The following is a 288,358-nucleotide window of genomic DNA, read 5'->3' on the forward strand; positions in this document are numbered from 1 at the left end:
ATAGAAGGCCCAATTAAGCAAAATATACACATTTTGCCCAAGTCTAATGCACATTTTAAACAACAAGCACATGGAAGTTGAATGATCCTCTAAGGGTTATTATTTAAATCAGAGTCTACAATGTTCATGTATCCTGTCCTTATGAACCGAATACAGTGCAAAATCATATCAGTGCTCAGATCAGAGGTCCACAATACTTAGGGCCTGCTTTAGAATCTGGTGGAGGGCGTTACTCCGTCACAAACGTGACAGAGATCCCGCTCTCCGTATTATGATTCCATGAGATCCAATGGGGATCGTAATACGGTGGACGGGATATCCATCACATGTGTGACAGAGAATTCCCTCGACCAAGATCCAAACCAGGCCCATAGTCTCAAGTCCATGGTAGCCAGTTTGTATAACTATCGAAGTAAGGAAATAAAGCTTCACCATTCCTCAAAAGAATTGAGTCCATTTCAAATTGAGTTACACATGGTAATCCATTTACATTCAAGTATTTGTAGAATGAGTGAGAGGTCCCCTCCTCTTGTGGGCATCCTCACTACTTCAAGTAATTGCCATCTGATGTTATCTACCTTATGTTGTTGCTCAATGTAGGGTGAAACCAGAGGACCTGTGGTGACTTGACAATGGAGTCTCCTTTGGTGCTGTCCAATGCGTGTCTTTACTTATTGTGTTGTCTGACCAACATAGATTAAGAGACAAGGCCACCATAAACAGTATACCATATTGGTGGTGTTACAATTAGAAAAGCCTTTTTGTTCCACATTAATGGAATCATGTACAAACACTTTAGTATTGGATGTGAATTGACAAACAACACACCCCTCACATATGTAATATTCACACATGTAATGCCACATTTGATTAAGGTGATATCTGTGAATTTTTTTCATGTTCACTTCCTCATGTGGCGATTTAGCCTCCTATAATGCAATCTTTCACACATAATACCAGTGAGAGCTGTTGTTGCCTAAATAATATTATAGACACAGGAACAGAGGCCAAGGAGCTGGCAGTGGGCGCATTGACTGTGCCTAACATTGAGGTGGCACACAGTTCGCCCCAAGGGTGCTCCTGAAAAGAAATCACATGGATCGCAAAGACATATACCCAAGATTTGTGCCACAACTATCTAGTGGAAACAACTTGTGTCTTTTTATGAATAGATAAACTTAGATATCCTTACAGATACACTTTACAAAACATCCTTAAAAAATGGGTTCCCAGCTGGATGGCCTATTACCTCAGGAATTAATTTGCCAACTGAATGAACTTCAAAATATGTAGATATTTTCCAGAGTCAATGTGTTAATAATGTGTCTTCTCAAATCAGAGAAACACAGCATATACTTAATATCTTGAGTGATGTCATCTGGGAATCTTGCATGTTATTAACTATAGTGGACATGATTTTATTGTAAGCGTTTACTGAAAAAAAGGGGTATACAGGCCACTGAACTTTGCATTACAAAGAGACCTGCAAACTTTTTTATTCATACAGGTGTGTTACTTGAGGTAACAGATATGAAACTGCATAGCAGTGTTTTATGTTTAACAAGGACTGGTACAGGCAACTGTGCATAACCCCTACGGGTTCCAGGTTTGCTCCCTTGTACGTGAACCTATTTATTGATCTGTACGAGGGAATGTATTTCTGGGCCAGATGGCTGATATATATATTTCACACAAAAAACTAAGGTTACAGGGATGTAATAGTTAGGTTCAGATTTTACACAGGCAAAACCATAGAAATTCAGCAGTTATAGTTACACTTATCTCAAGAAAGTACAACTTGTATCCTAAGGTAACTCCAGCTTGCGCCCCCTCCAAAATGCTTTATCTATGGTGACTAGGTGCTAACTATGCCTACTAGTGACCGCCAGTAGGTAATATTATATATATGAGATGTAGATATATATGTCTATATGTATGTATGTATGTGTATATATACTTATTTAAAAAAACAAAGGTTACAGGGAAGTTATAGTTAGGTTCACATTTTACTTGCATAAAACCATAGAAGTTCCGCAGTTATAGTTATGGTTATCTCAAGTAGTTATAACTCATGCCCTAAGGTAACTACAATTCACCCACTACCATGCACAGCTATCTCATCAATAATTTTACTGCAAATGTTACATTGATATTATTAATGATATTAAAGAAGATGTCATGAGTGATGTAATATCTGGGGTAATTAGCAGTGCATGGCGAGGTTGCAAATTATAGTTACCTGTTACTTAAGATGACCATAACTATAACTGCTGAAGTTCTATGGTTTTGTGTGAATAAAATGTGAACCTAACTATAACGTCCTTGTAACCTTTTATTTAAGTGAATTTCTATTTTTTTAATTATATTTCCTAACTATAACATCCCTGTATCCTTTGTTATTTTTCAGTGAATTTCTATATTTTTTTGATGTGAAGTAATATATAATTAAGTTAATTCAACCACCAGCACCACAAACTTGTCTGTGGCCAGGCCCTGCAGCCAAAGCTCCATTAGCACAGAATCCTGCGCCACACACAGCCAACAGCTGTGCATGGTAGGGGTTCGTCGCAGGGCCCGGCCTGCGGGCCAGCCCTGCAGCCAACTGCCATAGGGCCTCCCTCCCTCCCTGCCTGAATGGGCCCCAAGGCCCCCATCCCCCAGGTGATTTTGGCCCCAGGGACACTATCCTCCAGGCCCTGATCAATAATTTGAAGGGAGAGGGGGTCCACACGCTCCCCTCCCCAGGCTGATTTTGGGCTCGGGGACACCCCCCCACCAGACTAATTATTAGAAGGGGAGGGGGCTATGTGGCCCCCTTCCTTGGCCTAATTTGGCCCTAGGGGCCACATCCCCCAGGGTCCGGCCAATCATTAAAAGGGGAGAGGGGCCATACATGGCCCTGGCTGATTTTGACCCTGGAGACCGCAGCCCACAGGGCCCAGACATCGTACATGGGTGCCCTGACCCCACGTAGGACACCCAGTGTGCTTTGATGGGGACCGCGGGGGCCTGAATGCCCCCATGGTCCCAGCTGGCTCCCCACCTTCTGCAGGATCCGGCATTGCTTCTGCATGCAGGTAGCTACTAAATATGGAGCTATGTCTGTGTGGGAGCAATCCTTTCATCTGTTTCCTTGCCCTCGTGACAGCGTGCCTAGATATCTATATTTTTAACCTTTAATAACACCAAAACTACTGAACGGAGTTACACCAAATAAAAAGCAGGATCTGCGCACCAAGATCTAGCTTCCTGCCAAATTTGGTGTAATTACGTTCAGCTGTTCGGGCTGCAGTCATGTCCAAAGACCCTATGGGAAATTGCACGGGGGAAGGCCTTTGGGACCCCCCCATTTTTCTTGGCTCCTGTTTGATGAATCACTCTAAAACTTACTTTCAAGGCTGCAGCTGAAGTGAGTGTCAAACTAGTTTTGAAAATGTCCTGAAGATTCGTCAACCTTCGCCAAAGTTATTGGCAAAAAGAAATGCTTTTTCTATGGAAACTAGGTTCTAACTATAAACTACCTACTGGTGGCTGCCAGTAGGTAAGATATATATATATATATATATATATATATATATATATATATATATATATATATATATATATATATATACATATATCACTGAAAAATCAGGGGCATTATAGTTAGGCTCACATTTTAAACGTACAAACCATAGAAATTCATGTGATATAGTTAGAGTTATCTCAAATAACTATAAATTGTGACAGTTACAGGGACGTCATAGTTAAGAAATAGAATTTAAAAAACTATAGAAATTCACTGAAAAAACAAAAGTTACAGGGACATTATAGTTAGGTTTGCATTTTAAACGTACAAAACTATAGAAATTCACCTGTTATTGTTAGAGTTATCTCAAGTAACTATGGGGGTCATTATGACTTTGGCGGTTCCAGGAGCGCCATGTTGGCGGCAGGGGTCGTATCGCCAACAGGCCAGCGGCGAAGACTGCCTAATTATGACCATGGCGGTCTTCACAACACAATACAGCCAATCCACCAATTTCCCCCCTGACAGATTATGAGGCTGCACGCGACCAAGGTTTCTGCCGCTGTTGCACCACCACTGAAACAATGGCGGAAACCAGCTCTATAAAAGGAGACACTCACCTTCTGGAACAGGTACCTGACTGGAGCCACCATGGAACCTGAACTGCATGTCCTCCCACTGCTCCTGCTTGCACAACAACTCCAGAACCAGTGATGACGACATCAACGATGAGTACATACATACCTACCTGACAGTGTAGGGAAAACCCAAAGTACCCACACACACACAACGTACACATCCGGGACGGGTCTTGACTGTGACACACACACGTAACCTCACACCCATACGCACATTCACACACAGCCACATACACACACGCACACACATACTACACACACCACTGCCAACACACATGTACAATACACACACCAACCCGCAGACACACAGCACTGACACAGGCGAACACAACAATACACAACACCACCGAATTACACAACAACACTACAACCGCAACTACATAAAGGCCACCTCAAACAAAGACAATACACACCTCCACCTGACACTACATACATACGACAACACATAACATCACCTGACAACCAATACACACAATCACACAGCCATACAACAAAGCATACGTCATACAACGATAACACACAACGGGTCGGACATACACATTACCACACACTTGATGTCTTTAGTCCCTGTGGAAAAACTAGTCACCCACTTGCTAATACAGGTGTGCAATACAGATGGGAGTGGACAGGCACCTTAGTGCCACTAATGCTCCAATGCTGATGGATGGACCAGGTCATACGCAATGAGTAGGTAAAATAATGGCTCACATCCATGTAAAAGTCATGATGGAGTCACACATGTGGCATTGTCATTTTACCATCTCCACATGCAGACATGGAGCTGTCTTGATGTAGGAGATGTACATCCACTGACAGCAAACCATGAAAATACATCAACAACTAATACTCAGGCCAGGTGGATACTACCCATGTCCACTAGTCTACATACATGTTGCACTGACTACATTTTCACATAAGCAACAGAGAGGCAACTAACACCATACAGCCAGAGCCAAGTCCCAGGATACAGTCAGTACTCACCCCCTTGTGGCTGCTGTGTTGCCCTCAAACGCCCATCCACCTCAGGGTAGGCCACTGACAAAATGCAGGCCATTAGGGGGTTCAGGCTCTGACAGGTACCCCTCCCTCATTGAGAGGACATCCCCAGCTGGGCCCCCATTGTCTTCTGGGCCCAGCGTTTTAGGTCCTCCCACCGCTTGCGACAATGGGTGATCCGCCGGCTGTGGACCCCCAGGGTCCGTACTTGCTTGGTGATGGCAGGCAAGATCCATTTCTTTTGATGGGCGTTCACCTGCCTGGATGACACAGACAGAAGGAGAAAGTCATGTACACTGGCACCATACCAGCAGCAGTGGCCAATACACATATGACCCACCAAGTGCGCACACATACCCATTCCCTCTGCTCAAATGCCATCACTTTCTGCCCTGTGCCTGCATATACTTCCCACCGGTACACTTGCACGAATCACTGTCACACGCAACACCTATCACACATGACAGTGGGATTGGACCCACCTGCTCCCCTGGTGCCCCATATAGCTGTTCATACAGGGGTAGGACCTCCACCACAAGCGTCTCCAGCTCTTCTGGGGTGAAGGCTGGGGCCCTATCACCTGCAGGACGTGGCATGATGACTCCCAGAGACAGTACACAGCAGCTCAGGTAGTGGAGGTCTTGCTAGCAACAGTGTCAGAAGTCAAGTGAGGAAGGCTGCAGAAGATGGCAGTCATGGCCACCACGTACTGGACCGTCACTGCTGGCGGTCATCGCCATTGGCCCCAGTCCACCACAGGCAGCAATGTTAACCAATGACAATTAGTCCAGCGGTTGCGACCGCCTACCGCCAGGAGGACATCCACTGGCGAACTTAGGTCACTCCAACTGTCCACTTCAGCAGGACAGGTAACTGCCATTTCGTGCACGTTTTAAACATTGATGTGTCTAAATATGTGTGCCATACACATAATTTGCCCAAATAGCAGAGTAAGCCTATGTTGTGCCATCATGGTAGTGCAAAATATAGTGACCAGCGGCGCGGGAGGCGCCCAGCGAGAATTCCAGCCACGCTTAGGGAAATGTGTGGCCTTTCCAGGTGCGTGGCAACACTAAGTAGGGGAAAGGAGGGGTGGATGGGAGGGGACTACATAAACTACAGTATTTGTTTGTTGTCTGTTAACCTTTTGGGTTTTGTTTAGGGATATTCAGAGTGAAGGGGTGAGTGGTGGAGGGGACGGCACAGAGAAGGGGGCAACAAACAGGGATTGGGGTGAGGGGATGGCACAAAACCAAAGAACCCATAGGAAGGAAGAAGAAGAGAGGAAACAAGATCCCGAGAACAGAGACAGAAGTAGAAAGAGACACTGGAGGCGAGCAGTAGTAGTAAGAAAAGAAAAAGGAAAAACACAGGAAAGCAGAAAAACCCTAGGAGGGGGCAAAAAGGAGCTACAAGGATACAGTTGACAGTGAAAGGGGACCCAAGAGAAGAGAGAGAAATCACCAACATCTTGAAGAAAAGAAAACCAAAAAGAGATAGAGAAAGGCAGAGAGGAGATAGAAAGGGAAAAGGGAAGGAAGGACAGGAAATAAGAAGAAAAGATAAATCATGACATTTGGTGATGTTTTAATAAAGACACATATACAGTAGCTGTGTTCCATGGTGTTTATTGTGCATATCATGAAATTGTGAGGCAAAACAAAGGTGCATACATTGTCCAACAGGTGATGAGTGAAATCATGGTATATGGAATCATCAGAATAGGTGATACAGCAGTTGGTTGCACAGGTCCAGTGTCCGTGTGCCTTTGGAAAATGGAGTCATGACATTGGACAGTCAACAGGGTGTCTCAGTGGCACACAAGGGAGACAAATCAAGAGAGGTTCACTTCCTGGAAGTGGGTTTGGTCTCGGCATCTACTTCAGTCGGATGTCTGGGTGGATGTCCATGTTTGTGGGGGGTTCTTCAGCTACAGAGGGAGGGGTGTCTGTGGTCTGTGGTTCCCTTGGCAGTGCCTCCATTCCACTAGCTGCCACTGATGTAGATGGCTCAGATGTTAGATTGCTAGTGGAATGGGCCTGCTGGTGGGTAGGGGAAGCACGCACACCTGCAGTGGAGGCCATGGTGGTATTGTGTGCCTGCCACTGCTGCATGACCTCCTGGTGGTATTCCTTCTGCAGCCTTTGGTTTTGCCCCAACATGGTAATGATCTGGCCCATCCTGTCCTGGGAACTTTGGTATGCTCCCCTGACCTGGGAGATGGTTTTCTGGTCAGTGGAGCCCCTCGGGGGCCCCTCCTCTGGCCCACAGTGTCCCTCCTACGCCCTGTACCCCCATGTGCCTGTGCCCCTGGCAAGGTGTGCACACTCCCAGTATCTGTAGGACCTTCATTGTCTGGGGTGTGAGGGGGCGACTCAGGTCCCTGTACTGTGGGGCACACAATAGTTTGAACAGGCCTCGGGACACAGGTTTGGGGACGAAGGGTTGGCTGTGATGTTGATGCCACCGGGTGGGGGGGGTTGATGTGACCAGGTAGGTTGTCATTGTCCTCACTGGGGCCTTCATCTTGAGGAGGGCTAGCAGTCTCTGGCATCCTCTCCATGGTGGCACTGGCAGGGGTACCTGTGGATGGAGTGAGACACAGAGTTAAATATTGAACGTGTGTTTGGGGATTTCTTCATCAGATGCATACAGTGGCTTAAGATGATTCCCAGCAATGACAATGACAGATGCTACATAGCATTCCATTGGTGGTAGTGAGTGTTCTGTGACATGTGTACCATACTCTATTTTGGATTGTGTCATTCAGGTTCGGTATATTTTGCTCTGTAGCTGAGTTCTGGTACTCTCTGATAGTTAACAACTGCTCTGCACTGTTACCTAGTGACTATTGAAGTTTGCTGGATGTGACACGAAATGGCTGGATGTTGCAGCATGGTGTCCCAGTGGGAGAATGGTATGTGAGTGAGCAGGTTAGGTGTCCTGTCTGTGCATGTTTTGCATGTGCATGGTATCTGCCATATTACATTCCATACCATGGTGAGTCGATTTCTGTGTTGTGGATTTGGATTAGTGGCCATTTGGATTAGTCACAGAGCTGTAGCTGTGTTTAGCCTTCTTTGTCATTGTGTTGTGCCATTGCATTGATGTCATTGGCATGTAGTGGTCCTCAGTCATATCATCTAGTTAGTATAGCTACTACGATAGTCATACATGCAAGAAATGTGATGAGATGTGCACATTGCAGGTGTTAACGTAGATGGGCTAGTGCATTGCGGGAGTCGTAGTGATAGTATAATCCAATCCTATCCATGCCTTTGGAAATGGCTGTGTTGGCAGTTGGACTGGGTGGAGGTGTGGCATGCAGGAGAGGGGTATTAGGTGAATAGGTGGGAGTTGTAGTGAGACATACAGTGAAATGGGGAGTATTTGGGTGATGAGGAAGCATGCAGTACAAGGCAATAGTATGCCATGGTAGTTGTGGGTACCTACCAGGTATTCCAGTCAGGTCCTCTGGATGCAGAATGTCCAAGACCTTCTCCTCCCAAGATGTGAGCTTTGGGGGAGGAGGTGGGGCCCCACCGCCAGTCTTGTGCACAGTGATCTGATGTTGTGATGCTTTGGAATGTACCTTTCCCCGCTGGTCATTGCATTTCTTCCTGATGTCCTCCTTTGTGCGTGGATGGTTGCCTGCTGAATTGACCCTGTCGACTATTCTCTACCACAACTCCATTTTCCTGGCTATCGACGTTTCTTGGACCTGTGCTCCAAACAGTCGGGCTCCACTCTGACAATTTCATCCACCAAGACCCTCAACTCCTCGTCTGTGATCCGTGGGTGTGGTTGTGTTGGGGGGGGGGTTGTGTATGTAAGGGTGCAATGTAGGGTGATTGATGGGGTATGGATGGTGCGTTGTGAGTGATGGCAGCTTCTGGTGTTTGTGTGCATTTGTTATGTGTGTTTTGTGTTGGTTGTGCAGTTGTGTGGTGTGTGCTGAGTAATATGTGTATATGTGCCTATAGTGTAAAGGTGCTGTATCTGTGTATTTTCCTGCTGTCTGTGTCTGTGAATGGCATTTTAGTTGCAAAGGATTTTGGGTTGTGTGGGAGTGTGTTATATAGTGGTGTGTGTAGATGTGGCTGGTTTGTGTATGTGTGTCAACTATGAAGTATTCAAACTGCCCAATGTGGTGTTGTGTTCTGACAGTAGTGGGTTCTCACTGCTGCTGTTCGCCCCGCCAAAGGTTTTCCACCACGGAAAAAACACTGTGCTGATTTGTGGCTCATAATCTAGTGGATGTAATTTTGTCGGCCTGGTGGTGCTGGTGGTGAAATCACCTCTTTCCCACTCTCCTGTGTCCTGCTGGTGTCGGACTTTTGGCTGTTTTCTGGTGGACTTCAGAGTGTGACACTTAATACGGGGGTCAGATTACCACCAATATGGCGGTCTTTTGGAGGCCACCGCAGTGGTCTTGCCAAAAGACCACCATAGTCGTAATGAGGCCCTATATGTCGTGCCCTAAGGTAACTATAACTGGTGCCCCCAACATGCACAGTTTTTTTGTCATAAATTTTACTGCAAATATTACATTGATATTATCAATGATGTTATCAAAGATGTCATGAGTGCCGTAGCAGTGCACAATAAAAGGTGAATTTCTACGGTTTTGAGCATTTAAAGTGCAAGCCTAACTATAACGTCCCTGTAACCTTTGTTTTTTTCAGTTAATTTCTTTAGTTTTTCAAATTCTGTTTCCTAACTATAACGTCCCTGGAACCTTTGTTTTTTTCAGTGAATTTCTATGGCTTTTTTAAAGTATAGTAATTTTCATTACTATACATTAATCCAACCACTGCAGGGCATAGCCTTTGGCCGTGCGTTGAAGGTTGGCCACAGGGCCAGCCCCCTAAAAGTACCCAAGCTTGCACCGTGCAGGGCCTTTGCCCATGCGCAGTAGGGGTTACCCACAAGGCCTGGCCTGCTGCCCGTCCCTGTGGCCAACCCCCCCTAACCACCCAAACCTACTCTGCACACAGCCCTTTGCTCATGCGCAGCAGTAGTTGGCTGCAGGCTATCTCTTTGAGTGTGTGAATAGGTGTAAGAGGATGTATCTGGGGGTGAGAGTGGCTTTGAGAGTTTCTGTCTGGGTGTGAGAGTATGTGCATCAGTGTTTTAGTGGGTGCGTAAGTTTCTGTGCAGGTCTATGAGTGGGTGCATGAGGGTGCCAGTGGGTCTGTGAGTGGGTGCCTAAGAGTCTAAGTGGGTCTGTGAATGGGTGCATGAGTGTCTGAGTGGCTCTGTGAGTGGGTGCGTGAGGGACTGAGTGGAGCTGTGAGTGGGTGCACGAGGGTCTGAGTGGGTGTGTGAGTGTCTAAGTGGATCTGTGAATGGGTGCGTAAGGGTCTGAGTGGGTGTGTGTGTGGGAGAAAGAGATTAAAAGAGAGAGAGGGAGAAAATGAGTGGGAGAGAGAGCAATAGAGTTTTTTAGGCTTTGATGGATGATATACTTAGAATGAGATATTTCTGGAAAAATTGAAAAGGAAAATGTATTTTTCAATTAAAAAGAGTGAGATTACCAGTATGAGCCTTAAACATTTGCAGTTGAAAATTAAATTAATTGAGAGAAATTATTAAAGATACACCGGGAGCCGAACCCTCAACTCTCAGTGTGAAGGTCTGTAACCTTCACCATTAGGCCATTTATTGATATTTTATTTTTTTCCCTTTATGGGCTATTTGGTACCGCCGGGGGAGCCTCAGGGCTTCCCTTGCGGTCCCACTCACTTGTTTTTTTCTTCTTTTTGTGCCCTTTATGGGCTATCTGGGACCGCAGGGGGAGCCTCAAGGCCTCTCACGCTGTCCCAGCCAGCTCCAGCCTCCTGTATGAGCCGGCATTGCTCCAGCAAGTAAGGAGCTGCCTTTAATAGCAGCTCCCTGCTTGCTGGAGCAATGTTTTCATCTGTTTCCTGCACACATATTTGCATGCAGGGAAGACAGATGAAAACTCTGCTTTCAGTCAGCGGGACCTCTTTGACAAATCCTGCTGTCAGAAAGCAGAGTTATGTTTGCTTTTGCTTGGTGTGAGCGGTCAGGTCACACCAAGGAAAAGCAAACAGCTATGTCCCGGGGTGGGCACCCTAGGACATAGCAGGAGCTGGCCCTGTGGGGTGGCGGCCCTCAGGGCCATCAGTGGTTCCTCGAGGGGGGCCATGCGGCCCTCCCTCCAACATGGAAATAGCCCTAGGGAGGTGGTGGTCCCTGGGCCTGTGCAGCCCCCCGCACAATATTAGTTAAAAGTCCCAGGGAGGCGGTGGTCCCCGGGGCTGTGGGTGGAGCGGGCAGCCCCTATGTTTAATTATTCTTGTGCCCAGGGGAGGTGATGGTCCACTGGACTGTAGGGGCACCAGGTGCCCCCCACACTAGAATAAATATTGCCCCCGAGACTTGACCCACCCGGGGGCATCAGAATAAGTTAGCACAGGAGCTCACGCTCCTGTTTTTTTTTTTTCAATTTTCACCACATCCGCGGAACCGCCGTGAATCGAGGCCAAAAATGTTTTTAATGCGTTTTTAGCCCGGGGGGGGGGGGGTCCCTCTAGGACCCCACCACCAGAGCTAAAGGGTCAGGGTGTCACTACCCTGCACAAGCTTGTCATTATTCCCAAAGTCCTCGCAACCAGAGATATACAAATATAGATTTCCTTTAATATCTCCAAAACTACTGAACAGATTTACAACAGAGAAGCAAAAGCACAATCTGCGTACCGAAAGCTAGCTTTCTGCCAAATTTGGTGTAATTCCGTCCAGCAGTTCAGGCTGTAGTCGTGTCTAGAGGTTCTATGGGAATTAACATTGGAAACACAACTTTTTTGACCCCCCACCCATTTGCTTGGTCCCCGCTTGACAGATCACCCCAAAACTTTCCGTGCACAACAAGAATCACCGGCACACTTTTTTGGGGAAATTTCGTGAAGATTCATCAAACGGTGCCAAAGATATAGGCAAGTCAAAAATGCTTTTTCTATGGACACATGGTCCTAATTATAACTACCTACTGGCGAATGCCATATATATATATATATATATATATATATATATATATATATATATATATATATATATATATATATATATGAAACACCAACGTTGCCAGACAACCGAGGCTACTAATTCAGTAGCGGTCCAGGCGTGGACCTAGCCATCCACAAATTATTGCCAACAAATCCCCATTTGCATAAAGAGAGTTCCCTGACACCACATGGAAGTCCAAAAGTGCTTTATTCACCAGTGCTTCCTCCCAATACAACGCGTTTCAGCCGTAGCCTTGATCACGTAACACTAGAGAGTGTCTCCATACCAACTATATACCACTTCAAGCAAGATAAAATAAAAGAGGGACAATCAGGTTACATGGCTATCCCGCAATGTGCGAATGTGAGCCCCATCTTGGAATGTTCAGAATCCCCTACCACAATACTAAAAATAATCCTACATTTACAGAATCATCCACATTATTTGCTCACTTAATACATACATTAATTGTATTCCTTATAATCAATCAAATAACATCCTAATTACATATTAAATATTAAGTATTAAATATTAAATAATAAATGTTGTTAATATTCAAAATGTTCCAAGACGATTTTAAAAGCACAATAAATACTGAATACCATTATATTCCTAAAATATCCACATTGATTACACTTTTAGACCATTAATTGATTATAATCATTTAACTGACCTTCATATTAAATACTTAAATATTTAAATGTTATTGATATCAAAAGGTGATCCAGAGCTGTAGAATATAGTATTTGGTGGATATCAACATATTCCTGAACTTAAAAATGTGCATTAGTATGTAAATATACCCTGACAGCCCTATGATGGTATTTAAAACTCTTTATATGTATGTGTGCACATATGTATCTCTTGCTACCTACCACATGTCAAACACCACCCAACAGTGTCACATCTATCACTAAAATTACCATAAAAAACCCACTAAATACAATAGAATATAATTAGAATATCAGAAAAAATATATGGAGAATTATATGAAAAAATATATATACATATCCAGCAGCTTAAATTATCCTAGATGCACATTCATCTCCTCACTTGAATTAAGACCCCCAGGACTCAGGGTGTTGAGTCTGATAATCAATTTTGATTCCAAAATCCTCATCTTCCTCTCTCTGTTACCTCCCCTAATACTAGGTTTAATCTGATCAATGACTGCAAAGCTCAACAGACTCTCATCCCCATTATGTTTCTCATGGAAATGTCTTGCCACTGGGTACGTTCGATCAAAATTATGAATCGCACGAATGTGTTCAAGAACCCTCTTTTTAGCCTTGTGTATTGTGCCACCCACATACAGTTTCCCACAGGGGCACATCAAACAATAAACACAAAAGTATGTATCGCAATTAAAATGCCCTCGAATTTGGTAAGTCCAGTGCCCATTTTCCCCAAATACTTTAAGGCAGTTGCTACTGTATTTGCATGCCTTACATTGTCTGCAACAGAAAAAGCCCACAGAATGATCAAAGGACATAACTCTAGCACTATCACTGGTGATTCTATTACGGCTAAGATCGTCTCTTAGCGATCTACCCCTGCGAAAAGTAATCGCAGGTGCCTCCGGGATGGCACTACCTAAGCTGGCATCATTCTATAATATATGCCAACTCCTGTTCAAAATCTTTCTCAGAACTTGTGACTGGTTGGAATAGGTTGTGATAAATCTTACCTTTCGATCACCTACACCTGAATCCACTCTTGGGTATAACAGATTCTCTCTCTTTATGTTATCCGCCTTGTTTTTAGCTTGAAGAATCATTTTACTCCTATACCCTCTCTCAAGAAAGCGTAAAAGCATATTATCACTTTCTTTCTGATAGTCCTCCCAAGTGCTACAAATCCTGCGGGCTCTTACAAATTCCCCAAAGGGGATACTGGCAATAAGATTAGGTGGGTGGGCACTGTTTGCATTCAATATGCTGTTGCCAGCCGTCAGTTTCCTATGAAGTTTGGTACTTAATGATTGTTCTTGGACCATAACTTCCACATCAAGGAATGCAATCTGCTGTTTGCTACTCTGATCACTTAGATGTAAGTTATAATCATTGTTATTAAGAAAGGCTACGAAACCTCTGGCCAAAGTCTCATCCCCTTTCCAAATCACAAAGATGTCATCTATATAGCGACACCATAAAATAACCCTTTCATCAAAGTCAGGTGAGCTGGTAGATATTTGTTCCTCCCACCAGCCCATCACCAGATTTGCATAACTTGGTGCGAAGCAAGTTCCCATAGCCGTACCCTGTGTTTGTTTATACAGCTTATCATCAAAGAGAAAGAAATTGTTATTAAGACAAAAACTGATCATGTCACAAATCATCTCCGTATGCATCAGAAATGAGAGTGATCTAGCCCTTAGAAAATGGTGAATTGCTACCAGCCCTATATCATGTTGAATACAAGTATACAGGCTAGTAACGTCCATAGTTAAAAGGAGATAATCATCCTCCCATTCAATTCCATCAATAATCCTTAGAAACTGTGTTGTGTCTTTTATATAAGATGGCAGGCTTTCAACAAAAGGTCTCAGAAAATAATCAATGTACCTAGATGTGTTCTCCAGGAGAGACCCCATAGCCGAAATAATTGGTCTCCCCGGGGGATTCACAATGCTTTTGTGTATTTTCGGCAATAGGTAGAGAATGGGAATTATTGGTGAGTCACGCTTGAGGAAATAATATTCCTCCCAGTTAAGCAACCCTTTATCCCTCCAATCCAACAACATTTCAAAATATTGAGTGTTGGATTTTTTAACCTCCATCAGACTTACTGGTATGTAACAAGTTTGATCATTGACCTGCCTCCGTCCCTCTGCTAGATAGGTATCCTTATCCAAAACAAAAACATTTCCCCCTTTATCTGACTGTCTGATTACAATACTGTTATCATCCTTCAAACCTTGGAGGGCCTCACTTTGTACTTTGGTCAAATTCTGTTGTTCATTCTTAGTCATTTGATATCTCACTTTTTTCAATTGCTTAATAACATCCTCCTCAAAAACATCAATCGCTTCACATTGTACAGCTGGTAAAAATACAGATTTAGGTTTGAACATTGTAGGACACGGGCAATCCAATTCAATGCCCAAGTCCACTAAGTTCAAAACAGGATCCTCATGGGCCTCTTGCTTGAAGTGGTATATAGTTGGTATGGAGACACTCTCTAGTGTTACGTGATCAAGGCTACGGCTGAAACGCGATGTATTGGGAGGAAGCACTGGTGAATAAAGCACTTTTGGACTTCCATGTGGTGTCCGGGAACTCTCTTTGAGCAAATGGAGATTTGTTGGCAATATATATATATATATTTATATGATGAAAGCGGTCACAGAGTCACTGCGGCGCACTCAGCTGCCGATGCTGGTGACCACCCCTGGTCAATATTATACATTAAAGAAATTCACTGCACTCCTGGAACTCCAACCAATATCGTTTATTAGACTTATTTGGCAACCACCAAAACACGTTTCGACTCTAATAAGTCTTGCTACATCGACACTGCAGGATGCAAAAATCTTCTTTATTAGTAAATCAGCACCAAACACTGACAGGACGCCAGTGCATTCTGGCTTAAGCCTTCAACTGGGCAACTCACATACATATGTGTATGCATATATATTAGATATAGATTAGATATAGATATCTGTGTGTATCTATCATAGCTCCTGCCAAGCGACAGCAAACTACTGTGTCTCAAGGGTGGGCACCTTGGGACATAGGGAACCAGCCCTTGTGGGTGGCAGTCACCAGGGCCATTAATGGCTCCGGTAGGGGGGGCCTCACAGCTTCCCTCCTTTATTATAACAAGTCCTGTCTTGGGGAGGTGGTCGTCCCCGGGGCCGAAAAAGAGAGGGGGCTGCACAGCCTCTCTCCCTCTTTATGTTCAGTCCACCTAGCCCAGGGGAGGTGGTGGTCCCCTGGGCCATTAGGGGCCCTGGAGGAGGGTCCGTGCGCCCCCACCCTTCTTGATTTAATTGGATATGCCCTGGGGAGATCGCAGTGTCTGGGACGTATATGGCCTACGGAGGGGGGGCCCGTGACCCCCTTCTTTGCAATTATAGTTGGCCTGGCCCCAGGGTGGTGGTGGTCTGTGGCACCCAGAACAGCCATTGGGAGGTGGGCAGTGTGTGCCCCTCTCCCTAGATTATTGATATTTTTATTTATATGCCCCCGAGGCAAGGCGCATCCGGGGGCCAACTTGTAAACAAGCACTGCAGACTGCGCTTGTTTGTGTTTTTTAATTTTTCCCGGGATTCTTAAATCCTCCCTGATTTCACAAAACAATGTTTAAAAATGCTTTTTGGCCCTGGTCCCTACCACCAGGACTAGGGGGTTAGGGTATTTCTACCCTGCGCCCTTTTCTTTATCCTTTAGATGGATCTATTGAGACATGCTACGTTAGTGCAATTATATTTAAATACAAAATGTATGGTTTGCCTAACTGGACCATTATGCTTTTGCTCCATTTACCATTTGATAATAACTATTTCAAAATGGCGCCCATCTAAGATTTTGTTTCCTACTTTTGATTAGTCCCTTACCTTTGTCTATATGGTTAAAACGAATAGATTCAGATGATGGTTGTGTGGGCAAGGCCCTTGGCGGCTGAAATGCATATATATATATATATATATATATATATATATATTCATTGGAAAAAATAAAGGTTACAGAAACGTTATAGTATGGTTTTGAATTTACGTGTCCAAAACCATAGAAATTCAGCAGTTAGAGTTAGAGTTATTTCAAGTAACTTTAACTTGTGCCCCAAGGTAACTATAACTCACGCCCTCACCAACCACAGTTTTCTTATCAATAATTTTATTGCAAATGTTGCAGTGATAATATCAAAGATGCCAAAGAACATGTCATCAATGATATAATATGTTGAGTAATTAGCTGTGCCTGGTGAAGGCTCGAGTTTTAGTTACCTTACAGCGCTAGTTATAGTTACTTAAAATAACTCTAATGATATCTGCTGAATTTCTATGGTTTTGTACAAGAAAATTCGGAACCTAACTGTAATGTCCCTGTATCCTTTGATTTTTTTCAGTGAATGTCTATGTTTTTTTAACATAAAGTAATTTTAATTACTATACATTAATCCAACCACCATCGCCCACTGCTTTGGCCGTGCGTGGCAGGGGTTGGTCGCAGAACCCGGCCTGAGGCCAGACCCTGCAGCCAATCCCTTTTAACCACCTAACCCTCCTATGGGAATTTTTAGAAATGATTTACAAATGGCAAAATGGGTTACTAAGAACCCCAGTATTACCTTTAGAAGAGGATTAATAATAAGACATATTGTGAGCCCTGGCTATTCACAAGCACAAAAAAAAAAAAATTGGTTAACTAGATATAGCAAAGGATTTCATAAGAGTGGTAATCGTTAGGTTTGTATATAAGTGGATGACAGAAAATATGATTTTCAAGAAAATACCAATTGAAAATAAATAATTAACACATATGTAGCATGTCTGATTAAATATGTTGTCTACGTAATTATATGCACATATGCTACAAAATATATCAGAAACACAATCAGGACATTGAAAGACAGAATTATGGAGCATCTAAGAGCAATTAGACAAAGTAATGTTAGATATCCAACAGTGTTACATTGTGAAAACTGTAGAAGGTGGTATTAGAATTCGGTTCCATGGCATGAAACATATCCCTATAGATCAAAGAAATGGGAATAAGGAGTTTATGCAATGAAGGGTTAAAGACATATGAGTATTGAAATTGAGGGTGTTTGAAAATGGCCGATGCATATACCAGGAATTGCAATACTTCTGGGAGTCTAAATTTTGAACGAAATCTGTGATAAAGTGTAACTTTCTGTTAGGAACTAAAAAGCTGGGTAAATGTTTATTCATTTTCTGCATTATATTGTACAGAGTGTGGATATATGGAATGATAAGCAAAACTGTTACTGTCAGTTAACAGCATTTTCAGGATTGCCATTATTGTTTTTCGATATATATGTACCACTGTGGCCTCTTTCTAAATTATTTTGAATGTTCCTTACACCTTTTTAGAGTGTTGAGTGTTTCGAGAAAGTTGAGATAACCACCTTGTACTATGAGAAATAGATGGGACTTTCACAGTCTTTATCTCAAGGGTATAATTTCATAATTAAGAAAAGACACTGACTGGATTACATCCAGTCACACATAATTGCATGTATGTGCCAAAGGGGTAAAAAAAATAACCTGCTTGGAGAATTAAGTGGGTTTCTTATGTATAATGTACAGTTACCCCACCTTTGCTTTCATTTCAATGATTGGATTACATAGATCGCTCATGGAATTTGAAGTGCGAGTTTTGTAGAAATGCATAATTGGATTGTATGTTCCATTTGATATATTGGAATCTACAGCTTTCCCATTCCAAAGTGGCAGCTGACTGAAACTCAATACTTCAACGAGAACCCACATATGATAGACACACTACCATCTCCCTCCTTGAAAGCTACTCCTGGCGCTATGGGTTATAACGTTTTAAGTAATTTTGAGGATGACAAGTTAAACCAACTAACTAGATACCGGTATGATTAGAGGAGGATTAGAATTTAGGACTTTAAAGATGGCTGTGGGATGTGGCTTTTGGTCTAATAGTATTTTTCTAGTGCTCCACACATGTGAATATTTAAAAGATGGCAGCCTTCAAAGACGCCAAAGACACTAGTTGCATGAACGGTGTGGGGACATGACACACTCTTGAGAAGTGAGTAGTGAAGCACTTACTCTTGGTCCTAGGTTATAACTTATGTTCATTTTTTTTATTTTCCCATTTTAGATATATTCCAGCTCAATCTATAGCTGGAGCTTGGAGACATTTCCTCAGTAGGACAGATGCACCATGTTCTAAAACATAAGTGCACTATTTTACTAATACCCGTTGAATTACTCTAAAGCAGCACTAACTGCAGGATTCAACATACCAAATAAAAATGATTATTTTATGTCCGAGTAGGAACTCATTCAGTGGCACGACAAAACTAATTGAAGGAGTAATGGAATTGAGTACATGGCATTAGATGGATACAATGGACACAACCTAAGTGAATTACTCACTTTGGCCCTCATTCCAACCCTGGCGATCATGGACAGCCAGGGTGGAGGGACACGGAAGAACCGCCAACAGGCTGGCGGTGCTTCCAGGGCCATTCTGACTGCGGCGGTAAAGCCGCGGTCAGAAAAGGGGATCCGGCGGTTTCCCGCCGGATTTCCCCTGGCCCGGAGAATCCTCCATGGCGGCGCTGCTTGCAGCGCCGCCATGGGGATTCCGACCCCCTTCCCGCCAGCCTGTTTCTGGCGGTTTACACCGCCAGAAACAGGATGGCGGGGAACGGGTGTCGTGGGGCCCCTGGGGGCCCCTGCACTGCCCATGCCACTGGCATGGGCAGTGCAGCAGCCCCCTAACAGGGTCCCTTAAAGATTTCCCCGTCTGCTTTGCAGACAGTGAAAATCGCGACGGGTGCAACTTCACCCGTCGCACCCCTGCAACTCCGCCGGCTCCATTCGGAGCCGGCTTCATTGTTGCAGGGTCTTTCCCGCTGGGCCGGCGGGCGCCCTTTTGGTGGTCGCCCACCGGCCCAGCGGGAAAGTCGAAATGACCCCCGCGGTCTTTTGACCGCGGAGCGGTCTTTCGACGGGGTTACTTAGAATGACCCCCTTTATGTTGACTTGTAATGACTACAGAGGAGTTGAATGAATAATGGTTTATTCAAACACACAAAAGGTGATGGGAGGAGGCTTGCAATAAGTCGAATCACTGGCAATTGCTCGGGGGAGAATTTCAATGTTCTTTTGCCAACCCTGCCACCGCAGATTAGACCCAGCCATTTGCAAATAAATCTTGGCCCTCTGTTTCAATAAGAACAGCCCAGCCAAATTGCCAAGTAGGGGGGCCTCTCTGATTTGGGTTGCTACCTCGAGCGATTGCCAGTGGTTAGACAAATTGCAAGAGTTACCCCCATCACCATTTATGTGTTTGATGGACCGCCTTGAGTGGCAAGGGTAAGTCCATATGTGGGTTCCATGCTCGCTGTGCCACTGGAACCGAGCTATTCATGGCTGATGTGCCCTTATCAGGGTAATTTCGGTCCTAGGTTGCTTGTGTTCCGCTTTGGTGAGGACCTGGCCTGGCAGTTCAGGCTGGACTGCTCCCAAGACCAGGGCCAAAGCTAATTTGCATATGGCTGGGTGCACACTGAGGTGGCATGGTGAGCAAAAGAACGCTGCTGAAAGCAGTGTCAGGATTGGCTGGGAGTGCCCAGCTAGGTTGCTCCCAGGTAGACTGGGAGCCTGTGCAGGCTCTCTCCAGCCCGGCAACTGTGTTGCTGGGCTGGAGAGAACCTACTGAGCATGTGTGTTTGGCGGGCCCAAGACGGCTGGCCAAACACACATGCGCTCTGAGGGAGAGTGCTGAGCACTCCCCTCACTGCTTTTCACCCCCGTGGTCCCGCTCTTTTACCAAACAGTGATAATAAACACAGTTTATTATTGTTGTTTGGTAAAATGTTTGCAGCTGCTGGTGGAGGTGTAGGGGGGGCGACGCTCCTCCGCCCTAATGGAGGAGCTGCCCCTGTACTGATTGTTCCTGTGGGATGACCACTGAAAATAGTACTAGAATGGAGGTATCATTTTATGTGTTCATATCGAGAGTTACAGAATGTATTGGCTTATGTGGCCTGGAAACAGTCAATTGATGACTTAAAAGGTAAATGCAAAGAGGCAACATTACCTTGATAGGTAGTCTCCTTCATCTCAGTCCTAGGTGAATGAGGCCGGAAGCCTTGTTCACTTAGGACTAGGACGAGGAGGCTGGAGATGAGGGCGTTATAGATATTGTCTGTAACAAGTACCTTCACTTCTTTCATTTGTAAGGGATAGTACTTCTCAGCACTGCTCTGATGCTTTTAATGGGAGAGTCCAGGCCCTTCTCAACAGAAAACAAATACTCTGGGACAAGGAGTACCTGCACTTTTATATTTCCATTTCAAGCGCTGTTGCTAGTCCAAAAGTACACCATTCACAAACTCTGTTTTGATCCGGGAGCCATAGGACGGCTGCTGGGATCCACCACAGTGGGCACGTGCGCCGGGCTCGGGAGCCGGGTTCCTATTCCAGGGCAATGGGTGGATTTGCATGGAGCTGGTGCCAGGTTTATTGTCAGGGCGTCCCCAGGGCATGTACTTAAAACCCCATTAGGTGACCCGTGGCAGGGGGCAGAGTGAATGCCCCAGGCCCTGCAGTTCTTGGAGCGGTGTATTTTTAAGCCGTGTGGTGCGAAGGCAGACCTAGTCCATCGCTTTACATAGAAGAAAGGGGAGGGTGGAAGGGCGGAGAGGAGGTAAGGAGGGGAGTGTAGGGGAGGGAGAGGAAGGGGTGGGGAAAGGTGAGGGAAGGCAGGGGAGGGGCGGAGGCGGTGGCTGCACTCCAGCAGCCCCGGCACACACTTACTGTGCATGTCTGAGCTGCTGGAGTTTGCCTGGAGGAGGAAGTGAGTCGAAGGGAGTGCGCGAGCTCAGCAGTAGCAGACTGGCAGGGTCTGAAACTAGCTCTGAATGTGATGACCGGAGCCCGCAGGGAGAGCTTGGGGACAGCCGGGCTGTACAATCAGCAGTGAGAATCTGCCCTGCTCGGGACCCTGAGCCATCAGTGAGAATCTTCCCTGCTTGGGACCCTGAGCGCGCAGTGACAATCTGCCCTGCCTCGGACCTGGCCCGCAGTGACAATCTGCCCTGCCTTGAACCCTGAGCCCGAGTGAGAATCTACCCTGCCTCGGACCTGGCCCGCAGTGAGAATCTGTCCTGCTTGGGACCCTGAGCCGTCAGGGAGAAGCTGCTCTGCCCAGGACCCTGAGCGCGCAGTGAGAATCTGCCCTGTCTTGAACCCTGAACCCGCTGTGACAATCTGCCCTGCCCGGGACCCTGAGCCGTCGGTGAGAATCTGCCCTGCCTCGGACCTGGCCCGCAGCGAGACTCACTCTGCCCCCCCCGGGACCTGAGGTGGCTGAGCCCCCCGTGAGTAGCTGCCCTCCTCTGTGACACCCCGGAGACAGCCGGACCGGTCGCAGGGGCTGAGCCTGTCCGGAGCTCCGGGGCTCCGGCTCTGAGCCTCGGAGATACACCGCAGGCAGGGGGCAGATCTGGGACGGGGAGAGCCCGGGCAGAGCGCAGCGGGGCAGGGACCCGTCCCTCCCGGATACAAGATGCCGCGGGTGGTGCCGGATCAGCGCAGCAAGTTCGAAAACGAGGAGTTCTTCAGGAAACTGAGCCGAGAGTGCGAGGTGAGACCCTGGAGTCTGATCGCTGGATCAGGGAGGACGGAGGGGGGTGGGTGCAGTGGCATCTTGAGGGGAACCGGTGCTGGCAGCAGCATTGAGTGCTGTGGTGAGGGCCCCTGGGAGCCACGGAACCTCCCCTCTCTACGGGGTGAGGGTCTAGGAGATGGGTGCAGGGGACGAAAGAGCCTTCGTAAAACACATGGAGACGTCACCCCCAGCAGTACCCAGAGATGATTAGTGTACCGTGTTTTAATAGCTCTACATGTCCCATTGCTGCCGTTTCTGAGTGATGAGAGTAACAAATTATACCATTGTATGTAAGGGTACTGCTGGATGAGGCTCGTGGCAATCAGGGGTTTTTGGGGCGGCTAGAAGAGGGGTGAAGGGGTTCCCACCTACAACAGGGAGGCCGATTCTCTGACAGTGGACAGAGACCAGAGCATCCGCGAGGAGGTGTCTCTGGAAGAGGGGCTTCAGGTGGGGCCGTGGGGGCAGACGAGAGGGACCCTGCCCATCACAGGGTCCCCCACGTACGGGGGCTCGTGAAGTGGGGGGGGCTGTGGGGCAGATGAGATGAAGTTCCCCCAGATGAAACAATGGTTCTTATGTATTAGTATGTTCCTAAAGTGCTGTTGTATTCAGGTGACAATGCAGGAGTACTTTTGAAGGTTCTTGGAGGTGTGTGGGCAGAAGAGCTGTGGGTTACTTAATGCAAAGTACTGCGGGTATTTCGTTGGAAGTGCCGTGGGTAGTTGGGACAATTTGCTGGGGAAACTAGGTGAATGCGCTATGGATATTTGGATGCACTGCTGAGGTATTTGATTGAAGGTACGTGGGGTATTTGGGTGGAAATGTTCTGGGTATTTGAAGGGAAGTGTTCTGGGTATTTGTATGGAAGTGCTCTGGGTAATTGTATGGAAGTGCTCCGGGTATTTGAAGAGAAGTGTTATAGGTATTTGCATAAAAGTGCTGTGGGTAATTAAATGGAACTGCTGTGGCTATTGGCATGGACGTGCTGTGGGCAGTTGGATGGAAATGTCGTGAGTATTTAGGTGGGATTGCTCTGAGTGCTTGGGTTCAAGTACTGTGGGTATTTGGGTGGAAATGCTATGTGGGTATTGGGATGGGAGTGCTGTGGCTATTTTGGTGGAAGTGCTGTGGGTATTTGGATGAAAGTGCCGTGGACATGTGTATGGAAGCGTTGTGGCTATTTGGGTGGAAGTGCTCTAAGTATTTGGATTGAAGTGCGGTGGGTATTTGGATGGAAGTACTGTGGGTATTTGGATGGAAGCGCTGTAGGTATTTGGATGGAAGTGATGTGAGTATTTGGGTGGAAGAGTTGTGTGGGTATTTGGATGGAAGTACTGTGGGTATTTGGATGGAAGCGCTGTGGGTATTTGGGTGGATGTGCTCTGGGCATTTAGATTGGAGTGTTGTGGGTATTTAGGTGGAAGTATTGTGGGCAGTTGGAAGTGCTGGGGTGTTTTTGTGCAAGTGCTGCATTTGGTTGAAAGTGTTTGGAGATATGTGGGTAAAAGTGTTGGAGTATTTTTTTTAAGCTCCTGGTGTTTTTAGGTGATGGTGCTGAGGGATATTTGGGTAAAGGTGCTGGGGCAGTAGAGTGTAAGTGTTGAGGTAAGTGATGAAAGGTGGCAGGTATTTCTACTTGGGAGAAGTAAGCGACGCTCGTGCAGACCGTGCAGTAACCTGGATGGCTATGAGAAGAGATAAGATTATAGGGAGAGATGACATATTTCATTGAGAAGAGGAGGGGGCCTTGCGGAGGTCTTTAGGGCACGGGTCTAATACTAGGGGAGCAGAAACGAGTATATCGGGCGAAAAGGCAGACGGGAGTTGTAACGAGACATGTAAGGAAAAGCTACGAGTATTCGGAGAAAAGCTGCAAACAAGGGTGCATTTAGATAAAGGAGGTGCGATGGGGAGCTGGGGCAGGAGTAAAGTTAATTTGGGAAGGGAAAGACATGGGGGCAGCTGGAGCAGTCAGGATGTGATAAGCAGACATCAGGACATACAGCGAGTAGAGGAGTTGGGTTGATTTGGGAGGGTGATGTGGGCTTTTTAAGGAGCAGAGAGTCTCGGGGGCCTTTGGGTGTAGGTACCAGACTTTTGGAGAAGCAGAGGTGGTGTTATTGAGGAGAGAAGTGGGGTGCAGAGACTGGGGACGTGGAGGAGCATAGATGGGGCTTTTCTTAAGCCAGAGGTAGAGCTCTTTGAGTGCAGCGATTCGTTTCTAGGGGAAGGGGATGGGGAATATGGTGAAGCAGGGACGGCTCTGTTGAGGCGCTGAGGTGGCGTCCTTAGTGGTTCATAAATGGAGCTTTTACTGGAGCAAACTTGTGACTATTGGGGAGTACTGATGCGGTTACTGAGGGAGCCCACGCGAGGATACTTGGGCAGAAGAGGTGGTGCTCAGGATGGTGCTTTTGGGACTGAGTTGGGTCAGCTCGTGGAGCCGAGAAGAGGCTACTGTGGCCTAGAGACAGAGCAAGTGGGAGCCAGGATTGGACCTGCATGGGTTGGCATCTGCTGAATCCCAGCTGGTGGCATTGGGGAACTACCACGATGATATTGGAGCTGATATGGGGAACCTGAGGAAGAAAAGAAAGGGTTCTCCAACAGAGATGGTACTGTGGAAGGGGCCAGGTTTGGGATGTTACCGGGGTGGCAGGGATGATCTGTCGAGGAGGTGAACTTGACACAGCAACGGGCAGAGACTGGTTCATTGGAGGAGGCGTGGACCTAACACGAGGCTTCTGAGGGAACTAAGAAGGGGCCCCTGGGGACATTTGTAGTAATATTGTTGAAGAATAGATGTATCTATTGGGATAACTGTGCTTTTGGCTCATGGGAAGTGTAGATGATATTGGGCTATTGGAACAAAAATGGAGGTATGGAGTGGCACACATGCACTTTTCCGCTAAGTCTATTTTTATCTTTGGCAAGAGAAGAGGTGACTGTCCGTGGCGGGAAGAGGAACGCGTAATTTGAGGCAGATGATATCTCTTACGTCACCGGACGAATGGCTTCTCAGGTCCATGGTCGCGTGCCGTCATGCCGTCCTCCTATGTATGGCACGCGCCTCCGGATGGTGCGCATATCCCTTCCCCCATTCCCACCCCGTCCAGGCAGCAGTTTCTACGCCTCTGACCCGTGGCCGCACTCTGAAAGGCAGTTTGTCTGTCTGCCCCCAGCAGTGTGTGCCTGCTCCTCACCCTCTGCGTGCCTACTTATAACACAGGCACCACTCTACTCTGTCCTGCCACTCAGCCCAATGTCTGCTTCACCCCCTAACCCCCAAAGTGTGCCATCCCCATCAGTGCTTGTCTACAGTGGCATACAAAGAGCACCATGGGCCAGCAAGGCCACGCACCCCTGATTGCTGGTTGTGTAAGTAAAATACAGCAATAACTAGGGATCAGTGGGCCCATCGGGAGTCTTGCCCTGGTGCCACTGCACCTGTTGCATCATTGACCCTTAGCAAGGTGTGGCTGGTTCTCTATCACAAGACATATTCCTTCCCCACTACTATAACAGTATTCTTGGGGCTTGCATTAGCAGTATGGCTGATTCCTCATGCCTCACTCTGTCAGGAGTGGGCCTAATATTGCCTCTAATTCTCCCACCTACTCAGTCTCGCCCTCCTCATTTAAGGTGTCTTTCAAAGCGCAAACGTTCACTCTAACGAGTCTCTTGGCGCTAGGGGACAGACAGTTGTGGTGTTTTACAGTCCCCATGGGTGACACTACTTAGAGTAGAACAAGGTGTTAACGCCTTTCTAAATTTTTATAAAGAAGGTTCAAGTCACACTTGAACAGACAGAGTATTATTTAATTGAACATCTTGTACCTAAAACGCTTTCGCCTCCCACTTGGTTTATTTTTCTGTAGGGATTATAAACAACATTTTACCTTGTAATCTGATTACCCGAAAACAATGATTTCCTGAAATTATTTACAAGAATATTAGGTCGGGTTTCAGAGCACGTTTTTGTGAAACTATTATGAGACACCTTTTGCGCTGTCTCATAATAATCCTTTTGTTCGCAGAGAGCCAATGACGTTGAAGCAGGCAGTTGTAAACGGCTCACATTTTTTTACTTCACGCCCCATTAGCAGCATGAATTAATCTCTTCCCCCCCCCCCTGAGTTCGTCACCCCGTACCCCTAGCAGTATAGCCACTGCTTCTTCCCACTCAGCCACCCTGCTGGAGCAGCGCAGAAAACAGTGTTCGTGGCCTCCAGGGTGGCACAGTGTGCCCCTCCCTCACCAGCCCCTTATTTCCCTCTGTGTTAACCTGCCACCTCTACCCCCACCGCAATGTGCTGCTTCTGCAGCGTAAAAGCAGAGCCCTGGAGTAAGTCAGGCTCTGTGACTAAAACGGTTTATTCTCGTTTGCAAACTTCCTCTCTCGCTCTCTAAATTTACACTTCCTGTTTCATGCAGACAGACGCATGAAGAGTCAGGCAGCAGCAGCGGGCCGACCCGCGGACACGGGAAGGCACATACATGTGGGAGCGTTTTTTTCTCCGGCTGGAGGCGCATGCGCACCCCATCATGAGCCGCAGGCTGGAGATGCATTCATACGTGAACTTCACCCCCAGCATCTATGCACTGCACTCCCACTGGGGTCCCCTGGATGGGAACTCACATACATGTGCGCTGCACTTATAGCAAGAGCCATCAGCTGTTGTCACATACATGCCAAGTTCCCAGTTAGGGGCCCTCGGTAGAGGGACTCACATATGTGTTTTCACTCCCATCAGGCCCCAGGTTGTAGGCGCATACCTGTGTGATCTCCATTAGTAGCAGAAGCCCATTTGCTGTGCTCTCGGCAGGAAACCTCAGATGTCGCTGAACTCATATCAGAAGCCGTTGACTAGAGGCACACACGCGTGTGCTGCCACCCCAGCCAATCCCCTTGCACATGCTTATGTCACTACCAGCACGAGCTCTCAGCTGGAGCCACATACATGTGTGCACTGCAGTTCTGATATGGGTCCTTGCTTGGAGGCACATACATGTGTGCACTACACTCCAGACAGGAGCCCATGTCTGGAGGCACATACATGTGTGCACTACACTCCAGACAGGAGCCCATGCCTGAAGGCACATACGTGTGTGCACTACACTCTTGACAGGATCCTACGCCTGTAGACACATACATGTGTCCACTTCACTCCTGACAGGATCCTGTGCCTGGAGGCACATACATTCGTGCACTACACTTTTGACGTTTTCCTATGCCTGGAGGCACATACATGTGCGCACAATACTCCTGACAGGATCCTATGCCTGGTGTGCACTACACTCCTGACTGGAACCCTTGCCTGGAGGCACATACATGTGTGCACTACACTTCTGACAGGATCCTATGCCTGGAGGCACATACATTTGTGCACTACACTCCTGACTGGAACCCTTACCTGAAGGCACATACAAGTGTGATCTCCGCACCCTAGCTGGGTGCTGGCACATACATGTGTGCGCTGCACTCTTAGCAGTCTCCCTCGCCTGGAAGCACATAAATGTGCATTTCCAACACACATTTGTGTGTGGGTAGCGCTCCTAGAAGGGGCCCTCGTGCGGAAGCACATACATGTGCATTCCCAGCAGGAGCCTTGGCTGTTAGTACATGCATGTGTGGGCTGCGCTCCGAGCAGGAGCCAACTTGTTGAAGAACATACATGTGCATTCCCAGCAGGAGCCTGTGCCTGCTAGCACATACATGTGTGCGCTGTACTCTGAGCAGGATCCCCCGTCAGGAAGCACATGCATGTGCACTTCCAGTAGTAGCCTGTGGCTGCTAGCCAATACACGTGTGCGCTGCACTCCGAACAGGATCTCTTGCCTGGGTGTTATACATGTGCACTCCCAGCAGCAGCCTCTGGCTGTTAGCACATACATGGGTGCGCTGCCCTCCGAGCGGGGCCTTGTGGCGGAAGCACGCCCATGGACATTCCCAGCAGCAGCCTCTGGCTGTTAGCACATACATGGGTGCGCTGCCCTCCGAGCGAGGCCTTGTGGCGGAAGCACTGATGTGTAACAGGCCCGAGCCCTCGTCGGACACTGAGCCCAGATGTCTCCGAGCCCTCGGGCCAGACCCTGTCACGAGCTCTCTCGATGTCTGCAGAGACGACACTATCAGATCCCTGCGGCTCGTGACTGTCTTATCATAAAAAATACACGCTTTGAGTATTGTGACAACTTCACTTATTTGTGCGGGAGCGTTAGATAATTAGGAAGAATCTGTGCATGTTTAGAACTTACTGAAAAATGTGTCATGTTTTTATCTTTCCCTGGTTGTAAGTGTATCCCTGCAATGTACCAGACGCAGGCCGACTTCACCTTATTTTTCCCTTTTTTGTTTTCTGCACCTTATCCTATTGGTTGAAATAAACTACCGGAAACAATATGAAATATTGAAACCAAGATGAGAAGTGCCTTCTGAGCTGAGTAAATTATGAACAAATGGAGATGCAGGGTTTGTGCTAAGACTGTGGCTGAAATCACTTTTACCAAAACTAAGCAGACTATGGGGGTGATTTTAACCTTGGCGGACGGCGGAGGCCGTCCGCCAAGGTACCGCCGTGAAATGACCGCACCGCGGTCAAAAGACCGCGGCGGCCATTGAAACATTTCCGCTGGGCCGGCGGGCGCTCTCCGAAAGAGCGCCCGCCGGCCCAGCAGAAATGCCCCTGCAACGAGGACGCCGGCTCAGAATTGAGCCGGCGTAGTTGCAGGGGTGCGACGGGTGCAGTTGCACCCGTCGCGTATTTCAGTGTCTGCAAAGCAGACACTGAAATACTTTGCGGGGCCCTCGTACGGGGGCCCCTGCAGTGCCCATGCCATTGGCATGGGCACTGCAGGGGCCCCCAGGGGCCCCGTAGCACCCCCTACCGCCATCCTGTTCATGGCGGGTTTCCCGCCATGAACAGGATGGCGGTAGGGGGTGTCAGAATCCCCATGGCGGCGGAGCGCGCTCCGCCGCCATGGAGGATTCCCCCGAGCAGCGGAAAGTCGGCGGGAGACCGCCGACTTTCGCTTCTGACCGCGGCTGAACCGCCGCGGTCAGAATGCTCGTGGGAGCACCGCCAGCCTGTTGGCGGTGCTCCCGTGGTAGGTGGCCCTGGCGGCCACCGGCCGCCAGGGTCAGAATGACCCCCTATATCTTTCCAGATAACCTGTTGCAGTGTTACATTTTCCCTACAATGGTGGGTTGGCGGAAGTGACGCCACATACCCTTTGACACCATGTGATAGCATTACAGTAATTGACACAACATGATCTTTGGTCCGCTTTGAACTTCTTCGACAAGCTATTGTATTTTTTGAAACCTCTGCTCAAAACTCCAGCTTGCGATCTGTTGATGACAGTGATTAGTAAGTAACAGGCAAAAACTACCAGAACCAAAAGTAATAAAGCTTAAAAATAGGATTCTAATAGCAGCGCCATGGGAATTATGCGGATGGGAATGACCAAATTATGTAGCAAGGTTGATTAAATTATGCCGCAAATTTTGTGACGTAATATGGCACATTTTATGTTAGCATTAATTCAACATTTTGTAGTTTTTACATATAGTAACGCTGTCTGTGAAAACATTTCACCTCATGAGCACTAGTTTAACAAATACAGCAATAGGCAACTGAGTGATAACCAGTCAACCTTTGCGAATGGCCATCAGTGCTGGACCACGTCATCTTGTTTTTAGTAACTTTTGATTATTTTGAGCCACCCATATATTTTTGTTAAAATCTGCAGTTTATGCAGCAGGCAATGGATTTTGTGGTAAATGCTGCAAATTCAGAATTATGTGGAAACCTCTCCAACCACAGAATCATATAATTCCAGAAGCCCCGACTGAAATCAAAGGATTTACAAACCAGTCCATGGATGGTGCAGGCTAGCACATGGGGTGGCCATTGCCCCTTTTACTTGATGAGGCTTGTGTTTGTATGTACGTATGCAGGTGTATAGGCCTAGCATAAAGCTAACTGAAAAGCGACAGAGTGGTGCATGTGGGGAGCAGAATACAACGAGGGTGAAACAACTGTGACCCACTGATCGGTAGAGTGGGTACTCTTTGTGAGAAGTCCAAGTATTGAGTGGAAAAGATTTATCCAGGTACAGGTGGAGGTTGAGAACCAGTGGCGGTTTAACCTAACACGTTTGCCATATTACGTTATAATATTTACTATTCATACAATAGTAGCTTTACTCTGTGTAATATGTATTTCCAGATTTGGTGTCTCCCTATTTCCTTCTCAAATCGTATTAGCGATCCAATTAGCAATGATAGTTCATTACTGGTAAGTTACTATTATATTAATTGCATCCAAACTGATAGTTACACTTATACTGTAGAGATTCATCTGAACAGCTTCTTAAAGAAACCGTTTCCTAAAAATAAGTGTAAATGTTTTGTCTTAAATTCATGACTTTAATAATATTTGTAACAATTATGGTTGTAATAAATTTAATTCAGTCACTATATTAATTTGATGTAATGTTTTTTTTTTTACACTTTCTTTAAAGCAATAACAAATGTTCTCAACTTTTAAGGAAAGAAATAGTGGCTCGTGTGTTTAGAAGCATGGTGTAGTTCTTGCCCATCATTTTGTTTTTCTTCTTTAGACAATATGGATCAATGTCAAATGTTGTTTGGATCGAACAAGGGCAGAGGGCCCCACTGTTCCAAGGATTAATGACAGCAATAAGCATTTTTATAAAGGCCAATCTCATTTCCTGCGGCCTAAACTTTGCAGGCACATAGGCCTGAATTGGATGCCCTCTAAGGCTATCTGTCCCTCTTGAGTCTGACATCTGATCACAGTAAAAGCCTTGACTCCTGGTGTCCTCTTCCCTGCAGATTAAATACACTGGCTTCAGGGACCGACCGCACGAAGAGAGGCAGGCGCGCTTCCAGAACGCCTGTCGCGACGGCCGCTCGGAGATTGTAAGTGTCCGGTGTCCACTACCTTTATACAGAATGATGGGATATCATACATTTATTTTGTGATTTTAACTTGTTTTGTACTGGTTTTAATGAACTATACAACAAACATGATTTGATCTGTCCCTAATACTAAAATTGTGCATGTTTACTAGAGCTCCCACTTTAATCAGATGAAGGAATTGAGGTACCAAGAGGGGGAGTGAGTTGTCCTAGACCACACAGGTTAGTCGAATGGTTAAACGAGATTTAGAACTTGGGTCTTTTGGTCTCAGAGTTGAAAAATTAACTACTTAGAAATTAGGACACACTTCTAATGTTTAGATTCCTAATTTGATTTCAGTATTTTTTTAAACAGGTGGTGCTCAGAGCTTTTCATCTCCTGCTACTCCACCCCATTCTTCCTTCTCTTCCTGTGCTGCCTGTCCTTAGAGATATCTTCAGTACCAGTTCCCAAAATCTTTGTTCTCTCGCTAAATACTTGAGGGCTTAAAAAGTCATATATTTCGAAAGTTTGCTTTATTTTTATGTCGTAGTCTTTTTTGTATTTTGAGATTTTCGCTATTTTAAGTTTAAATTATCATTGTGCACAAACACCCTCTTTCATCTTATCCCATCTTCAGGGGGATTCCAATCTTTTCCTGATCCTAGTTTGTGGTAGAGAGGTTTTATCACTAGTTTTTTGGGGATAGTTTTGCCTTTGCCTTCGGGACACCCCGACCCCTCAGCTACCAACAACCTTTCTTGGCAACTTGTGTGACCTTTAACAGACACCCAACAACCCCTTACAAGCCTAGCTACAACCAGCCCCCTATTCAAAATAGCCCTCAAAAGGACTCCCAGAAATCAGATGTGAATAGGAACGTTTTACAGCTTTGTTAAGGGTATGAAGTGATACATCCCTTCTGCAGTACAGTGGAATATACGATAATCAATGGTAATAAAACACTCATTTGAAAGAGCGAAACAGCAGAGAAATAAGCTGAAAGACTGTTAGTAGGAAAATCAAGCATAGGCAAAGCCAAAAAGTGCGACCATAACAAGTTGATTTGATTATGAAATTAATTAAAAAAAATCACAGGCATAAGAAGGAAAAAATACACCGCTGCTTAAATGTGGCAGCCATATTTTTGCAATAAAATAAAATTTGTTAAACTACCCATTGTTTATCATTTTCACACAAAAGAATGAGAGCTCATAGCAGACAGCTGTACCAGGAATAGGTATACGAAATCCTTTTTAGCTTTAGAACATATTATAAGAAATCATGATTCTTGCAGGTGCGAAGAAAAGATAGCATTGTCTTTGAATTTCTGTAACCTGAAGACATAGTTTAAACACATATGGAAGATTAAAAAATAGAATAAACACAAAGGATGGAAAGAAAAAAACATTTACAAATTAAAGCATCCACCAACCATCCCTGAAGTGTGCTTTTTTTTACACTGATGTGCACATATGATTAGGAAAAACGCAGGCACACGCAGTGCAAGAGGGCCATTGGTTAAAGCGGGCTGACACATCGCCTCATGTTGTATGCTGCTGTGGAGGAAAGCAAAATGTAAAGACAGCTGAACAACCAATGGATGAAGAAGATTGACTCAAAACCATGTTATGTGTATGTGTATATATATAGAGTGGTTTTATGTATATGGTGGTATTTTTGTATTTAATATTTTTTTTTATTAAATGAGCTTCACTAGACCATAAAGCTGTTTCTAGCCCAGAGCTACAAATCACCCTAACAAGTTGATGAAGATAATTTCTGGGTGATGTGAATCCGCTCTAACTGCACTTCCTAAATAAAGGAAATAATTGAAAAGATGTGGCCATTTTTGCTGACAGCCACAAGTCTTTTAAAAAAAAAAATAATAATTCCAGGGTATGGTATTTTACCAATCCAAAACTGTAATACTGTGTCTAGAGTGGTAAAACGCTTTTGTCATTTTACAGCTCTGCGTGGATGGCACTGTGCTAACCCAATGCTTAAAATATTTGCTAGAAAAACAGACATTTGTGGTTAGCAGGTCCAGAGATTCGCTGGCGTTGCAGGGTGCTCTATTACAGGAGCTGCGCTCCACCTAACCTTGGGAACTACCCAGAGCTCTCTGCTTCATTTTTAAGTTGGTATGTTTATATATATTTGAAAATTGCCCGATTGTCTAGAGCAGGGGTCTTCAAACTGGGGGGCAGGCAACCCTAGGGGGGCCTCAAGTGATCCCAGGGGGGCGCAGGCTCTGGCCAAAAGATGCATTACACAGATAACAGTGGCTTGTTTTAAGCAGAAACTTGTTATTACATTTTCAAAAAGGCAAGAGTACTTAACTGCAATGTTTAAATAAATCTAGAAATATTTAAACATTACCATTTTTATACAATAATTGTGAAAAATTCTGAGGGGGGCCCAATGATTTTTTTATTTTTCAATTGGGGGGTCGCGGCATTAAAAAGTTTTGAGACCACTGGTCTAGAGTATTTTCCCAGCCAGAAAATCAGTGAAAGAGCATAAACTTTCTGATGCGTAAATATCAGCAGAAACATATAGATGTGGAATGTTTCCACACAATCCAAGGGTAACATACATGACCAAATGACCAAGGTGTGTTCTAAACCAGCATTTCACTTGGAGCTAATTTCCAAAAGTGACAAATGCCCTTCACCCAATTCATAGCTTATGGGCAATCTCAAACCATCGCAAACCCTTACATGTCTGGTACCTTCATGCTCAGGAAACACAGAGGAATAAAGTTTGGTTTCAGGTTTGAAAAGGAATGTTTTCTGCCTGAAGGGAATCGCCACTTGTGGAAACAAATGCTAGCCATCGGGCAAATGTTGATGTTCAGAGTGTTCTACTGACCAGCCAGTTACGGATTACTAGAAGCAGACTCCTTAGATAGTACAGAATTAGAACATATATTGGTGTATATTTTGCATAAAGCCCTGAATTTTATATATGTTGTCAAATGAACAGTGATTCTGACACAGTTTTGTGATCTGCTGTAATATTGCATATTCTAGTGTGCATACTATACTCCCAATGAAAAACCCATATGCTTGATATTGCCAGATATTCAGGGCAACATTTCCTTGGTTAGCGTTCCAGGATTTAGGTGTGTCCATTTGGGAAATGCAACAAAATACCGAGCAAATTTGTTAAAAAAATGGAAATACCTCCACATTTTTTATTGTATCTTTAGACTGTAATGAGGTATTGATGTACAGTTTGCATCAATGCGTAGCCCGGAATATGACCAAAAAAGTGTAGTCTGAATGTGTGCACAATGCCAATTTTATTTTAGTTCTACCCAAGTTGTTCAAACACACAGGCAATACATTTTTTATTAGAAGTAGGGAGTACAAGTACTTCTTAGTAAGGGTGCAATACTTATGACTGGAGAGTATGAGACTTCTTTGTCACAAACATGAATTATTAGTAGTGGGTGTCAGCACTTTTCATATTTACATTTCAAGCCCTGGCTATGATATGGACAGGTCTCAGGTCTGGGCACCTGCACTGTGAACTTTCTGAATAGAGGCTGCACCACCCAAATCACCCCCACCAAAGGCGTCTCCCATCTCCTCAAACTGCATGGAGCCTAGTGGCAGGTTCATGCACAGAGGGCTTGAGGCCGGTTGTGCCATAGTGCAGAGACTCCCGCATCAGGACCGAGAGGCTGAAGCGGGATCCTTGTGAGCGAGACCTCGAAATCAGGATGCACAAGCGGGGCGGTGCTGATTGAGGAAAGAGGCGTGTCGGGTGTAACCTACATAGTTCAGTTAGCTTCATTTAACAAAAGAATCAGAAATGTTGAAAATAAAAGTAGTGCATGCAGATTCATTTCTGTCTTTCCTGATGCAACTCATTTGAGAATCAATTTACATTTTCATCCTAATTGCTACAGACGTGAAATCATTTTCGCAGATTTTAATCTGTTTTCTCAAGATCTGGGTTACCACTGCTTTTAGCAACCAGGGTCCTCATAACTAAATAACCCCCCCCCCCCCATGACCATGGCAAAGCCACAGAGTGTACAGTTCTCTATTATGGACTTTACTAGTTACTGGATGAAAACATGTGCTCTGTAGGGCGCTGTCAAGATACCCTATTAGAAGGGCCACTGGAATTATGCGTCAGGGAAGTGCCACGTTATGCGGCAGGGTTGGGTAAATTATGTGGCAACAAAGGGCAAATTATGCTGCTTAATACAGCACATTTTGTGATTGTATTACTTAATTATTTTGTCAGTTTCAAAAATGTTAACATAGTCTAGGCATTGTTGGACCTCATTAGTCCCAGTTCAACACCCAAACATAGCAGTATAGCAACAAAAATATAACTTTGCAAAGGGCCTTCCACTGCACAGCAATGCATGTGCTGCATTTTTAGTAATGTTTGAACCTTTTTGAGCTAGAAACAATTTTTTTTTGTTAAAATCTGCAGTTTGTGCAGCAAATGATGGATTATGTGGCAAATGCCGAAAATCGTTGCAGCTGTACAATTCCATAATTCCAGTGGCCCTGCCTACTAGTTGGGTACATATTAACACATAGACACAACATTTGTACAACTAGTTGAGCCACAGCCCATGATTCAGAGTGTGGTGGATGGAATACACCACAAATATGGCTGATATCCTTTCCACTGATTACAAGGGCCATAGTATATAATGCACTTGTAATAAGTCAAATCGGGTATTTGACAGAGTATCGCTTCCACCAAATTCTGATTAAGGCCCACCGTCTTTACTAATGTATTTTTGATATATAGTGTCTCGTGTCTCGGCCGTTCCTGTGGTGTTCATAATGTTCTTTAGTTCAGTTGATTCGACTGAAGTGAACCAAGTCTACAACTCCTAAATGCTTTCAATTCTGGCATGATAATGATAATCAGGGCTGTAAATAGAACGACACGGAGTCGCCTGGAAGCCAATTTTTTGCTCTTCTGTTGCTTTTGAACTCGTGGCTATTTAACATAATGATTTACAATCTGCGCATCTTCAGGGCTTTATAAAATACAGTATGATTGCTGCTCTCTCCCCCTCTGCCGATCAGTGATCACATGAATTCTTTCTCCTCCCTGCCCCTTGTCTTTCTCTCTTTTTTTAAAGTGTATTCCAATATTATTTTAATTGGATGCTCTTAATTGCGGATCTTTCACTCTGCTTGCAGTGCGCCTTGGCCTGTCCTGACCTTCGTGTTACACTCCGCCAAACACAGCGACATCAGTGGCCACTTGCTGTGCTCAGGCCTGCATTAGCCATCGGTGTCCTAATGATAACCAGTGCTGGGGAAATGGAAATTGGCATAATCTTCCTCTCTCTTGCAGTCTCTGTAAAGAGACCAATGAGTGAATGGGCATAGACATCCTCTGGCTCTGTGTAATATGAGTGACTGGTACACAGTCTTGTGCATTTATTACCTTTCCCATCATAATAGGCGTCTTCCTAGTCTTAGCCTGCTTAATGTTTTTGCTTCAAATACCGATGCTGCCTTAAACTCAGCCTCATGATAGGAGGATAGCTGCTACTGGACATGGAGTATTACTAACCTTATGTATCTGAGGCGGTCTCTCGACACTTACAGTGACTAAACTTGCTGTAGAGACTTCAGGTCCCAGTCCTGTCAGACCTGTGCCATTTCTGAGCAGCTCATCCTGTACAGATTTAGCTTTACATTCTGGGACTTGTAGTCCTGATTTTATAGTGAGAAACATAACTACAGTTCCCAGAATGCAAAGTAAAAGCCTGAACTGGGTAAGTTACTCATGCATGTACTGGGGAAATCTGAGAGCTTGCTATTCCACTCATCCTAAAGCCTCAGTAGTGGAGAACGGTGCTTTGGTTCACAGTAGGCAAATCTCACACAAGGACTGTTTTAAAGAATCCACACCCACCAGGTGTTCACGTTTACCTTAAGACGGAGACTCCACCCTCAGTCACAAGTACATTTAAAAATGCTGATTTGTGGTGCACACGAGTTGAGTTTTTTTAAATTGATGTACTTTTTATTTTCTGGTTAATGGGTCGTGTCAAGGTTACCAGATGACACCATTTCACCAGGGACAGCAGGTTCTAGTCCTGGGCTTTCCTTTAACGACCTATTAAAGTTTAAAAAAATGAAGAAACGTAAATACCCAAATAATAGCTAACTTCTTCCCAATTACAGATATCTCAAATATGTTTTACAGCTAATGTCAACCACTCTGAATCCACCTTACTTTCGTGGCATTCGATTATTAATTTTCATGGAACACTTTGCAATTAATCACATTACATTTTTCATATATTCACTCACATCACTTGGATTTATTTATCAGCATCTAAGTATGATATTTATAGCGCTCCTGCGACCACAGAAGTTGCCTATGCCCTTTAGATTTAACACTTAACAAAAAGCCAAGGTCTCTAACATACATTTAAACATTGAAAACAGCGCTATGTTGAATTTGAAATTAAAATAAAATAAACAGCATGGTTAGGAGAGCGGTCTGAGAGAGCAGGAGGTGAGGCAGAGCAACCGAGGTAGAGAGCAATTGTTCTGCATCTGACGGTGAGGAGGAGGGGATGAGAATCAAACGTGTGCACTGAATTGTATAGTTTTCAGTTTTCTGGGAAAGCAAAGATGTTTTTTGGCATCTCAGATGGTCTGGGACTGAGTTCCACATTGACGGAGCAGCTCTAGAAAAAAAACGCCTTTGATTTTAGCTGTAGAATTGCCTTGTTTATGAGTTAATACCTCTCAATATTTTTAAGGCATGGTGGAGCTATGCAGGTAGTTAATGCCTTTAACTTCTTCTGTTTTGTCCTACATCATTAACCTCTTACCCATTACACTGTAATTTTAACCCCATACACCTTTGCCTTTAATCCATTCCAGGTAACTCCTTTCCTTCACACTCTTATCGTAAAAATATGATTTCCATATTACCTTTATTTTTTTCATATAATACCTGCAATGAAATGAGGGGATGGTCTACGATGAAGTTGAAGTCCATGATATTGATATTTATAGAGTGCACATCTCACCCGGGAGGGTATCCTGGCCCTGAAAAGCAGGAGCGGTGTTGCAGCCTGAGACTAACAGCCATGCCTTCAGTTTCTTACAATATTCAAAAACCGAGGAGGTGGCTCTGATGTGCAGAGGTAGGCCTTTGTAGGCTTTGGAGCGAGGTAAGAGGAGGCCCAGCCCTGGATTCTGTGTACGCTGGGGATGTGAGTGAGTAGAAATCCAGCTGAGCAGAGGTGTTGGGTAGGTGTGTGAAAGTTAACGCTATTGTTAAGATAGGTAGGGCTGATGTTGTGCAATCTTGGTATGTGTTGAAGAGGAGTTTGAGGAGTGCCCGTTTGTGAATGGAGAGCAGGTGGAGGTCCTTGCGGTGCAGGGTCATGTAGGTGCGGAGGTGGCTGGTGGGTTCTGAGCATGGCTGGCAGCAGAATTCTGTATGTACTGGAGTCTTCATGTTAGATTTGTGTTGACTCCTACGTAGAGTGTGTTGTAGTCCAGCTTAGTCAACTTACTGGTGGCGAGGGCCTAGGTGATGGTTCTGCAGTTTCTGAAGGGGAAGCCACTTGAAAATCTTCTTGAATGTTTGGAAACAGGAGGGAGAGACTGCTTTCACTTGGCCTGTCACAGCAAAGTGGTTGTTGACTTATTCCATGGTTCTTCCATGGGTGGGTGTGTTGGGTGTGGGACTGAGGTCAGCAGCTTACCAGGTGGAGTCCCATAGTGTGGTGCCTTTATCGAAGAGAACTACTTCCGTCTTGTCTGTGTTGAGAATGAAATAGTTGTTTTTCATCCACCTGATTACTTCAGACATTCAGGTGGACCACTTGGTTTGTGCAGTCAATGGTTTATCGGAGAGAGAGAGGTTTAGTTCATGAAGAAGTGCCCACAAAGAGCTGGCATGTCAATGAAATGGATGCTAACAAATGGTGTGTTCCTTGTAAGGTGGGTACTCCAATGAGAAGGTTTCTTCCAAAGTGAATTTTGCTATTACAATGGCTGGAGTTACAGCTACGATTGGCACGATGCACCCAAAATTAGGGCTGGTTGCTTTATACACTTTTAGGTCTATAGTTAGCCAATATATTTTTGGTTTTACTAATATTATAGGTGTAATATACCTTCCTAAATGGGCTTTCAGTCAGCCCTCTTCATCCACTGGTCTGTTATTGCGCCATTTACATTTTCTTTCACTCACTACAGCATACACCATGGGGCAATATGTCAGCCCACTTCATTCATTGCCCAACTTCTCTGTGAGGGATTCTGCTTTTTCACAAGGAGCAGATCCACATGCAAAGAAGTTCACCTGACTACTACGGCAATGTGTGCTGTTGAGACCAAAACAATATTTTTGCTTTTAGCAAATGGTATTTATCTATTTTTTACACTTATGAGGTTTCGACAGCATCCCTAACAACAGTAACGTTTTACAAATGCTTTTTATTATACCTCGTTAATGATTTCTACTTGGTACCAAATTAACACTGGGAAGATAACTGTGTAGCCTAACATACCCACTGTTGTATTATGGAATCCGTATTTATTATTTTTGTGGTATGATTTATGGGCAGAGGAGTGGCTATGGGTTTATGATGCCAGGCCACCTGCCCCTGCTGTACAGCTGTGTAAATCACCTCTAGGTAAAGTAAGGGAGCCACAGGATGTTCAAGAAGAGGCAGTTTGCTGGGGGTAGGTATAATCTTTAGGGCATGAAGCCACCTGATTACATGGGAATGAAGCAGGCTGACATTTAAGGCGGCATAAATTGATATCTGTGTAGTACTTGTATAGACTCTTTGATGGTGCCATAAACACTACTTATTCTCCAGCTGCATCAGGTGCGTGTCATTTCTGCTGGCACAGAATGGTTGACATTCTACCAGGCAGGGTGTGAATAACATCGTTCACCATGCTTTACCATGCACATTGCTTCAAAGGGCAGAATGTCTTCTGGCACATTGCTTGATGGGTGTCATTTCTCTTTGCCGTGTTTATATGCTGGATCCCATTTCCATAGTGCAGTTTCTACTGTCACTGTATTCATCACTGATTGCCTTATTATTGGCATAGTATGTGAAAGGGTGAACTTTATCTACACGGCCTTTAGTGTGGGAGATAGTTGTTCAGTGCACCAGGTCTTTCAGCAGTCCAAAAAGCCTGTCTTGGGGGCATCCACGTGTTTCTGGCTTCAGGGGAATGTTGATGCGATAAACTCTGTTGCTGTTGGATGAATCCATGAGCTACCCTAGATGAACTACAAAAGTAATATATAAGCACCAGAAGCGTATCCCCAAATGAAAGCAATGTTCTGCTCTGAAGAATATCAAAACCATAGAACACGTGTCAGGATATTTCCCGTATGGCTGAGTGAGTTTCTCATTGCCAAAAATAACTGAAATGGAAGGTAATTGAACTACATATATAAGGCACCCTAGAAGACTGGTGTAAGGTGTAAGAGTGCGAACCACACCCTGTGAGCTGCCGTAGGTGTATTCTCTCTGGCTCTCCATGTGCACTCGTGAGGTGGTGCAGAGCTCTGCCATGATGATGGTACACAGGTACACCGTAGAAGTGGAGCCTGATCTCAAAACACCTCAGCTTTGCAAGAGGAGTCCTTCTCGTGTCTCGACTTCTCTGACCGTTCAGATTCCCCTTCGAGTCCCTGACCGCAGCTCACGTTCCTGGATTGCATCCATTTCTTTGGCTCCTGCTTTGCTTTTTGTCAGTTTCTACTCTTGTTTCAACCCAGTAGGTTTCCGGGGCTACATCAACTCTTCCTTGATTACGTTAACTTTCTAACTCGTATCACTACTGTATTGATTGGATGCTTCCTTCTCCCTCCAGTAGCTTTTAGCTTCTGTTCCTCAAGCCTGAGTTGAACATCTGGTCTACCTTGCATACAGTGAAAGTGGCATCTTCCTTCTTTCGGTGTTGGTAACAATCAATACGTACAGGCAAAGACCCCAGTCAACACTCACCAACACACACATTAGGCCCCCATTACAAGTTCCCTATTTCCTGTACAGAGAGATACAGGAGTCTGAATTAACCATTCTGGCAGGTATCTACCCGTGTGCTATCAGGGATTTGGAGTTATATACCCCAGATTGGGGAATAACCCAAGGACACAGGAATACTGGGCCCAGTTCCACGTGTAGTCCCTTTTGTGGGGGAAATACCAAGAAGAAACCTGCACACATTTACCCCTCGCTTGGAGCGGGTGGTAAATGGTACGGGGGCTTCTTTTCTTGGCCGTGAGGGGCAGGGCAGCAGGAGGACAGAGAATATTTACCTGCAGCTCTGGGAAGCTTTTTCTGTTCCCCGACGCGTCTGTATTTGGCGGGTGGGGGATAACTGAGTTCCTCGCAGCTGACTCTGGGCTGGTGTCTCTGGACCCAGATTTATTGGGCCTTGAGTTTTCTGACCTGATAATTCTGGTCTGAAACACTGTAAAACTTGAATGTAGTTGCCCAGAGCAGTAGGACCCTCTCCAGGCAGCTCACAATGTGAGCCTGAGTCTCTTGTTGGCTGAATTTGGTTACCATTGTTTTCCATGGGAAGTATCTCAGTCCCCTCCCTCTGATTTATGAGCTGTACTTAAGTAGTCATGAACCTCCCCATGACCCCCTGAAACAGTGTTGAACTAAATGTTGTCCAACAGTGCTTTTTATAGCACAGTTTGCCTAAGAAATTGACGAAAGGCCTCATGTTTTACAGTAAATTCAAGTAATATGATTAGGCAGTTTACCATAACCTCATGTCATTGTTCATAATATTGGAAGCACATTCTTTCACTTCTACCTCTCAGTTGCCTCAAATCCAATAATGTTCACATCCTTTCAGTCTCATGTAGATCCTCACCCATATGATGACTGAAAATCTACTCGGACGGAGCAGGATGGAAACTGGAAATCATCACTGTAATCTCAGACCTTGACGGCACCAAAGTCTTTCCGATTAGACACATTTGACAGGTTTACAGCAGAGCCATGCCCCCTTCAGAGCAACTTACACAGTCAGACCCAGGTACAGACATTAGATTATACCATTGATGCAGCCCTAAACCTGGACAGCAGAATTATACTTATTGATGCTATTATGGAACATATTCATATAGATGACAGATTTGTTTCCAAACAAATCAACAACATAACAGCAATGACAGCAAGAAACGTCTTGCACAAGAATTTATGATGTAACATTTGCAATAATAGTCTCACACTTTCAAACATATTGTGAATTTGCTATCACTCAACTATGGATTTTGGGAATTAATTGACTTTTTCAACTTCTCAATCCAGTTAATACAATACGTTATACCAGCTTTTACTTGTAAGCAAATGAACACATTGTGTCTCTAGACATCACTTTTTTAAGTACTTCTATTTGCTACAGCTCCAGAGAACGAGGGAGAGATGCCTCATAGTCCTGCATATGGCCTGGGATGCCCGTGCACATCATCATTTGTCAGGACTAGCATCACATTCCCAGGGTCAGCCCCATGTACACAAGTTAAATCTTCAGAAGTCGAGGTACCATCTCAAATGCCCGTGCACAGCCATGCACAGCTACACACATGCAACACTCATGCAAATCCCTGCACAAACATTCATGCACCAGCATGCACACAGACACACATGTATGTGCATGCATCCCTTCTCCCTGGCCCCCTTCACCCTTGCAGCCTTTTCTGACCTCACTTACTGGTTTAACAGGCAAAAAGCTACCAGATGGTGGCCACCATTTGTCTGTTCCTCTGTCCCTGCCTAGCTCCCTAGGTCTGCATGGGTGAGGAACGGAAGCACTGGAGATCAGGCTGCTCACTGTTCTGCTTTCAGCTTCCCTCCGGAGCTTAGGCAGGAGAGTGGACATCACATGGGCTGGCTTTCACCTGATGGAGTCTTCAGGGTAGAGGTGAGGGTAAGACAGTCTTGTCCAGCGGCCAATGAAGATAGAGCCCCTGACGTGCCTTTGTGTGCCTTGCTTGAAATTCACCCTCAAGTATACATATTCACTAATTTCCCCAAATTAAATCCTAAGGAAACAGTGGTAGTGTTCATTTCAAATTTCTTAAGGTTGAACTCCGATTATTAGCCCACTTTGAGTGTAGCCAATCTAAAACCTTTTCAGAACGTCAAAAATCTTGCTTCTGTCTTGTGCAGCAGCCTGTCCTTCCTAGGCCGTATCATATTGGTCAAACAAACATATGTGCCCCAGTCTAAGACCATTTTGAGTAACTTTAAATATCAGACCTATGCTCAAAGTTTTTCCTCAGCATGAAAGCAATTTCTTCTAGGTTACACTGCACAAAATGACTATTAGAAATGTTATGCCATCGCTCAAGAGATCCTTACAGGCATACTTTTTTATACCTCCAGTCACTTCTAAGTAACACTAGGCTAATGGACTACGTCTTGGCCACTCAAAATGTGTTCTCCTTGATCCCCAGAGGGTTTGTTCTGCTACAGCATGAATTCTCATGTCTTCTCAATGCTTGCTGGCCTATTCTACTCTTCAGTCTCTGCCCTGCAACCCTGGCTGGGATGATCAACTTCAAACTATATTTTAGAGTTTATCTGACCTCCTACTTGATAACCTTTCGGACAACGGTGCTGGGTGGCTATGTTCCGAAGCGGAGTCCTGGGATGATGTGCAAGGTTATGGGTTTAGTTGCTATTAGGCTAGTGAGGGTGGTGTCTGAATATTAGAGGCAATGGCAAGGTGATTTGTTAGGATAATTACTTTGTATGGTAATAGAGCAGAGAAGGTGTGACAACTGGACTAAATAATGGCACTTTCCACATCTGATACACACGTTCTAGGAGTGTCTGAGGCACAGTTTCTCCACAAACTATTTCACTAAACCTGTCTTGGACCTGTTCTACCATAAAGTAATCCGTTAAACCTGCCTAAGACCTGTTACTTCACAAAGTAATCAATAAACCTGTCTTGGACCTATTTCTCCACAAAATAATTTAACACATCTGTCTCGGGCTTAACAAACCATGTAAGACACTAGCAAAGTACTGTAATACCAGATGTCGCTGTGACCAGCACATTGGCTTCCGTAGTATCCTGTGGTTCATGTAACTCTTGGACTCCGGCTCCTCCTCTTGCTCGGGAGCCGTGCAGGCGCAGTGCTGTGGCCTTGGAGCACTGGCGGCCCCTATAATACCACGCCACCGGAACATGGCCATAATTGTTGGTTATCTCGGCATGTGCAGTGTCCCATGGCTGATTTTACAAAAACAGCAACATCCTTTTTAAATCCTCTAAAAGCAGGTTTATCCATTTCTTTATTGTGTGCATTTTTGCTCCAGGAGAAAAGTACAGTTTTTATCTCTTAAATTGTTGTTTTCTGTGAGATGCAGCGAACAAGACCTTTTGCTGTCTGATCTCACACGCTGGCCGTGTATTTAAATACATTGATGAACATTGGTCTCCCAGTCCACAGGCTAGCGGAGAGCTTTCCGGTTGTGACACTAGCAGGAAGGGGAGGTTTTTTAGGTCTCAGCTAGAGACAGCTTTAACAATATTTTCTTTGAGACCTGTTGTGTACAAAACAAAATTAGAGTGGGCTATGGGTCATCCTTTTCCTCGTGAGTGGTTGTCATTCTAGTCCATCACAATTCTTTATTCCTTATTCAATGGCTTTCCTCCACATTCTTGGTTGTTACACCTATGGAGCATACCTCCTTTACATTGCCTCTGATTGGATGAGTTCTGGGCTTCCACTGCTGGTTTACGGGGATTTTTTTCAGATCTGGCAATTGAGACAGCTTCTGGCCAGACTATTGGCTTCCAAGGCATTCAAGGATAATATACATACAGAGGGGCTTTATGGTCAGTAGGCTTCATCCATTAGTATGTTGAATTGTCATTCACAGTTTGATTCCACCCACCACATCATACAGAACAGGGCAATGGGTCAGCCCACTTTTCCCATTGGCTACTTTCACTTCAAGAAACTGCACACGGCTTGGGCACATTGTTAATTTTTGATTAAAAATAGTTCCCTTTTCTTCAGTCACTCAGCTCGTTCAAAGTGTGTTTTCTTTACATTTTATTTTTGCATGTTATATTTAAAACCTTCTATTTGTGCTTCTTGCTCTCAGGGTGCCCAGTTACATACAATGATATATTTATTGATTCATTTTTAAGGTTGCTGTTAAAATGTTCATGTTACATTGTGAGTTTGTAGATGCCTGTAATTTGCAATAAAAAAATGCCCCCCCCAACTGTGAAATATGTAAACATTGCACCGGTATGCTAAGGCCAGATCTCTTGGCTTTGCCAATGCTTCTATATTTTTCTTTCAGCACTCCATGGGATAGCGTGTCTTTCCTTGTACTATCCCAATTCTTCTTGTTCTCTTCACATCTCCACGTGCCGGTCTCTCTTTCAGCTTTCTTGGTCCCTGCTCATTTGTTGCTCTTCTGTCCTGCTTCTCATTTTTTCAGTTATTTACATTTTTAAGACTGCATTTTTGTAGCCTCCTCCCCCTGTGCTCTATCAGTTTCTCCCAGGTGTCCATGTACCACCCTGCTTCTCTTATTTTATTTTTTATTTTTTGCTTTATGTATTTTTCCCCAAAGGACCAGCAGCTGGCAGTCACTTCATTTGTTGGCACTCTTCTGCACTATATTTTTGTATTTTATTTAGCATTCCGAAATGGCCATATTGGAATGGTAAATTAAAAATGCCAAATGGGTCACCCGGGCATCACAATACATACATACATGTGCGCACACAGAGGCCGTGGAATGGTTTTCTCAAAATGAAAAACCAATCTAAAATAACTGCCTTGTCCGTATGCCATGTGATGTACCTGTGGAAATTTTGGTATTTTAATGTACTGTTCCAACACGACCCATAACATTTTAAAACGGCAAATTAGAAATTAAAAATAAAGTGTGCTGGAGCACCAATACAAACACAAATAAACATTGGCAAAACCAGTAGAACAGCATTCACATTTAATGGTAGCACCTACTTACTTTGCCAGTGCTTGTTTGTGAAGTTTGTTACCCTGGCCTTATATAGTCACAATTTCCTCAACAGTGTTCTCTTTTCACTGTTGCCACTCTATCTAAGTAGAATGTAGTAGAAAGAGGGTATGTGTCTAAAACACCAGTAGGTTCAGCTGAAACCGGGCTTCACAAGCTTCCTTTTTAAGAAATTGAGTAATCACTCTGCAAGATTGAATTTTTTAGGGTAGTGGTGCCACTAAACCAGAGGCAATGCTGGTCAATCTGGGGTATGTGTGCGTGTTTGTAAATGTCCAGCTTTCACAATAACCGATAAAAGGTGACATCTGTGTCTCAGACATTCTGGGGGTTATTCTAACTTTGGAGGAGTGTTAATCTGTCCCAAAAGTGACGGTAAAGTGACGGATATACCACCAGCCGTATTACGAGTTCCATAGGACATAATGGACTCGTAATACGGCTGGTGGTAAATCCGTCACTTTTCCGTCACTTTTGGGACGGATTAACACCTCCTCCAAAGTTAGAATAACCCCCTCTATGTCTCCATAGAGTGTTTATGCCTCATGTTCTTGGACAAATGTACTTTTCTTTTTTGACCTGTACAGCATCCATTTTAGGACATCATCATTCCTCACTCCTCATCCCTACTTCTCAACCCTGCTTCTCATCCATCATCCCTACTTCTCATCCATCATACATCATCCCTACGTATCCATCATCCCTGTTTCTCTTCCATCATCCCTACTTCGCATCCATCATCCCTACTTCCCATCATCATATATCATCGCTACTTCTCATCCATCATCCCTACTTCTCATCCATCATCCCTACTTCTCTTCCATCATCCCTACTTCTCATCCCATCATCCCTGCTTCTCATCCATCTTCCCTACTTCTCTTCCATCATCCAGACTTCTCATCCATCATATATAATCCCTACTTCTCATCCATCATCCATCATCCCTACTTCTCATCCATCATCCCTACTCCACAGGCCTGCATCTGATCCCTACTTCTCTTCCATCCTCCCTACTTCTAATCCCTCATCCCTGCTTCTCATCCCTCATCCCTGCTTCTCATCCCTACTTCTCATCCATCTTCCATCATTCCTACTTCTCATGCCTCAGCCATCATCCCTACTCCTCATCCATCATCCCTACTCCTCATTCCTCATCCCTCAGTCATACCAACACATTTTCAGTTTTGTGAAACACACCTTCACACTGATTAGTTGGGAACAGCCATTCAGAGTTATGAGAGAGAGCTGCATTCTATTTCAATGAAAAACAGCCTCCTCATTGCACATGGTGGGTGAGGAGGGAGGAGAGGAAATGCAACTGTGTGTTTGTTTCCAGTGAATTCAAGGCTGCACAATATTTCATTTTATTTAACTCAGTGTTTTTCTGTTTGTGCAGGCCTCTGCAGAAAGCTCTGCTGGTTTGGGAAATCAGCTCTTGGAGAAAGGGTTATACAGGTCATCTACAGTTCAACCGAAAACCTTTCTGGTTTCAGTTTCATATGTAGAAACAAAATGTTTAAAATCAACTCTGGTGACAGTGCAATCCAATTCATCCAAACCTTTTCTGGTTTCATTTTTATTTGTAACAAATAAAGGGGGTCATTCTAAGTCTGGCGGGCGGCAGAGGCCGCCCGCCAGACTTCCCCCTCCGAAATACCGCTCCGCGGTCGAAAGACCGCAGAGGGTATTCTACGTTTTTCCCTGGGCTGGCGGGCGGTCGCCAAAAGACCGCCCGCCAGCCCAGGGAAAAACTCCCTTCCCACGAGGATGCCGGCTCGTAATCGAGCCGGCGGAGTGGGAAGGTGCGACGGGTGCTGTTGCACCCGTCGCGTATTTCACTGTCTGCCAAGCAGACAGTGAAATACTTGTAGGGGCCCTGTTACGGGGGCCCCTGCAGTGCCCATGCCAGTGGCATAGGCACTGCAGGGGCCCCCAGGGGCCCCGCGACCCCCCCTACCGCCATCCGGTTCCCGGCGGGCGGACCGCCGGGAACTGGATGGCGGTAGGGGGGGTCGGAATCCCCTCGGCGGCGCAGCTAGCTGCGCCGCCTTGGAGGATTCAAAAGGGCGGCGGTACACTGGCGGGAGACCGCCAGTGTTGCCGGTCCGACCGCGGCTTTACCGCCGCGGTCGGAATGCCCTTGGGAGCACCGCCGGCCTGTCGGCGGTGCTCCCGCGGTCCTCCAACCCGGCGGTCTCGGACCGCCAGGGTTGGAATGACCACCAAAATGTTTAAATCTGAGCCTGCTTTTAATTTGTAAGAAATAACATGTTTACATCTGAGGCTGCTTTTATCTCTGAGAGCTGTTTTTTTTTTCTTTTCTGAAACCAGAAAGATTTTTGGTGAACTGCAGATGAACTGCATAACCCTTTCTCCAAGAGCTGATTTATAGCCCTAGCTGTGGGCTCCTTGTATTTCCCAAACCAGCAGAGCTGTAAGAATGCAGCTCTCTCTCATAACTCTGATTGGCTGTTCCTAACCAATCAGTGTGAAGGTGTGTTTCACAAAACTGAAAATGTGTTGGTATGGCTGAGGGATGAGGAATGAGGAGTGGGGATGATGGATGAGGAGTAGGGATGATGGCTGAGGCATGAGAAGTAGGAATGATGGATGAGAAGTAGGGATTAGAAACAGGGATAAAGGATGAGAAGTAGGGATGATGGAAGAGAAGTAGGGATGAGAAGCAGGGATGAGGAGTAGGGATGATGGAAGAGAAGCATGGATGATGGATGAGAAGTAGGGATGATGGATGAGAAGTAGGGATGATGTATGAAGGATGAGAAGCAGGGATGATGGATGAGAAGTAGGGATGATGGATGAGAAATGAGAAGTAGGGATGATGTATGATGGATGAGAAGCAGGGATGATGGATGAGAAGCAGGGATGATGGAGGAGAAGTAGGGGTGATGGATGAGAAGTAGGGATTATGTATGATGGATGAGAAGTAGGGATGATGGATGAGAAGTTGGGATGATGGAAGAGAAATAGGGATGATGGAAGAGAAGCAGGGATGATGATGAGAAGTAGGGATGATGGATAAGAAGCAGGGATGAGACGCAGGGATGATGGATGAGAAGTAGGGATGATGTATGAGAAATGAGAAGTAGGGATGATGTATGATGGATGAGAAGCAGGGATGATGGATGAGAAGCAGGGATGATGGAGGAGAAGTAGGGATGATGGATGAGAAGTAGGGATTATGTATGATGAATGAGAAGTAGGGATGATGGATGAGGAGTTGGGATGATGGAAGAGAAATAGGGATGATGGAAGAGAAGTAGGGATGATGGATGAGAAATAGGGATGATGGATGAGAAGTAGGGATGATGGATGAGAAGTAGGGATGATGGATGAGAAGTAGGGATGAAGAGTGAGGAATGAGGATGTCCTAAAATGGATGCTGTAGACCTGACCTAATCTACTTTGATTCGATTCCTTTCACCCTGTTTTTGCTCTGAATATCCCGGGATGACCCTTCATAATGTTGTCACTCAGTACATCTCTTTATAAAGTTATTTTCTACCCTCTTTCCCAGAATCTCAGTCTGTCCACCTGCAAATAAACTAATATAGTAAATAAAATGACTCGGATTGTAGCTTCATGGCAAGGCTCTTGGGTGGTGCCTTGGTTAACAGACTGATATGTAGGTTTGTGAATGTGACAGAAAATAACACATGTTCTACCTATGCAGGATTTACTTCTAGAGAAAGAGAGTTTCTCCAGGCAATGAACAACAACAAAACGAAAAAAGTTGTGTACTGTAATGGTTATCATCGGCTCTGTCACTAGGAATCACGATTCTTTCCATTGCTACGAGACAATAGCATTAAGTTGCATCACAGACCTGAAGGTCGGTGTATAAGAAGTTTAGGACATATAACGCTTACTTTTAGGTTGTAGAGAGGAGATGTTTTCGAATCTGATACATGTATGAACCTTTCTGTGTGTATGAGTGACCTGTAGCCCTTTCCAGCAACCTTAGCTGAGTCTCTTTTACACTTCAGTACTTGAAACCCATCACTCAGATTGCAAAAAAGGAAGAATGCAAAGCTTACTTCAACTACCACTGTCAATGGCAACAGAATAACCTGTAAGCAATGGACCCAAAGGTGTGAAGCGTTTGAAGACAACACGGTCACCTTCATCTACTTCATCTCCTGAGGTTATTTTCAACCATTTTCATTTCCATCACTCCGGTGGAGACAGGAAGCTTCCGAGCACACCTTCTTCCAGCTAACGAACTATCAATGCGCCTAACCAGTCACGGATTACTTTTAAGAGTGGAACTTGTATCCCTAAAATTGATGTTTCCAGGCTAAGCGGGTCCTCACTCAATTTAAATTGGAACCCAAGTACTATCTCATTTTAGAAAGTGCTTTTTAATATATGCATTTGGTAATAAAGGTAAAAGAAGTAAAAGTTGACTGTGAGCCCAGGCAGGCCTCCGGGCTGTAAGAGGACAGGCGAGCAATGGAGCCGCTGCTCCCCTTTGTCTTATTGTGGAACTAAAGAGAATTAGGGTGGTCCTTCTCTCGAGGAGCACATTACACCAGTGCTTGAGATGAAAACAAGAAGTGCATGTGCCCTATCCCAGAGCACCTGTTTGCTTTAGAGGAGCTGCGCTACACTCCAGTTAATAATGTTGCACCTATGATGAGAAGTGCTGGTGCTGACCCTCTTCTAAAACACAACGGCAGGCACCTCAGTGCCTGGCTACACCTGCCCATTTACAACATTCCACAAACAAATGATGGCATGGAAGGCAGTAGCTGATGTTACTTTAGGCATTCTATATTCACCATTTGGTTTCTCTCCTCCTAAGTCCAACAGATATGCCCAGACTTGAGTCCCTTGCCCACTATGCCGCAGGACTCAAGCTGTTCTTCACTGATGAGAGTATGTATTCCGCAGTGCAATTATATTCATTTCGGGCATATTTGGGAGACTGATGCAATTTTAGGTAAATTGTATTTTTCATGGAGATTTTATGCTACTGTATCCAGTTTAAGATGAATTGTGTGGTATACTTCAAAATAAAGAATACCAGTTTGCTAACCCAAAACTGGTTAATCTCAATAGTGGTGAATCTTCAATACATGTTAAATCTTTCTTATCACAAGGTGATGATTGTTGTCAAAAAGTAATTAGACTCATTATCCAAAAATGTATTACCCACATTTATTTTACAATTTTTAATAAATAATAAGGACTTGAAAGTATGATCAATGCTTTAGCAAAAAAGAACGACAAGAAAGATTTGAACAATATTTAAATATGCTACTTTGGTCTGTTTTCGGGTCTACTGCAGCTCATACAGAAAGAGGAAGCTGGGAAAGACACTGGGCCGTGTTGAGGAAACTGTGTATGGAGGATTGGCCACAGGAGTGGTGGTCAGGGGTTGTGGAAAGATGTGACAGGGGATGTAATGATATGTGATGAACAAGGAGACTATATGAACATTTTCTAAACGAGAGGCATACATTGGCCTAGATTTAAGGCTTTGAAATTGTCCTATATTCTGTGACAATGGATTTGTGGAGGTTTCTCCAGGAAATGTTTCCATAAGTAATTTATTGTTTAGGACGGCATGCAGTGGAGTTAGGATCAATATATGGGTCGGTGATACTTAGCCTATCTTATCCATTTCAAGGAGACCCCGTATCAGTCAGGGATTTTTCGATGACTTGAAGGATGTGTATCCTGCGTATGGTCAAGTTCACTTCAACATTGTGTTTACAGTTATCTCGAGTAAATAAAATGCAGTTTCCTTCTTCATCTAAATTATTTGCCCCTGTATTGTTTTCGTTTAGACCATGTTTTGAAATTGCTAATATAAAATAAAACCTTTTAGAAATCTAAAAGAGCCATGTTGTCATGTGTCCAGACGTTGTCAGGGGTGGTGGAAATACTGTTAGTGACTAGTAGAAGAACCGTGAGTAGGGAGAATAATTCTTAGTGTCTACGCCATTTATTGACTGACAGAGGATCAAACCACTGCTTGGTTGTTTACCGAAGTGAGTGAACTCGATGGATCTAAATAGTATTTAACATTGGAGAGAACCTAAGACTTCTCTCGAGCTCCCTTGGACAGAGCAGATTGTTAGCAGGAAACAGCCCACAATACCCATGTTCTGGGGTATGTTTGCCTGTGAATCCAGCAGGGACCACCAGCAGCAGCAGGCTGCTAATAGAGAACATGCCCCTCCTCAGGAATGCCTTCAGCATTCTGCTAACACACCTCATGAAGGTCAAGAGAGGGAAGGTGTTCAAGAAATATGTCTGTTGAACTCATAAGAACTCATAAGAAAACTCTAATGTTTTCGTGTTAGATTTGCTTACAAAGAAGGGCTGTAGGAAGGAAGGGACAGACCCTCACTACCTCCTGTTGCATTGCCAAAGAATGAGAAAGTTGTAACAGAGTGAGAAAGCATATAGAGTGAACTTCTTCAGTATTAGCTGCCCTTCCATGGCTGAAAATGCCTTTCATGTCAATCGGGAAATTGGTTTGAGATACTTTCAGCTGTGGAAAGAGCCCCCAACCCCTTAGTGGAAGAGACTACTTTAGCCTAGTTGGATGGTGTCTGGAGAGCCCTGTCCCTTTAAAGCCCACCACTGTTGACAAACTGACCTTTGTTTACATATGGGTCAAGCAGATGTCGTCTTTCCATCCAGGATTCCTTGGGTCGTGGAGCTAGAGCACCACCAGAGGTCAGGTACCTGGTGTCTGGAGTGGATTCTAACATGAATAGATGGGCATAGGCTTTAAGAGAAGGTCTAAGTAAGGCCTGGCTAGAGGTATCCATGGGTCACAGTACAGAAACAGCCAATAGGTGTCCCTGAGTGGTTCCTACTACATGGACCATACAGTTTGCAGTACAGCAGTAATTTATAATCAAAATGGTCTAGTCAAATGGTAAACCTTGAGTAAATTTACCTATGCATGTTTACTCTTTAACTTTGTATTAAATGTACTACTTTAGACTATTTATCATTTATAAGCATGGGAGTACATATGGGTGGAGCCCAATTCACAATGGAAAAGTTACTATTGGTGCATTTTCAAACATAGATGGAGATCTCCACCACCGGGTTAGAGGTCTCCTTGTGGTAAATTATAGGGCACAATATAGTTTAAAAGTTTGCTAAAGCTTTTGAAAATTATTAAAAATATTGTAAGATAAATATTGATATAAATTAATGTTATACAGTTTATTTAAATGTAGAAAAAATTGAAATGTTTGAATTAAATATTTCATGTAAATATATTAAATACAAATTAAAATATTTTTTAAAGATTTACTACGAAAAACACCTACATTAAAATGCTTTTATATTTTTCTTTATTCAAAATTATTAACCTTTCTGAAAGTTACATTATATTTTTTAATTTGAAAAGGCTATTAAAGTAATTTACAAAACTTGTTTTTTATTTATATATTTTTAACATTTAAGAAAATGCAGATATATTTTATAGATGTCTTCATAAATAAAAAATGTTCAACATTATTTACTATCAAGTTTATTTAAAGTTCCTGCCTCCATTATTTTCCATGGAAGAATGTTGCAGTACCCGTGCTTGGCCCTGTGTGGTGCTGTACTTACTCCAGTTCTGAGCTGGAGTACATTTAATAATGTTTTGGGTCTTTTTTGGCTGTAGTAACTTTAGAATTGCAGCTTGTGAAAAGCAATGGTCTTACTCTTTTTGTGAGGGGGCCATATCACTCCTTAACGCCCCCTTAACTCTCTCTTAACCCCTTCTCACTCCTCTCAAAACTCCTCCTCTGATAGCAGTAAGTGTTCCTTACTCTCCATCCACTCCTCTGTCCCTCTTACTACCAAACCATAGGCAGACGTCCACATGTAGGCTTGTGCATAGCATTTTGTAGTAAATGAGTAGTAATTACTATTGTAGAACTAGTAAGTGTACAACAAAATGCATTTTGTGAATGGGCCAACTGTTTGTTAAGGGTATGGCAGATCCAGCACAATCTAAAGTATTGTCAGCTTGGTGATATTTTCTTCATAAACATAGCATATTTATGCAGTCCTGGTTTGTTTTATTTCCTTTACTGGGTGGAGCCACCTCTAAATTAATTAGTGACATGGTTCTCCTTTACACAATATCCCCCCACACAAGTCATTAACCCTTTCCTCCCAAATAAAAGAACCTTACAAATTGAAAAATACACTTGTGGTAGAAATACCCTGGGCCATATTTATGGCCAAGTCATGCAGTGTAGCTCACCAAGTCATCTTGCTGCACTACCCTACATGACAGGGAAGGAGCAGTGATGTGCCTATGTGGCAATTCCTGTCCTTTCCCCTGCACTTGCGCACAATGGGCTACTTAGTGCGAACGCCGGCACCCTTGCACCCCGGTGGCCTTGCGTGTCTTCGTATATCTCATTTTTCATTTGCGTTGCATCACAAAGGGACTCATAAATATGACCCTCTGCTTTTAGTTGCTTTGCCTGTGAGTTTAAATGCATGGGTTAGAGGGATGTGTGACCCATGAGATGAAGAGAAGGTGGCTAGGACTCCCAAGTATGTTGTTACACACTATTAAGTGCTTTGTGCTATTAAAATTGAACTGATCCTACTACACCAGCTTTTCTGTTTAAATCTCCCTTGTAGAAACTGGTGAGGTCTTATTGTCTAATCTAGCTGGATCCCTCTGACCAGATTATGTGATCTAGTGTAAATCTATTCCTCTCCCTTTGCTTCTGTTCTATTATCTAACAAAAATTGGGAGTACCCAGAGCAGTCAATTCATTTAGCATTGTGCACCACTCCTAAAATGTATAATAAATGATTCTGTGCCACACTACTGTGCTACAATGCAAACATCTAACCATCTTACTCTGAAGCCAAATCGGGATATGGAAAAATCACATTGCATAAAGGAGCCTATTTTGTTTGGCAAAGAAAAAAACACAAGCTTTGGTACAAGCAGCGATTTAAGCTAAAATCCAACATACCAGACTGTAGTGTCAGCAAAAATAGCCTTGATTCAAAGCTATAATTTATATCTGAACGGCCAATGGAAAATGACGTTAAAATGGAATCAGATGTTTGTAACTCGATGCGGAAGAGAAATGATGAGTGTGTGCTTTTTTGACTTTTAAGAAGTATTGTCTTTGCTGCCTGGCTGAAGACATAAACTGATGTAAAAATAAATGGCTGCTTGCATAATTTATGAAATGCCTGGCTCCCTGATCCTGTTTGTATTGATTTCTCTAAAAGGCTTTTGTGGCCACGGGAACCAATCTGTCTCTCCAGTTTTTTCCGGCCAGCTGGCAGGCGGAGCAGCGGCAGGCCCCGACGCGGGAGTACGTAGACTTGGAGAGGGAGACGGGCAAGGTAAGTGGCGCACACCCACAAATGTCGCTGTGCAGTCTGAGCAAGCTGTGTGCATCTCCCAATGACGCTGTGCATTCTGGGTAAATGTTGTGCACGCTAAGTAGAGCTATGCAGTCTAGGTGAAATGTGTCAACCATAAAATGGCTGTTTATAGTGTGGGTTCACTGCATGTCAACTCAAATGGTGGTGTACACGCTGGGTAAATCACGTTCATTGTTATATGTTGTTGTGAGGTGACTAAATAGCTTCCATCGAGGTAAGAACATGTCCTTGGACTGCAACACCCTGGCCTCGTGCTGGGTACCAGGTTGAACCCTGACACATCTTTAGGATTTAAGACCATGACACTGAGGTGGGCAAGTGGGTGAGCAGCTGAACTGGAACATTATGGGTTTAGCTCAGTCTGTGGTATAAACCCTAATATGTGTCTTTAAGCATAAACACTTTGTGTTTCCTTTGAGTAAGCAGTGTATCCTCTCAGACGTCACTGTGCAGGAACACTTCGGGTTCAATTTTGCTGCGTTGTGTGCATTCTCAAACATGTCCTTGGGTCATAACACAAGAACTTCAAACTGAGTAAGCATAGTGCAACCGTACTCGTGCTCTTCAGCAGTCAAACACACTGTAATGCCATGACGTGCACTCTCATACATGTCCTTGGGCTGTAATATGGGTATTAGTGCTATGACTTTGGTCTGCTCACAACTTTGAGCATTAACAACATTGCTTTGATTCGGGTAAGTGGTGTACGCTCAAATGTCCCTGGACACTAATATCATAATGTCTCATGATGATTTCACATATTACTTACCTTCCCCTGGATGAATGTGAGACGTTTCAGGAAGTCTGAGTTCGAAAAGACACTGGGATTGGATGGCGTTTTGGCCAATAAGGAACTGCCCCCAGGAAGCACGATGCAAATAAGAATGCGATGCATCCCACTGTGGAGAGTCAAGCTGCATTCCCTGAAGAACCTGTGCATTCCATCCCAACCTAAATGCAAATGAAAACAAAAGAAACAACTCACTGAAATGAGAATAGAAAATATGCTTCCACCTCGGTTTCTGTAGCCATTATCAAAAGACAACTGTATTAGCCAAGGACGATCGTCTCCCTGTGTTTGATCATCACAGGCATGTTTTCGTCAGATTGTAGCTCTTCATTCTGACATTGTTGACATTCTTTCAGTTATTGATTTGACTCTTGGCTCACAACAAACAACCTACGCGCTTGATATTCTGTATTCAACAATCGCTAAAATACTGAAAATGAAAGACGGTGCTGTGGCAGTAATGACAGAGAAGGTGCAGTAGGTGCTGTTGTCAGATGACTGAAGCACGAGCTTCAGAACCTGAAATGAGAATGTTTATCCAAAGAAGACTTTTGACCAGTTTATTTAGGTTAATAATCTTAAAGAGAATGCCTATTGTAGAACAAAGGAATGAGAATCTCACAATCAGTGTTTGGGCAGTCATTAAGAATTCCACGAACACCATTTGACAAGAACTCCCTATTCCCATGGCAACAACATTTGGGGATGGTAAACGTGTAAGATTATATCGAGTTTTTTATTGTTCTTAATTCGATAATCCATGCACTTGGCATGTCCACCAAGCCACTGCCTCTGTACAAGAGGTTATTTTTCTGAGTTGCTATTTAGAATTCTTGAAGTAAACCCGTGGCCTTTTGTCTGAATATGTAGAAACACACACCTGCTATTTACGGCTCTCCCTTGGGAGAAACGTCTTTGTAATTATTACAACCACAGCTTCATTTAACCTTTTTGGGAGAGGCGGTCATTAGACTTATTGTGGAAGACAAAAAACTGGCATGATTAAAATATTTCAAGTCTTCCTACTTTTTGAGAAGTCAAAAAAGTCTATGCATACCATTTTGGAAGTCATTCAATTTTTTAGAAGCCCAATAAACATGACTTCACTTACAGTTTGTTGTAGTAAGTGGCTTTTATAACATGAATATAGACGTCATTGCATTGGGTGATGTGCCCGACACCAAGGGGGTCATTCTGACCCTGGCGGTCCGAGACCGCCAGGGAAAAAATGACTAAAGCACCGCCAACAGGCTGGCGGTGCTTTCTTCCCTGTACTGCCGCGGTCGCACCGTCGGGGCCGGCGGTTTCCCGCCGTTTATGCCCCGGCAGTGATAATCCGCCAGGGCAGCGCTGCTATGACCCCCTTACCACCAGCCTGTTTCTGGCGGTTTGCACCGCCAGGAAGAGGCTGGCGGTAGGGGGTGTCCTGGGGCCCCTGGGGCCCCCTGCACTGCCCATGCCACTGGCATGGGCAGTGCAGGAGCCCCCTAACAGGGCCCCGGCCAGCTTTTCACTGTCTGCATTGCAGACAGTGAAAAGCACGACGGGTGCAACTGCACCCGTCGCACGGCCGCAACACCGCCGGCTCCATTAGGAGCCGGCTCCTGTGTTGCGGCCTCACTCCCGCTGGGCCGGCGGGCGCAAACTTGGTTTGCGCCCGCCGGGCCAGTGGGAATGTCGGAATGGGGGCTGCATGAGTGCGGCCGCATGGCGGTTTCCGCCTGGCGGGCGGCAGTAGCCGCCCGCCAAGGTCGAAATGACCCCCCAAATTCTGCTCGCTTTTTTTACTTGTCAAAGAAAAAAAACAAAATGAGGTTCAGCCATTAGATCTGTAAGATTCCAAATCTGAGAACAAAAGTGGAGAGGGCTGCAGGCAGCACAACAAAGACACCTACATGACAATAATGCATATCTGGTCACATATGCCCTTCTTGCATTGGCGTAATGAAACTGGAGGATGTCCCCTGCATAGCGCATGGTGGGGGCCCCCTCAAGACTTTCTCAGCCAGGGTCTGTGCTGAGGGGGCCTCCTGGGGCTCAGGGTCCCCTCCCACCCCCGCACCGCAAGGGCTGCGGGGGCCTTTGTTATGCCATTGCCTTCTTGAGGAGCAGAGTGGGAAGCAAATTCTGAGGGACTTTCTTGCGCCAGATGCAGCTTTGCTGGTCGTCAAATGTTTGCTGTCTGGCCTTGTACAATGCAAAGCAGTCCATTTCATGGATATTAATGACTGGCGTTGCGGGTGGTCAGTGTCAAGCCAGCTTCGCAGAGGAGAAGTTGGGAATATCAATGGGATAGTGTCAATTGTGCATCTGCTGCAGTGGGTAAGGCAGTGTACCTCTAGTCCTACAAAGGTCCATAAATGACAATAAGAATAACTAGCCAGAACAGAGTCGCTTCTATGTGTCTATATGATATTTGTATGGCACAAACCTGGCCAAAGTTAGTAGAGAGGTGTACAAGGTCAAAGGCAAGGACACAGGCACCAAGTGGTTCGAGATGTGTCTGGTTGGAGGACTGTTTCTGCATCATGATCTCGTATTCTTTAAAGAGGTGCATATTCAACTCTGTCCTAAATTGGACCAGGGTTGAGGTGGTCTTAATGGATACATAGACGTTGATCTAGATCCTGAGTGCACACATGGAAAAGGCCTGTTGCCTTGTTTTTTTTACTTTTTCTTTTCGTGTTTCTGTACTTTTGATGGCTGTGTGTGAGTGAGCAAGGGATGTTATGCATTCCTGAGAGGATGGCTTGTATCACAACCATACCCTGCATTTGCTTCAGCCATTGGGAAATATTTCATCAGTGACCATGTTCCAAAAGTAAATACATGTATCTTAACCACGTAGGCCCCATGTTATTGTTTGTCATAATGAGGAATTTGGTACGTGGCAGAGTATTTTTGTGTGGTCTCTAGCCCTGCCAAAGAGCACAACTATAGGTTAACAGCTTCTAAATGTGTACAACCATCTGTTCGTGGCCTGTGAGGAGAGAGGGTGGGGGTGAGCGAGATCTCCACCTCTCTCAAAATGTATCCCTTAAAACGTTTCTAGAAAAAAGTGCCTAAACATTTTTGGATTGTGAGTTGTCGTTTTATGTGTGTGACATTACGTGCTCTGTTTAAAGCCCTTTGGCCATAAATGCAAATGGCGGTATTCAAATCCAGTTGGTGAAAGGAAGTGATTGGTTACCACAGTTCTGATATTTGCACTGGGTAAATAAAGCAACCCCTGTTGTTTAAGATGTTCAAATATTGAGAGGCTGAAAGAAGCTTAATCTTTGTTTTAGAAAACTGGTATGCCTGGTTTTATCCTTTTATGCCAAATACTATAGAAAACATCTTGCATAAATCATCTTTTCAGTTAAACAAGTGTTTACACGAGATGGAACGTGTGCCCAGCCCTAACTATATTTCTCCTTTTTGTTGGCGAAGAGCACTCTGATTTTGATTTTTAGATTATATTTATGTTTTTGTGTCCTTGGAAAGGAAATCATTAAAATTATAAAGCTGCTGACCTGGCCTTTTCCCACCTTCTGTTTTTATTGTCAATTTGCTTATGTTTGATTTCACCATTATTAAATGTATGTGTACATGTGTTTTGTGTGTGTAAATTTGTTCACACAATGAAAAATGCAAGATATATTATTTTCAAATAAATTACAACATTTTAAATAAAAATTTCAAAATTCAGCATTTAAACTTTTCATTGTTTAACTCGGTCGAAGGGCGAAAAATTGTACATTTTCTATTTTTGGTGACCCGAGCACATTAACCCTGCAATTATTTTAATTGCTCTAAACAAAACGTGATTTTGCCTTCTGAGGTGCTCTCTGCATTGAAATGTTTTCTGGCATTTTGCAATCAAATCGTTTGCATCATGAGCTGATGCCCTGTACTGCAAATAATGGGAACACCTTGACTGAGCTAAGGAGTCCTCATATAGAAAGACCCCTTGCTACCCCCTTTCAATTCGACCTTGTTACAAAGCTAATGTCACCAGACATTAACTGATCAACAGACAAAAAGCGTTAAGAAGCACTATGGAAAGTGGGGATGTTGCTACGCCTACATGTTCATCTTCCTTTCTAAAACATTTTATGGGGCCGAGGTTGTGGGTTTCTACTGAGTGCTCATTTTGCACTTTATGCCTGGTTGGAACGTTTATGGGCAATACAGTAGACCCAAGTCGGTCATAAGCCAATCATTCATTCATCACATGCCCCAGGCCTGATCTGTTTATTGTGAAGTTACGACAAAAGCAAAAAGCCTAACTTAGTCATTGTGAAAAGCGTATTTTAAAGTCAATAGGCCAGGGAGGGTGGGATATTATTCACTGTTTTGAAGTTTGGGTATGTATTTGTTACATGCAATCTCACAAGTTACTGTGATAGTCATGATTTTTTTAACAATGGTCGTTCCCTCTGACAAACCCATAGAGTAGTGGATTTACACTGTGATAACCCTTTTAAAGCCTTTTTGGGTTAGGTTGTGTATTGGTTTGTCAAATGTGATTTTGCACACATTTGTTTTTTTACGACTCTATTCCTGCTGGTTGTCTTATGCAGAAGCATATGTTCAATACAGTATTTATGAGTTGCTTATGATGACAAAGTTAATGGTTAAATCTATAGGCCAGATTGATTCATTGGGAAAATTATGTCTGATGCCAAAGGTCTGAACTTTTTATTATGAAAAGTTCAGACATTGGGTCTGATTACGATCTTGGCGGACGGGGTTACTCTGTCACAAACATGACGGTTATCCTGTCTGCCGTATTATGATCCCATTTTACCTTATGGAGATCGCAATAAGGTGGACAGAATATCTGTCACATTTGTGACGGAGTATTCCATCCGCCAATCAGGCCCATAGAGAGAAGTCATGACTTATTTATTGTAAAAAACCTACAGGCCTTTAAGAATAAATTATTATTATACTGTGTAAGCCCTGTTGACAGGTATTAAGATGTGGAATTTTGCAGACTGTGGTAGTAGGGGAGAGTTTTGTAGCCATTCTGACAAATCCTGGGGGTAGAAGATTTGCACTGTGATATTCCTTGTGGGCCCATTTTGGATGGGTTGTATATTGTTTGTCAACTGTAATTTTGTAGATTTACAGACCAGATAAACATGGTGCCGGTGGCCTGCAGTTAGCTCTGTGTCCCACTCTGAAAGTCGGTGCCTTGAGCAGGGGCCGAATTGGCCCTTGCCTAAGGCCGGCCATATTTGCCTCATTAACAGGCAACAGGTACATTAAATGTACAATGATACTCAACGCAGTAGGCTTCTCCAACAGTGCTTGTATCACTAACGGCTTACATGTCTCCTCAGTTGTTTTTCAGTGAGGAAAAGTTCTAAAGCACTACATAAGGCGCCCACTTTCTGCCCCAATATGCATCTCTGTCAGCCCTCAACTTGATAATATGAATAGATATGTGGGTCATACTCTTGGAAAACTTTAATCCTCTCCAGTGGTTGCCAACTACCTCTGGACTCAAAGTGCATGTGTGTTTAGGCGACGGACCTCAAACGTCACACTAGATGCCACTGGCTTGTCAAGGAGTCTTTCGCCATCTTGTTAATGTAAATAAACCGCATCACAGGGTGCCTTGATGAGAAACAAAACAAGGCTCAAATGCTCTCTCCTTTTGAACTGTACTTTTTCCTATGTCTCTAACTAGAGTATACTTCCAGGGAAGCTTGCGCTGTTGTTTTTTATGCTATGTATTTTTTATGTGAGAGAACCTTGCAATTCACTACAAGGTGCACTGTTTCTTTTCTGTGCGTTTACACTGCAGCTGGCTATACAGTGCATTTTTGTGTAATTAGTCACATTGTTTTCATGTTTTCATTTTCGAGTGTGTGCGCGTTCCGGGTTGGTATTGGTGTGCGTGGGTAGTGTCTCCATGACATCACCAAGTTTGTAGGTAAAGATGTAGCCCTATGTTTCAGGCCTCCTTTCCTATTTAAATGGCCAAAGAAGACAAAGCATGGCAGGAAACGGAAGTGGAATCACATGCACAATCCTGGCATCGCCTTTGACTCTGTTTTACCCCCATACAGCTCTTCCTTGTTGCCCCAGGACACTTGTGTCACACAGAAGGCATGTTCTGAGTGGGTTTAGCTAGTCTCGGGTCTATTGTATGCATCTGGTCTGTCTCGGGGATGGCTAGCCTTGGGCTAGGTAGTTATGGGTGCTTGAGGCAAGAAAGGGGCTGGTTAACATAGACCCCTACTGTGCGGACTTATTAAGGGCCTTAAATGTACCTGTTGGGGGGGGGGGGGAGGGGCCTCTCTCATCTGCGTCTGAAGAAAGTAAATCTCCCAGAAGTCCCAGCATCTCTGCACGGAACAGAAAGCAGAGCTCTTTAGCCGCAAAAATTGATGAGCTTCTCTTCAACACGGAAGCCCTTTTCCTTGTTGGGCCACTAGAGGTGGGATGTAGGTGACAGGTTCAAGAAGGCGTATCAAGCCCAGGCGCTGTCCCAGTGACGGTCCTCGTGGAGCTGCACCTGCAGCACGCGCTGCACGTGTTCGAGTCAGGGCAGGTCACGCTACCTAATTAGCATCAAACTCAGGGCTAAGCATGGGCTCAGCAATAGCGGTGCCAGCACGTTGTTTTCCTTTCACATTGTCTCTACAGACACTTTAGCTGCTGCTCCGACTGTTCTGGTAAATTCTTTTTCAGTTGGCCCATTTTCTTATCCTTTAGCAGTGAAATGTCCACACCTGCATTTGAAAGGCTATTTCTGCACTCTCACCCAATAGGCTGTTTCACCGTGACTGTCTACAAGAAAAAAGAAAAAGTCTGGAACAAAATTTTACTTTCCATTTCACAAGTCTGGCAGTTGGCACTGTGATATATAATCAGGGCACCTGAAATTATGTGCATCAGCGGGCACAGCATTTTCTGCATGATCATGGATTTTCCTCATTCGCCATATAATGAACATTCTGGTAAGTAATTTGAATATTGCACCCCAAAATATTTTTTAGCTTGAAGCTCAAACAGATCAAGCTTTATTAAACGAAAAGCTCTATAGCTAATTTGAGAAGTGACAGATCCTTTTTGAAGTTTAACTGATCACATTTCATTTGCTGATAGCTGAAAGTTGCTAGATTGACAAAATAAAGAAATAATACTGCTACATTCTGCATAATTTCCCTTTCCTGGCTACATAATTTTGTCCACCATTGCCATAATTCAAGTGGCCCTGCATCAATACATATCGCCATTCCTGACTTTTCATCCGACAGCATGTTGCATTCTGGGCCTGTTGTTTTGCTTTCCACACCTCCTCCATGGGTTCCAAACCTGAGCATGCACATTAAGCCGCGTCACCTATGCTTACGTTTTTTGCAGTCATCTGCTCCATTAAAAAAACTGCTTGTTTCACACCAAGAACCAAAAGTAAATTTTGATCACATATTTTACAACTTTTCATACTCTCAATCAAATCATGCACCAAAACAAGCATTGGCAATGCGAATCACAAGCATTGGCAATGTGAATTGTTTTGTCTTTTCCGTAAGGGAAAATGTAATGCCTAGCTTCACTACACAAAAAGTACAACGTGGACAGCAGGAGCACAACCTTCCCTACATACAGAATAAGTAGAAGAGATGGTGCAGAAACAGCAGGACATCGCACAGTTCTCTCATACATACAGAACAGGTGCCATACAAGTACCTAACACACTAAAGAGGAAGTGTGGGAGTAAAAGGACTGTTGTAACTTCTCAGTAAACAGACATAATCATACAAGAAATACAACAGTCCTGAAGAAACAGCCAAATCCCTTATGGATTAACCATACATGTGTGTATTTACATAGGATGATGAACCTGAACCTACCTAAGGTAGAATGCTTCATCAATGGGTTCCACATCTAGCACTGGGAAGCATCCAAGAGTATTAGTGTACATTGGTTGAACAGCCTCCTAGTTATGGTCTTCTAGTTTGGGTGAGGTTATGTCCCTCAAATCAGAATTTATGTTCTCACTCAGACTTATATTAAAGTTTGGTGTGGATGAGCTAAAATGATTTGTACTGGTTTTTCCCTACTAATGAATGAAAACAGGAGGGTTGAGCAACAGACAATGCTTATCTTTTCATTCACCATGTTTCAGTACCCAAATATTGCCCTTGTCTCTTCAGACACTCTCTTCAAAACTACAAGTCATGGTCTCTCTAATTGAGTATTGTGAAATGGTCCCAGATTCATAAGGCAGGTTATGAAAGTGCATTCAATATGTCATTTGTTTTTTCATACGATTGAACAACAGGAGTGGAAACAATTCTTCATAAAACAAGTTCAGCTCGTGCAGAAACAGTGCAACCTTGAATCCTGCAGAGGACAGGTACAACTAGATCACCTGAAAGTCCTGCTGATGTCACTGCTGGAGGTCCTAGTGTCCTATCCTGGAGACTTGCTGCTGTCACTTCCTTTATACCTAGCTCTTGCCATTCATGTGTACATCTGTCAGGGAACCTTAGACCTCAAAGCTGAACCCTTGCTATACAAATACAGAGACTGTTCCTACTCATGGTGTTAAAGGGGATGGATGGAGTGGCATGTGCCCAGTAGGCAGCACCAGGATATCCTCCTGGGAGATAGTGTGCACTGCAATTCTGCATTAGGTACCGTAGCATGCCCCTATAAAGAAAAATGGCAAAAACAAAAAAATGCTTCTATGCTGCTCTTTTGTCTCCACATCCCACCATTACTTCTTCTGTCTCTACAACCCACCTCTATTAGATATTCCTTACTTTTGCTTACCCTCTCTATCCAACCTCTACCTCTATCCCGGCTTACATTTCCATCTCTTCTGAATCACTTATTATAATCGTGTTTCACCTTCATTTACCTTTTTATCCTTTTATCTCACTTCAGGTCCCTCACGTTCTTCATTCACACCTGCCTCACTCTTGCCCCATTCTATCCCAGTTTAATAGATTCTGCCTACCCCTGTCACACCCATCTCATTTTCCCATTCTCTCACCCTCTCTATCCTTCACATACCCCCCCGAGGATCCACACCATTTGGGTGGAGGTTGAACACCGAACGTTAGCTGGATGGATACGAGATTTCTCCGACTCACTCAGCTGACAATGTAACTCAAGGGCTATGAATGTGCCCTGTTGAAGGACTAGGTCCAAAATGCATGGGGGCTGCATAGACAGCAAAATGAACAGATGAATATTTTTAATGGACGATAAAGTTTTGAGCTATTACTCGTTTTGGATGAACGCTGATAGTTCTAAATTTAAGAATTGAACTTTGTCAACACTCCAATTAACATTGATTGTTGGAATCAGTAATTTCTGCTGTATAAAAGCAGTGCATCAGGGGACTCCCCTACTTTGGAATATGGAGCTTATTTGTTTTTTCTGGCACACTCTGGGACAGCGATTGTACCTTGATAGCAAGCACAATTGAATAAAACTTAAAGATGCGGGATTAAAGTTGGGAGTGCAATAGGACAGAGGTTCCCAACCTGTGGTCCGGGGACCCCTGGGGGTCCGCGAAGCCTTCTCAGGGGGTCTGTGAGAGCATATAAAATTAAAAGATATTAACAAATATTGACAAATTAGGTCCCCAGCTTCCAGTAATGATTCAGACGGGGGTCCCCGGATTCCCATAATGATTCAGTGGGGGTCCCTAGGTTCCATTAATGTTAAAGTGGGGGTCCACAGAAATCAAAAGGTTGGGAACCACTGCAATAGGAGACCGTGTTCTTTCTAGTACTGCTTTGCAGACCCACATTTAGCCCAGCTGACTAACGTGCTTTTACAAGTATGCCTTCCTTACCAACAGCATCGTGTGCACCCTTTGTCGATCACTATTTTTGATAGCATGCTTCGATGTCAGAGGTTGTGTGATGTCACTTCCTGTGATGCAATGGAAGGTAGAAGGGCATGATCTCAGTTTCGCTACCCCCAGAAACGAGAGTAATAAGATCAAGGGGAGATTAACTGCATAAAACCAAAATCAAAGTGGCAAAGATGGAGTCAGTTTCTGAAATATGCAGTCACGTGGACCAAGGAGAGCACAATAGCAGAGCTGTGGTTTCATAGTAATGAGATGTGAAGAGTTGACTAATAGTCCATTTTCTATGTAAAAGGATGAAGATTGGATTATGTATTTTAGTAACTGTCAATGTATCTATTTTACTGGGTGTGATCTAAACAGAAAAATAGAAAAAAATGAATCAAAGTCCATACCCGGTTCACACGTGGCAGTGGCGAGGCGATGTAAGACGGTGGAAAGAGCATACAGTGGTGGGAGTAGAGAGGGAACTGTCGAGGGTGCTGGGAAGAAATGTCTCTTAAGGCTGGCTCAACCAGGAAGAGAATTAAAAAACATGATTCGTCTTTCAATTGAAGATGGCGTGTACCGTCCAGTACAAGCAGTGCATTATTGCTCATGCTTCTGTCTTTAGTGAATGGCTCCATTCACTATTTACCTAGGAGCTCTTCCCACGCGGGATAAATATAGCGCTTCTTGCGGCTGCGTGAGTGGGTCTGAGGTCCAGGGACAGAGGACAAGAGCCTGTGGCTGGTCTTGTGTCCATAAACCCACGTCCACTGTGCGAAAGAGCATCTTATAAGAGGCATGGCTCATCTCCGACCTCCCCAACCATGCCCACCATACTAGCCAGCCAATATACAGGCATTTTCTAAGCTTTGCCCTGACAGGGGCAGCCCCATCAGATCAAACCTATTTATCGGTTTTTAAATAATATTTGTTGATGCCTTCGTAGCTCATTTTTGTCACAAATTGTAATATTTAACTTTATAGCCTCGGTTATGGTTGGCCTGGAAAAAATGGGATATTTATTGCACCCGATATACATTAGTACCGCAGGAACCGGAATTTCTTGGGTGTGAAAAATAGCACTCAATTGCAATTATTGACCGAAAAATGGGGCATAACGTGCATAATTTGGTACTTAATGCACCTAAATCCCCATTCTTTATTATTCACTGGGAATTTTCCCATGATAAGCCATGGCAGGTTTTAGAAGGGAACAATGCAGAGAGTGCAGTGCTTATCGCCCAAGTCCTAATTGCGGTGCGGGTGATAGCAGGAGTTACTGCACATACTGTAATTATTCAGGCTGACTGTGATGGGGGTCTAAGTTGAATATCTTGCAGTGGCAGAAATTTATTAACGTGCACACAATTTTTTGTTCCAAGGATCCTGGTTGTTGGACTCACTCTAAATATGATCCCCATACATTCCATATGGAGAGAAGGAAGGGCCCATGTGCCAAGGCTTCAAACGGGGACTTTACCTAGAGTTCAACTAGCTTCAAAGGCATTCAAATTTTGCAATTGCATATGTTGAATGATTTTTGATTATTTTTTACAATACATATGTATAGAGACCCTTTTGATTAGGACCAAAATTGGCGATCTGACGATTAGAAAATATGGGGGTGAACCAATGTTTATTGTAGCGGGTGATCCATGTTAGTTGCCTCTGCTGGTTCCAAACCTTATCTTCACCCAGAAAATGTGTATTCTGCTGAGAAATTAGGTGAAGATGTGTGTTTGGTTTTCCCAGCTTCATATGCATCTTTAATGGCCCTGATTTGTTTAGGACTAGATTCTGGTCTGTTTGCACAGGGATCAGAATTCAGAGTTGTGTCATAGGTCTAACAGCAGTGCTGTTTCCTTCGGACAGATTTCAGCAAGTTATACCCCACCATTTGTGGCACGATTTGTATTCAGGGCCTGCATAGGTCACATGTATTGGCTGTTGGCAGACAGTGATACCTCCTTAGGATTGAAACGTAAGATTCAGTCCCTCCTTACCCAAGAACTAATCTTTAGATTACTAGGAAGGCACATTTGGATTGATTATATTTTCATAAAAACCAGTAAGTGGACCTTAGGCGACGATTATAGATAAAACTAAGACTTGAGAATTAGGGTGAGCCTGTTATTCGGTGACAGATCTTCCTGAACACAACAGTGACTACATAACGATGAGGAGTGCCTATTGAAATCAATAAACAAGCAGGAAGAACAAGGGCGTAGCTTGGTCAGTAAGATTTGGGGGTGTGGCCTTCAGATGTCCCAACAGTCACATTCGCATTTAATGTTATACATTATGTGACAAGCAGGGAGCATGAGAGGGGCTTAAAAGGCAGAAGAAGGGGAGAGAAATGCGGATTGGTAGGAGTTCTAATATAAAAATCACAATATTTTGTAAAAAAAAATAAAAAAAATTTGAGGACTTTCAAAACAGTGAGAGTGTGAGTGCGTTTCTTGTCTGTGTGTATGCAAAAGTCCAAGTGAAATCTGACAGGCACCCTACCATGTCCGAGTGAAAGCACCTGCCCCAACTATTCATCAGAAAATACATTTGTTAGGGTGTGTAACACCCCAAACCTCCCCCACCACACTCGAATCTATGCTCATGAGAACAACAGATGCACTTGGCAAATGAAAAATCCCATTCAGTATCAACCTCCCAATCCAAAATAAGTGCCTTGGATATGAAACTGATCTATGTTTACCTGTTGGTGCTCACTTCCTACTGCTGTAAGAATGTGTTACAAAATGTAAGCAAATTTAAGCAGACAGGCAAACTGTAGGGCGATAAAAATACCACAATATTAAATAATACTCCTAGCGGCATAAGAAAATCACAGCTCGAGGAAGATTGGGTGGTAGAAAGTGGAAGACAAAACTGAGCCCTATGTGGTTAGTGGAAATATTCAAGACCCTAGGCTTTCCTCAAGGTGTGCCTAGGGAGGCCCAGGTTATATCTGCAATAATACAGGCAACCAGTGTTTGGGAGAGATTGCCTCTTCCTGGGTAAGAACAAGTTCTGAAGACTGGCGATCTTGGGTAGTATCTGCCCAATCGTGTGCCACATTGCATCAGAGCAATGAAAATCATTCCCACCATTAGCAAGTAAGGTAGCTAGGTCAGTAGTTTGGGATCTAGCTGCCACGTTTTGTGTGGGCCTGCTAATAATTATAAATCCGAGCAAATTCTGCTTTCAGGCTGGGGATGTTAAGAGTACAGCTTATTATCCACGTGTCCAGAGATAACTTGGCTTCAATCCAGATCTAAGTAAAATTTAAATATTGCTATTTTTTACGTTATAGCATATAGTATACTGGAATAAATTTATTTTGGCACCAGGTTACTCTTCTCAAAAGTGAACTGTCTTTTCATGCTACGTGAAAGGCGTCGGGGGGTGAATACAAAGACCTTTTGCCTTCTGAGCGTATTTCATGGATGAAGAAATAAGGAGAAGCTGCGCGACTATTTATGCATGCAGGATTTATGAAGGCTGTTTATCTAAAAGCACTGTCGCGCTGCAGCTAAATTTAGAAAGCCCTGAGTAAATAACGCCCAGACAGTTCTGTGGGATGACTTGGATAGATAAATACTTGATGGAATTTTCAGCTCCCTGTAGCTGCGGGGTAAACCAAGCGCTTGGCAGGCTGGCAGGCCGGCTATGCATACTTGTGAGGTCGCCAAGCAGGTTGGCAGATGCGCCCAGCAAGACACAGAGTCTACATTGTATGGGCAGTGCCCGGCCAACAACTTACTCTAACATCGCTCATGGTGGATGCTCTGGCAAGGGCCGCGTGTGTATGTTGGCCAGTGGCGGCTGTCAGACACAGGGTGCGCTCTGTAAAACTTACCTTCTGAAAGCTCCTTCTGAAATCACAGAAATGTGCATTTAGAGGGGAGAAGCTCTGCGCTTGGGCCCATGGGATTTTTAAGTACTTTTAATCGCGTAACCTCAATTCATGTAGCTAGGGCTGGTGAATCGTTTAGACCCATATTTTGATGAGACTCACTACAGATTCAGTAACTCTAAATTCAGGGGAGATCTTCAAATATATTCTCGAATATTTGGTTCCCCTTCAAGAGTCTTCAGGTTGCTCGATTAGAAGCTCACCTGAGCGCTGTTTGCACTCTGTGTAATCACCATCCGCTACTGTCTGCTGTTTACGGAGAAAATGTGTGCCTAATCCTAATCGCTTACTGAAGAGTTAGATGCTCTATAGGTTACGCAGAAGCCAGAGGGATATAATGCTCACTCCAACAACTGGATCTAAGTGAGCTAAATTTATTGTGAAATCAGATGCCTGTGCTTTCTTCTTTGCAGTATTTTTACATTAGTGGATGAACAAGCTTTTCTCAATTTGCGGCTCTTGCACTGCAGTTTAAGGATTTCACCCGAAATTTAACTTGAAAATTTGCAGAGCACTCAAGTCACCTTAGCTTCACGATGCTGACTCCTACAGGCTTTCATCACTGGTACCTTAAGAACTGGCTTTATTACCATTCCCAATGAAACTCTTGAAATTAGTGGTTACCAAACAATGGAAGGTTCTACCTGTCACCAATGTACGTAGGCTTCTGGCCTACTAAAAAGTAGGAAGACCGTGCTGGTGGTTGCAGGTGGAGAGCACTGGTGCTCATTCTTTCTTCATCAATCTTTGATGCTGAGCAAAAGAGGGAAAGGCCGAAATGGCAGAAAGAAGGGGGAAGGTAAGGACACGAAAATGGTGACAACGGGAAAAAGCAGGGATGAAGAAGAACCGCAAGAGTGAAATAAAGGGACAGGAGGTGAAGAGTGGCAGCTTGATGTGGAATGAAAACTAGGTAGTCGTGGTATTCGGCTGCTCTCGAGCTTGGCAGTGCTGGTGGCGGTCTCCCTAAAAACTTTGGTCCCTTGCACTTACATATTTTTTCACAAACTAAGAGCAGAGGCAGATTACTAGGTAGTGCTAGCAGACAATGTGCTACGGGGGCAAAGACATCTGCTTCCCCTCCTCCCTGTGCGCATCTAAGCTTCAAGTTCCTGTAAAGGTCCGGATCGTATTCTCTTTCTGTGATGTTTCCAGTCGAGGTGGAAATTGTTGAAATAAAGGAAATATGTCTCCCATGTTTTTTCGTACAGAACACAAAAGTAAGCCAGAAAGACTGAAAGCCTGCCCCTGGGTGTAGTTATTTGTCTCAGTATTACACAAGTCCCCGAAACTAGTGTGTTTACAGGCATCATATTGTATATTATGTTCTTAGGGCTTTTAGCTGAGACAGTGGGGGTCATTCCGACCCTGGCGGTAAAATCCGCCAGGGCCGGGGACCGCGGATGCACCGCCAACAGGCTGGCGGTGCATCCCTGGGCATTCTGACCGCGGCTGTACAAACGGGAAACCGGCGGTGTACCGCCGGTTTCCCGCTGCCCTGGGGAATCCTCCACGGCGGCGCAGCTTGCTGCGCCACCATGGGGATTCCGACCCCCTTACCGCCAGCCAAAACCGCCAGGAACAGGATGGCGGTAAGGGGTGTCGTGGGGCCCTTGGGGGCCCCTGCAGTGCCCATGCCAATGGCATGGGCTCTGCAGGGGCCCCCTAACAGGGCCCCACAAAGATTTTCAGTGTCTGCTTTGCAGACACTGAAAATTGCGACGGGTGCCACTGCACCCGTCGCACCCTTTCCACTCCGCTGGCTCCATTCGGAGCCGGCATCCTCGTGGAAGGGGGTTTCCCGCTGGGCGGGCGGGCGGCCTTCTGGCGGTCGCCCGCCCGCCCAGCGGGAAACTCAGAATAACCGCAGCGGTCTTCTGACCGCGCAGCGGTATTCTGGTGGCTCCCGCCGGCCCTGCGGTTACCGCGGCCGGCGGGAGTCAGAATGACCCCCAGTATGTTGTTGTTATTCATTTTTTTTATCAGCTAAAAGCTATAAGATACTCTTAGTTTACTTTAAATCATGTTTTTCCAAAATGAAAAACTTTAGAAATCACAAAATAAAATCTCAAAATGAAACCAGTGTACTTAATTAATATTATAGTTATTCTCATTATTGCTGTTGTTATTATTGCCACTGCTAAAGATAATAGTAGTAATAATAATAATAATAATAATAATAATAATAACAAGAATAATAACGCTGATTAGCTTCTGCTATGTCTCTAGGCTAGCTAACCTTTGTGTCTGTTGTTCTCTAGGCTTTATAACTGCAGGCTTTGTGCTTGCCTCTCTCTAGGCCTTGTGTCTGTATACTTTATGTTAACCACTCTGCAGGCTTTGTGCTTGCCTCTCTATAGGCCTTGTGTCTGTATACTTTGTGCCTGCCACTCTGTAGGCTTTGTGCTTGCCTTTCTCTCTAGGCCTTGTGTCTGTATACTTTGTGCCTGCCCCTCTGTAGGCTTTAAGTCTGCCTGCTCTCCAGGCTTCCTTTTTGCAGGTTTCAAGGCTTTGTGTCCGCAAGCTCCCTAGGGATTGTGCGTTTCGCTTTGTCTGCCCACTCTCAGCTTTCTCTCCTCATTCTGGCTTTTGTGCTCTATAGCTGCACCATTGAACATTACGCAGTTTGCATTCAGTCTAACAAAAGCAGCTAAAAGATTGTTTGCTGATATAGTGAAGTTGACAACTGGTAACAAGCAATGGCAAAGCAAATAGGTCCGGTTTTAGTGTGCTAACCTATACGGCGTTAGCACATAAGAGCGAGCCTCACGGATGGGAGGAAGTCAGCAGGGTTGGAAAGAGAGAGCCATTTTTTATAAAATAGTCCCTCGTGCCACTTAATTCAAGCACTAGAGTGGAGGCCGAAGAAAACCCTCAAAGGCCAGAAGCTGTAGGTGAGAGAGGAATCCTCCATTGGACTGATCCAAGGTGTAATTGACAAAGTCTCAAGAAGAGTCTTGTTGAAGAAAGCCAGTGGTTGATAAGGGTGGAACTAAAGCCCTCTCTATGGACATTGATAGCAATAGGTCAGTTCAATAGCTGTACTGTCAAAACCTAGACCTTAAAAAAATGCAGCTAAAGATGGATATATGCACTGCCAGAAATAAAGGGAGTATTGTGATTAAGCGAACTGTAGATGTGAGGCTGGGTTCAACGGTTTAGGTGGAAGCAGCCCCATGAAGGAATTCATTTTTTGGCTAGAGTCCTAGTTCTTTATATTTCTCCTATGGTACAATGAGAATATGAAAGATGGTAAAGAAAGGTCTGATTGGGTGAATATTTGGAATAGAAGGAGAAACACTCTAGCTCGGTTCTTTATTTTATGCATTTTCCATACAGTGCAGCATATGCTGTTTCCTTATCTTCTTGGAGCTGTCCTGTGTCTCGGACAGTAGTGCACTGGTTTTACTTATTCCATTGAGGAGATTTAGCCACATATTTATGGACAGTTAGCGCCAGCTTAGTGTAATTTTTTTTTATGCTAAAGATTTGAGTTAGCGCCATTTTTAGGAAGCGCCAACCCACCTTGCGTCAAATAGCGACAATGATATGCAAGGTAGGCAGTCCCTTCCTAAAAATGGTGCCCCCAGCACCGTATTTACCTCCTGGCGCTAAAACGCCGAGCACCTAGGAGGCAGACCTAAAGAATGACGCTAAGGTCGATTTCCGTCAATCTTCAACGCCTGGTCAGACGAGGCGTTAAAGTGCAGTTTTTCGTGCCGCTAATCAGTCTTTGGCCCACTAGCCCCATTGTCCCTAATGCCATCCCACACCGGCTAGCGTCTTTTTTTCAGATGCTAGCCAGTCCTTAGCGCCATCGTGTGTCTTTTTATAAATATGGCGCACGGTTGGCAATAGGGAATGGTGTGAGCTTGCAGTACATTTTTTGAAGCACAACTGCGCATGCGCAGTTGTGCAGCATTTTTCATAAATATGAGCCTTAACATTTTTGTGCCTCCTTTGTTATGACAATCCTACATTAATCTCTTCATTGTAGAGTGAGTCACTGAAACACTGGTGGTTATGTTAACTGAAGGGGGCTCTGCTGGTGGATGATGATGGAGAGGGGACATTCAAGAGATGGGTGTGTTGCATCTTCGCCTTGAGTGTTGGCTTGTGCTCGCTCCTTTAAACATGCTGTAATTGGCTTACCTCCAAATGGTACATTTAATTTACCTGTAAGTCCCTTGTAAAGTGATAATACATGTACGCAAGGGCTGTAAATGAAATGCTACTAGTGGGCATACAGCACTGATTGTGCTACCACTTAAAGATCCCTTTAAAATGTCTGAAGCCGGTCTTTGCAATATGTTTATGTAGTTTTAAACTGCCATTTCGACCTGGCAAAATAAACCTTTTGCTAGACCTAAAGCTTCATTTTTAATACATATGTCACCCCTAGTGTAGGGCAGAAGTAGCCCAGAGGGCAGGCTGTCGTGTTTTTAAAAAGTTGAATATGTACTTTTAAGTTTTACAAGTCCTGGTAGTGAAAAAATCTCTTACATTAGTTTTTCACTACTGCAAGGACTACCTCTCCCATAGGACAACATTGGGTTACCTTATTGCACTTACTAAGTGGTAACTTTCAATTGGGAGCAGGTAGGAATTTCGAGTTTGGTCTCTAACGAATTGTAATTTAAACCCCTCTTCAATGGTAAAATCTGATTTTAAGTCACAAATAAGTCTCAATTCTGAAAATGCCACTTTTTGGTGCCTGCAGCCTAGCCTGTATCCTGGGTTACATGATTAGGTGTAGCTGGCAGTTGGTCTTTGTGTATTACTCCCAGACAATGAGACAAAGGGGGAAATGGGTGTTGGCAAGATGAGGTATCTCTGACTTGATAGGGAGAGAGGCTGTCACCTACTACACTTCCACATCACAACAACTCTGCCTCAGTACACTCACAAAGGGTTTCACATTAGTCTTTTATGCTCCCAGACAAAGCTGAGTGTAGGGAGGCAGGAAATTCCAGATACCTCTGTAGGGGGAGGGTTATAGAAGCTTCTCCCACTTCAAAGCGGGCACCAGGCCTAAGTAATAGACCCTCAGACCCAACTCTTTAGTATACAGCTAGACCTGTGGAAGACTCAGAACAATGACTGCTGTGCTGCTCTTCTGCAAGAATGACTGCTACTGTGCTGCCCTGCTGCCTGTATGGGAAGGGCTGGACCTGCATCTTGAACCCAGGATCACCAGAGTGACTTCAGGGCCCAGTTGGCTGACCTCATGACAGAAAAGACCCCAACTATCGTGAACCCTGCATCTGGACTCTGCCTGCTGTGATTCTAGACCCCAAGTGGTGCTTCCCCAGTCCTGGACCCTTGGACATGGGGATAAAGTTTATCTGCCAGCTCAGCCATGGCCCCCATTGGAACAAGTGCCCCCACTGAAACCAGCGCCAGCGACCTGAATCCCAAAGAAGACTTACTGCACGGCTTCCAGCTTCATCGCGATCAGTGCAGGGCATCACAATGCCTTGCCACACAGCTGCTAGCTTAATTGAAACTGATGCATAGCGACGAAAAGTCTCGCCAAGCTTTGTGGCACACCTTACCAGAACCAACGGTGAGCAACACAAACCCTCACTGCACAGCTTCATCGGAACTGACGACGGACTATGTGAGGTGTTGCAACGCAATGGCGCACAGACCACACACCAAGGATATAAAGTACTTTGTTCAGTGGGCCTAACTTGGCCCCTGGTTCCAAACTATACTCCTTTGCGGTCGGCCTGTACTTGTCACTTTGTCCTGGTCTGGTGTGACCATGTAACGACAGTTGGTGTTTTGTGATTTTAAACACCATTTTACCTAAATCTTTAAAACTGCATATCTTTGGTTTAATCAATTGGGTTTTTGTCATTTTGGTCTCAAGTAATTTATTCAATTTTACTTTAGTTTTCTAAATTGTAATGAGATTTTTCATGTGTTATGTTTCACTTTATTACAGTTTGAAGTGCCTGATAAATGCTGTATACATTGACTTTAAGTTAAGCCTGACTGCTTTGTGCCAAGCTACCAGAGCGGGGACACAGGTTAATTTGGCGTTTGCTTGTGTTTCACCCTGACAAGAATTGTGGATGCTGCTTGAGTAGGAGAGTTTCACCCACATCAACCAGTGCCCATATTACCTACACTCCTCTGTTTACCTTCTCAACTTTACTTTTTCCAGTAGCCAGCTCTACTCCTTGAAAGTTTCCGTAACATCACAAACGTTGACCTGTGGACTGCCTTGAGCTGGGACCTGTAGTGGGTCAGCAGTTAGGGTTCTTTCCATCACATGCAGTCCTATCCTATATGCCTTACCTCCCTTCCCACAGTTTCCTATGTCCCTATCAATCAACGATTGCTTTAAGAACCCTACCCGTGACCCATTTTGAGCTTGCAATGTGGCAGTTTGTGATGCACCAGTATAGAAGGGAAGGGGGAGTCCCAGGCTGCCCTGAGGTTGTACAGACTAGCACAAAGGGGGAGCCATATCACAGAGCTCCCTCTTCTTGGGAGTTTGGGGTCTAGAGAACGAGCTAGACGATACATGAAGGAACTGTGGGGATGGAAACTTAGTGCCTTGCTGCAGGAGGCTGTGGAAACTCGAGTAGCAGCTCTGGCACAAGTTCAGGAGGCGCTGAGAAGCAAAGCAGGAGCAGCAGTGCCAGGCCCATCTCCAGTGGTTGCTCCAGGCTGTCAGTGCAGGGGAAGGAGAGAAGACGCCATAAGTCACCTGAGAGATGACAGTATGTGAATAAACACTGATCTTTCAGCATCATCAATCAATGTATGTGTGAGTTTCTTTGAACTATCTTATATAAACGACAGCCCCTGTATATGTAAAAGAGGATTCATGGATTTGTAGGTGAGCCCTTGATGTTTTAATGGGTTTGTGATATTTGAGAGGGGTTCATAATGTTTGAGGGACCTTTGGTATTTGTGCATTGTCTTAATATTGTTTAAATGGTGATGCACCAGAAGATTAGGTGGTGTTTTGGGCTGGGCTTGATGAGGATTGGATCGGAGCTTAGTGGAGTTTGAGCGACCTGGGAACATTCTGGGAAGAGGACTGATGGTGTTTGGGAGAAGACCCAGTAGATTACCTTTGAATGAATATGTGCCCTTTCACTTCAGATAATTTTCTTTTCTCCTCGTACTTCTCTGGGTTGCCCAAAAATGTAACGTAAAGAAGATGAGGATTTGTTGTAGCTCTCTGGGTCTGACACATGTTCTCCAGTGCCCTTTATGTATCCTCTCTTGCAGCTCCAGTGATGCTTATGTTTTTCTTTTAACCATACAGCTGTCTCTCTATCAGTCAACGGCAGCACCACAGACTGGTCTTCTAGCCTCGTGCCTGTTCCTGTTGTGCGGTAGTACCACACATAAGTGACATCCGGTGCGTGAGAACGCCTAGTGTGCCAGCGCTGTGCAGTATCTTTCAATGCGCCCTTCCTGTTCTGAGTTTCACCACTTCCTGTTTTGACTTTTCTAATTCTTTGTAGACGGGGCTTCAGCTATGGAAGCTTAACCTGTCTGTTAATTGATTAAGTCTTGCTTATGTTCCTTCGTCCTTCACTATAAGCCTTCCAGTTATTGAATGGCCCCCGCTCTTAAACAAGCCGTGGCTCTTTAGCAATGTAGTTATCCCTTTGGAACCTTCATGGTATTGCCAGGTTAGAGTTTGTATGTCTGACAAATTCATCTCTTTCTCTCATCTCCCTCTTGGCTTTACTCTTTACTGCCCCTGTATGTTGGTTTGTATAAAAAACTATCTTTAGTTGCAGAAATAAAACATTGTATTAGTGTATAGTGGCCAATACCGTTTCCCTCTCATTGTTCTCCTTTTTGCCCTTTCTAGCTCGTTCTCCTGTTTTATATTGGTCCCTACATTGTTCTTCCTTTCCCTATGTGTGCACTTTTTGGGGTATCACTATATCTCTTCCTCGTTTTTCCTCCTTTTTACTTCTTTCCTTTTTCTTATCCTTGCTCCTTTTTTTGTCTTCTTTTCCTGTTTAAATGCCTTTTTGGTTCTTCTGTTTTTTCCTTACTTCTCTTCCCCTCCTTTTCTTTCCTGATGCACTTGTTCTTCATCTTCACTCCTCTTCTCTCATCCCATTTTCCCTCACATTCTCATCCTCTCTTAAATCTTTCATTATCCTCTCATGCCCTACTGCCTGATATTGTCAATCTACCTCCGATCTCTTGGGATCATCTGAAAGGCAGAGTTCAACATGTCCATTTCCTAAATATGAGCATTCATTCATTCTCGCTTTTTTCCTTCTTTGCATTGTGGTACTTGTAGTCTTTCTTTTACTACTGGTAAAATGTAAGTGCACCAAAATCCAAAGAAAAAAAATAGAATTATATGAGCACTCACTAATGACATATCGCACTTTGAGAGCTCTTCAAACAATGCTTGTTGACCTTTAGAGAATTAAAAAGTATTTTGAAGACTCTTATGAGAAATGGTAGAGAAGAACTTGATATCTAAATAAATGTTGTCCCAAACAGTCTAATGTATTTAGGTGATGGTCTGAAGGTCTTGGTCTCTCACACCTGAGGGCAATTGGAGTGGAGCCTTGAAGTCCCTTCTGTAATCACTTTCTACTACCGAGGTCATAGTCTTTGGAATAACACCTCGCTTTGGGATTCCACCTGGAGGCCCACAAGCCTTGGACCCAAGTCACACCCTTCTCGCAAGCGAGAAACCTCAGTATTATCATAGGCAATAAACTGGAAATAACTGCCCAAGTCAAAGTAGTGGTCTTGGCCTGCTACAACACACTAAGAATGCTGAATAAAATATTTAATTGGCTACCAGATAATACCAGGAAAACTATCACCTGGGTCCTCATCACGAGGAGACTAGACTATGAAAATACCCAGTAAAAAAAAAAAACTGTAAACTTCGCACTTGTATAGCGCACTACTCACCCATTAGGGTCTCAAGGCGCTCTATGCATACCGCTGTGGAACCCCTCCTGGCTTTTCCCTGTGAGGCACCCACTCCTGGGCAGCCCCAGTGTGAAGCCAGGCATCCAAGCGCTATGAGGGCCGTTGGGGAGATTAAGCAAGCTATGCCCAGAGTTACAGAGTGGGACCCATCAATTAGATTAGGCACTGAGACAAGAATTATATGGTCCAAGGGAATTGAGCCCAGGACCCGCCAAGGTGGGAATTGAACCCTGGTCCCGGGCCAGATCTCTGCATCAGGGTCTGCCGCTCTAACCATTGTGCCACACTTCCCCAGTACACAGCGATTACCAACCGGCTCACAAGAAGACTGCAAAAGCGCAGCAGCCATACTAGTGCTCAATTTCCCAAACCAAACCCACATCACACCATACCTTAAGGAACTCCCCTGGCTCCTGATACGCAAGCACACACACTCCACACCCACACAGAGCTCTTCACAACACTGGTCCTGCCTACCTGAACTGTCGCATTCACTTCCACCAACCTTCCAAACACCTCTGCTTTGCTGGTGTGTCACTAGCACTCACCCCACGCATACACAAAAGCAGACTAGGGGCCTGCACCTTGTCGTACCTGGCCCCCAAAGCCTGGAACGACCTACCACAACAAACCAAAGCCTCCTCTTCTCGTCTTGACTTTTGCAAGAAGCTGAAGACCTGACTTCGAGTAAACCCCCGGGGCTGGCCTCACATGCCTGCCACAGAGCACCTGGATACCCTCACAGGTGATGAGTGCACTATAAATTCACCAATAGCACAACATACCATTTATTGTAGTACTTGTCTTAATAGTGATATGTAGTGTATGTAAACCTTCACCTACAAATACTGGTGTTCCAAAAGCAAACTATAAGATGATTAGAATTTTTAAAGTAAAAGAACATTTTGGGAATTTAAATCACCATTGATGGTCTGCTTAAAAGGGAATTGTAGGGTAGCTGAATGGCTTTCAAACAGTGTTCCCTATGAAGCCTAAGTTATAAGTAATACCAAAAAGAGGTTTACTGACTGGGAAAGTGACTGTGTTCTTAATTTTTAATTGTGTATATCCAAGATTCAACAGTATTGCTCTGTTTTCTTTTTAGAGAACGTATAGCCTCTTTTTTCTGTTGGTCAACATGTTTCTGCCTTGTTGCTGTTTTTTTACACTGGGTCTTAGTCAGGACTGGGTTCAACCAGTGAGTGTTGGTGGGTTTATTGATACCTATGTGAATAAAGACTTGTGGAGTCTTCTATGAAAGTGTTGCGTAGGCTCTCATTATTCTAATGAGACTACTGGATTTTGAGCGGCAGAATCGCCTGTGGTGTGGGAGACTGAGTCCAACCCACTGCAGGTGACACCTGTCGCCCTAATCCGGGGTTTGCTCCGGCTAACTAGCAGTGCCTCATCTCTACCAAAGGATAGTGATGACTGGGCAGCCGAGCGCATGACATACTAGGCTTCTCAGGGAAGTCGTGGTCATTCAGGTCGCATCCGGTTCTCTCATTTACAATTCAGTCTCATATATAAATGACAAACAGAGGCAGTATATGTTTCAGTAATGAGTTTACTAAAACAACTGCATCTTAGATAGCAAAGCGTGAGCTGCAATAATCAGGACGACACAACATGACAGTATTAAAATTGTGACGAGAAGAGTGAAGCATAAAAACAACACTATCATATTGTCACTGTGATCAATGGACTATTTCGTAACTAGGTGGCAATTGAGCACAGCTTGTTAAGCTCTAATTCTGCCATTCAGGTTCCCCTGGGAAGACATCAACCCCCATACCTGAGCAAAGGCCTGTGGTCTGCGTTAGCATCTGTAGCAAAGCATTGAGCAATCAACTTACAGTTGTGGTTCCCTGGCTGGAATCTCCCTCTAACGTGTAAGGGACAAGGAAGTGTTTATATAATAACACAGCTGATGTTCGGAGAAAATGTCCCTACGTAAGAATGTGTATTTTCTACGAATTTTGGAGAATAAACTTCTACCACATTCACCGGCAATGTACCGAGCTGCAGCCTTGAATGAAGCACAGAGTGATCAAAAATGTCTTGTTTGAGAACAGAGTGCTGGCTTAGGCAAAAACAGTTAGATAGATGAAAATAAAACAAGACCGTAAAATGGTTATTGTGAGAATAATAAAGCGAAGCTGAATAAAATATATCTAGGTTAAAGTGCACTGGGGCCTAGTGTGTTAAAATAACATGCATGGAACTATAACTAAAATGGCTACACAAAAAAAGGATGCTCACAAATTTTGCATGGAATGACTCCTGGACAACTCCCAGAATATTTTAAGAATTCCAATTGTTCAACACCTGACCCTAGTTTCCCTGACCTTCTCCTTAGACAGCCATCTAGTTACAAACACTTTTGGGACATATGGCTCCACATACATGGATCTTCATCATGGAATAACATGCCTGTTCACTTAAATGTACAGAGCAATTTCCTTAAATTATGTAGAGTCCTGAAAATAAACCCCTTCCAACCATTGTGAGTTTGTTGAAAATATCACCCCCCATTTTTTTTTACACTTTCTTAGGAACCCTATCCTTTTCAGGATTTTGAGATGCCTGAGACTAGTGTGTCATTCATACTACTACATATGTACTAGTTACGCACCCTCCTAAGTGTTCCATGCCAGCTCCAGCCATCATGCTGTGCTTCACACAAAAGTAATTAATATAAAGTAAAAAAATGAATTATGAACAAAGTGACCTTGGGAATACTATAGTGTCATATTAAAAGGTTGGGTGTTTGTCAGCTTTGAGAGCTCCATCACCATGGATATACAAAATTTAAATTTCACCTACCACTTTGCGAAGCTACAAAACTTTAACATTCATAAAGTTTGTGAAGTTTGATAACTTTGCCGAACTGGGCTTGTAGGTTAAAATTCAAATAAAAGTTGTATTTACTTTCCAATGCAAATAGTTGGCCAAGTTAACACGAAGTGTGTGTGTAGGGGAGTTCCATGGGTTGTACATGGATGCATCCATGAAGCCACCTATGGGGTTTTTATGCAAATCTCTATCTGCTTACATTGGTAGACAGTGATGTGCGCCACAAACGTACGCCTCCTCTGGCAGGTGAAACTTTTGAGCAAGTTGTAAAAAATCCACATTTTTCCATCCTTTGCATGTGTGTTTCCCTGCACTGCACAGTACACTCACAAAGTGGGAAATGTAATAGAACATAGTTTTTGTACTGGAACCTTCTCCTTCCAGTACAAACATATGCTTGATGGAACATCTTTGCACTTTGGTGTGCATGGCAGCCTTAAGTTTGCCTGGAAAGGGAGAGAGGAAAACATCACTCTATCTTAATAGATATTGCACTGTTCTGCTCTCTCCCTTTCACGAAGCACATCAACTTTGGTTGTTGCACTGTGTTGCATGAAGAGTTATCAAATCTGCCCCCAAGTTCTGTTTATATTTACTCGCTGAACTTTTACCAGTGGCTAATTCAGAATCTCTTTGAAAATAATTATCTTTGACATGCTCTTAGCTCACTTGGAGCTCAGGTAATTTTCTTCAGTAAAGCATGACTGTGAGAAATAATTTGTCATTCCTAACTTGAGACTGAGGGTTGAACATTCTAATGCTAGGATATCCTTCATTTTAGGGGATTGATATTAAGTTTGTTTTAAATTGAGTGCTACAACAAATGTTGCCATTCTTTAAGGACACCCGAGCACTAATAATACTAGCATTCGACTGTACAGTGTCCTGGCATATCAAGTTTTCAGCTCCAGAAGTCTGTGCAGTGGGATGCTGTCCAAGACGGGAATGGATGGCTTTGAACATGAAAATGTTCTTTCCCATTATTACTTTCTCTGGTTGAACACTGACATCGTCTTCTGCAGTGCGACTGCCACTTGTGAATTATTACAGAGAAATCCAGTTTGAGTTTCACATGCTCTGCTCTTTAACCCATAGACATCAATGTACCATAATGCCAGAGAGAGTAAATGTTACTTCATTCGCCCTTTCATGCATGTGAGATCACAAGTTTGACCCATTGTGCCACCCTCAGCCCCCAGTAGAACTTCTTGTGCACCCAAGGGATTACAGAGTGAAAACATGGCCTCTTTAGTCCTATTTATTTTCTTTTCCTGTTGCTTCCTTCATGACCACTCTGACCAGGGTCTTCAAGGACAGTGCCAGGGGTAATAGTTGCAAACTCTACAACCCCCTAATTGATATGCAGACTCCACACCTACCCAGAGATTACAACCTCCAAAGCCAAAACCTGCAAGCCATGGTATTGTATGAATAGATTGTCCTAAGGGTTTGCCCTGTTAGAATGTTTATTTTCTGGTATCTCACACCTTAGCTAATTATTTTAGACATTTTTATATTTTTGTGCCACTTGATCATATTGCTCTACTATACTGTTTTTGGTGTTTAAATGCTGCCTGTTCATTTTTACTTGTCCTATACTATTTTACTTTTACTTTATTTTCACTTTAGTAAATCGATTGAGTTTCTGATTTTTTTGAGGATTTAGTTACAATGATTTCATTGTGTGTACTGCTTTGAACTAAATAACATCTGCTGCTTATCCCCATGTCTTCCAAAGGAAGCTTTGAGCTTGCCCCTGATACCACAAGCTGAGTGGCTTGGTAACCTTAACTGGGTGTAACGACTATATTAAGCTGTTCTGAACCTGAGTGTAGGTTTCATAACTGGTTCCTTCCAGTGCTTAGGTTCTTGGCAGTGAGGAGAAAATGCATTCCAACAATATAAAGAATATTAAGCATGCAATGTAACTTTTGGGGATGGTTTTTGTCCCTTGTTTTTTAATATATTTATTGGCAATTTAAAGCATATTATATGGTACAGTGCAATATAATTATTGAGAGATCCATGAGCAACAAATGTAGATATATATCTGCATCATACAGCAGTAGATCAATTGTGCAAATCAATGTCTAACAGATAAATCGCTAGTAGGCGAAATGATGGTCAATGATATCTGCCACATAACAGCTTGAGAGTACCGTAAGTGGCCCCAAAGAAGAAACATACTGATATTGCAAGGTATATCCAATATAAACATGACTTCTACAAAACATTATATAAAACTCCCTTCCGCCCTCCCCCTCTGCTTCCATTCAGTTATCTTATTGCTCATCAAGGGTTGTTCTCAGTATTGTTTACAGTTCTGCTGTTAAAAGAAAATATTTTGTATGTAGTTATTCACTCATGTTCAGGTGCACACATCTTTTCTTCTAAGAGCACTCTACCATCCTTGCCCTCTCCATCCCCCAGTTCTGACTGGTTCTCTTAGGGGAACTCCAGTAATGCTTGCGTTATTGCACCCCAGGCTAGCAGGTCATCCATCTGTTTCGCATCAGTTTGGTTCCTTGTTTAATATTTCATACTCCAAACAGAGGTTTCTATGAATGTTGATACAGCAGTCGTGTAGCAAGGTGCATGCACGCACCAGTGTTGGGGCGGGGGAAGCTGGTATAAATGATCATATATAAAACAAGAATAGGCAAAGCTTGTAAGTCTGACATTGCCTGCCAGCCTTTCGACTTTGTCAGTGCTTGTTTTTGTCTCGTGTTTTGTAGACCAGTCAGGCCCTCGCCTATGTAAAAAACAAAAAAACAAAAAACAAAAACGTTGGCTAAAAGCAAAAATATTTTTTGTGGCCATGGCAGTTCCTGGTAGCGAAAGGAAATACTTTGTGCAGATGGGCTCTTTGTGAAAGAGTGGAATGCCATCACTCACAGTGAAGTTAGCCAATGAATGAATCGGTCCTGACTCACGGTCCCTTTCTTTACGCCCTAGTGAGCAGAAGGAAATGTGAATGACACCACAGCGAAACAATGGAGGGAGGGGCTGGCTGAAGGCCCCTAAAAGTGTACTAAGGTTATAACTTTAGTGAAATGGAAAGGCCTTGGCTAACAACATGCCTAATAATTGATGTTGCTTCTGGTGTAGCTGTCGACACTCAAAACAGGACTACAGGACTCCCTTGTTAAAATATCTTTAGATCATCATTGCCAGTGCCTCCATAGCATACGTGACACTTACAGCCAGTTGTGGCTTTTTGTCTTTGGTCATCGCATTTTGGCACTTGGGAGCCCCTGCATACTGCCGGAAAAGAGAAACCGCAGGCCCCAAGTGCAGAGTACTGGAACCGGAAACGCAGAACCGGCTGATACTGTTTCACAGCTGGGAAGCTTTGCTATACTCATATTTTTATTAATTAAAAAACGATGACATAGCTGGAAACCTTTCTCGTGGGAAGGGAGACATTGTTTCCAATTAATCCAGATATGAACATAGACTTATATATGGTATTTTACACGTTTAGAGTTCTAGATGCAAATTGACACACGACTACCTAAACCGATCCTCATTCTACGCACATTATTATTCTGTGCAGTTGCACAACTTTCCCTCAGCGACTCGGTATTCATTGCTCACAGCTTCGTTCCAAAGAAACGCACGTGGGAAATCGTCTGCACCCGGGCAGAGTAGAGCTTGCAAAAAGATTATTACCATAAACCACACGATTAAAAAATATCGTTCTTGGAAAGGTGTAAAAATTGCCCCATTGTAAAACGCAAACCGGGAAACGTGATTCACTGAGTTAGGCAGTGGGCTGTGTTCCTGTTCTCCAGTGCGGACGGCTCCGTCAGTGTTGGGCCAGCGCGTGGGCAGGACAGCGGGCTCGGTCGCTGGGCGTGATTCTCGCGTGTTCTTGTGTTTGGCGGGATGATTCAGGGTGAGGTGGGTGCCTGGTGTTTGTGCTCCTGTGCAGACAGGCAGCTGAGTGTGTGTCTGTGAATGGGGGGTCGCATGTGATGGGCCCGGGGCTGTGAGTCAGAGATGAGTGCCCTCACGAGGAATGCCCCCCTTGCCGCGTGCTGGGAATAGGAGCTGAAGCAGGAGTGAGGCGCACACCACTTCAGTGGGCCTCACTTCCTGGGGCATGCAGGGCCCCGGTGGAGGCTGCTTAGTCATTGGCCCGTGGGCGTCCGACACTGCTCGTAGTCTGGGAGGCCGGAAGTAGCACAGCTGCCTGCAACGCTTTCATTCATGCTATTCAGAAGCAGTTGAAGCATACAGAAAGTCCCCCAGAAGCTCCCCTGACACTTTTGGAGCCACGTGCCCCCCTAGATGCATAGCTATCGATAGTGCAGCAGGTGAAGTTGCACTGGGTGTCCGAGGGGCCTACTCCAGCCAATGTGTAGCTGTTTTTACTACAGAAACGAGGCCTGTTTTCGTAGCTTGCATTATACGTTGTGGTAGACCTGCTATGCTACTTGTGACCAGTAGTGTCACCTTTGCCGATATAGGTTCTAAAACGTGTTTTTACGTACACTAATGTTATGGGAAAACCCCAAATTACTCTCGTCATTTCTGAGTTTTCCTGACAAAATGTGCACTTTCTCCACTTATATCAGATTTAGTAGCTCAAGTTTCTTTCAATCTGCCCTAGACATCCTTGTGTAGCACTGGCGTAGTACCTGCGCCACAGGCCCTAATGCAAGCAATAGCAGTGGCCTCATCACTTGCCACAAAGCCAATAGGTCTTGCCTTTGCTACCGGATGTCGACGTATTGGCTTTGCCAGTGTTTTTTTTGTCTTCCTCAGACGACTGCTGATCATCGTTAAAGCCGATGAGTCATTTGTGCATGCATGTTAACGTTGGCCTTTTAACTGACATTTGATTTTACCAAAATTATATATATATTGTATTTAATTTTAGGGGATTTCAGGCAGTCTTCTTTATCCATTGGTCTTTAGTTGTGGCATTCCTATTTTTCTTCTTCCTAGCATGGCATACAGCATGGGCAGTGGGTCAGCTCACTTCAACCACTGGCTAACTCCACTGTGAGTTGTGGCATTCTGCTTTTCCACAAGAAGCACATCCACACCCAAAGTAGTGTCCTTCAGTGCAAGGGACTGCCATCGAAATGTATGGATTCTTTTCAAAGCAATTTTTTTTGCTTTTAGCCAATTGTTTCTTTTTTAAGCCGATGACGGCCTGGCAGCTCCCCCAACAAAATAGTTTAAAAAGAAACACATGACAAATCAAGCAATGACAAAGCCAATGTTTTTGCAGCCAATGCCAGATCTGTTGGTTTTGCCACTGCCTGTTTTTTCCAAGTGTTGCCATCATTAAAAACGGAGGAGACCCTACTGGATTTTGCCAGATTTCTGAGATGACATGGTCAAGATTCTCACCTGTGCTTTTTGGGTAATGCACAGCACTCTCTTGCTCTGCAACTAGCACAATTTAATATTAGTACTTCAATGCAGATCCATAAATTTGTTTTGGTAGCCTAAATTGAGAACTGATATAATTTATGGAAACAATAAGATACTTTTGTACATCCCTAGCTTTCTTTTTCATCAGAACAGCTCACACAACTAAAGCGTTAAAGCCAGACATGATAAATAACCTTAACAATTTAATGTCACTTTCCAAAATGCTGATTCCTGAATTAAAGTAATTTATCCAAATAGTCACATGAGGAATATCATCTTTAAGTAGAAGGCTTCTAACAAATGAATATACAGGTAAAGCAATCTCCCCGCTTCTGTTGTTAAATATTGAGTTTTTTCCTTTTCTACATATTACCTGTCCACTCTGTTGGCTTGTACCAAATGGAGGCAAGAGCAAGCGATGGAATGCATAGGTTAGCAAGATATGACCAAGGGAAGAAGCTGGAATTAACACTTACATGTTTGATCCACCTCAGACAATTTAGACTTTACCTCTCATGTCGTGTCTGTTGTTTGTAATATACCTGCACTGGTTGTTCTATAGCAGTTTTTTGCTCCAGTATAATCAAGGTTGAAAAAAGTCAAATGCGAAATATACACCACTGACTAGTGATAATAGAGGGGAGCCCTTACAGGAATAGGTGGAAATAGAAAGAGAAAAAAGTATTTCTAAACTAATATTAATGTACCAGTGTGCACTGTTAGTCCAGTTCTGAGATGATCCTCTCAGACCCAAACATGAATAACGCCTATTCCTACAATTTAACATGAGAGATCTGGATTCTCAGCGACACTGGCCTTAAGTTACATCCAGGGCCAGGAGAGGTGGCAAAGTCAAAGTTTTTCAGGCTGGAGCCCTTGTTTCCTGTGGTGTGGTATAGGGCCAGGCTACACAAAGAACAGTGCCACCACATGGTGTTCCCTCCATCTAAGCATCCACAGAAGACGGTCACCTGATCATGACAGTGTTTTTATTATAGGATCGGAGAGCAAATCATGGGACAGGAATAATAAATGAGCCAGCATTGACTCTGTACCACGCATTTAGTGGTCAATATCCTAGCAGTCACATCTTTTCTCTCTGATCCCTAAGTGTGATGGTCCATTGACAAAAACATGAGCTGCTGTAGAATTGGAGAGGTACAGGATAGTTGTAGGTCAGAGTATTTCACTGCCTTCACAATGTTTCTGTTTTGTTGTGCAGATCCTCTATGGGGGTCGGGGTTGAGTACATGGTGCAGAGATCCAGTGCTATTGAAAGAAGGGTAAGCAAGACGGAGAAGAAAAGGGCTGGGCGGAGCAAGTCAGTGAGGCCAACAAGCTGTGAGGAGGTACATGGGAGCAATGGAGAAGGGCGAGTAATAAACAGAAAACCCAAGCTGGATGGTAGATCACTGTCCTTCACCAGGAAACATCTTGATGCATGGATAACACATAAAGTCAGTGTAAACTTGTATTAAACAGCTCTGATTAATTATGATTGCAAATCACTGTTCTATCCAATTAATAACTCTAGTCGAAGTATACTTATTATGAGAGTGAGTCCAACTTTTGTAAGTACCTTTTCAAAATATTGGTGCTGTTGACTTATTTTCTCAGATATCACATTTCAGTAAATTAATTTGCTATGAATAAATCAAACTTTGTCTTAGATTTTTGATGAGTCTGTTCTCTGCCAAGGAGCGCACATTCAAGCAATTATTGTTGTGTTAATGAACTGTACGTGAAATAGCCGGATACATCTACCATAATGTCATGAGTAGATTAATGTTTACATACTCTAATGTTCTGAGTTGCAAGCCTTGTTCGTGGTAATTAGTAGAGCCTGGCTGCATACTATGTCTTCTATTATGTTTTTTAAGATTGGCTTGGAAGCACAGCTACTGGCATTACTTTTTATCATTGCTCTTCTAAAACTTATAATTACATTGGACTTCAGAGGAGTAAACATCATGCCTCATTCTATTGGCTCGTTAGTGTATTACTAGGCCCTTTAGGAAGTGCTTCCATTACAATGTGTGTGGAACTATTTAACAACTTAAAAGTACATCAATCATCACACTTTTGATGACATTCATTTCCTTATGTTATACACGCATTATACATAGAAATGAATATTTCTGTATTTTTCACTGCATCAGGCATTTATTTATGCATTTGTTAGGTAAACCTAACTCAATGATCGCTGCCTTTTTGGCTTTTGTTTTTGCAGATATCAACAGCCAGGCCCAAGATGACCGCCCCAAATCTTGCAAGATCACCAACAATGCTACAGTCTTCCAGTACCTCAGGCTACTATCTTGGGGTTAGGCCCTCTTGATCTGAAAAAGAAAACACCCACAGGGTTTTAAACTTTAGGCGCCAAGTAACTTCTGTGCTGCTGGTGCCACTACCTCCCTTTCTCCCTCTGCCTGCAGGCTGAACAGAAGTTTGTGATACTTGAATTCACATCTACTCCCCTATGTAGCGTAGAGTCCGTAAACCAACTGTTTTAAGTTTCAGATCAGAGTCCTACAAGAATTGTTTGCACATAACTTGGCAACACTTTTATATCTTAAGTACAGTATGTAGGAAGTACAGAGCAGCATAATCCCGATTCATGTTTGTGCTACAAGACATAAATATAAAGTTTTGATTTTATCCATGTTTTTGCCTGATCTGGCAATTAAAAATGCGGCCTTCTCATACTCATAATTCGCCAGTGGCTTTTACATGTATGTTTTATGTGATGGGTGTTGGCCACAAACGTTTCAGTTTATTAATTCCTTGGTTAGAATACTGCATTTTTTATTTTGACTTGTCTCTAAAATACACATCATAAATGATCACACCACATGGTAAACTGGTAAAACATTTCATACCATGAGATTAAATATCCTTGGTATTTTCTTGCTATGTAGAAAAGTAATGCCTGCTGTGAGGAAACCTTCCTCCCTGGGCACTGAAGTCATATTTCGGGCCAGAAGTTGTTTTCTTTGCAATAGGTTACTTGCACAGTCTACTCACCCCTATGAACAGGGACAGGCCAAATCTGCGGCTCACAATTTTTCCTGAAAAACAGATTTCGTAACTCCCTGCAGAATTTAGAAATTTTCCACAAACTTTGCATTGCTGCCTAAATCTCCAGTCAGGGAGAAGGTTTGCTGAAGTATCAAAAATAAAATAAAATTGACTGGGACCAAAGAGCTGATGGTTGCCACAGGGCAAGGGTGGCACTGTCATGGCTGCTAATTGGATGCATGTACTGTTTGACATTTTCAGGCGGTCCTGGCTTTTAGCAAACAGTACTTCGCATGTTGTGTTTTTTTTAAATCTTACAATACAGAATGAAAAGCAGACCTACATGACCAAGACTTAAATTTGCAGTTGACTAAAAAGTCATGATTGGCTAAAGGCGTCATACGTGACATTTACATCTTGGTGGCTAGGTGATGTGGCTGCTAGTAACAAAGACTACAGAACAGTAGACTGAGGTACTAAGTAGTGTAAGTGAAGTCAGTTGAGCAGTGCTGGGCAGTAGTCACCCTAAGGAAGCTCTCTCATCCTTTATCTTTGAAGGTGTCAGGCATCTCCAAACCCTGTGAATCCTAGACCAAAGTTCACATTTCAACTTCAAAAAGCCACATGCACCAACCCATAGAAAAAATTGAACCAGGGGCAATGACCTTGGCTACACTACCATAGAGCTGGGACCAGACAAGTTATGAGGATGAAAGCTTGCTATTACCCCAGAAGGACACGGCAGGAGACTGTCCTTTGTGCATTGAAACTGTCCGAATCAGCTCAGTTACCTAGAGGTCTAGTTGCTGCGGCTGCATCTGTGAGGACTGCTAAGAGAAGAGCTTGCACAAGACTGAACTACCGTTGTCACTTGTGTCACCATCATCAACAAGAACAATTACCACTCTCCATTGTGACCCTGACTTAGAGTGTCATAAAAGTTGTTGTGGAAGTAAGGGGCATGTGTTCCTAATGACTGGTGATACACCAGTCAGCAGCATTCCTGCTGCACACTGCCAGAGTTCCCATTAACTGACCTGACTCTGTGTCAGTATTGGCCCATCCGTACAGGCTGAGGGGCCACGCCCTGCTACTTTTTTCCTGACTGAAGAGTGTCTGTAAGGCTGAACAAAGGTCAGCCTGACAGATACTCTTCTGGTTCAGGTCAGGCAGCCAGGAGGTGGACATGCACTAAATGCACAGACTCCTGGCTGCCAGAGCTGAACTTTGCTGGGCTGCAGAAGTCACAGCCCTGTGGGCCTGACCACTTCAGCCTAGCAAAGGTGCCTCGAGGCCCTCCCCCTCATGACAGGGGGAATATCACTGATTGCCTCGCACCTGGGCACTTCAGTTTTAAACCCTGAAGCGCCCAGGGCTGAGTGTCAATCAGTGACACCTTGTCACAGAGTGGGGTGGGGTCAGCAGTCTCACTGACCCCACCCCACTCTGTGTCGAGTTGGGACTGTTGCCTTCCCTCAGCCAATGAGGGAAGGCAGCAGTCCAAACTCTCCTGGGACCTCCGAGGCTTCCCAGTTGGAGCTGCTGAGGTAAGGTTTTTTTTTTCTTACTGTTAGGTGCGTGCATGTATAAATGTATGTGTATTTGTTAGTGAGTGTTGTGAATGGGCGTGTGAGTGCATGTGTGAATTCATGGGTGTGAGTGAGGTGTATGTGTGCGGGTTGAACGTATCCCTCCAACCCCCTCCGTCTTAAAATTACCAGCTTACCAGCCGCCACTCCTGTATGTTGCCAGAGATCTGCATGCCTCTATGTGAGCCCAGCCACACTCCACTAGAGACAGAACTTTGAGTACTCCTGGAGACACACTCAAGATTGTACCATTAATTACTAATGTAGAGACAGCTGTTGTAATACAGCTTTTCTCCCTCACTTCAGATAATTCAGTGGAATGCTTGCATAGTGAGCATGTGTTGAAAAGGGTGCATGTGAGAGTTGGTGGTTTTATTCAGATGGTGTCTGTGGTGTAGTGCTGGTCGATGGGCTGGTGTGTGTGCTGTGGCAGCTGAAGTGGCAGTGGGGGCAGGTGAAAGGTCCTAATGTGGACTGTGGGTCGGTGCAGTGGCAGTGTTTGTTGCAGCATCCGGGGTTGATGGTGTAGAGCTCAGCGATGGTGTATCTTTGGGGGGAGAGGGCCAGGGGTTGTGGTGCTGGGCGCCGCCAGGCACAGATGGGTGCTGATGGCGGTGCTTGTGGCGCGCCTTTGTTGTACTGCGGCGTGCATTAAGAAGGTCCTGAGTGGGTGGGGCTTCTGTGGGTGGGAAGAATGGTGAGTGGGAAAACCTAGTCGGGATAACCCCAGCAGGAAAGCCCAGGCAGCTGCAGTGTCACAGGATCAGTCTGGAACAAGCAGGAACTGGAAGCCACAGGCAAGTGGCAGGCTAGGTGTCCATGTGCCTGCAGGTGGTCAAATTCAACTTTTTTACCACTACATTTTAGTCTTTCACTCTGAGATGCATGTGAACCATGAGGACACTTTTTTCACAACTTTTTGGTATACAATTTTATTTTTACTAAAGTATTTATGGGACTTTTTTTTACACGCAATCATGATGGATCTCAAGCCCGCTTTCTACCACTGTGACGTCATCGTATTCAGTGTGCAGTGACATGTCATCATCTGCATGATGTCACGCCGGTGACAATAGCTTTGTACTGCATGTACCTAAATGACATAAGCTGCCATCTTTCAAAAGGCTTACTTTGACCCTTTAAACGTCACTCATGTCTCAAAGAACCAACTTGGTGTCAGCAGAGGACAGACCTGGAACTGACCTGCAGCTGCCCAGACTGCCTGAGGGTAGGTGTTAGGTAGCTAGACCTCTGTGTTTGCTGGTTCTGACTGGATTCATCTCCTTCACAGAGCTTCAAAAACACATCTGTCGTGCTTTCCGTTTTTGATGCATGAAAACCTAAGGGAGACAGTGGCCAATTCACTGAAGTTTGAAGGTCAAATATGTCTTGTCAAGGCACCAGTGAAACTTATGACACACACAGGGGAAGAAATCTTTGAGATCTGTAATGTAATTGGGAAGGGTCGAATCCTTATGAAATGAATTGGACAGTGGACACAGAAAGTGTTTTAAAATGTTGCCATCAATTACGCACCGCCCATTTCGAAATTTGGAGTTAAGGTAGTGCTGTTTAAGAGTGGGCCCTCGCTTAGTTGATCACCTTGGTGAAAGTTCCAGTTGACAAGATCCAAACTGTTTGTACTAAATCCCCTGTTGGGATATAGGTTTCTGGACACTTGAGAAACAAAGAAGAGGATGTGAGGAATGCTTGCAACAAGGCTTACCACGGACTATCACTTGGGCTAGCTTTCCAACCCTTTGTTTGTTTACATACCATGCCACCTTAGTTTGGACATATCCATATAGAAATCAACATTGACCCTATTTCAACAGGAACACTGTGTACTGGAGCACAAGCAACGCAAGACAGGTTTCTTAGGGATCAACATTTGGGTATAGTTTGGTTCCAGTGACACTGGGCTAGGAACCCATGTCTGGGCAAGGAGCCCATCGAACAGCCTCACACCACAGACACCATCTGAATAAAACCACCAACTCTCACATGCACCCTTGCAACTTAGGGCGGTATATCAGATACACACAAGGTGACGGGAGCAATGCTTGCAGTTTGTCTAAAGACTGGCAATCCTTGGGGGTAGCATTCCAATCCATTGTTTTTTGCCCACAGTGCTACAGATTAGACCCAGCTACAGACAAGTCAGTTATAGTCCTGCTCCAATAGGAACTGTTCAGCCTGAACTACCAAGCAGTGCCCTGAGCAGTACCCAAGTGATCGACAGTGGGTAGACTTACAACAAGAATTTCTCATATCACCTTTTGGCTGTTTTTTGGACACTTGGGAATGTATGCTTGGCAGAAAATTACAATAGAAAATCTACTTGCTAAATAAAAGTAAAAGCATGATAGACTCCATTAGTCAACACCAACCTGTACCAAGATGGAGGTGGAACCAGTTGGAGTTTTTCCATTGAAGTCATTACCTGCCCAAGAACCCCTGTGTCGGCATCTGGATCCTGAAGAAGCTTACTTTGATTGAAACTTTCACCAAGAAATTATGCATAAAGGGGTCGATAGAAAATATGGACTCTCTATCCCCCTTTGTTTGGACTTAAATGTGCCACTAATAATATTTTATGTTTTCATAATTTATTGTGGTTTATGGAGTTATCAAGTTTCATATGTCGTATTACTTTATTTCATTGTGGGACCCAATTAAATTTTGATTCATCCATTATTAATAAATCAAGAACTAGAAGTAGTTTTGTTACACTAGTTCACCAATGGTGAACACTGTGTACATTTGGCCTTTTATGAATCATTGCTAGCAGGTGTGTTAATCCTATTGTTTCGTTAAAGCAAACGAGGGCTACGGCTCCCACAATACACCAATGGCTTAAATAAAAGCCATGGTCTGTACCCACAGTGTTCAAGCATAGAGCTTTCTAACAAATTAAGAAGTAGGATTTGGCAGCTAATCATCCCTTGTGACAGTGTTTGAAGCTTTCCTGAGACGCACTATCTTCAATGGTTTGGTTTACACGTGGACTGTGCAGTCGTCTCACAGAAAGTACCGGGGCCTGGAGAAGTGGCCATTGACTGATGCTATTGGATAATGCAGTGGGCTGCGCTTTAGAGTGAATGTATCTCAACAGAATCAAGTGTGTGGTTAAACTCATTGAACTCAGACAAGCAATTTCCCTCCACAAGCAAGAGAGCAGGATGAATAAGTTCAGCGCGCCATTTTTCTTCACAGAGAGGAAATTGCACGGATGCGCTCGATTAACCTTTGTGAAAGGATAAGTGACGTCTTGGGTCGTGGGAGGCTGGACCACAGCGTTAAAATCCGCGCAGGGATGGAATAATCTGAAATGAGCACTCATCGAGGTTCCCTGCGCTTTCGCTCTGTCACAATAGTGTGTTTACACTCGTAGTTGCAGGCACTTGTCTTGTCACAGGAAGCTGCCGAGTCATACTCCGGAAGTAGGTGATGACTGGCTGTTCTGCAGGAGGTCAACCTTTCCTTCTGATTGGATCAACCGATTTCTTAGGTGGACGTGACTGAAACTATTTCTCAGAGAAACCGGTATCTTCCCATATTTTCGGAGGGGAGTTGTAATCCCATAGCACTGTCTCAAATGAAAGAGTTGGAATCGTTTGAAAATGAGCGGCATCTGCGCTTTGGCTCAGAAATTATGCCATTCATGTAAAGTATGGTTCTTCCACAGGCCCGTGAAGGTAGCGCGCACACTCGCAACTCTGTCAAGGATCTAGGCCTTTAATCCAAGGCAGCTTTCCTGCAGTGAAATTCTATCTCACATAGTCCGGCGTTTTTTTCTTCCTCTTTAAATTCCACTCTGATCCTATAAACCTTGGCATGCAGCCCATACAGAATTTCCGCAACCTTCTAGAGTCACGGAGGGCTTTACTCACATAGATGTTTGTCTTGTGAGGAGCTTTAAGAAAGAGGTTGTGCTTGAATTTGAAAAATCACCTCTCCTTTGTACGTTGATGGTGGTCCATGAACGGAATGCGCCTACTAATCCAAAGGCAACATTACTGATTAGGATTCCCTATTACTATCAACATCTGCTAACTTGAAATCATATTGCGAATTACTTGTATTGAGTGGACAATTTTGATTGGTTAAATGATGCATTGTTTTGGAGGATTCGTAGAGTTCCACTTGGGCATCAGACTAATCCCAGGACAATTCTGATTAGTGATACCTGTTGGGATGAATGTGAGGTTTTAAGTCCCTTAGTGCGGACTCAAGGCCCCTGATCTGTATTAAGTGCGAAGGTGATGTACTTTTTAACTTTGTATGTTATTGTCACAACCTTTTGTTTCAAGTTGACATTTTGTGCAAAAATATATTTGCAAATAACATTCCCCAACAAAAAGTAGTATATCTTTTTTATCCTTTGTTAAACCTGTTTTTGTTTCTTCCAACCTGCTGTCTGAAAAGCCAGTATCTCTTATTTCACACACTCTCTTTCAAAGTTTGGTGATTTACATTGAACCCTGTACCTAAAGAGGAGCGCGTGCAAACCTCAGCTGTTTTAGGCATACTGGTGTCTTCTCTGGGAACTGACTCGCCCCTTTTAGGAGCCGGAGGAGGTGGCTGAGCAGAGAACTATCCAGCACATTGTGGTGGGAATAAATTGTGACATTTCAAGGGCAATGTATTCCAATAAAGATATCAGGCTGGAAGTAAAGACCTTTTGCTATTAAATCAGAGGAAATGCAAAGGGCACGTCAGGGCAAAGTCACATTGGTAGCACATAGGAGCATTAAAGATTGTGGTAGGATCCAGAAAAGGTCTCTTCTGTCTTGTCGGGTCTTAATAAACGGCACTGGAGTTATAGCCTGCCTGAGATGAACATCTGCAATGGAGTATTCCAGGGCAGTGTCCCTGTTGTCATATTTCGCTGCTTGGAGATTTTCAGCCTTCTCAAACCATAGTAAGGCCATGTCCACATAGAGTCACCTCTCCACAAAAATGTCTGATAACCCACGGAAAGGCTCTATGATTTTCTTCCAAAGTACTTTAGAATTTGCTGTTGTGGCTTTTGTTTGCCTAGAACGTCTTGCAAAGCCACGTGGTCATTAGGAAATGAGGTGTCTGGATAATTTAAAGAGGCAAACTATTGTAGAGAATAAAATACGGGTCTCTTTGACAAGTTCCGCATCTCTAATATTTAGCAAGAATAAGGCTTTCTGGAGTGTCTGTTTGATGTTGTTAGATGCGGCTCTGAGATCTATCTTATCATCATTCACCAGGTGCCCCTTTTAATGATGAAAAATAATATCCAGAAAACGTATTTGAGACCTTTGCCCTCGGTGGAAAAGAGACCTTGGCTTGAAGTTGATGGAAGGAGATTAATAAAAAAAGTATTTCTTTAAAGAAACAGTAATGGGAACATTGAAAACTCTTAAACACAAGAGAGATGGGTATCTAAACATCAATTTAAGAACTTCTAGCATGAGCACAGGGAATCTAGAAAGGTAAGAAGTAAGAAAAACTGCACCAAAGTATGCCCATGGCACAGGACCAGGCCCATCAATGTCCAGATTGGGTGGGCGGGTAGTCCTCATCTACCACCAGTTTCACTGATGCAAGGCTGTGAGGATTTGTATGGTTGGTGTTAGTTGAGCCGCCTCCAGGCAGGCTCTTTGTGCGGAGAGGCTGCCACTTAATAGCTACTCATTAAAGCTGGGGATGTTCTCTTACTGCTGAACCCAATCCCCGGAGACTTCAGTGTGCTGGATATATTTGCAGGTGTCTGCAGTATTATTTTTCAGTGTTTGAAACTTGCTTTTCAGGTTATTCCTTTAGTTTTTCACTGGCTGTACAGAACAGCTGCTGTGACAGCTAAGGGGCTAACTTGCTGGTTGTATGTGTGAATGTTGTCTGACATAAAATATGTGTTCTAAATATCGTTTAGAAAAATATCATCCACTTGTGCATAGAGTTTCTCCTATTATCTCAAATTGGGCGAAATTTGTTGAAGATACTTAGGTCCCATTATTATATCAGAGGATATTGTGAAAATGATATCCTGATAACACACCAGTATGCTGCTGCTAGGGAGAATGCAATCCCTCAGCTCTTCAGTGAGGGGTTTTCAATACATATTCTGCTAGAAAGAGAGTTTGCCTGATGACAGATGTATATTAATGTATGTACAACAAAACACCATCACCATAGAGATGACAAGGAGATGCCCCTAACAACACAACCAAACACATCCAGTCGGGCAGTGGCCAGTCTTTGCCCCTTCTCTTGTTTCCTATGGATGAGAGTTCTAAGGCTAAGTCACTGAGACACAAAGCTCACGCTACAACTCGTGCAAGCCCAGGCACACGAGCCACACACAGGGGTCTTCCATAAAACCAATAGGAACCATTACTAAGCGCTACAACAAACAGACCTATCACTGCACGGACCCACAAAAAAGATACTAGGCTACCATGACTTCAGTTATTGAGAAAGTGCAGCACCATGCGGTTAGACACATTCTGAATGCCGAGAGTGCTACAAGGACACACAGAAGGGAGACGTGTGCTATACAACTGCTGATAACATAACGTAGATTGGACCCTTTAGAGAGTGTTTCCTGCCATGGGAGACTTGACACTGTACCTGGCGACACCATGCATGAATTGCCCCACTCCCTAGAAGGATCTGGAAGTGTGTTTATAATGCTCATCCCTGGCTGAGAGACACAGAGACCTCTCTTCGGGTGTGACTGTCACTGTTTTCTGTACACATAAGAAAGTAGCCTCTTAGGTCCAAAGTATTAAAAACAGGTGCCATTCAAGATGTACAAATTGCTGGTCATGACATCAGACTTTGTTGGTCACTGGTGAGACTGTGGTCACTGCACACAGGAAATAGCAACATATTGGGAAGTATTGCTAAACTGTATATTTTTAGTGCACTGCTTAGGGTAGTCTCAGCATATAGGCAAGCAATGATCTGCTATGCTACTGTATAAGTGGTAAGAACAAGTGACTGGTGAGATGCGTGAATTAATATGTCACTGGTGATCCCCTTGGCCACCTTACAAATAATAGTTTATTTTAATCAATGAGCCACTATTGACGACAATCAGTCATGTGCAAGTCAGTCTCGGCCCGCGCAAGACATTTGGACTTTTCTGACAGGTACTACTTCTGACGTACTCTTTCACATGTCCTGGGTACCAGTTCTCACTGCGCATTACTGACAGGCATTATTTCTCATGGCACAACATTCAGAGACTGCTATTTCCAACCCAGTAATGTGTTATTTTATTGGTAAAGTACTGGGATGTGTATTATTGCTCATGGAGCTGTTTGAAGGGCTTTGCTTCTCAAAGCACAGAATTATTTAATTAATCTTTAGATGGGCATATGTTCTTATTGTGCAGTATTCATATAATCATTTTTTCTCGTGGCACAAGATTAAAAGGATGGCCAAGAATGTGGTCCGGAGTCATTGCTGGTGGTGGAACCTTTTTCAAGCATTTCACCCTCATCTTTCGCTGTTTTAAGGACATTCAGAGAGTCGTTATTTCCCATGGCTTACTACTTCAGACAGACTATATTTCTCACTGCACAGTACTGAGAGGTGCATTCTTTCATACAGAAAATCTGCACACTGATAATCAACATATATCCTGTAGCTCTACCAGGCCTCTGGTCGCACTGTGCGGATCATTCAGCCAGGGGCACAACATCTGTCTCAAGAGTAACAGCTTCTGCAATTACACAAGATTTCACAAATTGGATGCCCTGTACCCCTGACACTCCTGCTTTATTCGTCAAGCCACCCAGGCAAGCCTTCCTTCTGGACCCAGTGATCTTCCTAGGCAGGAGCTCCCCACTGCATGATCAGAGTTTTCATTGACTCAACAGTAAAGAGCCCGTGGATCTACATCAAGGGAACGCTCACTCTTATTCCCTTTCTATAGACCTGATACATGAATGGGTTGCACAGACATTGTAACTGGAAGCTGTCTGGGCATACCTCAAAATTGATTTCTCTACTTGGCACCTGCCAATACCATGGATTTGGTGGATCACTACCTGTTGCCCAGGCAAATCCACTAAGTTGATAGTCCTGCAGTGGCCACTTACTGAAGAAGCCCTGACTGTCTTCACAGTCCAAGGTGCCTTGTGCCAATGATTCTGGATTAGAGTGGTGGGGTACCGGATTGCTTCAGATTAGCAATCACCAGTGGTCCAGGGCACATCTACTACCCACCTGTCCTAGTCTTGACTTTAGGGTAGCCATTCTATAAGGCTTCTGCCTCACACAGGCCCATCCTGACATCCAGTCGAACATTCTGAGTCAGGCAGGCTGCAGGCAACTCCACCTATCCACCTGGTCAAGCACACTCTCACTGTGTACACAATCGCTGCAAGGCCATAACAGGCGTCAATGAGACCACCCTCCTCTTGCCAAGGGAAACTCACAGTTAGTATGTTTCACTAAGCTGTGTACCACTGCCACCTTAAGGGGGGGAAGAGGAACATGGATACAGGTTACTCACCTTCCAAGCAGTGCCATTCGCTCCTGTGATCTAGTCACAACACTCAACAGAGACCTCAATCGGTAGGGAGAGGGTGCCTACACTCAGTTGTCTATTTCACATTTTGTGTAACTTGCGAAAGTCAGAACATTTCACAGGTGTGAAATTTCGTTCAATTTTGGGGTGTAAAGGACAGGTCCATGCAGAAAGATTTCAAGGGAGACACTTTCTCTTTGAACCAGTCCTTTTGACAGTACATCACACAACAGCTTAATGTAGGTATACCCTTGTGTTCAATTTTTATGTGACATAGCGCAAAAGAACTTTGTGAAATCTTGCACAGTTTTACATAATTTCTGAACAATTTCACAAAATGTTGTGAAAGCCATTCACAGTTTCCCACAGCATTAGCTGTGTTATTTGTGATACCACATTATTCAGAGGATTGCCTTATTTAATGACACTGTACGGAGATGAGCATTAGTGTTGATGGCTTGGTTGCATCAGTTGCACAAAGGTATTTTTTAACACTGGTCAGCATAGCAACACTCACACTGTGCTTTATCAATCGAGGCACTTCTCTCCCATTTACACCTCTTTATCCTCACTCCAGTCCCTAAGGCCACTCTGATCTATGGCTCATCACCAAGCCTATGACGACAAAGGACATTCAGCTCATAGGATTACATGGGCTTCGGTAATGCTTGTATAGAAGTTGCTCTGCAGGTTCATTGAGGTGTGGCAAGGAGCAACTATAGACATTAGAATAATATAGCGATTTTAGAGTATTCATCCTATGTCCAGACCAGTGTACACTGTTATGTACTTTGAAGAATGAGCTATGCAAATATCTGTGGCGTGCTTGTATCTCTGTGAGACACAGCCTCACATATGAGGTTATTGTAATTTCTGAAAGCCAACCCTGACAAAGTGGAAGCCCCCCACAAGACAGCCACCTCTCTCAAGGGTGTCAATGCTGAACAGCAGCTCTGTATCAAGCTTACTACCAGGAGCTGTGGTCTCTTAATGATCTGTAATTCTAATGCTATGACACTTTACTCTCTGCTGCAGGTCTGCACCACCTGTTTACATACTCTTGGCAAGTGAACAAAATAAACGCATTTTCTTTATATTACCTTGACCTGCAGTTTATTTTATTCTCCAAAGATAATTTTTTGGTGATTAGCTTCCATCTTTATTGCTTTTGTTTGTTCTATCTCGGGGTGTTTGTCAGTGTTTTAACCCAAAATACTACTTACTTTCACTCTACACCAGTTTATCAGGTTGATTAAGATTATAGGTCAGGACTTCACCCACAACCACCTACAACCAAAGTAAACCATGCCGTGAAGTTGGGTTGGTTTTAGTAACCTGGGAGAATTGCAGTCATCTTAGTTTTTGTACAAAGAGTAGTTACGATTGTAGATCACTGCCTGTTGACCTCCATCCACATGACTCCAAACCAGTATTCATAAGTGGATCACTTTTAAGGTGCCTGGAAAGGCACATGGTTGTAAGTGATTTACCTCTAACTGCTTGCTACATTAACAGGGGACTTGTCAGAGGAATCTAGTAACGTGCTTGAAAACAACACAGACAGATACAATTTACCCCTTAGTTTACTTGATTATCCTGAAAATATTGCATGGTTCTGGCCCTGCATTTAACACCCCTGATCAACTGTGTTTGTGTGTTGATAAACATCTCTAAAGAATAGTTTCCTATTTTGATTCAGTAATCATTAGTATTCATTGCCATGCAGATGAAATTGAACCAAGCATTCTGAAGTGGTGCTTTAGCCAAAGTGAACTATTAGTGGATAAGCATAAATGGGCATTACTTTGTTGTTATTGGAGATTAATTACAGGAATAAGTAGAAAGGCTCCGCAGTAGTGGCAGGATCTCTGTACTGCGGTTTCTTATTGCGGATCTCTTGCCCCGAGTGTGGAGGCTCTTTGTGAATCAGGCTTGCACTGTCTTTCTACTGCATTGCACCATAACAGAGTTATAAGTGTTAGCGTGTCTGACTTTATTTGATTTATTTTCTTTAGTTCCTATAGGGGGACGCGTTAGAGGTTCGATGGGCCTTTTGACTGCGCTTAGAGTAAATCCCACCATAGGACTCAATTTCAATACCAATCAATAACAATATCAATCAATAGAATCTATAATCTTGGGAGTCAGTAATTTCCACTCACCATGACCCCTTTGGCCACTAATAACCACACCTTTACGTTAAAGTTATAATGTTTATTTCCCTATATTAACAATGCTAATATCACGTAACTTAATCTCAATATCAAATGATAAACATACAGAAACAGCACTGGTTGACCAAATCTTCTAAAGAATCTCAATTTAATCAAAGCATGTATGGTTACACATTCTAGGATTACAGTACAACTCAATAGCAAGAATAACTGTGCAGTAGAAATAGCATACATTTAGATTCAGCAACTGAGTAACATTAATTATTTATTAATAGCAGTTATTAGCAATTTAGGATTTCCTCTACTAGCCTTCTGATTAGAATAGCATGTTTGGGCTTCATGCAAAACAATTAAGTCAACACAAATTTGGAAAACATCTAGCTATGGCTCTATTAAAATTAGCGGTTGGTACCTGGGAACAAAAGACAAAATACAACAAGAACATTTTGTTATACCTTTCCTCAGTATGGATCAGCAAGCTGTGACTATTTTGTCAATTGGACATCTCTTCGGTCGGCATTAGCATTGGGCCATGAAAGGGAATGGTTCAGAACAGGGGACTCTAAGCTATTTGAACCATATGGAAAGCAGTGCCTAAGGATCAGCATTCAGCATCAAAAGGTCTAAGCAAAAAAGTTAAAGATAGAATTCTCTAAGTAAAGGAATCAAGACGAGTACACCTCATCGGTGAAGAAGGAAATGGAAAGTGTGTCTTCTTTCTCCATGGGGTTAGGCTAAGTTAACATTTTCTAGAACTCATCCCACGTTTCTATTGGTCAAAGAATTGTACATTTACATTTAGTCCAATGAAAATAGAACTTCAGATCTAAGATATTACTAAACTTTCTTTCAAATGTCGGTGATTGGCTCCTCTTCTCCTGTTCCTATCGTCGGACTCATCAGGTAACAATTTTGTATCGCTCTGTCTATTAGTCAGTGCATCCATTGTTAGCTCCTGGGAACATCGCTTTCAAACACACTAAGCTCTACAATGTATCAATAGCTAATACAGCTATTCCAGCAAGCAGTTCTCATGGAAAAGAAAACTTTTACTAGTGTTTGGTCAACACAGTGAAACAATGCAAGTATTCAATTCTCTAAACAGCCATTTATGTGAATTATTTAAACAGTGCAACTTAACATGAGGCTGTGCAACTAGGCCCAAGACCTTGCTAACTTAAGGCCTATAATTAATAAAGCAAATACATAATACAAAATCATTAATATAACATACTACTACATTTCTCTAAACATGAGAACGTCATTTCATATTAATAAGGACACTTTGTGATTACTGGGGCCACTCAAGTTGGCACATTTTCCAAGTTGTACAATATTTTCTACATTAATTCATTTTCTATGTAGATTCAACATTCAGAATACATGAACATTTATTAGTAAAAATTCAGTGTTCACATAAGAGTAGTGAGTTTTTAGGTCTAAAAGGAGGAGATGTAGGGGAGGAAGGCACAAGTCAAGGGTGGAACACTAGAAATGTATTCATGTTTGTTTTACCAAGAATGAGGCAAAAGAGTTGAAAATTAGGAAAAATAACATGATTTAGGTAGCAGCTGCACTGCGTATCTACTCTCCATCTGTGAGCAGCAATTGTTGTGAAACACAATTGATACTGAAGGTGAGCAAAGACTCTAGCAGATCATGATGTAAGAACTGATGGCTTTGGAGCGGGCGCCGATTCCCAGAGTGGATTGTTTATCTATGTACATGTTAGATTATGAACACTAGCATTGTGCAGATATACAAAATTAACAGCAAGTATTAGGTTCTACAGAAATATTCTTGACAAACTCAGGAAAGTCACTGACGAAACCATAGGAACATGTTTTCACCATTGAGGGAATCCTCAAAGTGATCCAGATCTTGTTCTGTCCATATTGGTCAAGGCCTCAAAACCAGAGATGTGACCAATGGAAACTGGAGAAAGAACCACCTCACTGTCATATGTCCCGAGGAACATTCCAACCACCTGATGTAAGTGAAGGATCTGTGTGTAATCACAGATGCCAAGCTGTTGCATGCACCAAAAGTAAATTAGGTGACTAAAAGTGCCTGCTTACCCGTGCAAACTCTACACTGTATCTTATCTCACCTAGATTTCCCTCTCAGGGTTCATCTACCATTGCCTTTGTCTTTTCTTGCCTATTTTAAGCCCATGGACTGTACTTCAGGCTCCTCACGATCTACTTCTGAGACTATGAAGGATCCAGAATTTAATGATAAGATGACTTCTACAGCTATGCTTCTTCGGCCGGACCTCTCCAGCCCTGCAACTGCCCACTACATGAGACAGTTTTCTTGACTGTGTCCACTTCACCTTTAATGGTGGTACACTGACTTTCATCGAACTAAAACCAGGTGCGTACTCCCAAAGACGAACACTCTGTTCCAGGTTGGCCTCACACCTGAGCCTCCCCTCCGCTCTAAATAACGTGTGTGTAAGGTGCTTAGTAAAATGACATAAGCTCTAGAACCCGGGCCTGGCAAGGACAAACATAGTAAGTACAGATCTTGGTGTTGCAACATGGAAGACTTTTATCAAGCAGGTGAAATGAAGTTACATGGCATCACGCCATACTCTATCTTACAATCCTCGGCTGCTCTCCAGCTAGATGTTTCTTGCACCACAAGTGCAGCACTCAAAACCTCGCACACAACATCCAGTGCTTCTCTCAGAGGCCAGACCACATACCCTACTGGGCTGGGAAACGTCTGCAAGCGCCAGTGTTTCACATACGTCTTTCTGCTTCACTCCAAGCTTCAGTGCGACTACAAGATTGCCACATCACAAGGGGGGCACCCTTCTGAACTTCACACAAGACACCCGGTGCTTCCCACAGAGGCCACTCTACAAACCCTAACCTCCACCAACATGCACAACAAACGCGCCTCCTCTTAGTCCACCGCTTGCAATAGCGGCTCACAGTTCTTACATCCTGGGGATAGGTTTCTGTGACTGACGTCTGCAGTCATTCCTGCTGGCGAGTTGCCGTCCAGTCCTGGCAGATCGCTCAGCAAGTTAGGCGTACTTTGGTGTGATCGGCGGGTTATGAGTTCAGGTCCCGGCTGTACCAGCTCATCTTGTCATCCCTCCGAGGAGCTGAAACCGAGTATCATCAGGTTCCATACGGGAAAAGTGTTTGAAATGGAAACATTATGGCACTGAGCACCGCCCCGAAATATGAAATCCGATTTTGCTCATTTATGAAATGTTGTATCTGGAACTGCTGCCCAGCATGATCCATGTGTATTTCTTTTTTTTGCTTTGGTTTTGTGGAATTCCTCAACGTGCAGTTAATACCCCTCTCACTGGCCCAATAAAGTAAGCACGTTTTATTTCTGTATGAGGTACTGTTGTGTAATAACAAACACTTCCGAGGTGTTACCTGCCTGTGTCCGACAGGAGCCGTCCTCTGCTGCTACATGCATGTGCGGGATGCGACACACCGCCTGGCGTCCTGTGCAGGGGCCTGGCCCCATGCTGCCTGCTTAATCTGATGGATCTTGTGTGGAAAATGTATTGCTCGCATAGGTTATCTGATCCATCTCAGCTGCTGGTAATTTCCTTACTTAAGCTCTTAGGGAAACTGCCAGGAGGAAATTATTCTTCATGCAAATGGTAACACTGTCTGAAGCTCTGAAAACTGCTTTGGCCCTGTGGGCCAAGCGTATGGAGCAAATCGTGCACGTACTTGCCTCGCTCAATTACACCTGCCCTTTTGCATTACTTTGTCTGTCCGGTGCATGTGTTCTTGTGGATAAAACTGGTTTGTATTACAACCGCTGGGTTACCTGGAAATGTCACCCTCCTTTGCCTGCAGTAACAGAAACTATAAAGCTGCCAGCGAAGAGCACCGGCGCGTCCTGTCTGGGAAGTCCTGGGGCCTCGGGCTGCATTCACAGCCTCACTTCCTAGCACAGGTCTTGAAGAGTACGCTTTAGGTCTTGCTGAACAACGCATGCTGATAAAGCGGCAAAGATACCTTATGCAAACGTATTGAGTCATTCGAGCCGAATTCTAGTGCTTTACTTTAATGGATGGTTTGAATGGCAGCAGTGGGCGAGCGAGCAAATTAATAGGGAGGATGGGGTCAGAGCCGAGCCAAAGGTCTGGCTTGGCTCTAAGAGCCTAGGCGCAAGCCAAGCCACCAATACATTTGGTATTGTCATTGTGCAACGTCCAGGACATATGATAAAAGCCCGTCAAAGTTCAAAATATTGTATTTGTTTATAATCCAACACATTTCATTTGAGTATATCAGATTATATCATTGCATTGACTGGCACTTATTAGAAGTAATAGATTCTAAACACAAACTTAGAAACATTCATGCCTCCCAGCCCCACTTCCCTGACGATGATGTCAATAGTGAAGCAAGAAGCGAGTCAGTTGTTTTGTGCCCCTATATGTAACATAGGGTGTTATTATACATGAAACAACATTATAATTTATTAAACCATGTACAAAAGAAGTTTTTTGATGATGAAGGAAAATGGGCCACTATGAAAAACAGTAATTGCCTAGTATCAAACATTGTGGTCAAGCGGGAGCCAGGATCGAGGCAAGGTTTGCACGTTGATCCAATTGATCCACTACATGGTTATTGCTTTCTCCTTCCCATTTTAGATCAAAGCACAATGCTTTGTGTTCACTTCGTGGAGGCACTAAACCAGTGCATTGTGTTAAATACACATACATATTACATGTTAAATATGGTTGACTCAAGAACCCTTACTGAAAAATAATACTAAGTTAAGGGAATCCAGGTATGTTAGTTTAATGTTAATATCACAGGCTTCACCTAAGTTAACAGAGAGACCGAGGTTAATAGAGCTGAACACCTCATCTGTTAGGAAAACAAAAGGTTGGGACAAAGCAACAGAGATACACGTCTTCACATCCACTCAAGTGAAGAACAGAGTTCGGCTGCAGAGAGGCTCACAAAGAGCTCTTACCTTGTTGACTTTTTACATTTTTCATTATCCGCAGGGGTGGCGAAGGTCTGTCCAACCGTCGAGACCTCCTATAGTGCAATGAAAGGTCTCAAGGATAAGAATCGTCCACTTTCTCAACAAATTAAACATAAGCATGACGAGCGCTGTCACAGCACTCCATCGGTCTTTAACATATTCCGTACCACTAAAGAGATCACAGGCATCGCTGGGCAGCACTTCTACCTCAGGCTAGATTGGGGAGGAAGAGCCAGATTCAGCTTCTTGGTTCGTTGGTTCAAGATTCCAAAAGGACCTTGAGCTTAGCCAGACTGTGCCATATTTGGCTTGAGATCCACTCTAACTTCCATTGGCTTGCCCATCTCTTTTAAATGCAGAGTCCACTTTATTTGCATTTCTGCACCTCTCCTTTCATGAGCCAGTCCATGGTGACGGGTACACTCCCCCATATCTCCAGCTCTCTGTTTTAATCCTTTATTTTTCCATTTTTCTCTGCACTAGTAGCGGCTGGCTGGTCTGCTAGAGACAACAAAGGAGTGCTTGCACAACTGACCCAGGACCCCAGAATTACCTGTTTTGCTGTACATAAGCTAGACTGGTTTTGGCACGGGACCAGTCTGATTTGCATAAGGGTGGCCTCTGGCTTGGTTAGCATAGTGGACACAAACGTGGTGGCCTGGATTTTAGCCCAAGTCATTACCAGTCACTGTGATTAAATCAACCATTCTGACCATCACTAGTATGGGGCACCATAGACAGCATGGTAGCTGTAGAGTAGGAGCATTCCTGCACTATGCTTCTCCACAGACCCCTCGGCATTATTTCTTGGCTTCCTAGGGAATGGAAGAGTTAAGCAATGTGAACATTATGTTCTTTTGCTGAATCAAGAAACGATGTGGCAGAGAACTGAAGGAGGGTAAGTCCAGTGGAATCTGTGTCGCTCTTCAACCTGTGCATGCCCACTCCTCAGAGTGGCAGCTAGTAAAGATGGCTGCATGTCCACTTTGTCCGCCTAGTGGCTGGAGAACAGCCAATCGCAGAAGGGCAATAGTGGTCTCAGTCACTAATGTTTAATGTCCCACACAGTCCCTTGCTTCTTTGGTGCCTCTTTCTTTATGTTGGGGCAGGTGGGCAGAATCAAGAGAAGCTTAATGGATGAACTCTGTCTGCCTGTACAGTCACACATTCCACCTTTAGCGCAGTTCGTCGCACACAGTAAATAAATGGACCAAGGGGCGGTGGGTTCTTGCACCTGAAGCACCACCCCTGTTTACAAAGCAGCAGAACAGCAATGTCATGTGATAAGGTGGGGGGCTGTTCTTGGGCACAAGAGGCTGCCCCTTGAATACCCTTAGGGTGTTAGGCTTCATCTGGCTTGTGATGTTCTCCCTGGGCATGTGAGGCTCTTTATGAGTATGCAACAAATGAATTACCCTGGTAACTCTGGCTACTGCTGGGCATCCAAGGTAGTTTCTGAGAGATTGTTGCTGGACATATGATGGCTGTAGCTTGGCACATGGAGCTGTACCTGGCATAAGATAAGGTTATACCTTTTGGCTTTGTCAGTGTTTTGCTTTTACCAACAGTGGCCAGTTCTGGCAAACACAATGCTCTCTGTTAACTGTGTTCTTTATTTTTCACTACAACAAGCACTGGAAAGGGAGAAAATTGTGTAGTTGTTGAGGTTGTGATTGCTGGTTGCAGTGATTGAGGAATGAAGATAAGTGGTGAGTGCTTCAGTGTTGGTTTGGTTGTGTTGGGTTAATGTTGATGCATAGGTGTGGGTTTAGTGATACATACAGGGAGTGCAGAATTATTAGGCAAGTTGTATTTTTGAGGATTAATTTTATTATTGAACAACAACCATGTTCTCAATGAACCCAAAAAACTCATTAATATCAAAACTGAATATTTTTGGAAGTAGTTTTTAGTTTGTTTTTAGTTTTAGCTATGTTAGGGGGATATCTGTGTGTGCAGGTGACTATCACTGTGCATAATTATTAGGCAACTTAACAAAAAAAAATATATACCCATTTCCATTTCTTTATCATTACCAGTGAAACCAATATAACATCTCAACATTCACAAATATACATTTCTGACATTCAAAAACAAAACAAAAACAAATCAGTGACCAATATAGCCACCTTTCTTTGCAAGGACACTCAAAAGCCTGCCATCCATGGATTCTGTCAGTGTTTTGATCTGTTCACCATCAACATTGCGTGCAGCAGCAACCACAGCCTCCCAGACACTGTTCAGAGAGGTGTACTGTTTTCCCTCCTTGTAAATCTCACATTTGATGATGGACCACAGGTTCTCAATGGGGTTCAGATCAGGTGAACAAGGAGGCCATGTCATTAGATTTCCTTCTTTTATACCCTTTCTTGCCAGCCACGCTGTGGAGTACTTGGACGCGTGTGATGGAGCATTGTCCTGCATGAAAATCATGTTTTTCTTGAAGGATGCAGACTTCTTCCTGTACCACTGCTTGAAGAAGGTGTCTTCCAGGAACTGGCAGTAGGACTGGGAGTTGAGCTTGACTCCATCCTCAACCCGAAAAGGCCCCACAAGCTCATCTTTGATGATACCAGCCCAAACCAGTACTCCACCTCCACCTTGCTGGCGTCTGAGTCGGACTGGAGCTCTCTGCCCTTTACCAATCCAGCCACGGGCCCATCCATCTGGCCCATCAAGACTCACTCTCATTTCATCAGTCCATAAAACCTTAGAAAAATCAGTCTTGAGATATTTCTTGGCTCAGTCTTGCCGTTTCAGCTTGTGTGTCTTGTTCAGTGGTGGTCGTCTTTCAGCCTTTCTTACCTTGGCCATGTCTCTGAGTATTGCACACCTTGTGCTTTTGGGCACTCCAGTGATGTTGCAGCTCTGAAATATGGCCAAACTGGTGGCAAGTGGCATTGTGGCAGCTGCACGCTTGACTTTTCTCAGTTCATGGGCAGTTATTTTGCGCCTTGGTTTTTCCACACGCTTCTTGCGACCCTGTTGACTATTTTGAATGAAACGCTTGATTGTTCGATGATCACGCTTCAGAAGCTTTGCAATTTTAAGAGTGCTGCATCCCTCTGCAAGATATCTCACTATTTTTGACTTTTCTGAGCCTGTCAAGACCTTCTTTTGACCCATTTTGCCAAAGGAAAGGAAGTTGCCTAATAATTATGCACACCTGATATAGGGTGTTGATGTCATTAGACCACACCCCTTCTCATTACAGAGATGCACATCACCTAATATGCTTAATTGGTAGTAGGCTTTCGAGCCTATACAGCTTGGAGTAGGACAACATGCATAAAGAGGATGATGTGGTCAAAATACTCATTTGCCTAATAATTCTGCACTCCCTGTAATCTGCTGCATATTTTGCAGATTTTACTAAAAAAAAAACATTTTTACTTTAACTAGGTTAAAGTTGCTCCACCCGGGATGCAATATTGCACCAGTCAGTTTACAGAAGTTAAGTGGTCACCTTCAGCTGTTGAATGGGGTAATTAGCCTTTTAAAGAGGTGACAATGTTGCTCAGTAGTGTAACCATTCCGAGTTGATGGGTCGTGGAAAGGCTTTCTCTTTCACCATGAAGCAAAACAACTTAAATATTGAAATATAATTCAAACAAGATGGAAACAACGATTCATTATTTGTAATTATTTGTTTGATTCACTCAACTGAAATTCACATCACAGAAGATTATGTCAAAGCTGCAGTTATTTTAAAAGGGCAATTAGAATTTAGCAGCATCATAAATATTTATCATTTCTTCTTTAGGGCCCCATGTCTTGAATTCTAAAATACTTCCAAGTGAGATGCATAATACATATAACATGTATGATGCATTTCCGCAGCGCCGTTTTTCCAATGCAAAATAATGCTACACTATTACCACACAATTACCTTTGTCATGAAATGCAATTTTCCCTGTTGTACTATTTGGTTCTCTATTGCTGCACAATTCCAGTGGCCTTTGATCTAGCGTGGCCTGTCTGTTTGGAGTTTGGGTACTTTGGTGGTGCATAGAAAGTCCATTATTTACTTGTGGGAAAGGGGAGGTGGTGGGTGTGGTGCCTGTTGGTGCAATTGTGCATTTGGGTGTGTGTGTCTCCTTTTGGGAGACCCTGGGAGAAGAAGCCATTAGGGAGCAGTGAGGAAGATAGGGAGGGCGTTGTATGTTCAACTGAAATGTTGAGTGAGTTAGTGAAGAAAAGGGGGTGAAGAAGAGAATCAGGGGGGGCACCGTGAAAGTACAAGGGATGGAGGATGTGTTGTGAATAGATTTAATATAGCTTCCCTTTTGTTGGTGTAGCCGACGGGTGAATGCTTGTACGACTTTCCTGTGGTTGTGGTAGTTGATTGTTGTGTATCTTGTGATTTGTTGGTGCCACATGGATCTCTGGCGGTGTGTGTGAATGTGGGGTCATTGTTGCATCTACCTATCACCACATTCGGTGCCTGATTGCAGACAGCAGGCGTCTGATTGTAAGAGTATCGCTTGCAATTAACAAATAGTTAAATAGTTCACAGTATTACAGACATGAACATGTAGCCAGGCCAGCATCTGGCGTCCGGAAGCAGGCCGCATATTTGGAAGGCTGTGCCATTGTTCACTCAATCATTGCCGAGGTTTGAAGGGAATCCCACTGATGTTTTTGTAAGAAGGGGCAACACATATTGTCTTAAATCCAAACCGTTGAGTGAAATGGGCTCCAAACTGATCTAATCTGTAGTTTTATACAACATCTGTTTAATGCGGCTGCTTCGGATTAAAAATAATTATAATCTGCTGCATAAACTGGAAGATGCAGGAATGACGGACATAAATATAGCGCTGATCTAGGCCCAGCGTTTCGTCCGTGGAGCCGGCTGAGGTACCGCTAGTCGGACCTAAGTGGTTCCCCATCCTCTCAAAGAATGGGTGGAGGAGACCTTGGTTGTGGCAGGGCCACAGCAGTGCCAATGTATGCCAGTGATCATGCTCCACCAAACCCTATTTTACCCCCTAAGCCATGACCTGTTGGATATCTTGGTGATGGTGCAGTAAAATTTCACAAAATGTCAAAAAAGTGAATAGTTCATCAACAGAGAGACACATGAGAATCCTTAATGAGTGTTCGAGTTTAGCCTTATTCATTGATAGTACTGGGCATGAGGATAGCCGGTACCCTGGTCTTGAGGCATTACAATAACATAAGTGTCCATGTATCCTATTTCTCCAGGATGCCCATTCTGGTAGAGAAATTGTGTTAGCTGTTCACAGGTTCCACCTTGCCAGGGGTTTCTGCTTGTCTCTGCTTCTGCATTGTCATCATTATTGAAGGGCTTTAAATTTAAGAATGTTAACTGGGACCCACGTATGTGTTGTGGGTGACCTAATCTACAACCATTTATTCAGATTGCGTTCAAATACTAATGAGCCGCCTTGCTTTGCTGAGTTCGGGTTTTTCTCTATTTTTCAGGTGTACCTGAAGGCTCCCATGATTTTGAATGGAGTCTGTGTGATCTGGAAAGGCTGGATTGATCTGCAGAGACTTGACGGAATGGGCTGCTTGGAGTTTGATGAAGAAAGAGCACAGGTAGGCCAGAGCACTGGTGTGCATGAAATCTCTTGAAGTGTTTGGTTAATAATTCCTTCAAGATATCTTTTTTAATCTATGTATACACATGTGGCATCAGCAGGAGGCTTACAGGAGAGCCAGAGGAGGAAACACCCGTCTCCACTGCATTGTCTTCATGTGGATAGCTTGGGCCGGTCATGGAACAGGCATCCTCAGCGGTGGAAAAGAACAGACCGAGTAATGATTTGGGTAGAGTTTGTACCTGTCCCCACGTCTTGGTATTGAACGCATAAGAAGAGTGTACCTCACAACTAAGATAATGATCCCATATGGAAACGAACAAGCTGGGGCCAAATTAACCTGACTCTGGGGTGGTATGATTCTCCACTGTTCTGCAAAAATTCCCTGAGTTCACCAGATTACCTGATTTCAGATGCCAGTGCAGCACAATCAGCCAGCCCCCCTTCTTCGCTCATGCACAGATTCAAGTGAGGCCTCCATGAGGAGCAAGGGGCTTTCCTAGAAGTTGGCCCCGTCTTTTAACTTCTCCCTGAGTTGGGGTGTGCAATGGTCCCTACAAATTAGAACCAAAGTATTATAAGTTTGCACAGCTCCTTCTTTACATTGGGCAGACTCCTAAGCTGCTCCCAGAGTTACCTTTAATGAATGTAAACAAAGACAGAGTTAATGAATAAACTACAGTTCCAGGCCATTCGGCTGTCCCCACGTAAGGCCTTTGATGACAATTTGGTCCTTTGGAAAGATGAATCCCTCCTTTCAAAGAGCTAAAATTACAAAAAACTTTCAACTGCACATATAATTTTAAAGTTTGGGAACTGCTGAGTTCTCACTCAGCTCACATAGAAGCAGTCTTGCCGAATTCCCACCCGCATCGGCACGGATTCCCTGATTCCTATTTTGTGTCCCATTGTTGAGTGGATACACAGAGACCACCAAAAATTGTTTTCGTTCAGAGATTTGTTTCCTTTCAACTTCTGTTTTGTAGCTCATCATTTAGCCATGTCTTTCTGCCAGTTTATGCGAAGCAGAAACCCCACACTCAAGTTCATGGTTTGCAAACATGGCTCTGCCCAGAGGTTTAGTGGTTCATGCATCCACGGCATTGTAATCATGTGAGCTGTTCTGGCCCTAGTTCTATTTTTCTTGCTCTCAGCAAATGCTGTGACACGTTGGGCTCCAAATAAGACTGCACACGAGAAGAGCATTTCTCCTCTATTTATTACTTATCATGCATTCCAGTTTGTTCATAGTCCATTTTTGTCCTTTCATAGTGGCCTGTTGTGAGAAAGTAGCCTCTTTCTAGCCTTGTTACCCCCACTTTTGGCCTGTTTGTGAGTGTATGTCAGGGTGTTTTCACTGTCTCACTGGGATCCTGCTAGCCAAGGCCCAGTGCTCATAGTGAAAACCCTATGTTTTCAATATGTTTATTATGTGTCACTGGGACCCTGCTAGTCAGGACCCCAGTGCTCATAAGTTTGTGGCCTATGTGTATGTGTTCCCTGTGTGATGTCTAACTGTCTCACTGAGGCTCTGCTAACCAGAACCTCAGTGGTTATTCTCTATCTTTACAAATTGTCACTAACAGGCTAGTGACCAATTTCACCAATTCACATTGGCATACTGGAACACCCTTATAATTCCCTAGTATATGGTACTGAGGTACCCAGGGTATTGGGGATCCAGGAGATCCCTATGGGCTGCAGCATTTCTTTTGCCACCCACAGGGAGCTCTGACAATTCTTACACAGGCCTGCCACTGCAGCCTGAGTGAAATAATGCCCACATTATTTCACAGCCATTTTACACTGCACTTAAGTAACTTATAAGTCACCTATATGTCTAACCTTTACCTGGTAAAGGTTGGGTGCTAAGTTACTTAGTGTGTGGGCACCCTGGCACTAGCCAAGGTGCCCCCACATTGTTCAGGGCAAATTCCCCGGACTTTGTGAGTGCGGGAACACCATTACACGCGTGCACTATACATAGGTCACTACCTATGTATAGCGTCACAATGGTAACTCCGAACATGGCCATGTAACATGTCTAAGATCATGGAATTGTCACCCCAATGCCATCCTGGCATTGGGGAGACAATTCCATGATCCCCCGGGTCTCTAGCACAGACCTGGGTACTGCCAAACTGCCTTTCCTGGGGATTCAATGCAGCTGCTGCTGCCAACCCCTCAGACAGGTTTCTGCCCTCCTGGGGTCCAGACAGGCTTGGCCCAGGAAGGCAGAACAAAGGACTTCCTCAGAGAGAGGGTGTTACACCCTCTCCCTTTGGAAAAAGGTGTCAGGGCTGGGGAGGAGTAGCCTCCCCCAGCCTCTGGAAATGCTTTGATGGGCACAGATGGTGCCCATCTCTGCATAAGCCAGTCTACACCGGTTCAGGGATCCCCCAGCCCTGCTCTGGCGCGAAACTGGACAAAGGAAAGGGGAGTGACCACTCCCCTGACCTGCACCTCCCAGGGGAGGTGCCCAGAGCTCCTCCAGTGTGCTCCAGACCTCTGCCATCTTGGAAACAGAGGTGCTGCTGGCACACTGGACTGCTCTGAGTGGCCAGTGCCCGTAGGTGATGTCAGAGACTCCTCCTGATAGGCTCTTACCTGTGTTGCTAGCCTATCCTCCTTCCTAAGTAGCCAAACCTCCTTTTCTGGCTATTTAGGGTCTCTGCTTTGGGGAATTCTTTAGATAACGAATGCAAGAGCTCATCAGAGTTCCTCTGCATCTCCCTCTTCACCTTCTGCCAAGGAATCGACCGCTGACCGCGCTGGAAGCCTGCAAAACTGCCACAAAGTAGCAAAGACGACTACTGCAACCTTGTATCGCTGATCCTGCCGCCTTCTCGACTGTTTTCCTGGTGGTGCATGCTGTGGGGGTAGTCTGCCTCCTCTCTGCACTAGAAGCTCCGAAGAAATCTCCTGTAGGTCGACGGAATCTTCGCCCTGCAACCGCAGGCAACAAAAGGCTGCATCACCGGTCCTCTGGGTCCCCTCTCAGCACGACGAGCGTGGTCCCTGGAACTCAGCAACTCTGTCCAAGTGACTCCCACCGTCCAGTGACTCTTCAGTCCAAGTTTGGTGGGGGTAAGTCCTTGCCTCACCACGCTAGACTGCATTGCTGAGTACCGCTTGATTTGCAGCTGCTCCGGCTCCTGTGCACTCTTCCAGGATTTCCTTTGTGCACAGCCAAGCCTGGGTCCCTGACACTCTAACCTGCAGTGCACGACCTCCTGAGTTGTCCTCCGGCGTCGTGGGACCTTCTTTTGTGACTTCGGGTGAGCTCCGGTTCACTCTTCTTTGTAGTGCCTGTTCCAGCACTTCTGCGGGTGCTGCCTGCTTCTGAGTGGGCTCCTTGTATTGCTGCACGCCCCCTCTGTCTCTTCACGCAATTGGTGACATCCTGGTCCCTCCTGGGCCACAGCAGCATCCAAAAACCCTAACCGTGACCCTTGCAGCTAGCAAGGCTTGTTTGCGGTCTTTCTGCACGGAAACACCTCTGCAAGCTTCTTCATGACGTGGGACATTCATCCTCCAAAGGGGAAGTTCCTAGTCCTCTTTGTTCTTGCAGAATCCACAGCTTCTACCATCCGATGGCAGCTTCTTTGCTCCCTCAGCTGGCATTTCTTGGTCATCTGCCCACTCACGACTTTAGTGTGACTCTTGGACTTGGTCCCCTTGTTCCACAGGTTCTCTCGTCTGGAAATCCATCGTTGTTGCATTGCTGGTGTTGGTCTTCCTTGCAGAATTCCCCTATCATGACTTCTGTGCTCTCTGGGGAACTTAGGTGCACTTTACACCTACTTTTCAGGGTCTTGGGGTGGGCTATTTTTCTAACCCTCACTGTTTTCTTACAGTCCCAGTGACCCTCTACATGCTCACATAGGTTTGGGGTCCATACATTATTCGCATTCCACTTTTGGAGTATATGGTTTGTGTTGCCCCTATACTTATGTGCTCCCATTGCAATCTATTGTGACTATACATTGCTTGCACTGTTTTCTATTGCTATTACTGCATATTTTTGGTGTTGTGTACATATATCTTGTGTATATTTGCTATCCTCATACTGAGGGTACTCACTGAGATACTTTTGGCATATTGTCATAAAAATAAAGTACCTTTATTTTTAGTATATCTGTGTATTGTGTTTTCTTATGATATTGTGCATATGACACCAGTGGTATAGTGGGAGCTTTGCATGTCTCCTAGTTCAGCCTAAGCTGCTCTGCTAAGCTACCCTTTTCTATCAGCCCAAGCTGCTAGACACCTCTTCTACACTAATAAGGGATAACTGGACCTGGTACAAAGCGTAAGTACCCCTTGGTACCCACTACAAGCCAGGCCAGCCTCCTACACCTGTGTGCATTATTTCTCCATCTTCAAAGACTGAGCTGCTCAGAGCATGCCTCCATGTAACCCGTGTTGGTGTCCTCTATGTGGAGGTAACTTGGTTTTCTCTTCTGGGCCAGCTTTAGCATATGCAGGCCTGGATCCGACTCCTGAATAAAACCACCCTGATGTTTTTCGTGGTACCAAAGTCACCTCAGGCTACTAGCCGCCTTGAGGAGAGCACCACATATGTTTCAGACTCCACACGCCGCCGTAATAGAGATATACCCAGCCAGCATTAATGAAAGTAGTTCTTTTCCTTATTAAAAATAAAACATAACACAGAGGGGTGCCCAAGTCCAAACAATGTTTAATGCAAAATATAAAAACAAATACAAAAGACAATGGTCATTTACACCGAACGGGACTCACACTGGGAAAGGGAGGAGCAGTGTGCTAAACCGTGCACATTTTAATGCAGTAAATATACATTTTCCCAAATATAGGTTGATGTTAGAGGGTTATGTGACAACAAATAATATTTCATCAGGAATGTATCTACCATACAGTTCGTCCAAGGAAGCACTGAACAACCTTGAAAGGAAGATGGCATTCATATCACAAATACTAATTCTATTCTTCTCACAAAACTTTGTTTCCTTTGCTAGGTTTGAAAATGGGGTTACGCTTACTAAAATGTGCAGTGTACAACACAAACTATCATGCTCCTAGGACTACTATGGCCTAGTAAAGCTGTCAGCAAATACAATACTGTGAAAAGCTTGAAATCAAAACAAAATGATTGTTTACTAACTTACTCAAAGTTAATACATGCATAGTGGTGTACATATTGGATGTAATATAGCATAATAAAATATGTTTTCACATCCTTATTCCCTGACAGCAAAATTGCTATGTTTTAGACATTTGCTTTTCTCCTTAATGATTTCTTCAACAGAGACATTGTTCAGAGGTAGCCAAAATGAGGGAGAACTGGTGGAGCGTGACAGAATTTCAACAGTATGGAGTCCCTGTGATGTTGACCAAACCTTAATAAACGTGCTTCTTAGGGCTTCTGGTGCTTTGATCCGGTATTTTCTTTAGAACCTGGTAAATCTCTCCAATATGTCCCCTTGGCCCCTGTAGCACGGGTCGAGTCACAGTAAGATCCCTTCAATCACTTCTTCCATCATGGTTCTGTTTATTCTCCACTAAATCCCTCAAAAATCATCTTCTAATCATAGAGTGCATAAAAAATAGAATGTAAGAAAATGGGATCAGGAAGTTCATCAAAAGAGAAATCAAGTGTTCAGCACCCTAAGACAAGAGGGTAGCAACCACCAAATTAGGTCTTTGTGCTCAGACTCCGCTCTTCCTCCAGTGCCTTTGTTGACACAGAATCCTCTCTCAGCTATGATTGCCATTTGTACATTATATCATGTGTGTCTAGATTACTGGAGTGCAGTACTGCTTCCCCAAGTACTTTCTTCTTGGGAGGATCTAGAGCTTCAAGGAGAGATGCAGGGCAGGAATAGATTATTACAAGTTGCCTCTTTTGTCAATGAATGATACTGATGAATACACCTAAAAACTCCTTATGTGATTCTTGGGCTCACTTACTCCTTCGGGTTTGAAAAATCCCAGGTTTCCTTTTCCTAGACATTCCATTTGCAGAAAAAGAAAAATATTATTTGCACATCCAGCATTATGATTATACATATATTATGTTTAAAATGAATGGTGCACTAATGTCAGGAGAATGATAAAATATGTTAGGTTACAGAACTGTTGTATTCAAACGACACAGGGTACCATGTTTAATGCTCAAGTTCCAAATGGGTAAAGGACCAGACATTCCCCATATTATTGCTGGATGTCAGTGCAGTAATTCTTTGTATCCCCTCATTTGGGTAGGTGGGTTCTATGTCCCTACTATCTCCCAAGGCCCCATCAAGGCCAGGGTCACTGGAATTGTGCGATTGTGCTGCTGCATCTTTATCTCATAATTATAGATTTGTCGCATTTGCCACATAACCCATTTGCTGCCTCATCTTCAGATTTTAATGTAAAAAAATATTTCTAGGTCTGTTGGTTTAACAGTAACTTAAAAAGCAGTAACGTGTTGCTGCATACTGGAATGCCATTCACAAAGGTTCACTGATCACCTTTCTGTTGTTATTGCTATATCTGAGTGTTAAACTGGTACTAATGAAGTCCAACCAATGAGCAGACAGTGTTACCAATCGTAAAAATGACAAGAAAATGAAGTAATACTATCACAAAATGTGGCTGATTCCGCCGCATAATTTGTCTTTTCTTGACATATAATTTACTCAATCCTGCCATGTAAGTTCACCCTTTGCTGCCATATGATTCCAGGTGCCCTAATCATAGCTAATGCTGCAGCACTTTTTCAATGATATGTCCCCATGAAGGACTTCTGCAGGTCATTCATGTGTGCTATGATACTCATTCTGTGAAATCATAGACCTCTAGAGGGCAGTTTCAGCTGTAATGCACTGTTTGGCTAAGCTGTTGTTGTAGCTTCTTTGCTTAAAGACAGTTTGGATTATGCTCTCACATCGCTTGTAGTTTTTCCCCTTTAACTAATCTAAGAGCGGGATGAGAGAGTCAGAAAACTGCTTAGTATAACTAGGAGACTTACAGGACTAGACGTCCCCAAGGCACACATGAGGACACTGCGCTCATAGTCCTCCTTCTTTTCCATCAGGTAACTGTGTTCCTGAATTTGATAAGACCTATTTACTTTTTTCATGTATTTCATTATACACTTCAAGATGGGGTCTTTCAGGTAGGTCTCATTGATTCATTTTTACAGTACTTTTGCTAACCTTGAATAGCTCAATTTTCTTTTTTTGCCTGATTCAGGAGTTGGTGACTCCTAGAATCCAAGTCTCGAGATTCCTATCCTTGGGGGCTTTGAGATCTTGCATATTGATACACTGGGGAAAAGGCTGGGGGACTTGTCATTATTATAGAGCTCGACGTTTCTTCTTTTTGGTAGTAGGCATACTCTTCCAGAGATCCTTTTTTGTAGATGAAACACCGCTCCAGCCTCTCCAGTTTTTATGCTGACCACACTCCCAAGCCTGATGCAGGGTTTCCTGAATAACGTATTGACAATGGTGGTTTACTTCAGCCACCTTCTTTAGTATTTGGGGAGTCTTGAGTTTGAACAATGGACCATGGATCCTTGTGGGAAGCATATCCTTTATCTGCTTTTTACTGGAAAAATCTGCCATTTCCATCCTGGCCCTGGACTTGATGGTCTGCACTGACAATTGCATTGTGTCTTTCACAATTCTTCTTTCTGAAGTTGTCATTTCTTCTCAGGTAGCACTTGGTAAAAAGCTGTACAAGAAATGGCTCTGCTTTGATGTTGGTTCTGGTCCCAGAGACTTTCAGTAGAATGGCTTGGACATGGGCGAACATACAAATGCAGAAGAATGGGTCACTTCCATTGAGCTAATGATTAAGCCAGTCACTTGTCCTCCCAGTCCTCCACTTCATGGTGGTTAAATATTTCAAGAAATGATTCACATCAGAATTCTGGACAAAAAGACTCAAGGTAAAGCAAGCAGGAACAATTCTGGGGAGCCACACATTTCTTTTAAAGCTAAACTTAAGCTCTATAAGAAACTTCTTCATTTTGGAATTATGCTAGTTTAGTTACTTCATGCATTTCATCCTCCTTGGACTTACCTCAAGAGCTATTCGGCATTGCAGATTCATTTTGCCTCTCGGCGAGTTCCATCCAAGCTTTTGTAATAATGTGGTGTGCTGTTTCTCAGCAGGTTACCAACATCAAATGCCGCATCTTAAACTAAGCTATCCCCTTTAAATTGGTTGCCCCAGTCAGGTACCATATATTGTTCTGGCTCTTCTGCCTATGGGTGAGGCTGATGTGGCATTCTGGAACCTTAAATAAGTCTTGGGCAACCCATTCACTTTTCCATCCAGCAATTACTGGAGTCTTCGATTTCTGGCAGGGTATTCGGGTTGTCACGCCTGAGTAAAAACCCTAGTCTCAAACCACTTGATATTCAAAAACATTTACTCAACCTCTCAGCACTCTGTCTAGAAAAAGTTATGGAAAAGCATCTTTCAGAATGACTCCTTTTAACACTTGGATTGCTGTCAGGCAGGATGTTATGCTGGACATTGCAGTGAATCAGACCTGGCGACATTCACTGGTGAGCGCTGAATAATGAGGGACAGAACGCTGATCCCAGACATTCTCTCTCTCCTCTGTCGGTGATTTATAGATTCCCTCAGAGATCCATTCTTTCCCGTCCTTTTCAATTTATAGGTTCATTACTAAAGAAATTCAACCAAGAATTGCCCAATTTGATAGAAAAGTTGAGGGACCAACAAATTGAAATTCAGAGAAGCATGACCCACGATTATCTGAAACCCAATGGTGATTAGACAGATACCCTGGTTGTCGGAGGCCATGAGTCATGGTGGACTTCCAAGCTCTTCAGTGACACAACACGTTCACTTCAAGGTGGTGTACCCGACCCACCGCACCTCTTACCCAACTGGTCCTTCGTTCCTGTCACTCCACCTCCCCCGCTAGGAACTCCTAAGGCCTTTCCACTCTGAGTCCAAAATGTTCAAATAGTATGATGCCGTGCATAGCCTGGTGTACTACGCCTCCAGGTCTGGACCAGACCCCAACACCCCCCCCACCCCCAGCCCCCTTTGATGTCATGACTTACTATTTTAATTTTGTTTAAGCAAGCTCTAAAACGCACTTGTTTTGTTAAATTCCCGTATATTTTTCTGGTCTTTTTCTTCTTTCTTCAATTTCTCTCGAGTTTCTATTATTAAGATACCCCCGTGCACTGTAGAAATACATTTAAAACGATATCTCCACACTGAGCACTAAAGAGCGTGGGGTAATAGTGGATTTATCTATAAACATCCAGATGCCTCTTTCGGCTCAGTGGAGCAGTGATGCAAAGACATACGTCTGAATTCGTTCTTTTGATGCCCGGAGACAACATTCGAGTTGACAGCGTGTCCTTGTGCGCGTGAGCTTCAGGCTTCAGATGACATCTCAGCTTTGAGGACAGAGTGAACCAACGGAATTGGGGCGTTTGATTTACCGTTCGAACAGGTGCTGTGTTTTACATCTCCTAGGCGCGGCTCCCCAGAGGGTGGGTCACGGCAGCCACTTGTCAAGTGTCTCACGGGGCCTAACTAACAATGGCGTAGCAGGTTCAATGATGTCGGGGCACAAGAGTATCAGGGGACATGTTTTACTGCAATTTGTGACTGCTTTTTTTGTAAATTCAAAATACGGGGATAGAGAGCCCAAATCCGTTGCCTGCATTATTGCCCATGCCACTTTTGCTAAGCAAATGGTGCCTTAGACAATTTGTTTTTTGATTTGACAAAGCTGTTGTTTGGTGCAGGGATGTGTACAGTGTGTGTCTGTACGCCTGCCTTAAGTATTTGTTTGCAAAAACACGAGTATTTGTTACTTTTGTCTCAGGCCAGAGATTGGGGCCTGGAAATCTAAACATATCAACAAAGATTTGACAAAATATTGATGTTAATGTCATAGCAGGGCTAAGTCTTGAGTATTTTTTTTTTTAATCGAAAAAGCTGTGCATGACAATGTTTCTATCAAATTCAGCCTTGAGATCTGTAAATTAATGAGTACTGGTCACCAATCTGTCCTTTATGTCACAAATCAATGTATTTATTGCAGTCGTCTTGGGAGAAGTTTCATTTGCCCTGTAAAAAACATCAATATTCATGCTCTTTCTCACAATTTTTGTAGCGCTTGTATTTAGGTGTAAATTTAGCAGTGCAGATCAGAGTGTAAGGTACATTACATTAGACAATAGTAACAACTGTTACAGTGCGTAGAAATAGCTGGTGTGGTATGAAGCACCATACAGGAAACAAATTATTGCCTGCATTGCATATCATGACCATCATCTTGGTGTCACATAAATATGAAAGGTACACATACTTTGCTTCGGTACCACTCACAGAAAACAGCATTGCAAGTCCTACTCCGGTGCTTCCCAAACCTTTTGGGGAAGAGGGGAGCATAACCGAGAAGGACAACAGGCTGTGTGAAAAAGGCTTCTTTATTGAAAACAGGTGTACCTACCATAATAAACCTGGGCCTTTGCCTCGCAAAGCTACAAGCCTCACTATAGATTTTACCTATGTAAATCACCTCCCACCCCTACCCTACCCTCGCCCCTCAATTTAACTATTGCAATTCTATAATTTCCCCACGTAGATTTGAGTGATTACTGACATTAAGCTCCCTTCCAGTTTATAGTAAGTCTGAACCCCTAACTACCATCATTTCCTACTTAACTATTAACACCCAGGCTTGTCTAGGCATGAGCCTGTCGACCCATTCCTTTCCCACATGGACTGCCACTTTCAACAACCCTAAACGTCTGAAAACCATTTCAACTTGATGTGGCACCACCACCCAGAAAAAGGCGTAGCAGACTTTTTCTGGCTTCCTTAACTAGGCGTTACCTAACGCACATTCAGTAGGCTGTCTCTGATATGCAGCAAATACAGTTCCATTCCCATAAAGGATAAATAGATCCCATCCCCACTAAAGAACTCTGACTCCTCAAACCTTAAATCGGCGTGTTCTAGAACAGTAATACCCCTCTGACTACAGAAGCCCTACATTTTATCTTACACCTTGCACGCTCAATGGCACTCGGTCTTATCACCCCATGCCATTTCCTCCGCAGAACAAAGGCCATCCATACTATGTGGCATCCTGCCCACTGCTGCTGTATCTCTCATAAATCCTTTTTCATGCCCTTGATAATGTGCAAACCCTCCTCACAAACCACGTTGTTTCTCCAAGGTGGACTATCAGGATATCTGGGCACTGGCCCTTCACTATTAACTTATACAAGTACGGTAACAATTCCTGCCAGCACATCCCCCTTTTCCGTGCCACTGCACTCGGTACATGGAGGCGCCAAGGCCCAGGTTGCCTCGCTGGCTGCTCTGACGTGCTTGTCTGTGCGCCCACTTTATAAAGGACTTGCAAATAGCCAAATTGACAGATCATTGCTCTCCAGGCCAGGTACTGAACTTGTAAAATATAAACAAAAGAAATAACCACCTGCGCCAGCTCAACAGTATTCTTCTCTCCTTCGCACATACCTCTGAAAACAGTCAGAAACCATCACCTGCCCTCAAAATGCGCCCCCTACTCCAACCCCGCCTACCCGCTTCCATAGCCATACCCATTCTAAAGGAATGTGTCCAAAAGGTTGAAGCCTCCAAACTCAAAACCTTAATTGTCTTCCTCATAACAGCCAATAGCTGAAAAGCTGTCACAGGTGTCTTGTCCTTGTGCACAAAAACCCTTTCAGCTGCCGCTCCCCTTTGGCCCTTAAGGCTCTGCCCCAACGCATGGGGCATACACTCTACTCTGGTAAACCCACATGTGCACACTACTGCCCCGCCTATTCTGATCTGTTTTTGACCTGCAAAGTCATATCAGAATTGCCTCACCCATAAACTGAGTGTCTTCCCACAACAAACCTTGCCCTTCTCTGTTCCATAGTAACTCAGACATCCTAAATGCCTCAAAGAACATCCAGGCCATCAAAGTACCAAATAGCAGTGCTTCCTCCGTATCAAAGCATGTCATGGGCCCAATCGGTAAAATGGCACTCAAAAGAGCTGGATAGCCCAGCCCTCCCCACCTCCCTAGCCCACCCCTCCAGCGTATGCTTGCCCAACTCTCCTGCTGAAGGGGCATATCCCCGGAACAATTTCCTTATAAAGGCAACCCTACTAATTTCCCTGCGATCGTCATCCTCGATTGCCCCCATTCGATCAGCATCAATATGTATTGCACTAAAACCTCAACTCTTGCCTAGTCCTACCGCCGCTTGTGTCCCCCATTATTTACAATTTCCAGCAAGGATTGCGAGTACACTTGCTGCGTGGAGGCTTCCAATGAATTCAACACCAGTTGAAGCATCCTCTATCTCCTAATGTCCATTATTCCAGTGGCATCAGGACCTTCCTGAGCTCTGCATCTGTGGCCAGCCCATGGAACCTCTCTCACTGTGAATGAGACAAAGCGTCCGCAATGTCAATGTCCACACACGGAACGTGCCTCGCTGTAAAGGCTAAGTCATGGTGTAAACAGAGCAGTACAAAAACTCTCAATAGCTTAGCCACCTGAATATCCCTGGCTGATTGACGGTTGCCCACATGCACTACTGCATGTTGTCAATCCTAAAAGGCACTCTCTTATGGACAAAGTCTGCTCCCGCAAAGGGTCACCGATATGACCAAGGGGATGAACTCCAGGAAGGCAATGCTCCGCCCATCCCACTTCCAGCCCGGAGGCCACTCCTCTGTGCACGATCTACCATGCCAGTATATGTTGAAGCCTGCCCCTCCTGCTGAATAAGAGAATATCTGTGCATCCCTTTCATAATCTGGCCACATCGTCAGAGCTCCCCCATTAAAGCCACCCAAAAACAAACACCACATCCGTAGCTCATCTTTAACCCCTGCTGTCAGTTTCACATGATGATGTGGTAACCGTCTCCCTGCCAAGGTCAACCCCAGGCGCCTGTAAAAAGGCCTCCCTGCTCTCACAACCCTGCATGCGAAATTCAGATGGCTCAACAAGACTTGTATTTCCTTCACTTAAGCCTCATCTCTTGCCTTCTTTTCATCCAAAAGCCTTGTCATCACCACTTTTTTCTTCTCCCGTAGATGAGCCTCCATCGCCACTGAGTCAATTTCGATTCCCAGAAATGTCAATGAAGTACTGGGACTGACCTGCTTTTCTGGTGCCAAGGGCACCCCTAGTTCTCCCATGATGTCCTGAAAGCTTACCAACAACATTTGGCACTGCTGTGAATCAGGTTTGACAACTATGAAGAAGTTGTCCAGGTACTGTGTAATATGTTTATGCCCCGACTGGGTTGAAAACACCCATTGCAAAAACATAGTAAAGCATTCAAAAAGTGCACAGGAGATGGAATAGCCCATCGGCAAAGCCTTGCCCACATTGCAGCAGCCTTCAAACAGTATACTGAGGAGCTCGAAGTCATCAGGTTGTACCAGCAACAAACAGAAAGCCAACTTAATGTTGCTCATTGCCATGAGGGCCCCCTGTCTGACCTCCTCCACTAAGGAGAGTGCCACATCCACAAATGCATTTGACACCAATACCTGCTCCTCAGGACTTAAATTGTTCACCAAATTTCCTTCTGGTCATGATAAATGCTGAATCAATCTGCATTGCCCTTGTTCCTTCTTTGGCACTACACCGATACGGAGCATAATCAAGTTCTGCATCGGCCAATCCAAAAAGGGCCTTCCTTGCGACCTTTCTGTATTTCCCTATGTAGCTTGTCCCGTACCACCTGTTCGTATGACTCTGCTAATTTTAAGTTATCAGCCCATCATCGCCTCTTGGGGCCTGTATATCCCAGCCCGAAGCCCAAAGTGAAGCCATCCTGTAAGATAGCCGCCTCTTCTGCCCTATCAAATTGGGCGAGCCAGAAATGCAGCCTATCCAGGTTAACTGGAGTGGGAGCTCTTCCCACCAGGGCACTGGGAACTCCTACTACCCTGGGCATAATTAGAGGTGTGGAACTGTGGCCCCCCTGCACCACCCTGTTGTGGTTGCCACTGCCCACCGTTCCCCCAATGTAGTCCCCCTTCCGTAGCAGTTGACGAGTGCATGTCTACCTGTACACTTGGAGCATTCAGGCTAAAACATACATACTCTGTAGTACAGAGGCCTTTGTTGAAGTCCAGTATGCCCCAATCTGGTTGGTCCCACTTCCCTGTCCACTACTCTGTCCTTTGGTCATGGCACCCACCTCACCTCGGATGGGGACGGTCTCATAAGTGACGATATTCAACCGGTAGCCAGCAGGCCTTAAATATAATCTTGACAAAATTTGCATGCCCCATATTGTGTTGCCACAGGTCTGTATCAATTTTGCACCACTGCACCTCTGGGTCCACTGCCATCTGCGCCCGGAACGCCTCGTCATTCTGTACCCAGACGTAGCCCCTTTAATTTAGCTGGGCCTTCCTGTTCATGTATTTAAAGAGGGCTACAGCTCTCTCTGGATAATTCTAGCAGTAGATGCTAGCAAATATCAGAAAGGCCAGTGTCCAATTTTTTTATGTGACCGGCACACACAGTCTTATTGCCAGCTCAAAATCTTCCTTTTTTTAGCCTTCTTTTGCTCTTAGCTCCCGATGGAGGAGCTTTAACATTTCAATATACTCCCCCTTCCAAGTTTTTCCCTTGGTCGCTAACATAAGGTGAGCCCCAAGAAGCTTAGATGTCCCCATGTAGGGGAGCTTCTTAATTTTCAGTTCCTTGCTGTCCAGCACTTTTGACTTTGCTGCTGTTTCCCCAACTTGAACCCCGTCCTTCGGTTGCCCAACCGCTGGTCTTTCTTTCATCTGCTGTTCAACGTACCCCATCCCTGTCATCCTTTCAGCCCCTGGTGGACCACGTCGTCAGTCCCAACCCCTGTGTCAGCTACATACACACCTTTGCTAAGGTAGGCATCCACGTCTGCCAAAGCTCCATCGCTTCGACCACCACATCATACCAGTGTGACTGCCATGCACAAGCTTACCTGCGGTCAAGGTTGGTGGCCGCTCCTGACTCCGCCACCTTGCCAATTATACATGCTCGGGTGTGCCCAAGTGGCTGCTAGGCCTCCCTGCTGCACGTGATCCCTGTAACACACGAGAAACATCTTCATGAGTTAGCCCCCCAACCCCTGCCCTTCTTCCCCTTCGCACCAGGAGGCCCCTTCATCCTGTGTGTCACTCTCATCCCGCAACTCACCCTCTTTCAAACTCTCCTCATCGTAATCAAACGCTGTTTGCTCCTCCCTTTCATACTCTGCTGCCCACGACGGCCTGCTTGCCCTTCTTGGTATCCATATACCTCTGTGTTTTTGTCTTTGGTGGCCATCAGGGGCGCTACGGACTGTAAAGTGCCCTCTCACCCACTCTGCCATTAGACAAGGGTCTGTCCAATATTCTGGGATGTTGAAGGTCACCCCAAATCTTCCCTCCCTCTGTATCTTCGGTCCCACGCTGGTCTTTGCCACAGTCGCCATATGAGCCTCCTCCACTATAATCCAGCTGGCGCCCATAGCCCTGCCTTCACTTTTTCTCTGGCCCGCCGAGTTGCTCATAGCTCTCCCAAGTCCACTACACCACCTGTTGCTGACACCTTTAAAATAGAAATTAGGCTCGGTGTGCTGGACAAAACCCTAACCGCTCCAGGCTCTCAAGACCTTGCCATGATCCCCTGCCCACAGAAGCTTCCTCGAACGTGGGTGACCCCTTAAACTTTTTGCCCGGAGGGAGGGGAGCCCCCCTTATCCCTCCATCCCCACCTGATGTTCTACCCAGGACCCTATTATATCCTTCCCTTCACTACACAACTGTCTTCCATACACTTTTTTAGGGGCCTATACTGGAACCCCACGTTTCCCATGGTGTCCTTCTCCTCCATGCCCTCCTCCTCCTCTCACTAGGGGGCTCCTCCGGTTCTTCTTCATCACTCCACTCTGAGTGATGCCACTAACCCTGAGGCTGGGCCAAACGCTCCTTCTGCATCATCTGCTGTCTGGCCTTGGCCCCTCACCCCCTTCTCTTGACGTGCTGCCTGTTGCCTTACTTCTGTTATCCCCTGCAACCCACCCTACACTCCAGCTGGGGCCCTCTCCAGCCACTCCATGAGATCCATAAACCCTCCCTCCAACCCACTACCCCTTACCATCCTCATTGATTCACATCTGCCATTTGTTCAGAGTCCATTATAATCGTTTCTCTGGGCTTATGTCGCACACCCCTTGACCTCCCTCCACCCCTCCATACTCTCTATGGTTTCCTGCTTTGGCCGTGGCAGCTTCTCTCCCACCCGACGCACCTCCTCTCCCCTTCCCTTTCATAGCAGCCACGCAAGTGTTAAACACAGACCAACCCCCTTCCCTCCTTTGTGCAACCGTTGCAGGCCGTGTAACTGCCTCACGCTTGACTCTGCTTTTTATAGAAGTCGCGTTAATGCGGCGCACCTTGCAGGCTGCCTGCCCTTCACCACTAACCAGTGAAGTGGCACGGGTGCCTTGGGGCCTACCACGCCCTCCCGCCCTGGGGCTGCTCGCTGAGTACAGGAGCAGCCCCGTCCACTTACCTGGCCTCCTGTGAGCCCCCCTGGATGAGGTGGCAAACAAGCTAATATCATTGCTGCTACTCTGACAGCAGCTCTGTGCACGGGCCGCACCTCTTGCAGTGCGCCTGCGGCCAGTAAATCCAGCCTGCCTGCTTCCTCCAATAACTGTATGGCCTGACGAACTTTGTCGGACCTGAACATTATAGCAGTAAGTAAATAGAGAACTGCATTGGACCATATATTAACCACTCTGGACAGCTATGCAAAGGCCAACAAAGCCAAAAGACTGCTATCAGCCATACCAATTATACTAACACTAGGAAACATTATCAAACCCAATCTGAGGCCAGCCACTGTGTCACTTCGACAAAATGGTGGCTGGGGGAACAAAATGTCAGATGTTATAACTGGGTACCTCCTTCATAGCCCATAAAGCCAAAAGGAACCCAAACAGTCACAGACTGCTCCTACTCCCCAATAAGCCTGGGGGGAAACCTCCCGGTGTCAGCTGCCCCCTAAAACGCCCATTAGAACAATGACCTAATTTTTAAAATAAGAAACATTTGTGACCCACCTAACTTTAATGAACATGAGGCAGACAATTTTTTAATGTAACTAAAGCATCATATGGTAGTGCACTGTCATTGACAGACAGTACATTTTCCGTTGAAATAGACGGTACATTTGCACAGACATACATACCATTTTACTGATAAAACTATACTGTACACAAATGATAATGTGCAGCAACCATGTTTGAGTCAATATTTATCATTTGTGTATCACCAATTAAAGTGTCTTGATTTGTTTTGATCCTATTAAAATATTTGTTCCATCACACTTCATAATTACAAAAAGAATGTGCTTCATGTATGACTTCTGAATGTGTGCTGTTCATTCACAGGTATTTACATTTTATTGTGTTACAAAAAGATAACATCCTACTGCCTTTCCTTTCACACTCCATGTACCCCAGCAAGATTGTCACATAATTCACTTTACTATTTTTTCTCTGACTATAGAGTGAAAGGAGTTTGGAAACACCAATGTCTGTGTTTAAAAATAAGCAGCTGTTTATCAGAAAAATAGCCTGCCATCCAAATATCAGCTCCGACTACCACAGTTTAGGAAACACTGTGTTATTCCATCACGTGTACACAAAAAAAGCTTTAGAAAGTGTCCCATTATAGCTTTACATGTGTTGGCCTTTTTACTTTGTTTTCATGGTTCTCCCTCTCCTTGTTCACGATCCCTCACAAAAGCGTGAGAAAAATGTGCAATTTAAATATTACCCACCTTTAGATGAGTAATACCAAAGTCGAAAATCTGAGCAAAAATAAAATCAAAGGAGATTCAGTGAGAACGTGTGTAGCCTCCCTCACGACATAGGCCCACCATGACTGCTGTATATTTGTATAAAGCTGGCAAGCGTGGCCACACAGACAGCTGCAGCAGCCTGTAACGTGGCCCAGGCTCATGGCCAGGAGTCAAATCCACTAGATGTAGAAGAAGGCATTCAATTCACTTTAAATATGTAAGATGTATTGATCCAGGCATTCTTTTCTTCTTAAAGCTCAGGTCAGGGGCTAGTCAATGTGAATTTGCCCATCCTGCAAGGATGAGAATCGAGAGCTATAACGAGGGTAGAACAATGCATGTGACTGCAGCTGAGTCCAGGATAGGTCCAGATCGATGCTTGAATTTTAGGTTAGCCAGGTTAAACAAATTTAAATGTAGCGAATGTAAATGGAAATTATTTAAGTATTCATTGGTTGTACTGGCGAGATAACATAGACCTATTTTGACATGCATAGTATAGTTGAAAGATGGTTCGCATTTTAGTGCATCCTACCTGGTAGCAAGTCGAGGCCTTCTCCCTCACTTCCGCCCGGAGGTCAATCTGTGACGAATCTGTGACTGGCATATGGTACCATATGGTACCACGCACTGGCGCTCTCTTGCGTCGTTTCGATTGTACCCTAAGGCAGCAGGACTGCCGCCTCGGGCAAAAAGAGCAATTTTGTGCTCCAAGAGCCTTCTGATGTTTTAGCTCAAATAAAAAATTAAACAGCTTAAATCCCTTGTTACCGGAAATGCTAGGCCTTGGAAGTAGCTGAGCTGCAGCGTGTTCTAGGCTCAAGGTTATGATATGATAAATTTGACTTGTAATGTGATGATACATGCCGGGATTACATAACACAGGTTACATTTGTTTCATTGGTCACGATGCGTAGAAATAAAGCTGCCAAGCTTTTCCTCTCCGTGTTTCCGAGAATTCTAATGGTCATTATGACTTACGTTGCCACGCACGTCTGTCAGTTACTTTCACTAACTGGGATAATTCAGACTGAAACCGTTTCCAACAGCAGAACAGGAGAAATGCCAAACGTAGACTTACGTCTCTCTGTGGACTGGGCCTTTATTAGTTTTTACTTCTAGGTCCAAAGTAGTGGCCTGGAGACTGAAGGTTCGAGCAGGCTGTAAGCTGGAATTGACCAGCTGCAGTGTCATCTTAAAGATTTCTGGGGCTTCGGGCAAGATATATTTTCGGGCCCATTTTTCAGAACAACTTGGAATTTTATTACCCAATTTCTACTATTTCAGGCCTTCAAGATACCAAATAATATTGAGTAGCATGTTAAACTGTCAGAAACGGAGTGCCACAAAAATAGTCAAAATGCATCTTGTTGGGGGCCAAATTCCTTAAAATGCTTCAGGGTGAAGAGAGCGAGAGTCTAAGGAAGAGACCGGTACGCAAGTGAAGAGATTGGAATAGATATATAGAGGTCACATAGTGAGACAAATCACTTTCCCTTGGAGGATGGCTGTCCTTGGCAATTACCACATTTTCCAATGCCATAAAACGTGTCTCATCTGCACACACATCCCCTGTCACGAGTCTCTGCCCTCACCAAAAGAGTGTTTCCTCATCACTGCCATGAACGACCATAAGGTGCTTATTTGTCTAAGTTTAGTGCAATTAATCTCAATTATGCAAATCAGTACATCACTATAGGAGCAGGCAACAGCACTTGGGCAGTCCAGCCCAGTGGCTCGTTTCTTTCCATCACAAGCCCATCCCTCTTGAAAATGCACCCGTATTCTTTCTTACACCTGTGACAGTGGTGAGTCCACTTCCCCCCAGGTCATTATGGATACTGTTTCCAGTCTTGGACCTTTGAGTGAAAACCTAATGCATTCTGGGCTTTATAGTGTTGCTTTACTTCCACTGAAATAATTAGACAGCCACACCAGATATCAGTGATATGTAAGGGAAAGGTACAGGACTGGAGTGAGGTGGTCACCCAACCCCTGTCCCTTCCTGAAACAGTGCTCGTTCTCCTTGCCCTGAACTATTCCTGATGCTTTGCACCAGTTTCCTCTTCACCACCAACAGTTGTGTTTATGTTGTTCCTCTGCCCATGATTACCTCCTCTGTTATGGGAGGGTACTTTACTTTACCACCCCACTGAATTCTAAGTCACCGAAAAGGTACCACTATTCTAAAGCTGCTGCCGGGTTGAGCTATACAAATGGGTTGAAAAAACAGGATGCAGAAAATCCAGCTTCCATTGTAGGAACTTTCAGCATAGAGGTAAACTTTGGTTGAGTTCTTTTTGTGTTGAAATTAATTCACAGCACATGCACTGTAGCATTAAACCCCCCAAATTGTTTAGGAAGGCTCTAGAAATAGTTTGTGCTCTGTTCTTCCTCTGTTCCCTTTTTGTTGCACTGCTTACCTTAGGGCACGGGTTATAGTTACTTAACTCTAACAGGTGAATTTCTATGATTTTGTATGTTTAAAATGTGAGCCTAACTATAACGTCCCTCTAACCTTTGTTTATTTAAGTGAATTTCTATGTTTTTTAAATTCTACTTCCTAACTATAACGTCCCTGTAACCTTTGTTTTTTTCAGTGAATATATATGTGCACCATACCAGTGTTCCAACTGTAAAGAACACAACGTGTGGTGAATTACTCCATGATTTATTCAGCTGCCACCCAATGCGTTTTGGGGATCATTCCCCTTGTTCACGGGTTAAGTTTGACAACCATTTTGTAAACATGAATTTAAAGAGACAGTGCATTACAAAATTAGAAAACAACAATGGACATTCTACATTAGATACTGAGAACTGGTTCCCGTTGGCAGTTGCCATCTTTGACTGTCCTACTCACGTTGATATACCATTTCCTTCCATCTAAAACCAGTGTAAATATTTACACCACCTTAGAGGTAGAGGAGCTAACACCCCCTCCATCAGGAATGTGCACTGCCCTGGCAGTGAGCTTCAAAGGGCTACCTCCCTTGAAACTCAATCCCCAGGCCTGCTGCTAGCAGCAGATGGCCTCCCCCTTTGCAAACCCCCACTTCTAGAGTGAGCAAAGGCGGAAAACCACACAAAGGGTAGGAGGAGGGGTCTCACTGAGCATGCACCACACCTAGGGGCTTGCAGGTGAAGTGGACCCTCCATTTCATTTTCCTCCATGTTGGATGGCAGGAAAATAGGCAACTAGGTTTAGGGTAGTGACACTTCCCACAGGAAGTGGTCACTGTAGTGGGTGTAGCCAACCAAGGGTAAGTGTCCCATTGGGCACTACCAGGTTCCTCCTAAAATGCCCACTAAATTAAGTATTTAGTGGGCTTCCCTATATCAAGAAACTAGATTTGAAAGGGCAAAGAAGACCAGCACCAAAGAAGATCCAAAGCAAGAGAACTGTGAACCTGATGCTCAAGAAAAGGCGCCAAGCTGTGCCTGCTGCACCCTGGACCCGAAAATTGCAGATGCAGAGGAACTGGACACTGTACTGATCCCAAGAAACCCAGGTGACCTCCAGGCCTCACAAATTGCCCCAGATCTCCCTTCTGAGTGGAGGTACCACTCTACAAACCAACAAAGACCAACAAGCCAGTGAGGGTCACTTCACTGACCAGCCGATATCTCCGTAACCGGATGTCACAGCTGGACCCAACGACACGCCAACGACAGCCCAGATGAGACCTGCAAGTGTTCCAACTTTGGCGGCACAGCGCCCTCCTGTGGCCGAGTTGTGCCAATACCCCAGGTACTGCCCAGTGCACATCAGACACCACCAAAAACAGCTCACCCAGAGATACAACTGGACCAGGAGGAAGCCCCAGTCGAGGGACTTCAGTGACACCCCAGACCTTCCACCAGAGCGCCCTTGTCATCCTGCAAGGCCCCCGGAAGAAGACTTACCTCCAGCTCCAAAGGGTTCCACTGCACACAGCACTCAAGACCTCCAACTCGCCCTGCATCTAGCCGCCCTGAGTCCTGCATCGTGGAATCTGCTGTGTACCCCCGGGTCCCTAACCCCTTGTGACCTCGACAGCCCAAGGGGACCCCAAGGCACCATCTGTAAATCTGCAAACTAGTTACTTTTCCAGGTGGCCCCTCCAAGTGGCCCGGTGCCTGTTCCAAGAGACCTTCTAGCTCTGCTCCTGCCGGAACCAGGAGCCGCCCGAGGCTCTCCAGCTGGCACAGTGTGCCCACTGGCTGCTTCGACCATCCTGCAAAAGAAGAGACTGGTAACCCAAATGAACGATTTTTAATGTATTTTTAAAAGTGACTGCCTATAGATTCCTATGGTGCGTAATTACGCACAGAAAGACTAACTTTATTAAAACTTTGAAAAGTCATATCAAGAAGTACTTAACGTATCTTAAAGATCTTGGTCTTAAAGTTAATATAAAAGTCTAAAGCAGTGGTTCCTAACCTGTGGTCCGGGGACCCCTGGTGGTCCGGGGAGCCTCCTCCGGGGGTCCACGACTGCTAAGAAAATGAAATATTATTAACAGATGAGGTCCCCAGCTTTCAGTAACAACTTAGTGGGGGGGGGGGTCCCTGGATTTCATTAATGATTCAGTGGGGGTCCCCAGGTTCCAGTAATGATAAAATGGGGTTCCACAGAAGACAAAAGGTTGGGAACCACTGGTCTAAAGTATTTTTTTTTTTTTATAAATTCTGGTCTTGAGTTATTCATTTGTGGTGCATGATTGGATTTGTGAGTACAACAAATGCTTAGCACATCTCCTGGATTAGCCTAACTGCTCGACCGGCTACCCTAAAAATTGGGGCATTAGGTGGTCTAATTTTTACCTCTGGAAACCAATGTGTGGTTGCCTGGACCCCTGCACAGTGTGCCTAATTGTGTACACTACATAGAGGACCATCCTCCTACCCTGACACACAAACATAAGAAATAATCCTTCTGATTCAAACGATTTACTTAACCCGGATTTCAAGCCTGATTCGGACATGAGCAACAACAGCCCAGCGACAGAGCTTTCTTTTATTACTATCATCTCAGGGTCCATTTTCTCTTGCAACAGCTTGTACCAGTATAAAGTAATGAAAGTTGCTCTCATTACTCTCAGACACGCTTATCCTGAGTAAACATATGTACAGTGTCTCCCTCACTTCGTGTAACATGAGCCCTTCACCCTACCAGCTCCTCACAAAAAAGCCCTCATGATTATTAAGGTGGCTCAGTGAGTCAAACGCTCGTGCCTGAGCCCGGTATCAGACATGGATACTGGCAGGGCCAGTTAACTCAATCATCCTATTAAGTTCGATAAATTGAGTACATTTAAATTGAGTAATTGTAAAAGACCAATTTTTTTACAGCCCAACAAACTGACAAAACGTTATCATTAAATGGTATATAAAAAATAAACTGCTAGTTTTATTACAATATAATAAAATAAAAAAAGATCGTTCAGCTGTGAAAGCTGGTGGGTCTGATAGACTTCATGACATTAAGAACGACCTAGCAACTGACATCATTTGGTGACAAAATTATTTTCTGTCAGGAAAATCAGTTTTTACTATTCTCATTTGTGGTTAAGAATAGCCTTTGTGGTTAAGATAAAGGTTCGACTGCACATTGGATGACATTGCTGGACAACCATTAATACCGAGGGAGTAAGTATTGTTTTCATTTTTGTTGTCTGGAGTGGACAATATAAATTCTGGTTAGTGTGGCCATAAGCTCCAGGCTAGGATCAGTGCGGCTTACCAAGGGCCAGATGTAGCAAAGGTTTTTACCCATTCTGTGTCTATGGGAAAAAGTGTTCGTGCATATGGCACCAAATGTCTTATTCAGCCGCACTGGCAAAAAAGTGTACGCCGTCCCTGGAAGTCGAGAAAAATATGTGGCCTGGTGTATAAAGTGCATGCGTGGTAAACGTCTACTTGCCCTGCGCCCCCTTCAATAAACGCACGGGCGTTCTGCCATGTAAGTGTGCGGTGGCCGCCTCACTGGTCTCTCTCTTGTGTTTTTCTAGCACGAGGACGCTCTGGCCCAGCAGGCCTTCGAAGATGCTCGCAGAAGAACCCGCGAGTTCGAGGACCGTGACCGGTCTCATCGAGAGGAAATGGAGGTGAGGGTTTTACGGCCACTCTGCCAGTAACTGGTTAGTACCTTCCTGTAAATTCTCTTTTGTTTCCAGTGGTTGCCGTTCATGTAACTGTGCTCTCGGTCTCTGCCTCTCTCTCGTAATGGTGATTGTTTGCTACCGTTCAAACTGTTGTTTTAAATATTTGCTAACTTCCATTTAACAAAAAAAATCACACACTGATTTGGCACATTGATGTCTTTTCGCTTCTGCTCATCGAGACTGTAACACAATAGGGGAAGACATGTATTAATAATTCTGGAAACCTAGCTCTCTTCTTGGAAGTTTGATGGTAATTTGCCTTTCAACTGAAGATGACAGAGAAATTTGTTTAGTGGTTGAATTTTTTCATTGTACACTATGAAGGTGCTGACATATGTTTCGCTCGGTCCCACAGTGTTCCTGAGTAATAGCAGAAAGATGCCCGATTTGTAGTATTGCCATGGAGCGTGAGTCTGCAGATTCAATCACTGGTGTGTTATCCTCCATTGCCAGAGTTGCCTTCTTGTAAAAAACATACTATCTTCAGGCAGTCGGTGGCCCATAAAAAGAGTTGGAGGTCTCTGGCTAATTTCCAGTTAGATCCAGGCCCATTCCCTTCTATCACCAGTCCCAGCACGACGAGCGGCAGCGATTGCCGTGGATGTTGGTAGGCCCAGCGAAAAGGCCAAAATTGAGAGGATGAAGGATGGACTGATGTTTCTTCCAAGGTACACCGACTCATGTACGCAGCCTCTCGTGAAAGACTTGCAAAGGCCAGTTCAGTTTGTAGTCAGCACCCCTAAAGAGGCCTCTCTGCAAGGCTCCGGGTACCTCCGTGGCCGCTGGGGATAGCTTCTGCAAAGTAGTTCCTGTAACCAGGGCCGGCTTCAGGGCGGTGCGGTCGCACCGGCTGCCCACCTGAATTTCAGGGTGCTGACCTCAGGGGGCTCTGTGTTTAGCAGTAACTTAGAAACTCGCGATTTATAAGCATCTGCTGAAAAGTTCCTTGTGCGTCCGGCCTTCAGGAAGCAATTAAAATGTAAAGATTTCTCTTGTGATTAATGCTCCTGCTAAGGAGAGAAATGGGAGTTTTATCTAGGCAGCTTTGACTCGCCATCAAATAGTGCAGAGGTTAATGTGGCTGCAAATAACAGAACTATATTTTATGTGGATAGCTGAGTGGATTTATAAAGTCAGCCTTTACAAGTGCTTTAAAACAAATGAATGTATGTGAATGAAAGTTGGGCTATGGAAAGATGAGGGGCACATTCACCAGGTAGTAGTGAGGGAATCCGAGGAGGTGGTCATGGGGTTGGGCGCAAAAAAAGACTGTCAAAGCAGTCGCCACCAGCACTAAAGCCGGCCCTGCATATAACAAACAGGTGGGTGCATAAACCTTCCCGCTGCGCCCCTCCCTTCCTCGCAGCTTTCAGTTTTATGGTGTTTTTGGTTATTCATCGCCAAGCTACTCGCTCTGTTTATTTGTTATTACAGGCAGTGCTTTAAATGGGCCGGTACTCTCTGGTACTGAGTACCGGCACTTTTTTATTTTGAGAGGGAGAGTACCGGCATATCTCAAGAAACAAGCAGGTACTCTGGTGCAGAGTACCTGCACTTCTATTTTTCCATTTAAAGCACTGATTACAGGCGTGTTCAAGTGGTAATAAGCAGCGAGATGGGACCCCAGGCTTCTCTGCCCTTACCCTGGCATTGACCTGGTCATCACCTTGGGCGACTCGCGGCTCCAGTTGTGCATTAATCCGCCTTTTGTTCCAGTGTCTGAATGTACGTTCTGCCTCCGAACTATTCTCCCAAGCCCCTGTGAACAAAAGGCGCTCTGTAAGCCGACCCAGACAAAGTATTTTTACTAGTGTTAAAAAGCCCCGCGCGCAATTTCACATGACTGGCCTGAGGGGAAGTGCTGAACTGGGCGCGTTCCATGCTAATAGGGGAGCGAGTCCCCAGCTCGTCAGTTTTAATCCTGAAAGGGATAGTGTGTGAGCGTGTCACCTCTCAGAACCTCTTCACGTTGTACCTGTGAAGGAAGCAAAACGGCAGCCCAGAATGACCACCAGAAAGTGGGTTTCGGCTTTGTCCTGAGAGCAGGAAGGTTGCGCAAGAGCACGCACTCAACAGCCACGTGGCGAGATATCCTGCTTGGCTAATGGGGTTTGTGTGGCGTGCATTCCCTGTGTGAGTTTTTAAAACCCGGCATCCATTAAAATAGACCAGTAGGCATTGTTGTAAGTCTGTCATTCTAGAGGGTCCGTATGTTTGTCAGGGACTCCCTATGATCTAAGGTGGCTACTGCATGGACACGCTTTTCATGAATGGATGCCCACAAACTGAGCCAGGCCAGCATAGGGATGTTGGGTGCTCTAGGTGAGGTGACATTTTGCTTCTGGAACGCTTTCCATCCGCTAAGAAAAAAATATTCAGGTATTTTATGGCAATTTTGCACCACCACTAGGTGGCGCCATAAGGCTGCTCCCTTAACCCGTTTTAAGGGCTCGGGCCAGACCACACAAGACAAGACTTTCCCCAGTGCTTAATTTTAAAATAATTACATAAATATAGGCAGTGGGTGCAAAGATTTTATTGTCTTAATTCTATCACGCTTCTTTCACACCAAGCACCTGCACAAACCAAGCACGGCTCCCAGTCTATCTCTGACTCAGAGTTCTGACCAGCCGCAAACATTGCATCTAGGTGTACAGAACACATAGAAGGTGGTGAAGTGTGAGTGTTCCCCCAAAAAACAACAGCACATTTCTTGAAATTCTTGATTTTTCTGGATGCTTGCTACAAACAGGGTTTGCCCCGTGCCTCGCCTCTAAGCCCCCCTCCAAAGCCCCAGCCCAGTCGAGGCAAACTGGCATCGCACTCTCTTTCTGTTGTGGTCCCCTGTGATTCCCACCCTGTCCTCTTTTTAAACCCAGGGCCACCCCCGCCTTCTGTCCCTAAAATATGGCCTCTACCTAGCTTTTCCCTTGCCGCCCCCCCCCCCCCGACTGCCCCCCCCCCTTTGTTTCTGCCACCAAATCTTTGTCCATTTCTTTTTATTGCCCACCTCCCGATTCTCTCTTTCGATTTCTCCTTTTCTCTTAATTTCTTGCTCTCTCTCACTCACACGCGCGAGTTCTCTCTCACACACATGCTCGCTCGTACACACACATCTCTCTCTCGCGCTCTCTCTCGATGTCCCTTTTGATCGACGTTTTGTTGTGGCTTTGAAGCTCGGTTTACAGTTGGAAATTTGAAGCAAGTCTAGTTTTTACACCTTTGGCTCATCTCTCCAGTGGTTTGAAAGGGCCCGCCCATTTGTGTGTCTATTAACCACCTGCTCAGCGAAGGGGTAATTCAGTAAAACTTGCCTGAATGTCTGTGAGAAACCCCCCCCCTCCCCAGCCACCAGCTTGCTCTGAGGTGAAAGCCTTCCTGTCCAACTGCAATATGACTGAAGCCCTTGCTTGTGCGTTTGGTTCGGTGAGGCCTTAAATCCCCCCCTCTGCTGGGGTCCACAGTGCTGAGTGTGCACGTGTGCACTGGGGCCAGAAGCAGACTCCCCTCACCCCTCGACTTTCTTTCTGCTTGCATGGTAAAATACAAACATATAATTGGGATAATGACTGTCATGCGTCTGTAATGCATAAATCTCCGCAGAGCTCGGCGGATCATGTTACCCAGTAAAGGCTGTCGGAGGCGGCTGCTTGCCAGGGCCTTCCAGTAAAATGCAGCTCAGCTAGAGCAGGCGGCATGTTATGAAACTGGTGTTGTGTGAGGAGAAAAGCCAGATTTATATCCATTCTAAAACCATCAGAAACAGCTCACTATTTTTCATTCAGAGTGGCTTTTTTCCCCAAGATAATTTGAAGTTCTGCTGCCTGTGGAGGGCACTTAGCTTTTTTAGACATATGCTTTGGTGCTTTGGAATTGTTTCCAACCAGTTAGTTTTTTCCTGGTTTATCAGTTTGTGTGTGTGTGGGGGGGGGGGGGGGAGGGGGGATGGGGTGAGGAGGTAACCAAGTAGGTTTAAGTTACAGGTCTTTATTTTAAGATTTTTTGTTTGTTACCTAAGCAGTCCCCGGGCCAAGCGGAGCACGGAAGGCAATGTTCACGTTGACCCAAAAGTCCGGGTGAGCCTAGGTAGATAACCACACACATGCATAGAAAGGGCACACACACGTGCACAATATATGGCACCTCTGCGTGCAGAAAAAAGCTGGAAAGGGGCCTAATTGCACGTGGCACCATGGAAGCCCACAGTGGGAAGTGGCTGTCTGTTGGTGATAAAAGTGGCGTGATGCACAAACTACGAAAAAAGCATTTGCAAAGGCAATAGGTCTCCTGTGCGAAAGCTATTGGCTTTGCAAATGTCTTTAAGCCATGTTGTACAGCAGCGTGGCTGTGCAGCATGGCTAAAAGTAAAGTTAGGAAAAAAGCGCAATTACGCAGCCAGTGCTGGCTGCATCATTGTGCCGTTTTTAGGGTTGAGCCTGCGTTGCATGCGCATCGCAGCGAGACGCTTTTGTATTTAGAAAAGGGCTCGGAGCCCTGTCAACTTCACGTCAGTGTTTTTTATTGGTTCGTGGGCTTGCCTAATAAAATCTGTTTGCTTTCATTAGTCGAAGGCACGCATACGTCATGCCTTTTCCGGTGGCTAGCCCTCCTCGAGCGCAGCGACCAAGAACAGAAAACATGCAAGGCTCGCTGTTTTCCATCGGGCTCGTGGACTTCTTTTTCTCTAATTTAGGAGCGCGATCTCGCTTGGCAGAAGTCGAGCGCTTTACATAGTTAATTTCACTTTTTCGGGTTATGTACATAAATGCACTTTTGCCCGATAGGTGAAAAGTCGGGTTAAGAGTTTACAACGCGATCAGCTCTAACATGAGCAAACGCGAGACCCGTTGCATTTGAAATGCTTGTTTCTTATGGCACAGGGGTGGGACAAAACAGACATAAAGGGATGGGAAGTGGAATTTGAAGCACAGACAACAGAGGTTTGGTGGGGGGGGAATTTGCAACAACGGACAGTGGGGAAGGGATAAAATAAAAGAGGTGGAATTTGCAACACGAACACCTGCGGTGGGAGGGGGTAAAAGCAAGATGGACAACATGGAGTTGAAGAGGATAAAAGCAACACAGACAATGGGATATGGGGGTAAAAGCAAGATGGACAACAGAGGCGGGAGGGGGTAAAAGCAACAGGACAATGGGAGCAATCAACAATGAACAACCAATGATGCGGGAATAGGAAAAAAAGTATCACAATCTAAACACAAGAAGCAGCAAAAGGACGCTAATCAAAGATAATCAATCTGTACTTGCTCCATGCTCCTGAGTAAGGAAGGGGAAGTGAAGCTGGCAGGTGCTGCCCAATTAGGAGGCAGGAAATAAGAGTGACAATAAATCCAACAAATACTAACCAGGGGTTGGGCTCTGAGCCACTTTTTGTATACAATATCTCCTGTAAGTGAACGCTCATGCAGCCCATGCACTATCACATGGTGATACCTAATGAGAACTTAAAACTATTCACAAGGCATTGCCACTTCTACATATGCCCTCGAGCCCCTCATTACTTATGAGGAGATACCACGGGTTAGACATGCAAGTATATTACCAGGTGCCATGTGACAACCTTATGTTTATTCCTCATGTTTATTAATGTTCCAAACTTCTTAAAACACTGTGCAGGGGCAGTGCAAGAGCCCCCTTCCCGACACCATTGGAATGCACACTGTGTGCGCTGCAGACAGTACGCATTCCGAGGGTGTTGGTCAGCCCCCTCTTTGCTACTAGATAGCACTCGACTCCTTTAAGGGAGCGGAGTTCTAGCTCGTAGTACTGTTCCCGCCGGTCACACTGGCAGGAGCGCTCTATTTCAAGGTTTACAGCCAGTCAGCCAGGACAAGCCGGTGGAAAGCTTGTAATAGGGCAGGAGGGGGTGCCACCGCCATGGGGATGGCGTCCTCCCCGCGAGTTTGGCGGTCCTGAGTTGGGACTGCCAAACTAGTAATGAGCCCTAAGTACTATGTTCTTTAAGGGCATTCAACAACACAGCACTCCTTATCTCCAGCAACTCCTTACACTCCATGCTCCTACCATGAGTCTACACTCAGCCAACCTCACCCTCTTAACAGTCATGAAAGAAACCTACATCACATCAAGGTCCCAATCCTCAGCCTATAAATATAGAGCATCAGCCTCCTTGTCAAAACTGAAAAGCACAAATAGGTTGAAATAACTGTCCGTCGCTAGATGCATACTGCACTGTACTCCAATGGTTATTTATGCAACCAACCTGTGACCAGTATCAAAGTTGCCCACATTGTAACATTCTAATTATGCTCGTTATTTATACCCATTCCTAATATATACCATCCTTCTAAACACTAATGATATTGAAATTAGGAGAATTGACAGGTATGTTACCTGATATGAATAGTATCAGTAGATATATCTCGATTGAATGTTCCACTCGTTCTGAATTATAGTACCAATGCAAGGATGTGCAATCAATTAGAAAACTCTATAATATAAAAACGATAAAACGAAAAGACCACCAGTTCAACCAATATAATTAACCAAAAAAATGTTAATTGGCAAAAAACAAATACAATGTGAAAATTCATGTGATCTCCCAATCCCTTGTTTACTTGTTATTCAATCTAGAAAATGTAATATTTCCAACATGCCTCCAATATCATGCAATCAGTTCCAACAATATTTAAACTCCATGAGTCACAGGAATTACTAAAATAAAAAGTAACCATTATCAGCGTAATTCAAATACACACCTCAACTATATATTATAACTCGTAAATAATCTATGTGTGTCAATATTATACTCTACCCAGCGAAACTAATATGCATCATACATATTTCAGACATTATCCCCATAAACACAATTGTTCAAGACGCACATCTCAAGGATACACACCATGGAGAAAAACAATGGAGTTTAATTTTGCCCATACACTTCACAGATACACAAGATATAAGAAGGAGGGAGAGGTGTTTTCTGTGTATATATATATATATATATATATATATATATATATATGTTACCTAGTGGTGTTTGCCACTTGGTAGTTATAGTTAGGACCATGTTGCCTTAGAAAAACTGTTTTTGACTTACCTATATCTTTGGCACCGTTCGACACATTTTCACAAATTTTTCCAAAACAAGTGCCCCATGATTCTTGTTGTGCTCGGAAAGTTTCGGGGTTATCTGTCAAGCTGGGACTGAGAAAAAGATGGGGGTCAAAAAAGTTGTGTCTCCCATTTTAATTCCCGTAGGACCTTTAGACACCACTAAAGCCCGAACCACTGGACAGAATTACACCAGATTTGGCTGAAAGTTAGCTTTCGGTACGCAGATTGTACTTTTGCTTATTTGGTGTAAGTCCATTCCGTAGTTTTTGAGATATTAAAAGGAAAATAACTTTGTATATCTGTGGCTGCGACAACTTTGGGAAAAAAGATGAGCTCGTGCAGGGAAATGCACAACTCTGATTGGCTGTTAACACTTCAACCCAAGAAGTGTTGGCAGCAATCTTTGGACTTGGCTTCAGCCGAGTTGCACAACAAAAGTTTAAAAATAGACAAAGGGCAGGCTAGAGTCACCCTGACCACTTAGCTCTGGTGCCGGGGCCCCGGAAGGACCCCACCAGGACTAAAAAATAAAGTTTTTTTTGCCAGGAATTTGCAATGACGTCACCTGTGGCCAACCCCCGCCGCCAACGGTCAAAGGTTGTGCACAGTGCAGGATTGGGTGGTCATAGGGGTTGGCCATAGGGACTGGCCACAGACCAGGCCCCGCAGAGAACCCCCAATGCACACGGCCGGGTGGTTATAGGGGTTGTCCACAGGGACTGGCTGAAGGCCAGGCCCTACGGCCAACCCCAGCTGTGCACTATATGTTAAAAAAAATATAGAAATTCACTGAAAAAACACAGGTTACAGGGACGTTATAGTTAGGAAATAGAATTAAAAAAACATAGAAATTCACTTAAAAAACAAAGGTTACAGAGACATTATAGTTAGGCTCCCTTTTTAAACGTACAAAACTATGGAAATTCACCTGTTATAATTATCTCACGTAACTATAATTTGTGCCCTAAGGTAACTATAACTCATGCCCTTGCCATGCACTGCTAATTACCCCACAAATTACACCACTTAAGACATCTTTGACAACATCATTGATAATATCAAAGTAATATTTGCAGTAAAATTTTTGATGAAAAAACTGTGCATGGTGGGGGGGCGCGATCCCCGATTGGCTCAACCTCAAATTGTTTATGTTTGCACTAACTCCAGCACTGATATTTATGGAGCTTAATTACTTTGCCTCTCCACTTTTCACACATTATTTACAACACAGCCCTTAAAGTCCTTGGCGTTGCTATTATAACAGTTGACTTTTCTCTTCCATTTGAAATTCGCGAGGGATAATTGTAGGGTGAGTTTTCAGTAATTGCTTTCCTGTACCTAACAATATCGGTTCTGCTTCCTACAACCTCTATTTCCAAAATGTTAAGACTTCTAATTGTTAGACCTTTCCCAGTTAAGTCCTTCTGCTGCCCGTCTCTGGGGCATTGACCCCTAAATTTGAGAAATTCTGTTTTAAATGAAGGCGTTGTTAATAAATGTTGCCCTGGGTGTGCGTTCTTCTGTGAAAATGTGCCTTCCCACGGTTTCTACTTGTGACATGATTTTGGGCTGAATGGCGTTGATAATTTGTTGCCAGAGGGCTTTGCCTTGCATAGATAATCAAGCGCAATATTTCTTTTCCTTTGCACAATATTGAGGCACACAAGCGGATCTGCACTTTGGAAGCCCGCGAGATGGACTAGAAAAAGTGTTGTGTCAACTTCAACAAACATGATGACGTACAGGTTTCTTGGAATGATGTGGACTGGCGACTCCGTGACTTTCTATCTCTGGAATACTGCTCCTTCTAAGCAGCATTTCCCTGCTCTTCTAATTTGAGCGCATGCAATTTGAAAGAGTAGGGGACGATGTGGCAGCAGGAGTGACTCCTAATACAGACCAGATTGCGGTTCAATTGAAGGAAAGAATTTGTAATCCCCCACCCTCCCCGCACAATGGAAGGCGCCAGCCCCGCTCTCTGGAAACCGTCCGCCGCAGCTTGGCTGCATATGAAAATAATCATCTATTTAGCGCTTTATTTACACAGCTTTCTAGTTCCTGCAAGGGTGACATTCATATCCCCTAAATCTGCCGGGATTATCTTTCTTTCTTCTTCATCATAGCAAATGGTTTAAAATCTGCACATCCAGCTCCCTGTTCCCGGGACTTCAGCATTTAACAAGAGGTTTCTGGTGTCTGTCGGAACAGAGGATGATAGCCACAGACAGAGATTAGACATAACGAAGCTGGTAATGAATGTTTTTGTCAGTGAAAGAGACGTGGGAGGGAGTTTATGGGAAGGTGGAGCCTAGTGCGGGAAGGAGAACACAAGTTTTGTCCAGGTTAAAGCATTGCACGTGCTCCACAATTCAAGGCCTTGTCGGTCTTCATTCTTATGTACTGATAATTGATTTCCGTTTCCGGAAGAAGCGGCTTCGCCAGTACACCAGCATCATGCTTGGCAAACCCATGCTCTTGGCATCGTGTACTGTCTTTGCTGCCCACACTGAACACCTGTCCGTAGCTTTCGGGCCCTATAACGATATATAATACTCAACTCTTGAGCACTTGAGGTCTGTTTTTCTTAAACATGGCCGCACAGTGTACACTGTATTTTTCACATTCCTGTAGTTGTTAATAAATGAAAAGTGTTTTAACAGAAGCTTGTGGAAGACTGGTTAGTTGTTTTGTGGTTTTGACTGCAAATGATTTTGTCTGACGAAGAACCTAATCTATGGAGTCTCACCCGAGTGACTGTGTAATATTTATATGCTAATTCAAGCAGGGTGATCCTTTTTAGGTCGAGCATAGCATTTTTCTGACATGTCGGTATGTATCTGGGTTTTTAACCATGCCCACCACAAGCCCATCACTATCATTGGTTCCTGTGGTTGCTTTTCAAAAATCCTTTGTTTTCGTTGTAAACTGCTTTACATTTGTCCCTCCTTGGGACGGTTTTGTTACCGCCTTGGCCATCAACCCTGTTACATGGATAATTGCACTTTTGCTGATAATTTCATCTGCAAGCGAACTTCTTTTTCTTTTTGTCTCTCTCCTTCTCGCTCATGGCGGCACTTTGAATTGGCTTGCTTATGTCAACTGTTTTACTTTTTATTTTCAGTTTGTGTGACAAGAAAAGTCTAGTTAGGAATTTACAACGCTAATAGCTCTAACTCGAGGAAACGCGAGACCCATTGCATATGCTTGTTACAAATGTCCTTAAAATGCGTATAAGTATTACATTATATTATGCCCCATAAGATTCTAACCAGGGATCTCTCAGAGCTTTTTAACTGTTCACCTGTGCACTGAATTTGGGTGTCGGATGTGGCTGGTTATTATGGGGTTAAAGAGAGTGTTGACCTGGGGCACTGTGATGATGAAGTGTGTCATGGAGGAGAATTCCTAGTGCATGTCGAAGGTCCTCACAAGCTGTTATGACAGTATCAGGGCATTTATTCTGTCATTTATTCCGGGGTTATGACTGTTTTTGCAGCTCACTCAGGTAACCATCATAATGGAATCCTTGGTGAAGTCGAAATAAGATGATGCACGACGCACTATAAGGCTCTTTTTATGACTTTCTAGGTTACCAGCCGGATCCCACTCTTAAAGTCTAGTGGGTGAATTTGTTTCAGATCTTCATTCTTTTGGTCTGACTCCCTGTTCGAGCCAAGATAAACGTTCAGATCGTTTGTTTAACCTATTAGTTCTTTCCTGGTTCTGCTCCACCTAACTTGCATCCTTACATCGCTCACTGTGCACCTTGGATTAGGTGGTTAGCTCATTCGTTTGTGTTGGTTTGCGTATCAGTGCAATAGCTATGTTTTTGTCCAGGCCCCTCAGTGGTTGAACTAGAAGGCACTCAGGGTCCAAACGCTCCCTACTCTCATTTCCTACGCAAAGATTTACAGAACCTTCCCTTGTCCTTAGTTTAATTCAGTTGTTGGGCCGTAGAGAGCCTGTATGTGTACAATAAGGATAATTTGCATGTGTTTCCCCACCAAGCCTTTCAAGACTCACTTGTCCTTCAGTGGCAAAAAATGTAAATACAGACATGGGATCTGTCAGGATCTCCAGCAAATCCCCGGGGTCAGTTACCAAATACTGAAGTGATTAGTTGTGCTGGCAGTCAGTTCATACTGCTGACTACACAGCACATGTTTAAGACTCAACTCTAGCACAAGGAAGAATTGAGCGGGCTCAGTCTGTTAGACATGGACTTTCAAAGCTGCCATCTGTAAGCCTAAAGATTGACATACTGTAGCCTCAAGCCTGTTTCCAGATTGCCATATTTTAACATAACTACTGACGTAAATTCCTCTTTAGACTCTTTTCAGGTACTTTACATTTGTCTATTGTTAGAAGCCCTCCATAACTTAATCACTTTGTGTTCAGCATGCCGGAGTCAGTAATGCCTCAAGCCTCTCCATATTAGTGTGGGTGGCGGGATCCAGCAGGCTCTTCCCCATCATACTGGTTACTATCATCCTCCCTACTAGGAGGCACTCTCAGAATCGGTCTGTTAACCAGACCCCCTCCAGGCACGGCCTTATCTGTCTCGGAACCACAAACTTCAGAACCACAGTCCTGCCCATTTCCTAACAAAGCGCTATGAGGCAGCTAACAAGAAGCCTCTTGGACTTTGTAAGCATGTAGACTAATATATGCATGGGCTTCCCATGCACTTGAATCGCACACGATTATGATGCTGTTTGCTTAATTTGGTTGTTTTGTGCAGGGTTTTGATTTTTCCATAGGTCTGCATGCAAAGCCTCGCATTATTAAATGAAGATTATAACACGCTCCGCGACCAGAGGAGGCGAGCTTGCAGCGGTCTGCTCACAGAAGAAACGATTGCTTCCTCTTTAAAAGACTTTCCCAAACAGTGGTGTTTTTTACACTTCACTGGTTTTAATTTGTGTGGATTTTTTTGGCACTTGTCCATCCTGATTTAGGAAATCCTAGCAGTCGGTCAGCGGAATTAGGGCCTAAATTATAGGGTTGTTTATGGCAGGTGAACCATAACTATTGAAAGGGGCAGTGATGGAGGACTGAAGACAGGCATGCCTCTGCCTACTGCCAGCTAAAGAACCTCACGAGACCTGTAAAATCCATGCAAGGTTTGCCAATAAAGTCCATGCAGTGTTTGCCAATACATTTTGCATTGAAATGCGATTTACAGTGTACTGAATAAATAAAGAAGAGACAACAGGCAAGCTAGTAGGTGCTAGGCAGACACACAGCTGTGAAGCAGGTTGCACAGATTTCAGGTGATATTTTTGGACCCACGGGCTGTCAGATGGAAAGCAGGCCTAAATCAGAGTAGCTCATCGAGTAATTTGCGGACCACTTAGTTCCTTGATCAAGAAGTACTCATAGCTGGAGCAAAATCAGATAGGCTGTTTCCGACATTTACTCAGATTTTCTACACAGAGGATGATGATCCGCCATTTATAGTTCTGGAACCTGTTTGGGTGTCTTCTGTTTCAAATGTTATTTTCTTCCTGCGTGGATTCACAATATTTGGTGCAGCGGGTCATGACGATGGTGGCTCCAAGCAAGAGTGTCCAAAACATGAGCACAATGGAGTGTGAAGACACAGCACCTGGCTGTTATCAGCTTCCGTGAATTAGAACTCTGGGAAAGACAAAAGGAGCAGGCCAAGCCTAGAATCCTCCCTACCACTAAACACAAGAGCCTACCCGTTCAGCTCTCCTACCATCAGCCAAACAGCAGTGCTCAGGAAGAACTAATGAGCAGTCCACAGCAGCAGGCCATGGTCGAATTTCTCCGTGTAGCCTTGAAAGTATCTTCCCCCATTAAAGTGCCTGGGGTCGTCCCTTCAGCTGCAGGTGTGCACGCAGTTCACATCCACAGCCTGGGGAAGCAGTACCCCAACCTCCATCTGGTGCCATATCAAATCCAGGGCAATCCAAAATGGGGACGGAATCCTGCTACCACCCATACCTCACACACACACTCAGCATAAATACAGGATGTTAGCGGAATGGTCACAGATATATGACACTTTACATTAGTGGGGCCAGTAGGCCTGACAAAAACAAATGCCTGTTGTAGGAAGTTGGCTCTGTATGTGCTATTTCAAAGTAAGGAATAGCATGCACAGAGTCCAAGGGTTCCCCTTAGAGGTAAAATAGTGGTAAAAAGAGATAATACTAATGCTCTATTTTGTGGTAGTGTGGTCGAGCAATAGGCTTATCCAAGGAGTAGTGTTAAGCATTTGTTGTACATACACATAGACAATAAATGAGGTACACACACTCAGAGACAAATCCAGCCAATAGGTTTTTGTATAGAAAAATATATTTTCTTAGTTTATTTTAAGAACCACAGGTTCAAATTCTACATGTAATATCTCATTTGAAAGGTATTGCAGGTAAGTACTTTAGGAACTTTAAATCATAAAAATTGCATGTATACTTTTCAAGTTATTGACAAATAGCTGTTTTAAAAGTGGACACAGTGCAATTTTCACAGTTCCTAGGGGAGGTAAGTTTTTGTTAGTTTTACCAGGTAAGTAAGACACTTACAGGGTTCAGTTCTTGGTCCAAGGTAGCCCACCGTTGGGGGTTCAGAGCAACCCCAAAGTCACCACACCAGCAGCTCAGGGCCGGTCAGGTGCAGAGTTCAAAGTGGTGCCCAAAACACATAGGCTAGAATGGAGAGAAGGGGGTGCCCCGGTTCCGGTCTGCTTGCAGGTAAGTACCCGCGTCTTCGGAGGGCAGACCAGGGGGGTTTTGTAGGGCACCGGGGGGGACACAAGCCCACACAGAAATTTCACCCTCAGCAGCGCGGGGGCGGCCGGGTGCAGTGTAGAAACAGGCGTCGGGTTCGCAATGTTAGTCTATGAGAGATCTCGGGATCTCTTCAGCGCTGCAGGCAGGCAAGGGGGGGATTCCTCGGGGAAACCTCCACTTGGGCAAGGGAGAGGGACTCCTGGGGGTCACTTCTCCAGTGAAAGTCCGGTCCTTCAGGTCCTGGGGGCTGCGGGTGCAGGGTCTCTCCCAGGCGTCGGGACTTTGGATTCAAAGAGTCGCGGTCAGGGGAAGCCTCGGGATTCCCTCTGCAGGCGGCGCTGTGGGGGCTCAGGGGGGACAGGTTTTGGTACTCACAGTATCAGAGTAGTCCTGGGGTCCCTCCTGAGGTGTTGGATCTCCACCAGCCGAGTCGGGGTCGCCGGGTGCAGTGTTGCAAGTCTCACGCTTCTTGCGGGGAGCTTGCAGGGTTCTTTCAAGGCTGCTGGAAACAAAGTTGCAGCCTTTCTTGGAGCAGGTCCGCTGTCCTCGGGAGTTTCTTGTCTTTTCGAAGCAGGGGCAGTCCTCAGAGGATGTCGAGGTCGCTGGTCCCTTTGGAAGGCGTCGCTGGAGCAGGATCTTTGGAAGGCAGGAGACAGGCCGGTGAGTTTCTGGAGCCAAGGCAGTTGTCGTCTTCTGGTCTTCCTCTGCAGGGGTTTTCAGCTAGGCAGTCCTTCTTCTTGTAGTTTGCAGGAATCTAATTTTCTAGGGTTCAGGGTAGCCCTTAAATACTAAATTTAAGGGCGTGTTTAGGTCTGGGGGGTTAGTAGCCAATGGCTACTAGCCCTGAGGGTGGGTACACCCTCTTTGTGCCTCCTCCCAAGGGGAGGGGGTCACAATCCTAACCCTATTGGGGGAATCCTCCATCTGCAAGATGGAGGATTTCTAAAAGTTAGAGTCACTTCAGCTCAGGACACCTTAGGGGCTGTCCTGACTGGCCAGTGACTCCTCCTTGTTGCTTTCTTTGTTCCCTCCAGCCTTGCCGCCAAAAGTGGGGGCCGTGGCCGGAGGGGGCGGGCAACTCCACTAAGCTGGAGTGCCCTGCTGGGCTGTGACAAAGGGGTGAGCCTTTGAGGCTCACCGCCAGGTGTTACAGCTCCTGCCTGGGGGAGGTGTTAGCATCTCCACCCAGTGCAGGCTTTGTTACTGGCCTCAGAGTGACAAAGGCACTCTCCCCATGGGGCCAGCAACATGTCTCTGGTGTGGCAGGCTGCTGGAACTAGTCAGCCTACACAGACAGTCGGTTAAGTTTCAGGGGGCACCTCTAAGGTGCCCTCTGTGGTGTATTTTACAATAAAATGTACACTGGCATCAGTGTGCATTTATTGTGCTGAGAAGTTTGATACCAAACTTCCCAGTTTTCAGTGTAGCCATTATGGTGCTGTGGAGTTCGTGTTTGACAGACTCCCAGACCATATACTCTTATGGCTACCCTGCACTTACAATGTCTAAGGTTTTGCTTAGACACTGTAGGGGTACCATGCTCATGCACTGGTACCCTCACCTATGGTATAGTGCACCCTGCCTTAGGGCTGTAAGGCCTGCTAGAGGGGTGTCTTACCTATACTGCATAGGCCGTGAGAGGCTGGCATGGCACCCTGAGGGGAGTGCCATGTCGACTTACTCGTTTTGTCCTCACTAGCACACACAAGCTGGCAAGCAGTGTGTCTGTGCTGAGTGAGAGGTCTCCAGGGTGGCATAAGACATGCTGCAGCCCTTAGAGACCTTCCTTGGCATCAGGGCCCTTGGTACTAGAAGTACCAGTTACAAGGGACTTATCTGGATGCCAGGGTCTGCCAATTGTGGATACAAAAGTACAGGTTAGGGAAAGAACACTGGTGCTGGGGCCTGGTTAGCAGGCCTCAGCACACTTTCAATTGTAAACATAGCATCAGCAAAGGCAAAAAGTCAGGGGGCAACCATGCCAAGGAGGCATTTCCTTACACCTGTTCACTACTACAATCCACACAAACTGGTATGCTGTCACCACTGGTTTAGGTCACCACCCTAAGACACGGAGAGTAGTCCCAACTCGAGACAGAGGGCATGGTTGGTGCCCCCCTCCAGGTCACTGAATAGGTTCTGGATCTTAGAATAACTATGGACATGCCTGAGTTTCAGAGTGTATGCTGGATAAGCATATTACCTGGGCCGAAGAAAAAGTCAGAATACCAATTTCACATTCGGCTGGATCATTTAGGGCAGGGGTACACACACATTTACCATGGAGGAGGCGTGCCTGTCCCAGAAGGACCACAGCCAATATTTAATTTGTGCTGGTGTTTGCCGGTGGATGGCATTTATATTCATGTTTGGGGAGCGGAACTTAGCTTTTCTATCATAAGACTTTGACCCAGATCAAGCGAGAGAAAGCCAAAAGAGTGAGAAAGATGGAGGGAAAAGCAAGATAGGAAAATATTGTCAAAGGAAGAAAGCATTGATGAAAAGTAACTTGCAAGAGTGAGATCAAGAGACATGTAAGTGAGTGGAAGAAAGAGGCATGAGGTGTGATCAAGACTATGGAACTCGGCAAGCCAAGTATTCAGCAGCACGGGCAGTGGACTAATAGGAAATCTTTGTGCCTCATCTCTTACTTTGCTTTTTTTTTTTAACACATTTGTTATTCCGAAATTGTTTTGTCCAGTCCATGGCTGGCAGGTTTTTGTGGTGGCGTTTTCCTTTTTCTGTTGCATATGCTTGGAATAAAAAAAAATTTTGCACCAACATGACAAGGCTAGTCCTGTTTGCTATGCTTCTTTTATTTGTGCACTGTCCCGTTACCACAAGATTTTCCAGGGCCCCTCACCTGTAGAGTAGCTCAAATCCCAGTGCATTTCATGTAAGTAGTATTTTGAAACAGCCAAACTGAACAAAAGGCTGTTGGGCTGTATTAGGTATTTTCTGGAACTGAAACTAAAAGCAGTGTATTTCTATCCTGATGTGCAGTCAGAGGTTGCCACACCGCCTTTTAATCTAAAGCTGGTATTTAAATAAAGGGACCTGTATAGTGATGGAAGAAGCCGAACAAACTTACCTAGATGATTCTTGTGAACATAGCTTTCAAGTGTCCTACTATCTTTTCTATTCTGATATGGTCAACTGTAGCCCTGTTTCTGGACTTTTATTTAGATCCATAATCTTGGAGAACATAATGATCACCCAGTTTTCTACATTTATGGAGCATAAATGCTGCACATCATCTAAGGCTTTATGAATGAGTTACAAACTTCGTTTTTTATATTTTCGTTGTTGCTCTACTGGGAACCAGCGCAGAGATCATAAAGTTGACATTGCAAGACCTTCATATAGGATGAGAGTCTAGTGGTATAATTTTGACCTTTGGGTCCACATTCCATTATAGTAGTCCCTGAGCAAATTCACAGTGGCAAATATCAGAATGTTACAACTAGCCACTCATTACATTTATTTCATTATCCTCTACTCGTAAATAAAGCTTTTTTTATACTTTCATATGCAATCTCAAGGGCAAAGTGTAATCAAAACAAATGCCAGTATTTTTTGTTTTCTAAACAGATACAGGCTAAAGGTCGGTACTGAGGGTCAATGAAATACTAGATCTGCAAAGACTTGGTCCACCAACAAAAGTTAACTTTTGTACATGATGGGACAGTAGGCATCCCTTCTTTGACACTACCCAGGCACTGATCTGCTGCCTGACAGCCTCTGGATTAAGGCCTAGACAGATACATTTGTGTGTGGTTTCCAAGCAGTAACAAGGATAGATTGTTGGTCAACAATGTCTTTAAGAAATAGAATGGCATAGGTGACAATGTTTACCCCAAGAGTATGCCACATCCAGTGAGAATTGCCTTTCAGAGAAATCCTAACCATGCAGGACCTTTTGCGTGAAAATAAAGCAAACTACAATAATACCAGGCCCTCAATAATGGCAATGTCTTCTAGCCTTTAAAAAAGATATCATGTGCTATTTTATCAAAGTCCCGGAGAAGCCAATACTAACAGGTGGGTGGATTTCCTGGTCTCTGAATTGTCATTATTTCTCCACTGCTGGTCAGGTTGATGCTCTTGGCCCCTGATGTGGCATAAATCTTGACTGCATTGATGCTCCAGAAATTAAAAAAGTGAAGTAGTTGCTATTTTTCCAAGATTATGGCTCTAAAAAATAGGGTTGTTGCTTACCAAGCTGTTGGTCCTGGATAAGGTCTGAAAGGGCTTGTCTTTGCCCACTCTATGGAACCATGTTTCATTCATTCTTATTCACGCTATAAATCCAAAACTACACTACCTGTAACTTGCTCGTATGGACAAAAGAGATGAGCTGATGTAAAAGGTGGCAGGTTACTGGAGATTCATAGACTTCACCACCCCATGCACCAGAAGTATTTACTCTCTGAGTCGACAATGGTTGTTGTTTTGAGCTGAATGCCTAAAATCGGACAATTAAAAGTAGATTACAATGCATTTTCTACACCTTTCTCTGAGAAATCCAGACAGCAGAACACATAGCTTAATAACATATTGGCCTGCTTCCTACATCTTAATCCTGGGATCTTATATTTTATGGTATGACAGTGTAGATGCCTCAAAAGATGCCAGAAGAACATTACACAGTTGATATTCCCTTCTCCAATTTTCCTCATCACTTTATTGACACCATAATTTACAGAGTAAAAGCATTGTGGAGTCGACCATTTGGCACCTTATTTTTTGAGAGCATCAGTGAACGGAAGAAGGACCAAGGTGTGGCGGGAGACAGAGAGCAGAGAAAGATGATTGGCTGCAGCTCGCCTCAGTGTAAAGCCCTTCACGCCTTTCACAAGAGCAAAATATTAGAGGTTTGCACTGACATATAATAGTCATTGAAAGCAATCGAGGATATGACAATAGGCTACATAGGAAACAAACATTTCTAAAGACTCCATTTATCACTATTGGCCTTGTTGAATGTGGAGCACCCACACTCACTGCGGTGAACAAATATAACATTGCTTGCAGGAAATGGAAAAGAGGTTAACATTGAAGTGATCATTTCCAGCAAAAACACAACTGAATGCTTTTTCCTCAGTGTGTATGCTGCCCGTTAAATATTGTACAGAAAATACACGTCCTTAAAGAGGAGCTAGGCAAGTTTCCCCAGTTTCTGTTGCGCCACAGAATGGTACAAACAACTTCAAGGACAAAGGACATTGTAAATTTAACTCAAGGATCAGATGCATAATGAGTGAAATGAAAACTGTTTAAGAATGTTGCCTCATTTAGAGTTTGGTGATAATGAAGTATCTTTCAATGTTTGGAGGAGAAATCTAGATATGAAGTGAAAGTCAATTGGCCGAATTTCGATTTGTATACTAACCCAGTGGTGAAGGAATTTCAGCTGGTGGATTCCTTGTGTTTACCATTTTCACAACAGTATGAAGATTTTTTAACCACCCTGATTTATGTTGATTGACGAATGTGGATACCTGCAGTTTAGACCATTGAATTGCTTGGGTTTCTCAACTCACATTTTACTAAGCGGCCTGAGTCCATAAGCTTTGTCCATGAGCGAACCGTGTGTTGGCTGACATCTTATTGAAATCCCTTTCAGGAGAACATACATTTTTACTTGACTAACAGTAATTGAAGCTACAGAGTATTCTTGTAAATGTCCACGACTTACAAACGAACACAAGGTCTGAAAAGGCTTCAAAGACTGAAAGGCACTGTTAAACCCAAGGCAAAAACACTGCACAGTCCAGTGGCGTAAAGAAACTTGAGACCCCCGCCCCCCAGTGCAAAGTCCCTGGAGGGGGCATCCTCCCCCTGGACCCAGTCAGGGGCCTGCCGCCCGTACACAGTGTAGCGTGCTGAGCACTGCGGGGGCCTTTGTTACGCCACTGGCACAGCCTTGGTAAAAGCTTACAACTTACCAGTTTATCAGCCTGCAGCAAAACACATATATGCTGAGCTTTTCTATGTCCAGAGCCAAATTTATTTGGTCTGAGACTACTGTGTTTTAAATTAACCCATAGTTGTTAATCAACAGATATTTTAATCAAGAGGAGTTTGCTTGCAATATTTAAAAACTGGAAGAAAGACTGCTGGGTGTGTAACTCGTTTTCCTATCAACTGATTCTCATAAATCTGGAATTTTTGGACAGCTTCAACAAAGTTTATCACTACGGCATCAGGATCTCTAAGAAAAACTCCACACAATACTGAAATTCAGAACCAATTTTTTGACCCATTTTCTCAAAATAGCATTTCTTGTCTAATGATATAGAATGTAGTTTGAATGTACTTATTATTTCAGTTGTAATCAAGTACCAGAGACGTTTTAAAGCATGGGCAAAGTAGGCAAGTGCCCAGGGCCCCTCCTTTCAAGGGGCCCCTAGAAAACTAAACTTTCGAAACGTGATACTTCTTTCTATTTCTTCATCTCATCCTTTAACATAAATTTCAATATTGTTTGGCACCATGAAGGTTCAATTAGCAGAAATGGGTAATACAATTCAGATTTGTTCCTAACAGTGGCCCTCAAAATATTTCTTGCCCAAGGCCCCCCGAATCTATAAGGCGACTCTGGCAAAGGTTTATTCGCCAATTGATGCATGTAGTGTAAACTAGGCAGTATGGTTTGTATTGGGGGACGTACCTTTTCTAGCGCAGATATTGGAGTTTATTTAAAAAAGGATTTAGAGATCTAGAGATCCTCCTTGACAAAGAAATGCATTGGTCTAAACTCTCATGCATGCAATTTTTTCCATTTTTATGCGGATCCAACCATAGTCTTTTAATAATAACGTTTTTTAATTTGCGTCTTCTAAAAATTAACACATGTTAAATGATAGCGCAGATAAAGCACAGGGGCAAAATATGCTGCGTCAAAACAACTTTATCAAAAATAAATAACCCCCCACATTTTTTATTCTTTCCTCAGTGATTTGTGTCTGTTTTGTTCTTTCTATCTGCTAAAGTGCTTCGCCTATGAGGTAATGTTTTTTTCTTGCACGTGATCACGAACTGAAACCAATAGGCTTCGGTCCTGAAAATAATAACAATAACGTCATACGGTCGATGAATGTTGCAGCTTGTTTTCTGTACTTGCACAAAGATGCCGCCGCACAGTACATCCTGCTCTTTTGGCTGTTGGGTTGGTGTTGCAAGAGGATTGTTATTGTTCTTATTTGATAGCTTGATTTCCCAACTGTGCAAAAGGGGCGGTGGTGGAGGGGCTATACCACCCTCACCCTTCCAGAAGGAGTGAGCACTTTAGCAATCTGCAGCCGGCCGGCCGCTTGCGCTCCTCTTTAGTGTGGCCTTTTTAATGTGGATGCTGTTGGTGTGCCACTAAGATGTGTTTGGCGTGGGCACCAAATCGCAAGGCTTTCTTTATCTATATGTTTGTTCTGAGTTGGCAAATTTGGGGAAGTTACACAGTTGTGAGGGAGTGGTACAGCGTACGACCCGGCAGGGGGATTTCACCTTTCCATTCTGTTCCACTAACCCACAAGTGGAACGAATACCAATTCAACATTAGCGTTAATAAGCAAATACAGCCAACATCTGTTTTTTTCTCCACGTGAAAACACTTGGTGTGTGAGAGAAACGCCTCCTCCTACATCTAGTTAAATTATGGGGTGTTTGGCAGCCAAGCCATACATCTACACCAGCCTTTTTGAGAACAACTTGTGGGTGAGCAACGTTGATGCCAAATACTGTTGGGGAGGCTGCGAAAGTTACAGTTGAATTATTCAGTTTAATTGTGCAAGTTTTCATTATCATTCGCGTGTTTTCTTCATTAGAGCCTAAATTCAGCCTCAAGTTGGCTAATTTTGCCTAATTGATTTTTCACGTTTTCCCTTAGTGATAACACAAACTCAGCATAGATTTTACTTTTACCAAACGCAAATATAGAAAATAAACTACTTCTGTGATCAAAGAAAAATTCCTGATTCACCCTTATTTCAATTTAGTTGAAAGTAGAAATTGGATTGGATTGTAAATGTATTATGGTGCTTCGTACCTATAGCTACGAAACACTTCTGGTGGCGCATTTGTTGTTCATGGTTGGTATTGTGTAGGTTAATGGGGATGTTAAGTGGGAAAGATTGGGTGTCATTCAGGAGGCGGGGAATCATGCATCAATTGTGTTCCTACACACTGTTCCTTATGCTAAAGCAAGTGGTGAATCAGAGATATGTAGGAGAGATAGGGTCATACACAGAGGTGCACATAACCTTCTGTGTGGTTGTTAAGGGACCACATGGCCTTTTGTGAAATTTTGAAAAAACCTATAACAGTATTGTGCATGGTTGTTAAAGTGTGACTTTGTGGCATGGACAGTGTGGGAAGTACCAATAGCAGCTTGCTTCGCTCGGGCGGCGCGCGGTTTGGGGGTACAATTTATTTTTTAAAAATAACAAAAAAAATAAATAAAAACTAACCCGATCTGCCGCGCCGCTCCTCTTTCTCCCGTCGCTTCAGGCAGGCACAGGCTCCCAGCCTGCCCTGCGGCCAGTCCTGACTCTGCTCATAGCAGCGTCAGGATTGGCTGGGAGCGCACAGGCAGGGCGCTCTCAGGTAGACTGGGAGCCTGTGCAGGCTCTCTCCGGCAACATAGTGCCGAGCTGGAGACAGCCTACTGCACATGCGTGTTTGGCCGGACTGAGACCGCCGACCCAACATGTATGCGCACTGAGGGGAGTGCACAGTGCACTCCCCTCACTGCTCTTCACCCCTGTGGCCCCGTCCATTTAACAAATGAAACGATAATAAACATAGTTTATTATCGTTTCGTTTGTTAAAGGTTTTGCGGCTTCTGCTGCTGGCGGGGCGCGACGCTCCTCTGCCCTAATGGAGGAGCCGCTGCTGGGAAGCACGGATTTCTTCCATAAGGGTCAGAAGAGTGTTGTTGCAGCATTTACAGGTGGAAAGCAGCAGAGATGTGCAGGTAGTTAGAGCCTGGATTTCAGATATATTCCATCTTCCTCTTTTCAGCTCTGTGCCTAAGGTTGTTGTGTTTGGGAACTCGCAGGTCTTTAGCACTATTTGGAATTCAAAGTGATGCCATCTTTGGCACCATGTGCATTGTCTGAGTTGAGGGGAAATTGGCACAACAGCAAAGATGGGCCCAGATGGTGATACAAGAAGCTTTGAATGAGAGGTGCCTGCCAGTGTCGGGCCAGAGTAATGTGGTCGCATGTGCATAAGTGCAGTAGTCGCCTGGCTGCTGCGCTCTTAGTTTAGTCGATTGGCATAATCTAGGTTCAACAATATCCAGGCAAATGGTGGCGTGCACTCTACTAGGGAGTCATAGATGTATAAATATGTGGCCTCAGGTTTGCATTGCGTAGTAGGGTCCTAACTGTGGCCGAAATTAGAGGTGGGAGGCATCACTTCTGTTCAGGATGTATTTTTGATGAACAAAGCACAAATGGGTAATAAAGTGCATCAGAACACCTCAGGACAAAAATAGTCTTTTGTCCCGAACATAAATAATGCTCTAAGGGTGCACTAAATTCTAAAGGTATTAAATAAGATTTCATTTTGTTTTTCTTCTTAATAACACAATTCCAGTCTAATTATCCTTTTAACCTTTACCTTTTCCTTTTTAATCAAACCATGTCAGTCTCATGGCGTCCCTTGTTATTCCTACCTCTTTATCATTGAATAAGTAGGTGTAGCTTCATCCCTCAGAAGGCAATGTAGGGTTGTAGCCATGTAGAAAAGTGGTACTGTATTTGTTCTTTTTCAAATCTTGGTATGGATTGCTAAGTACGCAATAAACAGCTACTTCTTTGTTCAAAAGAGAGCATAAAAATCTCAATTTTTGTCAGAATACTTAATCCTGAAAATGTATCTGAGACTTAAGATGTACAACCACATCACCCACACTCTGATGGAACCCCACTGGTTCTCCTTGTCGACCCTGACCAGTTTCAAAACCTGCTGCATCATCTACAAAGCCATCATGACTGGCGCGCCTGCTAATCCGTCCGACAACCTCAGCATCTCTGGTGGCTTTCAGAACAACCACGGCCATGAAACCATCACTTCTGTGGAGACACAGAAGTGTAGAAAGTCAAAAACAAGATAAAGGCCTTCTCCATCTACGCCACCAGGATCTAGATCAAATCCCTGTTTCCATCAGGACCACCCTCAGTCCTGGTCCAAGTTAGGGAAAGGGCTGCAGTCACACCTCATTAAAGAAGGCTACCTCCCGATAACGTGACAGTTTATTTCTGCTCTCAGCTACCTCTCGATGAACCAGTTGACTGTATCTTTGTCTTAGATACTGGCCCGCACTTTGCTGCGTTTTGGCTAGGTTCACCTGATCCATATACCACACATATATGACGTCTTTCCTATTCCACCTCCTCTCCACCTGACCTCCACACCCTCGCTTTATATTTATATCCTTACCTCTAAAGACCTGGAAGGTATAAACATACATCATTTCTATGGTCACAGTGTGGGAAACCTGAAAGAAGCCTCTGCGAGTGCACTGTAACTGGGCTAGCAGAGCACTTATAAATATGTAATCAGTATTGATTTGCACCAAGATGCTTCGCTCAGCCCCTTTCTAACCTTCATTGGCTGAAAGCAGATGTTTCCATAACACTTTGGCTTTGCAGAATTGATTGTTTTTTCTACTATGTCAAGGATTGATTCTTTGCAGAGGAGGTTTCGTACTTTCTATGACAGAGAATAGTGTTGTTTGGTAAAAATGAGCGGGTGTTTGGGGAGAAGGAAGCAGGGTAGAAATGGTGGATTTAGGATGATCACATCGTGGGCAGTTAGCGCGCCTCCTTGATCGTCCTGTCAGTGCTTAATCTGTGCAAATGGTTGGCAGTGATTGTTGGGGTCGGCACTGGCAGTGATTGTTGGGGATGGGGACTTATGTTTATGCGTGACTTGGGAGCTCAGTTGTCTCCAAGATGTATTGTTATCAGTTCATTAAAATATTCATAATTCACTTTGGCTCCACCCAGAGCAGCATTGTTCTCTCCGTGCATGCTATTGGCTGTGCTGTGTATCGTTCCACCTCCTATGAAGTGTTTGAATTGATATGCATGAGCGATTATGTTACATCTTCAAATTAGACTCAGGCATCACACATTAAATTATTTATTTTACAGGTGCACTGCATACAGAAAGCATTCATTGTTTTTTTTCAGCACAGAGGGGCTATTTTTAATGCTTTGTTCAGGATTCAAAATTGAAGGTAGACCTTTTGGCTTTGCCCATGCTTGCTCATTATTAGACTTTGACTAAGAGCAAGAGAGAGAAAAGCAGAAAAGGGTGAAAGAAGTAAGAGAACGTTAGTAAAACAATAACGAAGGGAGAAAACAGGGATGAAAAAGAACTTCCACATTCCGCTGCAGGCCCTGGACCTGTAGGGTGGTGGATGAAACGGTCCAAACTATGAAGTGGATGAAGTCCAAACTAGGCGGCCCCAGCGTTTGGCCGTGGCGTTCTCCTAAAGAAGCCATCCGGCCCCTGCAAGCAAGGGTGCAGCTGACAACACCGCACACAGCTCGTGGCAGCAGTGAAGTGCTCCTAACAATGCGCGTGAGCTCTCTGTCAGCAAGGATGCAGCTGACAACACCGCACGTAGCTCGTGCTAGCAGTGAAGTGTTCCTAACAATGCGCGTGAGCTCTCTGTCAGCAAGGATGCAGCTGACAACACCGCACGTAGCTCGTGCTAGCAGTGAAGTGCACCTAACAATGCGCGTGAGCTCTCTGTCAGCAAGGGTGCAGCTGACAACACCGCACGTAGCTCGTGGCAGCAGTGAAGTGCACCTAACAATGCGCGTAAGCTCTCTTTCAGCAAGGGCGCGTGAGCTCTCTGTCAGCAAGGGTGCAGCTGACAACTCCGCACCTAACAATGCGCGTGAGCTCTCTGTCAGAAAGGGTGCAGCTGACAACACCGCACGTAGCTCGTGCTAGCAGTGAAGTGCTCCTAACAATGCGCGTGAGCTCTCTGTCAGAAAGGGTGCAGCTGACAACACCGCACGTAGCTCGTGCTAGCAGTGAAGTGCTCCTAACAATGCGCGTGAGCTCTCTGTCAGCAAGGGTGCAGCTGACAACACCGCACGTAGCGCGTGCTAGCAGTGAAGTGCACCTAACAATGCGCGTGAGCTCTATGTCAGCAAGGGTGCAGCTGACAATACCGCACGTAGCGCGTGCTAGCAGTGAAGTGCTCCTAACAATGCGCGTGAGCTCTCTGTCAGCAAGGGTGCAGCTGACAACACCGCACGTAGCGCGTGCTAGCAGTGAAGTGCACCTAACAATGCGCGTGAGCTCTCTGTCAGCAAGGGTGCAGCTGACAACACCGCACGTAGCTCGTGCTAGCAGTGAAGTGCACCTAACAATGCGCGTGAGCTCTCTGTCAGAAAGGGTGCAGCTGACAACACCGCACGTAGCTCGTGCTAGCAGTGAAGTGCTCCTAACAATGCGCGTGAGCTCTCTGTCAGCAAGGGTGCAGCTGACAACACCGCACGTAGCGCGTGCTAGCAGTGAAGTGCACCTAACAATGCGCGTGAGCTCTATGTCAGCAAGGGTGCAGCTGACAACACCGCACGTAGCTCGTGCTAGCAGTGAAGTGCACCTAACAATGCGCGTGAGCTCTCTGTCAGCAAGGGTGCAGCTGACAACACCGCACGTAGCGCGTGCTAGCAGTGAAGTGCACCTAACAATGCGCGTGAGCTCTCTGTCAGAAAGGGTGCAGCTGACAACACCGCACGTAGCTCGTGCTAGCAGTGAAGTGCTCCTAACAATGCGCGTGAGCTCTCTGTCAGGTCGGTCAACTGTCCTGGTTTTGGGGTGTGAAAGTCCTGCCTCTACTTGCACATAGTAGTTGCAGGGAGGTTGGCGGGTGTAGGGCCCCTCCTTAGGCGCTCCTCATATTGCTGATTGGTAAACCGGCTTGGTGCATCAACCTCCAGTTCTGCAAGCAGGTTTGGATGCATCGCATTTGGCTTTTGCATATTTACAATGAACGTTCTGTTATATTTAATATTTAATGTTCTAATATGTGTGTGTGGTGCTTGGTTGCCTTCTGGCCATTGTGCACTAGAAACGCTAAACGTTCTCAGTCTCTGGTTCAGAGCAGGCTCTGGTTTTCGTGCAGGGAAACCTGCCCTCTTGTGCTCGAAGGTTGAAATGCACACTGCGTTTCCTGCAGTTCAAACATTAATATTGCATTGTTTTTTAGCATTTCCTTCTTGAAAACACGTCCCAACTCTTGCGTGGTAAGGGAGCAGAATTTAGCATCTTGTTCAATGGCGCTCTGGAAAGACGAAGTGTTGGGCCTGAGTCTGCAGCTGCACGCCCAGTTTACTTGCCTTAAATCTCTCAAGGTATTCTCATTCTGAGGATGGCTCCTTCCTTGTCTAATTCATATTCACTCTTTAAGCAAGTGAAGTGTCACCTCGGACTTCAAGGGAGCACCAGTCCCAAACACCTTTCTCACCCCCCAAAATATTTGTATTCTATTGATTTCAAGGGGGTCATCGTTCAAAAACACTCAGTCACCCTCCACGAGTGCTTAAAAGGTGGTGAGGTATGTTAAAGGAGGTACTGCTTCCTGCTGTTGCAGTCACTAGAATGTGCCTTCCATGTGTTTCCAAAGGAAACGGAGCTCCTTCCAGGAATGCCAAGGGTGTTTGTGGAGTCTGGGCCATCAAACCGAGGCAGGCCCTTCATAGGACAAGCACCTCTTTCAGAGTTTAAAAAAATGCTCCGCATACCTGCCAATCAGGTGGCTCTTAACTGAGGGTCGGGTCAGATGTGTAAGAGGGTGACCCGTTGAAAGTGAATGGAGAAAAAAACTGTTGTTGGAGGGCGAGGCAGATTTTCAAGAGAATGCCCGAGTGGACGCGTAGGGAGGCATGTTGCTTTTAGGAGGGTGCGTATAATTGACTCCTGCCAGATGAGTTGACATGCATGGTCCTGCAGGGAACAGCAATCAAGGCAGATGCAGCATCTGGTGCCATCCAGTGATATTGGCAGTCTAGTCATTCATAAAGAGGGCTGGTTTGCTTTAACATCTAACTAAACAAGTTGCAGTACGACCACGGGACCCTCGGAGAAGGCAGAGCTTTGCATAACTAGGGCCAGACTGGGAATCCAAACAGCCATGGAAAATTTTGCCAGACCAGCCCCCCCCTACATTGCCTATCATGTGAGCACAGCGGGCGAGCCTGAACACTACAAGGAGAGTTTGGGGGAATCCCCCACCCAAAAACAGTTAGGAGAAAATGGAAAAAACTGTGCATTTTACTACACATTTTTCATTATACAGTTGATTGTATCAGTAGTAAATGATGATCTTACAGTGCAGCAGGATACTTCAGTCTTTGTTGGGGCCCTTCAGTAATTCCCTCACTTTCACTCTCTACAGTGCCTCTCATCTCTCCATCGCCCTCTCTCACTTGTATTTCATTTTTTATAGCACCTCTCAAATCAGTGTAGGGTGTAGGAGCACTTTACATCACACATGCACAGAGGCAATGAATATGTGTGTAACTCAGTGTATAGAAAATGTTACATAGGGCAGAGGGGACAACCAGGTGTAGACATTTTTAAGAGTGTTTGATCTGGAGAAGCACTAACAAAGGATCTCTGTAACAAAAGTAGTAACTCCCTGAGCTATGCACATAAAACACAGTTCTGTGCGGCAGGCAAATTAACCACCGGCAGTACCTTAGATGAGTCAAAACTGACCCTAGACAAAACTCCTGAGCTCTCTCCAGCAGAAAGATTAATCACCAAAGATATCGTGACATTTTTATTGGTGCTGAAAACTGCTGTATATACAAGGAACTCTGCAGTGGGTGTTTTTGAAACCATTACATATTTCTAAACAAAGGGAGGCTAGAACAGAAATTAGAACATTGGAATGTTGAGAGCTCCATGGAAGACAAAAGAGCAGCAGCAGCCTTTATAAACTGATATAGGCCCGCTGCTCTCAACATTTCAATGTTCTAATCCACAGCTTCTGCCTTTCTCTTTTCCCTCCTTCTCCAAATATATGGAGTGGGCAAGGGAAAGGCAGAGGCTATGGGGCAGGGCACACCAGATCCTTTCCACTCCCTCCTCCCGTAGCTCACAGAATCACTTGAGCTTTGGAAGGAGGGAGGGTGAATGCAGCTCAGCTCTTGGATCTCGCTGGCCCGAATGAATGAGAAAAAAGAGTTTCGCTGAGCCATGGGAGCAGGGGCTGACTTCAGCCCTCTTTCACCGCTCCGCTGTGAATATTCAACAGCTAATAGCCGTGGCCCTGAATGCACTGTGAGCTGCAGAACATTCACAGCAAGAGCTGTGAAACAAAGGCTTCAGAGCTTGAGGGGCCTCTCCTTCGGCCCGGGTATTTAACACTGGAACGGGCCTTTAATGGCTGGTAAAGCCCTCTACGGCGGGCCATAAGTCTATGGTGACTACTGAGTGGTTTATGCTGGCCTTCTGATTTTGTTACTAGCCTGTGTGTGTGAGCCTCTCCCCTGCTGCTGTTTCTCTGACTTTGTGTGCTTGGACAAAGCTTGTGCGGCTACTGCCTGTAGTGCACAGGCATGACTGAAGCTTGCTGTGATGCTGCCTGCAATGCTGCTGCCCATTCTCGTTATGTTCTGTGAGTGAACATTGTTGAACACGCTCCAGTCCCTCTCCTACTGATTAACTGCCCACCTTCACACCGCCGGCCCCCCCATTGCCACTGCCGATCACACCGAAGTCACAACCCCCTCTGTGAGCACCATTCTCGAGCAAGTGAGTCTGAAAAGATGGTATTGCTTGGGCAGAGCAAGCCTGACCTGTGACTGACTCTTATGGGTGTTTCTGGAAGTTCAAGAAAAAATCTAGTTCATTGTAGCTCGCCTTTCGTATGTGGTGTTCTCTTTAAGCAGACCTAGCTTTACCTAACAGAGGCACTGAAGCCTGTGTCCTGCTACCAGAGGCGCAAGTGCCTGTGAAAGGAGCACAGCCAGCTTAACCCGGGCAGTAATGGCGACAGAATGCTAACGTCATCACTGGACGGGGGACGCCTCTTGGGTTCTTCTTTTCACACGTGCACGTGTTCTGCTATTCTTTTCACAGACAGTTGCTGTGATTTGCACTGAAAACAGACTAATGCTAACGTCATCACTGGACGGGGGCACTGAAAACAGACTAAATGTAATCGTTGGACCTGCACAACCCCCGACATGCTGCCTCGACCCCCCTGTAGGGCTCACCTCAGAGTAATAAGACCTCGGAAATATTCTCTAAAACACTTGGGATGTAAGAAATGTCACATTTTTAAAAATCAATCCAGACCACACAGCACATGTGACTTATAAAAACAGTTCTGGGTTTATTTTGGCAATTTTTAGAGAATTAAAATGTAGCTTTGCGGCCACTCCACATCACTATGCACTTAAGTACGAGCGTCTCATGACTTTGGGTAACATTTAAAAAACAGTATTTTGACGCAATTATTTCACAGTATTCGAGACTTAAGTGTTTTGTCAGCACCACTGAACAGTTTTTTTCAGCTATACCCACAACCACGCACACACGTGGGTGTGTATGTACATATGTTTACTTAAAGGAAGACATGAACAGTGCGGTGCATTGGGGCGTTACCCCTTTTGTTCTCCCAGGCAGTAAATTGGATTCTGCGGAACTTGTTTTTCCAGTAAATCATCAACTGGATTTCCTGTATGCTTAGTGCAAATGTGTGTGCTGGCCTTTTCAGGCGTGTCCCCAGGCCAAGGGCAGCGTCTGCGCATGCCCACTAGCGATGTCTTACGTTAAGTGGTGCATTACACTACATGACGCTTGCTGTGTGTGTTTGGTTCCTCAGTAATAGACACCCTTTTGGTTCAAAATCAACTGTGGTCAGGCCTGCGCCCCCAGTTCTGTGAGTCAAACGCGGTTGTTTTTGGGAGCTAGGAAGCTGAATCCAAAAGGACGGAGCACACTGCAGGAAATCGCACTGCTAGTGTTGTTCAGTAAATAATCCCATCCTACATGTTATGTGGTAGGTGTAATATTTTAGGGAAATTGTTAATATCTTCTCATAAGGTTTGAGAGTAAGTGGATCGTTGGCTCAGGCTCTTCCTGCCCACGGTATTTTATGGGTGGTTGGTCAGTTTCATCATTCAAAAAGGGCGGGAAAGAAACTCACCAGCACCTGTACGCAGGGCTGACAGTGCGCCCTGCATAGCTCTTTCCCAGCATCAGACAGGCAAAACAGATTTCACCAGCATTGCTTCCCGAAGACAGCTCAGACTACATACTGACAAGGAGTTTTTCATTACTTCTGTTAAATATTGATAACTGGAAATTAACGGGATCCTCTGGCCCTAAACCTTTTCTCTAATGAGTTTTACGTTCAGACGCTCTTGACATTAACCTCGTTCTGAGACTGACCCTTGGATTCATTCCACATGAAACATCTACTAACATCAAGTGGACAAAAGAAGATTTGAGATCTAGATTTTGGCCTTTAATTTATAGCTCGACTTTGTAGAGCTCCTGCTCAGACATTAACGTTTGTGTGTCTGATCACTGCTAACCCATTTGTAGTCAAACCGACCTGGCCAATTCTAGAGTCTAATGCACTAATTGGCTCACTGTGCACTGTACCATACAAATACGAAGTCAAGCGCTTTTATGTATTTTGTTACTACAATACGTGTAATACGGTTTTAATTGCTATCTAAGACGCTTGAACTCCTAATGCATTTTGTTAAACATCTACAAAAATAGATAAAATAGAAGGTTAAAGATAAAAGCAAAAGAAGCGCAGTTTGTCAAAAAATGCTGTGTACCCATGTTCCTGTTGCACTATAGGGTCGACCTTGTTCCTGATTACATGGTGCATACCGAGGGTCGTGCCCTCTAGTAATAAAATCAGACTGTCTCGTGCACATGCACCACCTGGACCAATCATTCAAAGGAAAGGGCAGCACAGAAGTTACAGATCACCTGCCACTCCATGCTAGAGTGCAGATGCCCTCTGGTCCTCGATGTACAGCCTGTGAGGTCTCTGCAAAGGTAAGTGCAATCCTACGCTGCACCCACCCCTAGGGGGACATACAGGGCCCTGACGGTGGCTGCGAGCAGTGATTCCTAATGCAGATACTCAGACGTGGGATGCACGTCCCCGGCGCACTGTCGCTGTCTGTGCAGGTGAGCCTGCGGTGTGCAACTGGATGAAGTAGGACTGTCAGAAGGGGGTGGGGAGGCAGAGGCATCTTTGTTTCCAAGGCAGGACTGGTTGTACCATGCATTGGGTAATTCCCCAGGAGGTTGGAAGGTTAGGGAGCTGGTTTTGTTACCAGTGGCCGGTGTGTAACTGGGGGCTGGTACAAAAAGGTCAGCAGGAGAGAGAGCTTCCCATCACACATATCGAACACATAACAGCGCTGACCGCTGCTGACTAGGCTTTTCAGGAATGGGGCTCCATGGTATAGCCCAGCTGCAGGTACGCATTATCAGCAGGAGGGCTAAAATCCATGAGATACAGAGCAGGTACCGCATTATCAGCAAGAGGGCAAGCCCCCCTCTCTCAAACGCACACAGAGAAAAAAATGAGCACAGGCCATGGCTATGCACACTTTCCTCACACAAAGAGCAGACACATCAGAAGAAACAGCAGTGCAAGGTTCCTCAGCACAGAGCGAACACAACTGAGGAAACAGCAGTGCAAGCTTCCTCCACACAGAGCGAACACAACTAAGGAAACAGCACTGCAAGCTTCCTCCACACAGAGCTAACACAACTGAGGTAACAGCAGTGAAAGCTTCCTCCGCACAGAGCGAATACATCTGAAGACACAGCAGTGCATGCTTCCTCCAGACAGAGCGAACACAAGTAAGGAAACAGCACTGCAAGCTTCCTCCACACAGAGCGAACACAACTGAGGAAACAGTGCAAGCTTCCTCCACACAGAGAAGTACAACATAGGCACCATGTGTAGGTATACCTAAAACCAAACACAGAACAAGTACAGCTTTGGCAGAAAGAGTGAAAGCTTCCCTTACACACAGAAGATCTAAGCCCTGCAATATTCCATCTGGAATGTCTCCAAAGGACACACATGCAGTGGTTTATTTGTAAAATTATAAGTGCCGGTGCTCAAAGCGCTGCTCAGACACCCACGACTGGTGCTATAAAATGTCAGAGCGGGAAAAGTAAGGGTGTGCAGTCCCGAATCCACTTCAGGCCTCTTTACTTCATTGCAAGGCACTCCCTACTCCATTATCTCACTCTTACTGGTGTCTGCTTTCTCCCTTGGTGACGCATATTCTGTATTTCTCTTCTTCAGCCTTTTCGTATTGTTAATTTTTCCATATGTTGGTCTCAGGATATGTCTTATGTGGAGCCGGCACCCAAAAATAAGTACTGGTGCCTACCACCGGCAACCACCAACTCAAATTAAGCACTGCACACATGCCCCTCATGAGCCACCCTAGAGAAAGAGGTGGACTTCCTGTGCAGTGTTCAGCCTACAAATCAAGCTGCCATCAAAAAGAAATAGTGGGCAGGGAGTTCCTGTGCGCGGTGCCGAACCATTTGGCTTCAACCCATATTGGAAGTTGTTCCTATTTCCCCCAAACAATTATGCTTCGCATTTGATATTTAGTTATTGGGGGGTGGGGGCTCCTGGCCAACACTGGTGATGAGATTTCTTACTGTGCTTTCTGGAATGGTGCAGTCATCTCAGAACAGTATTTCCTCCCTGTGCATCCCCATGCACTCCCACAAAACACCCTGTCGTTAAGTTGCTCACAAAATTGAGGGCCTGACCAAATTGATCTTTACCCAGGTTGGGCCTCTGAAATGTTTGAATACTTACTCCTGCTATTCAGGATTATCCGGGTTGCCTTTTGCAGCATTTATCAAGATGGCGGACTGCTGAGGCACAATATGCACGTAATGCGGACAAGCATATTTGAACTACTTTTTTGTTTCCATGGATTTAGGCAAATTCCCGGGGCGCTGTCATTATGTAAAGCAGTGCACCCCTTAGCGCAGTGTTTTCAGTCAAAGAGGGGCCTGTCTCAGAGTCCACCAACTATGACCTAAAGCAGCTCTTTCATAGGGTGCTCACGGTTTCAAGCAATTTGAAGCTGGATTCTTGAATATTTCTCAGTGGAGCTTTGCCTCCTTACACCAGCTGTTTATATCCCTCTTTTCTGGCTGAAAAAGTGGCATTGTGCTGCCAGGGGTGTGACTTTCAGAATGGTATATTGGTTTTTGTAAGGTACCTAATGTAATCTTGAGTCCACCTTACAGCCCTGGCAGTAGGAGAAGAATGCAGGGCCTTGGTATAGTGAATTTAATATTTGTTTTCAATTACATTCTGCATTTTATTCAATCAACATGAGTTTGAAACTGTTCAAATCGTCAACGTGACACACTAAAACAAGAAATCACCAAAGAAGTCACGCTAGGCACATGCCTTTGTCCTACCTAACATTAAGATCCAAGTTTAGCAAATCATGGGTTAAATTTTGTCTACTACAAATATATTAATCTAAGAATTTTCTTGTTATGATATAGAAAATATTTTAGGGGTATTTTATAGTGGTCCCCTAAAAGATGGTGCAGTTTTCCAGAGGGCACTACACACCTGGTGAGCTGACGCGGTTTCACTTCTTGGGGCACAAGGTCACACATGGAAGAGGGGCAGTGGCGGCTGCCATGTAAATAGAGTGGTGGAGTGGCATTAATAGAATGATTTAAAAAAAACACTTACCTTCTTGACTTGTGACAACGTCCTCCTCGCTCCGGTGTCTTCTCTCCACGAAGCTCCGGATACAGGAAATTGCACTACCCAAACCTGGTGCTGCTCTCATGCTGTTAACCAGCATGAGAGAAGCATCAGGATTGAAGGTAGCAGCCTCTCTCAGCGCTCTTAAGAGCATCGGAGACCTTAAGACAGCTGGGTTAAAGAAGTTTAAAATGTGCATGTCTGACTGGCCGTTGCAAGACGGCCAGCCAAAGGGACATGCGCACTTTAAACATACTGCTCAGCTCCCTGCTTCCACTCAGCAGCAATTGCTCCACCCCGCCCTGGCACTCGGTTCAGGACGGGTAGCTGAAAAATAAAATGGTAATAAAGAAACTTTATTACTATTTTATTTTTCAGCTGCTCTGGGGCATTTTTACAACGGGGCGGCACTCCTCCTCTCTCACGGAGGAGCCACTCCCGAAGAGACGGTGAACTGTGGGACCTCCGGGTGCTCCTTACGTGGACTACTGTAGATCAGACATTGAGGTACCACAAACCACTCCTTGGGCGAATGGAATGAGACAGCCACCTGGTTCTTCTCTGCTTCTGAAGGTGATAGTGTGCTCATTACATGTGAGCTGTGTCCAGAAAGTTAACAGTACTAGCCAACGATTTTAAAGGCAGGCAAAAAAATAAGTGAACAGCCCAGCACTAACCGCACTAGAAAATGTTATTAGGATTTAGTGAGGAGGTGGAAATTAGCACAGTTTTTGGGGACACGAAATCTACATTTTATTTGTAAACAGTCTTATTTTGAGTGCAAAAACAGTAAAGAGGTCGTACCGGCTTTAACTAATAAGCATAGAAACTCTCTAAGCAGTTCACAGCCTTATCCTTAAGGACTATCCTGTAAAAAAAACAGATGATTTACAATTGGTGACATTCAGTGGTTAATCAAACATACCCTCTTGTTTGACATTAAAAAAGACATTCCAACACATTAGCAGTACGTGACAAAATATTGACTTCTTGGATTACAAAGAGCATATTTTACATTTCAGAGGTCTTTAACAATTTGTGTTGAGTATGTTGTGTTTTGTGGAAGGTCCTAGCAATAACGGCGCATATCCTTTCTATGAGTGTAATTGTTAAGGAAGCACACAGGAACATTTTTTTTAGATGTGTGGGCGTTCTTCCTTTGTTCACAGTCACTTTTTTGAAGTCTTGTCCATGTCTCATCTTCATTATTACCTTTCTATAGCTGGAAACATGTGATAGCAAAAAAGAAATCGCCATGGCAACGTTTTTGCAAAACTTCGACATTGTGTTCAACAGTAATAGCCTGAAGGTCAGACTGCTTGTTGATCATCCCTTAGTGGCTCTGTGGCCTTGACTAACTTCTGGCATCAAATGTTGCTGCCAGTCATTTAGAAGAACGTGCCTCTGTCAGTTGTGCTGCAGAACCATTTACACATTCACAATTGATTTTAAGGGAGTTAGTGTGACTTACTGGACTAACCCCTGAATTATTCCTGAATTTCCAGGAGCAAGGATATTGCTCAACAATGTAAGTTGTCAAATAATGAAACTCAGTCAAACATTGCTGGGCACAGTTTGCCTTTGACGCTCTCATGTTACAATAGACTTGTTAAGTTTGCCCAGCAGAGTCACAGCAGCCTCAGGAGGTGACCTGAGTAGTAGGAGTGGGTGAAGAATTCTGCTTCGCTGGCAGAGTTTGCAGAGTTTTGCTCACTCCGTGTTCTGCTTGGCGCAGGGAGTTCTAGCAAAACTCTGCCAACAACTGCATGGTGGAGTTCTTTCTCACATGCCGATGTTAAGTTGCCAAGTGTAAGTGAGAATTTGTGCCCCCTTCTATGATTTTCAAGCGCTAGAATGCCTTCTGTGAGATTTCTCAATGAGGGCGGTCATGGCAGGTCATGACCATTAGCATTGAGAAAGCTGCCACTTGAGTAGAAAATCTGCTCGAGTGTCAGTAAGAAGCCGTGGCCTCTGGTGTGCCACTTGGGTCAGTTCGCACTGGTTTCACAAGAATTAGCACAAGAAGTGCAACATGCTCGATTATGCCTGCTCATGAAGCTCGGTGGAATCTTGTGCAGTTTCTGTGTAACCCGTGGTATTCCATTGAGTGAAACTCTGTGAGTTCTGCCCACCTCTACTGTACTGAGTAGTCATTCACTGGCTACAACTGTATGCTACTTAACATGACAAATCTAGTGTAAACACTTTCAAGGCAAAGAGAGAAAACAGGTTAATGGGAGTTTATCACTTATCCCAAATGGTTGAAAAAAACACATTTCATCAATCAAGAGCCCCAAAACAGGTAGTGTTCATATGGGAAACGTTTGTTGCAGCTGTTTCTGCACACTACCACTTGCTGCTTTTTCCTGACAAGAAAGTTTTCCACAAAAGAGTACATACATTGTTCCTAAAATAACTGAACTTAAACAAGCTTAGTTGAACTTTGAAAATCATCATATTGTTGATGGAACAAGCCTGGTGTTCGACTTGAAATGGCTGTGATTATCTTTAACTGCTTAAAGAATTGTGTCACATCACTCAAGCCTGTCTGCAGCCAATCACTGCAGGCTCTACAAACACCTTTTTGGAAATTAAAGAATTTAGTAGTTGTCCAGATGGGCCACTTAAAGACCTAAACAAAGAATTTGGGGATTGTAGCAGTACACTATATGATTGTGCTAAGCCACAGAAACGGTGTAGCCACCACATAGTCTGCTGCGCACTTAAGCAAGTTTCTCGAGGAGGACCCAAACTAGAATTCATCAACATTGCAAGGTTGTAGAGACATACAGTGATAGGGCTCTAAGACCTGATCTTACAGTCATTGTTTTCAGCTGTGTGTCCCTATGCTGTCAAGGTACATCTTAGGCGTATGATGCCTGTGTCCGCAAATGGTCTCCAGCTGCATATTGAGGGGAGTTCAACCTAACTAGAGCCTAAATGGAAAGTTTCCTCTTAGCTTTATTGCTTAAGTTTATGGAGTACTCCCTTTGAGTTGGAGATCAACGGAATTTTACTATGCTTAAGTACTCCTCTACTGCATCTGATTGGGAGTTTCCATTACGTTTCCTCTTCTTCAGAACAAAGCAATTGGAAAGGTTGTGCATCCACTTCAGGAACGACCACAGCCACTGAGTCTAGATGGCTTGATCTATTGTTTCGTTTTAGGTTTGGACCGCCCACCCAGGAAAACGTTTCTTAAATCAGACTTCAATGCAGTTCCATAGTTTCAAATAAAGCTTGCTGCACCTGACTTTCATAATCTCCCCCTTCAAAGCACTTTACTTCAGGGTTGTGCAGCACTGGATTCTGTCCTACATTAGCAAAATGGGAAGACGTCATGAGAACATCTCCATCTCTTTGACCTACCTTTGAAATTTAATCTAGCAAGTGGTCACCCAGTTTCAGATTCCCATAAAATTCCATCAGTTCCACACTGGTCCAGATGATCTCCAACCTCTCTCTAAAAATGAGAATGGAATAGCTAATTGCTAAGAGAAATAACACTCCAAATGGGCCGCAGGTCGGGATGTGATTTCATGGACAAGTGAGATTTGGTGTGAGCACAGGGATTTTCGGATCTTTTTTGGGGACTTTCATTGTTACCACCTATTTACAGTAGGCAACATCCTTCTGTGAATGCCTCCTCAAATGCATGCTCTTTCAATGCCTATCTCTGAACTAGTAACTGTCGCTCATGCCATCGGTGTGGTATCCATCTGTTTCCCATTTACTGGCTGCAGTTTTCAGATCTTTGCAGGGTGCGGCTTACTATGACTAGAAAAATTAAATAAGTAGCAAATGGCACCCAGAAATCCTGTTCAGTGCACAGCCATAGAAAGACAATGTATTTAACATTTTCAAAATGCTCATGGTTGCTTGACTGAGTGTTATTAAACCAGAAGCGGAAGGTGTTCGACATTTAGTAGAGAATGCTGTCTTTTCATCTTACCAGCAGCCTGTTATTGTTGACAAACAGGAATATTACAATTTGTAATAGGAAAACACGCAAATCCAAATAAAGATATGAAGATGAACTTTGTGATCACAAAGGTTGTTGTGATTTATTGGAAATGTAAACAGTCAAGTGGTCTCTGTTTTTAGATTTGAGTTATTGCATAATTGCATAATTCATACTTTAGCACGAACAATTAAAGTTGTGGCTATATGCAAATTCTTTCCTGTATATGTAGATTCCTCTATTTTTCCATTGAAAAGGCATCTTCTGCAAACCCTTCCAAAGTGAAGTATAATCAACCTTATGCAAATTAGTGACAGACAGATCCATATTTCATCTGACGAGCATTAAAATAGGAGAACTGTTAGGAACATTAATCAAAATCTCCATTGATTCTATGTCATGGCTGCAACTGACCTTAAAAGCATCAGTGTCTGAGCTATTGAATGCCTTCCGAGCCAGTAAGTATTCACTGTAGCGCACATCGGTGTGGCAAAAAAGCCATGTCCAATTGTTTACAATGTGGATGAAGAAACATTTTGAGTCTCTTCGAAGAAATCCTTTAATGTCAAACTTGAAAAATTTGACTTCACTTAATATTTACGTTTCTGTTTTTGCTGGAAGCATTCATAAAGCATCATTACTTTTTTGAAAATGTTATCTTAAAGAAAAGCAAATGCATAACGCCTATGTGCAAAGGCAGAATGAACGCTCAAGCTGATTCTCTAATCTAATGCTCTGAGCACAGGCTGCTCCCCTCACTTTGGAAAACCCTGGTCGCAGTTTGACACCTTTTACAATCATTGCCTGTTGTCATTGCTCTAGATAGTGTTAAACGTGAATCATTACATCTGACAACTGAGTTTGTCTTTCTTCTTAATTTACAAGCACTTACTGTGATATTGATTGAATATGTGTCTCCTGTGGCTTTGCAGTTTCATAAAGAGAAAGCATTTTACAAATATTTTTTAAAACATTTCCAAAATATGCACCAGTCGAAAACATATCAATAGAAATGCACCTCCACTGAGTTCACTAACATATCGTTAACCAACAGGTTTTCAGACCATCAGTGCTTGCATCGACCTTTTTAAAATGTAGGCTGTTTCCAGTTACCTCTACTTGAAGCCCAGCATGTTTCATGGGGACCTGTTTTGAGCGAGAGTTGCGTTGCACTATTCTCTGCTAAAATATGGTACCATCTTTAATAGGGCGAGCACACACTTTGCAGCTCTCTGGATGAGAGGAGCTTTTTGACTGAAGAAGAAACTCATTTTGTACTAATGACGATGGGAACTATTATGCCTATAACTATGAAATATACCTATATGTCCTGCAGGTGTATTTTTTTTATCTTTGTGATCATATATATATATTATATATATATATATAAATATATATAAATATGTATTTATATATATATATACACACACACACACCACATTCATATATATATATATATATATATATATATATATATATATATATATAAATGTATACGTATATACGTGTCTGTGTGTGTGTGTGTGTGTAATATATATCTCATAGGTGTGTTTAATAAACCCCCATCTGCATTGCTCACTCAAAGGCTTAACATACAAGTGTTAGATATTCTTACAAGTTCACTGGTTCCCATATTACAGAGGTGATTGCTATTTCACAATTGTGCCAAGATTGCATCCATTATTTCATAATTGAGACTGACTTTTTATAGATCCACTGATGTCTAATTTTAGTAAGTAAGTATCCATTGACTCTGGAGATATCCCAGTATTCATAGGTCTTGCAGCAACTCAGTACTCATTGTCCCTTGCAACTTACTTCCCACAAGTGCCAGTATCTACGGACCCCAGTGATTTGCTAATTGTTTTTGATAATGGAGAGTGCCACTACTCATTAAAACGAAGGATCTATTAATATTGTTTACTGATAAGATAGTCCGAGCGTTTTGGTGCTACAGTGCAATACAATCTAGTGATTATGCAAAATCACTGTCACTGGCCATACCCTGCCTCTAACCATGTTGTGCTACATTAGTAAGTATGAATGCATCCTAAAAGTATTTTGACTTTTTACTGGCGTACAATTCCGTCAGAATCCACTGGACTTTCAAAAGTACCAATATCAATGTCAGTATGAATCTCTTTCCATCCATTAGCTGTGGATATGTGAATGCTCAGTCAATGGGAGACTCTACATAAGTACCCAGAACATCAAAGTATGTCTGCACTGATTCACATGTTTTATGAGTTAGTCCTTTGTTGCATCTTCAGGGCATAGTAAACGCCTGAATCTCTTCTGATGCGAAGGTTTACTATGTACGTTCCCACAGGAATTCATGCAATATATGCAATATATATTCAGTACAAAAAAACAAACAAACTAATGAAATAACAGTGATTATTCATGGAACAAGGTTAAAGATTTGAAGCTTTAGTATGGCTATTCAGACGGAATAGCTCAATTCAAAGTGCTTACATTTAGTTGAAAGTTCACTTCTCTTTGGCCTGAGTAAGCAACAACGAGTTAAGTTGTGAAACACGTAAGGCCAGTCCAATAGTCTCAAAGGCAATTCCATATTATTGACGAATAAGTAATGAATACTTACTTTTGAGAACTTAGTAATTGTGTTATGTCTCCCAGTGGCTGTGAATTTACACATGTTTAAGTACTACACAGGGAGTTTTACAGTGTAGAGTGTGTCTCCTTACTTGTCCATTCCACAGTTACCATATGCATGAGCTCTTGACATGGTGGGCATGCACTGTTTATATACAGTGGTGGTATCCTTTGATCCTAGAGATGTGCTTACATTGTTTGACCGTAAACCAGGTATTCTAGTGATCTAGAGTTGTGCTGAGATCTTTTGGTTATACTGGTATATATAGAGATCTATTAGTATCTTTTGAATTGTGTGAGGATTTTCCCCATCTGATAAATACTTTTTAGCTGATATCTTCTGTATCTGTTATATTGCTTAGTAGAAATACATTTTTTTTTACAACACAGAATTATTCACATTTGTCATTATTTCCTGATTTTATACTGTATCAAGAAGAAAGGTCCATCAGGCCTCTGTGTTCTTTGTGTTAGCTATGCTACATGGTAGCTCTCTATAACTCTATAACGTGCATGTTTCAGATGTTTTTATAACTGAGTGCTGCGTTCAAATCAGTAAAAAAAAAATATATATTTCTTTGTGACTGCTAACTTTGACTTTGAAATCTCATGTTCTAATCCTAAACAGTCCTTTTGATGATGCAGGCAAGAAGACAACAAGACCCTAGTCCTGGCTCAAACCTTGGAAGTGGGGATGACCTCAAGCTACGTTGATCAATATGAGGCACAAATGTACCTTGGGTCTGTGAAGATGTATCATGTGTACGTGGATGAAGACAATGATATCAAAGACCAGAAACTGTTATTACTGGGTATATCTCTTCCTTGACATGCGGCAGTCACAACCTCACCACGAACTGCCACAGTTTGCACTATGTTCATGTTCTGATATTCACGTTTGCAATTTTAAGCATGTAGACAATAGTCAATCTGTGTGAATTTTTATATATTTTTTTCTATGCAAGCTTATTTTGATGGCACTATCAGATAGAAATAATATGTGATTGTCTGACAAGAAAGACACCACACGTCAAATACTTCTCATATGAAGCTGAAAGTTTCCTTCAACTGCTTGGAAGCCATGGAGTTCCAATGTTCTTAGGATTGTAATTTTTTGTGTTAGTTTTTTTTAAAAAGTTTTTGCTATTCATGTTTTTTGCCTTATTTTAGATACTGTATGTGTATATAGATACTGTATGCCTCATTAAGGGTTCCAAATCTGCTATGAATGTACACACAGATACACAACTGGAGCACATGTCCAGGCTGAGTTCAGCAGCACAGAGCCGTGGGTACACTTTTATCTGACATTCCTATCCTGCTCTTGATCAATAATGATCTGCAGATTTGCTCTATGTTGGCTTCATCTTGTGTAGGCCCAACAGCAAAATCTGACACTGTGTGATGGCAGTGTTTATGTGTCGACCTGGCCAAGGTATTCCTCTTTCGATAGCTGTTTTAATGTTGTTGTTGGTGGTTATGGTTTACTGCAAATGGAGAATATACCCTAATTGTGACTCCAGCTAGATGTTAAAAATGTATTTCACAACTGCTTTCAGAGAAATGTAGCATCAACATGATAATCTACATACAGTCATCCGAACAGAAGAACCTGAAAGTAAGCTGCACCTGCAAATCTTTGCATCTGCCAGTAACTCAGTTCATCTGGCTAAATTGAGAGTGATTACAAATGGGTTAAGTATGGATACCTGCACAAAAGGACTGGTTACAAGCAAGCAAAATTCAGAGTTATGCTTTGATTGTGGTTTATGATTGAAAGGCAGCAGTATAACCTAGTGACTGCAAAGAACCCTTAAGTTGAAGGGCCTTGAAATCTTCATACAGTATTGAATGGTTAAAAACGAATCCTTTTTAATGATCCGTGTAGTAATCTTTTAGTTTGTAGATGCAGTAAGCTTCCTAAAAACTAGGGGCCTACTTCATAAAAATCACCATGGTAATTAGGACTAATGCCCTCATGAAGGCAGCAATAATCCCTTTCTTGACCAGCAGAGTGGCACTGATGCACTGTAACAGCCACGTAAAGAATAACACAAGGTTGAGTATTGATTAATGGAAGCTCTCAATACTTGGCTGAGTCTCAGGGAATTAATCCCAGTCGCAAGAGAGGCCATGTCTCCAAGCTATTCTTCCACACAGCCTGATTAAATATGTATTCTAAGGTACTTCGATGTGGAGTTAAGAATAGTGAATCTATACATGCCTATACATATTCACCTTCACAACATCCTAGGTACGATATTTTTGTATCTCAGTTATTAAACTCAATATTCTGGTAGTACACCAGATGTGGGAGTGATTTCAGTCTGTATTTCAAATATATTCTAGTGGGTAATTTATTTAACAAAATACCAGTTCTGCCATGTTCTGTTCCTGGCGTTCCCACTTGACTACATTGTGCTACTCAGGAGAAATCTCTCCATGCACCTTTACTGGAAATATATGTTCAAGTTTATAAATGCTTTAAAAATACAACTCTATTATAAAGGTGGGATCTTACGTCTGAAACGTTTTAAGGACTGATTTCGAACACTGTCACTGCATCAAGATTGGAAGCCGTGCAGAAAATCACTCTGTCCTGGTATCTCTCCTGTTCTGTTTGTGGATCTCCCCTGGATTACAACAGTAATCTTACTATGTGCTCTTAAAATACGTCAACGTTATATTTTTTTCTCTGGCATGCACCTGTAACCTTTATTTTTCTTCCCTTTTCTTCCTTTTTCCCTTACATAGTACCGTGTGTAAGGCCACCATATTCCCACCACATTATGCTGTCAGGTATAGACTGTCAAAAGTTTAACCACTCAAGTAAAGTTGTGCAGAGAGGATAGCTTCTAAACCTTTTTCTGGTTGACAACATTTTCTCCAGAAAAACAATTTTTGCAGGACATTTTACCACCACCCAAACGTTTTCTCAAAATGTAGTTTCGATATTTTTCCCCAGCAAACACAACCTTTCATGGTATTTTCTGCCTGCTTTATTTTTACATACAACGTCACCGACTTTAAATGCCACTGAGTGTGTGATGGTAATCAATTGGCTGAAACATGAAAAAATGCGAAGTGTGCAGAAGCAGACTCGCCTAGCTTTGCAGATCCCTGTTTATTGATGATAGAAGGGAAAGGTTAGTCAAGTATTTCAGCTCAGGTAAATATTACTAATATACATTGATTTAAAAAGCAGAGAACATTTTGTGGCAGGCACAAATTGCAATACCGACGCTCAGAACTGTGACCTCAAAAATTAGTGTTGCTGTATCAGGGACTGTCCTTTGCTTTTTTACTCAATTTGATGGTTGTTGCATTTTGGGCTCAAGGATACTAAATTCCCTTCACATGCACCGCCCCCTTATCAGAACATTATATACATTCTGTTGCCTTCTGCTACTCATCAGTAGCCACAGCTTAAACCTCCATAGGGTCATTTTTTGAAAAATTGTAGGTAGCACCAAAAAGGGACACTTAAGAAAGGATCTATATTATTTGATAGGCACAGGATGCACACATGTTACATGTAATTTAAGGCTGGAGGCCTGCACTAATATGCAGCTATCCATAGTGCAGTGTGCACAGTGGCACAAGAACATCTTTGATTAACCAGCTAACCACGGACTGTGGGGTAGTTTTCTTGCTCACAACAGAAATCGTGTCACTCTTCTAGGCCACTTTATGTGTAAGTGGAAGTTCAAAATCTAATATAGCTGCTACTTGCACCCATTAAAGAGCATTTCAATATGGAGTTTTTCCACTCCTCAAGTCTCAGCGAAAGAGCAGTAACTTTACCCACTTGAAGAATAATTCGAGCTGCAGGTTCTGATTTACGTCACAGAGCTTCACAGCGCATGTTTATTCAAACGGATGGAAAGCCCTTCGTTGGCACATTACAGACATGTAGCCAAGAGAGTTGTTGTTTGGGTCAAGGGAGTAGCCAGAAAATAAAAATCACCCCCACCTATTGAACCAAAGCTCTGATAGCACCAGTCAAGCAAAGCAAATGAGCTGGAACCTTCCTAGAAGAGCTCCCTTATTCCTTCCATCCAAGCATATATCCATTCATCATTTCAGCGCTTCATCTATCTGTTGATATTCACTTTTTCATCTTTACATTTTGTCATTCATTCATTGTTTCAACTATAATTCAGTATTTCAAAATTCCATCCTTCCATTGCCCATTTCGCCCACACTGTTCACACATCCATCATCTATGCAGCCACACATTCATCCATCCTTTGACTTATCCATCTATCAATAAAGCCTTTCATCCATCAATTCATAATTTTGCCTGTTCATCCATCTTCTCAGATTTTCACTTGCTTTGCATCCATCCATACTCTCAAATTTCCACTTACTGTGCCATCCTTTCACCTACCCATGCTAATGTCTATCCATCCATCCTCTTTGATTTCCATTTACTCTGCCATCCTTTCACCCACCCATCCATTCATTTTCCATTCTTTCATCCACGTAGCCTCTCACACACCTCTCATACACCCATCCTCTCCACACATATCCACCCATCCTTTTACCCACTCACCTACCCATCCTTTTTCCCACTTATCCGTTCATCCACTCATCATCCATCTTTTGTCAACCTGTCCTTTCACCACCCATCCTTTTACCCAACAATTCTTTCACTCTCACACCCATCCATACTTTTACCCACTCATCCTTTCATCGACTCTTCTATCCAGCCTTCCTTTCAACCATGCATCCTGTCACCCACTCATCCATTCTTACTTTCACCTACTCATGCATCCAGTCATCCTCCCTTTCCTTTTTTATTAACCCATTCTGCTTTCTTTCCATTTAGCATTAATTATGAGGAGTTATCTGCCAAGTTGCTGACAAAAGAGGTCAATAAGGAACCCACCACCCTCGTTGTAGCTGCTAGAGCAGAGGTGTCACAACACCCCTAGACTGGGTGGTCCTTTTATCTTTCCATTCTAACCCACAGCGTGCTCTTCAAGGATACACGAGCGTTCTCTGTCTCTTACCACAAGACTGGGTGACCTTCGGCGTGGGGTCACAACGCCCCGGTTTTGGTGGTCCTTCTTTCCTTTCCATTGTAACCCACATCGAGCCGCTCCAGGATGCACGAGTGTTCTCTCCCTTACCACAAGACTTGGCGACCTTCTGCATACCGCCAACAATCCGCCCAGTTCTGGTCTGAGCCCACCGCAGCGAGTAAATAAGAAGTTCAGACTGCGGAGCTCAAGCTGCTGGAAATCGTGTCCGCTACTTTTTATTCTCCACAAATTAAACCAAAGAGAAATTTGTGTAACATGGCAAGTCAGTCACACCGCGTAGCGGCTTTCTTACAGCAGTTGTTTTCAGTTCCATGGAATTGAAACACAGATACAATTGGGGACTTTCTTTGAAGGCACGATGTTTCTGTGGATATCACATTTTTGGTTCCCATCATGTATAATGAGGCACAAGGGCGTGCTTTTTATTGGAACTGGTCAGTCAGAAAGCCCCTTTGGTTTACAATTTCCAGTAATGCACATCACTGATTGTACTACTTAATATCGACAATAGGATACAAGAATGTATCGTGGGCAAAATGTCGAAGACAAAAATATCGAAAGGTAAAGGCATATAGAGGAAGAATAGATTCACTATTACTCCATATCTTCGTGTTTTTCAGATATATGTATCATCAAGGTACATATTTGTGCAGTTAGGTATAGATAATCTATACTTACCTTTCATTCTTTCAGTTTCAATAGTTTGTCCTCGATATTTCCATTCCACAATGGTCTGTCAGTATTTAGGCGACACACCCACATGACTCATACCTAGGTTGGCTCAGCATAATTCTTCAACTTCACTTGTGGATTCCAAAGAAAACAACATGACCTGCATACATGATTTCTAAAAAAAAAAACTGGACAAGTAGATGGACATACTTTGGGTAAGGTTTTCATCATTCTCGCTCATGAATTTTTGAAATCTGTTCTTTTCAATGTACGTGTACATGCTTAACCGGATGTTTTTGTAAGCTCCTTTCTTTTTGTATGCAAATCTCTAGTGACAGAAAAATAGACGTTTTTGAGCCTGTATGAATGGATACATATCTGCATCAAGTATTTCACATATTGCATTGTCTATTGTGTTTATGCAAGCCTTCAAAAACAGATAGCAAATACTTTTTAATGTTTTTGCAACATATGTTGCAACATGCAACATATTTCTCTATAGCTGGTCAATACTGTTACTAAATTTTAAAGTGAAAATACGCATTTCGTACTCTATTGAGATAGCGGCTTCAACTGTTCTCCTGCCTGGAAGAAACACCTCTCTCCCTGAACGAATGACCTGTTATTCCCATTTCCCAAACCCTAGTTGGTACCAAAGTTTTACATTTACGGTTATAGCTGCTGACCAAAGGCTTATACAGCACCTCTGTGACCTCACTACATGATTCATAAGATTGGGAGTGTGTTTTCGTGATCTTTTGATCTCCTTTTGTATATATTGTGTTTCAACTCATTCAGATATGAAGCTGGTATCAGGCCCAGCTCCCCCTATGCTGCTGCATCGCTCTTGCTCCTATCTTCACTTTGCTTTTTCTCGTTTTTGAGTGCCTTCTCCTTGCTGTTCCCTTGTTCTCACTGCTTTCCCCCATTTTGTGTAACCCTCTCCTTGCTTTCCCTCCTTTTCACTGCTTTCTCTTTGCTTCCCCCCTTTTTTAGTGTTTCTTTTCCATGCATTTCCCTAATTTTCACTACTTCCTCCTTGCTTTTTCTTCTGTTTTGTGTGCCTTCTCCTTGCTTTTCCCTCAATTTCACTACTTTCTCCTCGTTTTCCCCCCTTTTTTGTGTGCCTTCTTCCTGCTTCTCCCTCTTTTTCACTGCTATTTCCAGGACTTGCAAGCACCTGGGTACCCTGTAGGGTGAATAGCCGTGCTTTACACATTCTGATTGATTGATTGGTCAGATTATAGGGTACACGATTTCCACTATGTGTTGGCTGTATCAAGCAATTATACATTTTTGATTATCCTTACAAATCACAATTACAACCTTTTTATTGCTGTTCCCCTTCTTCCACTGATTCCGGTCAGATGCCACCAAAAACATAACTGGCAGAAACACAGTATCACCGTGTGTGCACAGTATCTGCTCCCTTCACAGGGACACCCGGTGAGGAGCATATATAACAGAGTGGATCAAAAGGAGGACTTGAAGCCCATGCATGGAGTCAATTTGAAGCCTCTGCACAGTCGATTCCCATTATAGGGTGTGGAAACACCCCTGGACCCAGCATCAAGCCTTGTCTGTCTAAGTCCCACACCCTTCCTCTGACAGGGTGAAAAATATGTAGAAGTTGCCATGTCTGCAAATGCCCAGTGGTCAGAAGTGATAATGAAAGTGAACATTGCAACAATCTGTGAAGATGCAGGTGTTTGGAGATGTTGTCACCATAAACAAAGATGGTACCATAAACAATACAGAGCATGGTACATATAACAACCCTCAGCATTAACCTCCCTCCCTTTTTCCAATATACCCTTGAAATAAATAACGAGCAGTGAGTGACTCTACCCTTTATCTGTCTTGAATAGTTTGTGCATATTTGGTTTCCAGTTGCCGATTTACAAATGCTTTCCTATGGCAAATGTGTTTTTGGATATCTGCTTCTCTTGTACAAAACATGTTGATTCAAGTTGCATCTTGGAACTTTCAACCAGTGTCTGATTGACCTTTCAGTTGTATGTTTATAATCTTGAGTTTTTTTGTGCTATTTACTGGTAAGCGTACATTGTTTAATGTCCATAAACCAACATACCCAAAGGGGTTCATAAAATCCTTTGAAACTAAAATTCCAACAATGGAAACCCACGTGTAACATAAAAAGGGTCTTAGAATGCATGGCTCCTGTTGCATAGCCTTTTCTAAACATCACACAATGAGAAAGCCGTGGATGTGCTCAGTGGCTTTTGCAGTCTGCACCGATCTGCACCGCTGTGTGTGATAACTCATTTTTGAGTCTTCATTGTGACCGTTGTGGAGAGTGGTGTCTAACCAAAGAATCCAGGAAACGATGCTGTACGCCGATAAGCTCGCTTTCATTGTTAAGGTCCCCGCTTGCCTTATCCTACAGCTTCAGGCTGCTCACTATAAATCTTAATGCCGGCGTTAAGATCAGGAACCCTTTGTCTGTTACTTATGTGTGCAAACGGTATTTTTTAAGTCCTTGTCCTAAATTATTGTTGCAATTTGGTATTTTCATATCCGTACTTTCTATTTAAACAGAAGTTTCTTCCTAAGTATTGAGTTCCTTTGTTTCTGAGAGTTGCTTTAAGGTATAGATTGCTTTGGCTACCCCTGTCTCTGTTACTTATAATGTGCTGTAAGATATCCGGCATAATAAACTTCTGTGGAGCTGAAAAATGACTTTCTCGCTTTTTTCAGACTTTGTGTTGGGTTATTGAAATCGATGGTCCATTCAGCTGATCATGAGCAGATTCAATTAAAACAAGCATTTACAATGCAATGGGTCTCGCATTTGCATGTCTTAGAGCTATTAGCATTGTAAAGTCCTAACCCTAAAAATGAATCAGTACTAAAGAACACAGGTCTTATTCATAAAATACTGACATATTGAAAGAAGCACCCCATTAATGAAGTCAAAACCTCAATCCAGAGAATAGCTAAGAATAGCTAAGATGCTAACATCTTCAACAACTATAATGTAAAGTCTGGCTCGCCATCATCATTTTATGTGGCGCACACTGCATCTCATTTGCATGATACAAATATCAGCGTATTTGACAGCATGGCTGGTGACAAAAACACTGGCGTATCAAATGAATAGAGCCATGTCAAATGGCCACGAAAAACACCTACATTGAATCATCTTTGATGTCCCACAAAGAGAAAATACTTCCCTTTACTCTATGGTCATAAGTATCGAAATGTGTCAAAATGTGAGTGCCTTGACTAATTAAAGAGAAACTTCTGAATGATTCTGCTGCATCAAACTATGATGTACTCGGTAGAATTATTACAATTGGACTTTGGAATATTTGGGGCTAATTCAAGGCCATGGGAGCTATAATAAATGGTTAGCATTGGGTAGTTATAGCCAGTAGCAATATGATCATATGAACAATTGAAATATTGAATTGTGGGGGGGAGAGAGAGAGAGATGCCATAGTCTTGGTGTGACTGTGTTTAAGCAAGGCGGAACAATCTGTCCCATAGAGTTAACCTGGTTTCTGAAATGTATCTTGGGCTTATCCCTGATAGATTGGCTCAAGCAGTAAGGCTTTCCTCAGAGAAAGCATTTGTAGTATTTGTATGACAGCTAGTCGAACACAACACATTTATGACATACAAAACCTAAAAACGTAAAGGTCTAAACTACATTAGTTGGAAAGATAAAAAAAAAAGTGAAATCAAACATTGAGGAAAATGAACACAAATGATGTAAAAGTAAAGCAAATTAAAATAATCAACAACAAAAAGGGACCAAAATAATTCAGATTTATCTGGTGATGTCTACAGTTCGTTCTGCCAGACATGGCTGTGATTAATAAGGAAAGTGGTAAAACTATAGTTATCGAGCATGGGTCTCCAAATGGATCCCGCCTTTCACAGTGCTCTTTAAGAATTATGTTCAGCCACTGCATCAATTCAGATATTGAAGTCAAATTTCAAAATTGTGAGGGTTATACACAAATGAGTTTTCACTTATCTCAAGGTGAGATCAACAACCACAAGAGTTTTAGCTAACATCTTGTCATAGTGGGATGAACTGGCTCAGCCTCAATGAGGTTAAGACTGAATTCCTTTTAATTAAATTGGAACAGAGCATAGGATAGGAAAAAATAGATCAACTCAAGTCTCATTTATAGTTGGAGATTCAGAGATCACAGTCAAAGATAATGTCAGGATGTTTTTATTGGCAATTTTGACTCTCAGATGTTTTTGGACAGTCCTGGTAATAATATAATATTGTTGTCAAATTACCATCCTAAGCTGATCCATAAGACTTGTCACTTGTTGTCTAAGACACCTAGGGGTATTGTTGCTAGAGTGGTTATCACTGCTAAAACTGATTACGGGGACTCCTTACTGGCTGGCAAATCTAAAAGCAACATAGATAAACTAGAAGCCTGATTAACAGAACACAGCAGCTAGATCAGTTGCTAAATATTGTGCATAGGCTTCTGGTGGCTCCCGAGCTCCATTTAAGTGCAGTGCAATCACTCTTAAGTTAAACTCTTACAATTGCACAGATGCTTGAGGCAATGATTTTAAACAGCCAACTACGGATTTCAGATTGGCCACAAAGAAATAGATCATTCCACCCAAAATGATTGGAAAGAAGGCAGCTGGCAGATCACATACATGTGTTTTCTTATGTATCTGAAGCAAACCCACATAGTTGGCAACAGAGCATTGTACATGACTTGGAGATTTGACATTTGCATCACCCATTTTAAAGTCAAGTGCCAGTACTGGAATTAAAACCAAATTCCCCAGATTCCAAGATCATCAGTTTATCCCCTAGACCACACAACGCTGTGATCTAGTATCGCAGAGTGTTGCATGTTCTTGGTGGAATTCTGTATCGGAAAGCTATGTAATCAACTACATAACCACACGTCTGAGCCATCCTGCTCTTAGTGGCCACTATTATAAGGAAGCCTTACTACAATTGGTGTAGTACTTAGTTGCCTGCAAGGGTTTGGCCATTTTATAAAAATAGTTGATGTTAGACCTGGCATCCTTGGCGTAGCCTCCCCTGTCTTTTTTGCCTCTGCTTCCCATGTTTTGAATGTGTGCTGGACTGTGTTTTGCTGTTGTTGGTACTCTGGGCACTTTACCACTGCTGACCAGTGATAAAGTGCAAGTGCTCCTGTGTAAATTGTATGTGTAATTGGCTTTTTCACGATTGGCATATTTGATTTACTAGTAAGTCCCTAGTAAAGTGCACTAGAGGTTCCCAGGGCCTGCAGATTCTGTGAGTGCAGTCTTAAACTGCCACTTTGACCTGGAAAGTGTATCCACTTGCCAGGCCCAAACTATCCCTTTTTAAACATGTAAGGCACCCCTAAGGTAAGCCCTAGGTAGCCCCGTGGTCAGGGTGCAGTGTATTTTAAAGGTGGGACATGTTTTGATGTGTTTTACATGTCCTGACAGTGAAATATTGGCAAATTCGTTTTTCACTGTTGCAAGGCCTATCTCTCTCATACGTTAACATGAGGGCTGCCTTTAAATATCCGTAAAGTGCAGTTTCCTTTTGTGAGCAGATAGAAATTTGGAGTTTGGGGTCTCTGAACTCACAATTTAAAAATGAATCTTTTAGTGAAGGTGGTTTTTAGATTGTTAGTTTGAAAATGTCACTTTTAGAAAGTGGGCATTTTCTTGCTTAAAACCATTATGTGACTCTGCCTACTTGTGTATTCCCTGTCTGGGTCAGTGACACAGATGGAGCTGGGGTGTAGCCTGCAAATCCTGATGAGCCATTTGGAGGAAGGAGTGGTCACTTACACCTGAATGGGCTGTGCCTGCCCTCACACAATTCAGACTCCAACCCCCTGGTGTGTGTCTGGGGCCAGGCGTGGGCAAGGCAGGTCCTGTGAACAACAGAGACTTTCTTTTGAAGTTTGCCTACTTCAAAGGCAGAACGGGGTATAAGTAGTGGACCCCAAACCCCAGATTTTCAAATTACTTCTGGAACCAAGAGGAACCTCAGCCAAGGAGAAGAGCTGAGGAACAAAGTGCTGCCACTTTGTGGTGTATTCCTGCTTGAGAAGTTTCTCCAAGGGCTTGGACTGAGCTTGCCTCCTGTTTTGAAGTCTCATGGCCATCAAAGACTTCCTCTGCCAGCACCTGGACTCCCTGCTGAGACTCCTGTCCTGCCAAGTGGTGCCCTATCCAGTCCCTGGGCCCGTTTAGATGAAGCTGGTAGAACAAGGACTGAAATCCACGCACAGGAAGCTGTGCAGGGAAAAGTTTGATGCACCACCTGCAACGTAGCTGTAAAAACAAAGCACCACCCGCATTGCGGCTGAAGTCTACTCACCACCTGCATCGCGACTGGAGAAACAATGCAACACCCACTTGCAGCTGCTGAAAATAATGCAACCCCCACGCAGCGTGGTTTTCCATCACCGTGTGGCCGGATTTCACATGCATCATTGCTGGGTGTCAAAATCATTGTGAACCTGTGTGGATCTGAGGTGCCCTGTCCGGAAATCGACACATCGCTCTCTTGCAGGAGAGAAAAACAATGCATCGCCTGCCCAGCCAGAGAAGAAACGACGCACAGCCTCACTTCCGAGTAAGGAATTGATGCATCGCTGATTTTTTCAATGCATGGCAGCCCATGCGTTTTTTGTTTTTGTTTTACTCAAACCAGGTACTTTGTGTAACAACAACGTTTCCATTGTTTTTTTATGGAGTAAGACTCCTTTTAATTTAAAAATTCATAACTTGACTTGTGTATGTTGGATTTTTGATGTTTTGGTCTTGTTTGATTTAGCTAAATATTGCCTACTTTTCTAAACTGGTGTGGGGTCCATTTGGTAGTGTTTTCACTGTATTACCGTGTGTTGTTTTGGTACAAATACTTTACACATTGCCTGTGAGATAAGCCTGACTGCTTGTGCCAAGCTACCTAGTGGGTGAGCAAGGGTTGTCTTAGGAGTGTAACTCCCTTACCCTGACTAGATTGAGGGTCCTTGCTTGGACAGAGTGCAAACTGTCTGCCAACCAGAGACCCCATTACTAACAGTTGATTCAAGTGATAATTTGATTTCAGGGCTATATAAGTTCTGAACAAGTCTGAATTCAAATCAGTGGAACAAACAAGGGTGGCTGGCACCTACTGAGAGTGAGGGGACCAATGGGTGGGGGTGGGTGTATTCATGCACGTGCTACATGAAAGGAGAGGGGACATAAAATAAATATAATAAAAAATAACTTACCTTACTTTCAAGTTGCTGACGGACACACCCATCTCACTCCAGTTTCCATCTTCGCTCCTGGCTTCATTGCAGGCCCCATCCAACTGCCTTAACCAATCCTGGTGCTGCTCTCATGCTATTAACCAGCATGAGAGAAACACCAGGATTGGAGGGAGCAACCTCTTTTGGCACTCCCGAGGGCACTGGAGGCCTGTGCTTAGTCTAACCCAGCTGTCTTAAGACAGATGGGTTACAGAGGTTTAAAGTGCACATGTCTGGCTGGCGGTCACAACACAGCTGGTCAAAGAGTCATGCGCACTTTAAGCAAAGTCTCACGCCGCCCACTACTCTTCCCTTGCTGGTGGCACTCAACTAGCCCCGCCCTGTCCTGACACTTGGTTCAGGATGGGTGATGAAAAATAAAATGGTAATAAATTAGGTTTATTACCATTTTATTTTTCATCTCTGGGCAGCGTCTGGGGAATTTTTGCCAGTGGGGTGATGCTCCTCTGCTCTAATGGAGCAGCCGCCACTGTGAACAAATCATAGTACCTAACCCATTGAAGTGGTGTTGATTTCTAGGCGGGTATCGTCAGTAGGCTAAAGAGGCTGAGGTAAACCTGTGCTGCAAAGAAGTTGATTGGCTATTTTAAAAGTGTTGAGTTGCTTGATGGCAATTTGAAGAAAGGGGGCATCATAGATTCAGAGTCTCCAGTTCAACACTGCTCAAACATAGTGATGTTCTAATGAGGCAATGTTGAATAGTGAGTCTACCCATGATGGATCGCTCAGTGAGATTAATTCAGAATCCATGGCCACTTGAAGACCAAGGGTGGTATTTTTCTCCAAGTACATATTTCCAGCAACAAAAAGAAGAAAGCACTTTAAAGTGTGCTGTAAGGCTGCTGTTATTATCCCTGAATGATCAACAAGTTCAGAAAGGTTATGTTACAAATGAATTCAGAGGACTTTACATGAAGTTCTCTTTCAGTATCACATCCACACCTTTGCAGACACTAAGGGGCTAATTTACAAGCCCCTTGCGCCGCCGTAGCATCACTTTTTTTTTTACACTGCAGCGGCGCAAGCAGTCTCTTATACTGAGCCACATTTACAAACTGGCGCAATGGGACCATTGCACCAGTTTGTAAAGCCTTGCCCCACATTATGCCTGCACCAGATAGAATGTATGCAAGTTAGGTGTTCTCCTGTTAAAAGCCACGCAGAACTGGCTCAATGAAATCTACAAGATTTCACTGGGCCATTCTGCACCTTCACAGCATAAATTTTTTAACATCTCAGAGCAGGCATTAAAGTGATTCTGGGCTTTTTTACATTGGACCCTCCTCACATTGCTGGAGGAGCGTCACCTTTTTTGATGCTAGTCCAGCTATGCGTCGATTTAGCACAGCAGATGCGTCATAATTTCTCACGCATCTGTGGAAACGTGCGCCATGGAGCGCTGTATCATAAATACAGCACTACAATGGCATAATTAGGGGATCCAGGGCTGGTAAAAGAACACTGCTGCATAGATTACAGTGCACCAGTTTCTTGTAAAAGAGGCCCAAAGAACATTAACAAATGGCAGGTATTGATGCAGATATCCACCTCTCCCATGTGGCAGCCTACAGACCAATGGAGACAGGCAGACTGGGGTGCAGCCAGGGTCCAATCCAGTGTCAATCAATGTACCCTTAACAGGGCACTTTAATATAGATTAAGACACCAGGGGGGTCATTATGACCCTGGCGGAAGGCGGAGAAGCGGCGGTAAGACCGCCAACAGGCTGGCGGTCTTTTTGTTTGTATTATGACCATGGCGGTTACCGCCATGGTCATCCGACGGTTCTCCGTTCCGCCCGCCAGGGCGGAGACAACCGCCGGGCTGGAGACCTGGGTCTCCAGCCCAGCGGCCGTCACTATACCGCCGGCGGTATTTTGACCTGGCTTACCGCCGTGGATTTCCTGCGGTTGGAACCGCCATGAAATCCATGGCAGTAAGCACTATCAGTGCCAGGGAATTCCTTCCCTGGCACTGATAGGGGTCTCCCCCACCCCGACTCCCTCCCCTACACCCCCCACCACCCCTGCCACCCCCCAAAGGTGGCAGGGCCCCCCACCCCACCACGACCACCAACATCACAGAAGTCACACACACACGACACGCACGCACGCAGGCACCACCAACACACGCACACACACCGACATACATGCCTACACCCACACACACAGTCAGACACGCACATCCACATACAAACATACACGCACACATCCATACAGACATACCCACAGACATACACGCACTCATTCCCCAAACACCCCCGCAAGCATACATGCACTCACACACCCCCTCTACATACACAGACGCACACCCCCATGCACCCACACAACACACAACACCCCCCTCCCCTAACGGACGATCGACTTACCTGCTCCGTCGATCCTCCGGGAGGGGACGGGAGCCATGGGGGCTGCTCCGCCGACACCACACCGCCAACAGAACACCGCCACGCCGAATCACAGGACGTGATTCGGTGGGGGGTGTTCTGGTGGCGTGGCGGTGAAGGTGGAGCAACCTCCACTTCCCCGCCGCCCGCCAGTATGGCTGTTGGCGGCTCTCCGTCGGAAAAAGGACGGAGAGCAGCCAACAGTCATAATACGCCGAGCGGCAAACCGCCACTACTGGCGGTCTACCGCACGGCGGTCCCTCGGCGGTCTTGTAAAAAGACCGCCGAGGTTGAAATGACCCCCCAGGTCTCCAGGTAAGACTAGCCTCTTTGAAAAAGGACCACAAACTACCAGTGAAACGCTGCACAGGTATCCCTCACAAACCCTGACCCTGGCAGAGCCCAGCCCGCCAACCTCCCTTTTCCCTGTGCTAACCTCCAACCACACAACCCATTCTGTCCAGGTGCAGCACACTGACCATTGCACAACGAGGTCCTCTGCAAGAAACTCTATGCTGCGAGCTCAATATAGTGTAAAAATTGTACAAGTTGTTGACACCAACTCAGCAGTAGCCAGCAACAGAGGGCAAATAAGCATGGGTGTAGGAACTGTGGGGGATGCGGGGAAGTTATCCCCCCCCCAGATGTTGGCGGTGGGAGGGACACAGGGGACAAAGGTGGGGGGAATGAGGGGGACAAACGACCCTGAAGTTTATAAAGAGATTCTGATGCAATCCCTGTTTAAACTTAATTAGTTTTTCAGTGCATTAAAAGCATGGGGACTGAAAACGAAAGCAGTTTAAATGGGCTGCTAACTTAAATTCAACATCTCTTAAAGAGGCTTCAGATACCCTCCCCACCCGCCTCCTGTGCTGTAGCCAAGGCTGCTGCAGCTTGGATGACACAGAAGGATGATAAAAAATTGTCTAAATTGCATCAATAATTTTCAATTCCATTAAGGACATGGAGGCGAGGATTATGCTTTCTCATTCTTTACTAAGAAAATGACAGCAACCAATCAACATTAAAACCATCCAAAAAATACTTTTCCCAAAATCACTTGCAGTCACTTGCAGTCCAAATGCCTAATCCCGTATATATTTATCTCCGTATAAATGTCTCTGCCACCTTAGTCCTTCCTCTTTCTTTGCAATAAAAGAACATATCAACCTGAAACCCAAAAAACTGGAATCTCCAAAGTCCCAAACGAGGGACATCACACTGCAGCTTCCAGTTGAAACTGGCACGACTACGTTGTCCTGTGCGCAAACTCCTGGGTCATTCATGCTCCCGTATTGTCTGATTTTAAGAATAAAAAAAATGCGTTAATAAACTGGGATTGATTATAAATTATATGGGCAGGTACAAAAAATAAACTACATGAGAAATACACCATGCATATAAATCAGACTGTAAGACATATATTATAAATGCATAAATGTTCAGAATCATCATCTGGAATAAAACCATGGTATGGGTGGGATAATCCTTGCCTCTATGTCCTTAATAGAATTGAAAAATCTTGATGCGATAGCTAGAAAATCAGGACCGGAGGCTTCGGATTATGCTAGTTCAAAGCTGATCCACCACTGTACATGCCACATCAGCAATAGGGTTATGATAAAAAAAAACCTTAAAAGTAGAGTCAGAAGACCAATCTGTGGCAGCCATGATATCTCCTAAACGAGAGCAGCTCCAAAGGACTTCGGTGCCATAGCTCCGCTCACTGAATGTGCTCCAAATCTAGTATTATCTATGTCAGCCTCCCCTAAAAAACATTTGACCAATCTGGCTAACGTTACTGAGGATACTGGTGCAAATGGACTTTGCATGGATATGAGTAATTGCTCCCATGCATCTCTACGAATTTCCTGGGTACAATGCTCATAAGCCGTTAAACATTTTACAACACATAACTTCTGGTTATGGGGAAAATCTGGATATGAAATACACCTAGTTGCCGTCTTTGTACATCTGGAAATAGTGAAATAAACTCCTGAAGGAGTAAATTTAACTGAACTCTGATGGAATCCGCTTGAAAACCTAAGAATTCTATACACTGAGAGGGATTCATGACTGACTTGTCGGAGTTTATCAGAAAACCCAGATCTTGAAGAATCTGGATAGTCCATGAGAGATGGGATAGAACCAACTCTTTGTTTTGGGCCATAATCAGGATGCCGTTGTGATAGATAATGAGGCGTGTGCCTCTTTTCCACCCCTTTCCCTACTAAGACCTCTCCTGGTCCGGGTGGCATAAAACCCCAATGCGGCTTCGTAGTTGCCTCGACCCCTCTGGGAGTATCCTGATAAGGCCTGGTAGTAGCCCTGGCCTGGCGTTCGGTCTCAGTAGCGTACAGTCCTGGTAAAAGGGCCCCCACTGAACATCCTCTTCATAGATGTCTGGGTCTTATCGAGAGCAGAGAAGGTGGGAACATTTGCCTAAGTCCTTCACAAATTTGTCCCCAAATAACAAACCATTCGCCAGTGTGACTGGTTCTGAAGGGGCCAATTCAGCCACTTTAGGGTCTATCCGCATTAAAAAGGATTTCCGCCACTCTGTTGCCATGGCACAGTTGGCAATCCCTAGCAAACAAAATTCCCTCTGTGCCCATTCCAAAATCGCCTCAGGGTCCATTTGGGAACTGAATTATTTTGCTTGAACTGCCAGCTCAAGGATCTTAGTGATAGGACCCGAGATGTCAAGAAGTTTGTCCTGGCAACCTCTCCATGCTCGAGCTAGGCCCTTCTGCGGGTCCTTAGTGAACTTTTTAAGGAACGTGGCCATGCTAGGGTCCATTTATAGGGTATCAGCTACCTTGTCTAACAGGGAGGGACGGGGACACTCCGAGCATAAGGTATTACATACATCTTTGTCAAAACTCTTTTGTAATCTCTCCTGCACATAGTGTGCCACTTCCACACATGGCACCCACTCTGTAGATCGTGGGTGTATTATATTTTCTGGGTTGAAGAATAGAGTTCTGAAACAGTATCTCTCTCATGGTATGAAGGGTCTTACGTTTGCGCTTGGCAAGTTCCTTGGGTTCACCCAGCACTTGGTCAGAGTCGGAAGTGTGAGAAGAGGAGGAGTGGGTCACCTCAGTGCCTGGTTCAGAAGAGACTAAGAAGAGTCCAGAAGAATCTAAAGAGGCCATAGGAACATACTTGTGGTCTTTGATGACCGTTGTTGCCATCTGCGCAAATATTTCAGCTGAGGAAGTAGGCTCCATTGAGTCTCTCGGGGCAAGGCCCAAATCAGTAGATTGACTATCCCTCGTCAGGGTTTCAGAGGGGATCTCCCCATCAATCCTCTCACCAGAGGTTGAGTAAAGGGCTTTAGGGATTTTACAGGAGCCTGATTAACAGAGTCCTGTACATGGTGACCCAGGGCCTGTATTAGTCTCTCCTCCATCTGATGCTCATAGGGCACTTCAGACATTTCTTGAAAATATTTGTCCTCTTCGGCATAGTACACCATGCTGGATAAGCAAGAGAATATGGAGGAGTTCAAAAAAAGTATGTGTGTGTGGGGGGGGGGGGAGGGAATAGCCCCAGCAGGTCAATGACTGAGAGACCATAGGCCTCAAACGGCCAATTTCAATGTGGACGGAGAACCTGCCGGAAAATTCCCCTAGGGCAAAGCACTTGAAAAAATTCAGCACTGCATCTGAGCCAGTCTCCAGGGCTTATCTGCCATTGGAGATCATCATGCACACATGTGCGCCCCTTCCCATAGAAAGAGGACTCAGTCCTCAATATTGAAGCGCTCGCTTGGCCTCCATGGAGACCAGAAACACACACAGTGTTAGATGCGTAGCACTCAACACAGGCGGTTGATAGATCTAAAGACACTGTCAATTGTCAGCGCTGGTCCCCGAACCAAAAGGGAGGAGAGGATTGACTCGTGTGCGAGCGCGAGGGCGTGAATAAAGAAGGGAAGCACTCTGGTGCAAAGTGCTATGCAATCCATGCTCCCACTCCACGGCCATGAGTGTTTCAGTACAAAATTTATATTCAAGCATATAAACAAATAAGTGAGTATTGTGAAGTAACTTATCTCTGGGTGCAAGCAGCAAAGAAAGAGGAAGGACTAAGGTGGCAGAGACATTTATACGGAGAGCAGGCCTGGGATTGGGCATGATATGGATTACAAGTGATATTGGGAAAAGTAGTTTTTGTATGGTTTTAATGTTGATTGGCTGCTGTCATTTTCTCAGTAAAGAAAGAGTAAGCATAACTTGAAGCCTATTGTCCTGACATAGAATTCTTATCTGATGTGTGTGCTGAACTCTACTACTTCACAGGTCATTGAAAGGCCTTTCAAAAGTACAGGAGGCATTGTTTTCTTAATTGCTTCTTGTGCCCCACTGCTGACTTCCTCTTTCTTCAGCCCACTTGCAAGGTGCCTATTAAAGACTTGGGGGGTCATTCTGACCTCGGCGGTAAAAGGCGCTTACCGCCGGCCAGAAGGCCGCCATAACACCGCCGCGGCCGCAGTAAACCGCCACGGTCATTCTGACCCGCAACTTGCAAACCGCCGGAAACCCGACATCCTCAAAAATCCGCCACACCAAAGGTCAGCGAAAAAATGGCGCTGACCAAACCTCCACCGTCACGCCAACAGAAATACGCCCATACCATTCCGACCCACAAATCGACGCGGCGGTCTTTCAAACGCGGTATTCCATTGGCGGTACACACCGCCGCGGTCGAAATACACACACACATAGAAAACTCAGCCACATTGGTCAGTTCGAAATACACACACCTGATACACATACTAACACCATTCCCACACACCCAACACAATATAAAACACACACCCACATCACCCACAAGCCCCTACGACCCGAAATCATTGACGAAGGCTAGAGACAGAGCACAGAATAGAGAATCCCACAACACAGAGGCACACAACACCATCACCCACACAGAATCCACGCACCAAACACCACACACCACCACACGCACCACACTCATCACCACAAACGCCACCCCACACCTCAACCACACCACCCCATGGCACCCCAAAGACACCCCAGGTTCAGTGACGCCGAACTCAGGGTCATGGTGGAGGAAATAGTCCGTGTAGAGCCCCAGCTCTTCGGGGCACAGGTGCAGCACACCACAATTGCCAGGAAGATGGAGCTATGGCAAAGGATAGTGGACAGGGTTAACGCGGTGGGACAGCATCCACGCAATCAGGAGGACATCAGGAATAGATGGAACGACCTACGGGGGAAGGTGCGTTCCATGGTATCAAGGCACAACATTGCGGTGCAGTAGACTGGCGGCGGACCTCCACCTACTCCCCCAGAATTTACCGCGTCGGAGGAGGAAGTCTTGCACATCCTGCATCCTGAGGGCCTCGCAGGAGTAGGCGGAGGAATGGACTCTGGTAAGGCAAATCTTCACTACTGCTTCCAACCCCCACCCCACCTGCATGCCAAATCATAACCTCACCCCCTCCCCCATCACACCAACCCCTAGCAAAAGGCTCACCATCACAACCCACCCATCCCAACACCAAGCCCTGCATGCGACCCCAAAGCAAGGACACCCATCATCAAAGCATGCCCACTGCACACACACATCACCCCCACAAGCCACCCTCACAAAAGCCCCCACAAGGAAATGCCTGCACATGGGTACACGGACACCCACCCATCACACGAAATGCCACACACAGAAGCAATAACCATACCTTTATACCCCTGCAGGACCTGAACGCCATCACATCGCCACAGAGGGTCCAGAGATGTCCATCCCACCCCCAGAAGAGGCCCCCAGCGATGACAGCAGCTCTGTCTCCCTGGAGCCAGACGACCAGCCCGGCCCATCGGGGACCTCTGGACAGTCGGTTCCCCACAGACAGCCACAGGCTACACCAGACCCAACCCCCTCTGGGAACACCAGCACAGCTCCCACCCAGCGGGCCCATGCCTCTGTCTCCAGGGCACGTAAATCAGAGGTGTGTCCACCACTACAGGGCACCCAGGTTGACCCACCACCCCAACAACAACAGGGACCTGGGGGCAGTGGTAGTGGGCACACCGTCCAGGGGACAGAGGCCCAGGAACACAGGGGAACTGGGAGGGCTGCTGTGAGACAGGGGGGGGACAGGCCCGGGGAACCGACTCTCCAAGAGGCCCTCTCCTCCATCATGGGAGCTTACCACCACTCCCAGGAGACGATGGCGACGGTACTGGCCCGGTTCCAGGAGATCCAGGAACTGCAGGAGGAACGGTACATGGGGTTCAGGGAGGAACTGAGGAACATCGGTTCCGCAATGGGGACCATCGTCCTGGCCCTTACCCAGATCGGCACCACATTGCGGGACTATGTGGCACCCCAAAGGGCCCCTGTCACTAGCCCAGGCCAGGAACAGCCTACCACCTCCGCCGGCGCTAGTGGACAGGAGGCCCCCACACAACAACAGGACACCAGAACCCCACCTCCTGCAGAAGAAGAACCACCCCGCAAGCAGAACCTGAGATCTCACAAGAAGACAGAGTAGGATTGCAAGACCCCCGCCAGCCTAAGATACCCCCTGATGTCATCCCACTGTCCCACATTGTCACCCTGTCCAACCTTGAACTGCCCCTGCCCCATCCTTCCACAGGCATATGGACAATGCACCTGTGCAACTGAGAACTGGACTCTGCCATGGACATTACTCCACCCCCACCCATCCCCGCTTCCCAATCATTTACCTATATCTAGCACTTTAAATAAATCACTTATTCCACTTAAATAAACAGGAGTCTGCTTGTATTCTTAACAAATGTATTACACTTAACGGTTCAATAATGTCCAGTTACTTTGTGATGACAACATACCAATTTCAATAAGCTTTAGTCCATGGGCAAACAAAGCTGAAGTCAGGCAGTGGGTCATACAGCTCTGAAAAGGGAAGGGAAAGTCACAAATCAGTTAACAGGAACTGGGGGGAAACACAGACAGTGGATACGCATGAGGCCTCAAGTAAATGTAAATTGGGGTGGCTGTTTCTTACCTGTGTGCTACTGAAAGTATTGTTGTATGACTGTATCCCTGTTGTCCGTGTCGTCCCCGTCGTCTTCCATCCTCTTCACTCTCCACAGGCTCCACAGCTGCAACAACACCACCATCTGGACCATTATCCTGCAGGAAAGGCACCTGGCGTCGCAATGCAAGATTGTGAAGCATACAGCAGGCCACGATGATCTGGCACACCTTCTTTGGTGAGTACATGAGGGATCCCCCTGTCATATGCAGGCACCTAAACCTGGCCTTCAGGACCCCGAAGGTCCTTTCTATGATCCTCCTAGATCGTCCATGGGCCTCATTGTACCGTTCCTCTGCCCTGGTCCGGGGATTCCTCACTGGGGTCAGTAGCCACGACAGGTTGGGGTAACCAGAGTCACCAATTAGCCACACACGGTGTCTCTGTAGCTGTTCCATCACATAAGGGATGCTGCTATTTCGCATGACATACGCGTCATGCACTGACCCTGGGAACTTGGCATTTACATGGGAGATGTACTGGTCAGCCAAACAGACCACCTGGACATTCATCGAATGATAACTTTTTCTGTTTCGGTACACCTGCTCACTTTCTTTGGGGGGAACCAAAGCCACATGGGTCCCATCAATGGCACCAATGATGTTGGGGATATGTCCAAGGGCATAGAAATCACCCTTCACTGTAGCCAATTCGCCCACCTCAGGGAAAATAATGTAGCTCCGCATGTATTTCATCAGGGCAGACAACACTCTGGACAAAACCTTAGAAAACATAGGCTGAGACATCCCAGATGATATGGCCACTGTCGTCTGAAAAGACCCACTTGCCAAAAAATGGAGTACTGACAGAACCTGCACCAGAGGGGGAATCCCTGTGGGTTGGCGGATGGGGGACATCAGGTCTGGCTCCCGCTGGGCACATAGTTCATGTATAGTTGCTCTGTCAAGCCGGTATGTAAGTATGATATGTCGTTCTTCCATTGTCGACAGGTCCACCAGCGGTCGGTACACGGGAGGATTTATCCTTCTCCTCGCAAGTCCCAGCGGACGGTGCCTAGGAAGGACAACATGGAGCACAGAGTCAAGCAACCCACAGGTTAGTTCACACAGCTTGCAAAGTACACGAATCGCTATGCATGGAACGGCTTGTATGAGTGGCAATGCAAGGCCTAGGCCTGTGTGACGCAGTAGAAATCATGCCATGTGGGCCCTTGAAATGGCGGCTGCCTGACCTGTGAAGTGTGACAGTGGGATGTGAGGTCACTGCGCTGGCGTGGCACACCGTGGCGGTAGGCGGTCGAAGACCGCGGCGCAAAGCAGCATTGGTTAACATTGAACCCTATGGGTCTCAGGAGCCAATGACGATGTGCGCCGGCGGTCACGGTACGCACCGCTGCGGTACGCACCGCCGCGGGCGTGGCCGACATTTTCTATCTGATTAATCACTCGAGACCTGATCATCCACAGGAGAGGACCTATACTGCAAGTGCTGCTGTGACCTCGGTCTGGGAGATACAATGGCTGCTGCGACTGGGGAAAGGGCCCTTGCCTTCACTGCCGAAGAATTGGAGAAACTTGTTGATGGGGTCCTCCCCCAGTATGCGCTACTCTACGGTCCTCCAGACCAACAGGTTAGTACACAGGGTGCACGTTGAATGGGCTATGCCTGTGTTGAGTGGGGTGTATGTAAGATGGTGGGGAGGGGAGCGAATGAGGAGTGCAACGCACAAAAGATGAGAGCATGTGCCACATGGCAAGGTTGGGGAGGGGGGGGCCACTCACATTGACCAGGCAGAAAACTGATGTGATTTCCTTTACCACCCTGTACATGTCACATAGGTCAGCGCCCATCAGCAGATCGACATTTGGCGTGCCATCGCCAAGGAAGTCCGGGCCCTGGGGTCCACAACAGACGGGGCACCCACTGCCGAAAGAGGTGGGAGGACATCCGCCGCGGGACCAGAAAGACCGCCGAGTCTCTGCTGGGGATGGCCTCCCAACGTAGGAGGGGTGCCAGCCGCCAATTGAACCCCCTGATGTCCCGGATCCTGGCGGTGGCCTACCCCGATTTGGATGGGCACGTGAGGACATCACAGCAGACACAAGGGGGTGAGTATCAGCACATTATGCTATCTTTGCGCGCAGTGAAGGTGTCTGGGTGGGGGAGGAGGGCTGTGGCTATCTCCAGGCCAGGGCGCATTCTGTAGGCTAGGCCCCTCCGTTAGACACGGCCCTGTGCCCCCGCCCCCCACCTCTGTAGGGTGCCAAGTACAGCTATCCATGGTCCGGCCTCACCCATGTGTGCATTTGTCGTCCATAGACCCGTAGGCCTAGTCACAATAACTGAGTAGTGTACCCCCATTGCGCGGCCTAGTTCAGGGGGCTTCTGTGTCTGTCCTCTCCGACAACGGTGTTGCCAATGCATGCACTCAACCTGTCTTCATTTCTCCCCCCCCCCCATTTTCTTTCTCTTCCTGTTCATGTGTGCATTAGCATCATCAGGCGGAGGAGAAGTGGCATCGGCGCACGAGAGAGCTGCATCTCACATGGCCCCGGAGGGCCATACAACAGACTCCGAGTACACCAGTGAGACGGAGGGCGTGTGGAGCTCCACAACGGGGACCAGTGGAGACGTCAGCGACACCGACACGTCCTCGGAAGGGAGCTCCCTAGCAGTGGCGGCAACATCCGTGCCCACCGCCACAACAGGTACAGCCGCCACCCAGCGCACCAGCCCCGCCCTCCCAGCAGCCCCTCAGCCTTCGCTCCGTGCCCGCTTGCCCAGGAAGGCGGGCATCTCCTTCGCCCCAGGCACCTCAGGCCCTGCCCCAGTTACCCCTGCTGCCCTCAGTGAGAAGGTCATTGACCTCCTCAGGACACTCATTGTTGGGCAGTCTACCCTTTTGAATGCCATCCAGGGTGTAGAAAGGGAGGTGCATCGGAGCAATGCATACCTGGAGGGCATTCATTCGGGTCAGGCTGCCCATCAGCGATCGTTCAACGCTCTGGCCTCAGCACTGACGGCAGCCATTGTCCCTGTCTCCAGCCTCCCTCTTCTGACTCCCTCCACCCAGTCCCAGTCTCCTGTTCCTCTGCCTATCCCATCCACACCATCAGACCAGCCTGCACACACCTCTACACCCAAAGGCAGCTCATCCAGACATAAGCACCACAGATCCCACAAGCATTCACCCAAGCAACATCCAGATGCAGAAATGCCAACAGTCACTACCACCTCTGTGTTCCCCACCTCCTCATCTCCCTCCTCCCTCCCTGTGACGTCTCCACTCACACCTGCATGCACACCAGCATCAGCCAGTACTTCCATCACCAGCACACCCTCCATTATAGTCCGCACACTTGCAGTCACCACCCCCACTGCCATTTACACGTCCCCTGTGTCCTCTCCCAGTGTGTCTGTCACCCCCTCTTCCAAAGCACACAAACGCAGGCAGCCACCCACCCAACAGCCATCCACCTCACGACAGCCTCCGTCACAAGCACCTGCACCCAAAGACAGCACACTTGACTCTCCTACAACCACATCCTCTTCCTCCACTCCCAAACCCACTACACCTACCCGTCCCTGTCCTTCCAAAGTCCTTTTCCTTTCGAACCTTGAGCTCGTTCCAATCACTGACCCACCCCCTCCATCTGGTAAGAGTAAAAAAAGCACCTCAGCCACCACCAGCCCTGCATCTACTGTGACCATATTGCAGGGCTATTGGAGTCCACCAGATCCTAGGGCAGGAACATTGGCCAGCAGCAAGGGGACAGCCAGCCCCCCCCCTGGGAAGAGGACAAAAAAGAAAAAGGCCCGGCGCGACAAGACTGAGACGGCTGCCACCAAGGACAGTAGCCTTGCTCCGTCACCTGCCACATCATCCAAGGGAGGCAAGGGCCACAGAGCTCCAGCGAAGGAGGGCAAGGGCAGCAGGGCAGAGAAGTCAGGCAGCAGGCGAGCTGCCCAGGAGGGCCCCACCAGCCCCATTCGGGGTGTGACGGACGACACCCACGGGCCCAGGACTCCATCACAGGAGGGCGCCGCGACCGCAAGTTCGGATGGTGAATGAGCGGGAAGTCTTGCCCAGGTCTGGCTCCCTAGACACACAGGACAAGCACCGCTGAACAGGGCCCCGCCGGGAGGAGCACCGCTGAACAGGGCCCCGCCGGGACAAGAACCGCTGAACAGGGCCCCGCCGGGACAAGAACCGCTGAACAGGGAACCGCTGAACAGGGCCCCGCCGGGACAAGAACCGCTGAACAGGGCCCCGGCGGGACAAGAACCGCACCGCTGGGCCCTTCCTGTCAAGCACCGCTATGCTGGGCCCTTCCTGTCAAGCACCGCACCGCTGGGCCCTTCATCTCAAGCACCGCACCGCTGGGCCCCGCCGTCTCAAGCACCACACCGCTGGGCCCTTCATCTCAAGCACCGCTCAGCTGGGCCCCGCCGTCTCAAGCACCGCTCCACTGGGCCCTTCATCTCAAGCACCGCTCCGCTGGGCCCTTCATCTAAAGCACCGCACCGCTGGGCCCCGCCGTCTCAAGCTCCGCACCGCTGGGCCCTTCATCTCAAGCACCGCTCCGCTGGGCCCCGCCGTCTCAAGCACCGCTCCGCTGGGCCCTTCCTGTCAAGCACCGCTACGCTGGGCCCTTCCTGTCAAGCACCGCTCCGCTGGGCCCTTCCTGTCAAGCACCGCTCCGCTGGGCCCCGCCGTCTCAAGCACCGCTCCGCTGGGCCCTTCATCTCAAGCACCGCTCCACTGGGCCCTTCATCTCAAGCACCGCTCCGCTGGGCCCTTCATCTCAAGCACCGCACCGCTGGGCCCTTCCTGTCAAGCACCGCTCCGCTGGGCCCCGCCGTCTCAAGCACCGCTCTGCTGGGCCCCGCCGTCTCAAGCACCGCTCCGCTGGGCCCTTCCTGTCAAGCACCGCTCCGCTGGGCCCCGCCGTCTCAAGCACCGCTCCGCTGGGCCCTTCATCTCAAGCACCGCACCGCTGGGCCCTTCCTGTCAAGCACCGCACCGCTGGGCCCTTCCTGTCAAGCACCGCACCGCTGGGCCCCTCATCTCAAGCACCGCTCCGCTGGGCCCTTCCTGTCAAGCACCGCTCCGCTGGGCCCTTCCTGTCAAGCACCGCTCCGCTGGGCCCCACCGTCTCAAGCACCGCTCCGCTGGGTCCTTCATCTCAAGCACCGCTCCGCTGGGCCCTTCATCTCAAGCACCGCTCCGCTGGGCCCTTCCTGTCAAGCACCGCTCCGCTGGGCCCGCCGTCTCAAGCAGCGCTCCGCTGGGCCCCGCCGTCTCAAGCACCGCTCCGCTGGGCCCTTCCTGTCAAGCACCGCTCCGCTGGGCCCCGCCGGGCCCCGCCGTCTCAAGCACCGCTCCGCTGGGCCCTTCATCTCAAGCACCGCTCCGCTGGGCCCTTCATCTCAAGCACCGCTGGCCCATTGACAGTGCCGGTTCTTTGTCGAGCAGGGCTTCAGGAAGCACTCTGGGCACCATGCCTCCTCCAATAACAGTGGAGTCGGTAATCCTTCTGATGGACTGTGGCTTTTCACTCCCCAGGATGGTCCAGTGGGCAAGCCTCCCACTGTAGACACTTGAGAGACTGTGGCTTTGCACTCCCCAGGATGGTACAGTGGGCAAGCCTCCCACTGTAGGGACTTGTGAGACTGTGGCTTTGCACTCCCCAGGATGGGACAGTGGGCATGGAGGCCCCTCGTGGATCTGGCGTCGTGGACTCATGTGGCTGAGGTGCCCCCCCTTCCCTTCCCCCTGAGGTGCCTGTAGTTTTATCATCTGATGCCCCTGCAGTGTTCTCTCCAATGGTATCTGGTCTCCTGTGTGGGCTTTGCCCATGTGTTTGTGCACATTGGCCCACGGACTATGGAACTTTGACGGAATGTGTAGGGCTTTTTGCCTATGTATATATTGTTGACTATGTTCATTCCTTATTTTTGTATCTTTTATATGGCATATTTGCCATTCCTTCAATGGAGCTATTTATACATATATTTTATAGATCATTTAAATTGTGTCTTTGCATTATTCCGGGGGGTTTGTGCGGTGTCACTCTGATTTGTTTCTCGGCATTGGGGTGTAGGTATTTGTGGTGGGGGGGTGGGTGTATGGCGCATGTGTGTGCCCGTAAGCTTTCCTCCTCCCTCCTCGCCTGTGTCGTAGGTCACCGTTGTCGTCTGCGCTGGCGTTCGTACTCCTGGTAGATGAGCAGGTAGACAATAGATGGTAGGATGTGTAATTCGTGCTCCATGCTGTCCTTCATCCTCGTGGAGTGTGTATAGGTGAGCGTTTTCCTGTTCGTAGTCTGTTTCCGCTGTGTTTTTATCGGCGGGGCTCCCACCCCGGAAAAGGTGGCGGATTGGTGAGTTGTGATAGGGTGGGCGGTACATTGTCTGCCGCCTGCCTGTTGGCGGTGACCGCTGCGCTGTTTGTCGGTCCCGCCGTGGCGGTCGGAGTGTTAAAGTGGCGGCCTGTGTTGGCGGTTCCCGCCAGGGTTAGAATTCCATTTTTTTGACCGCCGGCCTGTTTGCGGGTTGGCCGCCGCTTTATCACCGACCGCCAGGGTCAGAATGACCCCCTTGGTGGGGACAGATAAATGGATGAATGGCTCCATTAGCATATTTTGCCCCATTGACAAATACACTGCAGTAGCACATTGTCACACTTTTAACTACTTCAAAGAAGAGGTTATGCAAGTTTCCTTTAAAATTTAAATGAGCAAAACCGATACAGTTTGTATTATATTGACATTTCAATAGCGCTTTACTAACCCTTGTGTCTCAAGGAGCTGTTATATAAATATTTATGAGAGAATATAAATGTCAGACATTTGTTTACATTTTCTTAGCACCTTGACACCATTCATAGCAAAATGCACTATTTAAACAGAATCTTTAATGAAAAAAGTTATATTTTGTCATCAGGTTCTATAAATGATTGTATTTAATGGCCCATCCCGCCATGTCCATACCCTCTGCTCATTCCAGATAAATGCTGCCTTTCAGCAAAGTGTACTGTGGGTGCTTTAGGCCCTGTTACATTGTAAAGTGCATGTCACATTTTCCTTCTCTATCTCTCACTCCTTTTCACCTCAAATGTATGCATAGGAGCAGCAAAACCACATGGTAAGAGAACAACTCTGATTATCAGATGCAACATATATGCAAGCTAATGCCCATACAGTGTTAGGATTTGTAAAAATGGCAATATAATGAAGTAATACTATCTCAAAACGATTTGATGAGGCCAATCTGCTCCCAAGGGGGACAGAAACCACTAGACACCAGGGAGTTTTTTTTTTTTTTACGTGAATTTCACGCAAGGGGAGCGACCCCTTGGGCAAGGGTCGCTCCCTGGGGGGGGGGAAATTATTTTAGGCCATTTCTGCCCCCCTGGGGGGTAGATCAGCCTATTTTGATTAGGCTGATCTGCCCCCAAGGGGGGCAGAAACCACTAGGCACCAGGGATTTTTTGTTTTTTTTTGTTTTACAGATGGGGAGCGACCCCTTGGACAAGGGTCGCTCCCCTGGAGGGGAAAATTGTATTTAGGCCATTTCTGCCCCCTTTGGGGGCAGATCGGCCGATTTTTGCTACGCCAATCTGCCCCCAAGGGGGGCAGAAACCACTAGGCACAGGGGATTTCTTTTTGGGGGGGGGGGGGCCAAATTTATTTTAGGCCATTTCTGCCCCCCCTGGGGGCAGATCAGCCTATTGTTATTAGGCCGATCTGCCCCCAGGGGGGGCAGAAACCTCTAGGCGCCAGGGCAAATTTATTTTGTGTGTTTTTTTTTTGTTTGTTTGTTTTTTCAGTGATGGGGAGCGACCCATTAGGCAAGGGTCGCTCCCCTGGGGGGCAAATTGTATTTAGACCATTTCTGTCCTCCTTGGGGGCAGATTGGCCGATTTTAGGTCAATCTGCCCCCAAGGGGGCAGAAACCACTAGGCACCGGGGATTTTTTTTTTGGCGCCAATGTCATGCAGGGAGAGCGACCCCGTAGGCAAGGGTCGCTCCCGGGGGGGTTTGGGGGCAAATTTATTTTAGGCCATTTCTGCCCCCCCGGGGCCAGCTGAGCTAGAGGCCAAAATCCACAGGTAGGCACTGTTTTCTTTAAAAAAATGTGATGTGTCCACGTTGCGTTTTGGGGCATTTCCTGTCGCGGGCGCTAGGCCTACCCACACAAGTGAGGTATCATTTTTATCGGGAGACTTGGGGGAACGCTGGGTGGAAGGAAATTTGTGGCTCCTCTCTGATTCCAGAACTTTCTGTCACCAAAATGTGAGGAAAACGTGTTTTTTTAGCCAAATTTGTAGGTTTGCAAAGGATTCTGGGTAACAGAACCTGGTCAGAGCCCCACAAGTCACCCCATCTTGGATTCCCCTAAGTCTCTAGTTTTCAAAAATGCACAGGTTTGGTAGGTTTCCCTAGGTGCCGGCTGAGATAGAGGCCAAAATCTACAGGTAGGTGCTTTGCAAAAAACACCTCTGTTTTCTTTCAAAAAATGTAATGTGTCCACGTTGCGTTTTGGGGCATTTCCTGTCGCGGGCGCTAGGCCTACCCACACAAGTGAGGTATCATTTTTATCGGGAGACTTGGGGGAACATAGATTAGCAAAACAAGTGTTATTGCCCCTTGTCTTTCTCTACATTTTTTCCTTCCAAATAAAAGAGAGTGTGTAAAAAAGACATCTATTTGCGAAATGCCCTGTAATTCACATGCTAGTATGGTCACCCCGGAATTCAGAGATGTGCAAATAACCACTGCTCCTCAACACCTTATCTTGTGCCCTTTTTGGAAATACAAAGGTTTTCTTGATAGCTATTTTTCACTCCTTATATTTCAGCAAATGAATTGCTGTATACCCGGTATAGAGTGAAAACGCACTGCAGGGTGCAGCTCATTTATTGGCTCTGGGTACCTAGGGTTCTTGATGAACCTACAAGCCCTATATATCCCCGCAACCAGAGGAGTCCAGCAGACGTAACAGTATATTGCTTTCGAAAATCTGACATTGAAGGAAAAAGTTACAAAGTAAAACGTAGAGAAAAAGTGATGTTGTTTTCACCTCAATTTCAATATTTTTCTTTTTCAGTTGTTATTTTCTGTAGGAAACCCTTGTAGGATCTACACAAATGACCCCTTGCTAAATTCAGAATTTTGTCTACTTTTCAGAAATGTTTAGGTTTCTGGGATCCAGCATTGGTTTCACGGCCATTTCTGTCACTGACTGGAAGGAGGCTGAACGCACAAAAAATTGTAAAAATGGGGTATGTCCCAGTAAAATGCCAAATTTGTGTTGAAAAATTGGGTTTTCTGATTCAAGTCTGCCTGTTCCTGAAAGCAGGGAAGCTGGTGATTTTAGCACCGCAAACCCTTTGTTGATGCCATTTTCAGAGAAAAAACCACAAGCCTTCTTCTGCAGCCACTTTTTCCCATTTTTTTTTAAAAAACGAACTTTTCTATGTATTTTGGCTAATTTCTTGGCCTCCTTCAAGGGAACCCACAAAGTCTGGGTACCTCTAGAATCCCTAGGATGTTGGAAAAAAATGACGCAAATTGGCTTGGCTAGCTTATGTGGACAAAAAGTTATGAGGGCCTAAGCGCGAACTGCCCCAAATAGCCAAAAAAAGGCTCGGCACAGGAGGGGGAAAAGGCCTGGCAGCGAAGAGGTTAAATGAAGCACAGAAGATTTTGTACAGCTGGTACTCTGAACTCATGCATATGAAGGTGCTTTCACATGCAATATTGACGAAAAGAAAGATGGGTAACATAAAACATTTGCCTGGGATCACAGAATTTGGTTAAGCGGGAAGCCATGATTAATCCAGATTTTCTGGTATCACTTTGTAGAAATCAGCCACTAAAATTGGTATTTAATTGTCTCTCCTTTAACTTCAAATGTTAATGTTTTGTTTTACCTTTTTGTGCATGAGGGTGGAGTGAGGGTGGCAGGCAGAAGCCACATGAAAGTTTGGCTTGTTATAGGCTTGAGGTTCCAACAGGACTCTGGTTTGAACCAGGATTCAGGCTCAAGAGTGTTTGAGCTTTCAGTGACTCACACACCTCTAGGTTAATATGATTACTTAAGATATCTGTATGCATAACCTGTTGGTGCACTGGGGACTAGTGACTTGTGTGTATGAGGTCTCAGCCTGAGAGTGAAAGCAATGTAAATATGAGGATAATTTAAAAATGTATTACAGGCTGCACACATTAGAAAGTAGACTCCCAGAAAATGTGCAGAAAGGCTAAAGGGGACATTTGCCAACTTTTTTCACCAGGTTTACAGCACAAAAGTGACGCAAACCCGGGACAAAGTGTTGTACTGGAAGTTACTTTCCAATACACATCCTAATATGCTTTAAAACCTTACCTAACATAACATAAAGAAGACCTAACCACCAATTTGCAACAAGGGTATGTTCCATAGGTGGTACATGGGCATTCCCATACAACCATCCATGGTTTTTGATGTAAAGCCTTAGTTACTAAGACAAAAGGTAGATAGGACTCTGTGCCAAAACGTTACACCTCCTTGAGGCAGGCATAAATAAAGAGTGAAGTTTTCTTTTCTCTAAACTTTTGAAACTCTACACATGTACAGCACTTTATAGCATACATACAGTGGTAAAAATATTAAACTATGCTAAAGCATAGTTCTTGTACAAAAGAGGACCCTTACACTACAAAAACCTATGCTTGACATCACACATCTACACACCCATGCACTAAAGTGCATGGCTGTGTGCATTTGTGTAAGGCAGCCAAATGTGCCCCAGCGCAGAGAGAAACAAATCCGGCAGCATACTTTAGTAGATATGTTGATGGTCTACTCTCTCCTATTTGTGCAAGAAAGCAACTTTGGTTACTGTGCTGCGTTGTATCAATAGTTACAAAATTGCCCCTCAATATTTAAATGCCTACAGTGCTTTCAAAAATAACTTTTTTAGTACAACACATACGGACTGTACTTTGTGCAAACCTTTCCAGGACTAGTAAAAACCTTAGAGTGCCTTTCAAAAAGAATACCCCTCTGACACCAGGAAGATTCAAATGATTCTAAGAATAAAGGCCTGTAATGGTACCAAAGGATTTGCTTGGTAACCAAGCATCACTGACACTCATCTTGTTCTGCATATTTCACTACACTGAGTTTCTGTGAGTATTTCACAACGCAGTGCCACACTTCTCATTTTTGCAAGCATCTCACGACGTTCTCATACAAAAGGCATATTTCATTTCATGTTTCACTGCATTTTCAGCTATTCTGTTGTGAGCACCCTACACTAATGGCATCCATCTACACTAATACTTCCAGCAGATTAGAAAGCAAAAGTTTGACGTTTTTTAAATGTGTTTTATATTTTGAGGTGCGTTGAGAGCGTACAGTGCCTTGATCTCCACTTTGCAATCACAGGAGAGCAAGCGGTATACTTCAACTGTGTGTGGTCGTATCCTAACTTCCCCTCCGCCTGCAGTGCAATGCTAAAGAAAATGGCAGCAGAATTATATATTGAAAATATGATTGACTGTGAGCTCACAGATTTTCAAAAGGCAGGCTGACAATAATAAACATTTTTCCTGGCTCCACATTGCCCACAGCACTGCAGTTATCGTGGGGTAGGTTCTGATGAAAATGCCCTGTGATTGCCCTCATGGACAAATGCCACTTTTGGGAGCCCTGCACAGATCAGAATGCAGTGCTTATTACATCATACTTTTATTAAAAAAAGGAGAACATGGGATTAGAAATCTTATAGTTCTTTGACTAAAACATACACACAGTACCACTTTTAGTGGAGTTGTGCTGTCTGCTAATGCATGTCAATTGCCAACTGGAGGTCTAGTCAAGGGTTTTTTCAATAGCATTGTTTCTAAGCACTTTTATTCTTTGACAAGCAGATTGTTAAGCCTCTTCTAGAGGACTGGGGTAGTAGACGGTTACTTAATTAATGATACCGTAAAAAATTAGGTTTTTGATTGAGTGGGTTGAAAACCTTTCTCAAGCAACAACCATAGTCCTGGTAAGGGTGAACCACAAACGTCACAAAATTAACCTGTGCTTAACCCTCTGATAGCTCGGCACAAAGCAGCTAGGCTTAACTTAGGGGCACTGTTTTAAGTGTTTATGCAGCACACAAACAGTAATAAAGTGAAAACATCATGCAAGAAAAAACCCACACCAATTTAGAAAATAGAGTAAAATGTAATTAATAAAAGGAGAATAAAATGACAAAAATCAGAGACAAGCTATTTCAAAGGTTTAAATACAAATAGCACCAAGAAGCAGAAAGCTCTAACTGTGTGTGTCTGGTCGCTAGACCAGGACCAAGTCACAAGTTTAGGCCGCCCACAACGGAGTGGGGGCTGGATACAGGGACCAGCTTAGTCCAGCTGAAAAACATTACCTTCTCAGAGTCCTGTGTGCAGAGTTCCAAAGATCAGGATTGTACAGGGGGAGCCCAACTAAGGCCAGCCAAAGGCCCATGACATGGGGAAGCATCTCTTGGAGATCAGGAACTCACTCCAGCATAGGCCAGGAGGGCTCAGGCAGGTCCAGTTGCAAGTCCAGGCAGACCCAGTTGTAGGTCCAGGCATGTCCAGTTGCAGCAAGTCAGCTGGGCATTTGCAGGGAGGCCTATTGATATTGTTGTGTCCCTGTAGCTCAGAACAAGTCAGCCACCTGACCATTAGAGTCACTCTGGTAAACCTGGGTTCAAGGAGATGGTCCTCTAGTGAGGAATGCTCTGCTGCTGTGGGCCTGCCTTGTTTCTCAGAGGACTGCCCTGCTGCCTTAGGCCTGCCTTGGTCCCTAGAGGACTGCCCTGTTGCTTAATGCCTGCCTTGTTCTTTAGAGGACTGCCCTGCTTCTTGAGACTTGCCTTGTTGCTTGTCTGCCATGCTTCTTGAGGCCTACCTTGGTGCTTGAACAGGTTCAAGCAACAAGGCAGGCCTCAAGACACAGGGCAGTCCTATATTACTCCAGTCAATCCAACTAACAAACTCACATATCCATGGCTCAAATTAACTCATAATAATACTAAAACTGTACTCGTATTTCACTATACTAATCCACCACTAATTCCTTTTGGGTTCCAGAGTCGCGTGTTACTCACCGAAAAGCCGTTCGACGCCTCGTCAGGGGTAGTAAGCACTACATAAATACTATTACAATGCAATACAATGCAATACAATACAGAACAAGGCAGGCCTCAAGCAACAGGGCGGTCCACTGGTGACCAAGGCAGGCCGCAAGCAGCAGGGCAGTCCTTTGAGAAACAAGGCAGGCCTAAAGCAGCAGGGCAGTCCTCTGAAATACAAGGCAGGCCTCAAGCAGCAGGGCATTCCCCTGAAGGACAAAGCAGTCCTCCTGTAGTCTCAGTCTTCCACAGATCCAGGAGTGTACTGCAGAGCTTGTCTGAGGGTCCAATATTCATACCTGGTGCCAAACTTTGAAATGGGAGAAACTTCTAGACATACCCCACACCTGCTTCTGGAATTTCCTTCCTTCCCCTAACAAGGTTTCAAGGGGTCTAGGGTGACAATCAACTGGTGTCAAGTTCTTTGTGAGTGTGCTGAGGCAGCCCCTTTGAAATGTAATTGGGCCAGGGAACAGCTATGCCCCTACCATCTTGCCAACACCTAATCCTCCTTTCCCTCACTGTCTAGGAAGAATACACAAAGGCCAACCGCCAACTACACCCATTTATATGCCCCAGGACACAGGAACCAAATGGTTAGGTCAGGAAAATACCAGCTTTCTAAAGTGGCATTTTCAGAATTGTGACTTAAAATCCAACTTTATCATTAAAGAGTTTTAATTACAATTCTTTAGACACCAAATTTGATCTTCCCAACTGTTCCCAATTGAAAGTTATCACTTATTTAATGTAATAAGGTAACCCAATATGAAGCTATGGGAGAGGCAGACCTTGCAGTAGGGAAAATAAATTTAAGAGTTTTTCACTACCAGGACATGTAAAGCTTAAAGGCACATGGACACTGCAACCTGCCCTATGGGCTGTTTAGGGCCTACCGTAGGGGTGACTTATATGTATTAAAATGTAGGTTTAGGCAAGGCAAAAGGGTTAGCTCTTTAAATAAAACTGCACAATAGGCTTCAGGGGCAGGTGTGAGATGTTTCAAAGGGCTTTTTCACCGGATTGGATCAGTAAGCGCTGCATGTCCACTAGTAGCATTTAATTTACAGGCCCTGGGGTCATGTAGTGCCACTTTACTAGGGACTTACACATAAAAACTAAATGGGCCAATTGAATGTAAGCCAATGTTACCATGTTTAAAGAAGAGAGCACATGCTCTTTGCAGCTGGTTAGCTGTGGTAAAATGCACCAAGTCCTACAAGCCAACAAAAACAGGTTTGAAAAACAAGTGGAGAGAAGGCAAAATATTTAGGGGTAACCCTGCATAGAGGGCCAAGTCCAATACATACTGTTTTATTATTGGTGTCCCATTGTCTAAGATACTTTTAAATTCCAGTTCAATATGCCTTTATACCTTTAAATCTCCAAGAGTATAAACAGTGGGCAGACAAAGTTTCGTCGAGGTTATAGAGATTCATTACAGTATGACACATTAATCACACCAAATAAAAGTAAATGAGTGATTATAGCTTGATCTTTCAAGAAGACCGAGGGCTTATTGTAGAGAATGGTGGTATGGACCGAAACCTCAAAAACAAGCAGAGAGACACACGCAAGATACCATTTCTCAAATTCACCCTTTGCTACCCTCACCTCAGATAACTTTATTATCAAGTATACTTAAGTACTCTTCAGGGCCAGAACTTGCAGACATACTTTTAAAAATGCTTCCAACAGAGAGAGAGCACTTTTTACATGGGTTGACAGGCTACAACAGATTATCTTAATTATTCCAGTATCTTCTTTGAAGCTGAGCAAAAACTTCATTGGTCTCCACCGACTGAAAAATTGGTTAAGGTCAATTATTTCCCAGAAAACGCTGGAGCATGCCATATGCAACATACCTAAAGAGTTGATGGAATAATTTGACATACCGACAATAGCAAAATAATTTGTCCTCCACACTGAACAGCACAAGAAAATATTTGTTTTTGAAAACAAAAAATCTGGAATTTATTATAACTACCTGCAGCAAAAATAATGGTTTCTGGTTAGTCCAGTTGCATTTTGAGGTTTATGAATGTCACTAAGAAGATTTCATTTATTTTTCCGTTTTTCTCTCCCACCCTTGTATGCTTTGTGCATGAAGATGCAAGGTTCACGTTTTTTCACATATTTTCTAATTACTTTCTAGAATGTAACTAACAATAAAGCACAATTACAGAATGTGCCGACATGCCCTCCTTTCTTGCTATTTCACTTCAGAACTATAAATTGTATACATTTATAGAAACCTGTGGCTCTCAGATGATGGGCACTTTCTATAGGGTCAATGAAAATGTCCCTGTGCTGTCCTTACTCCCCGCCCATTATCCCCCAAAAAGAAATCTAGTGGCTCCTACACCCCTGCAAATAAGTGGCCATTTAGGGCTAGGGGCCCACATGAGGCAGATAATGGCCAAAGCGGATGTATGTAAAATTAAATATATTTTCTGTCATTTTTACTTTCAACCAGCCATGGCGTATTTTTTGGACTTTTATGCTAGATGTGGTAGTTTACATTTTAGCAGCCTCTTAACGACACGTGGAGTTACACAACTGCTAACATAATCTAACAGTAACACCGTAGCTTCATGCTACAACATGAAAATGGCCGAGCAAGTTAAACACTTTTGGCTGACATCTGCTGAGCTCTGTCACCTCCGTTCGAATTAAGCAACAGAATTTAGGGTTCATAATGAGGTCATCTGAGCTCCGCAAAACCCTGGTAAATGACGCATTGCTTGTTTAGAGTTATTAAAATGACAAAAGTGCTACATAAAACTCCATGTTTAAAAGCATTTTAGTATCACTATTACACCATAATGCAATGCATAATATAGGATGAAGTTTTGTGAATCATTAGCATGTCTTTAAACTTAAAAACTGTATATTCGTGGGTGTAAGATAAAATTACATGCACCAACGGCTTTATAAATCTGACCAACAGCAACTATCACTGATGGCTGCAGCCTGTGGTGCGCCGTGGAGCGCTGGCATCTCACAGTATGATTTATAGTGGGCGCCTGGGAGCAGCTTGCCGGACCGGAACTTCCTGTGGATCAGCATGGAGGGTTCCGAGATTGGCAGTGTCATTCTTTGCCATTATTTCAGGGGCACTGCAGGATAGGAACTCATAGAGACTATGGCGCCACCTCAAGTGGCGAGTGCACTTACCCGGAGAGAATGAATCCATCGGTGCTGCTTTTGGAGCAAAAATTCTAGCATTCGCATTAAAGAATTTTTCAATTCTATTAAGGACACGGAGGCGAGGATTATGCTTCTCTTTCTATGCTTTATTTTTACAGCAGCCAATCAAAAGTAACCACAACAAAAACGACATTTCCCAAAGTCCCATCAACACGTGATGACCATAGAGGAGGACTCCTATAAAGCGCTGCCTCACACAGTTCAACTCCTCTTTCTTTGCCAGAACCAAATCGCAACAGGCTAGAACAGTCCAAAACTTTAGCATGAAACCTCGTAACTCCTAAAGAAGGAAGAACAGCTTGGGATACCAGAAGAGAAATGGCTTCTCACAAGGCAGCCTTGTGCCTTAAGGGCGAGTGAACCTCGCAGCTGTATCCCCTCGAGCTTCAGATAATTACTACCTGCAGCTGAGATCCACCAAGCCAAAAGAAGCTTGGTGGATTTTACTTTCTGTATATTGTTAGTTGGGCAACGCCCACTGCACCCCTTAATACCAGCTGCCACAGTCCACCCTGCAGCAATTTGGACAAACTGGGAGCAGGTGGGCTTGCTCTGGTGTCTATTTAGAGAGTGCCTTTGGTGATGTTTTTCAACCCATTCATGGTTCCCCTTTGCAAGAGCAGCCATTTTACTGCGGCAACATGATAGCTGGCCTAATGCTGTTGTTCTTCCCTGATTTCTGGAGCTTCAATGAGTTGTGTGAAAGGAAGCACTTAGTAAATCCTCACCTGGTCTTTGCGACTTATGCAAATAAATTAGTACAGTATAGTCTATGCCTCCCAGCTTCACACGGCTCCAACTGCAGCATTCCCAGCAAATGCAGGTGGTCAAATCACACTCTTCAAGGCATGAGTCTACTGTGCCTCTTAGACGTTGCAGGAATTCAATTAAATCTTCATGCAGTGACAGGGCATGGCACCCCCCGGTATGTATGACCAATCCAGATATATACACACCAGGCTTGCCAAAAGCAAAATATGAGACATGCAGAGTACCGAAAGACACTTAGGAAGTTTGCTTCTGGATACCTGGACCATGTAACTTATTACTAGACTATCATTTGAGGGTCCTACATCACATGGACAAATGCACTATATTGTTGTAAGACCTAGGGAAATTACCATATACGAGTCCCACCCTTGTTTTATCATTCTGGTCAGCTCAGGATGCATTCACTTCCAAGTGACTTGTGTGATGAATCTCCTAACATAAGTTGTACACAAATTTGGATGTCGCTAATGAACTGTGTTTTAGACTTTCTGAACTGTATGCCAAACTAGGTGAACACTGGCCCCATGACTGCTGCTCCATAGATGTGTAGCACATGTCTTTTTACATGTAGACTAGTGAATAGTCTGCCTACCTGTGTAAATTCTTTGTGGTGTGTCACTACTGGCCCCGTACTCCCCCGACTGATATGTGCTTGGATGTTTAAGGGGCAGGGTACCCTAATTTGGGGTCGCCTTTATAAGTTTGAAGTCCCAAAAGATTGTAGGGTGCTTCATAGGTTTAATGGTAGTCAGAAGTATGCAGGCTCTCATTCACTGAATGTCCCTTATGCTGCTCTCCTCCCCAGTACTACAGCTATTGTGGAAGGTCATGTGTCTGGTTTGGATTCACACGACTTTCAATGAAGAAAGAACTTCTGTTCAGTTTCCATCAATCACACCATTCTCAATAGTTGAACCTGTGGCCCGAGAGATGAAACACCTGAAGAAAGGAACGTGCGCATGTTCAGAGAAAGGACTAGACCAGAGGCAGGATTCTTGGCTGGCTCCCCAGAAGCAGTTGTCATCAGGACCATTCATAAATAAAGCCACTTGACTAATATTAAGGTATCAGCGCAACATTACTACACCTTAGAATGTACGGCATCAGCTTATAATTTGTAAACCACGGGTTACAATGGTACTTCTAACTGAATAATTATACATATTTCATTCATCAGAAATCATGCAAAAACATCCAATCGTTTCTTCAAAAAGTTTCTACATATAGGGGGTCATTCCGACCCTGGCGGTCCATGACCGCCAGGGCCGGGGACCGTGGAAGCACCGCCAACAGGCTAGCGGTGCTTCCAGGCCAATTCTGACCGCGGCGGTAAAGCCGCGGTCAGAAAAGGGGAACCGGCGGTTTCCCGCCGGTTTTCCCCTGGCCAAAGGAATCCTCCATGGCGGCGCTGCAAGCAGCGCCGCCATGGGGATTCCGACCCCCTTCCCGCCAGCCAAGAGGCTGGCGGGAACTGGTGTCGTGGGGCCCCTGGGGGCCCCTGCACTGCCCATGCCACTGGCCCCATAAAGATTTTCAGTGTCTGCTTGGCAGACATTGAAAATCGCGACGGGTGCCACTGCACCCGTCGCACCGCAGCAAATCTGCCGGCTCCATTCGGAGCCGGCTTCATCTTTGCTGGGGCTTTCCCGCTGGGCCGGCGGGCGATCTTTTGCAGATCGCCCGCCGGCCCAGCGGGAAAGTCGGAATGTCCCCCGCGGTCATCTGACCGCGGGCGGTGTTTGGGCGGTTTCCGCCCGGCGGGCGGTGCCCGCCGCCCGCCGGGGTCGGAATGACCCCCATAGTGTAAAGTGGCTCAGTACATATGATGAGTGAAAAAGTGCACAAAAGGCCACATCAATTTGTATAGAATTTCGGCTGTTTGAAAACATGTAAGATAACATAAATGACAGTCTTCATTTGAGGCTCAAAACTCAACGCAAAACAATTCAAAATGTAATTACAGTCGACATTTTGACCCATATAGTTCTCAATTAACCTTGGTCTTCATCAGGACAGGGCAATTAACTATGTAGCAGTCTCTATCAAAATAGATGAAAAATTAGAAGGTAGCTAAGCTTGATTGCTAATTACCTGGTGCCCGATCACTACCATTAACGAGTTCTAATTGGATTTGAAATGCACAGATTGTTTCGAAAAGTGATGCGCAGACTACAAGATACGTGATTAAATCAGCATTTCTTTCCAGACGTCTCTATCCAATGCACAGAATGAGTCTCTCGTGAAAGGTGGTATTCACGAAGATTTTAGTGGTGCTTCATGATCTTGGGCAGTAAATGTTTTTGGGAGTGTGAGAAAAGTGTTGTCTATAGCAGTACACTGCTCAGTTTGTTGTAAGAGCTTAGCCTTAAGCTTGGGGCGTAGTTTCAGGGTGTTTTGGGGGTGCTACACCCCCCCCTAATACTTGTATTTTGTGATAAATAGTTGGGTACAGCCTGGTGCTTTCAGTCAGGTATGGTGAGGTGTGTGTCGGATTGCACCAGGAATTCATACCCACGCAGAGAAAAACGCACACACTTTCCCCCTCTCTCTCTGGTTGGAAAGACTTAAAAAATGTTGGTTACTTCACAAAATAATGTGCTTTCTCTTACTCAGTACCCCATCCAATCCGCTAATCTTTTGCTTTCCGCTGCTGTTAAGCCCCTCTTGTGCACCCTGCTTGTCCTGTAATGCATTTATCATTAGATGCCACCTTAATTGTTCGAAAATCTAAAGGTCCCCCTCCCCCTCAATCTTACTGACCAAGCTACGACCTTGCCCGCAAGCTCTGCGGCATGCCCTGTCTGTGACGATTAGCATATACCAAATGTAGGAGGCTGGACTGGCTTGTAGTGAGTACCAAGGGGTACTTGCACCTTGCACCAGGCCCAGTTATCCCTTATTAGTGTATAGGGTGTCTAGCAGCTTAGGCTGATAGATAATGGTAGCTTAGCAAAGCAGCTCAGGCTGAACTAGGAGACGTGTGAAGCTACTACAGTACCACTTAGTGTCATATGCACAATATCATAAGAAAACACAATACACAGTTATACTAAAAATAAAGGTACTTTATTTTTATGACAATATGCCAAAGTATCTTAGAGTGTACCCTCAGTGAGAGGATAGGAAATATACACAAGATATATATACACAATAGCAAAAATATGCAGTATAGTCTTAGAAAACAGTGCAAACAATGTATAGTTACAATAGGATGCAATGGGGAAACATAGGGATAGGGGCAACACAAACCATATACTCCAGAAGTGGAATGCGAACCACGAATGGACCCCAAACCTATGTGACCTTGTAGAGGGTCGCTGGGACTATTAGAAAATAGTGAGAGTTAGAAAAATAACCCTCCCCAAGACCCTGAAAAGTGAGTGCAAAGTGCACCAAAGTTCCCCTAAGGACAAAATAGTCGTGTTAGAGGGAGAATGCAAGGAAAACACAAATCACCAATGCAACAACGATGGATTCCTGTCTGAAGGTACCTGTGGAACAAGGGGACCAAGTCCAAAAGTCACAAGCAGCTCGGAGATGGGCAGATGCCCAAGAAATGCCAGCGGTTGGTGCAAAGAAGCTCTTACTAGGCTGAAGAACTGTGAATACTGCAGGAACGACAAGGGGTAGAGACTTCCCCTTTGGAGGATGGATCCCCCACGCCTTGGAGAGTCGTGCAGAAGTGTTTTCCCGCCGGATGGACGCCAACAAGCCTTGCTACACGCAAATCGTGCGTTTGGCGTTTTTGGACGCTGCTGGGGCCCAGGAGGGACCAGGAGGTCGCAAATTGGACCTGCAGAGAGAGGGGACGTCGAGCAAGACAAGGAGCCCTCACTGAAGCAGGTAGCACCCGGAGAAGTGCCAGAAACAGGCACTACGAGGATGCGTGAAACGGTGCTCGCCGAAGTTGCACAAAGGAGTCCCACGTCGCCGGAGACCAACTTAGAAAGTCGTGCAATGCAGGTTAGAGTGCCGTGGACCCAGGCTTGGCTGTGCACGAAGGATTTCCGCCGGAAGTGCACAGGGGCCGGAGAAGCTTGCAAAGTCGCGGTTCCCAGCAATGCAGCCCAGCGAGGGGAGGCAAGGACTTACCTCCACCAAACTTGGGCTGAAGAGTCACTGGACTGTGGGGGTCACTTGGACAGTGTCGCTGGATTCGAGGGACCTCGCTCGTCGTGCTGAGAGGAGACCCAAGGGACCGGAAATGCAGCTTTTTGGTGCCTGCGGTTGCAGGGGGAAGATTCCGTCGACCCACGGGAGATTTCTTCGGAGCTTCTGGTGCAGAGAGGAGGCAGACTACCCCCACAGCATGCACAAGCAGGAAAACAGTCGAGAAGGCGGCAGGATCAGCGTTACAGAGTTGCAGTAGTCATCTTTGCTACTATGTTGCAGGTTTGCAGGCTTCCAGCGCGGTCAGCGGTCGATTCCTTATCAGAAGGTGAAGAGGGAGATGCAGAGGAACTCGGCTGAGCTCATGCATTCGTTATCTAAAGTTTCCCCAGAGACAGAGACCCTAAATAGCCAGAAAAGAGGGTTTGGCTACCTAGGAGAGAGGAAAGGCTACTAACACCTGAAGGAGCCTATCACAAGGAGTCTCTGACGTCACCTGGTGGCACTGGCCACTCAGAGCAGTCCAGTGTGCCAGCAGCACCTCTGTTTCCAAGATGGCAGAGGTCTGGAGCACACTGGAGGAGCTCTGGACACCTCCCAGGGGAGGTGCAGGTCAGGGGAGTGGTCACTCCCCTTTCCTTTGTCCAGTTTCGCGCCAGAGCAGGGGCTAAGGGGTCCCTGAACCGGTGTAGACTGGCTTATGCAGAATTGGGCACACCTGTGCCCAACAAAGCATTTCCAGAGGCTGGGGGAGGCTACTCCTCCCCTGCCTTCACACCATTTTCCAAAGGGAGAGGGTGTCACACCCTCTCTCAGAGGAAGTTCTTTGTTCTGCCATCCTGGGCCAGGCCTGGCTGGACCCCAGGAGGGCAGCTGCCTGTCTGAGGGGTTGGCAGCAGCAGCAGCTGCAGAGAAACCCCAGGAAGGGCAGTCTGGCAGTACCAGGGTCTGTGCTACAGACCACTGGGATCATGGAATTGTACCAACAATGCCAGGATGGCATAGAGGGGGCAATTCCATGATCATAGACATGTTACATGGCCATATTCGGAGTTACCATGGTGAAGCTACATATAGGTAGTGACCTATATGTAGTGCACGCGTGTAATGGTGTCCCCGCACTCACAAAGTTCAGTGAATTGGCTCTGAACAATGTGGGGGCACCTTGGCTAGTGCCAGGGTGCCCTCACACTAAGTAACTTTGCACCTAACCTTTACCAGGTAAAGGTTAGACATATAGGTGACTTATAAGTTACTTAAGTGCAGTGTAAAATGGCTGTGAAATAACGTGGACGTTATTTCACTCAGGCTGCAGTGGCAGGCCTGTGTAAGAATTGTCAGAGCTCCCTATGGGTGGCAAAAGAAATGCTGCAGCCCATAGGGATCTCCTGGAACCCCAATACCCTGGGTACCTCAGTACCATATACTAGGGAATTATAAGGGTGTTCCAGTAAGCCAATGTAAATTGGTAAAAATGGTCACTAGCCTGTCAGTGACAATTTGGAAAGAAATGAGAGAGCATAACCACTGAGGTTCTGGTTAGCAGAGCCTCAGTGAGACAGTTAGGCACCACACAGGGAACATACACATGCACACCTATGAGCACTGGGGCCCTGTGTGACAGGGTCCCAGTGACACATACATATAGGCCACAAACCTATGAGCACTGGGGTCCTGACCAGCAGGATCCCAGTGACACATAACAACCATACTGAAACCATGGTGTTTTCACTATGAGCACTGAGGCCTGGCTATCAGGATCCCAGTGAGACAGTGAAAACAGTGACAAACACCCTGACATACACTCACAAACAGGCCAAAAGTGGGGGTAACAAGGCTAGAAAGAGGCTACCTTCTCACACCAAACACTTAAGGAAGGAGAGAGTATGGCTCTTACTTGGTTTCTGCTGCTCCCTGATCAGCTTTGACGGGCCTTGGAGCAACAACAATCTTCGACTGAAGCAATGCATTTGTCCTAGGTCATAAAGTAAACAGAACATCCAGTTATTGTTGTTTCATTGCGTTTTGGGACCTTTAGGTCTGCTTTTGCAAATGGAAAAAACTACCCATGCTGCAAAGGGAAAAACTCAACTGGATTAACTACTGACTTGTGGCACCTTGACAACTCTATGGATGGGTGGAGAAACCCACTAATATGGAATGAAAGAGCTTCGACTTTACATTAAAAGGATATTGCAATTCACCTCAGAGTTCTGTGATTTTATAAAGGCACCTTGCTTGCGGCCTCAGGCTTCTAAATAGTAAATGAGCTTCTCTGTGGCATGAAAAATCCTTTAAATATCCCAGATATTAACGTGAGATAAACTTTATGAAGAAATTATTCACGCACTGCTAAAAAAATAAAGTTTTCAGATTTTAGAATGCAATGCTTTGAGCAACACGCTACCACTGGGATCCATATACCCAAAGGCCTCAAGTAGGTGGAAAATGGGACAAGACTCCAAATAACAAGTTGTCCATCTTGGCCTAATTTAGGGCAATCGCCTCACGACAATTTAATGCTAAACAATGTTGACCTCTTGTTCCATTTTGTATGCTAGATGGTCACTGGCAGACATCGTATGCGTACATACTGTTAATCACCAAATGGACTGTGCGAATATGATTGATGCACATTAAATAAGAAACTATTTTTATGTTCCCACAATTTGACCTCAACATTGAATAGTAGAAGCTGCAAATATCTTCCAAAATAAACCCTTTCTCTGGATTGGAATCTGAAAGCAACTTTTGCCTCTGTTATAAAGGCTCTTATGCGAATGACTGTAAGTAAAGTTCCAGATTAGATACTTAGGGGGTCATTCCAACCCTGGCGGTCATCGACCGCCAGGGTGGATGACCACGGAAGCACCGCCAACAGGCTGGCGGTGCTTCATTTGGGATTCCGACAGCCGCGGTCGCACCAACGGGGCCGGCGGTTTCCCGCCGGATTTCCCCCGGCTGGAAGAAGCAGCGCCGCCATGGGGATTCCGACCCCCTTCCCGCCAGTCTGTTTCTGGCGGTTTTTACCGCCAGGAACAGGATGGCGGGAACGGGTGTTGTGGGTCCCTGGGGCCCCTGCACTGCCCATGCCACTGGCATGGGCAGTGCACGGGCCCCCTAACAGGGCCCCAGCATGATTTTCACTGTCTGCATAGCAGACAGTGAAAATCGCGACGGGTGCAACTGCACCCGTCGCACCCCTGCAACACTGCCGGCTCCATTCGGAGCCGGCTTCTGTGTTGCAGGGCCTTTCCCGCTGGGCCGGCGGGTGCTCCCTTGGCGGGCGCCCGCCGGCCCAGTGGGAAAGTCTGAATGGCCCCTACGGTCTTCTGACCGCGGAGCGGTCATTTGACGGGGTAAGTTTGGCGGGCGGCAACTGCCGCCCGCCAAACTTGGAATGACCCCCTTAGTTTCAATCGTTTTAGTCACATTACATTAAATTCTTACATTTAATGTGACTGAGCAATTCGAAGTCGTTTACTGGGGTATATCGATCACGATTTTAACTATAAAGACATAGCCACCATGAATGCAACCTATCAAAGCTATTAATCTTTTGAGCATTTAACAAATTTAAGTTTGCACTCGATTGTTCCTATTGGAACAAGAACAAGGCTGATTTCCAAATGGCAGCCCTTATCTGAGGTGGCATGGTGAGAAAAATACAATGGATCGGGACACAGCCTGAATAATTACCAGAATCTGAGATTACTTCAAGTATACCACACATATTTTTTGTTCAAGCATTCCACCCATGCTTGTTTGTTCAAGCATTTCATCCACACTTTTTTGCTTTCCTATTTGTGATGGGTTGATTTCTTCATAAATCCTAAGTATTGCCATTTCCATGTGAAGCACTAGTAATCCGGCAAAGCCAACAAATTATTTGAACCTCCGTTGACACCCATCATTACACTAGAAATCTTCAGGAAAGGTAATGTTCCCAGTTCCATAGCTTTCATTTCACAAAAAGTTGCAATAAGATGCTACTAAACATGTGACTGACTGCCAGTGCCTCCGCCCTGCAGATCTTTCGGGGGCATTGGCCCTTAGGGAGAGCTTGTGATTGCCAAGTCAGGCAGTCTGCTTTTGGTTCCTACACAACCAAAGCTCCTGACACACTCAGGCTTGCAGTTTACATGGCTGCTGGACCATGGCTTGTTTTCAGGGCAAGGTCTTTTTTTTCCATTGACTGTGTCCAGACAAGATGGTGTTTTCTGCCATGATCCTTTCTATTGCACCTGTCGCGTAGGCTCTCATTATTCTAATGAGACTACTGGATTTGAGTAGCAGAATCGCCTGCGGTGTGGGAGACTGAGTCTTAACCCACTACAGGTGACACCTGTCGCCCCAGTCCGGGTTTTGCTCCGGCTAACTGGCAGTGCCTCATCTCTACCCAAGAGCAGACATGATTGGGCAGCCGAGCGCATGACACACTTAACTCCTCAAGGAAACTGTGGTTACTCAGATCTCATCCATTTCTCTCAGTTACATTGGTCTCACATATACAATGACAAGCAGAGGCAGTATATGTTTCAATAGGGTTTTAATAAAGGGACTGCATCTTTGACAATAAAGCATGTACTGCAATAACCAGGACGATAAGGCATAACAGGATTAAAATTGTGACAAGGAGAGTAAAGCATAGAAATAACGCTACCATGTTTTCACTAGAGTCAAGTAGACTAATTCCTACCTAGGCTATATTAGAGCACAGCATGTTAAGCTCTAGTTCTGCCGTTCAGGTACCCCTGGGAAGACATCATCCCCCATACCTGAGCAAAGGCCTGAAGTCTGCATAAGCAGCTGTAGCGAAGCATTCAGCAATCAGCATACAGTCGTGGTCATCTGGCTACATTATGGATAGTTTTTTTTGCGCACACCTAGATTATTGGTCGCTCCATTCTCTGAAAGTAGAATATGAGCCAACACAAATATTTGATTTAAAATATCTTCACCAGCTTTTTTGGACTGCATGTTCGTTTGATGCTGCGTTCTCACGGAAGTTGGTAAAGAAGAAAGGCGCAGGTGGCTGGCTCTTCGCAGACTGTTTTCCTCTCAGGGCGCGTCAGAAGAATCTAGCTATTGAATGAGCTCCCAGGAGGTGGAAATAAGACACCTAATCCTATACGAACATTCAGTTGATTGCTTTTCGGTGCTAATTACTTTCCCATCCTTCTATTTGTTGTGAAATGTCTTTAGCCAGCCATTGAACTGCAGAGCTGCAGCAGAATAGACGGAAAACATGCTGCGCCGCTACAACAAGGTGTGAGAGGGAGGGGCCCTCTTTGTTGGATCGTGACAGAATCTATTGAGAAAGGGCTATGGGAAGAACGAGGCCTGCGTGCAGAAGCTTCGGGTGCTGGAAAGATGGAGGAGGAAGCTTCAGTCATAGTCTTGTCGGTCACCCTTTTGTACCTGTCTAGCACCTGCCTACGTGGTGTTACTCCTTAGGCTGGCGCATAGCTGTCAAATCCTCGCGTCACGAGGACAGTTTTCAACAGGCCCTGTTTTTCCAGGCAACTGCCCTGTGCGCGCTGAAAGTTGTAGACCTTATGCTGAGGGAATACAGCTACAAGTCCCATCATTCTGAAGGCTGCTGTGTAAAAACAGCCCTGGATCAAAGCCACCGATACACCGTGGAGCCAAGTGAAAGCTATTTTGAGTTCCTGGTCTGGAATCACCTGTTCCAGCTCACAAAGGTGGACTTCGTTGATTTTGTCAGTGCTTTTCTGCCTGTTTAACCTCATTGTGCTCACTGGGACAGGTGCGCCAGCAGTGCTTTAATTAGTGTCGTGGGCGGGCTTTCAGCTAAGTAATGGCGTCACTGAGTTCCACCTGTCCCCTGAACTCTAGTCCCTCCTACTACTAACGTCTGTAATTTGTAAAATAAACGATGATCCAGTCTTGGTCCTTTCTTTTACAAATAGTTTTCAACTGTGTTAGTTCAATGGGGCAGATGGAGTGCACAGCACACCCCCCACAATTCATTATGCTGTTAAACTAAACCCCGGCGACGGAGCACTGTGCTCTTGGTGATATGCAGAAGTCTGGGAGCCTTAAAGCAACGGCTGTAACAGAAATATGATAACAAATGACAGAAATATGATAACAAATGACCCTCACGCTGTAAGTAGTGCTGTTGCCACACAGATCGCAAACATGCGTTTTGTGATAGATAGCGGAAGCCCAGACCTGCTGAAATTTATCAGAGAAAATGCCTGGAATGTAGTGGAACATGCTGATTTTGGTGTGGTAAGTACCAAAATACTGCATCAAAACCTGCACTCGTGATTGGATGCTACTTGTCTCAGCAGTCTCAGATTTTAAAGGTGCGATAAATATCACAGGCTACTGGGGCACTCCGTATTGACCAGGGTGAGCGATCAGGCCATTAGGATGTCCAAGGGGGCTGTCGGGAGGCGAGATTCTTCTCTGAGTAGGCTTCTGCAGCTAAATGTTTGTTTTAAACCAGCGCTGTGCTATTGTTATTTACCATATGTGCTAAAGAGCTCACAGAGCTGTAGAAAGTACCTAGTGGCAGCAGAACGATCATGGGCAGTACATTTCAATAATCCGTAAAACGAACTAGAAGTGCGCCTTCTGTCTGAAGTGCACACTCAAGATACAAGCTGGAGGATATCCGGATACCCATCAGTTGAATTAATCAGAATAGTTTATGACTTCCTTCTGCATGCCAATTACTGAGGGGTCTCACCTGAAACATACGGAGGCAGTTCACAAAGCCATGTAAGGGAACTGAATTTGCTAAAAAAATCTCAAATGGGAATTATCAGGGATTATACGTTTATCATTAGAACACATCGAAAGGATTGTGCCCTCTTTGTACTGGGCTTTTAGGGGCCATTTCACAAGCCACTTGGAGGGACTGGAATTAGTACTCCTGTGCATTAATGAATTGGTCCCTATATGTTGTCATTATATTTACCTTTTAGTTTGTTGCTGACAATTAGCTACTTCCAGTTACCTGGGTATTTTTGGCATAAAATGAAACACGCAAATTATTAATTTTCCCAGTCCCAGCATTCTGTCCAACGTAAGTCTATGTTCTTTTACTAACCACCATCGTCTGTCCTCCACCTTTCAGGCTGAATGCCGTGATTACTGTGACCGTCTTGTCTTCAGATGCCACACAGTAACATGGGCATAACATCTTCTTTCTCTTGCCAGGCAGCATGGGATGAATGGCACACAGTGCATTTACAAAAGTGAGCATGTGCGCTGCTTGACTATTCAGTGCATGTGCAATGAGGCCTTCACGTGCCCCACAGGTGCTTCAGGGGGTCTTCTGCTCGGAGTCCGACTCCTGCCTCTGAGGGAACCAACCAGAGCTATCCGCAAGCCCCCAGTGCTGTAAGCGCTCATGTGGCCCTAGTAGTCAGTGATTCTGGAACAACTTTGAGACTGAGGATGCTGCCATCATTGAGGTTTTAGAGATTCAGAAAAATCCAAGCATCTCAGAAGGAACAAGTGTTGCAAATGAGCCGCATCCATTCGACAGGAGAGTGGTAAGGGTGCAGTATGTAGCTGGTTTTGCCTTTAAGAGCCCACTGTCACAAATATATCACTAAAGCATGGTGCAGTAGCACTCTGTCATTTACAGACAGTACATTTTCCATTGAAGTGACCATCAAATTGCACAGCTTTACAGTTTTGCTGATAAAACTATATAGCGCACAAATGATAATGTGTGGAAACTGGGTTTCAGTGATTTGTTTGGATCCTCTTAAAATCTATATTTCTATCACACTTCAGAATTCAAATTTCATTTGGGCTTTCCTGTCTGTGTTATGTTTTTTTTAATACTTGTACAGTTCATTTATGGCATATAAAGTTTGTTGTGTGTTAGAACACAACAACACCCTAAAGCCTTTCCTTTCACACCAGCAAGATTGTCACAAAGTTCACTTTATAAATTAAATAAGAAAAGAAAAGTAAACACCAATATCCATATTGAAAGAATAAGCAGCAATTGGTCAGAAGACTAGACTGATGTTTGACCTTTGTCTTTGAATACACAGTACGTGTGACAGAATACAAACAAAATCTAAAGTCATCTTTTATGCTTTTTCACTTTTCAAGCAGCAACATGGTTATTTGAGAGGTGCTGCATTGCTCCCCGTATCACAATTTCCAGCGCTTATGCTAATAGTTGCCCTCTGATGGGTCTGGGGCTGTTGTAGACAGGTCCTCTGCCACCTCTGGGCAAGGGTGCATTGCACCAGCTGCACCACTGGTAGCTACGCCCCTGTTCTGAGTGTCACAGAGCCTACCCCTGTTGCTCGTACTTTTAAGTTGCAGGTCAATTAGTATCTGGCCTGCATCGATAATCTCTTTGGAGCTTCAAACCACATCCTGCAACAACACTTTGAGTAGAGCCAGGGGAAGGTGGAAGGTGGAAGGCTTGTCTTCTGTTTAAAATGAGTAGCAAACTGATTTACTTTGCTGGGACAATGGCATTACCCCTCCAGGACGCAAGGTCACACCGTTGGCTCAAAAATGTTGTAATGAGGATCGCCTTCTCTCTCTCCCACAGGGTCAAGACTTCAGTTCTTTGGAGCACCAAGAGTAAGATAGCAAAAAGAAACAACTCTATGACTCTGCAAAGACTCTGAAAGAGTCCCCATGGACTTTGATCAAAGGGTAGGGTATACTGTTATATCCCCTTACTTATGTAGCTATTTGGATAAAAGACTTGCATCACTCTTTCAGTGGCCTGTTGTTCATGAAGAATCTGACAGGTACCAACCTATAAATTGTTAGAAATCACTGGGTGAAGCCTACGCAGCATAATGCATGCATTATGAATGAATATTGAAAGGAATGAACTGAAGTGAGCCAATTTACTGAAAACGTTTCAAACAGATCTGTCAAACCGGGTCACAGCTTGCCCAAGCCCTGAAGTAGACATAACATTGAATTTCTGAGTTTTTTCTAAACTTACGTTTGGGTGTTATAACCAAACCTGTGGTTTCAGATAATTTCCATTTTTTTATCATAGGCCAAATCCAACAGTTCTCTAACCAGCCAAGGGAGGCCAATCCCAACTATGGTGGGCTTTATGCAGCAGGGATTGGCCGCACAACCAAACCACCACGATCATCATGCTCCCCTTAGCCAAGCCCTCTTTTTTCATTTAATGTTTTAAGGTACTGCGGCCATGGACCTTAAACCCACTGCAAAGTTCATGGCCCTGTGTTTGGGCCCGAGTCCTGGTTTCATATTCGCAGAACAGCGGAAAAGACCAGCATAGGGCCAGGGAGCTTGCAAGGAATGTTCAGTCCCTGTTCACAAACCTTGACCCTGGTTTGTGGTACTGAGACAGGATTTGCGTATCTCAGTGGTTGCACTAGAGGCCATGAAACCAGGTCTGGGATATGTGAACCCTCATAACAAAATAGGCTTTCGTTATTTATTAACAGGAGTGGGGCCCTTGAGGCCCCAATGAGAGTCTGGGGCTCATGATGTACCCTACCTGCCCACTTATGTGCCCTTTAATTAATTTTTCAAGGACATGAGGACCGAGTCCTAGTGTCCCATAATAGTGGTTGCAACATTTGTTTCCGAGGTGCAACCTGTCAACCAGATCATCCAAGGGTCACAGGCCCATGGGGTTTCCAGACCCAAAATTGATGACAGAAAAAAAGGCATCCTCATTTTTCAATTTAGGGGTCTTCGGTTATGTGGAACTGAGTTCTCAGAGCTTCTGAAATTAACACTGTCCAGATATAATTTCACCCCCCTCATGCCCATCCAAAAAAAAAAATACTAATTTCTAAAAAAAACTATTGAATGGATTTACTCCAATCCAAGCAAACAAACAGCGTTTTTTTCTACGATGGAGGAAAAATAATCCTGTGTGAATTGAAATGTGAAACATCACTTTTTTGAACCCTTTCCTTTTCTATGGTAACTGAAACATTGCCCTCTGTATTTTTGGGCCCCCTTCTTCACTGGCTTTTCTTCTTCTTTTTTTAAAAGTTTTCTGCAGATTAAGTGAATGACACCAAAGTTATTAAGAAAAAATACATTCATTTCCAAAGAAACTGACCTAAGTATAAGAGCACACATGTTTTCTTAAATCAATCAATAAAAACATAGAAAAAAATGGCTTGCATCATTCTATAGGCAGTCGCATGCATTGTGACATATTCACATACCTAAAGAATGATGAATTGGCAAACAGCGACGATCTTATATTGCCTTTTTAAAAATTTTGCTGATACGAAACCACATAGGCAAAAAGCATTGAGAAAGCTCATAGGTCCCAAAGGCTAGACCTACTGGCTCTGCCAAAGCTTGTTTTTGATTGTTATTGTTAGACCTGGCAGCTTTTTGGCGTGTCTCCCCTGTCTTTTTGCCTTTTGACCGCCTGTTATTATGGTATTATTGGACTCTATTTTTGCTGGTTTATTGTCTCTGCACACTTTACCACTGCTAATCAGTGCTAAAGTGCAAGTGCTCTCTATATAAATTGTAGTGTTGATTGGTTCATCCATGATTGACATATTTGATTTACAGGTAAGTCCCTAGTAAAGTGCACCAGAGGTGCCTAGGGCCTGTAAATCAAATGCTACTAATGGGCCTGCAGCACTGACTGTGCCACCCACATAAGTAGCCCTGTAAACAGGTCTCAGACCTGCCACTGCAATGTCTGTGTGTGCAGTTTTAAAACTGCCAATTTGACCTGGCAAGTGCACCCACTTTCCAGGCCTACACCTTCCCTTTTACTACATGTACGGCACTCCTAAGGTAGGCCCTAGGTAGCCCCATGGGCAGGGTGCAGTGTTTGTTAAAAGTGGGACATGTACTGATGTCTGTTACATGTCATAACAGTGAAATACTACTAAATTCAGTCTTCACTGTTGCAAGGCCTATCTCTCTCATAGGTTAACATGGGAGCTGCCTTTAAATAACTTTAAAGTGGAGATTCCATTTGACAACAGATAGAAATATGGAGTTTGGGGTCTCTGAACTCACAATTTAAAAATACATCTTTTAGTGAAGTTGTTTTTTAGATTGTTAGTTTGAAAATGCCACTTTTAGAAAGTAGGCATTTTCTTGCTTAAACCATCCTGTGACTCTGCCTGTTTGTGGATTCCCTGTCTGGGTCAGTTTAACAGTTGGGCTGTTTACACCTCTCCTCTAGAAAGTAACACAAATGGAGCTGGGGTGTAGCCTGCATATCCTGATGAGCCATATGAGCTAGAGTGGAGGGAGGAGTGGTCACTTACACCTGAAAGGACTGTGCCTGCCCTCACACATGCAGTCTCCAATCCCCTGGTGTGTGTCTGTGGCCTGGACAAGGAAGAATATTGCAAACAACTGAGAGTTTCCTTTGAAGTTTGCCAACTTCAAAGGAAGAAAGGGGTAGAAGTATTGGACCCAAAACCCCAGACTTGTAGAATCTTTCTGGAATCAAGAGGAACCTCTGCCAAGGAGAAGAGCTGACGAGCTGGAGGAGGAGTACTGCCCCTTTGCTATGTTGCTCTGCTGGGTTGGCCTGCAGTTGCTGCTTCTGCCTTAAAAGAGAGCAAAGGGTGAACTTTGCTGTCTACCCTGTTTGAGAAAGTTCTCCAAGGGCTTGGAGTAGAGCTTCCCCTGTTGGAGGTCTCAGGGATACCAAAGACTTCAGTTTCATCTGCCTACAGCACTGGGAACTGTGTGTTTATAACTGTCCAAGAAGAAAAACCACTGCAACTCCATCAACACTGTCCTGCACTGTGACCTGCCGACGCTGCATGGAGTGGCACTGCTCCGCTTCTCACCGCAACCCTGGTCTCACCGGCGCCACCATCTGATACCACCACGAGCCGCTGCTTGCAGCGTGACCTCTGGGCCCCACACTCTGGCATTGCCTTGCTCACACCGCAGCCTGGTCATCCCTGATACCGTCACTCCTGCTGACATCAGTGCCGCTGCCGGCACCGTGGCCTGTGGACACCACTCGTGAGGTACACAAAGCACCGTCCCACCCCGCACTGAAGCCCCGGTCCACCGATGCCAGGACCATCGATTTCAGTGTTGTGAACAGATGTCCCTGTCTGCACCGCTACCTGTGGATGCCGCACAGAGCCCGTGCTGTACCGCTGACTTGGGCCTACCAAAGACAGCGCTTCAGCAATGACGATGCCGCTGCCTGCTCCGTGACCTGGTGACACCGCATGTGGCAACATCCCGCTTCACACCACAGCCCTGATCTCACTGACGGCGCTAAACGCCATCACCGAGCCACTGCCTGCAAAATGACCTGTGGTCACTGCATGTCGCATCACCCCGCTTCGCACCACACCCCCAACGCCATCCACGCCAGAGCTCCTGGCTTCATCAGCCCGGAGATTGATCCGCAGCACGTCTGACTTCAAGGGCCCGACGACCCCCGCACCATCTCCAGAACCGACACCACGATACCAGCGATGACGCTCTCCAGATCTCATCACGAGGATCACAACGCCCTGCAATTCCAAGGTACTGTTTGAGGGTCTTCCCAACACCAAAGCTGGTTCATGACACCGCAGCCAGCCTGAACTGTTGGTTTTGTTGATCACGATGCCGTGATAACAACAGGTGGAGCTATCGACTTCAAGGAACTGTATTTTTAAGTTAATTCTTGCAAAATTCATATCTTTATTACTGTATGTTGGATTTTTCTCGTTTTGGTCTTGTTTTATATAGATAAATATTGGCTATTCTTCTAAGTCTAGTGTGACACCATTTTGCAGTGTTTTCACTGTGTTACTGTGTGTTATGTGCAAATGTTTTACACATTGCTTCTGAGATAAGCCTGACTGCTCGTGCCAAGCTACCAAGGGGGTGAGCAAGGGTTATCTGAGCAGGTATCAAACTTATCCTAACTAGCGTGAGGGTCCCTACTTGGACAGTGTGCAAACTGACAGACCAAGTAGAGACCCCCCTTCTAACAGTTATTAATTATCATTGTGCCTTGCAGCGCCAATAGAGGCGAAGTCTTGAGTGGTTCATGATGCTCCTTCTCTATGTCAACAATGGGTATAAATAGCTTATTGCAATATTCATTGCTGCATATGTGGTTCATGCCATGTTGCTTTTTTCATGTGTATTTGTTATAATTTTTTAAGTGGCTTAACCAAAACCAGCATTCAGTATCACACTGATGACACCTTATGATTATTAACTGTGGACAGTAGATTCATGCAATTCTGTGGCTGCAATGTTTACGCCACAAAAATGGATTAAAAAAAAATCCATGTAATTTGCATAGTTTACAAATTTAACCAAAATGTTACTTGCAGCTCCATATCTCATGCAAACATAAAATATTTTTCAATTTCTCGGTCCCCTGAGAAATGTGAGTTTTTATACTACTTCATTTTGTACAATAAAAGCACCCAAAACATGTTTTTACACTTATATAAAACGTATGTATTTTTATACATGACCATGTCAATAAAAATAAGAATCGGAGGCAAATACTATTTAGAGCAAGAGTACTAATAAACAGAGGTTCACACATTACTATGGCATGAAGAATAAATTCAATATTATTAATATAGAACAGCGGAACCGACATGAGGAAATGCTGCTTGATGTCTCACAGATTCCATCTCACAAAGACTTTACATAAGAAGACATTTGCCAACAATAGCATGTTCTATTCAGTGTGATTGTCTCTGAGAACATGGCATGGATTTAAGGCCTGCCTTTGAATCTGGCACATGCTAGGAATGAAATCTAAGGACAGAAAGAGTCACATGTCAGTTTTGCCTCTGAGGGGCCAGTATGCATAGAACAGTCAGTCATATGTTTAGTAGTCTAGGTAGTGTTCACAGGACATGCTAGTTAAAATTTAAGTCTACTTTTCTATGATAACCTATACCCTGGGCCACTCCACTTTCAGGTGCACCTCCTCTTTTCACTATTCTGTGCTCTCACTTCCCTTTGGAACAACATAAATAGCTACACAAGTCCTCATTTCTTTTTTTTTTAATCCATCAAACGTTACTCTGGTGGTTTTGTTATGCCCATGCAAGTTAGCATTTCTTATTTCACTTCCACTCTTTCCTTACTAGCAACATCCCTCAAGCCCATGTACACGTTGATTTCACTACCCAGTTTCTTTTCCATTGTGTCCTCAAGAGCAGTAGTGGTTCTAACTCTTTTTGTCCAGCTTCCCCACACCTCAGGAAACACTTAACTTGCCCCACTGCTCCTGCCTCCTGCGCCTCACACTCTACTCCCACTCTTCTCAGCTGAATTCTCCCTCTACTCCCCTGCCTTCCTGCCACCTCCCAAGTGCCCCACAAACTCTGTTCCTAATGCCTAGGAGGCAGCCTGTCTCCCCAGCTGCATGCTCCCTGCTTTGGCTGTTTGTCCTGCCGGTATCCTTTCCAACCCCCTTTCACATTCCCTTTATTTGTTTCCCTGGCAATCCATCTAGCCTATTCCCCATCATAGTCATGAGTCTGTTACCAATGGATTTTTACTAATAAATATTCATGTAGTCCGAATTATGAATCTGCATAGAAAATGAATTAATATAAAAAATATTGCACAACTTTGAAAATGTGCCTACTTGAGTGGCCGTTAGTAATCACGAAGAGTCCTTATTAATTGCTTCTTATTGTGATAAGATGTACTCATGTTTAGATTAATGTAGTAGGATGTTATAATAATGATCATGTATTATGTATTCACTTTATTAATCATAGGCCTTAAGTTAGCGAGGTCTTGGGCCTAGTTGCACAGCCTCATGTTAAGTTGCACTGTTAAATGATTCACACAAAATGGCTGCGTAGAGAAATAGAGTTGTATTTTTCCACGGTTGACCAAATGCTAGTAAATGTTTTCTTTCCCATGAGAACTGCTTGCTGGAATACGCTGTATTAGCTATAGATGCAATGTAGAGTTTAGTGTGTGTGAAAGCGATGTTCCCAGGAGCTGGCAATGGATGCACTGACTGTAGGACAGAGAGATACAAAAAAATGTTACCTGACGAGTCTGATGATGGGAACGGGATACGAGGAGCCAATCATCAGTATGTGAAAGACAGTTTAGTTATATCTTAGATTCGAAGTTCTATTTTCATTGGACTAAATATAAACGTATGATTCTCTGACCAATAGCAACGTGGAAAGTGTTGTGGATGGCTTTAACCCCTTCACTGCCAGGCCGTTTCCACTCAGGTGCCAGGCCTTTTTTTGGCTATTTGGGACAGTTCACGCTTAACTTTCTGTCCACATAAGCTACCCATGCCAAATTTGCGTCCTTTTTTTCCAACATCCTAGAGATTCTAGAGGTATCCAGAGTTTGTGTGTTTCTCTGAAGGAGACCAAGAAATTAGCCAAAATACAGCGAAAAGTTTGATTTTTTTTACTGTTTAACACATGCTTTATTTGATCAATCGATCATCAAAGCGAATATACAATAGTAATAAGAATAAGAATAAAACCAATAATGATAATAATAATACATAGATAAGAATTATAAAACATGGATACCTAAGAGCATGGTCCAATTAAAATTCTCGGTATACATAATACACATGATACAATAATATGGTTTCAACCCCCCTCCTGCAGTTCTTATAAGAGTAAAAGGAGTAAAAAGTGGGGCTCTGAATTAAAACACAGTCCTTGTAATGGAATTGATTTTTTTTTAAAAGGGGAAAAAGGGCTTCAGAAGAAGGCTTGTGCTTTTTCCCCTGAAAATGGCATCAACAAAGGGTTTGCGGTGCTAAAATCACCATCCACCCAGCTTTCAGGAACAGGTAGACTTGAATCAGAAAACCCAACTTTTCAACACAATTTTGGCATTTTACTGTGACATAGCACATTTTTACTCAGCCTCTGTCTAGTTAGTGACAGAAATGTGAATTCAGCAAGGGGTAATTTGTGTAGATCCTACAAGGTTTTCCTACAGAAAATACCAGCTCAAATAAAAAAATATTGAAATTGAGTTTAAAAAACCAGCCATTTTTCTTCACGTTTTACTCTGTAACTTTTTCCTGCGATGCCAGATTTTTTAAAGCAACATACCATTACTTCCGCTGACTCTTCTGGTTGCGGGGATATATATGGCTTGTAGGTTGAATATATTCATTCTATACCAGGTGTACAGCAATTCATTTGCAATATAAAGAGTGAAAAATAGGTATCAAGAAAACCTTTGTATTACCAAAATGGCATGGGATAAGGAGTTGAGAAGCAGTGGTTATTTGCACGTCTCTGAATTCTGGGATGCCCATACTAGCATGGGAATTACAGGGCATTTCTCAAATAGATGTCTTTTTCACACACTGTCTTACATTTGGAAGGAAAAAATGTAGAGAAAGACAAGGGGCAATGACACTTGTTTTGCTATTCTGTGTTCCCCCAAGTCTCCTGATAAAAATGGTACCTCACTTGCATGGGTAGGCCTAATGCTCGGGACAGGAAACGTAACATGGACACATCACATTTTTACATTGAAATCTGACGTGTTTTTTGCAAACTGCCTAACTGTCGATTTTGCCCTTTAGCTCAGCCGGCACCTAGGGAAACCTACCAAACCTGTGCATTTTTTTAAACTAGACACCTAGGGAAATCCAAGATGGGGTGACTTGTGGGGCTCTCACCAGGTTCTGTTACCCAGAATCCTTTGCAAACCTCAAAATGTGGCAAAAAAAACACTTTTTCCTCACATTTCGGTGACAGAAAGTTCTGGAATCTGAGAGAAGCCACAAATTTCCTTCCACCGAGCGTTTCCCCAAGTCTCCCGATAAAAACTGTACCTCACTTGTGTGGGTAGGTCTAGTGCTCGCAAAAGGAAATGGCCCAAAACACTATCTGGACACATCAAAATGATCAAACACAAAACTACCTGTTTTTGCGGGGGCACCTGCGTTTTTGGTCCTGGGTTCAGCAACTATTTAGGGAAACCTATCAATCCTAGACATTTCTTAAAACTAGACACCAGAGGGAGTCCAGGGAGGTGTGACTTGTCTGAATCCCCCATTGTTTTTTTTACCCAGAATCCTCAGCAAACCTCAAATTTAGCTAAAACAAATCACATTTTACCCACATTTTTGTGTAGGATCACTGCACCGGGACAAACTGCCTACCACCGAACGTTCCCCTCAGTCTTCCGGTAAAAATGATACCTTACTTGTGTAGGTGGGCCAAGTGCCTGTGACAGGTAAGAGCCAAAAACATGTCCAAATTGAGGAGGAACCAAAGTGGGGTCCAAAAAGGCAGTTTGAAAAAAAACATTTTTAGGCTGACAAGTGCAGCAGAATTTTTATTGGTGTAGATGACACAATGCTGGGTGGTAGGAATTTTGTGGACTCTTGCAGATTCCGGAAGGTTCCATCACAAACATGTGGGGAAAATGTGTGATTTCCAGCAAAGTTGGAGGTTTGCAGGGCATTGTGGGTAAGACAATGGTGCTGGGTGCATATAAAGCACACCACCCTGGAATCACCCAAATGTTTAGTTTTCAGATGTGTCCAGGTCTTGTGGATTTTTCTACATGGCAGCGTCCCAAAGTCCAAAAAGTGCAGCCCTCACCATTCCAAGTGGGACGATTTTGAGAGTTAGCCAAGCTCTCATGGCCCAAATGTAAAAACAAAACCCAAAATATTCAAATGTACTCTTGCTTGCCGTGGAATAGGATGTTTTAGTGTGCGGGGGAGAGCTGAAAGACTGTTACCCCCTTCAGTTGGTGTGGGTGCTTAAGCAGGCGCATACTGGTTGGTAGCCACCACCCCACCATTTTTATTTTTATTCCCTGGCATCTGGTAGACTTTCTGCCCCCTGGGGTGTGGATTGGGGGTAATTGCCCCATCTGCCCACTGGTGGGCAGAGCAACTTTGGCCCCATTTATCTTGGGTGGGGGTATGGCCATACCCCCACCCTATTATTTTGAAAAAAAAATATTTTCTAGTCTCTTGTGGGCTTTCTGTCCCCCCTTGGGGGTAGATGGGCCTTCCAAAAATAGGCTGATCTGCCCCCAAGGGGGGAGATATGGCCAACAGTAATGTGCCCCATGGGGAGTGACCCTTGCCCAAGGGGCTGCCCCCAAACACAACACACACCTACACACACACAAATCCCTGGTGCCTAAGTGGTTTCTGCCCCCGGGGGCGGATTGGCCTAATAGAAATAGGCCGATATGCCCACCTATGGGGGGCAGAAATTGCCTAAAGACAATGGGGGTCATTCTGACCTCGGCGGTAAAAGGCCCTTACCGCCGGTCAGAAGACCGCCATAACACCGCCGCGGTTAACCGCCGCGGTCATTCTGACCCACAACGGCCAAACCTCCAAAATTCCGTCCTCCACTGCAGCCCGCCACATCAGTGGGCAGCGAGAAACTGGAGATGACCAAACCTCCACCGTCACGCCAACAGAAATACGCCCATGCCATTACGACCCACGAATCCACACGGCGGTCATTCAAACGCGGTATTCCATTGGCGCTACACACCGCTGCGGTCAGAATACACACACAGCACCAAAACACAGCCACATTGGAAAATTTGAAATACACACACCTGATACACATACACACACCACTCCCACACAATCAACCAACTATAAAACACACACCCACATCACCCACAAACCCCTGCGACCATAATTACTGAGAGAAGGAGAGAGAGACACAGCAGACAATCCAAAGCAAGACACACTGAGGCACACTACACCATCACACACACCACATAGTAGCACAAAGCACCACTCACCAACATACTTATCATCACATACACCACCCCACACCTCACCCACACCACCCCATGGCACCCCAAAGGCACCCACGCTTTTCGGACCAAGAACTCCGGGTCATGGTGGAGGAAATCCTAAGAGTGGAACCCCAGCTCTTCGGCTCGCAGGTGCAGCACACCAGTATAGCTAGGAAGGCGGAGCTATGGCAGCGGATCGTGGACAGGGTCAACGCGGTGGGACAGCATCCCAGGAATAGGGAGGACATCTGCAAAAGATGGAACGACCTACGGGGGAAGGTCCGATCGATGGTCTCCAGGCACAACATCGCGGTCCAGAAGACTGGCGGCGGACCCCCACCCACCCCTCCCGAATTCACATCATGGGAGCAAGACGTCTTGAACATCCTGCATCCTCAGGGCCTCGCAGGAGTAGCCGGAGGAATGGACTCTGGTAAGTCCAATCTCAACTACTATATCCCCCCCACCCCACCAGCATGCCAACCCACACCCCCACCCTCACCCCCAACCCCCCAGCACACATCCTCCCTGACAATGTCTCACCAGCACAACCCACCCATCCCAACACCAACTCCTGCATGCCAACACAAATCATGGGCACCCATCACCTAAGCATGACCACTGCACTAACCCCCCCCCCCCCACTAACTACCCTCACAACACCTCCCTCAAGGGAATGCCTGCACTGGGGGACAAGGGCACCCATAACACGCACGCTATTGCACACACAGAAACAATAACCAAACTCTCTTACCCCATGCAGGACCCGAACGACAACACACCAGCCAGGAGGGTCCAGAAGTGTCCATCCCACCACCGGAACAGGCCCACACTGAGGATAGCAGCTCTGTCGACAGTGAACCTGATGACCAGCCCGGACCATCGGGGACCTCTGGGCAGTCGGTTCCCCTCAGGCAGCCACAGGCCACACCAGACCCGACCCCCTCTGCCAACACCAGCACAGCTCCCACCCAGCGGGCCCATGCCTCTGTCTCTAGGACAGCTCAATCAGCGGTGTGTCTGCCACTACAGGGCACCCAGTCTAACCCAACACCCCAACAACAACAGGGACCTGGGGGCAGTGGTAGCGGGCACACCGTCCAGGGGACAGAGGCCGGGGGAAACCGGGCAGCTCGGAGGGCTGCTGTGCGACAGGGGGGGAGGAGAGGCCCAGGGAACCCACTCTCCAAGAGGCCCTCACCACCCTCATGGGGGCATACCACCACTCCCAAGAAACGATGGCGACGGTACTGGCCAGGTTCACTGAGATCCAGGCACAGCAGAAGGAACGCTACATGGGGTTCAGGGAGGAGCTGAGAATCATCGGGACCGCAATGGGGACCATCGTCCTGGCCCTCCACAGGATAGAGGACGCGTTGCGGGACCATGGTGCACCACACAGGGCCCCTGTCACTAGCCCGGACCAGGAACAGCCTACCACCTCCGCCGGCGCTAGTGGACAGGAGGTCCCAACACCTCGACAGCCCCCCAGAACCCCACCTCCTGCTGAAGAACAACCACCCCGTAAGAGGAGCCTGAGACCAAAGAAAAAGACAGAGTAGGATGTCAAGACCCCCGCCAGCAGGACATACCCCCTCAAGTCTTCCCACTGTCCCACATTGCCACCCTGTACAACCATGAACTGCCTATGCTCCATCCTTCCACAGGCAAAAGGACAATGCACCTGTGAGACTGAGAACTGGACTCTGCCATGGATATTCCTCCACCCCCACCCATCACCCTTAGAATCACATGTACCGATATCTAGCACTGTAAATAAATCACATTTTGCACACAAATCTGTTTTGAGTCATGCTGTATTATTTACAAATGTATTACATATTACTGTTCAATTTCTGTTCTGTCAATTAGTCATGACAACATACCAAAGTCAATACGCTGTATTTCATGGGCGAACCAAGCAGAAGTCAGGTACTGAGTCAGACAGCACTGAGAAGGGAAGGGAAAGGCAAAAATTAATGAAAAACATCTGTGGGGAACTACAGAAAGTACAGATGCAGGAGGCTATAAGCAATTGTGAAATGGCGTGAGTGATTCTTACCTGTGTGTTACTGGAAATACTGTTGTATCACTCTGTCCCTATTGTCTGTGTCGTCCTCAGAGTCTTCCTCCTCTTCACTCTCCACAGGCTCCACGGCTTCTACAACACCACCATCTGGACCATCCTCCTGCAGGAAAGGCACCTGGCGTCGCAAAGCCAGGTTGTGGAGCATACAGCACGCCACGATGATATGGCACACCTTCTTTGGTGAGTACATTAGGGATCCACCTGTCATATGCAGGCACCTAAACCTGGCCTTCAGGAGCCCAAAGGTTCGCTCAATCACCCTCCTAGTACGCCCATGGGCCTCATTGTACCGTTCCTCTGCCCTGGTCCTGGGATTCCTCACTGGGGTCAATAGCCACGGCAGGTTGGGGTAACCAGAGTCACCTATTAGCCACACACGCTGTCTCTGTAGCTGTTCCATCACATAGGGAATGCTGCTATTTCGCATAACATACGCGTCATGCACTGACCCTGGGAACTTGGCATTTAAATGGGAGATGTACTGGTCAGCCAAACAGACCACCTGGATATTCATTGAATGGTAATTCTTCCTGTTCCTGTACACCTGTTCATCGTCATTTGGGGGGACTAAAGCCACATGGGTCCCATCAATTGCACCAATGATGTTGGGGATGTGTCCAAGGGCATAGAAATCAGCTTTCACTGTAGGCAAATCACCCTCCTCTGGGAAAATGATGTAGCTCCGCATGAGTTTCATCAGGGCAGACAACACTCTGGATAAGATCTTGGAAAACATAGGCTGAGACATCCCAGATGACATGGCCACTGTTGTCTGGAATGAGCCAGTTGCAAAGAAATGGAGGACAGACAGAACCTGCACTAGAGGGGGAATTCCTGTGGGTTGGCGGATGGGGGACATCAGGGCTGGCTCCAGCTGGGCACACAGTTCATGGATGGAGGCTCGGTCAAGTCGGTATCGTAGTATTATGTTGCGTTCTTCCATTGTGGACAGGTCCACCAGCGGCCGGTACACGCGAGGATTCCTCCTTCTCATCGCTAGTCCCAGCAGACGGTGCCTAGGAAGGAGAATATGGAGTACAGAGTCAATCCACTCACAGGTACGTACAACACAGCTTGCACAGTACAGGTAAATGTATGGTTTGATATGTTTGTATGTGTGCCATTGCAAGGCCTAGGCCTGTGTGACGCATTAGAAATTAAGCCATGTGGGCCCTTGAAATGGCCGATGCCTGACCTGTGAAGTGGGACAATGGGATGTGAGGTCACTGCGCTGGCGGGGCACACCGTGGCTGTAGGCGGTCGAAGACCGCTGTGCGAAGACGCATTGGTTAACATTGAAGCCTATGGGTTTCAGGAGCCAATGACGATGTGCGCCGGCGGTCGCGGGACGCACAGCCGCGGTACGCACCACCGCGGGCGTGACCGCCATTTTCTATCTGCTCAATCATTCGAGACCTGATCATCCACAGGAGAGGACCTATACTGCAAGTGCTGCTGTGAACTCGGTCTGGAAGTGACAATGGCTGCTGCTACTGGTGAAAGGGCCCCCGCCTTCAGTTCAGAAGAGTTGGAGAAGCTCGTGGACGGGGTCCTCCCCCAGTATGCACTACTCTACGGTCCTCCAGACCAACAGGTGAGTACACTCAGTGCACATTGAATGGGTTATGCCTGTGTGGAGGGGGGGGATGTAAGTTGGTGGGGTGTGGAGGGAATGAGGAGTGCAACGCACGACAGATCAGAGAATGGGAACCATGACAAGGTTGGGGAGGGGGGGGCATGTACTCCAAACGTGCAGATATGTGACGGTTTCTCTTTCCCACCCTGTACATGTCAAACAGGTGAGCGCCCACCAGAAAATCGATATTTGGCGTGCCATCGCCAATGAAGTCCGGAACTTGGGGGTCCACAACAGACGGGGCACCCACTGCCGCAAGAGGTGGGAGGACATCCGCCGCGGAACGAGGAAGACCGCAGAAACACTGCTGGGGATGGCCTCCCGACCTAGGAGGGGTGCCAGTCGCACCATGACCCCCCTGATGTCCCGGATCCTGGCGGTGGCCTACCCTAATTTGGATGGGCGCTTGAGGACAGCACAGCAGACACAAGGGGGTGAGTATCCGCACATTCTCCTATCTGTATGCGCATTGGAGGCGTCTGGGTGGGGGAGGAGGGCTGTGGGTGACATTAGGCCAGGGCGCTCTCTGTAGTGTAGTCCGCTCCCTTAGGCATGGCCCTGTGCCCCCGCCCCCCACCTCTGTAGGGTGCCAAGTGCAGCTACCCATGCTCCAGCATCACACATGTGCGCGTGTGTTGTCCCTAGACCTGTTTGCCTAGTCAGAAGTACTGAGTAGTGTACCCCAAGTTCGCGACTTAGTGCACGAGGCACCTGTGTCTGTCCTCTCCGCAAATGGTATTGCTAAGGCATGCACTCAACTTTGTTTCATTTCTCCCCCCACCCTAAATCTTTGTCTTCTTGTGTTTTAGCATCATCCGGCGGAGGAGATTTGGCGTCGGAGCAGGAGGGAGCTGCAGGTCACCAGGCCCCGGTGGGCACTGACACAGACACCGAGGGCACCAGTGATCCGGAGGGCGAGGGGAGCACCACAACGGGGGCCGGTGGAGACACCAGCGACACGGACACGTCCTCGTTTGGGAGCTCCCTAGCGGTGGCGGCACCATCTGTGCCCCCCGCAACAACAGGTACAGCCGCCACCCAGCGCACCAGCACCGCCCTCCCAGCAGCCCCTCAGTCTTCGCTCCGTGGCCGCTCGACCAGGAAGGCGCGCGTCTCCTTCGCCCCAGGCACCTCAGCCCCTGCCTCTGTTACCCCTGCTGCCCTCAGTGCGGAGCTCCTTGACCTGGTGAGGACGGTCATTGTTGGGCAGACTACCCTTCTGAATGCCATCCAGGGGGTGGAAAGGGAGGTGCATCGGAGCAATGCCTACCTGGAGGGCATTCATTCGGGTCAGGCTGCCCATCAACGAGCGTTCACTGCTCTGGCCTCAGCACTGACGGCAGCCATTGTCCCTGTCTCCAGTCTCCCTCTTCTATCTGCCTCCACCCTTTCTCTGTCTCCTGTACCTCAACCTATCCCATCCACACCATCAGACCAGCCTGCACACACCTCAACACCCAAGGCCAGCTCATCCAAACATAAGCACCACAGAAAACACAAGCATTCACCCAAGCAACACACAGATGCAGACATATCAACAGTCACTACCACCTCTGTGTCCCCGTCCTCCTCGTCTCCCTCCTCCCTCCCTGTGACATCTACACTCACACCTGCATGCACCCCAACATCGGCCAGTTCTTCCACCACCAGCAAACCCTCCACTACAGTCCGCACACCTGCAGTCACCACCCCCACTGGCATTTACACGTCCCCTGTGTCCTCTCCCACTGTGTCTGTCACCCCCTCTTCCAAGACACATAAACGCAGGCAGACACCCAAACAACAGCCAACCACCTCACCACAGCCTACGTCCCAGTCAACTGCACCCAAGGACAGCACACCTGGCTCTCATACAACCACATCCTCTTCCTCCACTTCTCTCACCACTACTCCTACCCCTTACCTTGGTCCCAAGAAAAATTACCTCTCCAGTTTTGACCTCTTTCCCTCCCCCGACCCCCCCCCCCCTCCAACTGGGAAAAGTCCCAAGGGCACCTCAGCCACCACCAGCCCAACTTCTACAGTGCAAGTGGTGCATGGCATGTGGAGTCCACCCTTTGGCGGCAGTAACACTTCGGTGAGCAGCAAGGGGACAGCCAGCCCCCTCCCAGGCAAGAGGACCCGGAAATTGAAGCGCCGCCGTGAGCGGACAGAGACGGCTGCCCCCAAGGAGGTGACTCCGGCCACTTCACCGGCCACAGCAGCCATGGGAGGCAAGGGCCCGAGAGCCCCATCTAAGGAGCGGAAGGACAGCAGGGCGGAGAGGACAACCACCAGGAGCGCGGAGCAGGAGGGCCCCACAAGCCCCATCCCGGCTGCAAGGGACGACACCAAAGGGCCCAGGACTCACTCCCCGAAGGGGCCTGACACAGCACGGTCGGAGGGCGAGTGAGCAGGGTGTCCAGGCCAGGTATGACTCCCTTGACATACTGCAAGAGCACCGCTGAACAGGGCCCCGCCGTGAAGACAGGTACCGCTGAACAGGGCCCCGCCGTGCAGAAGAGCACCGCTGAACAGGGCCCCGCCGTGAAGACAGGTACCGCTGAACAGGGCCCCGCCGTGAAGACAGGTACCGCTGAACAGGGCCCCGCCGTGCAGAAGAGCACCGCTGAACAGGGCCCTGCCGTGAAGACAGGTACCGCTGAACAGGGCCCCGCCGTGCAGAAGAGCACCGCTGAACAGGGCCCCGCCGTGAAGACAGGTACCGCTGAACAGGGCCCCGCCGTGAAGACAGGTACCGCTGAACAGGGCCCCGCCGTGCAGAAGAGCACCGCTGAACAGGGCCCCGCCGTGAAGACAGGTACCGCTGAACAGGGCCCCGCCGTGAATACAGGTACCGCTGAACAGGGCCCCGCCGTGCAGAAGAGCACCGCTGAATAGGGCCCCGCCGTGCAGAAGAGCACCGCTGAACAGGGCCCCTCCATGAAGACAGGTACCGCTGAACAGGGCCTCGCCGTGAAGACAGGTACCGCTGAACAGGGCCCCGCCGTGCAGAAGAGCACCGCTGAACAGGGCCCCGCCGTGAAGACAGGTACCGCTGAACAGGGCCCCGCCGTGAAGACAGGTACCGCTGAACAGGGCCCCGCCGTGCAGAAGAGCACCGCTGAACAGGGCCCCGCCGTGCAGAAGAGCACCGCTGAACAGGGCCCCGCCGTGAAGACATGTACCGCTGAACAGGGCCCCGCCGTGAAGACAGGTACCGCTGAACAGGGCCCCGCCGTGCAGAAGAGCACCGCTGAACAGGGCCCCGCCGTGAAGACAGGTACCGCTGAACAGGGCCCCGCCGTGAAGACAGGTACCGCTGAACAGGGCCCGCCGTCTCAAGCACCGCTCCGCTGGGCCCTTCCTGTCAAGCACCGCTCCGCTGGGCCCTTCCTGTCAAGCACCGCTCCGCTGGGCCCTTCCTGTCAAGCACCGCTCCGCTGGACCCTTCCTGTCAAGCACCGCTCCGCTGGACATCGCCATGTCATGCACCGCTGCGCTGGGTCCCGCCGTCTCAGGCACTGTTTATGGTTCACTTTGCCCACCATGCCTCCTCCTTGACCAGTGGACTCTGTAATCCACCTGAGAGACTGTGGCTTTGCACTCCCCAGGATGGCACAGTGGGCAATCCACCCACTGTAGAGACTTGAGAGACTGTGGCTTTGCACTCCCCAGGATGGTCCAGTGGGCAACCCACCCACTGCAGAGACTTGAGAGACTGTGGCTTTGCACTCCCCAGGATGGTACAGTGGGCAACCCACCCACTGTAGAGACATTGAGAGACTGTGGCTTTGCACTCCCCAGGATGGTCCAATGGGCAACCCACCCACTGCAGAGACTTGAGAGACTGTGGCTTTGCACTCCCCAGGATGGTACAGTGGGCATGCTGATGTGTATATCTTTTTGGTTTTTGTAAATATTTTTCACGGTTGCTCAATTATTTCCAGGTGCTTTTTTTTGTACATGAAAATTTATTCCAAATTTGGTTGTGTCATTGTATTTTTAAAGGGTCTTTGTGTGGTGTCACTGTGACTTCCTGCTCTGCATTGGTGTGTACATATTGGGGGGGTGGGGGGGTCGCATATGTGTATGCCCATAACCTTTCTTCCTCCCCCCTCCCGTGTGTCGTAGGTGCAGTACTCACCGTTGACATCTGCGCCGGAGTTCGTACTCGTGGTAGATGAGCAGGTAGACGAGAGCAGGTATGATGTTCAATTCGGGTTCCATGCTGTCCGGATTCCGCGTGGAGTGTCTCGAGGTGAGCGTTTTCCATTGGAAATGTCTGTTTCCGCCGTGTTTTTATCGGCGGGGCTCCCGCCCCGGAAAAGGTGGCGGATTGGTGGGTCGTGATAGGGTGGGCGGTACATTGTCTGCCGCCTGGCTGTTGGCGGTGACCGCCGCGCTGTTTGTTTGTTCCGCCGTGGCGGTCGGAGTGTTAATGCGGCGGGCTGTGTTGGCGGTTCCCGCCAGGGTCAGAATTGCATTTTTTTGACCGCCGGCCTGTTGGCGGGTTGGCCGCCGCTTTATCACCGACCGCCAGGGTCAGAATGACCCCCAATGTGTCCCCCAGAGGAGCGACCTTTGCCTAAGGGGTCGCTCCCCTTATCTAAAAATAAAATAAAAAAAACATTAAAAAGTCCCTGGTGTCTAGGGTTTTCTGCCCCCCCCGGGGGCAGATTGGGCTAATTACATGCTTTTCTTTGATGCCTCTCTCAGCCCCTCCACTTGATCGGAGGAGAAATGCTCTTGCATTTCTCCTCCGATCCGTGCTGGAAGCTGAGCTTCAAGCGTGGAGGGGCAAGTCTCTAATGAGGTCAGTGCGTGATCGCGCACTGACATCATCAGATGCCATGAGGGGGGTCAGGGGTGTGTGGGGATAGAAAGGGAAGCGATTCCCCTTCCATCCCTGCCCAGGAGAGGGGGTTGCGAGGCCCCCCAGGGGGAGTGCTAGTGCTTCCCCTGAGGGCGTCTATCTGGACGTAACAGTTCCGTCCTGGGCAGCACTGCCCAGGACGTAACTGTTGCATCCAGGGCACTCAAGGAGTTAACGTAGCCCGACTGCACAGAGAAAAGGGGCGCCATTCCTATTAGTCTAATTTCTTTGAGGCTTTTTCCCACTTTGACATCCTCCTAAAAGAAGCTTGTTTATTCTGTAAGAGGAGCTGAGCACTTCCTGACAACTTACATTCTATCTTTAACTTTATTGCTTAAACTTTGATGTTGAGTGCTGATCCTTAGACTGTGCTTTACAAATGGTTCGTACAACTTAGAGTCCCTCATTCTGAACCATTCCCTTTCATGATCTGATGGTGACCGAACAGATGTCCAATTGACAAAGACATTTGCAGCTCGCTGATCAATACTGGGGCAAGGTATAATGAGATGTTATTGTTGATGTAATGTGACTTTTGTTTCTAGGTACCAACCGCTAATTTTGAGAGAGCCAGAGCTAAATGTTTTCCAAATTTCTGTTGACTAAATTGTTTTGCATGAAGCCCAAACATGCTTATCAGAAGCTTAGCTAGGAGACTCACAGAAGATGTTTGCTAATTATTAACAACAGTTGATGTTATTTCCTTGCTGAATCTGAATGTATGCTATTTCTATTGCGCAGGTATTCTTGCTACTGAGTTGTACTGTAATCCTAAAATGTATTACCATACATGCTCTAATTAAATTGAGATTCTTTAGAAGATTCATGATCTGATGGTGACCGAACAGATGTCCAATTGACAAAGACATTTGCAGCTCGCTGATCAATACTGGGGCAAGGTATAATGAGATGTTATTGTTGATGTAATGTGACTTTTGTTTCTAGGTACCAACCGCTAATTTTGAGAGAGCCAGAGCTAAATGTTTTCCAAATTTCTGTTGACTAAATTGTTTTGCATGAAGCCCAAACATGCTTATCAGAAGCTTAGCTAGGAGACTCACAGAAGATGTTTGCTAATTATTAACAACAGTTGATGTTATTTCCTTGCTGAATCTGAATGTATGCTATTTCTATTGCGCAGGTATTCTTGCTACTGAGTTGTACTGTAATCCTAAAATGTATTACCATACATGCTCTAATTAAATTGAGATTCTTTAGAAGATTTGGTCAACCAGTGTTGTTACTGTATGTTTATCATCTGATTTTGAGATTAAGTTACATGATATTAGCATTGTTAATATAGGGAAATAAACATTTTAACTTTTACATAAAGGTGTGGTTATTCATGGCCAAAGGGGTCATGGTGCGTGGAAATTACTGACTCCTACGATGATTGATCCTATTGATTGATATTGTTAATGATTAGTATTGAAATTGAGCCTTATGGTGTGATTTACCCTAAGCTTAGTCAAAAGGTACATCTAACCTCCAAAGCATCCCCTTATAAATTTAAGATAAGAAACCAAATAAGGTCAGACACACTAACAAGTCTGCTAATTGACTAGTCCGCTTCTCAGCCAATGTTCTCCCTCAAACCTCGACTCTCTTGAGCAGCCACCCTCTTTCCTCCACTCATACAACCCTCTTCCCTATAATCTGTATACTTATCTCTCTAACCCACATGTTCTCTTTTTTTCAACATCACTATGATCTTTGTCATAATTAATCTCCACTACATCCTCTGCCCATCATAAAATAGTCTTTTTTACCCCAACAGTCGTACTCTTTCCCGTCCGCCTGTATTACACATTCATCACTATTCTTTCTGGAACATTCCATTTGTTTCTTTTGGTGACAGGTGTCATATAAGCTGCATCGTGCCCAAACTCTGCTGCCACTTTGCACTGGAACAACCACAAACCTCCTAATGACATACAGGATTCTAACTACAGCCTCCACCCAAGACTTCACAGACATAGTAAACAGTATCTACCCTACCTTCTTTCTCTAACCATGAGACCGATGACAGTTAATTTAGCCTTTCATGGTCTACTCCATGTCACCATATCATATTGTGTATCCATTCATTACCTGAGCCCTCATCATCAAAGGGTCAGGCATAATATGTAAGAAAGGAGAAATGGAACCTTGCTAGCAAACATATGGCACAAATATAAGCTGCATGTTTGAATAACCAAACAATAACAACCAGGCAGACCTACCAAGACAAAAGAGATCTGGCACAAATTGCTGGTTATCGCCAAACTCTAACATAGCCTACCCTACAGGTCTCAAATAGTCATATACTCTGAGAATTGTCAGTCTATAATCACAAAAAGTATGACAATATTGTAGTCCATCTTCAGTCGACACCTCATAATGGCAATCATATCAATGAGGACTGTAATGTAGGCTATGCAGGCAGATCTCTGATCCCTGCACACTCTTTATCGACACCTGTTACATCTTCTGAAACCATAAGATCAAAGAGTGGGCACACTTCTGCCACAGCCGGTATGGAAAATGAAATCAATAGCATAGAAAGTTAACTTAATTCACAATAAAGGAGGGATCTCCGGAGCTAATCAGAATTGTCAGTTTACAACATTTTATAAAAATGCACGTATATCTCTCAGACTTCCTAGAGGTGAGTGAGCCAGGAAATGAACAGGGGGAGCCTAGCCAGAGCGAACCAAAGATCTGGCGATAGCATGTCCACCAACCAAGCCATGACAGCATTTGGCACATAAATCATGCAGCAAATATAATAATGTCGCTTCAATGTTAAAAAAGTGTATTCTTTAACATGTAGAAGTGTTTCACCTTAGTATATTAGGTTATATTCCTGCTTTGAAAGGCATTTACTAAAAGTGATAGTAATGGTTTTTAAAGATGAACGAAGAAGCATTCATGCATGCCTTGCCGCCCCCGCAATCATGTTAAAAATGGCACTAATGATCTAAGAAGCACGTCAGTATTTGTGGACCTGTATGTGGCCCAGATCCTTCTTACAGTTAAAGGCATATTATAATCTATTAAGTCAAACAAAAGAGGGTTTTGTACAGCACACCTCCTCAACGCACATACTTGATGGTGCTTTCTCTTGTTGTAATGAATACATGAGGCTCGGTGAAAGCAATATTTGTTTAGGATCACACAATTTGACGAAGTGGGGAAGCTGGGATTTGTCCCAGGTTTCTGGTTTCATATTGTGCAGTTCAGCCCCTAGATGAATACCTCTTTCACTCCCCATTTTACATCCAAGGTCAACGCCTGGTCTTTAGTTCTTGGCATATGGAATTAAATTTTTGTCAATTCAGTGCTTGCTCTTTCAAAAAGGAAAAGTACTGTTAACGCGTCAGTCTATGTCAATTTACACACATCAGGACTCGTTTTAGGTCGATGAACCTTTGGACCCAGTGGTGAGTCTCCGTAAAACGAGATTACCAAGCATCAAAATATATTTCACAATAATCATTAATGAACCTTCGGCGCATTCATTAGTTCTCAGACTCAAATAATCACACCTTGAAGGAAGATTTTGTGAATTTATTCCCTATTGATTACAATCTAATAATAAACGTATTAATCTCAAAACCAAGAAGCAGAAGAGCATAATCACAAAGTGGCAACTACGATAAATTTTCAACAATGCGATGATCAGAATCATAGGATAGATACGTTAGCAAAGGACAGATCATAGTGCATAATAAACCATAGAATGTCAGTTCAGCATAGCTACATGTCAGTCACGTCAGTTCCGTCAGTCAAATGAGCACCTTATCTAACCTCAAATTAGCATTAGCATGTTGGGCTTCATGCAAAACAAATTTAGAATATCAATTTGAAAATATCTAACTAAGATACCTAATTAAACATACAGCAGTTGGTACCTAGAAAGAAAGGCATGTAGATTCCGTTAGCAATATAATTACCCTCCTCGAGATAGGTCAGCATACAGGATCAGTCTTCGTCTTCAGGACATCAGTTAGTTCACCGTCAATCTATCTAAATTAGAAGCAAGGGACACTCTCCTCATAAGGAGGAAAGTGTAATAGGGCAGTCTATGGGCTAGGATGATTTTGTCTAAGTCTCAAATCACCAAATAGAGTGACAGAGTTTCTGGATGCAATCGATGTCATTCCCTACCTAATGTGTGTCGTCTCTCGTGTCATGAGTTTTTATCCCCTTTTCGTAATACATTCCCCCACAATTCTATTGGTTAATAACTACACCCCATTATTGGTAACCAATCAAATTATACATTAAGTAATGCATTTGTCATTTCTTGATATTAGCTCGTCTTCCAATTGGTCTTCATAATCAGCATTTTCGTAGGTGGTACGTCCGGGGTTACTTCACCATCTTGGCACACGTCTCAGGTCAAAAGTTCTCTTCCCCTTGTCTCATTGTCCTTGGAAGTGTCCATGTTTGTTTCTAATCACATAATTTTGAGCTAGAAGCTACTAGCATACGAATGTGAACATTCCTTCATGTTTCGAACAAGTACAGAAAGAACCATAGCTGGGTCATGGTCATTTGCAAGTCCGCATACTGGAGAAACAGAAAAATACGCTTTAAAATGAGAGTTACACAGCTAGTTCGCGACTCATGCTAACTTAAGACATACGAGTTCTGATGAATACAGTTTTGATCGTAATAATACATAAAATTGAAAGATTATTATTAATTCAGCATTAGTGTTCATAAATGAGTAAATCTTTAAGTTTATTAATACATTTTAATTATTAATTATTAATATTGCATTGTCAAATGTAAGCATTTCACGTCTATAATACATGATATTTAAACTACGCTCTCTCAGTCCCTCCTCTGATGACGCTCGTCATCACACAATTCTTGATCTTCAATTTTTCACCTTGCGCATAATGCGCATTTCAACATCTTGCCCTTTATGTGAACTTTCCCATATTTCATTGAACATTTTCTCTCTTTCACTTTCTTCATTCCGTCTGGCTCTTTTTGACAGGTTTCTTTTAATTTTGTCATTAATTTTGCATGCTCCCCATAACCCTAATAGACAAATCAAAACAATTAGTAGGCCTAGCATAATTTTTGCAAGAACTCCATTCCAAATGTTGGTAAACCAGTTTCCTACCCGGGCTATTCCTTTTCCAAATTTTTCCCAAACTCCAGGTTCTTTTAGATCCTTCAAATCTATACTATCTCTAGTAAGGTTAGTAAGCATACTTCTAATTTTCTTACTATTATCAGGTATAAATGAACAGCAGTGACGTTCATTAAGCATTTTGCACACACCTCCATTCTTTGCTAAAAGAATGTCTAAAGCAAGCCGATTTTGAAGAGTCATGGCTCTTTCTGCAGCAAGTTCAGTATCCATCAATAGTATTGCTCCTGTAAAATTTGTCAGCATGTTATCCACAATAGTAGACAACTTTTGAATTTTCATAGAATTTAAGATAACCCCAACTGATGGGATTATTGCTCCAAATATGTCACCAATGACAGCAGCCACTGATTCTCGTTTCTGTCTAGAATGTTGTATTTCAGAAGATTTAGGTATTTGTTTTAAGTCATCAATCTGGTATATCTTTGGGAAAACTATTCCCAAATAACATGTCCCATACCATCCCTTTGGGAGACGGTAATATGCATTTAACCCACAGATGTAATAGATTCCAGGAATCGCTGGGTCTTGTCCATTTAACATGAAGGTCCATTTAATCTGAAACAAAAACACATGTCTACATTCACTCGGACCCACAAACAAATTGTCTTGATCGGATTTTGGTCTGTATATACATAGCCTACCTACGTGTAATGCATCTATAGCTAATTTGCCTTGGGTTTTAATTGCTGTGTAAGCATAATCATTTGCATAAGTACGTTTTTCTAAGCCTTTCTCTAACTTCTCCTTTAATGCTTTGCGTCTATCATCTGTGTGATCTAAAAAGCTTTTCTCTACTGAAGACAATAAGCAAGTCAAATTATTGCGATGTGCGTAAGCAGTTCCAAATGTAAGTGTCGGCTCAAAAAATCCTCTAACTAGTTTAATATCATGTTCTTTAGCTAGCTTATTCAAAAATTCAATTACAGGCACAAAAGAAAACACAACATCCAGATTTGAGTAAAAGTATTGTACATGCTCTTGATTATAAAATCTTGTTAGTAGCAAGCTGCAGCTAATCCCATAAGTAAGAGGGAGGCTATGACAAGTAACCCCCTCCTGCACAGATGAAGGAATTTTAGTACACACATAACAATCTTTCGTATCCATAGTTTCCACATACTCATTTAATAAGCGATAGAAGACATTAGTAGAAAGTTCCCCTTTTGTATTAGTTCCCTCATGTAGATGTCTAGCATCCTGTTAAAATTTCTCCCACGGTGATAATTTATTAGTAATAGTAGTAGTTTCTGGTTTTGAAGTTGCGTTAATGGTTTCTCTCTCTTTCCACGGCATTCCTACAATCACTCTTACAATCATTATTGCACATATAACACCTATCATAAATCCTAACCAACCACACACCTTACTTCCTTTATTACTATAAGCCATGTTTGTATAGAATCAGAATAGTAGATCGACAATCAACTTAAGATGGCAAACTCTTTCTGCGTATTTACAGCGTCTTCTCTCACTCCAGGACCCTTTTTCGTCAGTTCAGGTTAGCAGCTTGTCGTAATTCTGTTTCTTGATGTCAAATCCAGGTTTAATTGTCTCTTTCCGGTAGATTTATAGAGTCTCTTTCCTTTAAATATTTTTTTCAAGGTTTTCTTTTGTTGTTTTCCTTCAGGTACCGTAGTATTGGCCTGGCACTTCTCGATCAAAACAAAATGCTAAGAATTCTTGTTGCCATTCAGAGGTTGTAGCATATGCCCATTCAGGACCTGTGTACCTTCGGTTTGCTATTCTCTTTCTTTTTAATCTTCGTTCACCTTGCTGTTCCCCTTCACTCAGATCATCTGCCTGTGAGGTATCGCTTTCTTCTATTATTGTCTCGTTTGTTAATTCTCTTATTCTAAAAGGTGACTTTTCTGGCCATTTATCACCTCTATGTGTCTTGTTTCGGTATTTTCCTTCAGGACGCTGGACAGCACCCTCCTCTTGTGATATGGTGTTTTCTCCTGATAAGCTTGGAACTTGATCAGAAGATTCTGATTCGTTCTGATTTAAATTTACCACTTCTCCGTCTCCCTCTCCTTCCTGTTCGATACTGTATTCAGGCTCTGAATTGTATTCGTCTGCTTCTGGGAGAACCTCTCCTTGCCTTTGTTCTCCTGCTGCCTCCACTGAGATTGGCACTCCGTCACCTCTCTCGAACTCTCTGATAGTGTGAGGGACGCAGCTGTTCTCAGCGGGCTCTCCTGTAGTCTCAGATCTTTCTTGACTGATCTCTGACTCTGAGACTTCTCCTCTTGAAGTTGCTGTACCGGAATTTTCAAGTTCCTCTTCAACGGGACACGTTACCCTTTTTGTATGGCTGGCATGTATCCAGTTGGGAACCCCGGCACACTTCACAGCAGTAGTGGTCGTCAATATCACTTGATATGGCCCTTTCCAACGCGGCTCAAGACACGATTTTCTTACGTGCTTCTTGACAACCACCCAATCTCCAGCTTGCAGAGAGTGTCCTGGTTCGCCGATTGGTGGTAACGTGTTAGCTTCCACCTGGTGAGAGAAAGAGCGAATCACGTCAGCTAAACTTTTGCAGTAATCCAACACCATATCATCTGTAATATTCACTAGGGCATTTGCAGGTACCGCTGGTAACCTCATTGCTCTACCCATGAGGATTTCATGGGGGGACAATCCTGTTTTCTTATCTGGTGTGTTTCTCATGGACATCAATACTAGCGGTAATGTATCTGGCCACTTCATGTTTGTTGCTGCACACATTTTCGCTATTCTTGATTTTAAGGTACCATTCATCTGTTCAACTAGTCCTGATGCTTCAGGGCGATAGCTACAGTGTAACTTCTGCTCGATGTTGAGTGCTGCACACAGAAGCTTGATCACCTCATTGTCGAAGTGTCTTCCCCTATCTGATTTTATAGAAACCGGGAACCCGAATTGTGGTATTAATTCACTGAGTAATAGTTTTGCAACTGTGAGACTGTCATTTCTACGTGTAGGGTATGCCTCAATCCAATGACTAAAAACACACACAATCACCAACACGTACTTCAATCCTCCACAAACAGGCATTTCAATGAAATCCATTTGTATTCTATTAAATGGACCTCCAGCTCTTCCAATGTGGCTCAAATTTACCACTGTTCCTTTTCCAGCATTCATCTGTTGACAGATGATGCACCTGTGACAAGTAATTTCTGCGGCATGTCTGAATTTTGGATTAAACTAATCAACTTTAAAAGATCTGATCATGGCGTCTCTTCCTAAATGTGCTTGCCCATGATATAATCGGGCAAATTGTGACAGAAGACTATTAGGTAAGAACAACTTTCCATCATCTGAGACCCATATATCATCTGCTCTTTGTACACATTGCATTTTCTGCCAGGAACGTTTTTCTTCTTTGTTAGCACAATTTTGTAGTGTCTTTAATTCATCTAAGGTATCAACCACTTGTAATGCTAGATTCAAAGTTGTGTCATTTTCAGGCTGAGGTAGCAATTCCCACTGCTCTTTGAATGATATACAATTCAATGCACAAAATCTTGCAACCTGATCTGCATAACCATTCCCCATTGACACAAAGTCTTGTGATCTGGTGTGAGCACTGCACTTTACCACGGCAATTTCAAGAGGTAACTGAATTGCATGTAACAAATCTCTTATTTGTTCTCAATTTTTCACTGGTGATCCGGAGGAAGTCATAAAACCCCTTTGTGACCAGATCTGACCAAAATCATGTACAATTCCAAATCCGTACCTGCTGTCAGTATAGATTGTAACTTTCAAATTCACAGTGGCATGGCAGGCCTTTGTAAGAGCTATTAATTCTGCCACTTGTGCAGAGAATACCTTTTCAAGCCAAGAGGCCTCAACTGTGCCAGATATTGTACATACTGCATAGCCGGCTCTCAATGTCCCTGTTGAATCTCTTCAACAGGACCCATCCACGAACATAATGCAATAGTTTTCTTTTAATTGGGTGTCCTGTATGTCTGGGCGAGGTTTGGTACAGAGGTCAGTCACCTCAAGACAATCATGCTCAAATTCTTCCCCCTCTTTGATTTCTGTATTCTCATTGGGAAGTAGAGTTGCCGGGTTCAGTACTGTGCATCTTTTCAGTGTAACATTTGGTGATCCCAAAATAATCGTTTCATATTTGGTAAGTCGTGCATTTGTCATGTGTTGTGTTTTCGTTCTTGTCAACAAGATTTCAACAGAATGTGGGACTAATACTGTCAAAGGGTATCCCATGACTATGCCTTCACATTGGGAAAGGCTTTGACCAACTGCTGCAACTGCTCGCAAACAACCCGGTAGGGCTGCTGCGACAGGGTCCAAAGTAGCTGAAAAATATGCTACAGCGCGATTTGCATCTCCGTGGACCTGTGTTAAAACAGACAAAGAACAAGCATCACGTTCATGACAAAACAACAGAAAAGGTTTCTCATAATCAGGCATTCCTAATACTGGTGCCCTGCACATGCATTCCTTCAGCTCTAAGAATGACTCAAGTTCTTCTTTTGTCAAAGTGATTGTATATGGTTCATCTTTGACATCTTTCCCTGTCAATTTTATTAGGGGCTTTGCAATGATTGAGAAGTTGGGTATCCATTGACGGCAATAACCCACCATTCTCAAAAACATCCTGACATCTCTTTTTGTTGTTGGGGGATTCATCTGTATGACAGCTGTTATTCTCTCCTTTGATATCCTTCGGGATCCTTTCTCAATTAGATGCCCCAAATATTTTACTTCTTTCTGACAGTATTGCAGTTTCTTAGGTGACACCTTATGCCCGTTCTTTCCCAAATGGTTCAACAATGCAATAGTATCATATTTACAACTGTCTCTGGTTTTGGATGCAATCAACAAGTCATCAATGTACTGCACAAGAGTTGAATTAAAAGGCAGCACAAGAGGTTCCAGATCCTTCTTTAATATCTGATTAAAGATGGATGGTGACTCAGAAAATCCTTGAGGGATTCTGCACCAACTGTACACCTTATCCAGGAATTTGAAACTGAACAAAAATTGGCTATCCTCATGCAGCGGTATTGAGAAAAATGCCTGTGATAGGTTTACTACGGTAAACCATTCAGCATCACAAGGAACTTGGAACATTATTACCGCTGGGTTAGGTACCACAGGGCAACATTTTATCACAATTTCATTTATTTTTCTCAAATCCTGCACAATCCGAACCTTCCCACAGGGCTTTTTCAAACCCATAATAGGTGAGTTACACGGACTGCTCAAAACTTCTTTCAAAACTCCTTGCCTGAGAAAATCTGCAATTATCTGTGTCACTTCAATGAGTACGTCTTGAGTCATGTGATATTGTGGTACTTGTGGGAACACTGCATTTGGTCTTATCTGCACCTTGACTGGTTTAACTCCTTTAATTAATCCAACCTCTTTTCCTGTCAAGTCCCATACTCTCTCTGTTACGGACCCTTGTAGGTCAGCAGGTAAGTCGATTAGAGTGAACACTGGGAATAAAGTAATTAGAGGGTAATCTTCGCTCGTCTCCCCTCCTTCTATGTGCTGGCCCTCATCTCCTTCATCATCACTGTTTGTCTGAACTTCTATTCCATCGTTGGAACAGGTAATTGAACATTTAGTTTTACATAGTAAGTCCCTTCCCAGTAGGGATACTGGACTTGAGTCGCATACGACAAACCTATGCAGGCCTTGGAAATTTCCAATTTCAACCTGTACTGTGTCAGTAATTGGATTTGTCAAATACTGGTTAGCCACACCAACCACTCATATAGTGCGTCCCGATAAGGGTAACCTCGGTACTTCCACACTGCGGACTGTAGAGCGTGTAGCTCCAGTGTCAACCAAAAATGAAACTTTATAGCCCATTACTTTTCCCTCTACATATGGGCCTCTCTGATCTACTTCTAATGAGGCTGCAAGCCTGCACTCTTCACTGTCTGAACTGTCATCTGACCATTCTTCATTCATCTCATTTTCACCTCGTAATGGGAATTGTTGTACAGTATTGTTTTGACCTGTCACCTGACCTGGGACCTGCTGAGGAAGTGTCACCTGTTGCTGACCCATCGGGGCTAGGGGTAACTGCATTTGCTGTCTAGGCACCATAGGAATCTGCTGTTGCATCGATTGCATGGGCACGTTTTGAAAACGCGGCAGTAACATTTGTTGCATTGGTTGTACCCCTGGCATTTGTATCAAATTATTCTGTAAGTTCGGGTTCTGTTGTCTCATTCTTGGACCTCGCGGATTCTGCTGTGCACCGACACTCATGCTCTGCTGAACTGTACCATCATGCACCATAGTTGGACAATCCCGCTTCCGATGTCCCATGCCCCCGCTTGCATGGCATGGTGACATCCTCTTCACTACTTGCCCGTCATTTTGAACGACAACATTATTCATGTCCAAACTACGATTCACAAAACCTCAGCCTCTACCTCTCGGCTGTGCCTGAAACCCACCGTTCATTTGCGGTTGCTGGTGCATCATCTGCTGAACACCATTTCCCTGAATTCCAGCTTGTGCAGCTCTTATCTGCATCACCATCACTTTCTCTTTCAGCTTTTTCTGTTTTAACTCAATTTCATCACTACAGTATTTCGCATACTGCAACACCTCATCAATCGGTTTAGCTTGCCAACAAATCAAATGGTTCTTAATCATCTGACCAACCTCTGGTCTCAGCCCTTCAACAAATCTGAACACAAGATGATTCATGTCTTTCGGCTTGATCGTCTCGGTACCTCTGTAATGTTTAAATGCTTTTAACAATCTCTCATAATAGGCATGTATTGATTCCTTAACCTCTTGCGAAGTCCGGTCGATTTTCTGCCAATCGGTCACCTTCGGTGACACTTTTTGTTTCAAAAATTCAATTACTTTATGATAATATTTAATCACCTCTTCAGAAGGTGCTCCAGTCGCCTTATCCCTTGCCGGTTCCTTTGTGGGCCAATCTACCCCTCTTTTGCACTCAAGCCACAAATCCGGTGGAACAATAATCTCAAACAAAGTATTTAAGTCCTCCCAAAGACATTTTGCAAGCTTCACAAATCTATCTGTCTGTTGATACCACTCGATCGGTTTTTCTCTCAACCTTGGGTAATCATTCGTAAAGGACAAAATATCTCCCCTGGACCAAGGCACATGGACTAAAACACCACCAGCTGTTTCTCTAATGGGCAGGATTTTTACTGAATCCACATTGGGTGTGGTCACTGTTTCAATAGGCCCTGGGCTATCCCTCTTCCCTTTGTCTCTTTTCTTTGCCCATCGGTTTTCCCATTTTTATAATGCTCCCCAGATTTGCGCACTCTGCAGCAATTCTTTCAGGTGTGTCTTCATGCCTGCAGATCTCATGTGATCAAAATCTTTAGTGTCGAAGTCTAATCTGTAGCTTCTTTTCAAATGCTTCGTGTTACCAATATCAATATTGTATCTGTCTGCCAAGTTTGCTAATCTCTGGTGTATTTTCCCTACTTCTTTGGTAATCTTAGGGCATAAGTATCTCAGTTCTGCCTCAGTGTAGGATTCCAACCTGTTCACCCCCATTGTCCCTTCCACTAACTCAGCAGCTTCTGCTCCTAGCCGTACAAGATTCAGATATTCATCTTGTTTTTCCCTTTCAGGATTGGCTTCGGTTACTGTAGTTTTTCGAGAAGTAGAATTTTTTCCCAACCACTCGTTTAATTGCTGTATTGTAAAACCTTGCAGTGAGATGTTTCCTGCATGTATCATTGGAGTATGTGAGATATTCGTACTCATAGTTTGGGGAGTCAAAACTCCCAACCCTGCTTGTCGCATTGCTTCAAGAGGTGCCCCTATTGGACTAAGGTCCATTAAGGGTCTCTGTTGCTCACGCACCTGTTCTTCCTGGGCCATTATCTGTGGAGTTCTAATAGACCCTCCTCTTATTGCTTCATGAGTCATGACTCCCTGTTCACATGTCCTTGTTCTCTCTTGGGCATATAACGGTACTGGAGGACCGACAGTGATAGGTAGTGATATAGCGGCAGGTGTCTGACCCGCACCCAGACTTCTTGGAGCTTCAACACCATAGGTCTGTTCTAAGGTACCTGGTACGGGTACTAACGGAGGTCCTGCTACAGGGTTATATCCTGGTATCAGCTGTGGCGGTTGAGACACTAGCTTTGGGGTTGACTCAATCTGAATCAATCTTGGTTTTGTATATATCGGGTCTGGTGGCACCACCAAGTTCGTAGTAGTCTCAAGCACTGAAACATCGGGATAAATTATTTTTATCTGCGGTGGAGACTGTAACTGTATCGGCACGTCTGGTGCAGTAGGTACACTGTCACCATTCTGTATTAAAGCTGTATCGCTAGTCTGTACCGTATCAGTAACTCCCTTCTCCTGCGTCTGGTTCCCAGGATCCAAGCTAGTACTCGGAACATCGTCGCTCACCGCATAAGGTGGTGGTCGATCATGCAGCAATCTATCCATAAACTCCTCATCCTCTGAGTCATCCTCTTCTTCCCAGGACCTTTTTTGTTCTTTAACTTTGCCTGAGTTTTTGTTAGTTTTGCAAGAAGCTTTCTTTCCCTGTGTCTCTTCTCCCTGTGTTATCGCTGGAAACAGCTTTAACCCATCTACTATTCCCCTTCTCCACATCTTATTCTCGTTGTCCCATCTTGCTTCTGCATAAGATTTTTCTGCCCTTGTCAACCTCCTGTGAAACCTTTCCTGCCTATGTTTAAGAGCCATCAGATCCCAGATCGCTAGAGCCTCATATTGTGCCGGTCTCGGAGGTGGTTTCTGCGTACTTAACATCCACCTCAAGTTTTCTAATACCTTTTGATTGAATGTCCCATGTTCCGGAAACGCTAGACACCCTTCTTTTTCCGTCAACTTGCACCATTGTTTTATCCATAAACAAGGTGCAACACCCTTTTCCTCCATAACTGTATAAGCTGGAGTACCCTTGGGTGGTGTAGGTTCCCCGTCGGTTGCGACAATGTACACATCTCCCCTCAAAGCGCTTTTGAATGCCTTATCAAAATTCATTTTTTGCAATTCTTTTAATTCGTTTTAATCAGAAAATGGCTTAGTTCCCAGGACACTCTTCACCTACCCTTTTCTCAACCTGTTGCCCCTCACGGACGGCAGCCAATCCGTGCGCGACCCCTCTTAACATCTGACCTATCTCAGCGCGGCACCACTGACGTCACACTCACACACTCTGCAGCTGACAAAGTCTTGCGGCTTGTCCACACCTCACTAACTCATACAATTCATACAAACTAATGCGATTTATTGCAGACACTTTAAAATAACAATACAAATCTGCCGGTTTACTACAGGAAGGGTAACACATTCGCTTCAGAACTTTACGGAGATTTCACTTGAAGCCTCGGCCGCTACTCTTTCCTTCTCAGTTCCCACATGTGCAAGCAGAATTCGTCCCGCAAATCCTACTCTCGACTTGTCAATGACTCCCTCTAGTGCACTTTAGAGCTCGTCAAATCTCCATCGAAGGTTTCATACATACGTTATGATTCAAACCTGAGTTGACAATCACGCCCGATTGACCTATTAAACCGCACAGATTACAACACAAACCATAATTCTCATCCTACTCCGGAGTCTTAGACCTCAACAAGTCCGTATACCTTAACCAACAGTACGCCGACTTCCCTACTCTCATACTGTGGAGTACGCCCACTCCTGCTAAACAACACTTAATTTGGCCTAAATACACACAAATCTTCACAATCTCCTGCAAGATGCATAAGCTTTGAGCAAGCGCAAAGGCCCTAACCACACATACTATGGCGCCGAGAACATTCCCAACTCATCTAGGCAGGCTCTGAGATCCCGGGAAAGCCCATGGCGAACCTAGCCACTCATCGTTTTGCCAAATTTCATTATCACACAAAACAAAATTAAAAATGAAAAGTCCGTCCTAGGGCCCCCAACGGCCAAACCGTCGCTCTGCTACCAGAACTGTTAACGCGTCCGTCTATGTCAATTTATACACATCAGGACTCGTTTTAGGTCGATGAACCTTTGGACCCAGTGGTGAGTGTCCGTAAAACGAGATTACCAAGCATCAAAATATATTTCACAATAACCATTAATGAACCTTCGGCGCATTCATTAGTTCTCAGACTCAAATAACCACACCTTGAAGGAAGATTTTGTGAATTTATTCCCTATTGATTACAATCTAATAATAAACGTATTAATCTCAAAACCAAGAAGCAGAAGAGCATAATCACAAAGTGGCAACTACGATAAACTTTCAACAATGCGATGATCAGAATCATAGGATAGATACGTTAGCAAAGGATAGATCATAGTGCATAATAAACCATAGAATATCAGTTCAGCATAGCTACATGTCAGTCACGTCAGTTCCGTCAGTCAAATGAGCACCTTATCTAACCTCAAATTAGCATTAGCATGTTGGGCTTCATGCAAAACAAATTTAGAATATCAATTTGAAAATATCTAACTAAGATACCTAATTAAACATACAGCAGTTGGTACCTAGAAAGAAAGGCATGTAGATTCCGTTAGCAATGTAATTACCCTCCTCGAGATAGGTCAGCATACAGGATCAGTCTTCGTCTTCAGGACATCAGTTAGTTCACCGTCAATCTATCTAAATTAGAAGCAAGGGACACTCTCCTCATAAGGAGGAAAGTGTAATAGGGCAGTCTATGGGCTAGGATGATTTTGTCTAAGTCTCAAATCACCAAATAGAGTGACAGAGTTTCTGGATGCAATCGATGTCATTCCCTACCTAATGTGTGTCGTCTCTCGTGTCATGAGTTTTTATCCCCTTTTCGTAATACATTCCCCCACAATTCTATTGGTTAATAACTACACCCCATTATTGGTAACCAATCAAATTATACATTAAGTAATGCATTTGTCATTTCTTGATATTAGCTCGTCTTCCAATTGGTCTTCATAATCAGCATTTTCGTAGGTGGTACGTCCGGGGTTACTTCACCATCTTGGCACACGTCTCAGGTCAAAAGTTCTCTTCCCCTTGTCTCATTGTCCTTGGAAGTGTCCATGTTTGTTTCTAATCACATAATTTTGAGCTAGAAGCTACTAGCATACGAATGTGAACATTCCTTCATGTTTCGAACAAGTACAGAAAGAACAATAGCTGGGTCATGGTCATTTGCAAGTCCGCATACTGGAGAAACAGAAAAATACGCTTTAAAATGAGAGTTACACAGCTAGTTCGTGACTCATGCTAACTTAAGACATACGAGTTCTGATGAATACAGTTTTGATCGTAATAATACATATAATTGAAAGATTATTATTAATTCAGCATTAGTGTTCATAAATGAGTAAATCTTTACGTTTATTAATACATTTTAATTATTAATTATTAATATTACATTGTCAAATGTAAGCATTTCACGTCTATAATATATGATATTTAAACTACGCTCTCTCAGTACCTTTATGTCATACACATTACTAAATACTATGCATTACAACTATGTACATGAGATAGATGGAAATACCTTTAGTGACACCCCTATATTACATTGTACCCTTAGTGGGACCAGAACCCCATAACTCCAATACTCCCCACCTATGCCATATACTACATCACAATATAAAGGGGTGTCGTTTTTCAGGGTGTCACTGACATGTCATGATTCAACGTGGCATCACCATTTGAATCAATAAACACAGTATTGATCATTAACAGCATTCAAAATATTAGCGTACATTGGATTGTCAACATCAATGTGGTCAATAAAGTATTTTCAGTTCAGAAAGTTGAGTGTGTAGTCTTTATCTCACAATTATTTGACTGCTGCTACAGCCATAGAATCCCAGAACCGAAGAGCAAAGGAACCAGAGCTGGAAATGCTTCAATTAAAAAAAATCATCTCACAGGGTCATGTATACCTCTCCATGGGAGAGTTAGGATGGCCCAAACCAAAAACGTTCCAGACAAGCTGCTGCACATCATACAGCTTCCTCACAACACTTGTAATTAATGTTCGTGGTGCCCCTCCACATTTTTGGGGCCACCACAATAATCAGATTTGCAAATGAAACCACTTGGGGTATTTATGGAGCACTCTTTGCCTGACATTTGAATATCAAATGAGCAACTTTGCTGCTTTGTTTACTTTAAGATGTGGCTTCACGTTGAGTGACTTTTCTTTGTTTTGGGATGTTCCAGTCTCAACTGAGTACCCACTGTCTCAAGGGTTCATTGTGGTCCTATACAATGAGGAGAGCTCACTCCCTCACTGCCCTGCTTGCATCCTACCTTGCCAATATGGTCCAGTGCTGATGCTGATGCGGAAGCCAGCTTGTGCATTCTCCCACTCATGTCCTTGTGGCGGGTTGTGACATTGCTGTGCTTTCCCCACTCTCCCCGCAAAGAGATGGAGTAGCGCAGCAGGAGTGATGGGTCCAGCAGCCCTCAGTTTGGCCTCTTTTGTCCTGGCGATGAGGTGCCCCAGGGTATTTTCAACTTTGTCAGTCCCCAAGTATGGACTTCCGGGGGCTACAAGTTGGCTCAGGGAGGAAGCCCATGCATATTCCTTCTCTGGGGAATTTTATTAAAACAAGATGTGCTGACCCCTGGGCCACCCAGGTGTGTTTTAAGAACTTATGGCAGAGCACCACATGCTCTTTTTTCATGTTTTCCCCTGTTATAAGGCCAATCTTTAAAGCAGCAAATCTATGACCCATGTCAAGTCAGGTTTGGTTATCTTTGGCTTTTATTACTCTTGGTAGCTAGCCCTGGTCATAAGGAACATTTCCTGTTGACCTCTTGACCTCTAAATGGGCACTTTTCATGGGGAGTTGGATTTTCTGGCTTTTGCGCCAGACCCGTCCTCTGCTTGGCTCCTAGTGCTATTGTACTGATCTGCAACCAGCCTGCAAAACACCCTCCCTGCCACACTCCCCAGGACCCACAGCCTCCTAGCTTCTGGAAAGGCACCTGAGTGGCAGTGGGCATCGTGCACAGCCCCTGTACAACACGCCTACAAAGCACCCTCCCTCCTGCACTACCCACATCCCAAAGCCTCCTTCCTTCTTAAAGGGCACCTACGTGGCAGCAGAGTCAAGGGCCAGTCCACAGAATTGCTAGCAGAGCCATCCTGGGTCCCACAGCAGGTCCTTTCCCCAAATGGTTCATCAGGGGGCATAACGTTACCAGTGCCACTAGCCCTGAAGAGACCCATCCTAGACCTGAGCGTAAGCTGGAGTCAAAGTCCTTAGACCATCCTTGCATTGTATCAGGTGGCTTCTCCTACCTACCAGCTGAACATCCTTTCATCATCATTGTTTCAAGGAGGTCCGGGGTCTTCTCATCTGTCTCTCCTTTGTGCATGGGCTTTTTAAGTGGAGTGGATATTTTTAGGAGCCAGGCACCCCTTGCCAATCCTGGGATGCCACAATATCCCTCCATTCATGTCCCAACCCTCCTGCAGCCTGCACAGTATTCTGGGAAAATCTAAAATGGTGACTTCAAGTTGTCTCTGGTAAACTCAAAAACGCAAGCCCCAATACCCCCACCCCCACCCTCGCCACACCACCCAGAGGCTTGGGCTTCCTCCTTTTTTCCAGTGGGCCTCAGATGTCCCAGCCCGGGTGCATTGGGACAAGGTAATTAACAGATGCAGATTGGTCCTCACCTCTTTTCTTAATGAGACTGGGTCAAGCACTGTTGATTGTCATTTTGCATAGACGGCTTTTGATTCCTATGCTGGGCAGGGGTGGCAAAAGCATGAAATCGTATTATGAGCTGGGCAATAGAAATATGGCAACTCCTGAAGTGCCATCAGATGTGTATGTGGGTTATTAGGAACTATAAAGTTAAACTTGGGGAACATGTTTTTCCCCCGCTTGACACTTCATTAACACTGTAGGCCAAACTGTACTTCTGGGTAGATTTCACCTAAAATGCGAACACAAAAAAAACACCACAGACATCAGAAAGTACTGTAGAAAAACACTATGGGTGCTCGCTCAAATTATAAGGCCTACTCCAGGAAACTATCAGTACCTAAAAAGGTCAGTCCTGTCTACAACAGGCTACCTGTGTACTGATACCAGGCTGCGCCTGACAGTAGTTTCACATGTGCAGTCTGCACACGTGTACACACATGTTCGCGCGTAACCAGCCCAGAGCCTTGTACACTAGCTGCGCAGTAGCAGCATTATCTTCAAAGGCAGACTCTGGTGGTTAGCATCCTCAGTTAATTTACAGTGAATTTGCAATGAGTAAGACTCTGGTAATGAGAGTCACTCACTATAAACGTCCAAAACCCAGGAATTCAAAAGTTAAACATCCTAGGGGACTAAATGGGTAGAACCCATTTGCTACATATTTCATGTGGTTTCTTAAAGTCAGCACAGTTTTTTTTATTCCTAGTCTATATTGAATGTGGTTTGTGCAGCAGCTTCTTTCAAAATCCTGTTTGTTTAGAACTCTTGATGATTGCATTGATTGTTTAATACATTTGGCTATGACAATCGTCAGTGCAAAAGTAGGGTTTCAAAATCCCAAAACTATTTATTGCACATTCATAGAATAGCAGTGTCAGACCACTTGATCTCTGATCATTTAATACACAATGATCCTGAACTTACCATTTTCAGCCAGGATTCGCAAGGCAGAAACATATCGTTCTATTGTTTCGTGGGCCTGTTAGTAGTGTATCAAGAATTTTCTTTTCTCTATAACAATACTCAGCAAAGATATAAAAGGGTTCTACAGGTATATAACTGCCTAATCATAAATGTATAGGACTACATCTCAGGGCACATTGAGCCAAATAGTCAAACATATCTAGGCCTTCTCTACCAAGAAAGTGAATCAGAATGGCTAGCTTAATTTCAGCTATGAAACTCTCCCCTTGGTTGTCTGATGAAGATGATTGACAAAAGTATCTTTTGGACAGAATATTGTGTCAAAAATACAGAGAACCAAAATATTTAGAAGGTAAGTGCAAATAAGTAAGTAGGGATGTACTATTCTTAACTCTACATCTACGTACCTTGAAGATATATATGTATTGTCAAGGTACATATATGTGGAGTTAAGTATAGTAAAACTTTGTTTACCCATAGGTAACTCCAGGAAGCACTGGGGAGTTGCTATATTTTCCATATTGATCCAAAGACACTGTCACTACTTAATGTACAACACATATCTACATAACTAAAATACTGTAGATATATGCCAGACCATATCTACCATATAACTAGTTCACACCACAAAAAACAATATTCTGCGTTATGCTAATAGTATCCAAAACTTCCCAAATATAAGTAACCAATAAAGCACATACAGGTCAAGGACGCACAACTATGCTTACTGCACAATCTACCAGAGTACTAACTAAAAGACCATTTCTATCACTGTATAACTAGTTCACGCCATAAAAACAATATTCTACTTCATGCTAATAGTATCCACAACTTCCAAAATATAAATAACCAACAAAGCACATACAGTAGAAGGGTGCACAACCATGCTAACTGCACAATATACCAGCATACGACCTTGGAAGATCCTATGCCTGAACATCACAGAAAAACAAACAGCAATAATGGAATTTTTATGCATGTCATATCATCTGCTTCAGTGATACTCTACTGAAAACCCATACCTGGTAGCCACGTAACCTCAAAGTGAACTCCACAAAGACAACATTCCTAATCATCTTCTATCCTCAAAGCTCCCTCGCCATACAAGAACGGATCAATCACCTAAAAGCCCTCATTTGCAAACCGGTCACATTGAATCATCAAGATCTCTTGGAATAACCCTGGATAACAACCTTAAGATGCAAACGCACATCAGCGCATCCACACGCAGTAGAGAACTGAAGTTCTCCTCCTTGCAAGACCCCACTCACCGTGGGATGACTCCTGGTGGCCTGCCACCCTTGGTCCTCCACCCACCTCCACCACTCATGGCTGCATCCTCAGAATCATCATCGACAGCGAACTCTCCATGAGATGCCAGGTCAATTCAACTGCCTCCACCTACTCCAAAACTCTCAGAATGCTCTGGAAAATCTTCCGATGGATTTGACTATGGGAACGCCCGCCACTCTGGAATTTCCATCCACCTCCTCAATTGCCTCCAGACCATCCAGAATGCAGCAGCAAGAATCATCTTGGACCTGCCCAAATGAGCGCACATCACCTCCCACCTCTGCAGCCTGCACTGGTTCCCCGTCAAGAACAGATGCCACTTCAAACTGCTCATGCACGCCTACAGAGCCCTCCACAATGTCGGACTAGAATACCTTAACAACCACCTAACCTTCCACCAGCCCACCAGACATCTGCGGTCTGTTTCCTTGCCCTCGCCAACGTCTCAAGCATTCATCGAACCCAGGTCACTCCTTCTCCCTACTTGCTGCTAAAGCCTGAAAAGACCTCCCTACCCACCTCCGCACAGCAACGTCCGTCACCGAGTTCAAGAGCGGACTCAAGAATAGACCCTCCTCACGCCTGCGTCTGGATACCTCTTGGGGTGATTAGCGCACTCTACAGGTTTCCTGATTGATTGATGTATAGTTTGCAACTCAACCTCCTCAAGAAGGTGAAACCGTTCATTGCGCCGCCAGACTTCAAGACCACAGTGCAATCACTAGTCATATCTAGACTGGACTATGGTACGGGGACCTTAACACAAATACCAAAATCACAAAAGGCACCATCAGGGCATTCCTCAATGCTGTGGCAAGACCAATGGTTTGACCACATCACAGCGTCCATTGTGTCTCTCCACTGGCTCCCATTCGAAGCCAGGATCCAGATGAAAATAGTATGTCTGACTCACAAAGCCCTCCACCAAGATGAACCCAGGTGCCTGGCACAATAACGTATGATCTCATGAGGCAGCCACTCCTTACAGAGCACCAGGTGCCTCGTGCTGGAACCTCCGAAGCTGAATAAAGAAAAAAACCTATGCCTGCATGTAGGAAAGTACCATCTTTCCTGGCATGTTACCCCCATATTTCACTGTATATATGTTGTTTTAGTTGTATGTGTCACTGGGACCCTGCCAGCCAGGGCCCCAGTGCTCATAAGTGTGTCCTGTAGGTGTTACCTGTGTTATGACTAACTGTCTCACTGAGGCTCTGGTAACCAGAACCTCAGTGGTTATGCTCTCTCATTTCTTTCCAAATTGTCACTAACAGGCTAGTGACCAATTTCACCAATTTACATTGGCATACTGGAACACCCTTATAATTCCCTAGTATATGGTACTGAGGTACCCAGGGTATTGGGGTTCCAGGAGATCCCTATGGGCTGCAGCATTTCTTTTGCCACCCATAGGGAGCTCTGACAATTCTTACACAGGCCTGCCATTGCAGCCTGAGTGAAATAACGTCCACGTTATTTCACAGCCATTTACCACTGCACTTAAGTAACTTATAAGTCACCTATATGTCTAACCTTTACCTGGTAAAGGTTGGGTGCTAAGTTACTTAGTGTGTGGGCACCCTGGCACGAGCCAAGGTGCCCCCACATTGTTCAGGGCAAATTCCCTGGACTTTGTGAGTGTGGGGACACCATTACACGCGTGCACTATACCTAGGTCACTACCTATGTACAGCTTCACAATGGTAACTCCGAATATGGCCATGTAACATGTCTAAGATCATGGAATTGCCCCCCCAATGCCATCCTGGCATTGGTGAGACAATCCCATAATCCCACGGGTCTCTAGCACAGACCCGGGTACTGCCAAACTACCTTTTCCGGGGTTTCACTGCTGCTGCTGCTGCCAACCCCTCAGACAGGTTTCTGCCCTCCAGGGGTCAAGCCAGGCTTGGTCCAGGAAGGCAGAACAAAGGACTTCCTCAGAGAGAGGGTGTTACACCCTCTCCCTTTGGAAAAAGGTGTCAGGGCTGCGGAGGAGTAGCCTCCCCCAGCCTCTGGAAATGCTTTTATGGGCACAGATGGTGCCCATCTCTGCATAAGCCAGTCTACACCGGTTCAGGGATCCCCCAGCCCTGCTCTGGCGCGAAACTGGACAAAGGAAAGGGGAGTGACCACTCCCCTGACCTGCACCTCCCCTGGGAGGTGCCCAGAGCTCCTCCAGTGTGCTCCAGACCTCTGCCATCTTGGAAACAGAGGTGCTGCTGGCACACTGGACTGCTCTGAGTGGCCAGGGCCAGCAGGTGACGTCAGAGACTCCTTCTGATAGGCTCCTCCAGGTGTTGCTAGCCTATCCTCTCTCCTAAGTAGCCAAACCTCCTTTTCTGGCTATTTAGGGTCTCTGCTTTGGGGAATTCTTTAGATAACGAATGCAAGAGCTCATCAGAGTTCCTCTGCATCTCTCTCTTCACCTTCTGCCAAGGAATCGACTGTTGACCGCGCTGGAAGCCTGCAAAACTGCAACAAAGTAGCAAAGACGACTACTGCGACCTTGTAACGCTGATCCTGCCGCCTTCTCGACTGTTTTCCTGGTGGTGCATGCTGTGGGGGTAGTCTGCCTCCTCTCTGTACTAGAAGCTCCGAAGAAATCTCCCGTGGGTCGACGGAATCTTCCCCCTGCAACCGCAGGCACCAGAGAACTGCATCACCGGTCCTCTGGGTCTCCTCTCAGCATGATGAGCGAGGTCCCTTGAACTCAGCAACTCTGTCCAAGTGACTCCCACAGTCCAGTGACTCTTCAGTCCAAGTTTGGTGGAGGTAAGTCCTTGCCTCCCCACGCTAGACTGCATTGCGGGGTACTGCGTGATTTGCAGCTGCTCCGGCTCCTGTGCACTCTTCCAGGATTTCCTTTGTGCACAGCCAAGCCTGGGTCCCCGGCACTCTAACCTGCAGTGCATGACCTCCTGAGTTGTCTTCCGGTGTCATGGGACCTTCCTTTGTGACTTCGGGTGAGCTCTGGTCCACTCCACTTTGTAGTGCCTGTTCCGGCACTTCTGCTGGTGCTGCTTGCTTCTGAGTGGGCTCCTTGTCTTGCTGGTCACCCCCTCTGTCTCCTCACGCAATTGGCGACATCCTGGTCCCTCCTGGGCCACAGCAGCATCCAAAAACCCTAACCATGACCCTTGCAGCTAGCAAGGCTTGTTTGCAGTCTTTCTGCACGGAAACACCTCTGCACGACTCTTCACGACGTGGGACATCCATCCTCCAAAGGGGAAGTTTCTAGCCCTTGTCGTTCTTGCAGAATCCACAGCTTCTACCATCCGGTGGCAGCTTCTTTGCACCCACAGCTGGCATTTCCTGGGCATCTGCCCACTCCCGACTTGATCGTGACTCTTGGACTTGGTCCCATTGTTCCACAGGTACTCTCGTCTGGAAATCCATCGTTGTTGCATTGCTGGTGTTGGTCTTCCTTGCAGAATTCCCCTATCACGACTTCTGTGCTCTTTGGGGAACTTAGGTGCACTTTGCACCCACTTTTCAGGGTCTTAGGGTGGGCTATTTTTCTAACCCTCACTGTTTTCTTACAGTCCCAGCGACCCTCTACAAGGTCACATAGGTTTGGGGTCCATTCGTGGTTCGCATTCCACTTCTAGAGTATATGGTTTGTGTTGCCCCTATCCCTATGTGCCCCCATTGCATTCTGTTGTGACTATACATTGCTTGCACTGTTTTCTATTGCTATTACTGCATATTTTAGTATTGTGTACATATATCTTGTGTATATTTGCTATACTCATACTGAGGGTACTCACTGAGATACTTTGGCATATTGTCATAAAAATAAAGTACCTTTATTTTTAGCATCTCTGTGTATTGTGTTTTCTTATGATATTGTGCATATGACACTAGTGGTACTGTAGGAGCTTCACTTGTCTCCTAGTTCAGCCTAAGCTGCTCTGCTAAGCTACCTTTTCTATCAGCCTAAGCTGCTAGACACCCCTCTACACTAATAAGGGATACCTGGACCTGGTGCAAGGTGTAAGTACCCCTTGGTACCCACTACAAGCCAGGCCAGCCTCCTACACTGCACTTTCACCAGATCTACCTCTAGGATATGAAAGTCCCTTTCGAGGGATACGCGGTCTAACCCATCAACCCACACTTTCAAGAAAGAGGACAAAAGAATTCTACTAAACAGAGTCCTAACATAAGGTTCCTGACCAGGGTCACGGTACTGTGCAAAACCCGAGGTTCTCTTACTAAGACACAGTTATCATTGGTATCGATTCATCAAGACACCAGGAAAGCAGACAATGAAAGCAAAATGTATGTGTTTATGCTATTGTCAGTTGATGATTATTTATGTGGTTCTTGTAACAAGTTATGGCTTCTGCAAGCACAGCGCTCTGATACCCGTGGGTCACGTTCATGCTTTATATAATGCACAAAAAAATAAATGTGCATTGCATTGTGTGTCCATGTACTCTGCAAACATGTGTATGCATCACAGAGATATTAAGGTATGCAAATTGCAGATAAACAAATAAAGCCCAGTAATGGAATCTTCGTGCAAACACACTGCTGTGAAGAAAAGGCCAAACGTTACAATTGAGCATGCACATCACAGGAATGTTTTCCACAGTACCTTGTACATCGGAGACAAAAAGTTGCTCCTGCACAATCCCCGCTGCACAAGTGTTGCACCATGAAGCTAGCAGAATGCAAATGGTGCGTACTGTGTTGCTGACAAGAATAAAGGTTTGGCACAACTTCAAAATGGCTTCTTCTCTTGAACAGAGGTTTGGAACTCAAGTCAAAGTTGGTGTTGTGCAGTGGAAAGCACAGCACCTCAGGTTGTTGCCTTTCATTCCAGCGGGACTCCTTCCAGATATCGCAGATGTTATCAGTCCTGGTCCTCTCAGAGTGGGCATGTAAATGCCCAGAAGTGGGTTGTAGCCAGGTACTCCCTCTCATGCTTCTATGCAGCTTGTCACCAGCGTCCAGCCAGCATCCTTATTCATCTATGCTGCTCTGTACCGACCGGTCCCACTCTCCCATATACTACATGCTAAAGAGTTCTTTATACCACTGCATTGAGTCCTATACCGCACTGCCAGCCTCGCACAGTAGTAGGCCGCACAAACATAAGCCACCCTATACTTGTCACCAATGCAAAGACGACAGAAGGCCCGGTGGGCAGGAACTACAAGTACTAACTGATGGTGCAACCAAAGGAAAGCACAAGCTCCAACTACTGCAACTGCTGTACCGAGAACAATGTATCACATTCAGGTGGCGCACGCCCTAGATATACCGAAGAGGGGGGCGTGGCAAAATAAGTATGACATCTTTTATCGTACTCCCCCAATACTATATCAGCGTTTCACCAACCCCTCATCCACCCATCTCCTACATGGCCAATTGCTTCTCCCCCTGCTACCCAATACCCAGACCTACTCCTGTCACTCAGCTCCCCAAAAGCTGCCCTCATGTTCACAACCTGCCTGTTCTCCCCTCACATGGCCTAACGAAGCAGGGTGTGTTTAAGGGAGACTGTTTTCCCCCTCCCCTGACTCCCAGATGATATCCCATTTTTTTTCAGAGTGAGGGCATTGTTCTTTCCCAAATCATTGACTCAAGGCCAGTTACAGGAGGTTTCCATTTTGTCATCCAGAGCAATTCAGACTCACATTTCTGGTTGAATCGGCCCTGCTGTCCCTGCCCATCCTTCATTTTTCCTCAATCTCGAGGGACAGCTGTCCCGACAGCATGCTCCCCATCCACCTCTGCATTCACTTCTCTCTCATGTGGTTCAGATACCCCTGCCAGGCAGCAGGAAACAATATACCTTCATCGTCCAGTTACCTACTCTTGGGTGCCTTCCATAAGTTTAGTACCATCAATGCACTCAGCTGGTATAACCTTAAAGTTTACATCTCTACTTGCAGCTCACCATTAACCCACACTATATCCAAAACTATAACAGGGTGGCAAGGTCTGCACCCATGTACCAGCCGCCACTCCAACCTCATCTTCACACTTCCACATGCCAGGGTAGGATTGGTAAACCGAGCAGTCGAGCATTGGGGAATGGGACAGTGCCTAAATGTGACCTGTGGGCTGTGTTTTATTAGGGCCATATGCTTTATTCCTCCCCTGCCAGGCCATCGCTCTTCAGAATATGGTGGGCGAGGGAGGAGTTGAGTCTGAGATGCGGCCTCACAGGGGGCAGATGTTGCTCTGGCCCTTGGGCCATTCTCACCTCAGCCTCCTGCTGCACTGGTCATGGCCAGAATCTGTCTCTTTTCATGCCCCCCCCCCACTTCAGTCATTACATTCAGGGCATGGTTGTATACAGGGCCTCACCAGGGGAAAAGGGGAGGGCAGATGATTTTGTGACCATTGGGTCATTTTCACCTGAGCCCCATAGAGAAGCAGCAATGTGTTTTACTTAACCCTTCCTCTGCCAGGCGATCACCCTGAGACTATGGTGAGCTAGAAGGAGGTGACTCGGGGTCAGGTCCTTTTGTGGCCTTTAGCCCCCACCTTCAGGTTGCTGGAGCAATAGCAACTGTGTGCCTCAGCTGACCTCCTCCCGTGTCACATTTGTCTAAAAATGAGTCCAATGAGACTAAGTAAATAGTATTTCATGAAAGGGTGCTGTCCAGGAATGTGGGCCACTTTTTTGGAACTGCCCAGGCCTATTTACGATCCCAATCTGACCCTGCCACGTGTACCAAGGGAGCTCTCATTCCATGACAGCTGGCGGTTGGGTGCACCATTTCACCAATGTACGCTTAGTACATTTAGGGGGTCATTCCGACCCTGGCGGTCCATGACCGCCAGGGCGGAGGGCAGCGGAAGCACCGCCAACAGGCTGGCGGTGCTTCCTGGGCTATTCTGACCGCAGCGGTAAAGCCGCGGTCAGAAAAGGGGAACCGTCGGTTTCCCGCCGGTTTTCCCCTGGCCCAGGGAATCCTCCATGGCGGCGCTGCTTGCAGCGCCGCCACGGGGATTCCGACCCCCTTCCCGCCAGCCTGTTTCTGGCGGTCTTCACCGCCAGAACCAGGATGGCGGGAACGGGTGTCGTAGACCCATGCCACTGGCATGGGCAGTGCAGGGGCCCCCTCACAGGGCCCCATACAGATTTTCACTGTCTGCTTAGCAGACAGTGAAAATCGCGACGGGTGCCACTGCACCCGTCGCACTCCTGCAACTCCGCCGGCTCCATTCGGAGCCGGCTTCCTCGTTGCAGGGGCTTTCCCGCTGGGCCGGCGGACGGCCTTTTGGCGGTCGCCCGCCGGCCCAGCGGGAAAGTTGGAATGACCGCCGCAGTCTTTTGACCGCGGGGCGGTCATTCGGCGGCAACCGCATGGCAGGCGGCGACCGCCGCCCGCCGCGGTCAGAATGACCGCCTTAGTGGTGATACGGTGCACCATAACTCCCAGCCGTCAAGAAGTAGTACATCCATTTTGTCATAGAAGTTCTCCCACTGCTGAACCATGAGCGGCGACCACTCCAGCACTGCTACTGCCTGAGTGCTGACCTGCCGGCCGTTGTGCTGGTCAATGATAGAAAACCCAGCCTCGTACTAAAAAATTGATTGGGCTAAATTTTGTATCTTGCCAGTGGAAAAGTAGTTTTAATGAAAATGCATAATTGTATTAACATAGTGAGATTAACATGATGAATTGGAGAAATTTTACTGAGAGGCTTTGTTTTTTTACCATCAAAAATGTCGGCCTCAATTTAAAAACAGTTATTGCAGTCAGCAGCCATCTTCCTTTGCAAAGTCAGTGTCCTTCCACGGCATGCACTCAGCAAACATTAGAAATTATTGGCCTGATTCAGACCTTGCCAGACGAGTTACTCCATCACAACGGTGACAGATACCCCATCCTCTGAACCATAAATCCCAAAGGATATAATGGGATTCATATTTCGGAGGAAGGGATATCCATCACCGTTCTGACGGATTTACTCGTCCGTCAAGATCTAAATCATCCCCTTTGTTTTAAAACACAATGTCATTCTCTCATGTACACATTATGCTTCGTTCTCAAGCAAGCTTCATTCCCATGCTGTGTTAGCAAAGTGAATACTTTCCTAAGGTCTCACCTATTGGGACCTCAATGTGGTTCTCATGAGAACATAACCTTGAATGCAATGAAATTTGAGCTATAAGGTGTTACAAGGGCAATGGGAATGGTAACTGTATCATTCTTTCTTTACTCTCATTGGGAAGGATTTCTGAGCCTTAGTCCATTCCCACCAAATGCACAAACCTTATTGTTATTGTTCGTACAAAGTGGGTTTTACCCAGAGGGAGCAAGGTTCACTCTCTTCTGATTTTTTTGAATGCAACACTCAGTCGATCTGATCTCTGATTTATGATATATCTACTGTGTTGCATTATACTCTGTTCTTCTATTTCATGTTTTGCATTCTGTTCTGAGCTACACACGTTTATGTAAGAAATGACTACTGACTGACTGACTGACCATTTGTTTGCTTCCTTGAATGTTGTTACATTTTAATAAATCTTCATGGCTTTCATTATATTCCTTATAAGTCTTTATTGTGAAGCCCAATGTGCTTTACGTTTAACTCCGAAATGTTATTTGATATTTGATTTACACATTGACCAAGAACAATTGAGGAACAACAAAATCCTTAGAGGATTAACACAGCTCCTGATTCATCAGTAGCTCTTTAAAACGAGGACCAGCAAAAGGCGCTACATCACCAGTGAGAAAAAAGACGGGAAAGCGAGCTTAAATCCCCTCACACCCTGCTCCCATTGTTTGAAAGGTGGCCACCTTGAACACCAGTGAGCCACACTGAGCTAAATTACTGGATATTCCGCAGAACAAGAAAGCTCCCTTTCATTGATTGGCAGTTAAAAGAAACGTTACTAGCAAGTTGGAAAGGATCCAGTATGCTTTGGTGAATGTGGGAGCTGGAACTGGCCAGTAAGGAGTGTTCTATCAGAATCCATTGCTGAAGATATCATAATACAATATTCTATGACATCATAGAATAGGAGATACCCGGAACTAATGATGGGAAGCAAGCCTCATGTGCAATGTGGACCGTTTTGGACAATACCACCATAACAGTTGCGAATTGGAGCTGAAATTATGAAAGGGAACAGTTGAATAGAGGTAAATGTGTGTCAGTCAAACATATCTTACTTCGTCTGCATGTTCTTTTGTACATACATGCTGGTTGTGCATTTCTAAGTGTCATGTATATGGGGAAGAGTAGTGCTCTGCCACAGGAGATACAAGTGTAGTACATTTGTGTGTGTATGTTGATGTGTACTGGGGAAGAGTAGTACTCTTTTGTGAGAAGTTGCACCGGGGAGTATCCCATAATCTGCTGAATTGGGGAACAGCAGTACCTCTTTGTGAGATGTTTCATGCGAGAGTGCCCTTCAGTGTGCACAGCTGGGAAAAAGTAGTACCCTGTGGTGAGAAGTTGCATGTGGGAGTACGAAAAAAATCCATTACTGCTAATAACAGGCACTATGTTGGCAGTTGGAACTAGTACAAAGTGGTGTGGCTAAAAAACCTAGGCTTCAGCTCATCCTGTAAGGCACTCCAACACCAACTTTCTGGAACTTCAAGGAGGCACAGTAAGACTCAGAGCAGGAGGCAAGCTACTAAAAGCTGCCAGAACTGTGAACAATATGTCATGTCCAGAGTTCCCAATCTTGAAACAATTTACACTACTATGTGAGCCTACATTAGGAGGAGGGGTTTAGAGGGGTGAGGTCTTGAAAAATGCAGCAGGGGTTTGGGGTTGTCTCTGCCTGAACAGCTATAAGGGTCGATTATTTAAAAAACAAATGAACTGTGAATCTTTACCTCTTAGTATAATCCTCAGCAGGAGTTGAGATTGACTGATGCACACATGCACATACGGGTATCTTGAGTACCTGCAAGTGCACTAAGGAAGTGAAAGAGGTGGGAAGAAAAGTATGGCTCTTCCTGTGTGCCGAACCCAGAGCAAAATTTTTTTTAACATGCACAGAATAACCAGGAGCAGCAAATAAAAGGATTTTGCACCACAATGCCAACTTCCAAAAGACACTCAGCCATCACGTAATATACCCTTTAGACATTCCATGTATGTATACACACATTCATTCCACACACTCCAGACATTTCACCCACTAACACTGAGTCCTGGTGCTTACCACAAAAGTGTGCAGCTTAGCTTTGATGCACTCTTAATGCAAGGTTGAGCACTTCTGCCTCCGGAAACCACATCCTCACCTTGTACCTGTGCAGAAATGGGCATATGGATCTTCGTTCATGCGTTATCTCAGGATACTTTGGCAGCAATATCAGATGTCTCTCATGCACTTCTGTAATTCTTCATTGATGTCACCTACTGAGAGCTTAATTTGGGTAGGTGGCTGAAGGGGGTAGACACTGAAAGTCATTTTTGGTGATCATTACATACTTTCCATCATCAGACTTTGATCCACAGCAGGAAAGAGAAAAGCAGAAAAACTGAAAAACTGAAAAAGAAGGAAAAACAGAAAGATGAGAAAACAGTGCTAAATAAAGAAAGCATGAATGATAGACCCGGAATGGTGAGATGACAACACAGGATGTATAAGGATATGGAACAAAAAGGCATAACATGGAATTAAAACACTCATCAATTAAAAGCAGACCCTTGAATTCGGCAGTGCTAGCTAAGGACTCTCAAGACAAACTTTGGGATAATACTTTTAACTTTTAAATATGAGGATCAAAGAAATCCTTCAAATATATATTGCTAATACTTTTCTTGGTTTTCTAAGATACTATTTTACAGAGTTTAAAATATGTATTATCTATACGTCCATCTTCTTATAATCAGCATTTGGATAAAGGTTTGGTACAAATACAACCAATGGTAAATAACAGGGCCAGACTGGCTGTAGTGGGCATTGGGCGTTTTCTCAGGAGACTGGAGGGGTGAGGACCGGTTTACAATGGTAGGGGCTGGTTTTGTTACTGAGGGCCGGTTTTGCAGCTGTGCTGCAGTATCGGCCCACAGTAACAAAAGCAGCAGTGCTTCTCACTTGCACACCCACCAACCCTTCCGAAACCAGAGGCTGGTCCGACAATATTGCCAGGTTTGCTTCGGGTTCCCAGTCCGACCCTGGTAAATAAATTATTGAAATAGCTATGAAAGTGAAATTTGTTTGTAAGTCCTGCCTTAAAAGGGCTAATTTAGTCTCCACTGTAAACTAAGCTTGTTCCAAATTGGTGGAGCTTGGGAAACTGTAATACTGAACTAGAGCAGATGGAATGAAGCCTTTGAATGAGAGTTTCATGTCATATTGGCCCAGAGTTACTGTGATTTTGCATCAGGATTGTGTCGCTTTTGTGGCACAACCCCGATGCAAAATTCTTTTTGGCATTTACTAAACAATACAAAGTCACTTTGCATAGCTTTGCGTAGTTTAATAAATACAAAGTCACACAATATAGAGCATAGTGCTGCCTTGTGTTACTTTCCATTGGGTAGGTGTTACATGGGTGGAGCATGGGCATTCCCATACATTCACCGATGTATTGTGATGCAAGCCCAGATTTACAAAGATTTGTAAACATGGGTGTGGTGAATCAAATGATGACAATATAACGTGAAATAAGATGAAAAGAGAAGTCTTTATTGGCCACAGTCATCGATCACTTCTCTCCTCTAATACTATCAAACCTCCAACTCCCATAGAACATCAAAGTCTCTTCCAGCACTCCACATTCTACTGTGCTCACAGCTCCAGTGTCATGTGTAGAATGAATGAAATCACCACAACATCTCCCTTCTTTATATAAATTGATAGCAAAATGATCATAACATTTCTTTTTTAATTGACAAAAACTTAACTTATTATGATCAAATTAAGGAACAACAATGAATTATGAATACATTTCAAAACAATGAATTGTGAATACATTTCAAAATATGTAAACTTTCCCAATAAATTAAAACCTAAACTTCTCGATATCTAGCAGGTTTCCTAACAATTCCTTTGCTTTTGTGTCTCAATAGTTCCCTGTTGTTCACATTTAAATTTTCTTCATTTTTTTGTTCTTGTTTAGTATTATTTTCAATCTTCTTTACCCCTTCATCAGAATTAAAGATTTTCTCCCTAGTATCGCTTACGTAATCTCCCACTACTTTCACTACTCTGCTTCTATTCCACCACTCATGACCTTTGATGCGTACTGCATTCTTAGCAATGGCATCAACCTTCTCCGGTTTTCTGAACTTGGACATACCTTCAGCCACATGAGTGGGACCTTTTACACATACACAATTACTATTTTAATTTCAACTCTTTCTCCAAGTACTTTGTTTTTCATAATAGTCATTGTTCACCTTATTTTGAAACTCTAGAAAACGAGGTCTTATAATTTCATCCAAGTACTTGATTTTATCAGGTTTAGCTTGAGCTTCTCTAAACCATGCTGTACACAGCTTAGATGCTGGAGTGCAACCTCTCATCACTTCAAACGGACTCACAACAGAATCAACATTCTAAAACAAGCGATGTGATCACAACATACTTACCACTGCTTCATTCACTTGTATTTTATTTTGAATTGCCCATTGTATGCACTCAACTAATGTGCAATTCATTTTTTCAACCAAGCCATTTCACTGCGTTGAATATGATATCTTTCCATAATTTCCTTCATTTCTTTAGGGCCAAATTGTACCCCGATATCTGATACAATTTCTTTAGGGCTCCCTTCTATCAAAAATAACTTCTTCAAATACTTAATAACTGCATTTGTGTTAGGTTCCTCCATAAACGGACCAACAAAGTCAATAGCTAATCTACTCCAAGGTCTTGCAGGTAAAATGCTTGGTGACAAAGGAGTGGGTTGGGTTTTAATTACTTTATCACTATTAGCACAAATTACACATCTTCTCAGACACATTACTATTTCAAGGTCCATACCTGGCCACCAATAACACTCTCTCACCTTCCTCTTAGCAATAGTGTGCCTAAATGTCCTTTATGCACAATGATAATTATTTTGTCTCTTAGACTTCTAGGTGGAATTAATTTATGATTTCTTATCAACATACCGTTGTTCTCTACCGACAATTTGTCTGCAATTTCAGTATAAGCCTGTAAGTTTGTTGGTGACGAACTTTCTTTAGGTCAACCTTTGATCACATATTATTTTAACATTTCTTCATTCCATTCATTCTCTATAAAAGCGTTCCCATCACAGACATCCACAGCGGCAATCAAACATTCTTCATCCTCCTCATCCACAAATTCTGTTTTGTCATTTGTTCTAACCGGGGTACGAGACAAATAATCAGCCCTAAAATATTTCCCTCCATGTATATACTCTGTTTTGAAATCATATTCTAATAGGTTTGACCTCAATCTAGCGATTCTCGGACTGTGGCCTTTGATCACATCTCTGCGAAGGATGTTCACCAATACTTTGTGATCAGTTTTAAGTCTGAATTTTTACCCCATATGTAACTCCTAAAACATTCTACAGCCCAACAACAAGCCAGTAATTCTTTCTCTATTACAGATAAAATCTTCTCATTAGCTCTCAAAGAACATGAAACAAAAGCCAATAGTTTGTTCATTATAATTGCTGTCTTCCTGGGATAATGTTGCGCCCAGACCATTGTTCCCTGCATTGACTGTGATGGTGCAATGCTTATTAGAATCAAATGGCGCTAATATCCCTGCTTCAACTATATAATTCTTAAGTGATTTAAATTCTTCTTGAGAAACCGTGTCCCACACAAATACTTTATTTTTCTTAAGGAGTTCACAGAAACATGCTGTTTTGGAGGGAAAATCCTTTATAAATTTCAGATAAAACTCACAGCAAAGATGCCACATACTCTTTTGTTTTAGGTTTTGGGGCTTTACCAATTGCTTCTACCAACATTGGTCTTGGTTCCACCCCATCTTTTGAGATAACAGGACCTAAATATTCTATGCTATGTTTAGCAAACTCACATTTTTTAATGTTTGCTACTACACCAAATTTTTTAACACTTTATAAATCGCTCCATCATGGGTCTTTTCATCCTCACCTGCAACGAGTATATCATCTTGAAATGTTACAACACCTTTAATACCTTGAAGTAAATTTTCTAAGACTCTCTGAAAAACAGAAGTGGCAGAAGCCAATCCAAAAGGCATCCTTTTGAATTGAAAAGTGCCGAAAGGTGGGAGAAAAGCTGTATAATGTCTAGAAGTTTTTTCTAGCTCAACCTCATTTTATGCTGAGGATAAATCTATATTGCTGAAAATCTTTTTTCCAGTGAACGTAGATGTGATGTCATCAGTATGTGGCAATGGATGTGAATTTACCTATATCGCTTTATTCAGACTACGCAAATCAATGCAAACTCTTAACTGCCCATTTTTCCATGCATTAACTAATGGAGACAACCAAAGTGAGGACTCTATAAGCTCTATGACTCCATCTACTACCATTTGTTTGATGATGCCCTCCAATTCCTCACGTATACTAAAAGGCACATTTCTCAATTTGTGCATTATAGGTGTGACATTATTCTGTACTTTAATATTGTGTTAAAACCTGTGATCCCACTCACACTGTTACTGAACACTGTGTTAAACTTCTGCATCCAGAAATTCTTGCGGTGTTTGTCATCATAAACCTCAAAATCATCATTCATCACATCGGTAAGTAATGAAACTTGAACGTTCCTCCGTGGTCTCAATATCATACCAAAAAGTCCTTGGTGGTACCACCCAAATATATTCAAGCCCTTCTTGGCAATGTAAACTTTCACAAGAATAACTTTGCATTTATATTTCATATGGCCTTCAAAATATCCAATAAGATCTATCTTTTTTTCCATCGTACGATACAGGGTTTCTGTCAGGGGGCAATAAATTAAGGTCCCCATATGTTTCAAATAACAATTCTTCTGTAATTATGGTCATCCTTGCACCTGAATCTATTAAAAGATCGAGTGATTTCCCATCAACTTCAATATCCTCACATGGATCAATGCAATTAGATTCACCTCCTTGGACCACTAGAATTACATTTTTTTTGCTGCTTACTTCTTCACCTGAATTTTAATAGAATTCAAGATCTTCAATCACATTTATTTTGTCAGTTATTTTCCTACTCTAACATACTTTGGCGAAATGCACTATTTTTTCACAAACTCTACATTTCACATTTTTAGCTGGACATGGACGAGGATTGTTTCCATGTCTAGGATTACCACATCTGAAGCAAATGTTCTTTCTGTTCTTATATTGTGTTGTTTTCTTGGTTTGTTCTTTGATGTTGTCACTAGACTTTCCTTTGATTTTGACTACACCTACTTAGATTTGTCCTTTTTGTGTTCATTCCTTACATGCTTTCTGGGAGATCTCAATCCTTTTTACAATCTCTATTGTTTCTGTCAACGAAGGATTCTTTAATGTTAGTAACTTTTCTTGACTTTTTTATCCCAACAGTTTACAACTATTTGATCCCTAATTAGTTGTGCTGTAAAACTTTCAAACTCATATTTGGAAGCAACCCTAAATTGTGTTCTCTATGGACAATACCTGTTACCACCTATAGCTCCTAAAAACCAAGTTTGACAGTAAATTGGCACAAGTTTTTCACAAGAGAACAACGTCAAGATGAATCTATCAACGGTTACGTAGCTTGTGAAAAACTTGTGCCAATTTACTATCAAACTTGGTTGAACATCAATCTGTTTTTCTAGTTTTCTTACTGTAAGTTGATATTCATTAATGTCATTATCTTCACTGTCAGGTAATTCATAAGGTGGTAAGTGTTCATAAACAGACTACCCTTCAAACCCTAAATTGTGTTCTCTCTGGACAATACCTGTTACCACCTATAGCTCCTAAATAGTTAGTGAAGGCCCTAAACCAACTAGGCCAGTTGGTGGGTCTCAAGGAGTTTGTAAAAACAGTGGAGGAGCACTAATGCTTTGCATATTTTAAAAATTGAAAAGAGAATTCATGGTTAAAAGGTGAAACTACAAATAGAACAAAAAATATATAATAGTGGTATTAATATCTTTATTATTTTTTTTAATACTGCAATGGCTATCAAATATCAATGTTAAAAATGATTAACATTAGACGTGTTAATGAATACATTTTCTATAATTGTCCGCAGTATAAGTGTGTAAATCGCTGAAATTCGCTTTTTGAGTAAAAAGCATGCGGATGCTGATCTTATTATAAGTATGTAGATTGAAAGAGTGTGCAAATTGCTGTATAGAATATTAGTCAATCCGCAAAATGACTTAAGGTAATTGTGAATTGAGTGAGTGGATCGCTGAAAATGTATGATCTGCAATGATTTAAACTCTGGGAAAAAGCGTGCAAATCGCTGATGTGAAAAAGCTTTCAACAATATATTTCTCTAAATATGGCTGCCGTGCGTGCTCACGTTTTCCCAAAGTGTGACCACCGTGCATGCTGACGTAATCTCAAAACATTGCCGCCGTGCATGCTGTACATACTCTGAATGGAATAGACATGACGAAAGGCGTACTAATGGTGCTGCTCATGCGTGATTAAATGTTTGCACGCGCATATGATGAATGATGATATATATATATAATATCAGTGCAGGTTAAGACCACAACCCTCATTTAATGGTTCACAAAATCCAAAAAAACACTGCACTCCTGGAAACAATATAGGCAGATTTTAATCTCAAAGGCAGGCAGCAGAGTCAGGTACCACAATGTGTTTCAACATTCTCTCTTCTTCAGGTGGTATCAATCTGTTAGCACATTGTTGTTTTCCAGCCCATTTTATAGGCACACAGGGCATTATGGGATATGTAGTTGCAATTACTGCTGGAAGCAAAATTAATTATAGTGCAGGTGCCACGAGTCTCACAGAAATATTCAAAGTTAGTATGGTTCCATTATTCATCTCTCTCTCATGATATTCTTGCGCAAATTACTGCTAGTGTTCTCTTGCTATAGACAGCGTTTACATCCTTAAATGCCTGCACCATTATTAGCAGCAAATAAATCACTTGTTTACGCATTGCCTCTGCGTGTTAGGGAAAGTTCAGAATTGGTGCCCCTGCAGCCAAGCCACAGCAAACACTTTGGATTTTGACAACGGGACCTTCAAAGTAGGTCCTGCTCTCAAAATCTGAAGTTTTGTCTCTGTCATCTGCACACGTGCAGGGGACAGAGATGAAATGCTTCAGTAAGCCCGGAGCTGCATTGGCACTGCGAGTGAAGCCTTGCAGAATGTTAAGTATGTGAAGTGGGATCCTTACACTCCTATTTCTCACAGACATTCATTGGTCTTGGGCTAAATGGGCCACACTGAAGGGTTTAGGAGCCCCTGAAGGGTTTGGGTGCACCTGAACAGTTGAGTGACCCCTGAAGGGTTGGGGTGCTCCTGCACAACAGGGCATGTGTTATGTCCCTGCATGGCAGTTGTCCATGAACCTCATATGACAGCAATTCCATCATGTGACAATCCTCACATACCAGTCTTGCCACGATGTGCCATTTTCCCCGTATGGCAGCTATGCCATGCAGTAATGTACTCCAGGTGATCCAGGTAATAAGTAGGTTATACTGTGCTCTTAATCCTAAACGTCATCCATGCTGTAATGTGAAAATTTGCCCCAAATTCCAGTTAAACCGGGATGTGTTATTGTAGGAAAGTAGCCTCTTTCTAGCATAGTTACCCCCACTTTTGGCCTGTTTGTGATTGTGTGTCAGTGTG

At 44.9% G+C, this 288,358-nt stretch overlaps 1 protein-coding gene across 4 annotated transcripts; it reads left to right on the forward strand.

Moving 5' to 3' along the window:
• Positions 1-21,640: 21,640 nt before the first annotated feature.
• On the forward strand, positions 21,641-187,074 carry CBFB (core-binding factor subunit beta). Of its 4 annotated transcripts, none has more exons than XM_069215936.1 (6): positions 21,641-22,490; positions 31,378-31,464; positions 55,716-55,832; positions 113,312-113,428; positions 137,287-137,415; positions 179,286-187,074. In XM_069215936.1, the coding sequence occupies exons 1-5, from the start codon at positions 22,413-22,415 to the stop codon at positions 137,410-137,412; spliced, it is 525 nt and encodes a 174-aa protein (XP_069072037.1). In that variant the 5' UTR covers positions 21,641-22,412; the 3' UTR covers positions 137,413-137,415; positions 179,286-187,074. The 4 variants fall into 4 exon arrangements, with proteins under 4 accessions (XP_069072037.1, XP_069072038.1, XP_069072036.1 ...); XM_069215937.1 differs by having other exon boundaries at positions 179,303-187,074; XM_069215935.1 differs by having other exon boundaries at positions 137,287-137,382; positions 179,303-187,074.
• Positions 187,075-288,358: the final 101,284 nt, after the last annotated feature.

Source organism: Pleurodeles waltl, chromosome 12, assembly GCF_031143425.1.
Source record: "Pleurodeles waltl isolate 20211129_DDA chromosome 12, aPleWal1.hap1.20221129, whole genome shotgun sequence".
Classification (NCBI taxonomy): domain Eukaryota; kingdom Metazoa; phylum Chordata; class Amphibia; order Caudata; family Salamandridae; genus Pleurodeles; species Pleurodeles waltl.

Bases quoted from the DNA above. Each gene is read 5' to 3' on its own strand.
- CBFB (XM_069215935.1), top strand. From the start codon at position 22,413: ATGCCGCGGGTGGTGCCGGATCAGCGCAGCAAGTTCGAAAACGAGGAG. The intron at 22,491-31,377 runs GTGAGACCCTGG...TCTTCCCTGCAG, and splicing joins AACTGAGCCGAGAGTGCGAG to ATTAAATACACTGGCTTCAG. The intron at 55,833-113,311 runs GTAAGTGGCGCA...TCTATTTTTCAG, and splicing joins TGGAGAGGGAGACGGGCAAG to GTGTACCTGAAGGCTCCCAT.